At 35.5% G+C, this 231,102-nt stretch overlaps 7 protein-coding genes and 2 long non-coding RNA genes across 19 annotated transcripts in view; 2 read left to right on the plus strand and 7 right to left on the minus strand.

Moving 5' to 3' along the window:
- Nucleotides 1–5,497: 5,497 nt before the first annotated feature.
- Nucleotides 5,498–46,869, minus strand: LOC139982072 (uncharacterized). The gene is made up of 9 exons (XM_071994591.1): nucleotides 46,860–46,869; nucleotides 46,021–46,076; nucleotides 45,319–45,438; nucleotides 25,488–25,693; nucleotides 21,726–21,799; nucleotides 14,099–14,196; nucleotides 11,300–11,347; nucleotides 8,332–8,357; nucleotides 5,498–7,427 (listed from the first exon to the last, which is right to left on the minus strand). Exons 1-9 carry the CDS (start codon nucleotides 46,867–46,869, stop codon nucleotides 7,391–7,393), a joined length of 675 nt encoding a protein of 224 aa, XP_071850692.1. The 3' UTR covers nucleotides 5,498–7,390.
- LOC139982843 (uncharacterized) lies at nucleotides 32,029–41,878 on the minus strand. Its single transcript, XR_011798396.1, has 4 exons — nucleotides 39,392–41,878; nucleotides 35,638–39,344; nucleotides 32,684–35,590; nucleotides 32,029–32,636 (listed from the first exon to the last, which is right to left on the minus strand). It is a non-coding gene; the product is annotated as an uncharacterized lncRNA (long non-coding RNA).
- A 17,752-nt stretch (nucleotides 46,870–64,621) lies between the features above and the next one.
- Nucleotides 64,622–105,600, minus strand: LOC139982892 (uncharacterized). Of its 4 annotated transcripts, XM_071996048.1 has the most exons (15): nucleotides 105,150–105,600; nucleotides 103,171–103,237; nucleotides 102,670–102,698; nucleotides 102,056–102,122; nucleotides 101,063–101,129; nucleotides 100,148–100,214; nucleotides 99,159–99,225; nucleotides 98,099–98,299; nucleotides 97,563–97,629; nucleotides 96,584–96,650; nucleotides 96,418–96,437; nucleotides 95,599–95,665; nucleotides 88,406–88,434; nucleotides 87,256–87,322; nucleotides 64,622–66,353 (listed from the first exon to the last, which is right to left on the minus strand). In XM_071996048.1, the coding sequence occupies exons 9-15, from the start codon at nucleotides 97,575–97,577 to the stop codon at nucleotides 66,178–66,180; spliced, it is 441 nt and encodes a 146-aa protein (XP_071852149.1). In that variant the 5' UTR covers nucleotides 97,578–97,629; nucleotides 98,099–98,299; nucleotides 99,159–99,225; nucleotides 100,148–100,214; nucleotides 101,063–101,129; nucleotides 102,056–102,122; nucleotides 102,670–102,698; nucleotides 103,171–103,237; nucleotides 105,150–105,600; the 3' UTR covers nucleotides 64,622–66,177. The 4 variants fall into 4 exon arrangements, 1 of the variants encoding a protein (XP_071852149.1); XR_011798415.1 differs by lacking the exons at nucleotides 64,622–66,353; nucleotides 88,406–88,434; nucleotides 96,418–96,437; nucleotides 96,584–96,650; nucleotides 105,150–105,600 and adding exons at nucleotides 89,309–89,375; nucleotides 90,067–90,133; nucleotides 94,976–95,042 and having other exon boundaries at nucleotides 87,252–87,322; nucleotides 102,056–103,215; XR_011798416.1 differs by lacking the exons at nucleotides 64,622–66,353; nucleotides 88,406–88,434; nucleotides 96,418–96,437; nucleotides 96,584–96,650; nucleotides 105,150–105,600 and adding exons at nucleotides 89,309–89,375; nucleotides 90,067–90,133 and having other exon boundaries at nucleotides 87,252–87,322; nucleotides 102,056–103,215.
- A 741-nt stretch (nucleotides 105,601–106,341) lies between these two features.
- On the minus strand, nucleotides 106,342–156,613 carry LOC139982073 (uncharacterized). Its single transcript, XM_071994592.1, has 11 exons — nucleotides 155,751–156,613; nucleotides 145,511–145,592; nucleotides 142,736–142,999; nucleotides 138,944–139,207; nucleotides 136,853–138,396; nucleotides 124,519–124,736; nucleotides 121,616–121,692; nucleotides 120,663–120,715; nucleotides 119,497–119,616; nucleotides 108,249–108,451; nucleotides 106,342–106,441 (listed from the first exon to the last, which is right to left on the minus strand). The coding sequence occupies exons 2-11, from the start codon at nucleotides 145,560–145,562 to the stop codon at nucleotides 106,342–106,344; spliced, it is 2,895 nt and encodes a 964-aa protein (XP_071850693.1). The 5' UTR covers nucleotides 145,563–145,592; nucleotides 155,751–156,613.
- A 12,265-nt stretch (nucleotides 156,614–168,878) lies between these two features.
- Nucleotides 168,879–171,380, minus strand: LOC139982895 (uncharacterized). The gene is made up of 3 exons (XR_011798421.1): nucleotides 171,015–171,380; nucleotides 169,622–169,788; nucleotides 168,879–169,468 (listed from the first exon to the last, which is right to left on the minus strand). It is a non-coding gene; the product is annotated as an uncharacterized lncRNA (long non-coding RNA).
- A 2,663-nt stretch (nucleotides 171,381–174,043) lies between these two features.
- Nucleotides 174,044–201,773, plus strand: LOC139982676 (uncharacterized). 3 transcript variants are annotated; one of them, XM_071995714.1, is made up of 15 exons: nucleotides 174,044–176,597; nucleotides 189,643–189,712; nucleotides 190,732–191,058; nucleotides 191,421–192,083; nucleotides 192,987–193,325; nucleotides 193,983–194,090; nucleotides 194,592–194,701; nucleotides 195,029–195,065; nucleotides 195,885–197,422; nucleotides 199,115–199,323; nucleotides 199,499–199,575; nucleotides 199,915–199,964; nucleotides 200,416–200,460; nucleotides 200,910–200,935; nucleotides 201,393–201,773. In XM_071995714.1, exons 2-15 carry the CDS (start codon nucleotides 189,655–189,657, stop codon nucleotides 201,448–201,450), a joined length of 3,645 nt encoding a protein of 1,214 aa, XP_071851815.1. In that variant the 5' UTR covers nucleotides 174,044–176,597; nucleotides 189,643–189,654; the 3' UTR covers nucleotides 201,451–201,773. The 3 variants fall into 3 exon arrangements, with proteins under 3 accessions (XP_071851815.1, XP_071851814.1, XP_071851813.1); XM_071995713.1 differs by having other exon boundaries at nucleotides 174,045–176,637; nucleotides 201,393–201,772; XM_071995712.1 differs by lacking the exon at nucleotides 174,044–176,597 and adding an exon at nucleotides 189,097–189,214.
- Nucleotides 176,631–189,027, minus strand: LOC139982678 (uncharacterized). 4 transcript variants are annotated; one of them, XM_071995718.1, is made up of 16 exons: nucleotides 188,685–189,027; nucleotides 187,815–188,132; nucleotides 186,984–187,289; nucleotides 186,299–186,460; nucleotides 185,786–185,807; nucleotides 184,901–184,950; nucleotides 184,425–184,452; nucleotides 183,687–183,754; nucleotides 183,170–183,337; nucleotides 182,282–182,392; nucleotides 181,951–182,099; nucleotides 180,105–180,224; nucleotides 179,898–180,003; nucleotides 178,877–178,976; nucleotides 178,690–178,771; nucleotides 176,631–177,124 (listed from the first exon to the last, which is right to left on the minus strand). In XM_071995718.1, exons 1-16 carry the CDS (start codon nucleotides 189,025–189,027, stop codon nucleotides 177,041–177,043), a joined length of 2,217 nt encoding a protein of 738 aa, XP_071851819.1. In that variant the 3' UTR covers nucleotides 176,631–177,040. The 4 variants fall into 4 exon arrangements, 3 of the variants coding, with proteins under 3 accessions (XP_071851819.1, XP_071851818.1, XP_071851817.1); XM_071995717.1 differs by having other exon boundaries at nucleotides 184,901–184,947; nucleotides 186,299–186,487; XM_071995716.1 differs by having other exon boundaries at nucleotides 186,299–186,487.
- A 2,470-nt stretch (nucleotides 201,774–204,243) lies between the features above and the next one.
- LOC139982677 (uncharacterized) lies at nucleotides 204,244–218,910 on the minus strand. Its single transcript, XM_071995715.1, has 19 exons — nucleotides 218,324–218,910; nucleotides 217,580–217,897; nucleotides 216,797–217,126; nucleotides 215,578–215,901; nucleotides 214,783–214,890; nucleotides 214,048–214,072; nucleotides 213,206–213,276; nucleotides 213,039–213,051; nucleotides 212,343–212,377; nucleotides 212,041–212,068; nucleotides 211,443–211,513; nucleotides 210,875–211,042; nucleotides 210,488–210,598; nucleotides 209,972–210,147; nucleotides 208,595–208,714; nucleotides 208,002–208,116; nucleotides 206,773–206,854; nucleotides 205,866–205,947; nucleotides 204,244–204,794 (listed from the first exon to the last, which is right to left on the minus strand). Exons 1-19 carry the CDS (start codon nucleotides 218,664–218,666, stop codon nucleotides 204,699–204,701), a joined length of 2,616 nt encoding a protein of 871 aa, XP_071851816.1. The 5' UTR covers nucleotides 218,667–218,910; the 3' UTR covers nucleotides 204,244–204,698.
- Nucleotides 218,911–220,428: 1,518 nt separating this feature from the next.
- LOC139983464 (uncharacterized) overlaps nucleotides 220,429–231,102 on the plus strand; it is a 12,857-nt gene continuing 2,183 nt past the window's right edge. For 2 of the 3 annotated variants that reach the window (XR_011798696.1, XM_071997019.1), the window contains exons 1-14: nucleotides 220,429–220,772; nucleotides 220,975–221,298; nucleotides 222,176–222,823; nucleotides 223,836–224,183; nucleotides 224,722–224,847; nucleotides 225,214–225,275; nucleotides 225,387–225,426; nucleotides 226,052–227,571; nucleotides 228,801–229,009; nucleotides 229,163–229,236; nucleotides 229,622–229,689; nucleotides 229,846–229,887; nucleotides 230,647–230,673; nucleotides 231,081–231,102. The exon at nucleotides 231,081–231,102 is cut by the window's right edge. Coding sequence is in view for 2 of the 3 variants with exons in the window: in XM_071997019.1 (XP_071853120.1) it covers nucleotides 220,715–220,772; nucleotides 220,975–221,298; nucleotides 222,176–222,823; nucleotides 223,836–224,183; nucleotides 224,722–224,847; nucleotides 225,214–225,275; nucleotides 225,387–225,426; nucleotides 226,052–227,571; nucleotides 228,801–229,009; nucleotides 229,163–229,236; nucleotides 229,622–229,689; nucleotides 229,846–229,887; nucleotides 230,647–230,673; nucleotides 231,081–231,095 (3,561 nt within the window). In the remaining variant the exon portion in view is untranslated. Of the gene's footprint in view, nucleotides 220,773–220,974; nucleotides 221,299–222,175; nucleotides 222,824–223,835; nucleotides 224,184–224,721; nucleotides 224,848–225,213; nucleotides 225,276–225,386; nucleotides 225,427–226,051; nucleotides 227,572–228,800; nucleotides 229,010–229,162; nucleotides 229,237–229,621; nucleotides 229,690–229,845; nucleotides 229,888–230,646; nucleotides 230,674–231,080 lie in introns of those variants that run through there. The other variant, XM_071997022.1, reaches the window with a different exon arrangement.

Genomic DNA, 231,102 nt, shown 5'->3' on the forward strand with positions numbered 1-231,102 from the left:
AGTTGGTGGACCAAAGACGTTCATGAAGAGGGATGGGGTGGAGTTAATTTACATATTCATCCAAATTTGGGAAACATGATCTAGTTTTAAACAATTTAGTCGGACGAGTCCTCCGTCTTAACACAATGAAACTCAAAGCCACAAGTTTTCTGCCTTTAAGGAGTAATACTTCATCACGTCAACTTATCCGTCACCTTCATGGTAAGTACACACCCATTTTCCCTAGAACCATTTCGTATATACAATGCTTTTAGCATTAATACGTCCTAACAGCACGTGTAAGCTACCGTCGTATTTGTAAAGAATTTTAGGGGGCTCTAGTAAGATAAATAAAACGTGGCTTGAAATTAGCTCATATTTTAATTCTGAACAAAAGTTGACATTATTTAATAATAAACGGCTGCAAGACCATTATTTGTTACCTGGATTAGCCAGGCTTTCAATACATATCTTGTAAAATAAAGAATCAACGACATATTAAAGATTAATATTTTCATGGAATATTCCAAAATTAAATTTCATGTAGACTGAAATTTTTATTGTAATTGCTAGTTTTGACTTACAAACTAAGGTTTGGTATACTATTCAGAAATTGGCTTTCATATTGAAACAAACAGACTAAAAACTATCGTAAAAAATAATAACTGTAACAGGTTGTGATAAACAATACTCAATTAATTGATAAGAACCAGCGTATACCTTCTCGAAATCTTACTTGAGGCTTTTTGAACTGAAAATATTTTGAATAACATATCGCTCAATGACTTTGTGTTGTTTTTAACTTTCATTTTTGCAGAGGGCCAACTCTCATGCACGCACGCATGTTCATCTCAAATCATCTTAGTTCGTTAGCTACCTACGCCGTTGCTGTCATGCCATTTATATCAAGGGACCCGGATTAGAATTTGGAATTTTACCCCTCCTCCATTGAATCCACTTTGTAGGGGCTACGGTGTGACATTTAATAAGTTTAATATAATATGTTTTTCTTACGTGTCATAAAGGTGTCTTTTAAGACTTTTTCACTTCCTTTCACTGTCAATAACCTGTGAAAATTCGTTTTGCAAGGAAAATAAGGAACACTGGATATAATATTATAAATTTTATAAATAGCTTTTTCTTATACTTGTTGAACTAGTTACGAATGTTGAGGGTGAGGATACAAGGCCCAGATGTTGCATTGTAGTATCGTACCGCTTGAAGCTAATATGAAAATACAATAGTTAATTTGCCGGATAGTATTTTTGTTTCTAAATCAACGACATTTCCAGTTACTTTGAAAACCCCACCCACCCCTCTCTCTGGCCCAAGACCCCTTGAGTTCCTATAGTTTTTCCAAAGACGAAAGAAATAATGCAACTATTTACAAACCCTTATTAGTTCAGGTTCACCGGTTCCTTTCTTCTGTTATCACAATGCTCTATTATTCTTAGTACTGTTCATCCAGCGGGTGGTAAGCAAATATATATATATATATATATATATATATATATATATATATATATATATATATATATATATATACATATAAATATATATATATGTATATATATATATATATATATAAATATATATATATATATACATTAATATAAATACATAATATAATATAATAAAGGGGGATCCTTTAAAAAAGTCCTCGTCTTTGAACAGAAAGTGTGCTCCGCGATAATTAGGTAATGCATGTTTATGATCAGTTGTCTTTAATTGGGTTCAAGTTTAATGAATCAGAATGTCCTTAAGTGCGACGTGGGATTACATTAATTACCACTTTATTAATGCGTACATACCTATCTAAACATTAACGGTTGTATAAGGTTTAGGTTCATGTTAAATGAATAATTTAATACAGCAATTAATAAAGCTACTTTAGTAACTCATGAATATGGTTCCATATGAGATGAAAAGGCGTTGAAAGAGAGTAGGAATGTGGAAAGTTTATAGAAAAATATGGAAAGTAGTTTTCTTGCTCTAGCAGAAAGCTGAACAAAATGGAAAACCCAGGATGATGAAATAGTAATGAAAACTTCGTAATTTAGTCACAGGGATTCCCAACGTATACTGTGAGCCTAACAAGAAGTAGACACTTGACAACATGTAACATTGGGCCCATTTCAAGAGTGTCGGATAAAAGAAGATTATATCCTAGATTAACGCTGTCATACCGTGGCCTGTATCACCTATACTAATGTCACATAGCTCACTGATATTGGTAAGACTTTTGTACATTACTAAATTATATGATATATCATATTTAGTTAAACAAACAAAAAATACACTAGTGCTGACTTTCAGAAACGTCTTACGAACCCACTGGGATGGACTCACCCACCCCCTAGGATTGAATGCACCCCAGTTAGGGAAATCCTGTTTTAAAGCCTGTTGGTGAAGTAACGGATGCTATGTATGTTTTATTAGACATATGTAGTAATATAAACAGATCAAAGTAGAACAAAATGTTCTCCCAGCGTGTACCTAATATTTATAATAACCTAGTACAATTAAAGATACCACAGCTTCTTTCAAATTCTGCTATGGTATAATAGGGGAGTGTTGATGTAAAGAAAGGTGTTTTAAGGGTAAGAAGGGACGTGTAGTGGCGTCGGAGTATGCATACTTGGTTTATAGTCGTGAGGGGTATCTGGTGCCTAGAAAGTAGTTATAGTTATTAACATTCTTTAGATGGTAAGTTTCAATGTCTTTGCATGGAGTTTTTGAATAATTTGGCTGAATGTATATATGGTCGAATGGTCTGATGGTAAGGATTACTTAACAAAAGTCACGGCTGTGTGCGCACGTTACATGCAATGCAATGCTAAAACGTATAGCACCCTTAGCAATGTTAGTTTTCTTGTTTAACTTACCTACAAGTTTGGTCACATGGCAAGAAGAGAAGGAGACTGTATTGAGAAAGTCATCATGCAAGGTCGAGTTGAAGAGAGCAGAAAACCTGGAAGACCCAGGACCAGATGGTTTGACCAAATAAAATCTTTGGTCGGATCGAGTCCTCTTCAAGATCTTTATTCTCTTGCCAAGGATCGTCAGAAATGGCGTGCCATTGTTGGCGTCACGAGCTGTCAGTCATGATGGGATCGAACCAACCAACCACAGTTTGAAAAAAATGTACTTCCATGTCTGCTACCACGATGACTGATCAATCGTTTTTTCGAACTATCCGTGATAAGAGATACTAGCCCCTATTCTTTCATAAATAACAATAAGTCAATGCTCTACTGGGGTACACCTGAACACACGCGATGCCTTTGTACAGATTTTCCTATATTGTGCAAAATGGAGATTATTTTAAAATACAGAATGGTAGAAAGACAGATTGTATTACATATCAACGCTGCTCTTTCCAATGAGTTTTTGAATCTCTCTGGGGCAGCTGGAAACTGTTTGCTGCTAAAATGTGAACAAAATGGAATTATACATTATTTACCGTTGTCGTGTATCTAACGTATGGCGTGGTTGTCGACCAAATATGTAACTATTGATGAGACACCGAGATACAGCAGGGACCGTCATCTCCCCGAACCAAAGAACCGAAAGTATGTGTTTCTTTTAATCGTCATGGCGTGTTGAAAAGACTACGTTAACCTACATGATAGACAGACAGACACACACACACATACAGATGTTAATTGTCCGACTGCAGCACTTCTGCATGTACGAATGTTTTCGTAAATATCTAATAGTATGACTTACTAGCTATGTCCTATGGACAGCATAACATGCCTAAGCAGACAAGTATCACAACCGACTTTGCTGTTTCCACTAGCTTAATAGAAATGCTCTACAACAATGTCACGGTGCCAATGCCCTAGGCTTACATGACAACTCCGTTATGCTAAAGAATTCATCGTAATGTTTACACTTGTGTTAAGTTGAAGATGTGAAGGTATTGATTGGTAAGTAATTAAGAGAGAGATAGAGTTTGAAGCTGATGTTGTTTTGCACTCTGTCAGATTGTTATAAAATAGATATCAATTTGCAACTGATTTTCTCGTTGATTTGTTGAATGTTAGCATTAATCTTGCTCAATTTAGAAACAGTGTTCACGGTAAAATGACGTTTCCATAATGCACTCAACTATCGGAGTTGACTTTCAAAGTATTACACCTTAATAGTCCTTGCTATGCTATCGAAAAATATTTTGTTTGCGATAATTATCATATGCACGGTTTCTTAGATGCTTATTTCCCAAAATCATAACGTCAGATGAACCCATTATACACTAAATGAGCTCACGCGAAACACAGGTGATACTGATAGCCTAAAAGCGGACTAAATATTATGTTTGACAAGTTCCATTGTTTTGGAGATCGCTGACATCATTAAAGACGTCATGGTATAATCAAACCGGGTAAGTGATATCTGTCATTCTGTCACATGTCTGTTACTTGATCAGTGAATGCCATAGAATGAGTTCTTGAACAGAAACCATTTCTTTAAGCCTCAGAGCATAATAAGTCAGGCATATCAAACGTTTTGTCACTTGAGTTTTTTCCTGAATAGTTGTTGCCTTTTACTTTATTTATTCGGTCATGATTCCCTCTCACCATTCATTCCACGGTAATTACACTTTCACTTTTATGGTAAATCCACTGTAGTATTTAGAGAAACTAAAACTGACAAGTCTTATATTAAACTACTATATCGGTTTCTTTTCGGTAACCTGTGTAGAATAGAATTCATTATTCATTTTATGCGTCGAGAAATGTCACTCAAGACCAGGATTTTGATAAGGATGGGGTTAGCTTTGGTGTCGGGCCCATGTAGCGGACTCTTGGGGTTCTCCTAAGAAAAAAGAACGCTTAGTTATGCAATTTATAATATATTTATAAAATATGAATAAAGGTTATAAATAAATAAATATGTCTAAGCGCGCAGTGCTCCTAATAAGTAATAGCAACTTTTCAATATGTGTAAATTTGAGACGGGATTGGAGTGTACTCATTCATCCCTCTCCCCCCTCCCTGACCCACGCCTGCCCCTCAAACACCCTTTCAGAGAACAATCCACAACCAGGATTTGCCTCCATCAAACAGTAATCTGTATAATTTGCTAGTCATGTGGTGGTTTCTAGTTCAGATCAAATGATGAAGAATAAAGTTCGCTCGGCCAAGGAAATAACTGCTGAATTGAACCCGTCTCATATTGTCAACACCATTGCTCGAGTGAAACGATCGGGTGTAACATTGTAGAAATATTCTTCGTAGTGCTGATATACCTTATTATCAAAATGCTAGGACGTTATTTGCAAATGTAATTGAATACGTGCTGTATAAACTGTATGGATATATATTTAGCCTGTGTAATATCTGCCATTGCGACAATATTGTCACAGAGTCTATATTTACAGAAATTATAGTATCAAAAACAACTGGATTATTTCGAACATAGTCTAGTAGCAATAGTGACACTAACTCATTAAATAGTTTTAATTCATCATAGAAAAAGCATACAAACGAAAAATATCAAGTACACGATACAGTTCGATTTGTTCAAATTATTTTAATGTATTTTAAAACAGACTGAGTTTTAATGCGCAAAAACATATAATACATAATTTGGAAATATTGACAACAGAAGTTAACCTGATTAAGTTACTAAGTATATTCTGGCAGGTAGCGAAGCGGGGGTACAGGAATGTACAACCCAGTTCTCTCCCCTCTGTTACCATCATGTGTACAACTACTTCACTAATTACAGAACATGAGTATTGTGCTCCTCCTTAAATGGTTTGGTGACACTCTAACTCAAAATGGTCTGAGTATACTACATTTTCATGAAAGGTGCATTTTACGAAAGGTTTTAACTTTCTACCACTCTGTGCAGTTCGCCTTTAAATATTTATGAAATAATAATGGCTTCATGTTGCCTTGTATTGGCTTCATTGGCTTCATGAAAGATTATCATGTCCACTTACACAATCAAAATATTAACTACTTTGCTATGAGAAAACAATTTATTGAATACGTAGCTCTAGCGAGTATATTGAGTTCACTGCAACATTCGATACAATTAACTCATTGTAATAGTTATTAATGACTAACAACATATCACAACATTATTGAGATGCGCCAAATTAGGAAAATGTTTAAAAAAAAACAAAGCTTTATACAGCATCATGACTTCTTAAGCCATTGTTATGAATAATGAAATGCGTCATTATAAAAAATAACGTCAGCACTGATATTTCCAAATATGTCATTCCTTTGAAAGGTCATCACTGCTGATGTGGAATTACAACATGTTCATATTACTAAAATTTTCACCTCTGACATTCGATATTATTCCCAAATATTAGTTTACACAATAAAATTGCCGATTGGAAAGCTATGTACAAAACACAATTTCTTTAGATCTTGATATCTTTCGTTAACATTTTCAAGTCATCTGAACATTTAAAGATCATGAAATTTCTTTAAAGTTCTAAAGTTATTAAAGGTTCCAAAAGTAAGCGTACCTTTTTTCTAAATATCTCTCTCTGTAAGTTTCAAACCTATTCCAAAATATCGAGAAATGCCACGATAGATGACGAAATTACAATGTTAAAGGAGAGATGGTACGACATATTCTCCTTAAAGCTGTATAAAGAATGGCAATCATTTGACCTTCTACCATATTTAGGAAAGAGAGTAATTTAAACCTTACATTACGACTAATACTAAATTGCGAATAAGGCACCTGAATTGTCAAAAAATGAATAGTTTTATATAAATGCCTCTCCTAAAGGATGAATAAGTTGCAGTAAATTTTAATTTATTAACAGTTACCATAGAAACGTCTTATTTTGTAAGCAAAATCACAACCTGCTAATCTAATAATGTCCTATGCACCCACCATTGGCATGTAATTTATAATCACCATTTTTCTTTAGTTTTTTTTACATTTTTTAAAAATGTTTATTTGGGGTAAATGTGGTAACACTTTACTAGTAAAATAGTAACAAATAATCTTTTTCGACGAAAGAAATGCAGCAATATTTTAGTTTTCATGCAGGTCGGAGCCTATTTATACTGTTACCTTTTTTATTCAATATACATACCGTTATTTACAACATTAAAATAGTATTCCTCTAATACAAATATGTTGATTTCTGAGTCAAGTTGGCTCTTGACATTCATCTTTACATTCTACTGATACCTTTAAGATAGATAACAACTCACATTAACCGAAAGAATATGCATTTTGGGAAAATATGTAAACGAAGATGCTTTCAAAGTACTGATTACATTCACCACATGGCCAGACTCAAAGGAAAGATAACCCTCTGTGAGATTCATGTTGCCCAGGAGAAATTTGCGGTTTGTTTAACTCGACAATCAAGAACGACGTAGAAAATGCTGAGCAGAGACACTGTCGGCTTCATCGGCTTATGATCTTACGAGGCATTGTGTGTCAGTTGCCAGGCTTCCTCGCTGTTGATAAAATAAAGAGAGAGAGACGATACCAAATGTGTCAAATGATGACATCATTTTTAAAGCTGATCTGAGCGATTCATGTTGCTTATTATGACTATTCAATGCTGGCTGGTAGGGTTTCTATAACCTCGTATTTTAGAACATGAAATCAACATATATAATTTCTTAATATTGATCTTTACTAATTGAAACTATGTTTTTCTTGCTCTCATCTTTTATGTTAATTGTTAAATTTATTTTGATAATTTTTATGCAGAAGGAGGAGGGGGGGGGGGGGCATTGATGATTGTCCAATTTACTTTGAAAGTTATTTCTGATTTTGATTTGATTTGATTTATTTCACACCAAACATACAAAATACAACAAAAATCATATGATGTAGGAATAACACAGAAAGGTTTGTCCAGCAGACGTATTTCCACTGTGGTCCCTCAGTGTACATCTGACAACAATGATTCCTCAGAATGTTGTATTTTTATATCCCCATGACTTTCTTGGTGATGTTCAATAGTAGGTGTTTAAATAATTTCAAGGTTGATGAATCCAAATTAGTGATTGGTGGAATAACAAACGAGGATTCTCTGAAATTTACTTTTAATGATGAATTATATAAAACTTTATTTGATTACAATTTGAATCGCTTTCATCATTAAACATTGCAGTTCTCGGATTCATTATTTTACATGAGAGTCTAATCACAATTAAATCTGGACACAAAATGAATGGATTCATTAAGAGTCTGAAACTTTCGCAAGTTTAAATCCTTCCAAAATATGGATCGTAGATTTTGTTGAACATAGCAGCACTATAATTCATTTCAATTTAACGTTTTTAATACTGTTGGGACTGAGGGTTATGTCTAGTTTATGACCAAAACTGGTGAGTGTTGATAAAGGCCTACCTGTAGTGCTTCCGGAAGGCTTTGACCTAAGTAAAACGAAAGAATAAATTAGATAAAATATAAATATTGGGAAAATAAATATTGTGATGTTATTATTCGTTCATAGTGTGAGCCTCACTATATAGCATTAGAGACCACAAAGTGTAGATGTTGGGTAGGTTTTATTACAAGAGCCCAAGGGCACTACGGTTCCTTGCTTATAAGCCTATATTTACAAGGAAGCAGAACTGTCCTAAAATTGTTATTTGGATGTACACACAATATTACTCTCAAAAATATCACAAATCAACCGTTGGTCCTTTTGAGAACCTGTTGAAAACCAGGTGTCCGATTTAAGCGTGATATGCACTCTGTCGTGAATGTAAATAGCTGAACGGTATCAAAGTAAACTTTTGGCCACTCATAACTTGGGAACCAGGTGTCCGATTGATGCGGGAGTTGGTTTCCTCTATAGAGCACACCAGCTCTATCATATAATTGAGATATTGACCCTTTTTCTTTGCCCAATATCTCTGAAAATAGGTATATTTTTAATATTTGACCTTTAACCTTTTGATTTCCTAGTAGGATGTAGTTTGACAGTCTAATTAAAAAAAGAGTCTGTGTGACCATCTTAACAGTACTCTATACCTAAAAAACAAAACAAAACTTTGACCTCTGATAACTTCGCACACGAAGGTCGCAAAGCGGTCAACCTATGGACAACTTTGATCGGAAGACATTTTGAGATCTGAATATGGCCACAAAAAATCAAATAACCCAAGAAATTAGTAAAGGTCACCAGAGGTCAAACTGAGGTCAGAGATCACCCAGATGCCGATCGACTATTGGATAACAATAGAGTAACTCCCAACCTTCACAGATATTTCGTTCTCAAGTAATTTCAAAAATACTAGTTTTTGACCCCTAATTGACCTTTGTTGACCTTGGATCACATAACCGTTATGATTGGAAATGATCCCTTACCCCATTTACAATTAGTCCCAAAATATGGACCATGTCAGACCCTGTCAGTGGGAGTTTTGTACCACGTTATTGCCAAAATACTAGTTTTGGACCCTTAATTGACCTTTGTTGACTTTGCATAACATGACCGTTTTGTTGGAAACGATCACTATCCCAATGCACAACTAGTCTCAAAATAAACCATGTCGGACCCTATCAGTATGAGTTTCTTAAGTTATTGCTAAAAATACACACATTTTGACCCATAATTGACATTTGGTGACCTTGGATCACATACCGGTTATTTTAGAAAATCTGACCCTACTTCATTCACAACTTCTTCCAATATATCAGCCATGTCAGACTTCGTCAATGGAAGTTGTTGTAAAAATTAACATAAGTGGGCAGTTTTTTGCCCATACGCGACCTTGAATGACCTGACGTTGTTTATCAAGTTGTTCCCCTAGATGATGCGCACGCTGTAAGGCGCATAACCAATGGGGGTGGGCGAAGTGGGAGCCGCCCCCATTGGCATATATTTTAGTATTTCTTTATATGATGATTTAGTAATTCCCCTAATTTGATGCCTGGGAAGTGCCATTTCCAGGAATCTGGGAGACATTTTTGGCCAATATTTTCTTAAGCACTTCGCGCCAACCTGTGGTGGCGCACCGCTTAGATATTGAGTTAGAGATTTTGAATTTCGCCCCTCCTTGGCAACGTCGTGGCTACGCGCCTGCACTCTGTCCTGAATATTTGTTTGTGCTCTAATGTACAGACACAGCGTATTGCTTAAAAATGATATCAAAACACAGAGTTCTATCATATATCAAAATATTGACAACAATTTTTTTTTTTGCCCCGTAACTTCCAAAATAAGCATGTTTTCCCAAGATTTTACCTTTGACCTATTAACCCCATGGTCAGATGTAGTTTGACATTTATTTCCAACAAGCAACATGACAAGTCTGTACAACCATCCTAACTGTACTAATTAACTAAACAAAACTTTGACATCTGATAACTTCGCACATGAAGGTCGCACAGGGGTCAACCCATGGACAATTTTGATCGGAAGACCATTTGAGATCTGAATATGGCCACAAAAATTCAAATAACACAAGAAACTAGTAAAGGTCACCAAAGGTCAAACTGAGGTCAGAGATCACCCAGATGCGGGTCGACTATTGGATTACAATAGAGTAACTCCCAACCTTCACAGATATTTCGTTCTCAAGTTATTGCAAAAATACTAGTTTTTGACACCTAATTGACCTTGGATCACATGACTGTTATGTTTGGAAACGATCCCTTACCCCATTTACAACTAGTCCTAAAGTATCAACCATATCAGTCAATGTCAATGGGAGTTATTGCTTTGTTTAATAATTTGGTTTTTGGTGCCTAACTGACCTTTGGTGACCTTCACAGGCACCGTTAACAATAGGGTGCATCTTCTCACTATGGCGGATCTATATACCAAGTTTTAGTTAGTTCATCTTTCCCTTGTTGAATTACAGTGTACCCAAGCAAGTGTCACAGACACAAGCACACACGCCAATTTGACTACATAGGTACCTTTTGCTAAAGCAAGGAACCAAAAAGATATCATGATTAACTGTCGTGTAAAGATGCATTTACGGAGCAAATTGGTTCATGACATAGCGTCACTTTTAAATTACCTTAGGTAAAAAGTAAGACGTTATAAGAGTTGCACTGATTATCTTTAAAAGCATATTTAGTCGCAACCTACATCAACGCCAGAATACTCAAATAAATATGTAAACATATGATGTTTAGCTGTTTAGTGACAATGATGCAGAATTAATGCGTTTAATAGACCTATGTTATTTGTTACACACTTTTCTTAATCCTGACCAACCTTTCCTAAATATGATCGATTATTAGTGAGAACGTGCAGAGCCTCATTCATCTCCACACCCATCCCACACACACGCCCTCCCCCTCCCCCTCACACACATACACACACATTTTCAAATCTGACGAATATTCTGTGTTATACCTCATTTGCATAATCAGCATCCGTCAGTTCTTCCCCAAGTTTCAACATCTGTAATTAAAGCATATAAAAATTGTTTAGGTAAATTATATTTAATCAGGTGCGATGCCAGGATCAAAATAAATGCTGAAATGGAAGGGGGGGGGGGAGGGACGAAATGTTTTGCCAACTAAAGATGAAAATACCGGCAGGATGTGTTGATAAACGAAGCGTGAGTCCAACGGATTGGGGCCCAGTGGGCAGTTGTCCGCTGAAACTCGAAGGTCCCATAGCTGGGGTCCAGACTCACATAAATGCTGAGGTTTAAGCAATTTCATGCTAAAATTGGGCTAAACTTGGACCTGTTCTATGGCGTATCAGTTTTAAATGGAATAGGGATTGGTTTACATATACATTCAAATCTCCTCCCCATCCCGCACCACGCCCTCTCTCTTTCGTCTTTATCATTCTCTCCCCCTCTCTTCAGTGGCGTACCGAGTATAGTTGGGGCCCGGGCGGATCCTTCCCTTGTCACTTTGTGCAGGGGATGCTGTCCTGACGTAGGGGTACAAGTGAAGAAATTGTTGTGATGTTAGGTGGCTTGGATGCAAAATGGTGCTTTGGCAAAGCGTTGAACTGCTTATATATGTTTAGGATTTCTCATTCTTCAGTTAATGTCTCTTAATTTTTCCTTTTGTTTGATCAAAATATTATTACTTGTAGATATATTAACAAAAATAAGAACAATTTCCTTCTTTCGTTTATAGCTAGCCACTATAAGCATCCCACATAAATAAATAGTTTGGGAGTTTGTTTTATAATTATTTCTATTTTCTTTTGAAGGGGGCAGGGGCAATGGCACGACCTCTAGTGGCATGGCTTACTAGTACCCGGGCCAGGCCACCCCTGCTTATTATCTACTGCCTCTCTTTCTTTTCTTCTTTATTTATTCTCTCTTCTTTCTTCTCTTCTTTACTTCTCTCATTCTCTCTTTTTTTTTTTGGGGGGGGGTAGTGGACATCAGGACACCCTCTTATAGCTACAGCCATATGTTCAATGAATATATATCCATCCATCCATCCATCCATCCATCCATCCATCCATCCATCCATCCATCCATCCATCCATCCATCCATCCATCCATCCATCCATCCATCCATCCATCCATCCATCCATCCATCCATCCATCCATCCATCCATCCATCCATCCATCCATCCATCCATCCATCCATCCATCCATCCATCCATCCATCCATCCATCCATCCATCCATCCATCCATCCATCCATCCATCCATCCATCCATCCATCCATCCATCCATCCATCCATCCATCCATCCATCCATCCATCCATCCATCCATCCATCCATCCATCCATCCATCCATCCATCCATCCATCCATCCATCCATCCATCCATCCATCCATCCATCCATCCATCCATCCATCCATCCATCCATCCATCCATCCATCCATCCATCCATCCATCCATCCATCCATCCATCCATCCATCCATCCATCCATCCATCCATCCATCCATCCATCCATCCATCCATCCATCCATCCATCCATCCATCCATCCATCCATCCATCCATCCATCCATCCATCCATCCATCCATCCATCCATCCATCCATCCATCCATCCATCCATCCATCCATCCATCCATCCATCCATCCATCCATCCATCCATCCATCCATCCATATGAATGGGGAGGGTTTCACACCAGCACACCCCCTCTAGTACAGCCATGTGTTCAATATATATGGATATATTGATGAATATGAATGGGGAAGGGGGTTCACACCAGCACACCCCACCCAACCCCCAACCCCTAGTACAGCCATGTGTTCAATGGATATTTCTGTTACTTGGTTATTTACTGTAGCCTTGCCTTACCTTGCTTTACACATTTATCAACAAAAGTCGATATTGATAACATGAATATTTTAATATAGGGAGTTTTAATATGACGGAAAAAAAAAACATAATATAGCAGATACAGCAGTTGGTTGTTAGGACTTCCGTTATATAATTTCTTTGGCACGAACGTGTTCTAGTTGTCTTTTTTTGTTAATGATGTCATGGTTATAGGTAGCTCTTCTGTACTTAACGCTGGCAGTGATTGCAACCATTTAATATTTAATTATCATTTTGTAATAAATTCGGTTTGATATTTAAAGTAGAAGACGGGAAGGAAATAAGTCATGACAAAAAGGAATTAACAATGGTTAACCATACTATGTAAGACTTTCTTGAATTTGATTTTGACGATTTACTACAGGAAATACCTAGAAATATTATGAACTTCTAGTAAGATCATATATTCAAATACAAAATTAGAACTGTATAACATACAGTACTTAGATTATTAAAACTGTCTTTACAGTCCACTTCTATCCCGAATGCCGGGAACAGGGAATGGCAGTAATTTAAAGCGACAATGAGGCTCGGAATTTCACATTATGAATGTACCTGATGTGTGAGCAAAAGGGAGGGTGGGGGAGGGGGCGGTAGGTTTATGAAGGAAATCTCTACTAGTTGGAGCAGAATATGTATGATTCCGGAAATTAACGCCGTAAAGTAAACTTCTTAAACCAATAACCTCAAACCTATGAAGAGCAACAGGAATGTGTATCTGCACTCCGTCTGGATCTTTTTTACGCTTTAGTGTTTAAAGCAAACTGATGGCAACAACTATAATGTATACTAAAGGATGGACTTAGGCGAAAACTTATTTCTTTTAAACTGTCTACAACATATGAAACTTATGTTTGTACCTAAAGTAAATAGTTAAAGGTAATGATAACTCACACGCATTACTTACAGGAAAGAATGAATCATGATCTTTGTTCAGAAGCCAGCGACCAGACTGAAGATCCAGAAGATAACGGCGTTCATTGTTTCCGCAAGGAAGCCAGACAACTGTAAAATGGATAAAACAGAAGACTATTGGGAATATTGTAACTTGACCATGCATGGATACTTGAGACACTGGGAATTCGTAGCTACCTTTGGGACCATAAAACTCCCATCCCCCCACCCCAACCACCCCTAACCCCGTCACGTACTAGTGTTTGACAGATTATATGATAATCGGTTCTTACCGATTACCGATTAGTTCTTGTGACAATCGGCCGATGCCGATTACCAATTATTTCATCATTTTCGTGGAACTGGCCTAAAGTATGATTTAGTGTTACTCATGATTACCAACTTCTAGTCCAATACAATCAAATATGTCAATGAACGTCTTAACGTTTCACAGTAAAGATTAATAGAGCAAATAAAGAACACTGTATACATAGGGCGCTGTACATTTATAAGAAGGAGTCGCAATATTGCAATCCCGCCACAACACAGTAATTGACAGTGCTCTACAGACTACAGAAGGAGGAAATTAGTAGCCATTGGCTACGAAATGAGAAAACAAGGTCAGGGACAGCTTTGACATCTGGTATAATAAATAACCATTATCAGTGTTTAAACTGTAACGAAAATAAAGTGAAAAGTATATCGCATGGAAATAAAAAAATTGTTATTTCGTAATCTGATATCAAAATATATAATCTGATATGAAAAATAATGTATAAAAGTAAGTTAATTTAACGCAGTTACGCAGGCTCTTCTTAGTGGATAAGCAGTTTGATAACAGTTTTATTTTATCATGATAAATAAAACAATCCCGAAAGTTTGCTTCAAGTTTCAATTATTAACACCTGCGAGCTAGGGAAACCTTAAGATCGAACGTTGTTTCAAACCATCATACACAGTAAGTCAATGGCGCTTCTCCATTGACTTAAATACATGGGGGAGAAATCACACACTAAAGTTCCATTGCCTTTGTCGCGCGAGTCACTAGAAATTAGACTTGCTTTAGTCGGTTGCGGTAAAGGAGCTCGGTTACTGCAAATGGGTTATTTTAGCACGTATGGTACATGCGGTCAGGGATAAAAAAAAATTGCTTTGGGTTTTTCGCAAAAATATGCCTAAGAATGTTTGCCTAATCACAAAATACTGTAATGCAGTAGAACTACTGAGGACTGTCGCCAAACACTTTTGGGAGTATTTGGCGCCTTGATTTTAGTCCATCGGGGCAGGCCTCAAAAAGTGCTTAAAAAACGAGTCTCTTTGCACATATTTAGTACTAAGGTTTGTTGGTTGGAAGTTATAGAGGGATGTCCTAAAAACATTTTTCACGATGTTGGATGATTGGAGAGGTGTTATTTTTCGAGTAAACAACAAACAAATTACGTCACTCTTATACGGTGTACGACGATTACAACAAAGCAGTTCCTTGTCACAGCAACACGAAAACAGCATTTAAATGCATTTGAACTTATTAGAACCAAGATGTATTTGTTGACAGGTATAGAGGGATGTCCTGAGATTATCTTAGGAGTTGTTGGATGCTTGGAGAGATGTTATCTTGCGTGTAAACAACAAATGACCTCACTAGGAAGTGTGGGCTAAATTAAAAATCAGCAACGACTATTCACAGCAACATGATACTAGTTTTTAAATGTTACTAAACCTATTTAGAACCAAGGTTTGTTGGTTGGCTGTTGTAAAGAAATGTCCTTAGAATACTTGAAGAGTTGTTGGATGCCAAAAGAGGTAATATTTTAAAAGTAAACAATAAACATATGACGTCACTGTTATAGGTTGAACGACAATTAAAACTCAGGAGTTCCTTGTAACAGCAACATGGAAACGAAATAATTAAATGTTCTTGCACTTATTTAGAAACAGGATGTGTTGGTTGAAAGTAATGGAGCGATATCAAAATGATATTTCAATAGTTGTTGGGTGCTAGGAGAGGTGTTATTTACGAGTAAACAATATACATATGACGTCACTCTTATACGTTGTAAGATAATGAAAATAGAGCAGTTTCTTGTCACATCAAGATGATAACATAATTTAAATGTTCTTGCACTAACAGTACTTAGGACCAGGTAATCTTGGTTGAAAGCTTTATAGGAACGTCTGAAGAACATTTTAACAGTTGTTGGGTGCTAAGAGAGGTGTTATGTAAAGAGTAAACAATAAACAAATAACGTCATTCTTATACGTTGTACTGTACGACAATTAAAGAGAGCAGTTCCTTGTCACAGCAAAATGATAACATAATTAAATACAGTATTAAGAACCAGGATGTGTTGGCTGAAGTAATAGAGGAATGTCCGAAGAATATTTTAAGAGTTGTTGGATTCTTAAAGCAGTGTTATTTTTCGAAAACAACAAATTTATGTTGTGTTAAACATAATTTGAACAAATGCATTTTTAGACATTGTCCGTCTCCTGAAGTCTGCCTCGAGACTCACCTTTAACGAAAATGTAGCTGGTCAATACGCAGTGACCAGGCAAAAATATATGTTTTTAGGTTTGGGAAAAGTACAAGTAGCACCTTCCCATGAGAGAAAAACCGGATGAATCTGAGATCGTGGGGACAAGTTGAAAAGGCGTAACGCTCACACAAAAGTAAACATAAGGAAAAACAGTTTACTATGCACATGAATCTTGTATTAAAAACAATGGGGTCACTTAAACTTAAAGAAAAATTTAAATGATATAAATGGGTAACTTACAGATCTTATCAGAGCTGTTACATCTAAAAAGAAATCCACTGAACTTTTTTGAAAATAAAATGCCTAAAAGTCCTAAGTTAGAACACAATCGCGGCGTGGCTCAACCAAATCAAAAGTCGCGAAATATAATTACTTCCTTGGGTTACTTCGATCAGAGGCAGGTTCACTCTGTTGGGGGACGTCTCTGGGGTAGGTTTGCTCTCTGGAGGGCTCTAGACCAGCTTGCTCTTCACTCCCTGGTATCTAGGCCCATTGACCTATCAGCTGTCGATTAAGTTACTAAATAATTACCAGGCACATTACTTAACCCGAATCTAAACTTATAAATGGGTCTCATCAGTGTCCTTAAATAAATTTTTAGATACACATCCATCACCAAGAATATTCCTACCAAAACAAAATAGCTATTAAACTGTCTATTTCTCCCATAGTTCTCAAAAGTGATAAGGCTTGGAGCCAGTACATGTATTCCTAGAAAACAAGGGCCACACAAAACAATTACTATTTTCAAAAATGACAAAGGTCACACAGGGCCACCTGACCACAAACTGTTGCCCTGTAGTAGTAGCATAAAAGTGAAACTTTAGGGAACTCCTCAATGTACCAAAGTAAGTTATTCATTGTCAAATGAATAAAACAAAATAAGAAAAAGAAAATGAAAGAAAAGAATCAACATAAACAACAACAAAACATTGACCAGGTTATGCTTTGGTTTACACAAACAATTCTTTCTGAGTTATATGACTTCCTCGTCACTGTCAACATGACCAACACCCAAAGCCACTTGCTTAGGAAGAAGTAGTCTTCCTCTGTTATGTGTAGACAGAATGTCTTGGGCAATAGCATTGTCATCCTTTCATCACATCTCTGTTCAGCAGCTTCTTTGAGCCGCTTTTCAGCATCTCGTGTCAGACACTGAGACAGCTGTTCTGTCTGCCCGCTAACAGAACTTCTTCCTTTCGAAAACTTGAGTCCTGATTGTGCCAGAGAAATCTCTGTTGAGGAAGCACCGCAAATATCCTTGTCTTTGGCGCCGATGGGCCTGCACTTTCATCTGCAACATATCAAAACCAAATTTGGTGAAACAGTATTTTGAATTGTCCTGTCGATCACACTGTGGTTCACATTAATTGTCTATCTGGAACTCAAATGACTAATAAGCCTTCTGATATTCCATTTATTTCAGTGTAAGTCTGGAGCCATGAGCTTGGTAGGGCATAGTTAAAAACCCACACACTACAAAGGTTTGATAACACATGCAATGCTACTTGATCGGATTCCCCATAGTAAAAGAAAGCATCCCCATGCTTTGATATAAAATATTTTATTCCAAATTTTTAAAGAGCTGTAATAAGACTATAGGTGCAACTAAATCGAGTGCCATGCTGATGCTAAATTAGCTGGAAACTTACATATGCCAACTTGCTTTGTTAGGTGTACAAAATACAAGAAGGGATATGAGACTAGGCAATACTGTAGCATTGCCTAGGCCTATATACTTAGTGGCCTGTATATAAGCTACATTACACGCTACATTTGTTTGTGTGTGTGCCAGTACTACCAGCAGCCATATAGACATGCTCTGGGCTTAGTTAGGCCCTGTTTTGACAAATGATCCAAGACTAGAGGCTAGACCATTGGCCTAGGCCGACATTGAATATTGATAGGCTTAACGTTAGTCTGCCTATCGAACCTACACTGGTGTTGATTTCATTTCTTTGTTTCATGACAAATAAAACATGAAATAAATGGTATCATAAAATAACAGATACCAGTATATAGTAGCTGTCGATCTATCCTTCATGGGTGCTACGTTAATCACTTCTAGTCTAAGGCAAACTAAGTAGTAGTATAGTATTGAAGAGCCTTGTCCTAAATTTTCATAGTTGGCATTCGTATCACTTGAAGAAGTTACGTATACTTTCTTGTCACAGTAATGCTCTAAGTCTAACATGAGTATTAGTAACAGGCCTTGAATTACCTTCATCGTTCGTGTACTGAATCATGGAAGCACCTTCTAGGTATGAAAATTTGCCACCCTCAATACTGCTTCATATCTCGGCACATTTGACGTCGGTTTGCCAACTGTTGGCTGTAAATTTCGTTAGACTTTCAGCCCATCGTTCTCTTGTTATGCAGTACGTTATGCAGACTAATTGTAAACACGTACAAACGTTACATACACACAATCTGTGCATATACATCACGCCGAGCCGAGCAGTTTCTGTATCAGCTGACATATCACATGCCATACAATAAGGATTTTGATTGGCTCTTGACTGAAAAATCGCTGCGTTCGGAGAAGTCCTAACAACGCAAAGCGGACTAAATGAGTCCGACTTAAACTGCTGTTTACTCTTTAGATAACACTTCCCGAACCATCCAACATCAAGAATTGTAATTAGCATATGAAAACACACCATACTTTGTGATCAAACCTTGGTACTAAATATGTGCAACGACAGTGAACGATATCGAGCCTGCCCCAATGGACTATTTCATCATTTTATCACATTTGTAAAATCTTGGTCGTATTTTTAAACTGAACAGTTATGAAGATCAACCTTGCTCTAGCCAGACCAGCCTAGTGTACGTAGAACTCACAATGAACGAATCCAAATGTCATCGTTTTCACTTTCCAGTTTTCACTATACGGTGAAACGGTCAAAGTGGTTCCAAAGTATATTGCTTTCGTTTTATATTTAGTCCAGACAATAAATCGTTATCAATCGTTAAACATGGATAATAAGAGGTTTTGTAAGATGCAGTAAGCGAAGTAAAAAAAAAAAAAAAAATACGTCGTCCCCCTAAGCTTAGTGCGGGTATAATGTATGATGTTAATTGCCAAAACTGGATAGTATATTGAAGAGCATTAGTACAATATTGCATGAGGGACTTGCGATACCGTTTCCTTCCCGGCTTTCAATAGCGTTCCATCGAATGATATACATTCTTTTACCGTTGTGGTTGTTGTGAATCAAAAGCGCGGAAAACTACAATCCTTCATGTGGAACGTTATAATCGGTTCCGCATGATCGGTAGCGCTACGTATTTTGCAGATGCTGATTATTTACCGATTGTTTGATAATCGGTCGAACACTATCACGTACATATACAAAGAGGATATTGTACATTAACCCTCACATATATGTCATTACTCTAAAGATTTAGAGTATACTACCTTCTCGTTCTTCCGAACTTGACACATGTTATACGATATTCATTAATTTAAACATTATCGATAATAGGTTATTAATTAATAGCTCTTTTATTTACTATTGTGTCATAATTTTAAATTTGAAAGTAAAAATGGCTAATATTGGTCATAATAACCCTCACAGTCTGTTATCTGTAAATTTCCCGTTATAATTGATTTACGTAGAAATATAACCTGATAAATCTACAAAACATATGATCAAAACAAATTCAATCCAAATTATGGTACAAGTTCAAATAATCTTGCTCAATGAAAAGAACATAACAAACATAATTCCGTACCCTAGGAACCAACCGGCTGCTTTACTTGAGGAAACATATTCCCCTTTGGACCTTTTGTCTTATCGAAAAAGACGTGACCAGAAAAATACACCCAGACAAATACCCCCGACGGTTACCCCCTAGTCAATAAACCCCCGGGCGATTACCCACAGGACAATTACCCCCCGAACAAATACCACCCGGACAGTTACCCCCGAGGACAACTACCACCCGAACAGATAACCTTGGACAATTACCCCGAGGACAAACCCCCCGGACAACTACCCACCGGACAACTACCTCCTCGGACGAATACCCCTCTAGACAATTACCCCCGGATAAATACCCCCGGACCAGTATCCACCTGGACACATGCCGTTATCTATAGGGAACGATGCAGCGATGAATACGCAGGTCTTTTTCTAGTTTATTTACCCGAGGGCCTCAACATTTACCCTGGTCCCTCGGGCAACTGCAAGAGCATATTTACAGGTGGGTCGTTTGCCGGACTGGCACCACTATGGTTGTCGTGTGCTTCTGGCCCTTTTAGCCTCATCTGGACTTTTAAAAAGATTCGAGCTGTTCAAATATATGCCCCCAAAACTCCTGGATAAGATTTGACAATGGACCGAGACAAGATAGGTGGAGACGGCAGTTGAAGAAGCACGAGGGGGGGGGGTGGGGTTGGGCATTGGTCTCTGATGGTAGTAACTCTTAATTTACTATTAGTTATAGTGACACTCATCTGTATTATTAATCTCCGAACAATTCCGACTGATTGCGACTTTTCAAGTTTTCTTCTGAGTAAGTTTACTTGATGGTTTCCTATGCTCATATATTTTTGTACTGTTTTGAACTTTTATGTGCGAGACACTAATTTCCTTTTTGGAGCAATAAAGTTTTACTTACTTACTTATTGGTTTGTTATGTTATGTTAGTTTTTGTATAGCGCTTTATATGGCACAGCTATCTCAAAGCGCTTTGAATCCCTGGCAATCAGGCTGGCTGCCGAGAATCCAGCGCACACCCCTTAGTTACGGTACCTCACAGGTACACATTCATACAACTGGGTAGTGGAGAGGGGCAGTCGAGATAAACGTGCCTTGCCCAATTGGACACAACATAATGGCGAGAGCTGGAATCGAACCCACAATCCTGAGATCATATATAAACCAATGCATTAGCCACTCGGCCACCAACCTCCCCTTGTTTTGCTTATCCTAAGCTATATTTTTCCTGGTAGTGCACTGTATGAGTCCGGGGGTATATGTCCCGGGGTATTTGTCCTTAAAGTTTCACCAACTCCCCACCTCCCCCCCTCCTGACTCCATTACAATTCTCCCTGGTAAAAACCACTAGAATACCAATGAGGGCTTTTTACTGTACCGTCGACATTCATTGCTTCCAGGTTTGCCAGAGAGGAAGATGCAATAGTAGGTGGCAGCAGACAGTAAAGAAAACTGCAGAAGAAGAAAGAGATTCATTGTTATTATAATTGTGACGTCATATAATATCCAGGTACTGTTCATCCAGTGTAGCTACTTATGTCATTAACTATCGACTACCAGGTGCCGCTTATACAAGATACGTAAACGGTGGTAGAATAAAGGTTAGCAATATTACAATCTAAAATATTATAAAGCTGAAGGTATGATGCCCGTTATAAAAAGGCAATGATTTACCTTTTACATTAAATTTCGGTCAGAAAAACGCACTTGTATACCTGACCATAATAGCGGTGACTTTGACTGCTAGTACGGACAAGGCAATCAAAGTTATGCAATGCCTTATATACTGAATGTTAACATTTAACGACTGGAAATGATGCGTACGTAATCTACATTTACCTGAACTTCACAGCACTACGATACACATATCAATGGAAGCAACAACCATTTTTGGCTCTGCCAACGCGGGGGGCGGGGGGAAGCAAATATATTGTGCCGTCTGTCAAGGTGAGGGGTTCTAGGGGGCGCCGTGGCTATTCCCTTTGAGAAATGTTGGTTAGATGGATGGTGTTTGCATGACAGTTCTATTCTGTAACATTTGGAAAAAATGTCGATTTTTTTCTTCTATACTGTTACTGTTTAGGTTGAACCGCACACACACGTTATAAATGTATATACTGTACACTAGAGTGCTTTGTAATATTCCGGGCATTATTTTATTCTGGGGACTAACCCCGACCCCCCCCCAAAAAAACACCCCTTGCCCTGTCCTCCAGTTATAAATTTCCAATTCCCACTAGCATCAACTTTCATAACACATAAACATAACACATGTCTCCTAACAAAACTGGTCTCTGCATTCTTTATTTTGGGGGATTTTGTTTGTCTAACTTCTTCAAGTACAATACAATGCAATTTAATATAATGTTCGTTTGCAGGCGCGGATCCAGGGGGGGTCCAGGGGGTCCGGACCCCCCTGCTCTTGGCCAAAAAAAAAGAGAAAAAAAAAGACAATAAAAAAGAGAGAAAAAAAGAGAGAGAGAAAAAATAATTAAATTAAACGCCAATTTTAAACATGTAGGACGTCAGAAGGCGGTTATCCTTACAAGTCAGCCAGGTGTATCTTTTCCGTCAAATGAACTTCAGTGTGCACGCGTGCGACACGTGCAAAAAATGCCTGAAAATCTCAATTTTCAGACCGAAAAGTTTCAAAATTGAGGTGATGTTCGAATTGTTTTGGGCGGTGAGGTGGCAGAGCGGTAGGCTGCATAGCATGCGCCGACGAATTCTTCATGAGAGATCGTTTTCTGCGGTGAGAAGGCATAAAACTGTTCTCCGATCAACAATGGGCAAGGAACGTCTCACAGCTCTTGTTCTCATGAACACGTATTATAACACTTCCTATCGACACTGACGAAGTGGTCCGAAAGTTCATTGAGAAACATCCACGGCGTTTGTTCTCTCCAATCTACCATGAATAGATCATCAATAAAACTAGCTAACTCGTACTGATGCAGATACATTTCGAGTGAGTTTTTGTAGGTGCTTTGAATGGCTAAATTGAAGGTGGTTCCCTGTTGTACTTAAATATCCAAGAACTTCACAATGGGTAGAGGGAAACCCACTCCCCTTAGACCCTAGCATCACTGGATGCCAAACCCCTCACCCTTCCAGAATCCTGGATCCGGCCCTGCATCAAACAGTGGTGACGGAACGGGAGGGGGATTGGTGGCTAAAGGCATTATGATTTTTGTATCATCTCAACTCATCTGATATGTATTACCATATTTCATAGATTGTTTCTTCTCATCAACTGAGAAATTGCAGACATGAGATCCATATTTTCAGGCTAGGTACATGCAGCTTAGAATACTCGGGAAGTGCCGTTTCCGGCCATCTGGGGGGGGGGGGGGGGGTTTGCAAAGCCAAAAATTTTCTGGTACGCTCCGCGCCAACCGATGGTGGCGCTCCGCTTAGATAGTCTTTCGATCAGGCGCGGCTGGACCAGTCAGACCCCCCCCCCCCCTGTCAAAAATCCTGCATCCGCCCCTGTTTGGTCGTCTTATTAGAAATTTTATTTGTTTATTTTCGCATGCTAACGCTCCTTATTTCATATCATATTAGATAACAACTTATTAAACAACTTCCCCAAAAGACAATACAAATTATCGAAAAAAATCTACGTGCCAGGCCGACCGACAAATCCAGACAGTGTCTAGGCATATCCATAGCAACCTCCAGGTACTTGTTTGTTTGTAGATGCCAGGTGTTATTTATAGGACACGCGCGTATCTTTTATTGAATACAACTTCTTTTCATTGCATTGTTTAAGTATTTGATTGACAGGTGTTGAACAGAAGAAAATGTTAAACTATTGAAAATGTCTGTAGAGGGAAAAGATTGCTGTACATCTTTAGCAAGAAAATGATGAAAGAAGTTCAATAGACTTTTAGCATTGAAAAATGTGTGTGAACTGTCTGAGTAGAAAAGCGTAGAAATCAGTTAACTGTACAGATATATGATGAATGTGTACACACTGTAGGGTATATACGATTTACGTTATCTGTTGTAAATGGTCAATATGCTGAAAAAAATGGATTAAAACAAATATAGGAGAAATGGAACAGTGTGTGCGCCGGGGGGGGGGGTGGTGGATGATGGTGGGGGTGGGGTGCGGGGTGGGGGTGGGAGGGGTTAAAGTGGAGGATTTGCCAGATAAAACAAATATAGGAGAATTAGAACAGTGTGCGTGTGCCGGGGAGTGGATGATGGTGGGGTGAGTTCCCGGGTGGGGGGGGGGGTGTCAGGAAGGGCTAAAGAGGATGATTAGCCTGATGAAAACGGATAAAACAAATATAGGAGAAATGGAACAGTGTGCGTGTGCAGGGGAGTGGATGGGGGTGTTTCGGAAATGTGTTTTGCGGCGCTGGGCGTGGATATTAAATAGCGTATAGGACACATTTAACAAGATCAGGGAAATGACATTTGAGGGGGGGGGGGGTGTGAGGGAGGGTATATAAAATTGCCACCCGGATTTGCAGGTAGTAGGAACAGCAGTGCGTAGATCGGCTTGGTGGTGAGGCCGATATATAGTTGTTATGGCATTATGTATATACTTCCGTATTTGATACATTTGTTCAAGACATGCAAATTGTTGGTAGATTTCATTCTCTTAAAACAAAACCTATTTATTCACTAATTACGGTAAATAATTTCTTTCGCTGTTGATGTTGTTAAGTTTGTTAAGCTTAAAAGTAAGCAACATAAAACCTGTTCATATTTACTTCCATATCTCTCTTACATTCCTTAGTCAATTTTATTGTTATTTATTATAAACCAGTTAAACTAATGTCTTCTCCTCTGACGCTAGATATATTTGTTATCATTCTTACTGCAATACAAGTCAATCTTTTATTTTTGTATAAATATGTTTATCTGTCTCATTTTGTCTCTATTTTACTCTCCCATTAATCATATTCCTCACCTGATGACTGTTCTTTCATTGTTACTTTATTTCTCTATTCAATTTCTTCTTCATGTATTTGTTTTCCTTCTATAGTTATATAAAACTATCAATAAACCTTTAGTAATGATAAAATATCATCTATATTAATAATTCCTATCTTGTTGACACCATTAATATTAATTATTTACTGTATTAATTACTAATATTATATACATATTTATTAATTATACTTACCCCAGTTGCTTGAATCTTTGAGAGTGTTGTACATAGTTTAATATTCCATTAACTTCATGTTTATTCATTTCTCTCCCTGTCTCTGTCTGTATGATCATCCTCTCTATTGATGTTAGGATTGGTAGAGAGAGACCAGAGTAGAGAGTAATATCATCTTCATCAACCTTGTTAAAGGACTGGGATAGAACCACATGGTCTATAGGAATCTGAAGGAAAGTAAATAATAAATATAATATTAATAATTATATCATAATATCATAAATATCTTTTATTATTTTACAATAATGTTTATGAGTTGACTACAGTATTGTGTTTTATAACTAATGAAGGACTAATGGCCCTGTGGTTGGAGGGGGTTATAATGGGACCAGTTTAATATTGAAATTGATGTCAGGGGGGGGGAGGGTTGAGGGCGGGGTGGTTTTATGGCTAGGTTACACTAATATATTACTTTACTGTAAAGAGACACAGCGTTGTGAGATTATTGAACTAAGGGGGAACAGGAGGGTGTACAGTGGTTCAGGGAAAGGGAAAGGGTAGAAGGGGGGGGGGGTTACATATTCTGTTAGTGGTATGGGTTGATTTACGGTTCAGTTGTAATTAACTCTAGTGTAGGATAAGAACAAAGCTATAATATTATATAAAAAAATACAGGATTAACCCTGACTAGAAATAGGAATCTGAAAGAAAATAAATATTAAATAGAATTAATAGAATAATAAACTTTAAATAAAGACATGTTACGTTTTAATGAGGGTAAGGTGGGGTCATTTGTTTAGAAGATTAGCGGATTGAGGTATTAGTGAAGGGTGTTACAGGAGTACATTGGTGTACATTAGCTAATATCATTATGGGGTGAAACTGGGGTGTTGAATTTGGTATTTAGAGTTGCAACATTTGTTTCCATGTTTTTGTGGGTCAGGGTGGAGCAAATCTTCTGGACCTATACAGGAATAAATACATATTTTTTGGGGGTGGGGGGTTGGGTGTAGAAGTTGAATGTCTTTGAGGGTTAGTGGGAACAGTAATATAATATTATTTTTTCATTATTATTTATTTTGCGTTGCTTTTTATTTCGTTTTGTATCGGTAATATTTTTTAAGACCAGGAAGATCTGTAGTTTCCTTGTTGTTTAGGCTATGTGATATTAATTTTTGTATTGAAGCCTTGAGGAGTTAGGAAGGGTCAGTTGAGGGCCTAATAAATATTCAAGTAGGTAGATAACAGTTTTGAGGCCTTTGACTTTTAAGGTTATCAAGTTAAAATAATATAGTCCGGCCACTCTGGTGCATACTATGCTGTAGTTGGTTGTTATATTCGGGCTATTTTTTAAGTTTACTTTATTAGGTAAAGTTGATACATAAAAATTATTTAGCAAACTTGGAGAAAATTAATAGGTCACAATAATTTCACTTTGTTTTAAGTGTCACTTATTTATTGACTATTAGTCTGTTGAAAGGTTGCTCATTTTAATTAACTTTCATGAGTAAGGGGAGGGGGTGGGGGTGAAATGGAAATGTTAAAATTCACTGACTGATTAAAAGAGAAACCCTGTATTATTTTACACAAAATGCAACAAAGAGATTGTGCAGGCGGCCTATTACTGCTGTGTATGTATAGTTAATATGAGGGGGAGGGAGGTGGGTACCCAGTACGCATCACACTGGCGGTCCGCTGGCGTAAAAACGCTGGAGGTCCGCCAACGGACCGATAGACATTGTTGCTTGGAAAAACCCAGCGTATTGCCGACAGCCGACCAACAGCGTATCGACGTCGTAAAAAAGCCGGCGGTTACACGCTGGAGGTCCGCCAACGTACCGATAGACATTGCTGCTTGGAAAAACCAAGCGTAGTGCAGACAGCGGACAAACAGCGTATCGACGTCGTAAAAAGCCGGCGGTTACACGATGGAGGTCCGCCAACGGACTGATAGACATTGTTGCTTGGAGAAACCTAGCAGAATTCCGACAGCAGACCGACAGCGTACCGCCGTAGAAAATTTCCCACAAATATTATGTTATGAAAGTCATTCAGCATTTTACACAAGCTCACATACACATTGACCATCGGGTCTGTCCAAAATCTCTATATGAAAGTTTAGTTAAAGTTGAGTTTCTATTAGACTATTTTACCTGTGCTTTTTGTATATATTTGTTCCTGTGGAGAGAAAAATTAAGAATACTTGGATTTTGTGTACATATAGTATAGGTCAGGTTTAAGTGCGGCTGCATGGGCTAATACGTTATTAGGCAACCGCTGGTGGTCCGCTAACGGACCGATAGATATTACAGCTGGCTTGTAAGTCCAGCGGAATGCCGACAGCAGTACCGCCGGAGGAAATATTGGATAGCTTTTGTGCAGAATTGGCGGGAAGTTACCTTACCACACTGGCACAAACAGAATTATATTTTCCTAAAACCTATATTCTCCAATAACTATATAAGGTAATTAAAGATTGAGCTAACTCAAAGTAGTTAAATTTTGCTTATCATCCAATGTTATATATATATTATCATACACTACATAATATTTGAAGGGGGGAAAAAATTACTGATCGAACGAGTCTGACGGATACCGCATGAAGAAATGTTGGCAAGCATTTGGGCAAAATGGGCGGGTAATACCCTTTACCACAGGAACACAGGAACAATACTATTTTCAACAAATTCAAATTCTGAAATAAATATTAAGCAATAACGTTATAAGCGATATCCAAATACTTTAATAAATTTCAACTATCCAAAGAAGTATTTATTATTCAACAATTTAGTTGAGAGAAAACAGTTCAGAAAACATTTTTCACTGATCGAACGAGTCTAGAATAACTGGCATCCAATCGTTAAACCGCAATGCTTAGTGTCCTCAGATATAGCAGCTAGTTTGAAAAGCGGTCGCTTTCGTAGTGCGTTACAACTCTTTCGATGTCGGATATCCTGATCAGTGGCGTAGCTACGGGGGGGGGGGCCTGGGGGCCGAGCCCCCCCCCCCGTGAAATCGGCTGGCCCCCCACCGGCCCCCCACTGGGAATGGGGTAAAAAAAATGTTATAAAAAAAAAAACACTCATCAGTGCGGTTCACTAATATTTTTTGTTCAATAATTTGGGAAATAGAGTTACACAATTTTCTCGTCTGCATCTGGCAGAATAAGAATAATACAATATCTGTAGTAATCATGAGAATGGTCACACAGCATGGCATGGCAATGGTCGATGCGACGATTGCGAGCATACACCACGAACCTTGTTGTGCTGCGTGATATCGATATCTGCTGAAAATATGTTCAGTGCTTCCACCTAGCGCAACAATCTATCAAAAGATTGGCTCCGTTTGTACTGAGCCGAGGTATCAGGTATTCATGGGCGGCGATCATGGGGGGGGGCAGGGGGAACATGTCCCCCCAATATTTTATGTGGGGGATATAGTATCTAATATCCCCCCCCAATATTTGGTGGCATAGTTTTTTTAAGCATATGTTTTGTATTTTTTATGATATCGCTAGTAATTTCAAAATAGAAAATGCTTAGATGCAACTTACAAGGCCTGGGAAGTTCCATTTCCAGCGATCTGGGAGGCATTTTCGGAAAAAATTTTCTTTTGCGCTTCGCGCCAACTTATGGTGTCGCTACGCTTAGAAAGTCTGGGTACAAGCTTTGCCCCTCCCTTGGCAAATTCCTCGCAAAGCGCCTGTCTAACCGTGTCACAATTTGTTACTATATATGACCGAAAGTAGTTTTTACTTTTTTGTTCGAAATGAATAGCTAGGCGGACCGCATCCGTAATGAAATTTGGTTTGCATCTTGTGTATGAGTGTAAGTATACGTACAATCATAAATATGATCCACATCGATATGGGTTCACTGGGTTTCCATTTGGCCTGTTTCCTACAAGATTTCTAACCGCAGGTGCGTAGCCAAGGGAGGGGGGGGGTGAAGGGGTGGAGACCGCCCTCCCCGTCGAGCATATTTTTTGGGTATTTTCTATCATATCGAAGTTTTATAGTAGCCGTTATAAGAGGTTTTAATATTTGTACACCAATAATTTAACTGTGTCTGAATTTTCGAAAATTTCTTGACCAACATTCTTCATCATACTTCCCTCTACTCGTACAATTTTGACTGGTCTGTTAGTGGTTGAGGGGGGTTTTTCTATATTGGTTGTCCAAAGATGAAATTTTGTGCAACATTATGGGTATGTTTTGAAGTGAATTTATTATTCAAATTCTGAACAAATAATGGGCTTAAAACCTTGAAAAGTGGGGCTGACGGGTATTGTGGGGCGTTACGTAGAATTACCTACAAAAGCAATGATCCACAGGAGATGCAATGAGGTCGAACATGATGTGTGACTGTGACAATCTTGAAAAAAGGTTATGAATGAAAAAAAAAACTATTAGGAAAAACTTGGTTCTCAGGCAAAAGTGTACATCTGGTTGGTCATTTTCAAGCCCGAGAAGTGCCATTTCCGGTGATCTGGGGGGCTATCAAAACCAGAACCAATGGTGGCGCTCCGCTTTCATAGTAATTCGCCTGCATCCAAGCAGATGTCCCCCCCCCACATTTGAAACAGATCGCCGCCCCTGCAGGTATTCATATATTGCCTCGAGTCAAATGAATATATGTCATTGAATATTCCACAAAACAACTTTTTTATGGCCACGAAACTGTCGAAACATGATTTTCCACTACTGGTAGAGATATAAAATATTGGGAATTCTGAAATTCCTGCAAATGATGCCAACTTCCCTAAGTTAAAAATCTGGCTGAGTTGGCAAGGCCAGTCAGCATGAAAGAGAAAAAAAAACTTTTTTTGCATTTATGTCACCAAAGTTGCACATCTTTTTGGTTGCTATTTTGCCTCACAGGTGCCATCTCCTGCGATCTGGGGTGCTGAAATCTCAAAAGGTTAATACTATACATATTACTAGATGACTATGGAAGGCTTCCTCCTAATTTTAAATATCATATTCTGAAATATATATTACTATATAAGTAGTAGTAGTAGTAGTAGTACACTAGTACTAGGCCTAGTTTTAAATAATTTGGTATGTTACAGTATTGAAATATCATGGTCATCCATAACTTTTAAGAAATAATGTACTGTTTTATTTGTTTAAAGCTAGGCCCCTGGGCCTAGTTAAGAAGGTAAAGACTCAATGTTAAAACCTTATTAATAATAATATAAGTATGGTTGTTTTTCAATATCAGGAATGGGTTGGTGGTTAAATCTTGGATTTCATGTTTAGTGCTTAGGCTTCAAAGTTTATGTAACAAATTAAGCATTTTGGAGAACAATAGATCATCGTCATTATAGTTTATGAGTACTCCTGTGGAGTATAGTGATACCAACCAACACGATAATGAAAAATATTTCATATCTAGCCTCTAGGCTTCTAAAAAAATTGTGGCTGCCTTATGTCTTTTTGTTGCTTTTTGTCTTGGCTACTGTCAATTTGAAATATTTTCATTGGGTCTATTCCATGTGCTCAGTTTCTGGTGAATCATTCTGCGCATGATTTCCAAGAAAATAACTGCCTACATTGAAGTGATCGTCAGTTAAAGTAAAGTTCATTCATACTTAGTAAAGATTCCTAAATCCTATTGGTCCATTCAGGTCAGCTGACCGTGGTTAATCCTGTGAGTAACGCACGATAAAATTACCGGCGGATGAATACCGTACGTGTTCAATACAAGGCCTGCTATGTAATCGTATGACTATATACCCTACATACATGTTTGTCCCTAGAATGGTTGCTATGGGAACCAGAAGCTGTAGGGTATCGATATGATGAAGCCAACTAGTAATTGTTTGGTTAATATATCTTTGGTTATATGTAACCCAAAATGTTTTGTTTTATTTGTAATTTTACCGTGCGTTACTCACAGGATTAACCACGTTCAGCTGAACTGAATGGACCAATAGGATTCAGGAATCTTTACTAAGTATGGGTCACCCAGATGCGGGTCGACAATTGGATTACATTGTAGCAACTCCCAACCCTAACGGACAATTTGTTCTCAAGTTATCGCAAAAATACTAGTTTTTTATGATTAATTGACCTTTGGTGACCTTGTATCACATGACCGTTAAGTTTGAAAATATTCCCCTATACCATTTGCAACTACTCCAAAAATATCAACCTTGTCACACTTTGGAACTGGGAGATATTGCATTAAATGTCTGAAAATTAACTTTGACCTCATATAACTTCGCACACGAAGGTCACAAGGGGGTCAACTTATTGACATTTATGATCAGAAGGTACCTTTAACATCTGAAAATAGCATCGAAACTGTAAAAATCCACAAAACACGGAAAAGGTCACCAGAGGTCAAATTGAGGTCAAGGGTCACCAAGATGCGGGTCGACAATTGGATTACATTGAAGCAACTCCCAACCCTAACGGACAATTTGTTCTCAAGTTATCGCAAAAATACTAGTTTGTTATCCTTAATTGACCTTTGGTGACCTCGGATCACATGACCGTTCAGTTTGAAAATGTTCCCCTATACCATTTGCAACTTGTCTCAAAATATCACTGTGTAACACCTTGGCACTGGGAGTTATTACACTAAATGTCTGAAAATTAACTTTGACCTCATATCACTTAACATACAAAGGTCACCTTGGGTCAACTTATTGACATTTTTGATTGATGAGACCTAAATAGAGCATCAAACTATACAAATTCAAACATTATTTTCTTAGCCCATTTTCTACCCCCAAAATACTAGTTTTTTCACATTAATTGACCTTTGGTGACCTCGGATCACATGACCGTTAGGTTTGAAAATATTCCCCTATACCATTTGCAACTTGTCCAAAAATATCAACCGAGTCACACCTTGGAACTGGGAGTTATTGCATTAAATGTCTGAAAATTAACTTTGACCTGGTATAACTTCGCACACGAAGGTCACAGGGGTGTCAACCAATTGACATTTTTGATCGGAAGGTACCTTTGATATCCAAATCTAGCATCAAAACCAAACATTTTCTTTTTTGCTCGTTTCCTCCCAAAATAAGCACATTTTTTCTAATGTGACCTTTGACCTTTTGACCTTGGTTTCAGATGTAGTTTAATCTCCTGATTCCAAAAAACAAAACGACAAGTCTGTACAACCATCCTAACTCCGACCGAAAAACTTTGACCTCATATAACTTCGCACATAAAGGTCACACGGGGTCAACCTATTGACATTTATGATCAGAAGGTACCTTTGACATCTGAAGATAGCATCAAAACTGTAAAAATGCCCAAAACACGAAAAGGTCACCAGAGGTCAAATTGAGGTCAAGGTTCACCCAGATGCGGGTCGACAATTGGATTACATTGTAGCAACTCCCAACCCTAACGGACAATTTGTTCTCAAGTTATCGCAAAAATACTAGTTTTTTTTATGATTAATTGACCTTTGGTGACCTTGTATCACATGACCGTTAAGTTTGAAAATATTCCCCTATACCATTTGCAGCTACTTCAAAAATATCAACCTTGTCACACATTGGAACTGGGAGATATTGCATTAAATGTCTGAAAATTAACTTTGACCTCATATAACTTTGCATTCGAAGGTCACACGGGGGTCAACCCATTGACATTTATGATCAGAAGGTACCTTTAACATCTGAAAATAGCATCGAAACTGTAAAAATCCACAAAACACGAAAAGGTCACCAGAGGTCAAACTGAGGTCAAGGGTCACCCAGATGCGGGTCGACAATTGGATTACATTGTAGCAACTCCCAACCCTAACGGACAATTTGTTCTCAAGTTATCGCAAACATACTAGTTTTTTATGATTAATTGACCTTTCGTGACCTTGTATCACATGACCGTTAAGTTTGAAAATATTCCCCTATACCATTTGCAACTACTTCAAAAATATCAACCTTGTCACACTTTGGAACTGGGAGATATTGCATTAAATGTCTGAAAATTAACTTTGACCTCATATAACTTTGCACACGAAGGTCACACGGGGGTCAACCCATTGACATTTATGATCAGAAGGTACCTTTAACATCTGAAAATAGCATCGAAACTGTAAAAATCCACAAAACACGAAAAAGGTCACCAGAGGTCAAATTGAGGTCAAGGGTCACCCAGATGCGGGTCGACAATTGGATTACATTGTAGCAACTCCCAACCCTAACGGACAATTTGTTCTCAAGTTATCGCAAAAATACTAGTTTTTTATGATTAATTGACCTTTGGTGACCTTGTATCACATGACCGTTAAGTTTGAAACTATTCCCCTACACCATTTGCAACTACTCCAAAAATATCAACCTTGTCACACTTTGGAACTGGGAGATATTGCATTAAATGTCTGAAAATTAACTTTGACCTCATATAACTTCGCACACGAAGGTCACAAGGGGGTCAACTTATTGACATTTATGATCAGAAGGTACCTTTAACATCTGAAAATAGCATCGAAACTGTAAAAATCCACAAAACACGAAAAGGTCACCAGAGGTCAAATTGAGGTCAAGGGTCACCCAGATGCGGGTCGACAATTGGATTACATTGTAGCAACTCCCAACCCTAACGGACAATTTGTTCTCAAGTTATCGCAAACATACTAGTTTTTTATGATTAATTGACCTTTGGTGACCTTGTATCACATGACCGTTAAGTTTGAAAATATTCCCCTATACCATTTGCAACTACTTCAAAAATATCAACCATGTCACACATTGGAACTGGGAGATATTGCATTAAATGTCTGAAAATTAACTTTGACCTCATATAACTTTGCACACGAAGGTCACACGGGGGTCAACTTATTGACATTTATGATCAGAAGGTACCTTTAACATCTGAAAATAGCATCGAAACTGTAAAAATCCACAAAACACGAAAAAGGTCACCAGAGGTCAAATTGAGGTCAAGGGTCACCCAGATGCGGGTCGACAATTGGATTACATTGTAGCAACTCCCAACCCTAACGGACAATTTGTTCTCAAGTTATCGCAAAAATACTAGTTTTTTTATGATTAATTGACCTTTGGTGACCTTGTATCACATGACCGTTAAGTTTGAAACTATTCCCCTACACCATTTGCAACTACTCCAAAAATATCAACCTTGTCACACTTTGGAACTGGGAGATATTGCATTAAATGTCTGAAAATTAACTTTGACCTCATATAACTTCGCACACGAAGGTCACAAGGGGGTCAACTTATTGACATTTATGATCAGAAGGTACCTTTAACATCTGAAAATAGCATCGAAACTGTAAAAATCCACAAAACACGAAAAAGGTCACCAGAGGTCAAATTGAGGTCAAGGGTCACCAAGATGCGGGTCGACAATTGGATTACATTGAAGCAACTCCCAACCCTAACGGACAATTTGTTCTCAAGTTATCGCAAAAATACTAGTTTGTTATCCTTAATTGACCTTTGGTGACCTCGGATCACATGACCGTTCAGTTTGAAAATGTTCCCCTATACCATTTGCAACTTGTCTCAAAATATCAACTGTGTAACACCTTGGCACTGGGAGTTATTACACTAAATGTCTGAAAATTAACTTTGACCTCATATCACTTAACATACAAAGGTCACCTTGGGTCAACTTATTGACATTTTTGATTGATGAGACCTAAATAGAGCATCAAACTATACAAATTCAAACATTATTTTCTTAGCCCATTTTCTACCCCCAAAATACTAGTTTTTTCACATTAATTGACCTTTGGTGACCTCGGATCACATGACCGTTAGGTTTGAAAATATTCCCCTATACCATTTGCAACTTGTCCAAAAATATCAACCGAGTCACACCTTGGAACTGGGAGTTATTGCATTAAATGTCTGAAAATTAACTTTGACCTGGTATAACTTCGCACACGAAGGTCACAGGGGTGTCAACCAATTGACATTTTTGATCGGAAGGTACCTTTGATATCCAAATCTAGCATCAAAACCAAACATTTTCTTTTTTGCTCGTTTCCTCCCAAAATAAGCACATTTTTTCTAATGTGACCTTTGACCTTTTGACCTTGGTTTCAGATGTAGTTTAATCTCCTGATTCCAAAAAACAAAACGACAAGTCTGTACAACCATCCTAACTCCGACCGAAAAACTTTGACCTCATATAACTTCGCACATAAAGGTCACACGGGGTCAACCTATTGACATTTATGATCAGAAGGTACCTTTGACATCTGAAGATAGCATCAAAACTGTAAAAATGCCCAAAACACGAAAAGGTCACCAGAGGTCAAATTGAGGTCAAGGTTCACCCAGATGCGGGTCGACAATTGGATTACATTGTAGCAACTCCCAACCCTAACGGACAATTTGTTCTCAAGTTATCGCAAAAATACTAGTTTTTTTATGATTAATTGACCTTTGGTGACCTTGTATCACATGACCGTTAAGTTTGAAAATATTCCCCTATACCATTTGCAGCTACTTCAAAAATATCAACCTTGTCACACATTGGAACTGGGAGATATTGCATTAAATGTCTGAAAATTAACTTTGACCTCATATAACTTTGCATTCGAAGGTCACACGGGGGTCAACCCATTGACATTTATGATCAGAAGGTACCTTTAACATCTGAAAATAGCATCGAAACTGTAAAAATCCACAAAACACGAAAAGGTCACCAGAGGTCAAACTGAGGTCAAGGGTCACCCAGATGCGGGTCGACAATTGGATTACATTGTAGCAACTCCCAACCCTAACGGACAATTTGTTCTCAAGTTATCGCAAACATACTAGTTTTTTATGATTAATTGACCTTTCGTGACCTTGTATCACATGACCGTTAAGTTTGAAAATATTCCCCTATACCATTTGCAACTACTTCAAAAATATCAACCTTGTCACACATTGGAACTGGGAGATATTGCATTAAATGTCTGAAAATTAACTTTGACCTCATATAACTTTGCACACGAAGGTCACACGGGGGTCAACCCATTGACATTTATGATCAGAAGGTACCTTTAACATCTGAAAATAGCATCGAAACTGTAAAAATCCACAAAACACGAAAAAGGTCACCAGAGGTCAAATTGAGGTCAAGGGTCACCCAGATGCGGGTCGACAATTGGATTACATTGTAGCAACTCCCAACCCTAACGGACAATTTGTTCTCAAGTTATCGCAAAAATACTAGTTTTTTATGATTAATTGACCTTTGGTGACCATGTATCACATGACCGTTAAGTTTGAAACTATTCCCCTACACCATTTGCAACTACTCCAAAAATATCAACCTTGTCACACTTTGGAACTGGGAGATATTGCATTAAATGTCTGAAAATTAACTATGACCTCATATAACTTTGCACACGAAGGTCACACGGGGGTCAACTTATTGACATTTATGATCAGAAGGTACCTTTAACATCTGAAAATAGCATCGAAACTGTAAAAATCCACAAAACACGAAAAAGGTCACCAGAGGTCAAATTGAGGTCAAGGGTCACCCAGATGCGGGTCGACAATTGGATTACATTGAAGCAACTCCCAACCCTAACGGACAATTTGTTCTCAAGTTATCGCAAAAATACTAGTTTTTTATGATTAATTGACCTTTGGTGACCTTGTATCACATGACCGTTTAGTTTGAAAATATTCCCCTATACCATTTGCAACTACTCCAAAAATATCAACCTTGTCACACTTTGGAACTGGGAGATATTGCATTAAATGTCTGAAAATTAACTTTGACCTCATATAACTTCGCACACGAAGGTCACAAGGGGGTCAACTTATTGACATTTATGATCAGAAGGTACCTTTAACATCTGAAAATAGCATCGAAACTGTAAAAATCCACAAAACACGAAAAGGTCACCAGAGGTCAAATTGAGGTCAAGGGTCACCCAGATGCGGGTCGACAATTGGATTACATTGTAGCAACTCCCAACCCTAACGGACAATTTGTTCTCAAGTTATCGCAAACATACTAGTTTTTTATGATTAATTGACCTTTGGTGACCTTGTATCACATGACCGTTAAGTTTGAAAATATTCCCCTATACCATTTGCAACTACTTCAAAAATATCAACCATGTCACACATTGGAACTGGGAGATATTGCATTAAATGTCTGAAAATTAACTTTGACCTCATATAACTTTGCACACGAAGGTCACACGGGGGTCAACTTATTGACATTTATGATCAGAAGGTACCTTTAACATCTGAAAATAGCATCGAAACTGTAAAAATCCACAAAACACGAAAAAGGTCACCAGAGGTCAAATTGAGGTCAAGGGTCACCCAGATGCGGGTCGACAATTGGATTACATTGTAGCAACTCCCAACCCTAACGGACAATTTGTTCTCAAGTTATCGCAAAAATACTAGTTTTTTTATGATTAATTGACCTTTGGTGACCTTGTATCACATGACCGTTAAGTTTGAAACTATTCCCCTACACCATTTGCAACTACTTAAAAAATATCAACCTTGTCACACTTTGGAACTGGGAGATATTGCATTAAATGTCTGAAAATTAACTATGTCCTCATATAACTTTGCACACGAAGGTCACACGGGGGTCAACTTATTGACATTTATGATCAGAAGGTACCTTTAACATCTGAAAATAGCATCGAAACTGTAAAAATCCACAAAACACGAAAAAGGTCACCAGAGGTCAAATTGAGGTCAAGGGTCACCCAGATGCGGGTCGACAATTGGATTACACTGAAGCAACTCCCAACCCTAACGGACAATTTGTTCTCAAGTTATCGCAAAAATACTAGTTTTTTATGATTAATTGACCTTTGGTGACCTTGTATCACATGACCGTTAAGTTTGAAAATATTCCCCTATACCATTTGCAACTACTCCAAAAATATCAACCTTGTCACACTTTGGAACTGGGAGATATTGCATTAAATGTCTGAAAATTAACTTTGACCTCATATAACTTCGCACACGAAGGTCACAAGGGGGTCAACTTATTGACATTTATGATCAGAAGGTACCTTTAACATCTGAAAATAGCATCGAAACTGTAAAAATCCACAAAACACGAAAAAGGTCACCAGAGGTCAAATTGAGGTCAAGGGTCACCCAGATGCGGGTCGACAATTGGATTACATTGAAGCAACTCCCAACCCTAACGGACAATTTGTTCTCAAGTTATCGCAAAAATACTAGTTTGTTATCCTTAATTGACCTTTGGTGACCTCGGATCACATGACCGTTCAGTTTGAAAATGTTCCCCTATACCATTTGCAACTTGTCTCAAAATATCAACTGTGTAACACCTTGGCACTGGGAGTTATTACACTAAATGTCTGAAAATTAACTTTGACCTCATATCACTTAACATACAAAGGTCACCTTGGGTCAACTTATTGACATTTTTGATTGATGAGACCTAAATAGAGCATCAAACTATACAAATTCAAACATTATTTTCTTAGCCCATTTTCTACCCCCAAAATACTAGTTTTTTTAACATTAATTGACCTTTGGTGACCTCGGATCACATGACCGTTAAGTTTGAAAATATTCCCCTATACCATTTGCAACTTGTCCAAAAATATCAACCGAGTCACACCTTGGAACTGGGAGTTATTGCATTAAATGTCTGAAAATTAACTTTGACCTGGTATAACTTCGCACACGAAGGTCACAGGGGTGTCAACCAATTGACATTTTTGATCGGAAGGTACCTTTGATATCCAAATCTAGCATCAAAACCAAACATTTTCTTTTTTGCTCGTTTCCTCCCAAAATAAGCACATTTTTTCTAATGTGACCTTTGACCTTTTGACCTTGGTTTCAGATGTAGTTTAATCTCCTGATTCCAAAAAACAACACGACAAGTCTGTACAACCATCCTAACTCCGACCGAAAAACTTTGACCTCATATAACTTCGCACATAAAGGTCACACGGGGTCAACCTATTGACATTTATGATCAGAAGGTACCTTTGACATCTGAAGATAGCATCAAAACTGTAAAAATGCCCAAAACACGAAAAGGTCACCAGAGGTCAAATTGAGGTCAAGGGTCACCCAGATGCGGGTCGACAATTGGATTACATTGAGGCAACTCCCAACCCTAACGGACAATTTGTTCTCAAGTTATCGCAAAAATACTAGTTTTTTTATGATTAATTGACCTTTGGTGACCTTGTATCACATGACCGTTAAGTTTGAAAATATTCCCCTATACCATTTGCAACTACTTCAAAAATATCAACCTTGTCACACATTGGAACTGGGAGATATTGCATTAAATGTCTGAAAATTAACTTTGACCTCATATAACTTTGCACACGAAGGTCACACGGGGGTCAACCCATTGACATTTATGATCAGAAGGTACCTTTAACATCTGAAAATAGCATCGAAACTGTAAAAATCCACAAAACACGAAAAGGTCACCAGAGGTCAAATTGAGGTCAAGGGTCACCCAGATGCGGGTCGACAATTGGATTACATTGTAGCAACTCCCAACCCTAACGGACAATTTGTTCTCAAGTTATCGCAAAAATACTAGTTTTTTTTATGATTAATTGACCTTTGGTGACCTTGTCTCACATGACCGTTAAGTTTGAAAATATTCCCCTATACCATTTGCAACTACTTCAAAAATATCAACCTTGTCACACATTGGAACTGGGAGATATTGCATTAAATGTCTGAAAATTAACTTTGACCTCATATAACTTTGCACACGAAGGTCACACGGGGGTCAACTTATTGACATTTATGATCAGAAGGTACCTTTAACATCTGAAAATAGCATCGAAACTGTAAAAATCCACAAAACACGAAAAGGGTCACCAGAGGTCAACTTGAGGTCAAGGGTCACCCAGATGCGGGTCGACAATTGGATTACATTGAAGCAACTCCCAACCCTAACGGACAATTTGTTCTCAAGTTATCGCAAAAATACTAGTTTGTTATCCTTAATTGACCTTTGGTGACCTCGGATCACATGACCGTTAAATTTGAAAATGTTCCCCTATACCATTTGCAACTTGTCTCAAAATATCAACTGTGTAACACCTTGGCACTGGGAGTTATTACACTAAATGTCTGAAAATTAACTTTGACCTCATATCACTTAACATACAAAGGTCACCTTGGGTCAACTTATTGACATTTTTGATTGATGAGACCTAAATAGAGCATCAAACTATACAAATTCAAACATTATTTTCTTAGCCCATTTTCTACCCCCAAAATACTAGTTTTTTTAACATTAATTGACCTTTGGTGACCTCGGATCACATGACCGTTAAGTTTGAAAATATTCCCCTATACCATTTGCAACTTGTCCAAAAATATCAACCGAGTCACACCTTGGAACTGGGAGTTATTGCATTAAATGTCTGAAAATTAACTTTGACCTGGTATAACTTCGCACACGAAGGTCACAGGGGTGTCAACCAATTGACATTTTTGATCGGAAGGTACCTTTGATATCCAAATCTAGCATCAAAACCAAACATTTTCTTTTTTGCTCGTTTCCTCCCAAAATAAGCACATTTTTTCTAATGTGACCTTTGACCTTTTGACCTTGGTTTCAGATGTAGTTTAATCTCCTGATTCCAAAAAACAAAACGACAAGTCTGTACAACCATCCTAACTCCGACCGAAAAACTTTGACCCCATATAACTTCGCACATAAAGGTCACACGGGGTCAACCTATTGACATTTATGATCAGAAGGTACCTTTGACATCTGAAGATAGCATCAAAACTGTAAAAATGCCCAACACAAAAAGGTCACCAGAGGTCAAATTGAGGTTAAGGGTCACCCAGATGCGGGTCGACAATTGGATTACATTGAGGCAACTCCCAACCCTAACGGATATTTCGTTCTCAAGTTATTGCAAAAATACTAGTTTTTTATGATTAATTAACCTTTGGTGACCTCGGATCACATGACCGTTAAGTTTGAAAATGCTCCCCTAACCAGTTCACAACTTGTCCCAAAATATCAATCTTGTCCCACATTGGCACTGGGAGTTATTGCAGTTTTAATATTTTCGGTTTTTGGACCATAACTGACCTTTGGTGACCTTTGTGGGCACCAGAAACAATAGGGCACACCTTCTCCATATGGCGGATCTATAGTCCAAGTTTGGCCTCAATCCAACATTCCTTTATTGAGATAGAGCGTACCCAAGCAAGTGTCACAGACACACACACACACACATACACGCCAACCTGACTGCATAGGTTCCTTTTGCTAAAGCAAGGAACCAAAAAAGGAGACTGTCAAAGGCAAAGGAAATATTTCGTATATCACTGAAAAAATGGTAAATGTGTGAAAATGTGAATAATGTAGTTTAACCAATTGAGATCATAATGTGAGACCCCAGCCCATAGTCATAGCTAGTGCAGTAACTACTGTCTATGTTCCACAACCGTGCATCACTCACTACTGCACTGTGTTTGTAACACAGTAACATGTGTTACAGTTGGTACAGTAATTATCAGAAAGCTGTGACACGTTGAACTAAGAGTCAGACAGGTGAAAATTTGCAGTAATTTTAAATTGTTTTAAATTTAATTTTTTTAATGTTTTAAATTTTAAAATTTAAAATTATTATTATTTTTTTTAATTTGCAATTAGAACAAACTTGCCACGTGCCACCTGTAACACATGTTACTGTGTTACGAGCACAGTACAGTAGTAACTGATGCACAGTTGTGGAACATGAACAGTAGTAACTGTTCTAGCTATGAGTATCGGGTAACCCATTATTGGCTTCATTCTATTGCTTGTGTAGAATGCAATCTTTTATGTACTGTTTTGTTTTGTGTAATGTGTTTCGTATTGTAACCGAACTTGCATAGTACTTAAGCTTTGAGGGCTATTCTTTAAGCTGTTTACGTAATGTATTGACTGTTTAAGTGATGTTATGATTCTATATCGGGAAATCCCCGTTAAGTTGTTTACTATTACGTAAGTAATCGTGAACCTGGCCTCTCGGTCTCCGGAAGTCTGGTGACTGCAACTCTAAGGCGGTGCTCTTTGAAGTAGTAACTTTCTCACGCGCGTAAACTTAAGCCATTGTTCAGGCTAGTATAAAAGGAGCTGTTGGTACGTGCAGCGAGGGACTCTGCCAAAATCTCGCAAGACGTCTACGTACGGTACGTTATCATATCATTTACTATTATCCAAGTTGGTAGGTTTCTAATACAACAGCACCGTGTATAATTGTTAGTAGATATTGTAAGCGCTCAGAATATTATTGAATACATTTGTGAGTTGTTACATTGTTAGCAAACTGCGATATTTCACTGAGGGAGATTACGCCCAGTTATTTAGGAGTAACGTTATTGACCGATTGTTATCATTTTACGTTATTTAGTAGCGCTCTGAATTGCGTGCAATGTGTGTACTTTAGCAGAGATCAGTATTCTGCCGTGATTGTATATTTTTCAGTTAGTCCGTAAGTAGGAACATAAGTGAGTAGCCTAGGTCAGATATCAGAAAGATAGGTTACTGCCATTTAGTCAATCGATTGGTTCTTAGTATATTTGCATCTGTTAACGGTATTGCAGACACCGTTTAGTTAACCCTATAGCTTTTAATCTGTTTACATATTTAGACGCTGCGTTTGGCTTCCCGTTTATCGCCGCTTTACACGTTGCGTTATACGCTGCGTGTGGCGCCGCGTTGGACGTTGCGTTTAGCGCCGCGTTTTACGTTGCGTTCCGCGCTGCGTTGTACGTTGCGTTATACGCTGCGTGTGGCGCCGCGTTGGACGCTGCGTTGGGCGTTTCGTTTAGTGCCGTGTTCTACGCTGCGTTTAGACGCCGCGTTTAGGAACTGCGCTAACAGTTACGTTTTGCGTATTGTCAGGCTAAGTTCTAATGTAAGGATATTTAATGAACCTAAGTGTAAGTCGAAGGTTTGAATAAACGGTACCACTGTGCCACGGGCACTTTATCATCCTCTTCATTGTCATCTTTTTGTCGAGACTCTCTTCCGCCAAACCCATCATTAAAGACTGCCCCACCAGACAGGGAAGTGACGTTACAGTATTAACAGAAGCTGTACGGAGGAACTGCACAATCGACTTCATCTGATATTCTGGTGAGATTTCTGAAGGGTGCATCTGATTGTGAGGGAGGGCGAAAATCTCGGACTACACCACAAACAGTTGACGAGTGAATTTCTTTAGTGCTGTTGGAATATTTAACGCTGGAACTCATTTTCTCGCTTTGTAATTTATAGGCGTAATAAAATGATAGCAACTAATTTCACTGTGTTAGTCATTATTTCTTCATATGTAACCGCATGTGTAATTCAGTAAAATCTGCAGGTAGACCAATAGCTCTGTTCTAGTAGTACACCCCAAACAAGCTGGCACTCTTGCTGGCTTTCCCTTGACAATGTGCTGGGACAAAACCAGATATTTGACGGACAGTCTTCTGCCGGAACACAGATATTTGGTTTGCAGTTCATGTGAAGATCTCTGCTTAGCGGGTTGCTGGCGGAATACCAGATTTGGGCTAGCAGGTCGCCAGAACACTGGATATTAGCTAGCGGATAGCCAGTGGCTCTCTCTGACAGAAATTCAGCGGAACACTGGCGGTACTCCGGTGGTAAGCTTGCGTTTCTCCGGCGGTCTGCTGGTAGTACACCAGCGGTACACTGGCATTTCTTCGACGGTCTGCTGGTGGAACACCGGCGGTACACCGGCGGTAAGCTGGCGTTTCTTCGGCGGTACGCTGGCGCTTCTTTGGTGGTCTACTGGTGGAACACCGGCGGTACGCTGGAGTTTCTTCGGCGGTCTGCCGGTGGAACACTGGCGGTAACCCGGCGGAACGCTGGCGTTTCTTCGCCGGTACACCGGCGGTACGCTGGCGTTTCTTTGGCGGTCTACTGGTGGAACACTGGCGTTTCTTCGGCTGTCTGCTTGTGGAACACTGGCGGTACGCTGGCGTTTTTGCGGCGGTTTTCTGGCGTAGTCGCCGGCGGACCGCCGGATTCAAGCCGGCCAAATCTCTGGCGTTCCGCCGGCTTTCCCAGCCGGTGGACCGCCAGTGGTGCAGCTGGCGGGCCGCCAGTGGACCGCTAGCATGATGTTATCTGTGTAGGGGGCGTATGTCAGGTTAATTGGAGTTTACTAAAAATGCAAGTATGTAATTGAACTTACAACTGTGACATCGTATTTGAGATCTGCTTTGGATAAAGAAGGCAACAATGCCTTGTCTACATGTTTTATGCTGTATTGTGCTTGTTAGCAGAGAAGCCCAGTGAGGGGGGGGGTCGATATGGATCAGTTGACTTGTGCCAGGTACTGCTAGGGTTTAGTGCTAACATTTTGCATTACATAACTTGAGTTCTGGTTTAAGTTGAATTTATATTATAAACTATTTGTTTATGTTGGTATTAGTATTCATCAAGAATAAGATTTCTAAGCTTTTAATTAAGGTCACTTCTGGGATAGCAATGTTTTTTATTCGAGCATACAGATCAATATTTTATATTTCAATTTCCTTTCTGTGTATGTCTTATAATAAGCCAATAAACTAACCGGACCTCAGCTATATAAATTAAATGAAAACATCTTAGACATTGCTGATAGTTTAGTAGCTAAGAGGATTATTGTCATTTTACCTAGCGTACAATAATCCACTAGTCAGTTTTCTGTTCGTTTTACCTCGATAGGTTTTGGTTAAAATCTTTTATTTTGTTGATCAGATCACACTTTATTTAGGATGGTCTTAAATTATGTAATTCTGATGCCAAAATTAATAAGCCGGCTCACTATCAAATCACCGAAAGTTGAGGAGAACAAAAAATAAAATAATTAATTTTTATCTGTTAGTTCTACTTCACCGTATCCCTTCAATGTATCCTTACCTTACGCCTGGATGCTTTCTTCAGGAGTTCTATGGTTGACTTCTGTGATTCCTGACTGCTTTCATTATTGATGTCGACAATACTTGAACACAGCTCTCTAATAGTGTGGATGTCTTCGGCCTTAAAATGACCAAAATTTACACAATGTTTAACTTGTCTCTTACTACTCTAGTTGTTGAAACTTTCTGAATAAAGTCCTTCAAATTCTAATTCAGGTTTTTCTGTCTGCACTCTACCCCCTCATCTTGTACATTGCTAGAGCCTTCTTTTGTTCACCACTTCCTTAATCTTAGACACATTAAATATATTATTTCATATTTATACCACTACTTGTTTTATCTAACGTCATCACTTTGTGAAGCGGTCATTGGGACAAGGATATCCTCAGTTTCCTAAACCATCAAATTGTACCTACTAACCACACCCCAGCCGCCCTCTCCCCCGTCAACAGCATTTCTCTATTCATATTCCTACCTGACAATTAACCAGAATGGACAACAATTACTGATAAATTTATGTCATTCTTGAAAATGTTTACAACAGTTTAAGCCGCACACCACACACTGTGTCAGAGTTGTATCATCGCTTCAATGGGATATTCCACGGTACAATGATATTTACACTAGTAGTTAAACAGGCTATATCAATTACAAAACATGGGCCATGTTCATCCTTACATACGTTTACCATCTTATCACCAACCTGTTTCCATTTGCCAGACTGTAGATCAAGTTGACAGGTTGTATCAGGCCAAAGAACTTCAGAGAAAGAAAATTAAAACAACATTGATATTTTACTAGTCGTACTTACCTACAATAACAAAATAAAACTACAATGCTGAACAACTAAAATAATTCTCGATTGTTATTTTTTGTTGTTGATGGGATATTTCTCTCTATGCAGCTCTCTTTCTGGTTTGTTCATTTTTCAAACAGTAATAAACAAGCAAGATTAAAACGTGTAAAACATATATATATATATATATATATATATATATATATATATATATATATATATATATATATATATATATATATATATATATATATATATATATATATACATATATTACCTGGTTTATGTGGACGTTGGCATATGACAGGGTTACGGGGACTATTAGATGTACACATGCTAGGCCCGTAAAAATTAAGTGGTTTCTGCTGTTATGGTGAGTGGAGCTATCTATACCTTCAGAATTGCAATTTTATTTATTGAGAGAAAAGTCGGTATACATGATAGTGTGGACATTATTATGTGGACAGTCCCCATAATCCCCCTGTATACTAACTTTATATACATTATACATAACAGGCAATGTAAACACATGTATATGCAAGGTGCACAATATGCGTACATTTTAATACTAAAAGAAAATCCAGACCAAAAGTCTAAACAAGTGGCGAATCCGTCGAATTGCATATCTAATCGCCACACACCAAATACAGACATAAACTACTGACAATACCCATGCAATCTACCCAATGTAAGGGAAATGTTAATGATATGGGTATAAGCCTTTTGACCCTTTATAATGTACTCACTTTTTGCCATAATAGTGTATATGTATGACACAAAAAACAATTACCAAAGTTAAAATGAAGTATATTCGTTTTATCGAAATATGTGGTTAGCATGGTTATGGTCAGTGTGAATTAGATTAGCTGATCATTTCTGAATAAATTCAAGAGGAGCTTTGTTTTAGAGTCAATATGTTATAACACATCATGTGGATAAGATTATGTGGACGGTCCACATAATCCGCTCATACACTTACGATTATATATTCCAATTGAGATTACGTGTGTTACAGAAAAAAAAGACGTTAATACTTCTATATGAATATATTCAATACATTCAATACAAATGATTTAAACAGATCTACGAGTTCGGTAAATACAGGATATAAAACAGACCCATATTTGACGGGTTGATTCTTTACTGAATCTGTCGATATTTGGTGCGGGGTCTTTCCTAAGAACGGTTATTTTGAATTAATAGAGTTGATAAATTTTATGCCCTAATTTTGGTTTATAATCAATAAACAATACAATGAAATGTGTATAAGATTATGTGGACGGTCCACATAATCTACTCGTAAACCTACGATTATATATTCCAATTGAGATTACGTGTGTTACGGAAAAAAAGACGTTAATACTACTATATGAATATATTCAATACATTCAATACATATGATTCAAACAGATCTACGAGTTCGGTAAATACAGGATATAAAACAGACCCATATTTGACGGATTGATCCTTTACTGAACCTGTCGATATTTGGTGCGGGGTCTTTCCTAAGAACGGATATTTTGAATTAATAGAGTTGATCAATTTTCAACCCTAATTTTGGTTTATAATCAATGAAAAATACAATGAAATGTGTATAAGATTATGTGGACGGTCCACATAATCCGCTCGTACACTAACGATTATATATTCCAATTGAGATTACGTGTGCTACAGAAAAAAGACGTTAATACTTCTATATGAATACATTAAATACCTTCAATACACATGATTTAAACAGATCTACGAGTTCGGTAAATACTGGATATAAAACAGACCCATATTTGACGGGTTGATTCTTTACTGAATCTATCGATATTTGGTGCGGGGTCCTTCCTTTGAACACAGTTGTTTTGAATTAATGTAGTTGATAAATTTTAAGCCCTAATTTTGGTTTATAATCAATAAACAATACAATGAAATGTGTATAAGATTATGTGGACGGTCCACATAATCCGCTCGTACACTTACGATTATATATTCCAATTGAGATTACGTGTGTTACAGAAAAAAGGACGTTAATACTACAATATGAATATATTCAATACACATGATTTAAACAGATCTACAAGTTCGGTAAATACAGGATATAAAACAGACCCATATTTGACGGGTTGATTCCTTACTGAATCTATCGATATTTGGTGCGGGGTCCTTCCTTTGAACACAGTTGTTTTGAATTAATGTAGTTGATAAATTTTATGCCCTAATTTTGGTTTATAATCAATAAACAATACAATGAAATGTGTATAAGATTATGTGGACGGTCCACATAATCCGCTCGTACACTAACGATTATATATTCCAATTGAGATTACGTGTGCTACAGAAAAATAAGAGGTTAATACTACTATATGAATATATTCAATACATTCAATACACATGATTTAAACAGATCTACGAGTTCGGTAAATACAGGATATAAAACAGACCCATATTTGACGGGTTGATTCCTTACTGAATCTATAGATATTTGGTGCGGGGTCCTTCCTTTGAACACAGTTGTTTTGAATTAATGTAGTTGATAAATTTTATGCCCTAATTTTGGTTCATAATCAATAAACAATACAATGAAATGTGTATAAGATTATGTGGACGGTCCACATAATCCGCTCGTACACTAACGATTATATATTCCAATTGAGATTACGTGTGTTACAGAAAAATAAGAGGTTAATACTACTATATGAATATATTAAATACATTCAATACACATGATTTAAACAGATCTACGAGTTCGGTAAATACAGGATATAAAACAGACCCATATTTGACGGGTTGATTCCTTACTGAATCTGTAGATATTTGGTGCTGGGTCCTTCCTTTGAATACAGTTGTTTTGAATTAATGTAGTTGATAAATTTTAAACCCTATTTTTGGTTTATAATCAATAAACAATACAATGAAATGTGTATAAGATTATGTGGACGGTCCACATAATCCGCTCGTACACTTACGATTATATATTCCAATTGAGATTACGTGTGCTACAGAAAAAAAGGACGTTAATACTACAATATGAATATATTCAATACACATGATTTAAACAGATCTACAAGTTCGGTAAATACAGGATATAAAACAGACCCATATTTGACGGGTTGATTCCTTACTGAATCGATCGATATTTGGTGCGGGGTCCTTCCTTTGAACACAGTTGTTTTGAATTAATGTAGTTGATAAATTTTATGCCCTAATTTTGGTTTATAATCAATAAACAATACAATGAAATGTGTATAAGATTATGTGGACGGTCCACATAATCCGCTCGTACACTAACGATTATATATTCCAATTGAGATTACGTGTGTTACAGAAAAATAAGAGGTTAATATTACTATATGAATATATTCAATACATTCAATACACATGATTTAAACAGATCTACGAGTTCGGTAAATACAGGATATAAAACAGACCCATATTTGACGGGTTGATTCCTTACTGAATCTATAGATATTTGGTGCGGGGTCCTTCCTTTGAATACAGTTGTTTTGAATTAATGTAGTTGATAAATTTTATGCCCTAATTTTGGTTCATAATCAATAAACAATACAATGAAATGTGTATAAGATTATGTGGACGGTCCACATAATCCGCTCGTACACTAACGATTATATATTCCAATTGAGATTACGTGTGTTACAGAAAAATAAGAGGTTAATACTACTATATGAATATATTCAATACATTCAATACAAATGATTTAAACAGATCTACGAGTTCGGTAAATACAGGATATAAAACAGACCCATATTTGACGGGTTGATTCCTTACTGAATCTGTAGATATTTGGTGCTGGGTCCTTCCTTTGAATACAGTTGTTTTGAATTAATGTAGTTGATAAATTTTAAACCCTATTTTTGGTTTATAATCAATAAACAATACAATGAAATGTGTATAAGATTATGTGGACGGTCCACATAATCCGCTCGTACACTTACGATTACATATTCCAATTAAGATTACGTGTGCTACAGAAAAAAAGACGTTAATACTTCTATATGAATACATTAAATACCCTCAATACACATGATTTAAACAGATCTACGAGTTCGGTAAATACTGGATATAAAACAGACCCATATTTGACGGGTTGATTCCTTACTGAATCTATCGATATTTGGTGCGGGGTCCTTCCTTTGAACACAGTTGTATTGAATTAATGTAGTTGATAAATTTTAAGCCCTAATTTTGGTTTATAATCAATAAACAATACAATGAAATGTGTATAAGATTATGTGGACGGTCCACATAATCCGCTCGTACACTAACGATTATATATTCCAATTGAGATTACGTGTGCTACAGAAAAAAGACGTTAATACTTCTATATGAATACATTAAATACCTTGAATACACATGATTTAAACAGATCTACGAGTTCGGTAAATACTGGATATAAAACAGACCCATATTTGACGGGTTGATTCCTTACTGAATCTATCGATATTTGGTGCGGGGTCCTTCCTTTGAACACAGTTGTTTTGAATTAATGTAGTTGATAAATTTTAAGCCCTAATTTTGGTTTATAATCAATAAACAATACAATGAAATGTGTATAAGATTATGTGGACGGTCCACATAATCCGCTCGTACACTTACGATTATATATTCCAATTGAGATTACGTGTGTTACAGAAAAAAAGGACGTTAATACTACAATATGAATATATTCAATACACATGATTTAAACAGATTTACAAGTTCGGTAAATACAGGATATAAAACAGACCCATATTTGACGGGTTGATTCCTTACTGAATCTATCGATATTTGGTGCGGGGTCCTTCCTTTGAACACAGTTGTTTTGAATTAATGTAGTTGATAAATTTTAAGCCCTAATTTTGGTTTATAATCAATAAACAATACAATGAAATGTGTATAAGATTATGTGGACGGTCCACATAATCCGCTCGTACACTAACGATTATATATTCCAATTGAGATTACGTGTGCTACAGAAAAAAAGACGTTAATACTTCTATATGAATACATTAAATACCTTCAATACACATGATTTAAACAGATCTACGAGTTCTGTAAATACTGGATATAAAACAGACCCATATTTGACGGGTTGATTCCTTACTGAATCTATCGATATTTGGTGCGGGGTCCTTCCTTTGAACACAGTTGTTTTGAATTAATGTAGTTGATAAATTTTAAGCCCTAATTTTGGTTTATAATCAATAAACAATACAATGAAATGTGTATAAGATTATGTGGACGGTCCACATAATCCGCTCGTACACTTACGATTATATATTCCAATTGAGATTACGTGTGTTACAGAAAAAAAGGACGTTAATACTACAATATGAATATATTCAATACACATGATTTAAACAGATTTACAAGTTCGGTAAATACAGGATATAAAACAGACCCATATTTGACGGGTTGATTCCTTACTGAATCTATCGATATTTGGTGCGGGGTCCTTCCTTTGAACACAGTTGTTTTGAATTAATGTAGTTGATAAATTTTAAGCCCTAATTTTGGTTTATAATCAATAAACAATACAATGAAATGTGTATAAGATTATGTGGACGGTCCACATAATCCGCTCGTACACTAACGATTATATATTCCAATTGAGATTACGTGTGTTACAGAAAAAAAAGAGGTTAATACTACGATATGAATATATTCAATACATTCAATACACATGATTTAATTAGATGTACGAGTTCGGTAAATACAGGATATAAAACAGACCCATATTTGACGGGTTGATTCTTTACTGAATCTATCGATATTTGGTGCGGGGTCCTTCCTTTGAACACAGTTGTTTTAAATTAATGTAGTTGATAAATTTTAAGCCCTAATTTTGGTTTATAATCAATAAACAATACAATGAAATGTGTATAAGATTATGTGGACGGTCCACATAATCCGCTCGTACACTTACGATTATATATTCCAATTGAGATTACGTGTGCTACAGAAAAAAAGACGTTAATACTTCTATATGAATACATTAAATACCTTGAATACACATGATTTAAACAGATCTACGAGTTCGGTAAATACTGGATATAAAACAGACCCATATTTGACGGGTTGATTCCTTACTGAATCTATCGATATTTGGTGCGGGGTCCTTCCTTTGAACACAGTTGTTTTGAATTAATGTAGTTGATAAATTTTAAGCCCTAATTTTGGTTTATAATCAATAAACAATACAATGAAATGTGTATAAGATTATGTGGACGGTCCACATAATCCGCTCGTACACTTTCGATTATATATTCCAATTGAGATTACGTGTGTTACAGAAAAAAAGGACGTTAATACTACAATATGAATATATTCAATACACATGATTTAAACAGATTTACAAGTTCGGTAAATACAGGATATAAAACAGACCCATATTTGACGGGTTGATTCCTTACTGAATCTATAGATATTTGGTGCGGGGTCCTTCCTTTGAACACAGTTGTTTTGAATTAATGTAGTTGATAAATTTTAAGCCCTAATTTTGGTTTATAATCAATAAACAATACAATGAAATGTGTATAAGATTATGTGGACGGTCCACATAATCCGCTCGTACACTAACGATTATATATTCCAATTGAGATTACGTGTGTTACAGAAAAAAAGAGGTTAATACTACGATATGAATATATTCAATACATTCAATACACATGATTTAATTAGATGTACGAGTTCGGTAAATACAGGATATAAAACAGACCCATATTTGACGGGTTGATTCTTTACTGAATCTGTAGATATTTGGTGCTGGGTCCTTCCTTTGAACACAGTTGTATTGAATTAATGTAGTTGATAAATTTTAAGCCCTAATTTTGGTTTATAATCAATAAACAATACAATGAAATGTATATAAGATTATGTGGACGGTCCACATAATCCGCTCGTACACTTACGATTATATATTCCAATTGAGATTACGTGTGCTACAGAAAAAAAGACGTTAATACTTCTATATGAATACATTAAATACCTTCAATACACATGATTTAAACAGATCTACGAGTTCGGTAAATACTGGATATAAAACAGACCCATATTTGACGGGTTGATTCCTTACTGAATCTGTAGATATTTGGTGCGGGGTCCTTCCTTTGAACACAGTTGTTTTGAATTAATGTAGTTGATAAATTTTAAGCCCTAATTTTGGTTTATAATCAATAAACAATACAATGAAATGTGTATAAGATTATGTGGTCGGTCCACATAATCCGCTCGTACACCTACGATTATATATTCCTATTGAGATTACGTGTGTTACAGAAAAAAAGGACGTTAATACTACAATATGAATATATTCAATACACATGATTTAAACAGTTTTACAAGTTCGGTAAATACAGGATTTAAAACAGACCCATATTTGACGGGTTGATTCCTTACTGAATCTATCGATATTTGGTGCTGGGTCCTTCCTTTGAGCACAGTTGTTTTGAATTAATAGAGTTCATCAATTTTCAACCCTAATTTTGGTTTATAATCAATAAACAATACAATGAAATGTGTATAAGATTATGTGGACGGTCCACATAATCCGCTCGTACACTTACGATTATATATTCCAATTGAGATTACGTGTGTTACAGAAGAAAAGGACGTTAATACTACAATATGAATATATTCAATACACATGATTTAAACAGATTTACAAGTTCGGTAACTACAGGATATAAAACAGACCCATATTTGACGGGTTGAATCCTTACTGAATCTATCGATATTTGGTGCGGGGTCCTTCCTTTGAACACAGTTGTTTTGAATTAATAGAGTTCATCAATTTTCAACCCTAATTTTGGTTTATAATCAATAAACAATACAATGAAATGTGTATAAGATTATGTGGACGGTCCACATAATCCGCTCGTACACTTACGATTATATATTCCAATTGAGATTACGTATGCTACAGAAAAAAAAGACGTTCATACTTCTATATGAATATATTAAATACCTTCAATACACATGATTTAAACAGATCTACGAGTTCGGTAAATACAGGATATAAAACAGACCCATATTTGACGTGGTGATTCCAACCTGAAACATATCAAGATATGAGGGTGTGTAGCCCTTATTCAGAAGACCGTTATTGTGAATTAATGTAGTTGATTAATTTTTAATATTTTCAATTACGGTTTTAGTTATAATCAATTAACAATACAACATCATACGTATAATATAATGTGGACGATCCACATAAACCGATTATACAATTACGATTATATATTTCATTTAGGATGACGTGGATTATGAAACAAAAACCTCAATACTACTATTGCGTTCCGGGGGCTCTTTAGCACAGCAGAGAATACTGTCAGATGTTCCTTTATGGAAATGTCGTGGTTAGATTCTGTTTTTACCTGCATGGTTAACCGTAGTAACTAGAGACCATGCCATATTACAGTAACAAGAAAATAAAGAATCTCCGGGTAAGAGAATCTAGTAAAAGTGAATGCAACTTATATAATAGATTAATTTCTAAAATTGTTAAGGTGTTGACATTCTGGTTAATATAATAAGCAATAAAACAATACAACATGTGACGTAAAATCTCTTTAACTATTTCATTAACAACAACAACATTATTCCCTCAAACATATGCAAATATGTCGTAGACATTTAACTTACTGATAATACCGTTTTACTGAACCCATAACTCTCTTAATTAGACTACAAAACACATCAATAAGCATTTAACCCTCCTAAATTACATCCAACTTGACTATAAATATTCATGACATGGCTGGTTATGTAGCTAAGTGCACCGCTTACTACGGATGAGTATAAAAACCGTTCACGTTACACTACTATCCTAATACACACTATTTTCTTAACTGCTTCGTTTTAAATAATTAATATGTGAATGTTTATGAGTATTAGCTTACAGGATAAGGGTAATAGTAAGTTTTATTTTCGCAGGTTTTTTAAGTCTGGGGGTAAGGGTGCGGGGGGGGGGGCAGCAATACCATCCATAACTTTGCACCGGTGGTCATTGAGGTCAGTTTACAGGAGTGGTTCATTTCCAATGTTCCCAATTAAAGTTGAGATCAAGTTTCATTACAATGTAGGTAAACCGACTTCCATGCACAAATTTAATATGATATGGCTATCTATTTTTAATATCAATATTTCTATGCTCAATGACACATGATATAGACAGATCTATAACTTCGGAAAATAAAGGATATTAACAGACCCTTGTTTGACGTAGTGATGATTAACTGAAATATTTCGAGATTTGAGGATTTGGCCCTTGTTCAGAAGGCTGTCAGTGGGTATTAGATTAGCTGATCATTTCTGAATATATTCAAGATGAGCTATGCTTAAGAATCAATATGTTATACAATATCGTGTGTCTCAGATTATGTGGACGGTCCACATAATCCGCTCATATACTCACGATTATATATTCCGATTGGGATTACGTGTGTTACTAAAAAAAAACAACGTTAATACTACTATCCAAATACATTCTATTAACCAAAAGAAAATATTTAGGTTGTGATTTTTCTTAACAAGCTGCTTTTAAGACAGTCATGTGAACGGTCAACAGTATTATCATACTAATATTAAGGCTTAAGGATTAGGGTTATTCTTTCGGGGTTTCCTATAATAATCCTAACCCATGTAACCAGGGTTGTTGATGTTGCTTACATTTTTTTCTTCCCAATGTTCCCAAATAAAGTTTTGTTAAGAATATATTAACCTAAAGGTAAACAGTATGACATGCAAAAATATATATTTTTGGGGATAAAGTTATCTGTTTTTAATATAAATCTTTATATTTTTGATTTAAACAGATCTACGAGTTCAGTATTAAAGGTTATAAAACAGACCCATATTTGACGGGTTGATTCCTTCCTGAATCTGTCGATATTTGGTGCGGGGTCTTTCATAAGAACGGTTATTTTGAATTAATAGAGTTGATAAATTTGAAACCCTAATTTTGGTTTATAATCAATAAACAATACAATGAAATGTGTATAAGATTATGTGGACGGTCCACATAATCCGCTCGTACACTCATGACTATATATTCCAATTGAGATTACCTGTGTTACAGAAAAAAAGAAGTTAATACTACTATATGAATATATTCAATACATCCAATACACATGATTCAAACAGATCTACGAGTTCGGTAAATACAGGATATAAAACAGACCCATATTTGACGGGTTGATTCCTTACTGAATCTGTCGATATTTGGTGCGGGGTCTTTCCTAAGAACATAGTTATTTTGAATTAATAGAGTTCATCAATTTTCAACCCTAATTTTGGTTTATAATCAATAAACAATACAATGAAATGTGTATAAGATTGTGTGGACGGTCCACATAATCCGCTCGTACACTTACGATTATATATTCCAATTGAGATTACGTGTGTTACAGAAAAAAATTGTTAATACTTCTATATGAATATATTAAATACATTCAATACACATGATTTAAACAGATCTACGAGTTCGGTAAATACAGGATATAAAACAGACCCATATTTGACGGGTTGATTCCTTACTGAATCTGTAGATATTTGGCGCGGGGTCCTTCCTTAGAACACAGTTATTTTGAATTAATATAGTTGATAAATTTTCAACCCTAAGTTTGGTTTATAATCAATAAACAATACAATGAAATGTGTTTAAGATTGTGTGGACGGTCCACATAATCCGCTCGTACACTTACGATTGTATATTCCAATTGAGATTACGTGTGTTACAGAAAAAAAAGTGTTAATACTTCTATATGAATACATTCAATACATTCAATACACATGATTTAAACAGATCTACGAGTTCGGTAAATACAGGATATAAAACAGACCCATATTTGACGGGTTGATTCCTTACTGAATCTGTAGATATTTGGCGCGGGGTCCTTCCTTAGAACACAGTTATTTTGAATTAATATAGTTGATAAATTTTCAACCCTAAGTTTGGTTTATAATCAATAAACAATACAATGAAATGTGTTTAAGATTGTGTGGACGGTCCACATAATCCGCTCGTACACTTACGATTGTATATTCCAATTGAGATTACGTGTGTTACAGAAAAAAAAGTGTTAATACTTCTATATGAATACATTCAATACATTCAATACACATGATTTAAACAGATCTACGAGTTTGGTAAATACAGGATATAAAACAGACCCATATTTGACGGGTTGATTCCTTATTGAATCTGTCGAGATTTGAGGGTGTGTAGCCCTTATTCAGAAGACCGTTATTGTGAATTAATGTACTTGATTATTTTTTAATATTTTCAATTATATGGTTTTGGTTTAGAATCAATAAACAATACAACATCATACGTATAATATAATGTGGACGACCCACATAAACCGATTATACAATTATGATTATATATTTCAATTGAGATGACGTGGGTTATTAAACAAAAAACGTCAATACTACTGTTGCATTCCGGGGGCCCATTAGCACAGCAGAGAATACTGTCAAAAGTTCCTTTATGGAAATGTCGTGGTTAGCTTGTGTATCAGTTAATCGTAGTAAATAGAGACCGGGCCATATTACAATTACAAGAAAATAAAAATCTCTGCGTACAAGAATTTAGTATATGTGAATACAAGTTTACAATGTAGATTAATTATCAAAATCTGTGTAAGCGGTGACACTCTGGTACATATACTAAGCAATAAAACAATACAACATGTGACGTAAAATCTCTTTAACTATTTAATTTACAACAACAACATTATCCCCCTAAACATATGCAGATATGTTGTAGACAATAAATTCACTGGTAATACCGATTTACTTAACCCATAACTCTCTTAATTAGACTATAAAACACATCAATTAGCATTTAACCCTCCTAAATTACATACCACTTGAATATAAATATTCATGACATGGCGGGCTATGTAGCTCAATGCACAGCTTACTACGGATGAGTATAAAAACCATTCACGTTACACTACTATCCTAATACACACTATTGTCTTAACAGCTTCGTTTTAAACAATTAATATTTGAATGGTTATGAGTATTATCTTACAGGATAAGGGTAATAGTAAGTTTTATTTTCACTTTTCTTTTTAAGTCGGGGGGTAAATGTGCGGGGGGGGGGGGGGCACCAATGCCAACCATAACCCGTGCACCGGTGGTCATTGAGGTCAGTTTACAGGAGTGGTTCATTTCCAATGTTCCCAATTAAAGTTGAGATCAAGTTTCATTACAATGTAGGTAAGCCGACTTTCATTTAATATGATATGGCTATCTATTTTTAATTTCAATTTTTCTATGCTCAATGACACATGATATAGACAGACCTACAACTTCGGAAAATAAAGGATATAAACAGACCCTTGTTTGACGGAGTGGATGATTAACTGAAATATTTCGAGATTTGAGGGTTTGGCCCTTGTTCAGAAGGCTGTCAGTGTTAATTAGATTAGCTGATCATTTCTGAATATATTCAAGAGGAGCTTTGCTTAAGAATCAATATGTTATACAATATCATGTGTCTCAGATTATGTGGACGGTCCACATAATACGCTCATATACTTACGATTATATATTCCAATTGAGATTACGTGTGTTACTAAAAAAAAACGTTAATACTACTATCGAAATACATTCTATAGACCAAAAGAAAATATTTAGGTTGTGATCTTTCTTAACAAGCTGCTTTTAAGACAATTATTATGTGAACGGTCAACAGTATTATCATACTAATATTAAGGGTTAAGGATTAGGGTTATTCTTTCGGGTTTCCTATAATAATCCTAACCCATGTAACGAGGATTGTTGATGCTTGCTTACACTTTTTTCTTCCCAATGTTCCCAAATAAAGTTTTGTTAAGACTATATTAGCCTAAAGGTAAACCGTATGACATGCAAAAATATATGTTTATTTGATAAAGTTATCTGTTTTTAATATAAATCTTTATATGCTCAATGATACGTGATTTCAACAGATCTATGAGTTAAGTAATTAAAGGAAATAAAACAGACCCATATTTGACGGGTTGATTCCTTCCTGAATCTGTCGATATTTGGTGCGGGGTCTTTCCTAAGAACATAGTTTATTTGAATTAATAGAGTTCATCAATTTTCAACCCTAATTTTGGTTTATAATCAATAAACAATATAATGAAATGTGTATAAGATTATGTGGACGGTCCACATAATCCGCTCGTACACTTACGATTATATATTCCAATTGAGATTACGTGTGTTACAGAAAAAAAAAAAACGTTTATACTTCTATATGAATATATTAAATACATTCAATACACATGATTTAAACAGATCTACGAGTTCTGTAAATACAGGATATAAAACAGACCCATATTTGACGGGTTGATTCCTTATTGAATCTGTCGAGATTTGAGGGTGTGTAGCCCTTATTCAGAAGACCGTTATTGTGAATTAATGTACTTGATTAATTTTTAATATTTTCAATTATACGGTTTTGGTTTAGAATCAATAAACAATACAACATCATACGTATAATATAATGTGGACGACCCACATAAACCGATTATACAATTATGATTATATATTTCAATTGAGATGACGTGGGTTATTAAACAAAAAACGTCAATACTACTGTTGCATTCCGGGGGCCCATTAGCACAGCAGAGAATACTGTCAAAAGTTCCTTTATGGAAATGTCGTGGTTAGCTTGTGTATCAGTTAATCGTAGTAAATGGAGACCAGGCCATATTACAATTACAAGAAAATAAAAATCTCTGCGTACAAGAATTTAGTATATGTGAATGCAAGTTTACAATATAGATTAATTATCAAAATCTGTGTAAACGGTGACACTCTGGTACATATACTAAGCAATAAAACAATACAACATGTGACGTAAAATCTCTTTAACTATTTAATTTACAACAACAACATTATCCCCCTAAACATATGCAGATATGTTGTAGACAATAAATTCACTGGTAATACCGATTTACTTAACCCATAACTCTCTTAATAAGACTATAAAACACATCAATTAGCATTTAACCCTCCTAAATTACATACCACTTGAATATAAATATTCATGACATGGCGGGCTATGTAGCTCAATGCACAGCTTACTACGGATGAGTATAAAAACCATTCACGTTACACTACTATCCTAATACACACTATTGTCTTAACAGCTTCGTTTTAAACAATTAATATTTGAATGGTTATGAGTATTATCTTACAGGATAAGGGTAATAGTAAGTTTTATTTTCACTTTTCTTTTTAAGTCGGGGGGTAAATGTGCGGGGGGGGGGGGGCACCAATGCCAACCATAACCCGTGCACCGGTGGTCATTGAGGTCAGTTTACAGGAGTGGTTCATTTCCAATGTTCCCAATTAAAGTTGAGATCAAGTTTCATTACAATGTAGGTAAGCCGACTTTCATTTAATATGATATGGCTATCTATTTTTAATTTCAATTTTTCTATGCTCAATGACACATGATATAGACAGACCTACAACTTCGGAAAATAAAGGATATAAACAGACCCTTGTTTGACGGAGTGGATGATTAACTGAAATATTTCGAGATTTGAGGGTTTGGCCCTTGTTCAGAAGGCTGTCAGTGTTAATTAGATTAGCTGATCATTTCTGAATATATTCAAGATGAGCTATGCTTAAGAATCAATATGTTATACAATATCGTGTGTCTCAGATTATGTGGACGGTCCACATAATCCGCTCATATACTTACGATTATATATTCCGATTGGGATTACGTGTGTTATTAAAAAAAAAACAACGTTAATACTACTATCCAAATACATTCTATTAACCAAAAGAACATATTTAGGTTGTGATTTTTCTTAACAAGCTGCTTTTAAGACAGTCATGTGAACGGTCAACAGTATTATCATACTAATATTAATGGATAAGGATTAGGGTTATTCTTTCGGGGTTTCCTATAATAACGAGGATTGTTGATGCTTGCTTACATTTTTTCTTCCCAATGTTCCTAAATAAACTTTTGTTAAGAATATATTAACCTAAAGGTAAACCGTATGGCATGCCAAAAAATATATATTTGATAAAGTTATCTGTTTTTAATATAAATCTTTATATGCTCAGTGACACATGATTTAAACAGATCTACGAATTAGTAATCAGTAATTAAAGGATATAAAACAGACCTATATTTGACGGGTTGATTCCTTCCTGAATCTGCCGATATTTGGTGCGGGGTCCTTCCTTAGAACACAGTTATTTTGAATTAATAGAGTTCATCAATTTTTAACCCTAATTTTGGTTTATCATCAATAAATAATACAATGAAATGTGTATAAGATTATGTGGACGGTCCACATAATCCGCTCGTACACTTACGATTATATATTCCAATTGAAATTACTGTGTTACAACAACAAAAAAGACGTTAATACGATGTGATTACTTTCAATGCATTCAATACACAGATCTACAACTTCGGAAAATAAAGGATATAAACAGACGCTGACCCTTGTTTAACGGAGTGATGATTAAGTGAAACATTTATATATCTATATTGAATTTGAGTTTTTCTACGCTCAATGACACATGATATAGACAGATCTACAACTTCGGAAAATAAAGGATATAAACAGACCCTTGTTTGACGGAGTGATGATTCCATGAAATCAGGGACGTAGCTAAGGCCTGATCATTGGGGGGGGGGGGGGGGGGGGGTAGTGGCTGAAATTCCAACTGGATAGGTTTTGGAGCCATAAAATTCCGGCTGTTGTTTGTTCTCCCACCCCCCCCCCCTGCTCTACTCGCCAACATTCACATATTGAATACCACTGGCCCTCACTTCACAAACTTCTATAAACACTCTGGTTAAGCGAAGCAGGTAAGCAACTAAGTAAAGTTATCTGCTTGAAGGCTTTATAGACTACTGACTACAAAAGCTATGTTAATGTAACAAAGGGGAAAACTTTTTATTTTCAACAAATTATATTCGACGACAAAGTGAGTTACCAAAAATACAGAGCTTTTATTGGCACGCTTAATATTTTTTCTTTGGGGGGGGGGGGTGGGGGGGATATTTATTACTCACATGAAATGTTTTAATTGTTCACTTCATTCCAACTGATCATTCGGAATGAAGTGAACAATTAAACATTTTGCAGAAAAATGTTGAGTTGACGAGTTACGATAAGTTGGCAATTAAACACATTGAACATTTTGCAGAAAATGTTTCAATTGCTCAGATGGAATGAAGTGAACGATCGGAAATTTTGCAGAAAAATGTCAAACTGACGAGATAATGATAAGTTATCAATTAAACATTTTTCAGAAAATTGTTCAATTGATCAGTTAAAGCAACTGAGCAATCCAACATTTTCTGATTTTTGATAACATTTTATCTTGTTACTGAAAAATGTCAAATTATGGGCCAGAGTTTTTATGTTGATGGCACTTTTAAGCTTCCGTAGATTAGCATTCAGCGTTTTTTGTATACATAGAAACAATGTATATCTTGAACTTACTTGAAGCTAGCGAACTGGGAGTATTCAAAATCATACGAAGTTTTGTATGGTGGAGTATAAAGATCGCGTGATAGAATTTCTCAATGTGACAAGGAAAACGTGGTAAAAATGACTGATTAAAGGTCAATTTTGACCGAAAATTTTAGTTCACTCACAAATTACAAGAATATGTGAAAATGAGAGTGCGACAGTCGGAAAAATGAGAGTGCGACAGTCGGAAATTCAGACTGTCGCACTCAAATTTTCCAAGTATCGTCAGTTTGACCAAGATTTGGGGGGGGGGAGGGTTATCTATTTTTAATTTGAATCTATTTATGCTCAATGATACATGAATTAAACAGATCTACCAGTTCGGTTAATAAAGGATATTAACAGTCCCATATTTGACCGGTTTAAGTCTTCCTGTAGAATATCGAGATTTTATGGGTGGGCGGCCCTCCCAGATTCTTCTTGTTGTGAATTATAGTAGTTGATAAATGTGTGATATTTTCAATTACGGGTTTGGTTATCTGGAAATGGTATTTATAGTAAGCAGTATACTTTTCTGTATCCTACATAATATTGCGATGGGTATTTGTCGACTTTTAACGTGCGATTCATCGCTATACGTGCATGATATAGCCTGGGCCATTAGTATACTTTCTTCGAATATCACTTGACGGCTTATTCAAAGAAATCGGCAGTGCAAAAAACGGACTGTTTAAATCTATCTCTGACTAATCTATGAAAAAGGAAATGGACAATGGGAATCGTAAGAGAGAACATCTGAAGCGGGGGGGGGGGGGGGGGCGGGGGGTTGTAGGTGGTTGGAAAAGGTTTTGTCCAAATTTAAGCAGTAAATATACTGAAAAGGTATCAATCCCCTCCCCCAGAAAGTGTTACTTCATTCTTTATTTTCGATGCGAACAATGAAGATTGAGTGTGCCTGTTATATAACTATATGAAGGTACAAACATAAGCTTTTAGAAAAAACACCAAGTAAACATCGATTTTCATGTTGACAACATCATTTGAATTTCAAGACATCTTTTATATCTACTCGAAATTCGAAGTATTGTTAATTGTTTGTTTATTTATATAGGCCTTTATGTTTAGATGGGGCAAGAAAAAAAAGAAGGTTAAAGGTATGCTTTACTTAGAATGTCTGAAAACAATTTGGAGAGTCCAGACCTCCAGGAATTAGTACTTTTTTGAAATCTTTACGAAACTTCCCTAACGATAGCGTGCTTTAAGGGGCCAATGCAGCAGACCTGCCACGAACACGTTAATGCACATGCATATTTGGTTGGTTGCAAACTTTCAGGCACATTTTGAAGCAATAAATACTAAAAAAGGTGTAACGAAAAAATATACAAACAATGATCACTGTATTTATCATCAACATTGAGGAAAACATTGCATGCATTCCATTTCTGTCATTTTGCAAGCTTATTATTGATCAAAGACTGTCAAAAAAAAAAAAAATGTACATCATAAATTTCAAGATTGAACATTTGCAGTACTATATATACGTATATGCGGCTGTGCAATGTCGTTTGTGTTGGTTGTTTGCGATACTGCTGTCATGGTGGTTGAATAATTATCCTCTTCGACATTGTCATGTGTTATGTTTGCTACCTTTTTAAATATAGGAATAAGTTATGTTGTAACTCTCTAACAGCGTAGAGCAGGAAGCAGAGAACAATGTGAAATTTACAGAACCTTTATAAAAGACATTTTACATGGAATTTTTTTTTCGTGTCGAAAGCAGCGCCATTTTGACTTCCTCCCTCGCATGATAAATTTCTGACACCTTCAAATAGTTTTGGTTAGGCTTATTTAATAATTCAAGATCAAGTGTATAAGATTTGTGGATGGTCCACACAATGCTCTCGTATACTCACGATAATAATATTCGAAGCGAATTGCTTAGCAAAGATGTTAATATAAAAGGAGTTGTATCGAAGGTTTACGACACATAAACCATGTTTGTGCCTTCAAATTCTTCTTGAGCAAAGCAAAAGAAAAACCAAGAAAAAGATCATACACAACAAATATCATCAGGTTGCTTTAAGTTGGTTTATCTCTTCCAAATAGTTTACAAAGGTTAAATAGAATGAAAGAAGTACAGTGTTACACATGAACACAGGACATTGGTCTTGTTTTAATTAACATTGAATAAAAAAAGGACTACCATTTCAAAATATCAAAATCTAAACTGATATGAACATCAAAACATTTAATGGAAAAAAGCACTACATCTCAAAATATAAACTGATATGAACATTAAAACATTTAATAAAAAAAGCACATCTCAAATAAAAACTGATATTGAACATTAAAACATTTAATAAAATCAAGTACTACATCTCAAAATATAAACTGATATGAACAACAACAAAGAATGGGCAAGACTACACCAATGGTGTTGTCATCTACAGCAAAATATATAGTGAAAACCTGCACTCAATTTAATCCCCTGCCTGTCCCCAAAGCCCCTCCCTGCTCACCTCAATACCCAATATTTACTAGTCTTACTAACACAGTTATAGCAATCAAACTTTCAGCTTTGCATTCATTCAAATGTATGATGTTGACTAAGCTCTGCCCACTAGTTTAATAATATGCATAATCCTACTGACATATAATTTGTTCAAAAGTTCCTTTGCACCACATAATACATGCTGTAGGAAAAGGACCATATACATTAGGCAAAAATATAACTATGTCATATGACGATCTTTCAATATGTTATCATCGGACATTAATCACTCATTAATATGAATGACATATATATGCAAATGACAGGGGATAAAGGTTATGGTCCAATTGAAATATTTGTACCACAATGAGAGACATATTTCTATATAAAAAATATATATCAATTTTAAATTTTGGCACAAAACAACTTCATTTGCACCATCTTCCATAGTTTACTAATACCTCAGTTTATTAGTAATGCTATAGATTGAGAAATAGTAAGCAGTTTTCCCCAATCCCTTCACCTTTAATTCATTAATTTATTCAGTCCTGAGAGACCTGCAATAGGTTATCGATATGCCACCATCTCCATCTCCACTCTTCCAACATGAAGAGTCTCTTCCAATATCATCTGCATCAGTTTGTACAATAATGGGTCAAATATCTTTTCCAACAGATACATTGTCCTGATTCCCAATTAATTAATTGGGGGATTTTTTTTGGTTAGGACAGGATGAGCTATGAGTTTATATTGGACGGGGTAGATCTAATATGTGTGAGGTGAACTTAGTTTCCAAGAGTAAATTTATCCTTGATGAAGAAAATTTCTTTTTGAAGAGTAAAGTAAGTTTTGATGTGATTTAGTAAATTTATATTTGATGGAGTAAATTTATTTTTGATATCCAAGTAATTCTTTTTATGAAGAAATTTTCTTTTCTATGGAGAAAATTTCTGTAATGTGTAATGTAATGTAATGAATTTACTTTTTGTTCTTGTTTTTGTGGTAATGGCCGTCCATAGCCACTCTCATCCAGCTCAAATAAATGACATTGTAACTGTTCCAAGTAGTTATTTTTGCCCATATATGGTGGCTAAGTCATCTGGATGATTTTCAGCTACACATGCCTACAATGCCTCATGCTTCTTTTAACCAGTCAAACAGCTTCCATGGAGCAAAATAAATTTCCATCTTTTTGGGAATGGCTTCCACCAGGGAGCTGCTTCCATTATTGAGCTCCAAGCAACAGATGACCAGCTCAATGTATTCAGTTGGAAGGTCTTTATTGCTGTTCAGTTCATTGTGACCTGCACCTAAATGGAGGATCAAAAGAAACAAAAGCAATGTATTTACACAACAAGTTTGGTATAGTAGATATAGTTATTACCTAAAGTAATGCTCCTGAAACAGCAATCAAGTTTTATGATGAATGAATTAGCAGTTCAGAACAGTTTTTATCAAATAGAAATAAAAATTATCATTGGGAGAGAAGGCTATTGGTTTGAACCCCAATTGTCATTGCGTCTTCACATTTCAGTAAAGAAATAATCCAGATATGGAGCATATTGTTTGATATTAAGTCATGTGCAGGTACTTAAAAGTTAGGAATTTAAGCCAAGTCAGTATTAAGTGATATACTCCTATCAAAAGCAGATCTTACCTTTTTGTCTGGTAAGACTATTTACTGGGACACTATAGTGGCCATAGTAGCTATAGTGGCCAGCATGAGTGTTATGCAGATCTTACTTTTTGTCTGGAAAGACTATTTACTGGGACACTATAGTGGCCATAGTGGCTATAGTGGCCAGCATGTGCTTGCAAAAAAGCAAAAAGCAAAAAGAGGGACACTGTAATGGTTAACATTGAAAATTGGGGTGTCTACAAAGACCTAAGACCTGCAAAAAAGGTGACATCCCTATGTTCCGACGTCTCTATGTTCCGAAGTCTCTATGTTCAGAGGAATACGTTCCGATAATTTTTTTGGACTAATTTTGTTTACCAACATTTTTGCGTACCCAATTTTTCGGACCCAATTTTTTGGGGGGACTTAATTTTTTGGGACTCAATTTTTTTGGGGTACTCGTGTTTTTTGGGACCAACATTTTTTCTGACGTGACTTGTTAGGACCCACCAATTTTGTTTTCACAAAAAGTTTGTTATGACCCAAATAGTGCTTGTCCGAAAAAAAATTTGGTCATGAAAAATTTTAGAGTGAAAAAAAATGTTGGGTCATAAAAATATTTTGGTCCAAGAACATTTTGGTCCGAAAAAACTTGGTCCGAAAACATGTTGGTCAAGAATTTTGGTCAAAAAAAATTGTCGGAACATAGAGATGTTGCAACATAGAGACGTCAGAACATAGAGATGTAACCCCTGCAAAGCTAAGACCCTATCATCTGCAAAACTAGGACCCTTTCACAAACTAAGACCCCACCTACTGCAATGGCTAGGACTATATTGCTACAAGTCCTCCTCATCTCAAAGTTCAACGAACGTGTCATAATGATCAGCCCAATGCAAGCTGTGTGAGAGTTTGACCAATACAGTTATTAACCCTGAAATTAATCTTTTCAAAGTGGTCAATGTATGGGGATGGCGAGACACTTTACCTCACAATAAATTAAGCTGTTTTGTCAATGGCTAGGCTAAAATTTAAATAAGATTTAAGATAAACAGGTCAGTACAATTTGGTCTAGATTTCAGAAGTGATGACAATAATGACACAATGTCCTTGTGATGATACATAATGGGATCATAGGGTTCACTGAGGGGAAGCAATGGAAAATAATAACTCTTAGATAATTCTTACATGAAATGAAGGGAGACTTGATCACAAGCTTGTGTGGCAATAAATAACTAAGTGGTGTTAGAGGTTGGAATATTTAACAGTGAAATACTGATGGTGTAAATTGTAAAATATATCCCTGAAATGCAGGCTACGGAAGGTCTTTGTTATGGGAATTAAGTAACAAAGAGACAATATGCAACACATGCAAAGACTGGACCATACAACGAAAGGTAGTTTTCATGTCGATTGAACTGACAGACAGTTTTCCAATCTTGAAACTCAAAGTTTTTTCGTTCTTGATTGAACCATATTTGAAGTCAGATAGCAGTGCATAGTGTGTGAATGGGGAGGGGAGAGTGGGAGGAGGAGGGGCGTTTTCCTTGATTTAATGGTTATTAATTACATATCATGTATGTATTAAGTAAAGCTATTATCGTTCATTTGAGCTGGGCAATGATTACAAATGATTTATTACAAAAACTAATAAGGATTTTCAGTAATGAAAACCACGTTCACCACTGTGCTGCATGGTGGGCATGTGCACGTATAGAACCCACTTTGATTTGAGGAGAGGGGGGGAGGGGGTTTAAAGATTTGCCCGAAAATTTAACCAATAGAAAGAGCAAACTAGTGACGTTGCAAATTTGTATGCAATCGGACCTCTGCTGCATGATATAACCATTGACTTTCATGAAAATATAGAGAGATCAGTTACTCACCAACAGCAGCCTACTGTATATATAGTGTGCTGTTCTAGCTATTCTGCGGGATGCCCTTCTAACCCAACAAGTGGGATGGTTCTCCCACCACACCTGCCTGATCAGATTTGGTATGATAAAGCTTTCTGCTCTGCCAAAGCAAAACTGTTCATTACACTTTTCAAAGAATATCGATACAGGGGTGATGTTTTGTTTATTTTTAAAATGTCCTCCTTTGTGACATTACAAATATATTATGATGTGGTTAAATGCAACGAATTCTTAAAAATTAAACCCTATTAGAAAGATCTGCTGTATGAGCACCATGCCGTAGCTACAAGTTTCATACAATCTAGCTGCTGTCATTGTGAACTGTAGTCTGACTGAAAAGTAGCCTGCACTGCTGAAAGCTTTTCTTCTTGTTATGTGTAAACCAAATTCAGTAGCATGTGTCCTTGCTGTGAGCTTACACTCTAAACTGTAGATTGTGTATACATTTTGAAAATGGATAGAATTTGTTCAGTATGACAGATACAAGCAGGTAATTTTCAGTGTTAGTTAGTTTAGTGTAGGCATGCTAACTTTAAGTGCAAAACAGCAGGTATTTCAATTTGACACAATTTCTTTTAGCATTTATTTTGTAACATGCCTAAGAATTGACTCTTGTGCAATTTGCTTGAACCAATTTAAAGTTTTCATAAAGTATGTACTTTGAATCCAACATATAGTGACCAATAAAGTAACTGATAGGGACCGCTCATATTTTCCCTCCAATTTATATGAATTATGCCTGACACACCTACAGAATGTACATACCACATTGAATACTGCACCAGTTCTTGGATACAAGAAGGAGGGGGGGGGGTGGTTGTATTTACTTGACTTTCACACTTTTTCCAAGTCAACATACAATACCAACAAAATTGCAATTGAGTCTAAGCTCTATGATCATATTTGGAATAGCGCTACTGTATATCAAGCATTGTATTTATTTATTATTATATAAGTTGAATAACTGGAGTCTGCAAGACAGGACACTGACAAAATATATCCTAGAGACTAGTGTGAAACAAATTTGACCAATGAACCTAACTGTTTCAAACAAAACTTATCCAAAATCAAAGTTGGTATAAATGAAAACCGCGAGATAATACTTCAATTCTAATTTTGTGCCTGTTCAACACTTTTGAGGTAAACAGTACTGCAAGACCATTCAAAACTTTTTCAGCAAAGGAGCAACCTTTCCTCTGCTATTAGTATTATATTTCCATGTGTACTGTGAATCTGTGACTGTGAAACAAGCCAGAAGCCTCCAAAATGTTAGCAGCTTTCAGTTCATTGAACAATAAACAAGAGACAGACAGAACATTGGGCACACTGTCCTTTTTGTTACACCTATGACCTTGATGAGGGCTCTTATCAGGGAGTTGTTAATGGAACAACTCACTGGTATTATCAAGCTGTGCAATGCATACCTGAGAGATATCAATGGCATCTCACTGCATGTATACTCCACTGTTGAATCAGGGAGTTGTTGTTCCATAACAACTCCCTGGTTGAATGTACATGCGCTACATTTGTACACAGGTATTGTATGTACAGTACAGCTACCTGCAGTGTAGGGATGAACTATATACTGTATAAACAGTTTCAAGTCTGGGCTACTTTTATATACACAAACAATAGGCTCAATAGCAATTGTTACCTTGTTGCTAGCATAGTGGTCAAGAACAGAACACAATGTACAGAAAAAATATAATTACTAGACAAAAAGTAATTTGAATGGGAATATTGAAAAAACCCAATGAAGTATGATTTACCTAAGTTTAATACATTTGTCTATTTGGTTCCTGGGAAACGCATTCCCAAAAGTGTGATAGAATTATTGGAACACGACATCTACATGCTACCAAATAGCCGTTACAGGCCATGAGACCGAAGGGCAGCAAGACTGAAGGTCTACATGATTATCACATACCAGGACTACAACATGAAATCGGTACCCAACACACTATACTATATACTGTACTGTATGTACTGTACTGTATATACTCAGAATAGGCCTTATGTAAGGTCTGCTGGTTTTATTTTAGCCCAGACATAGACATTAACTTGAGTTGTCACTTGAAATTTTCACATACCCAGGACTACAACATGAAATCGGTACCCAACACACAATACTATATACTGTATATAGTGTACTGTATGTACTGTACTGGTATATACTAAGAATAGGCCTAATGTAAGGTCTGCTGGTTTTTTCTGTGAAAAATGAAGTGAAAATTGGAAATTTTAATTCAAAGACTTTGCTTTCAATACAAAACACATGTATATTTAAGCTCAGACAAAGACATTAACTTGAGTTGTCACTTGAAATTATCACATATCATGACTTCAAAATGAAATCAGTACCCAACACACTATACTATATACTGTATATACTGTACTGTATGTACTGTACTGTATATACTAAGAATAGGCCTTATGTAAGGTGTGCTATTTTTTCGTGTGAAATATGAAATAATAAATTGGAAACTTTTAATTCAAAGACTTGCTTTCAATACAAAACATTAACTTGAGTTGTCACTTCAAATTAACACATAAAATGACTTCAAAATGAAATCAGTACCCAACACACCATACTATATACTGTATATATTGTACTGTATGTACTGTACTGTATATACTAAGAATAGGCCTTATGTAAGGTGTGCTATTTTTTCGTGTGAAATATGAAGTGAAAATTGGAAAATTTTAATTCAAAGACTTGCTTTCAATACAAAACATTAACTTGAGTTGTCACTTGAAATTAACACATACCATGACTTTAAAATGAAATCAGTACCCAACACACTATACTATATACTGTATACACTGTACTGTATGTACTGTACTGTAGAATAGGCCTAATGTAAGGTCTGCTAGTTTTTTCTGTGAAATATGAAGTGAAAATTTGAAAATTTGAATTCAAACACTTGCATTCAATACAAAAGACATGTATATTTAAGCCCAGACATAGACATTAACTTGAATTGTCACTTCAAATTAACACATACCATGACTTCAAAATGAAATCAGTACCCAACACACTATACTATATACTGTATATACTGTACTGTATGTACTGTACTGTATATACTAAGAATAGGCCTAATGTAAGGTCTGCTAGTCTTTTCTGTAAAATATGAAGTGAAAATTTGAATTCAAACACTTGCATTCAATACAAAACACATGTATATTTAAGCTCAGACATAGACATTAACTTGAGTTGTCACTTGAAATTATCACATACCATGACTTCAAAATGAAATCAGTACCCAACACACTATACTATATACTGTATATACTGTACTGTATGTACTGTACTGTATATACTAAGAATAGGCCTAATGTAAGGTCTGCTGGTTTTTTCTGTGAAATATGAAGTGAAAATTTGAAAATTTTAATTCAAAGACTTGCTTTCAATACAAAACACATGTATATTTAAGCCCAGACATAGACATTAACTTGAGTTGTCACTTGAAATTATCACATACCATGACTTCAAAATGAAATCAGTACCCAACACACTATACTATATACTGTATATACTGTACTGTATGTACTCTACTGTATATACTAAGAATAGGCCTAATGTAAGGTCAGCTAGATTTTTTCTGTGAAATATGAAGTGAAAATTTGAAACTTTGAATTCAAAGACTTGCTTTCAATACAAAACACATGTATATTTAAGCTCAGACAAAGACATTAACTTGAGTTGTCACTTGAAATTATCACATACCATGACTTCAAAATGAAATCAGTTCCCAACACACTATACTATATACTGTATATACTGTACTGTATGTACTGTACTTTACTGTATAAACTAAGAATAGGCCTTATGTAAGGTGTGCTATTTTTTCGTGTAAAATATGAAATAAAATATTGGAAAATTTTAATTCAAAGTCTTGCTTTCAATACAAAACACATGTATATTTAAGCCCAGACAAAGACATTAACTTGAGTTGTCACTTCAAATTAACACATACCATGACTTCAAAATGAAATCAGTACCCAACACACTATACTATATACTGTATATACTGTACTGTATGTACTGTACTGTATATACTAAGAATAGGCCTAATGTAAGGTCAGCTAGTTTTTTTCTGTGAAATATGAAGTGAAAATTTGAAAATTTGAATTCAAAGACTTGCTTTCAATACAAAACACATGTATATTAAACCTCAGACAAAGACATTAACTTGAGTTGTCACTTGAAATTATCACATACCATGACTTCAAAATGAAATCAGTACCCAACACACTATACTATATACTGTATATACTGTACTGTATGTACTGTACTGTATATACTAAGAATAGGCCTTATGTAAGGTGTGCTATTTTTTCGTGTGAAATATGAAATAAAAAATTGGAAACTTTTAATTCAAAGACTTGCTTTCAATACAAAACATTAACTTGAGTTGTCACTTGAAATTAACACATACAATGACTTCAAAATGAAACCAGTACCCAACACACCATACTATATACTGTATATATTGTACTGTATGTACTGTACTGTATATACTAAGAATAGGCCTTATGTAAGGTGTGCTATTTTTTCGTGTGAAATATGAAGTGAAAATTGGAAAATTTTAATTCAAAGACTTGCTTTCAATACAAAACATTAACTTGAGTTGTCACTTGAAATTAACACATACCATGACTTCAAAATGAAATCAGTACCCAACACACTATACTATATACTGTATACACTGTACTGTATGTACTGTACTGTAGAATAGGCCTAATGTAAGGTCTGCTAGTTTTTTCTGTGAAATATGAAGTGAAAATTTGAATTCAAAGACTTGCATTCAATACAAAACACATGTATATTTAAGCCCAGACATAGACATTAACTTGAGTTGTCACTTGAAATTAACACATACCATGACTTCAAAATGAAATCAGTACCCAACACACTATACTATATACTGTATATACTGTACTGTATGTACTGTACTGTATATACTAAGAATAGGCCTTATGTAAGGTGTGCTATTTTTTCGTGTGAAATATGAAATAAAAAATTGGAAACTTTTAATTCAAAGACTTGCTTTCAATACAAAACATTAACTTGAGTTGTCACTTGAAATTAACACATACAATGACTTCAAAATGAAATCAGTACCCAACACACCATACTATATACTGTATATATTGTACTGTATGTACTGTACTGTATATACTAAGAATAGGCCTTATGTAAGGTGTGCTATTTTTTCGTGTGAAATATGAAGTGAAAATTGGAAAATTTTAATTCAAAGACTTGCTTTCAATACAAAACATTAACTTGAGTTGTCACTTGAAATTAACACATACCATGACTTCAAAATGAAATCAGTACCCAACACACTATACTATATACTGTATACACTGTACTGTATGTACTGTACTGTAGAATAGGCCTAATGTAAGGTCTGCAAGTTTTTTCTGTGAAATATGAAGTGAAAATTTGAAAATTTGAATTCAAAGACTTGCATTCAATACAAAAGACATGTATATTTAAGCCCAGACATAGACATTAACTTGAGTTGTCACTTCAAATTAACACATACCATGACTTCAAAATGAAATCAGTACCCAACACACTATACTATATACTGTATATACTGTCCTGTATGTACTGTACTGTATATACTAAGAATAGGCCTAATGTAAGGTCTGCTAGTTTTTTCTGTGAAATATGAAGTGAAAATTGGAAAATTTGAATTCAAACACTTGCATTCAATACAAAACACATGTATATTTAAGCCCAGACATAGACATTACTTGAGTTGTCACTTGAAATTATCACATACCATGACTTCAAAATGAAATCAGTACCCGACACACTATACTATATACTGTATATACTGTACTGTATGTACTGTACTGTATATACTAAGAATAGGCCTAATGTAAGGTCTGCTGGTTTTTTCTGTGAAATATGAAGTGAAAATTTGAAAATTTTAATTCAAAGACTTGCTTTCAATACAAAACACATGTATATTTAAGCCCAGACATAAACATTAACTTGAGTTGTCACTTCAAATTAACACATACCATGACTTCAAAATGAAATCAGTACCCAACACACTATACTATATACTGTATGTACTGTACTGTACTGTATATACTAAGAATAGGCCTAATGTAAGGTCAGCTAGTTTTTTTCTGTGAAATATGTAGTGAAAATTTGAAAATTTGAATTCAAAGACTTGCTTTCAATACAAAACACATGTATATTTAAGCTCAGACAAAGACATTAACTTGAGTTGTCACTTGAAATTATCACATACCATGACTTCAAAATGAAATCAGTTCCCAACACACTATACTATATACTGTATATACTGTACTGTATGTACTGTACTTTACTGTATACACTAAGAATAGGCCTTATGTAAGGTGTGCTATTTTTTCGTGTGAAATATGAAATAAAATATTGGAAAATTTTAATTCAAAGTCTTGCTTTCAATACAAAACACATGTATATTTAAGCCCAGACATAGACATTAACTTGAGTTGTCACTTCAAATTAACACATACCATGACTTCAAAATGAAATCAGTACCCAACACACTATACTATATACTGTATATACTGTACTGTATGTACTGTACTGTATATACTAAGAATAGGCCTAATGTAAGGTCTGCTAGTTTTTTCTGTAAAATATGAAGTGAAAATTTGAATTCAAACACTTGCATTCAATACAAAACACATGTATATTTAAGCTCAGACATAGACATTAACTTGAGTTGTCACTTCAAATTAACACATACCATGACTTCAAAATGAAATCAGTACCCAACACACTATACTATATACTGTATACACTGTACTGTATGTACTGTACTGTAGAATAGGCCTAATGTAAGGTCTGCTAGTTTTTTCTGTGAAATATGAAGTGAAAATTTGAAAATTTGAATTCAAACACTTGCATTCAATACAAAAGACATGTATATTTAAGCCCAGACATAGACATTAACTTGAATTGTCACTTCAAATTAACACATACCATGACTTCAAAATGAAATCAGTACCCAACACACTATACTGTATATACTGTACTGTATGTACTGTACTGTATATACTAAGAATAGGCCTAATGTAAGGTCTGCTAGTTTTTTCTGTAAAATATGAAGTGAAAATTTGAATTCAAACACTTGCATTCAATACAAAACACATGTATATTTAAGCTCAGACATAGACATTAACTTGAGTTGTCACTTGAAATTATCACATACCATGACTTCAAAATGAAATCAGTACCCAACACACTATACTATATACTGTATATACTGTACTGTATGTACTGTACTGTATATACTAAGAATAGGCCTAATGTAAGGTCTGCTGGTTTTTTCTGTGAAATATGAAGTGAAAATTGAAAATTTTAATTCAAAGACTTGCTTTCAATACAAAACACATGTATATTTAAGCCCAGACATAGACATTAACTTGAGTTGTCACTTGAAATTATCACATACCATGACTTCAAAATGAAATCAGTACCCAACACACTATACTATATACTGTATATACTGTACTGTATGTACTGTACTGTATATACTAAGAATAGGCCTAATGTAAGGTCAGCTAGTTTTTTTCTGTGAAATATGAAGTGAAAATTTGAAACTTTGAATTCAAAGACTTGCTTTCAATACAAAACACATGTATATTTAAGGTCAGACAAAGACATTAACTTGAGTTGTCACTTGAAATTATCACATACCATGACTTCAAAATGAAATCAGTTCCCAACACACTATACTATATACTGTATATACTGTACTGTATGTACTGTACTTTACTGTATACACTAAGAATAGGCCTTATGTAAGGTGTGCTATTTTTTCGTGTAAAATATGAAATAAAATATTGGAAAATTTTAATTCAAAGTCTTGCTTTCAATACAAAACACATGTATATTTAAGCCCAGACAAAGACATTAACTTGAGTTGTCACTTCAAATTAACACATACCATGACTTCAAAATGAAATCAGTACCCAACACACTATACTATATACTGTATATACTGTACTGTATGTACTGTACTGTATATACTAAGAATAGGCCTAATGTAAGGTCAGCTAGTTTTTTTCTGTGAAATATGAAGTGAAAATTTGAAAATTTGAATTCAAAGACTTGCTTTCAATACAAAACACATGTATATTAAACCTCAGACAAAGACATTAACTTGAGTTGTCACTTGAAATTATCACATACCATGACTTCAAAATGAAATCAGTACCCAACACACTATACTATATACTGTATATACTGTACTGTATGTACTGTACTGTATATACTAAGAATAGGCCTTATGTAAGGTGTGCTATTTTTTCGTGTGAAATATGAAATAAAAAATTGGAAACTTTTAATTCAAAGACTTGCTTTCAATACAAAACATTAACTTGAGTTGTCACTTGAAATTAACACATACAATGACTTCAAAATGAAACCAGTACCCAACACACCATACTATATACTGTATATATTGTACTGTATGTACTGTACTGTATATACTAAGAATAGGCCTTATGTAAGGTGTGCTATTTTTTCGTGTGAAATATGAAGTGAAAATTGGAAAATTTTAATTCAAAGACTTGCTTTCAATACAAAACATTAACTTGAGTTGTCACTTGAAATTAACACATACCATGACTTCAAAATGAAATCAGTACCCAACACACTATACTATATACTGTATACACTGTACTGTATGTACTGTACTGTAGAATAGGCCTAATGTAAGGTCTGCTAGTTTTTTCTGTGAAATATGAAGTGAAAATTTGAATTCAAAGACTTGCATTCAATACAAAACACATGTATATTTAAGCCCAGACATAGACATTAACTTGAGTTGTCACTTGAAATTAACACATACCATGACTTCAAAATGAAATCAGTACCCAACACACTATACTATATACTGTATATACTGTACTGTATGTACTGTACTGTATATACTAAGAATAGGCCTTATGTAAGGTGTGCTATTTTTTCGTGTGAAATATGAAATAAAAAATTGGAAACTTTTAATTCAAAGACTTGCTTTCAATACAAAACATTAACTTGAGTTGTCACTTGAAATTAACACATACAATGACTTCAAAATGAAATCAGTACCCAACACACCATACTATATACTGTATATATTGTACTGTATGTACTGTACTGTATATACTAAGAATAGGCCTTATGTAAGGTGTGCTATTTTTTCGTGTGAAATATGAAGTGAAAATTGGAAAATTTTAATTCAAAGACTTGCTTTCAATACAAAACATTAACTTGAGTTGTCACTTGAAATTAACACATACCATGACTTCAAAATGAAATCAGTACCCAACACACTATACTATATACTGTATACACTGTACTGTATGTACTGTACTGTAGAATAGGCCTAATGTAAGGTCTGCAAGTTTTTTCTGTGAAATATGAAGTGAAAATTTGAAAATTTGAATTCAAAGACTTGCATTCAATACAAAAGACATGTATATTTAAGCCCAGACATAGACATTAACTTGAGTTGTCACTTCAAATTAACACATACCATGACTTCAAAATGAAATCAGTACCCAACACACTATACTATATACTGTATATACTGTCCTGTATGTACTGTACTGTATATACTAAGAATAGGCCTAATGTAAGGTCTGCTAGTTTTTTCTGTGAAATATGAAGTGAAAATTGGAAAATTTGAATTCAAACACTTGCATTCAATACAAAACACATGTATATTTAAGCCCAGACATAGACATTACTTGAGTTGTCACTTGAAATTATCACATACCATGACTTCAAAATGAAATCAGTACCCGACACACTATACTATATACTGTATATACTGTACTGTATGTACTGTACTGTATATACTAAGAATAGGCCTAATGTAAGGTCTGCTGGTTTTTTCTGTGAAATATGAAGTGAAAATTTGAAAATTTTAATTCAAAGACTTGCTTTCAATACAAAACACATGTATATTTAAGCCCAGACATAAACATTAACTTGAGTTGTCACTTCAAATTAACACATACCATGACTTCAAAATGAAATCAGTACCCAACACACTATACTATATACTGTACTGTATGTACTGTACTGTATATACTAAGAATAGGCCTAATGTAAGGTCAGCTAGTTTTTTTCTGTGAAATATGAAGTGAAAATTTGAAAATTTGAATTCAAAGACTTGCTTTCAATACAAAAGACATGTATATTTAAGCCCAGACATAGACATTAACTTGAGTTGTCACTTGAAATTAACACATACCATGACTTCAAAATGAAATCAGTACCCAACACACTATACTATATACTGTATATACTGTACTGTATGTACTGTACTGTATATACTAAGATAGGCCTAATGTAAGGTCAGCTAGTTTTTTTCTGTGAAATATGAAGTGAAAATTGGAAAATTTGAATTCAAAGACTTGCTTTCAATACAAAACACATGTATATTTAAGCCCAGACATAGACATTAACTTGAGTTGTCACTTGAAATTATCACATACCATGACTTCAAAATGAAATCAGTACCCAACACACTATACTATATACTGTATATACTGTACTGTATGTACTGTACTGTACTGTATATACTAAGAATAGGCCTTATGTAAGGTCTGCTAGTTTTTTTCTGTGAAATATGAAGTGAATTTGAAAATTTGAATTCAAAGACTTGCTTTCAATACAAAAGACATGTATATTTAAGCCCAGACAAAGACATTAACTTGAGTTGTCACTTGAAATTATCACATACCCTGACTTCAAAATGAAATCAGTACCCAACACACTATACTATATACTGTATATACTGTACTGTATGTACTGTACTGTACTGTATATACTAAGAATAGGCCTAATGTAAGGTGTGCTATTTTTTCGTGTGAAATATGAAATAAAATATTGGAAAATTTGAATTCAAAGACTTGCTTTCAATACAAAACACATGTTTATTTAAGCTCAGACAAAGACATTAACTTGAGTTGCCACTTGAAATTATCACATACCATGACTTCAAAATGAAATCAGTACCCAACACACTATACTATATACTGTATATACTGTCCTGTATGTACTGTACTGTACTGTATATACTAAGAAAAGGCCTTATGTAAGGTCTGCTAGTTTTTTTCTGTGAAATATGAAGTGAAAATTTGAACATTTGAATTCAAAGACTTGCTTTCAATACAAAAGACATGTATATTTAAGCCCAGACATAGACATTAACTTGAGTTGTCACTTGAAATTATCACATACCATGACTTCAAAATGAAATCAGTACCCAACACACTATACTATATACTGTATATACTGTACTGTATGTACTGTACTGTACTGTATATACTAAGAATAGGCCTTATGTAAGGTGTGCTATTTTTTCGTGTGAAATATGAAATAAAATATTGGAAAATTTGAATTCAAAGACTTGCTTTCAATACAAAACACATGTATATTTAAGCTCAGACAAAGACATTAACTTGAGTTGTCACTTGAAATTATCACATACCATGACTTCAAAATGAAATCAGTACCCAACACACTATACTATATACTGTATATAGTGTACTGTATGTACTGTACTGTATATACTAAGAATAGGCCTTATGTAAGGTCTGCTAGTTTTTTTCTGTGAAATATGAAGTGAAAATTTGAAAATTTTAATTCAAAGACTTGCTTTCAATACAAAAGAAATGTTTATTTAAGCCCAGACATAGACATTAACTTGAGTTGTCACTTGAAATTATCACATACCATGACTTCAAAATGAAATCAGTACCCAACACACTATACTATATACTGTATATACTGTACTGTATGTACTGTACTGTATATACTAAGAATAGGCCTAATGTAAGGTCAGCTAGTTTTTTTCTCTAAAATATGAAGTGAAAATTGGAAAATTTGAATTCAAAGACTTGCTTTCAATACAAAACACATGTATATTTAAGCTCAGACAAAGACATTAACTTGAGTTGTCACTTGAAATTATCACATACCATGACTTCAAAATGAAATCAGTACCCAACACACTATACTATATACTGTATATACTGTACTGTATGTACTGTACTGTACTGTATATACTAAGAATAGGCCTTATGTAAGGTGTGCTATTTTTTCGTGTAAAATATGAAATAAAATATTGGAAAATTTGAATTCAAAGTCTTGCTTTCAATACAAAACACATGTATATTTAAGCCCAGACATAAACATTAAATTTAGTTGTCACTTCAAATTAACACATACCATGACTTCAAAATGAAATCAGTACCCAACACACTATACTATATACTGTATATACTGTACTGTATGTACTGTACTGTATGTACTGTACTGTATATACTAAGAATAGGCCTTATGTAAGGTCAGCTAGTTTTTTTCTGTGAAATATGAAGTGAAAATTGGAAAATTTGAATTCAAAGACTTGCTTTCAATACAAAAGAAATGTATATTTAAGCCCAGACATAGACATTAACTTGAGTTGTCACTTGAAATTATCACATACCATGACTTCAAAATGAAATCAGTACCCACCACACTATACTATATACTGTATATACTGTACTGTATGTACTGTACTGTACTGTATATACTAAGAATAGGCCTTATGTAAGGTCTGCTAGTTTTTTACTATGAAATATGAAGTGAAAATTTGAAAATTTTAATTCAAAGACTTGCTTTCAATACAAAAGACATGTATATTTAAGCCCAGACATAGACATTAACTTGAGTTGTCACTTCAAATTAACACATACCATGACTTCAAAATGAAATCAGTACCCAACACACTATACTATATACTGTATATACTGTACTGTATGTACTGTACTGTATATACTAAGAATAGGCCTTATGTAAGGTGTGCTATTTTTTCGTGTGAAATATGAAATAAAATATTGGAAAATTTTAATTCAAAGACTTGCTTTCAATACAAAAGACATGTATATTTAAGCCCAGACATAAACAGTAACTTGAGTTGTCACTTCAAATTAACACATACCATGACTTCAAAATGAAATCAGTACCCAACACACTATACTATATACTGTATATACTGTACTGTATGTACTGTACTGTATATACTAAGAATAGGCCTAATGTAAGGTCAGCTAGTTTTTTTCTGTGAAATATGAAGTGAAAATTGGAAAATTTGAATTCAAAGACTTGCTTTCAATACAAAACACATGTATATTTAAGCTCAGACAAAGACATTAACTTGAGTTGTCACTTGAAATTATCACATACCATGACTTCAAAATGAAATCAGTACCCAACACACTATACTATATACTGTATATACTGTACTGTATGTACTGTACTGTACTGTATATACTAAGAATAGGCCTTATGTAAGGTGTGCTATTTTTTCGTGTGAAATATGAAATAAAATATTGGAAAATTTGAATTCAAAGACTTGCTTTCAATACAAAACACATGTTTATTTAAGCTCAGACAAAGACATTAACTTGAGTTGTCACTTGAAATTATCACATACCATGACTTCAAAATGAAATCAGTACCCAACACACTATACTATATACTGTATATACTGTCCTGTATGTACTGTACTGTACTGTATATACTAAGAAAAGGCCTTATGTAAGGTCTGCTAGTTTTTTTCTGTGAAATATGAAGTGAAAATTTGAAAATTTTAATTCAAAGACTTGCTTTCAATACAAAAGACATGTATATTTAAGCCCAGACATAGACATTAACTTGAGTTGTCACTTGAAATTATCACATACCATGACTTCAAAATGAAATCAGTACCCAACACACTATACTATATACTGTATATACTGTACTGTATGTACTGTACTGTACTGTATATACTAAGAATAGGCCTTATGTAAGGTGTGCTATTTTTTCGTGTGAAATATGAAATAAAATATTGGAAAATTTGAATTCAAAGACTTGCTTTCAATACAAAACACATGTATATTTAAGCTCAGACAAAGACATTAACTTGAGTTGTCACTTGAAATTATCACATACCATGACTTCAAAATGAAATCAGTACCCAACACACTATACTATATACTGTATATAGTGTACTGTATGTACTGTACTGTATATACTAAGAATAGGCCTTATGTAAGGTCTGCTAGTTTTTTTCTGTGAAATATGAAGTGAAAATTTGAAAATTTTAATTCAAAGACTTGCTTTCAATACAAAAGAAATGTATATTTAAGCCCAGACATAGACATTAACTTGAGTTGTCACTTGAAATTATCACATACCATGACTTCAAAATGAAATCAGTACCCAACACACTATACTATATACTGTATATACTGTACTGTATGTACTGTACTGTATATACTAAGAATAGGCCTAATGTAAGGTCAGCTAGTTTTTTTCTCTGAAATATGAAGTGAAAATTGGAAAATTTGAATTCAAAGACTTGCTTTCAATACAAAACACATGTATATTTAAGCTCAGACAAAGACATTAACTTGAGTTGTCACTTGAAATTATCACATACCATGACTTCAAAATGAAATCAGTACCCAACACACTATACTATATACTGTATATACTGTACTGTATGTACTGTACTGTACTGTATATACTAAGAATAGGCCTTATGTAAGGTGTGCTATTTTTTCGTGTGAAATATGAAATAAAATATTGGAAAATTTTAATTCAAAGTCTTGCTTTCAATACAAAACACATGTATATTTAAGCCCAGACATAAACATTAAATTGAGTTGTCACTTCAAATTAACACATACCATGACTTCACAATGAAATCAGTACCCAACACACTATACTATATACTGTATATACTGTACTGTATGTACTGTACTGTATATACTAAGAATAGGCCTAATGTAAGGTCAGCTAGTTTTTTTCTGTGAAATATGAAGTGAAAATTGGAAAATTTTAATTCAAAGACTTGCTTTCAATACAAAACACATGTATATTTAAGCTCAGACAAAGACATTAACTTGAGTTGTCACTTGAAATTATCACATACCATGACTTCAAAATGAAATCAGTTCCCAACACACTATACTATATACTGTATATACTGTACTGTATGTACTGTACTGTACTGTATATACCAAGAATAGGCCTTATGTAAGGTGTGCTATTTTTTCGTGTGAAATATGAAATAAAATATTGGAAAATTTTAATTCAAAGTCTTGCATTCAATACAAAACACATGTATATTTAAGCCCAGACATAAACATTAACTTGAGTTGTCACTTCAAATTAACACATACCATGACTTCAAAATGAAATCAGTACCCAACACACTATACTATATACTGTATATACTGTACTGTATGTACTGTACTGTATATACTAAGAATAGGCCTAATGTAAGGTCAGCTAGTTTTTTTCTGTGAAATATGAAATAAAATTGGAAAATTTGAATTCAAAGACTTGCTTTCAATACAAAACACATGTATATTTAAGCTCAGACAAAGACATTAACTTGAGTTGTCACTTGAAATGATCACATACCATGACTTCAAAATGAAATCAGTACCCAACACACTATACTATATACTGTATATACTGTACTGTATGTACTGTACTGTATATACTAAGAATAGGCCTTATGTAAGGTCAGCTAGTTTTTTCTGTGAAATATGAAGTGAAAATTTGAAAATTTTAATTCAAAGACTTGCTTTCAATACAAAAGACATGTATATTTAAGCCCAGACATAGACATTAACTTGAGTTGTCACTTCAAATTAACACATACCATGGCTTCAAAATGAAATCAGTACCCAACACACTATACTATATACTGTATATACTGTACTGTATGTACTGTACTGTATATACTAAGAATAGGCCTTGTGTAAGGTCTGCTATTTTTTTGTGTAAAATATGAAGTAAAAATTGGGAAATTTGAATTCAAAGACTTGCTTTCAATACAAAACACATGTATATTCAAGCTCAGACATAGACATTAACTTGAGTTGTCACTTGAAATTATCACATACCCAGGACTACAACATGAAATCGGTACCCAACACACATAGTATACTGTATGTAGTGTACTGTATACTGTATGTACGGTTACATCTCTATGTTCTGACGTCTCTGTTCAGACATCTCTATGTTCCGACTTCTCAATGTTCCGACAATTTTTCGGGCTCAATTTTCATTGGTCCAAAATTATTTTAGACCAAATTTTTTTATGACCATATTTTTTTTGAACCAACTTTTTTCGGACCAAAATTTTTTTTGACCAAACTAATTTTGGTCCCAAAAAATTTGAGTACAAACAATTAAATTGCGGGTCACAAGCAATTTTCGGTCACAAGCACTTTTTGGGTCATAACAAACTTTGGGCCCTTTTTTTTTTTGGAGCATCCAAAAAGATTGAGTCTCCCCCAAAAAATTGGGTCCGTAAAAATTTTGGTCAAAAAAAATTATAAAGTCCAAACAAATTGTCGGAACAAAGAGACGTCGGAACAAAGAGACGTCGGAACAAAGAGACGTCGGAACATAGAGACGTCGGAACATAGGGATGTCACCGTATGTACTGTACTGTACAACATGAAATCAGTACCCAACACACTATATTGTACTGTATATGTTCTGTATGAACTGTATGTACCTGTACTGTATATACTAAGAATAATGTCAGGTCTGCTAGTTTTTTGTGTGAAATATAAAGTAAAGGTTGGAAAATTTTAATTCAAAGACTTGCTTTCAATACAAAACACATATATGCAAGCTCAGACATAGACATTAACTTGAGTTGTCACTTCAAACTATCATATACCAGGACTACAACATAAAATAGTACCCAACACACTGTACTGTTCACTAAGAATAATTTTAGGTGTGCTAGTTTTTTGTCTGAAATATGATTTCCAAGTTGCAAAATTTTAATTCAAAGACTTGCTTTCAATACAAAACACATATTCAAGCTCAGACATAGGCATTAACTTGAGTTGCCACTTCAAATTATCACACACCAGGACCACAACATGAAATCAGTTCCCGTATACCAAGAATAATGTAAGGTGTGCTTGGTTTTTGTCTAAAATATGAAGTCAAATTTGGAATTTTTTAATTCAAAGACTAGTTTTCAATATTAAACACATATTTGAGCTTAGACATAATTAGTTGATAACCCATATTGATTTTTGTGCTCATATAATGAATATTAATGAGGTCACAGGGTCAAATGTGAAAATAGTCAAAATTGTAATACCTAGACAATCATAAATCACAGTTTCATCAAATGTGAGTTTGTGATTGGTAGGTAGCCTACACACAGTGATGTGTGTAACAATGAAAAGTTGTGAATTCATGATGTGGGGCTTGCATTGTTTAGGTTACAAGTTTGTATGACCAATAACTTCACATGGCAATTACTGATCTTGCTTCATGATCATTACATACTCGGAGTGTTCCGTGTTAATCAAATCAACATGAAATGTTTTCATTCTGGTTAGCCCATATTGGTATGAGGTAAAGTCGTGGGTGCTTTTCAGTACCTTTACACCAGCCTTTCTCTTTTTGAACTTGCAACCTCAAAATAATGCTAGCAATGCATTTTTATATTCTTCTACAGCTCTTGTACCTATCCTGGTCTTCCAAAAGCCATCTCTTCTAAAATGAGTTAGACATATATTAATTTGCCTAGTATGGGCTTATGGACCATTGATACACTTGTTAAGATATGGATATTGAACACTGGATTATAGCCTAGATTAAACTAACACTGACACACACATAGACATCTTTTGACCGCTACCTCAGTCATGTACTACCAGTCACTTTTGAGTACCCCACCATGGGCGTCCCTTTGTGTGACTTAAGTTCAAACCCTCAGTCCCCAAAATATAGAATCACCTTCTTTATTATATTATAATATTTAATAATTGATTGATATTAATCTGCAATACAGAATGAATAGGTTATATTGTCCACAATATCCAAACCTGTGCACAATGAAGAAGGTACATTAAGAAATGTGGAGTTACTACGCCATATCTGACTGCACTAGAAAATCGATCATATTTAGGAAAATGTACAGGTTCTATATTCTACACAATCCAAACATGTGTGTACTTTAGCAACAGTTGCAGTGGGTATTTTTGAGACAAAAACCTAAGATTAATTGTGCTTTAACCTATATCATGTTCTGTAGTTCCTGGTAATAACTGAATGTAAGAACTGGATTAATTTCTAAAAGTACAAAATAGAGTGCACAGTAAGCATTGTCCACACAATCTGAAACTGTATAAGAGTACAATATTAGGAGCTCAAGTAAATACTAACATGGATTGATTGTGCTTGAACGTAAGGTCAATTATTCATTTGGACAAATATTGTCTTCAAAGACTGAAGGTGGAGTCACAGTGTTTAAATTTTTTTGTTCATGCCTATTTTGATTAGACCAGTTACAAGGTAAAGTACACATTAAGCATTGTCCACACAATCTGAAACTGTACAAGAGTACAATGTTAGGAATACAGATGACTACAAACATGGCTTGATTGTGCTTGCACATAAGTTCAATTGATTCACTTACAAAACTATTGTCCCCAGAGACTAGAAAATGAGATATAAATGGTTAAGGTTAAGGCTGATTCAGATCGGGTAACTTACAAAACGACAATCGTAACTGAAGCAGTCATTAATCTTCTAATATGTTTGTTACACAATTAACTTCAAGTCATTGCCCTCTGTTAACCTACCAGTGATATTAATGTCCATCTTTAGGAAAAGGAATGGTTGGAACACTTCAAGAGCCCTTTCCATTGCCTGTTGAAAAAGCATATATAAAGTCATTAACTACATTGCCTTGATACAGCTGGTTAATGGAAAATAGAATCACTTGCTTTATTATATTATATTATTTAATAATTGATATTCATCTGCAATATAGAATGAATAGGTTATATTGTCCACAATATCCAAACATGTGTACAATGAAGAAGGTACAGAAGAAATGTGGAGTTACTATATGCCAGGTTTGATTCCACTAGAAAATCAATCATATTTAAGAAAATGTACAGGTTCTATATTCTACACAATCCAAACATGTGTGCACTTTAGCAACAGTTGCAGTGGGTATTGTTGAGACAAAAACCTAAGATTAATTGTGCTTAACCTATATCATGATCTGCAGGTCCTGGCAATAGCTGAATGTAAGAACTGGATTACTTTCTAAAAGTGCAAAATAGAGTGCACAGTTAGCATTGTCCACACAATCTGAAACTGTATAAGAGTACAATGTTAGGAGTACAAGTGACTACATACATGGCTTGATTGTGCTTGAACTTAAGTTCAATTGATTCATTTGGACAAATATTGTCTGCAAAAACTGAAATAGGAGTCACAGTATTTATATTTTTATGTTCATGCCTACTTTGTTTAGGTCAGTTACAAGGTAAAATACACATTAAGCATTATCCACACAATCTGAAACTGTACAAGAGTACAATGTTAGGAGTACAAGTGACTACATACATGGCTTGATTGTGCTTGAACCTAAGTTCAATTGATTCACTTACAAGACTATTGTAAGCATTGTCCACACAATCTGAAATTGTATAAGAGTACAATATTAGGAGCTCAAGTAAATACTAACATGGATTGATTGTGCTTGAACTTAAGTTCAATTGATTCATTTGGACAAATATTGTCTGCAAAGACTGAAAGAGGAGTCACAGTATTTAATTTTTTTCGATCATGCCTATTTTGATTAGACCAGTTACAAGGTAAAATACACATTAAGCATTGTCCACACAATCTGAAACTGTACAAGAGTACAATGTTAGGAGTACAAGTGACTACATACATGGCTTGATTGTGCTTGAACCTAAGTTCAATTGATTCACTTACAAGACTATTGTAAGCATTGTCCACACAATCTGAAATTGTATAAGAGTACAATATTAGGAGCTCAAGTAAATACTAACATGGATTGATTGTGCTTGAACTTAAGTTCAATTGATTCATTTGGACAAATATTGTCTGCAAAGACTGAAAGAGGAGTCACAGTATTTAATTTTTTTCGATCATGCCTATTTTGATTAGACCAGTTACAAGGTAAAATACACATTAAGCATTGTCCACACAATCTGAAACTGTACAAGAGTACAATGTTAGGAGTACAAGTGACTACATACATGGCTTGATTGTGCTTGAACCTAAGTTCAATTGATTCATTTGGACAAATATTGTCTGCAAAGACTGAAAGAGGAGTCACAGTATTTATATTTTTATGTTCATGCCTATTTTGTTTAGGCCAGTTACAAGGTAAAATACACATTAAGCATTGTCCACACAATCTGAAACTATACAAGAGTACAATGTTAGGAGTACAAGTGACTACATACATGGCTTGATTGTGCTTGAACCTAAGTTCAATTGATTCATTTGGACGAATATTGTCTGCAAAGACTGAAAGAGGAGTCACAGTATTTATATTTTTATGTTCATGCCTATTTTGTTTAGGCCAGTTACAAGGTAAAATACACATTAAGCATTATCCACACAATCTGAAACTGTACAAGAGTACAAGTGACTACATACATGGCTTGATTGTGCTTGAGCCTAAGTTCAATTGATTCACTTACAAGACTATTGGCCCCAGAGACTGGAAAATGAGATATTAATGTTGAAGGTTAAGGCTGATTCAGATCGGGTAACTTACACAATGAAAATCATAACTGAAGCAGTCTTTAATCTTCTAATCTGTTTATTACACAATTAACTTCGAGTCATTGCCCTCTGTTAACCTACCAGTGATATTAACGTCCATCTTCAGGAAAAGGAATGGTTGGAACACTTCAAGAGCCCTTTCCATTGCCTGTTTAAAAAGCATACAAAGCCATTAACTGCATTGCCTTGATACAGCTGGTGAATGGAAAATAAAATCACATGCTTTATTATATTATAATATCTAATAATTGACATTCATCTGCAATATAGAATGAATAGGTTATATTGTCCACAATATCCAAACCTGTGTACAATGAAGAGGTCCAGGAAAAAATGTGGAGTTGCCATATCTGACTGCACTAGAAAATCTATCATATTTAGGAAAATGTACAGGTTCTATATTCTACACAATCCAAACATGTGTGCACTTTAGCAACAGTTGCAGTGGGTATTGTTGAGACAAAAACCTAAGATTAATTGTGCTTTAACCTATATCATGATCTGCAGGTCCTGGCAATAGCTGACTGTAAGAACTGGATTACTTTCTAAAAGTGCAAAATAGAGTGCACAGCTAGCATTGTCCACACAATCTGAAACTGTATAAGAGTACAATGTTAGGAGTACAAGTGACTACATACATGGCTTGAGTGTGCTTGAACCTAAGTTCAATTGATTCACTATTGGCCCCAGAGACTGGAAAATGAGATATTAATGTTTAAGGTTAAGGCTGATTCAGATCGGGTAACTTAGACAATGACAATCGTAACTGAAGCAGTCTTTAATCTTCTAATCTGTTTATTACACAATTAACTTTGAGTCATTGCCCTCTGTTAACCTACCAGTGATATTAACGTCCATCTTTAGGAAAAGGAATGGTTGGAACACTTCAACAGCCCTTTCCATTGCCTGTTGAAAAAGCATTTATAAAATCATTAACTACATTGACTTGACACAGCTGGTTAATGGAAAATAAAATCACATGCTTTATTATATTATAATATTTAATAATTGATATTCATCTGCAATATAGAATGAATAGGTTATATTGTCCACAATATCCAAACCTGTGTACAATGAAGAGGTCCAGGAAAAAATGTGGAGTTGCCATATCTGACTGCACTAGAAAATCTATCATATTTAGGAAAATGTACAGGTTCTATATTTTACACAATCCAAACATGTGTGCACTTTAGCAACAGTTGCAGTGGCTATTGTTGGGAAAAAAACCTAAGATTAATTGTGCTTTAACCTATATCATGATCTGCAGTTCCTGGCAATAGCTGAATGAAAGAACTGGATTAATTTCTAAAATAAAGATAAAGTGCACAGTAAGCATTGTCCACACAATCTGAGACTATAAGAGTACAATGTTAGGAGCTCAAGTAAATACTAGCATGGTTTGATTGTGCTTGGACTTAAGTTCAATTGATTCATTTGGACAAATATTGTCTGCAAAGACTGAAAGAGGAGTCACAGTATTTAAATTTTTTGGTTCATGCCTATTTTGATTAGGCCAGCTACAAGATAAAATACACATTAAGCATCATCCACACAATCTGAAACTGTACAAGAGTACAATGTTAGGAGTACAAGTGACTGCAAATATGGCTTGAGTGTGCCTGAACCTAAGTAAAATTGATTCACTTACAAAACGATTGTCCCCAGAGACTGGAAAAGGAGATATTAATGTTTAAGGTTAAGGCTGTTTCAGATCGGGTAACTTAGACAATGACAATCGTAACTGAAGCAATCATTAATCTTCTAATCTGTTTATTGCACAATTAACTTCAAGTCACTGCCGTCTGTGAACCTACCAGTAATATTCACGTCCATCTTTAGGCAAAGGAATGGTTGGAACACTTCCAGAGCCCTTTCCATTGCCTGTTGAAAAAGCATATATAAAATCATTAACTACATTGCCTTTATACAGCTGGTTAATGGAAAACAGAATCACATGCTTTATTATATTATAATATTAAATCATTGATATTCATCTGCAATATAGAATGAATAGGTAATATTGTCCACAATATCCAAACCTGTGTACAATGAAGAAGGTACAGTAAGAAATTTGGAGTTACTATGCCAGATTTGACTGCACTAGAAAATCTATAATATTTAGGAAAATATACAGGTTCCATATTCTACACAATCCTAACAAGTGTGCACTTTAGCAACAGTTGCAGTGGCTATTGTTGAGATAAAACCCTAAGATTAATTGTGCTTTAACCTATATCATGATCTGCAGTTCCTGGCAATAGCTGAATGAAAGAACTGGATTAATTTCTACAAGTACAACATAGCGTGCACAGTAAGCATTGTCCACACAATCTGAGACTGTATAAGAGTACAATGTTAGGAGCTCAAGTAAATACTAGCATGGTTTGATTGTGCTTTGACTTAAGTTCAATTGATTCATTTGGACAAATATTGTCTGCAAAGACTGAAAGAGGAGTCACAGTATTTAAATTTTTTGGTTCATGCCTATTTTGATTAGGCCAGCTACAAGATAAAATACACATTAAGCATCATCCACACAATCTGAAACTGTACAAGAGTACAATGTTAGGAGTACAAGTGACTGCAAATATGGCTTGAGTGTGCCTGAACCTAAGTAAAATTGATTCACTTACAAAACGATTGTCCCCAGAGACTGGAAAAGGAGATATTAATGTTTAAGGTTAAGGCTGTTTCAGATCGGGTAACTTAGACAATGACAATCGTAACTGAAGCAATCATTAATCTTCTAATCTGTTTATTGCACAATTAACTTCAAGTCACTGCCGTCTGTGAACCTACCAGTAATATTCACGTCCATCTTTAGGCAAAGGAATGGTTGGAACACTTCCAGAGCCCTTTCCATTGCCTGTTGAAAAAGCATATATAAAATCATTAACTACATTGCCTTTATACAGCTGGTTAATGGAAAACAGAATCACATGCTTTATTATATTATAATATTAAATCATTGATATTCATCTGCAATATAGAATGAATAGGTAATATTGTCCACAATATCCAAACCTGTGTACAATGAAGAAGGTACAGTAAGAAATTTGGAGTTACTATGCCAGATTTGACTGCACTAGAAAATCTATAATATTTAGGAAAATATACAGGTTCCATATTCTACACAATCCTAACAAGTGTGCACTTTAGCAACAGTTGCAGTGGCTATTGTTGAGATAAAACCCTAAGATTAATTGTGCTTTAACCTATATCATGATCTGCAGTTCCTGGCAATAGCTGAATGAAAGAACTGGATTAATTTCTACAAGTACAACATAGCGTGCACAGTAAGCATTGTCCACACAATCTGAGACTGTATAAGAGTACAATGTTAGGAGCTCAAGTAAATACTAGCATGGTTTGATTGTGCTTGGACTTAAGTTCAATTGATTCATTTGGACAAATATTGTCTGCAAAGACTGAAAGAGGAGTCACAGTATTTAAATTTTTTGGTTCATGCCTATTTTGATTAGGCCAGCTACAAGATAAAATACACATTAAGCATCATCCACACAATCTGAAACTGTACAAGAGTACAATGTTAGGAGTACAAGTGACTGCAAATATGGCTTGAGTGTGCCTGAACCTAAGTAAAATTGATTCACTTACAAAACGATTGTCCCCAGAGACTGGAAAAGGAGATATTAATGTTTAAGGTTAAGGCTGTTTCAGATCGGGTAACTTAGACAATGACAATCGTAACTGAAGCAATCATTAATCTTCTAATCTGTTTATTGCACAATTAACTTCAAGTCACTGCCGTCTGTGAACCTACCAGTAATATTCACGTCCATCTTTAGGCAAAGGAATGGTTGGAACACTTCCAGAGCCCTTTCCATTGCCTGTTGAAAAAGCATATATAAAATCATTAACTACATTGCCTTTATACAGCTGGTTAATGGAAAACAGAATCACATGCTTTATTATATTATAATATTAAATCATTGATATTCATCTGCAATATAGAATGAATAGGTAATATTGTCCACAATATCCAAACCTGTGTACAATGAAGAAGGTACAGTAAGAAATTTGGAGTTACTATGCCAGATTTGACTGCACTAGAAAATCTATAATATTTAGGAAAATATACAGGTTCCATATTCTACACAATCCTAACAAGTGTGCACTTTAGCAACAGTTGCAGTGGCTATTGTTGAGATAAAACCCTAAGATTAATTGTGCTTTAACCTATATCATGATCTGCAGTTCCTGGCAATAGCTGAATGAAAGAACTGGATTAATTTCTACAAGTACAACATAGCGTGCACAGTAAGCATTGTCCACACAATCTGAGACTGTATAAGAGTACAATGTTAGGAGCTCAAGTAAATACTAGCATGGTTTGATTGTGCTTGGACTTAAGTTCAATTGATTCATTTGGACAAATATTGTCTGCAAAGACTGAAAGAGGAGTCACAGTATTTAAATTTTTTGGTTCATGCCTATTTTGATTAGGCCAGCTACAAGATAAAATACACATTAAGCATCATCCACACAATCTGAAACTGTACAAGAGTACAATGTTAGGAGTACAAGTGACTGCAAATATGGCTTGAGTGTGCCTGAACCTAAGTAAAATTGATTCACTTACAAAACGATTGTCCCCAGAGACTGGAAAAGGAGATATTAATGTTTAAGGTTAAGGCTGTTTCAGATCGGGTAACTTAGACAATGACAATCGTAACTGAAGCAATCATTAATCTTCTAATCTGTTTATTGCACAATTAACTTCAAGTCACTGCCGTCTGTGAACCTACCAGTAATATTCACGTCCATCTTTAGGCAAAGGAATGGTTGGAACACTTCCAGAGCCCTTTCCATTGCCTGTTGAAAAAGCATATATAAAATCATTAACTACATTGCCTTTATACAGCTGGTTAATGGAAAACAGAATCACATGCTTTATTATATTATAATATTAAATCATTGATATTCATCTGCAATATAGAATGAATAGGTAATATTGTCCACAATATCCAAACCTGTGTACAATGAAGAAGGTACAGTAAGAAATTTGGAGTTACTATGCCAGATTTGACTGCACTAGAAAATCTATAATATTTAGGAAAATATACAGGTTCCATATTCTACACAATCCTAACAAGTGTGCACTTTAGCAACAGTTGCAGTGGCTATTGTTGAGATAAAACCCTAAGATTAATTGTGCTTTAACCTACATCATGATCTGCAGTTCCTGGCAATAGCTGAATGAAAGAACTGGATTAATTTCTACAAGTACAATATAGCGTGCACAGTAAGCATTGTCCACACAATCTGAAATTGTATAAGAGTACAATGTTAGGAGCGCAAGTTAATACTAACATGGCTTGATTGTGCTTGAACTTAAGTTCAATTGATTTATTTGGACGAATATTGTCTGCAAAGACTGAAAGAGGAGTCACAGTATTTAAATTGTTTCATTCATGCCTATTTTGATTAGTCCAGTAATTAGGTAAAATACACATTAAGCATTGTCCACACAATCTGAAACTGTACAAGAGTACAATGTTAGTGAGTACAAGTGACTACAAACAGGCTTGAGTGTGCTTGAACCTAAGTTCAATTGATTCGATTACAAAACTATCTTCAGAGACTGGAAAAGGAGATATCAATGTTTAAGGTTAAGGCTGTTTCAGATCGGGTAACTTACACAACGACAATCGTAACTGAAGCAGTCATTAATCTAATCTGTTTACTACACAATTAACTTCAAGTCGTTGCCCTCAGTTAACCTACCAGTGATATTAACATCCATCTTCAGGAAAAGGAATGGTTGGAACACTTCAAGAGCCCTTTCCATTGCCTGTTAAAAAAGCATATATAAAGTCATTAACTACATTGCCTTGCTACAGCTGGTTGGTTAATGGAAAATAGAATCACTTGCTTTAATATATTATAATATTTAATAATTGATATTAATCTGCAATATAGAATGAATAGGTTATATTGATTGTGCTTGAACTTTACTTCAATTCATTCATTTGGACAAATATTGTCTGCAAAGACTGAAGGAGGAGTCACAGTATTTAAATCGTTTCGTTCATGCTTATTTTGATTAGACCAGTAATTAGGTAAAGCACACATTAAGCATTGTCCACACAATCTGAAACTGTACAAGAGTACAATGTTAGGAGTACAAGTGATTACAAACAGGCTTGAGTGTGCTTGAACCTAAGTTCAATTGATTCACTTACAAAACGATTGTCCCCAGAGACTGGAAAAGGAGATATTAATGTTGAAGTTTAAGGCTGTTTTCAGATCGGGTAACTTACACAACATCAATCGTAACTGAAGCAGTCATCAATCTTCTAATCTGTTTATTGCACAATTAACTTCAAGTCATTGCCCTCAGTTAATACCAGTGATATTAACGTCCATCTTTAGGAAAAGGAATGGTTGGAACACTTCAAGAGCCCTTTCCATTGCCTGTTGAAAAAGCATATATAAAATCATTAACTACATTGCCTTTATACAGCTGGTTAATGGAAAACAGAATCACATGCTTTATTATATTATAATATTAAATCATTGATATTCATCTGCAATATAGAATGAATAGGTAATATTGTCCACAATATCCAAACCTGTGTACAATGAAGAAGGTACAGTAAGAAATTTGGAGTTACTATGCCAGATTTGACTGCACTAGAAAATCTATAATATTTAGGAAAATATACAGGTTCCATATTCTACACAATCCTAACAAGTGTGCACTTTAGCAACAGTTGCAGTGGCTATTGTTGAGATAAAACCCTAAGATTAATTGTGCTTTAACCTATATCATGATCTGCAGTTCCTGGCAATAGCTGAATGAAAGAACTGGATTAATTTCTACAAGTACAACATAGCGTGCACAGTAAGCATTGTCCACACAATCTGAGACTGTATAAGAGTACAATGTTAGGAGCTCAAGTAAATACTAGCATGGTTTGATTGTGCTTGGACTTAAGTTCAATTGATTCATTTGGACAAATATTGTCTGCAAAGACTGAAAGAGGAGTCACAGTATTTAAATTTTTTGGTTCATGCCTATTTTGATTAGGCCAGCTACAAGATAAAATACACATTAAGCATCATCCACACAATCTGAAACTGTACAAGAGTACAATGTTAGGAGTACAAGTGACTGCAAATATGGCTTGAGTGTGCCTGAACCTAAGTAAAATTGATTCACTTACAAAACGATTGTCCCCAGAGACTGGAAAAGGAGATATTAATGTTTAAGGTTAAGGCTGTTTCAGATCGGGTAACTTAGACAATGACAATCGTAACTGAAGCAATCATTAATCTTCTAATCTGTTTATTGCACAATTAACTTCAAGTCACTGCCGTCTGTGAACCTACCAGTAATATTCACGTCCATCTTTAGGCAAAGGAATGGTTGGAACACTTCCAGAGCCCTTTCCATTGCCTGTTGAAAAAGCATATATAAAATCATTAACTACATTGCCTTTATACAGCTGGTTAATGGAAAACAGAATCACATGCTTTATTATATTATAATATTAAATCATTGATATTCATCTGCAATATAGAATGAATAGGTAATATTGTCCACAATATCCAAACCTGTGTACAATGAAGAAGGTACAGTAAGAAATTTGGAGTTACTATGCCAGATTTGACTGCACTAGAAAATCTATAATATTTAGGAAAATATACAGGTTCCATATTCTACACAATCCTAACAAGTGTGCACTTTAGCAACAGTTGCAGTGGCTATTGTTGAGATAAAACCCTAAGATTAATTGTGCTTTAACCTACATCATGATCTGCAGTTCCTGGCAATAGCTGAATGAAAGAACTGGATTAATTTCTACAAGTACAATATAGCGTGCACAGTAAGCATTGTCCACACAATCTGAAATTGTATAAGAGTACAATGTTAGGAGCGCAAGTTAATACTAACATGGCTTGATTGTGCTTGAACTTAAGTTCAATTGATTTATTTGGACGAATATTGTCTGCAAAGACTGAAAGAGGAGTCACAGTATTTAAATTGTTTCATTCATGCCTATTTTGATTAGTCCAGTAATTAGGTAAAATACACATTAAGCATTGTCCACACAATCTGAAACTGTACAAGAGTACAATGTTAGTGAGTACAAGTGACTACAAACAGGCTTGAGTGTGCTTGAACCTAAGTTCAATTGATTCGATTACAAAACTATCTTCAGAGACTGGAAAAGGAGATATCAATGTTTAAGGTTAAGGCTGTTTCAGATCGGGTAACTTACACAACGACAATCGTAACTGAAGCAGTCATTAATCTAATCTGTTTACTACACAATTAACTTCAAGTCGTTGCCCTCAGTTAACCTACCAGTGATATTAACATCCATCTTCAGGAAAAGGAATGGTTGGAACACTTCAAGAGCCCTTTCCATTGCCTGTTAAAAAAGCATATATAAAGTCATTAACTACATTGCCTTGCTACAGCTGGTTGGTTAATGGAAAATAGAATCACTTGCTTTAATATATTATAATATTTAATAATTGATATTAATCTGCAATATAGAATGAATAGGTTATATTGATTGTGCTTGAACTTTACTTCAATTCATTCATTTGGACAAATATTGTCTGCAAAGACTGAAGGAGGAGTCACAGTATTTAAATCGTTTCGTTCATGCTTATTTTGATTAGACCAGTAATTAGGTAAAGCACACATTAAGCATTGTCCACACAATCTGAAACTGTACAAGAGTACAATGTTAGGAGTACAAGTGATTACAAACAGGCTTGAGTGTGCTTGAACCTAAGTTCAATTGATTCACTTACAAAACGATTGTCCCCAGAGACTGGAAAAGGAGATATTAATGTTGAAGTTTAAGGCTGTTTTCAGATCGGGTAACTTACACAACATCAATCGTAACTGAAGCAGTCATCAATCTTCTAATCTGTTTATTGCACAATTAACTTCAAGTCATTGCCCTCAGTTAATACCAGTGATATTAACGTCCATCTTTAGGAAAAGGAATGGTTGGAACACTTCAAGAGCCCTTTCCATTGCCTGTTTAAAAAGCATACAAAGCCATTAACTGCATTGCCTTGATACAGCTGGTGAATGGAAAATAGAATCACATGCTTTATTATATTATAATATTAAATCATTGATATTAATCTGCAATATAGAATGAATAGGTAATATTGTCCAAAATATCCAAACCTGTGTACAATGAAGAAGGTACAGTAAGAAATTTGGAGTTACTATGCCAGATTTGACTGCACTAGAAAATCTATAATATTTAGGAAAATATACAGGTTCCATATTCTACACAATCCAAACACGCACTTTAGCAACAGTTGCAGTGGGTATTGTTGAGATAAAACCCTAAGATTAATTGTGCTTTAACCTATATCATGATCTGCAGTTCCTGGCAATAGCTGAATGAAAGAACTGGATTAATTTCTACAAGTACAACATAGCGTGCACAGTAAGCATTGTCCACACAATCTGAAATTGTATAAGAGTACAATGTTAGGAGCGCAAGTTAATACTTACATGGCTTGATTGTGCTTGAACTTAAGTTCAATTGATTTATTTGGACGAATATTGTCTGCAAAGACTGAAAGAGGAGTCACAGTATTTAAATTGTTTCGTTCTTGCCTATTTTGATTAGGCCAGTAACTAGGTAAAATACACATTAAGCATTGTCCACACAATCTGAAACTGTACAAGAGTACAATGTTAGTGAGTACAAGTGACTACAAACAGGCTTGAGTGTGCTTGAACCTAAGTTCAATTGATTCGATTACAAAACTATCTTCAGAGACTGGAAAAGGAGATATCAATGTTTAAGGTTAAGGCTGTTTCAGATCGGGTAACTTACACAACGACAATCGTAACTGAAGCAGTCATTAATCTAATCTGTTTATTACACAATTAACTTCAAGTCTTTGCCCTCAGTTAACCTACCAGTGATATTAACGTCCATCTTCAGGAAAAGGAATGGTTGGAACACTTCAAGAGCCCTTTCCATTGCCTGTTGAAAAAGCATATATAAAGTCATTAACTACATTGCCTTGATACAGCTGGTTGGTTAATGGAAACTAGAATCACTTGCTTTAATATATTATAATATTTAATAATTGATATTAATCTGCAATATAGAATGAATAGGTTATATTGTCCACAATATCCAAACCTGTGTACAATGCAGAAGGTACAGTAAGAAGCGTGGACTTACTATGCCAGATTTGACTGCACTAGAAAATCTATAATATTTAGGAAAATGTACAGGTTCTATATTCTACACAATCCAAACATCTGTGCACTTTAGCAACAGTTGCAGTGGGTATTGTTGAGACAAAACTCTTAGATTAATTGTGCTTAAGCTATATCATGATCTGCAGTTATTGGCAATAGCTGAATGTAAGAACTGGATTAATTTCTAAAAGTACAAAATAGAGTGCACGGTTAGCATTGTCCACCCAATCTGAAACTGTACAAGAGAACAATGTTAGGAGCTCAAGTAAATACTAACATGGTTTGATTGTGCTTGAACTTAAGTTCAATTGGTTCATTTGGACAAATATTGTCTGCAAAGACTGAAAGAGGAGTCACAGTTTTTAAATTGTTTCGTTCATGCCTATTTTGTTTTTAGGCCAGTTACAAGGTAAAGTACACATTAAGCATTGTCCACACAATCTGAAACTGTACAACAGTATATTGTTAGGAGTACAAGTGACTTCAAACATGGCTTGATTGTGCTTGAATCTAAATTCAATTGATTCACTTACAAAACTATTTTCCCAAGAGACTGGAAAATGAGATATTAATGTTTAAGGTTAAGACTGATTCAGATCAGGTAACTTACACAACGACAATTGAACTAAAGCAGTCATTAATCTTCTAATCTGTTTAATACACAATTAACTTAAAGTCATTGCCCTCAGTTAACCTACCAGTGATATTAACGTCCATCTCAAGGAAAAGGAATGGTTGGAACACTTCAGGAGCCCTTTCCATTGCCTGTTGAAAAGTACCTTTTTTGTTATAATATGATATTTAATAATTGATATTAATCTACATTATAGAATGAATAGGTTATATTGTCCACAAGATCCAAACATGTGTACAATGAAGAAGGAACATGAAGAAATGTGGAGTTACTATGCCAGATTTGGGTGCACTAAAAATCTATAATATTTAGGAAAATGTACAGGTTCTATATTCTACACAATCCAAACATGTGTGTACTTTAGGAACAGTTGCAGTGGGTATTTTTGAGACAAAAACCTAAGATTAATTGTGCTTTAGCCTTTATCATGTTCTGCAGTTCCTGGCATTAACTGAATGTAAGAACTGGATTAATTTCTAAAAGAACAAAATAGAGTGCACAGTAAGCATTGTCCACACAATCTGAAACTGTATAAGAGTACAATGTTAAGTAAATACTAACATGGTTTGATTGTGCTTGAACTTAAGTTCAATTGATTCATTTGGACAAATATTGTCTGCAAAGACTGAAAGAGGAGTCACAGTGTTTAAGTTTTTTCGTTCATGCCTATTATGATTAGACTAGTTACAAGGTAAAGTACACATTAAGCATTGTCCACACAATCTGAAACTGTACAAGAGTACAATGTTAGGAGTACAAGTGACTACAAACATGGCCTGATTGTGCTTGAACCTAAGTTCAATTGATTCACTTACAAAACAATTGTCCCAGAGACTGAAAAAGGAGATATTAGTGTTGAAGGTTAAAGCTGATTCAGATCGGGTAACTCACACAATGACAATCGTAACTGAGCAGTCATTGATCTTCTAATCTGCTTATTACACAATTAACTTCAATTCATTGCCCTCAGTTAACCTACCAGTGATATTAACGTCCATCTTCAGGAAAAGAAATGGTTGGAACCCTTCAAGAGCCCTTTCCATTGCCTGTTGAAAAAGCATATATAAAATCATTAACTACATTGCCTTGATACAGCTGGTAAATAGAAAATAGAATCACATGCTTTATTACATTATAATATTTAATAATTAATATTAATCTGCAATATAGAATGAATAGGTTATATTGTACACAATATCCAAACCTGTGTACAATGAAGAAAGTACATTAAGAAATGTGGAATTACTATGCCAGATTTGACTGCACTAGAAAATCTAAAATATTTAGGAAAATGTACAGGTTCTATATTCTACACAATCCAAACAAGTGCGCACTTTAGCAACAATTGCAGTGGGTATTGTTCAGAAAAAACTCTATAAGATTATTTACGCTTTAACCTATACAGTATCATATTCTGCAGTTCTGGCAATAACTGAATGTAAGAACTGGATTAATTTCTAAAAGTACAAAATAGAGTGCACGGTAAGCATTGTCCACACAGTCTGAAACTGTATAAGAGTACAATGTTAGGAGCTCAAGTAAATACTAACATGGTTTGATTGTGCTTGAACTTAAGTTCAATTGATTCATTTGGACAAATATTGACTGCAAAGACTGAAAGAGGAGTCACAATATTTTTTTGTTTTTTTTGTTCATGCCTATGATGATTAGACTAGTTACAAGGTAAAGTACACATTAAGCATTATCCACACAATCTGAAACTGTACAAGAGTACAATGTTAGGAGTACAAGTGACTACAAACATGTCTTGATTGTGCTTGAATCTAAGTTCAATTGATTCACTTACAAAACTATTTTCCCCAGAGACTGGAAAATGAGATATTAATGTTTAAGGTTAAGACTGATTCAGATCGGGTAACTTACACAACGACAATTGAACTAAAGCAGTCATTAATCTTCTAATCTGTTTAATACACAATTAACTTAAAGTCATTGCCCTCAGTTAACCTACCAGTGATATTAACGTCCATCTCAAGGAAAAGGAATGGTTGGAGCACTTCAAGAGCCCTTTCCATTGCCTGTTGAAAAAGAATATATAAAGTCATTAACTACATTGCCTTGATACAGCTGGTTAATGGAAAATAGAATCACCTTTTTTATTATAATATGATATTTAATAATTGATATTAATCTGCGATATAGAATGAATAGGTTATATTGTCCACAATATCCAAACCTTTGTAAAATGAAGAAGGTACAGTAAGAAATGTGGAGTTACTATGCCAGATTTGACTGCACTAGAAAATCTATAATATTTAGGAAAATGTACAGGTTCTATATTCTACACAATCCAAACAAGTGTGCACTTTAGCAAAAGTTGCAGTGGGTATTGTTTGGACAAAAACCTAAGATTAATTGTGCTTTAACCTATATCATGTTCTGCAGTTCCTGGCAATAACTGAATGTAACAACTGGATTAATTTCTAAAAGTACAAAATAGAGTGAAGTGCACAGTAAGCATTGTCCACACAATCTGAAACTGTATAAGAGTACAATGTTAGGAGTACAAGTGACTACATACATGGCTTGATTGTGCTTGAACCTAAGTTCAATTGATTCACTTACAAGACTATTGTAAGCATTGTCCACACAATCTGAAATTGTATAAGAGTACAATGTTAGGAGCTCAAGTAAATACTAACATGGTTTGATTGTGCTTGAACTTAAGTTCAATTGATTCATTTGGACAAATATTGTCTGCAAAGACTGAAAGAGGAGTCACAGTATTTAAATTTTTTCGTTCATGCCTATTATGATTAGACTAGTTACAAGGTAAAGTACACATTAAGCATTGTCCACACAATCTGAAACTGTACAAGAGTACAATGTTAAGAGTACAGTACAAGTGACTACAAACATGGCCTGATTGTGCTTGAACCTAAGTTCAATTGATTCACTTACAAAACAATTGTCCCAGAGACTGGAAAAGGAGATATTAGTGTTGAAGGTTAAGGCTGATTCAGATCGGGTAACTCACACAATGACAATCGTAACTGAAGCAGTCATTGATCTTCTAATCTGTTTATTACACAATTAACTTCAATTCATTGCCCTCATTTAACCTACCAGTGATATTAACGTCCATCTTCAGGAAAAGGAATGGTTGGAACACTTCAAGAGCCCTTTCCATTGCCTGTTGAAAAAGCATATATAAAGTCATTAACTACATTGCCTTGATACAGCTGGTTAATGGAAAATAGAATCACCTTTTTTTATTATAATATGATATTTAATAATTGATATTCATCTGCAATATAGAATGAATAGGTTATATTGTCCACAATATCCAAACCTGTGTAAAATGAAGAAGGTATACACAGTAAGAAATGTGGAGTTACTATGCCAGATTTGACAGCACTTGAAAATCTATAATATTTAGGAAAATGTACAGGTTCTATATTCTACGCAATTCAAACATGTGTGTACTTTAGCAACAGTTGCAGTGGGTATATTTGAGACAAAATCCTAAGATTAATTGTGCTTTAACCTATATCATGTTCTGCAGTTCCTGGCAATAACTGAATGTAACTGGATTAATTTCTAAAAGTAGAAAATAGAGTGCACAGTGCTTTTTACGTGACCCGCCATGCGGGATACAAAACGTCACGGCCAAACGGCACTACCGAACCATCCCATTCTGACAAACGAAACTAAGGTCTAGCGAGCCAAAAAAACATGCGCCCGCCGACCTGCAGAGACAAAACGCCCAACCCCCCCCCACTGAAACATTCAAAAACGTACAGAAGGACGACCCGCATGCAGCGAAACGAAAAACCCCTCCCCAGCACACCAGCTTCCAAAAAAGGCAGCCCCAGATAAACGGCGAAAATCGCCTTCAATCTGAAGGCGAATGTCAGACTTCACCGCCTCCAGGACTGCCTGCCAACTGGCAAATTTCGCCCTAAAAACCAAATTACATCTATTCCGCCAAACATGTTTTTTTACAATAGAGCAAACAAAAATGATGCATTGTCCACACAATCTGAAACTGTACAAGAGTACAATGTTAGGGGTACAAGTCAAGAGTGCTACGAACATGGCTTGAAATTAAGTTCAATTGATTCACTCACAAAACTATTGTCCCTAGAGACTGGAAAAGGAGATATTAACAGTGTAGGATTTATACAGTCATCTGGGATGGCTAGAAAATCAAAACCGTACAAGAGTAGCCTACCTTATCTGTTTTATTATCTATAGATGAAAAGTTGTTGGTTTGGGCCTAGTAAGTCTGATAGGGTACAGCTAACGGCCAAACTAATATGGAGTAGCCTATGCATGATTTTGCACCGCACCAAGACCATCATGAAAACTATGACAGCTTTCGGGCGTCTATTTGCCACTCTGAGAAGCTGTCCATGAATAATGACTAAGGGTAACCTAGGGCCGGGAGTAAGGATAGGCCCACTTAAAAAGATAGTAACATAATCTCAGTGAATGTTCAACATTTACCCAATTAGTAAACCTTTTTTTGGTTAAGGCTTGTTTGTGCATGTAGGCACAACAACATTAAGTCCTTAGGGCAAACAGTGCATATATCACATTGTTTACATGACACAGTCTATAGTCTACATTTATTAGGACTGTCATTCCTCAAACTAAAGTAAACAAAACGCATTCACATGAAAGGCTGCAGTGTTTCCTTTCGAAAGATAACTACCACTATAAGCTACGAAAACAACCAAACTGACAATATATTTTTTTCTCGCCAGTATGCATGCATGTAGGCCTAACCTTTTTTTAAGGTCAGCGTACCGTAATTTACAACTAGTGTAAGCCAACACTCCAACAGAGTAATTAAGTTAGCCGTAGTACAGCCTAACGTTAACGTTAATATTATCAATACTAGCCGATGTAACTACAGTGTAATTCATAGGCTCTACGTTATGAAAACTTCTCGCTTCTTTCGTAGGTCTCTATGCCAACTGCAGAATTAATTCCGGTACTCTTTTAGGACCGTACCTATAATAATATCCAGCATGAACTTCACGATAGTGTTATCCGACACCCTATCGTTAGAGTTATACCATTTAAACAACTGTACTAACCTTGAATAAAGTTGAGTAAACTTCGGCCGTAGACTGTATTACGTAAAAGTGACGAGTAAGGTCATTAGCAAACTTGAAGGCGTCGGCTTTCTCATTCAGATACTGTAGCGACGGTGCTTGCTCACGCTCATTTAGATGTTAAGCTGCTGTACAAGATTATGTGGACCGGATTTTTGAGGGCGCTATGCGAATTTTGGAATGATTAAAATCACTTTCAACCGATTATGTGGACAAAAATAAAAGTTCGTAATTTCACTAGGAGCGTATGTTTTGTGGGGGGTAGAGCCTGTTTAGAGCAACTGCGTTACGTGGACATCGAATGTCCACATAATCGGTTGGTGTCCACATAGCGCGGTGGGATACTAACGAATGTCCACGTAATCCAGGTCGAGTGAGAGTATATATATATATATATATATATATATATATATATATATATATATATATATATATATATATATATTAACTACTTTTTAAATTTAGTAGGATACTTTGCAATTTTGATAGTAAGATGTTTCTTACGTGACTTTGTATTGTTAGTCATTATCAGTGAATGGTTATTACTAAAGTAAGAGTCGTTGCTTGAACATACATGCCACCCCCCCCCCCCTCGCATTTTGCCTTGCTTTTACCTTAGACGGAATTCGCAGTAGAGTGTAAATTGAATTGAAAATAAAGAAAAACAGTGAAAAACGTTTAGACTAAGAAATAAAGTAAAATTTTAACTTTTCTGACAAATTTTGCAACATGTCTTTGTTCATCGTTTCAGCATCATAATATTGGTACTGCTTCCACCTACATCAATATTACAGATGATAAGTCAGTTTTCACTGCAAAATTTATAAAAGAAATGACAAAGGATTGGAAACACTTAGAAACATCTCATGTACCCATAAACAATGGGATAGGTCCTAATTTTACACGTGTGCTATATGAATGAATGGTTTATGCACACCCACTATCTAGCAGACAACGCAAGAAGTGCACGACTGTGCTGAAACCAAAAAAAGCAAATGTATATCATGCAATAGTTCCAATAATTCTCTCTGAAAAGTCACTCTTCCTTCCGCACCCACACCCTGCCCCACCCCTCTCGCCCTTTCAAACGCACACAATCGTACATTCCAAAATCTCAGCACCCACGAAAATAGTTAGCACCTTTTTCATACTTATTTAATAATCTCCCAGAGTATTATCTGCCGCAAAATACTGTACCTTTAATATTCCTTGATCTTGCTGTTTCCGGTATCATCTCAGGACTGATGGATGTTGGCAGTTTACACGTATAAAACCTGTAAAACAAGAAAATAATGAACAAGAAAATAATGAAGTTAAAATTGTGACTCGTCTCGCTAATCTAAAAAGAAAGAAGGAAAACGTCTGAAAAAGTATGATGATTGTATCTCTCACGTTACTCAATCTTTTCCGAATAATGTGGAACAACACGTACCCAGCTAAGTGTTAATATAAAATGATTTCTCTACATGTATATAATTTATATAATTTACAGTTTACACATTATATACATAATGATATAACAACAAAACGCTATCATTTCTTTAAGAAAACTGTAGCTGTCATGAAACAGTAAGGTTGATCATATTTCAAAGATTCCTCGCTGATTTTTTCGTTCTTCTCTCTGTTTCCTACTTTTAATGTGATAAATTTAAGCATGATAATACATCCATGTAAATGCAACAAAAACTTAAATATCTATAGCCTACTCGTGATGTACCCGCCTCGTGACAGGTACGAGGCTCGGTTATAATAAACTACCCCGTGTTAAAGTGTCATGCACGTAACTGTTTCAACTAAGATTTAAACTGTACACATTTTACCGTAAAACTGTCACAGCTTCCATTTTTGGATGAAGAAGTTTTGATTACTATTGTTTTCTTTATAAAATATGCCTTCTTTTACCCAAAACAAGCAGCTTTACAAATTTTACAAGTTTCTGTCGGCTATTATGGGTATAATTTCGAAGATGGAATTCCCAAAAAATCGGAGTAATTGTTATTATCATCCAAGAGAATTTAAAGTGTATTTAAATAGTAGGAGTGTAAGGGTCTTAATAATAATTTATCTTCATTTTTATAATATTGAAATAAATTATTATTCAGCCCTTTATTTGTTGCAATGACAGTACATAAACTGTAGCGGTCTTTCATAATTGATGATTATATTCTGCTGTGTCACGAGTAAAACTAGGGTGATATTTTCATCTCGAAAATCTATCAGGGAATGGTATACCTGTTGGTGGGACTGAAATTTAGAAGCTGAATCTAAGAGGAAAGGGTCTTAGCTATTAGCCAATGATCATCTTGGCTGTTTCAAATGCATTTTGTGAAATTGCCGTCTTTCTTTATAACCAAACCTGTAGAACTATGATAATATATATTTTGTCTTCTACGCGGTGGTTTTATGTATAGGCCTGGACATTAATGTTAACCAAAATACAAACATTGAAGACGTACGCTTAGACCTATATTAATTTATTGTGATCATTTTTCTCCTCCATATTGTAACGCTAACTCAGTCTAAGATTCTGAAGCGTCCAAAATATTCCCTGCTGAGGACTGGTGGTGGTATGGAAACAAATGCGGCTTGGATGGTTGTATGTTAGTAAACGACGAGCCTTAAATCTCGCTATTACATGCAAAAGATATAACACACAGATAAACGAGTAAAGAACAAGCGCTGTGTAGATTTCGCAATCTATTAGTATAACCAGCCACGGTACAAACAATACATCGGCACGAAGCCCTCAATAATAGGTAGAACATATGCACTTAACGATAATGGTCACAAACGAGGTCTCAATACCGAAGTAGAGTCCTATAACGATACGTACAAAAGTGTATAAAAGATGAATACAAGACAGATACAAGTACGACCACAATGGTCGGAGCCAGGGCTACTACCGAACCGAACGATTCAGATGGGGAGCGAAGACTGGCCACAAGTCTTGAGGTCTGCTTCAGCTGAGCTGGTGAGCAGACATCACGTGACCTGTAATTATTACGTAATGTAGCCTACGACAATTAGAGGGCGACATATATGATGACCAACGGCATCACAATATTAATATCTTGTACTCACCAAAGTTCTTTGAACCTCCTAGACTTTACTCCATAGTTCAATAGTCCATTAAAGTCTTCCTCAGTATGTTCAGCTGCGACTGCGTGAATTAATAACTTCTCCAGTGTCGAGAGGGTTGGTAAGCAAAGACCAGATTGGAGCACGATATTACCTTTATTTACCTTACTGTAGATACACAGCAGTACTAGTTTAAATATTGGTATCTGCAGTGAGAGGAATACCAGGATTAATATGATCGCATTTCCAACCCCTACATTTTTTTTAATTTTAGTTTCATTTATTGGCTTCAATTACAGTGTAACCTGCAATTGGTGATTAAATCATCAATGATGTAAATGTTAATATTTATTCCTTTCCGAATAGTATTGTATTAAAACAAAACAAACATAATGTTGCATTAAAACAAACACATATATTTTGGACAAGTTATCCTAAAAAAAAAAAAAAAAATAAGGGAATAAACTTGCAATATGAATTTTTTTAGAGCAGACTGTTTTATTGACCTAATATGATAACAATGCGCTATAAATATAATATCATTAGGCTATGTACAACTCTAAACTGTGTATTTTGAGTTATGTTTTATTACTGTGTCACGGTGACACTGTCACCCGTACCTACCGGTCATGTAGTATAAACTATATACAAAGTGGATATTCGTACAACTAGTCGTAAGAATAATTTATAAATACGCATTCGCAGTTGCTTTAACGTGGCTATTTTTACAACTAGGAGTACTATTTTTACGACTAGGAGTACTATTTTTACGACTAGGAGTAACAATAATTTCCGGTTAGGGTTAAGGTTAGGGTTAGTGTTTGGGGTTAGGGTTAGTGTTTGGGGTTAGGTTTAGGGTTAGGGTTACCCCTACTACATGCGCAGTTGCTTTATTTACTTTACTGCGCTTGAATTCGCCGATGTCGTGAGAATAGTTTATAAATAATTGTTACGACTAGTTATAAGAATAGTCACGGCCAAACATATAATTGTATTAGCTTGCAATCCAGGTTAGTGTTCAATGTGTGATTGGAACCATTTTGGTTGCTTTTAACATGCAAAATTCATCTTGTTAAGTCCAATAAAATAAAGGGTGAAAACAACAATATGTGACTCACCTATTTAATTACTATTTTTACTTTTATTTGCAAAATACATCCATCGGACGCATTTGTTTAATTCCTCAAAATCTCCAGCGATTTAAATAGACTGATGCATATATTATTAATTATTACCTTACTTGGAGCAGCATTTCCTGGTGCCATACAATATCTTTTCTTTAACCACTGGTGTGTCAGAATATGCTCCAAACAACACGAATTACATATTTAGAAATTACGGCTGCATGTTTAAATTAATGCAACTTGACGAGTCGTATAATTGTCCAGTACGTATGTAAATATGTAGGCAAAATGCCTAATAACAGTAATTGTCATGTGTGAGCAGTATAGCTTATTAATGTGTATTTCTCTCAGACTCGCAACATTGTTTAAATTCAATTAGAGATTAATCTCATTGGTTTAAAATTGCTGCTCGAAAGTGTATATATCCTATTAGTAGTACTGTAGGACTACCTGTTCCACATACCTATTTAATTTAGCCACATAAAGTGTATGATACTTTCTCCGTGGCCAGAATGAAACTGCAGAGCAAGGCGATGCAGTCAAAAGAAGCCGACGCTCGCCCACAATTATCACGTTGACAACCCGCCACAGAGGAAAACATCTCCCGAGAATTCATCACACACTCGGCTTAGCATACCTGTCTAGCTTAGTGTGGAGTCACGACTTGGTCTTCACTACACTGATTTTGTTTAGCAATTTTTTTGTAACTTTGCCATTTTTTGGGAGGGGAGTTATGCACAGATTTTGTGCAGAATTTTTACTGATTTAATGTATATGATGAAGCCAGATAACTTGATATGTGATTAAGTTAACACAGCATTCTAAACAAGACGTGCACCAACGAATAACGTTGCTACACTGTGTCATCGCTCACCGAAGTGTGTTCGTGTATGTAACTAATTAAACCCAAGACTTATCTACTCTTCCTGATTATTGCAATCATATTTGTATAAGATAAATGATGAGTAGGGGCCTAGTCTAGATAAGGTCAATGCTGCTTAAAATTCCGATCTTCAAGTTATCCATGAAAATCAGTTTAGCCTATATCTAATGAGACTTTCAAACTAGCCTAGATTATAAGCTGGCCGCCTCTAATAATGTGTGCAATTGGTGGCTTAGCTTCATCTTCAACTCTACTAAAGGAAATGCCAAGCATAATTAGTGAATTACGAGCACCTAGGCCCACTGATGCTAGGCCCAGTCTTAGTTCCTTCTTCTAAAATGAACGTTACACTAAACCGGCGAGAATGTAGGCCTAGGCTCTATACAAGACTTTTGGCATTTAAAAAGCAACTTGACATAACGTTGAGCGAAAACACAAATCACCTCATGAAAGAAATCATTCATACCACAAGGGAAATCCGTGCCGCATGAATTATTCCAGAATAAGAATAAACAAAGCTCGTCAACATCTACACAGGCTACACTCCCTTTCTACCGTAAATCCATTTCTACGAGTAGGCAGTTGCGCATGTCATTACAACATGTGTGTAGATCACTGATCTACACTATCCTTTTCTCCATAATTTCAGTTAAAATCTTCATATTCCTCAGCTTTTTACAGGTTGGTTCCCACAGTGACATACATGTAAGTAATGCCCTAGTACATACATATAGTAATATATGGACGTGTCGTTGTCATATGCGCGGTGATGTTTTGAATATCCCAACATGGCCGCTGAACAACTTCCCGTGACTTCACGGCTCGCTATACAATCACCGTACGCGCAGCCTATCCATTTAGTGTAGACCAGTGGTGTATATGCACAGGGACTGGGGTTATAAGCGGATCAGTCGTTCAGTAGTTTGGTTTTCGTGCCCAGGTTCTTTCTTGGGCGACTTTTTCTTAAAAAGTATATGCACAGCGTTCTGTGTAGGCCTTAATTTAAACTAACATGACAGCTATAACTTTAAGTTTAAGCGGTTGCCGTAGTTGCCTTTAACATTAGACATAAAAATAACAAAAGTACCGTACACAGCGGTGACACAATTTCGTATTAAATGTAATATATTAGTCTGACAACAGTTTCAGCTTTACATTCACTTACCTGCATAGGCTACTTAGTGACAACCAACAACGGATGCAACCGTTTTAAAGCATCGCTAGCGCAATCAGGCTCGTATCCAGGATTTTCTAATCCGGGGGGCGCGAATTACTATCTAAGAGGAGCGCCACCATCGGTTGGCGCGCAGCGTACATGAAAAATTCTGGTTTTGATACCCCCCAGATCACCGGAAATGGCACTTCTCGGGCTTGAAAATGACCAACCAGATGTACACTTTTGCCTGAGAACCAAGTATTTCCCAATAGTTTTTTTTTTCCATCCATAAACTTTTTGAAGATTTTCTTCAGTCACAAATCATGTTCGACCTCATCGCATGTCCTGTGGATCATTGCTTTTGTAGGTGATTCTACGTCGCGGCCCACAATACCCGACAGCCCCACTTTTCAAGGTTTTCAGCCCATTATTGGTCAGAATTTGAAAATTCACTTTAAAACGTACCCATAATATTGCAAAAAATGTCATCTATGGACAACCAATATAGAAAAACCTCCTCCAACCCCTAACAGACCGGTCAAAATTACACGAGTAGAGGGAAGTATGATGAAGAATGTTGGTAAGGAAATTTTCGAAAATTCAGACAGTTAATTTATTGGTGTACAAATATTAAACCCTCTTATAACGGCTATTATAAAACTTGGTTGAAGGAAATTAAATAATAGCAGATATTTCCGAAACCGAACACTACACACATAGGCGTAGGAGGCGGGGGGGGGGGGGTTCCTACTGAAAGAAAAATAAATTGCAATAAATTAATGTATAGCTAAGGAAATGAAAAAATATCTCCTTGATAATTAAAAAAAATAAAGTTCTAAGCTTGGTCGACTAATTCGCCATTACTAATGTAAAAGAGAATTTGACATAATTGGACCTCCATGCTTTTTCTCCATCTACATAAGACATTTCGTTGTTTACATATTAGCATCCCGCTTTATACTGCGCAATTTCCACGGACTGTACGGTACACGATGGTATGCGATGTAATAACCGATGCTTGCTTATATGATATTGACATTAACTTGTTGAACGCGCGCGGAGCGCGCGAAAAAAAATAGGTCATCTTCATCGGGCAAGTTACAGCCCCCCAAATCAAATTGGGTTCCTATGACTACACACATCGACAGTTTTGAGGCTGTTCATCCTGGAACCTCCATTTTCATGCTCACTGATATGATGTGATATCTGCTGTTTGCTTTACAAATTCGGACAGGTGCGCAGCGAATAATTTGCCAAGGGAGGGGCGAAGCCTGTAGGCAAACTATCTAAGCGTAGCGCCATCACGAGTTGGCGCGAAGCGCACAAGAAAATTTTGGCCGAAAGTGCCTCCCAGATCGCTGGAAATGACACTTCCCATGCCTTGTAAGTTGCATCTAAGCATTTTCTATTGTGAAATTACTAGCGATATCATAAAAAAAATATGCTCGGGGGGGGGGCGGTCGCCCCCTTCCCGAAATGCGTCATGTTCCCCGACGACTCGGTCTAGTTCGAGACCAGCCACAGTTGGTTTCATAGCACAATTGTTTAAGGCGTCCATACACACACACGCGAACGTTATGATAGACCATATATAGTATTTATATAGATACATTAGTTAGAGAGGAAAAATGGAAACGTCAAAAATGGAGTTGTCGGTGTAAGGGGTAAGGTGAGGCGCACGCCCCTTCCGAAGTCCTCGATCCGTCACTGGCTACCCGGCCATGTGTATATAATAGGGATCAGCGCTGTAATGATGTCACTGTTCCTCTTTCTCTTCCCGGTGTCTTGGCAGTTTTCTTTTACTCCCTCTTTCTCTCCGATTTCTCTCTTTCTTCTTTTTTCTTTTCCCTTCCTTCCTCTCCCCCTCCTCTTTTCCCCCTCTTTTTTCCCTTTTTCTTCTCTGTTTTCCTCTCCTCTTTTTCTTACCTGGGGCGCGCCTGGCAATGGTTACTTTACCATTATTAAATTCAATTATTGAATTCAATGGTTACTTTACCATTGCCAGGCTTACGCGCCTGGCAATGGTTATCGTATCGTTTAGAAACTCAATAGTAAACGATATAATGTGATCACAGACACAAATTAATAGTAACAACGTTAGACAAACACACGTAGCGTCAATTGCGAGGTCTCTTACAGTGTAGCAAAGATATTCCGCCTTCGGAAGGTTAATTTTCTGTCTGTTGTGGCCGTGACATTCTTCCTTAGAAAACATGGCGTATTATAGGCAATTTGTGGTATCCATTAAGGGGGGGGGGGGGCGGGGGACGGGTGTATACAGCGAATATTGGATAATTGATTATGCATGTAGCTCGTGTACGTGTTGTGAGTGTGTGTTCAGGGGTGGGGAGGGGTTGTACTCGTTGACTATATTGGGTGTATCTGTCCGGGGTGGGGAGAGAGGGAAAGTAATGTTCTGACTGCTTTGATGGCAGTAAGGTTTATTGTCAAGTATTCGCATTATATTCGCTGCCTTCAGAAAAACAAAATAGACAAACACACAACAAGACAAAATAAGTATCACGTGAAAGGAAGGAAAAATCTAGTTTTGGTTGTAGAGGAAATGCGGAGTAATAGTCGAATCAAAGCTTGTTGTAATAACAGTTGGTGTATTTCTCAACTTTCATAACTTGAATAAATTTCATTATAAAGTGTCGTATTATATTATAAGTTTACATATTACAATTTGGCGGTGCCGGTTGTTAGGAAATACCACAGTACAGGACCTAGCTAATGTGCTATAAAGATATGAACACCGGCTTCATAAACTTTGAATTATTTGGGCTGAAGAATTGAGCATAGCCTAACCCTTGCCCCCTCCCACCACGGGATTGAGTGAAATGCACATCACTTAAGTGGAAATTAATTGCACCTAAGTGAAATGTATTTCACTTCAGTGGAATTGCGAGGTAATGTTAAACCGGCTTGCCATACGTATGTACCCTGAATAAGGAAAAGTTCTGCCATATGCGTACATCAGAACCATTTTGAATCTGGAGCGCATTACTGAGTAGAGGGCGCAGTTCTAAAATAACACAAGTGGAATTTTCGATCTTTTCACACATGTCAAACAAGTTTGCAAAGGTTTAGCAGTACTTTGCTTCCCCGTTATTAATAATACGCGATTCAAGAGGCCATCAATGGTGAAAATTAAGTAAACCTCTAGAAACAATCAACGGAATCTGACCATTAGTTGCATCAGGGCTACAATATTTACGACTTGTTCCTTCTAACAAGAGCCCAAGGGCACTGTGGTTCCTTGCTTGGGGTATATGACAATACACATAATATTATCAAGCAAGATTGGGCTCAAATAGTCCAAGTAATTGTGGTCTTACATGTTCCCATAAAGTAACCAACACTATAGCCAACACTTTTGTGATCACAAAATGTGATCGGATTTTGATGAAAAGGCACTTTTGAGATCTAAATATGGCGTCGAAAATGTAAGAAATATAAGAGACCTACAAGCATGTCAACATATATGATAACATTGGTGACCTCAGATGACATGACCTTTAAGTTTCAAAATGTTCCACCACCCCATTCACAACTTGTCCCAAAATATCAACCATGTCACACCTTGGCATTGAGATTTAATTGCATTAAATGTCCGAAAATTAACTTTGAACTTGTATACATAACTTCACACACAAAGGTCACCTGGAGGTCAACCAATTGACATTTTTGATCGGTGAGACCTAAATAGAGCATGACTGTAAAAATTCAAACATTTTTTCTTTGCCCATTTTCTCCCCCCAAAATACTACTTTTTTAACATTAGCTGACCTTTGGTGACGTTGGATCACATGACCGTTAAGTTTGAAAATATTCCCCTATACCATTTGCAACTTGTCCAAAAAATCAACCTTGTCACACCTTGGCACTGGGAGTTATTGCATTAAATGTCTGAAAATTAACTTGGCACACGAAGGTCAAACGGGGGCCAACCCATTGACATTTATGATCAGAAGGTACCTTTGACATCTGAAAATAGCATAAAAACTGTAAAAATCCACAAAAACACGTAAAGGTAACCAGAGGTCAAATTGAGGTCAAGGGTCACCCAGATGCGGGTCGACAATTGGATAACATTGAAGCAACTCCCAACCCTAACGGACATTTCGTTCTCAAGTTATCGCAAAAATACTAGTTTTTTATCATTAATTGACCTTTAGTGACCTCGGATCACACGACCAATATATTTGAAAATGTTTGCCTAACCAGTTCACAACTTGTCCCAAAATATCAACCTTGGCGCACATTGGCACTGGGAGTTATTGCAGTTTTAATATTTTCGGTTTTTGGACCATAACTGACCTTTGGTGACCTTTGTGGGCACCAAAAACAATAGGGCACACCTTCTCCATATGGCGGATCTATAGTCCAAGTTTGGCCTCAATCCAACATTCCCTTATTAAGATAGAGCGAACCCAAGCAAGTGTCACAGACGCACACACACACACACACACATACACATACACACACACACACACACACACACACGCCAACCTGACTGCATAGGTTCCTTTTGCTAAAGCAAGGAACCAAAAATGCTATACTGAAATATGAATCCTTAGCCACAGTCAGGTCACGATGTACAAACCAAGGAGGAAAACCATTTAGCATATAGGCCTATTCAGGCGAACAAAGAGGAACCGCGTGAAGACTTACTCTGAAGTAGACATAAAATATATTCAGTGTGTGAAGGTATATAGCGAACAAATCGCAGTACTTATTGGTTAAGCGCCCTCAAAAAAAGCTCTTCCCAATAACGATTCTAGACTTACCTTATTTAAATTCAATGTGCTATCCAGATAGACTGCGTAATTTGATATCCATGAAGGGAATTTATATACCATTGATAACTTACTGTGTTTATAGCCTTCTGCACATACTTGGGAATGATTACGTCATAAAGAGCATTCTAGTTTCAAGCAGTACATATTCAATATACATTATTATTATGGGGATTTCTAATGAGGGGAGCGTGCAAGGGTCTCGTTCCACAGTTGATAGTGCGCCGAGTTCGTTGATAACGACATGAACTCTGTGTAAGTGATAGTTGTTGTCTATCTGTACGTCATTATATCTAAATTTAGATTTGCCCGTTATATCTTAACGTAGAGTACAAAAGAAAGCAGATTGTAATGGCTCCATTTTATATCGTAAACTACCGACCATGTTTTATTTCCTGAGGGGAGGGGGGAGGGGAGTATGGGTGTTTATTTTCCCATCCGAAAATATCAAGGGCTATCAAAATCACTCTCCTGTACAAAGATATGGTAAAAACGTATATTGTACAGTAGATAAATAAACTACATATAGCCTATGTGTGTAAAATCGAAACGATTGAAACTTTTTCAACATTGTTTCAAAAGATGCAACATATTATATTGGCATTCCTTTTTGAAGTTCTAAAAACAAATATTACATTGAGTCTCGCTACCTTCGTTTTAGCTTCTTACAGTAATGAAAATTACTGTAAAGTGCACCATCGTTGGACCTTTACACACATTTTTACGGCATGGTACACCATAGTATTATTCAATCTCACAATTAAGATTTTTAATGACCGGTTTCGGGCGTATTTAGAATAAATAAATAAATTGCACATGCTGTGTGGATAGCTACGCCAGGGTATAGTATTTATCGATCATCGGAGCATTCTAATTAAATTGTCAAAATTCATATTAGTAGTTTTAAGAGATGTCACACCTCGAAAACAGCAAATACGTATACACTCATAAATTATCAATAATGGCTGTCATAATTATATGCATGTGTACTTTGAACGCACCGACGGAGACAGGTTGGACTAGGGTGCATTGTGGGAGCAACGTATCTTAAACTCGTGCGCAATTTCAAATAATGCAAATGTAAGGCTTAGCTTTAAAGCAAATATTTTGATTTCTCCTCCAAAAATTCCTGCCCCTGCAGTGCATAGGCCACTCCACAAACCCTCAGACATCGTGATTCCTTCCTTCAGTTTGGCGGTTTTGACCATGTGTGAGTCATTATTCTATTTCTGGTATAGAAAGAACGTTTCTAACTGGACAATGTCAGTGAGATGTAAACATTAAATTAATAAAGGATTCAGCGAGATTTCTCTGACGCAAATTCATGTAACAGAGGGCGCATTTCTGTATAGCAAAAAGTGAAAATGTTCGATACTTTTGATGTTTTTTCACACTAGACAAACATATTAGTTTTGGTTTAGCAGCACTTTTCTAGTCTGAAGACAGGTTGCAACATGAAGCATTGTTGGAGGATTATAATGTCATGTACATTTAACAATCACGCAATCTAACGATATAGTTGTCAAAACAACTCATTTGCATGCAACTTTAAAGAGGCATAATCTGCAGACACAACACATAGTTGCGATTCGTTTTCATAATGGATATATTCTAATATGTTGTGAGGTTTTATTTGTATTTCTTTAATCAGACGATGAGGGGGGGGGGGTGGGCAAGTCGGAGAATTTTTAGCGTCGGATCACCTCTGAACTGACAAAGTTATACTGCTATCATGAGAGACTTTCTACTAAATGCATACGAGCAAGAATCATTGTAGAATACCTTTTGGATAAAATGCTTTCACTGTACCCGACCACTGCCACCTCCTCCCCTTGCTATTTGCAATACTTTGCACGTCTCACCGAAGCGCTATATAGCGAGTTGCCCTTCTCGGTTCATATTAAAGCTCAGAACTGCTTATAACGTCAAATGTGTACATATTTCTCCATATTTCTCCATTGCACATAGTTCTCCTTTGTTGTGTTTATAATTTCTTTCGTGTTGCCGCCTCTCATTGGCAGCGCCTTTTCATAAGGTAGTCTATGGAAAGATGGATTTCCATCTTGTGCAAACATGTAAGATTGTTGAACTCCTCATCGGATAATTAATTCATAGCGGAGATTCATCATTAGCCCCCTTATTGGTAATGGCCACAAAACACAAAAATTTCGAATTTGATGTTGCTACGGTCGCTAATGTTCTTAGATCGCGTATAGACTGTTTCAGGTCGCGTTGCTTCCTTCAGCAGGAAGTGCTACTGCCCCAAATTGGAAGATTTACTACAAGTGTCGACATAACGAATAGTCTAGACTATGAGAAGTAAATTCATATTTATAAAATGTTAATCCCTTAATAGAGTTACTAAATGAAACAGTGCAGTTGGGTTTTTGAAAAATGTGACATCGGTTGGTAATTTAATAAAACTAAAAACATTACGTTGTTTCTCGGAGGGTTGAATGCAATAATAAAACATTTAATTAAAAAAATTGTTTGATTACTAACCTCCATATGTTTGTGATTGAGTTTCTGGTCAAAGTAGCAAATGTAAGTATTATAGTGTTATTACAGTTTACTTGCAATATGAGGTCAAACCAAGTGTAGATACATACACATTTATATCCCCCATTAGCAATCATATGCAATGAAACACATCGCATTCCTGCGTAGGAAATTGAGCGCGTAGTTAATTAGAGAGCTGTTAAAACAAATGTTGTTATCGAAAGAACAATTGCGCTAAAGCGTAATATAACACAGTTTGTGCAAAACGAAGCTACGTTTTTAACCTTATATACATGCAGACCGCGAACTAATGTCGCCGGACTTCTAATATTTGTAGCAACTAAAATGTTTATAAGGCACATTGTGTGCATAATAAAGTGATCAAATCCCAGTACCCATATAATCCACAAAAGTGATGTTAAACCATTCACTAAGAATTACAAACTGAACAGTGTCCCACTGCATGTCAATTGTAAAGAAAACAGTAATAAGCTGTAATTATACAAGAAAGGTTTTAGTAATGGATATCAAATCATTAAACTCACCGTTAAAGACAGTTATTCCTTGTTAACGTTCTTCAATTAAAGACTGCATTCAACTGTTATTCTACGACAAATTGTTAATGCTAATTTACGGTACAATGGTACGTTTACGTCCAAAACGACCCGTTATTTTACAGAAAATGCATTGAATGTGCATGAAGCATGTGCTATATAACGTATTGCTATACTTTACCAATAACACATAATTGTGATAATGAACGAACGGCGTGTCACGGTTGCTGACTTACGTCATGGTATGATGCGTTCTGCAGAAGCTGTATAGTACATCTCTGTAGTAACTCACTGTCACTTCTGGCCATAATCACAGCGTCTGTGCATATACGCTCTACTGTATCTACATCATCAACCTGATATTATGACATATAAGAAAAGAACATTTCATAGTGTTTTTTTTGTCAATTAAAATGTTTCATAGATGATAACAGTCATTTATTTGCTATAAACAGATCACCAAACATGAAATAAACTTTGAATGTTACAATCGGTATCGAGCTCAGTAAACTGATTTGTTGAAGTAGAAAAGCGGCATTCAAATCTACACAAAACTAGTTAACAAAGTTTAAAAAAGAAATACTACATATTTTACCCACAGCTAAATAACGATTCCCTGTTTCTGCAATATGTGGTACGCCTTATAACAACTGCAATTCCTTTTTATTATGATGTTTTTTTCTCTGTTTATACGGTGATGGATAATTGTGTTAAACTACATGTGGTTTAAGAATTACAGCCTTTCCAAAATTAATTGGTCATTAACTATATTATCTACACTGTCTTTCTTTGTTTAATACAGCTCATCAGATGACAATTCACACGATTGAATGTTGGCAACTGTAACACATCTGTATCCTCGAAAGCAGAAAAGCTATGTTTTTACCACAGCTAGACGGTACGAGTTGGGTGGGGATACTTTAACATTCTTTTCCCTGTACATATGATTTGGACGAGCGCAGCATTCAACAGCTTAAGTAGCTTAGTTTGTTTGATCATCAAATGTTACAAACCTGTCGGTGTTACTTATGACTTTAGTTGATCAAGCTAAGATACTGATCCAAATGTAATACCAATATTTAACATTCGGGTATTGGCATATCTGGGTCTGGCTCCTAAATATGCTGCATATTGTTTGATTTAGTACGGTAATGTATAGCCAGAAGAGAATTTACGGTATGTCCTTGATTCATTCGTAATAAAATACATTCTTATGAATGATAATGAAAGCAATCTGACTTCGTTTCTTCTGTAAAGACTGATCACAGTTTCAAAGTGCAAACTTTTTAAGTGGACATTACACGTACGCAAGTTTAGACTGTCGGTATTGTTTACCCGATTATAATATTAACGTATACAAGCACGTTACAGTGGGAATAAAGACTCTACAAACAAAACATACCTTCCAAGCACCGGATTGAAGATTCAGACTGTAACCGTAGTTCCCCCACGACACTATAATGTCAGACATACAAACGTGTGTAAGAGAATTAACAATATAATAATAATAATACGATAGATTCATCTACAGAGAAGAACAGATTACATATGTTTGTGGAACCGACTAATTTAATTCATTCATTCTCGTCTTATATACAGTATATGTATGTATATGTATATGTATACGTATATATATATATATATATATATATATATATATATATGTATATGTATATATATATATATATATGTATATATATATATAGGTATATATATATATATAGGTATATAGGTATATATATATATATATATATATATACATATATATATATATATATATATATATATATATATATATATATATATATATATATATATATATATATATATATATATAGTAAATCAATAAAGAATAACACACCAGACAAATTCCACTTCACGACCGGTTTCGTCCTTTTGGGACTCATCAGGCGAAGGTAGGAATCGACCCCCGGGTCTTCGTGTCACGAACCGAAGTCATATCACTCGACCACAGTGATTCTACTCGTTTGTTAAAGCGTATAAATTGGCTTTGAATAACTTTCAGTAAGTGCGTATTACCCAAGTGTTATGATTGTAATACGCCCTTAATGACAATTATTCATATATATATATATATATATATATATATATATATATATATATATATATATATATAGTAAATCAACAACGAATAACACACCAGAAAAATTCCACTTTACGACCGGTTTCATCCTTTTGGGACTCATCAGGTGAAGGAAGGAATATATATATATATATATCCAATTGTGTACGCACTAAAAGTAATGCAATAATTTAATGAATACCTATATATGAGAACACCTGATAAACTGAAATACTAATTGAACACTGACTAACTTGACGATACATGTATACCTTTAATGTCTCTAGATTTCATCCCCGCAGGAATTGATTCTGAAGCAATGGACGGAGGCAGCAAACAATTATCAAACCTTTTAAGTAGAAATGAAGAAGAAAAAGGATAAAATTATCATAAATTAACACAGTAATGTAGCAAAGTAAATAATATTACAACCTTTATCGTATAAATGTTGTAAACACCCGCCCAAAAAACATATGTATTATTCTTTTACTGTTTATAATATATCGTGAATAACCTGTAATTTGATGGAGAATTGTAACTACTAAAATTCATCTTATCTACTAACAGACGAAGGTCGTAGATAAATATTTTTCAGTAACATTAAGCTATAATGCATTAAAGCCGTATGTTGCCGGGAAATCTTTATAACCAGTAGGGTTGTATCAACAAAGATGAAAAAAAGGGTAGAAATCATGAAATTCTCAATCGTATCATTCTTTATGAGATGCAATAAATATATTTGATTACAGTATATGATATAATATTACTATTTCAGAATGCCAGCTCCGCTGCAAAATCGTAATTACGGTATTTTCTCTTCACTCCCGTGAGGGTGGATAACACTTCCTTTACATGTGTTGAGTATGAACTATATTTTCCAGCACCGTTTGTTATTATATATTCTTGTATTGACATGTATATGTTTCATGTCAAATCACGTATCTGAGTGCAGCGTATTCACGTTTTAACCTACTTGTGTACCCATGAGAACGAATGTTATAACATTGATGTCAACTTACACCTTTTAAACAAGTAAGGTGCTACTTCAAAATCACAATGTTAGTAAAAAACAAAAACGTCTAACAGAAAAATCAATATTAATACAGCAATAACATCAGGAGAGAATGCTTCAGTTACCCTGGATTTCTCTGAAATATACGAAAGTGGTCGACAACTTTATCTTGACAAGTCAAAAAAATAGTCCTTATAGAGAGAAGTGTGATTTCGAAAAACGTTTTTCAGCTAAAACAGTCAAAATTTCGATATGTCCTTCATCATAATTTACATCCGCAAAAAAGTGTAAACTTTCGAAGCCAAAACGTTGAGATTTGTCGCCGTTGCAAAGAACAAGTTTGGAATGATGATAACAAACGTCAACATTCCTGGAAGAGTTTAGAACATTCAAACTGTGTGGAGTTGACAGTTCAGTAAGAATATTTGAAAGTAAATTAAGTTGAATCTCTGAAAAAAGTTCCGAAAAGTCATGAATAAAGTTGAAATTGGAGTTAAGGAAAACAAAACGTAGATGTACATCCGCCGATTTGGGCCACGGTAGCATCTATAAGAAAATAAACTTGTATATGGAAGGCCTCGGGGGCTTTGCATACCATCACATTTTACGAGCACCATTCTAACAGGGCGGGTGATATATAATATACCACAGGTAAACGAAACCAGCTTAGTGTCCGGAGGAAGCATATTGCTATAAGACCCAAATATATGGTGGAATAATAGCGAACCCGACAGCACAAGATGTGTAAATAAATACAAAATGACACGCTTCCGCTAATGTATCTGTCCGACGTCTTTCAAATTAATTCCAGGTCCCTCGATCTGCTTTTGCACCTTGCTCGATCTATTAAAAATAACATGTTAATTAAGCTATGTCAACCTCATTATATTAAGATGCATTATATCAAGTTATGTCGGTCTCAAGTGATCAGAAAACACATTTCTAACACTTGTTTTTATTTGATATGTCGATGCTTCTGCGAAGAACATATTTTCCGATATTATGCGGAGTATACACTGGAGTTGTTCAGTACTTTTTTTGTTGTCATATGCACGTGAAGGGTGTATTGCATGCTACTTACAATCCATACTACCATTCATTATGACATTAGCAGCATGTACATGCGATTATGGTGCTCTGTTTCTTCCTAGTTCAACATAACATACCTTACTCAAATCATTCGATTAGCGAATAAATAAAAGCCGTTCAGCGCATAGCTTTGTGTGTAATTGCAATGTACTTTATATGTATTAATTATTAACATGTTCTCCCAAATTACAGATCTAGGGAGGTAAAAACAAACAAGAACGGCCGTCTTCACAGACAAGAACTTCTACGCCTGCCTACATTGGTTAGAAACGCAGAGGATATTGCTTGTACTCTACAATTGTATACACGTTCTGTCCGCTGTTACCTGTATATGTCACTCGAGGAAAATGTATTTTTCAGATATTTTCGCAATGTGTTCAGTGCATACTTTGTCATTTTTTTTACCACGTGGAAGCTCACATTCTTCTGTTTTTGTTTATTTCAATAGACACAATATATCATATCTTGGTGCTTCAATTCTACCGCGTTCGATATAACAAGCAATTGTCTAAACGTTGGGTTAGTAAGTAATGTTAGTCATTCAGTAAATAGCTTTATCTAGTACGGATGAATGACCGATTAGTACCTCTCATCATAAAGATGATTTCTATATTTCAAGATGGAAAGACAGTTTAATATGCAGCACGAATACAGTAGACATTGCATTATCGAGTTTGAGTACACCGTTGATGGTCATTTACTGACAAGAAGCCTATCCAATTATAATTACAGAGATGTCAACATCATGTTCAGAGTTCTGCGTCGTCTTAAGGAATCAAAAAGAATAGTCTCATATTAGGTTTAACACAGTATATGGGAGCGAATAATATAAATTCAACCTATTACGTTATATTGCGATAGAATAGTGACCTTCCACTAAATATAAATTTAGCTAGTACAAAAACATGAAACTTCAACGGTAATTACCGATATTACTATTAATAAATATATTTGTTGAAACATACATAACTGAAAGCTAAATTATTCCGACGTTTTGTTTTTGTTTGCCTTCAATTATTTTGTCAGGTTTGAACATTTAGAACTGGAAATCGTCACCTATTACATTATACTCACGACAGCTCCTTTAAATGTTCAGAACGTAGCCCATAACGGAATATCATCGTAACGTCTTCCTCTGTTAGTATCCTAGGCTCCTTATTTACTTGCTCTGTCACTATGTGTATCTTCTCTACCGTCAATATTTGATTCAATCTGAGTTCAGAGTGAAGCACAATAACATCTTCTTCACACTCCTTGAAAGATTTGTTGAGGCACACACTGGTGATGGGAATCTGACGGAAAACAAAGCATGGATTTAAAGCATGGAAATGTTAACTCCCTGGTGAATACACGTTAGTAATACCTTTGATCAATAAGTTGATTGGGTCCTTGACTGCTTTCAATTTGATGGCTCAGAGTAACTTGGAGTGTAAAGTATATTGTCGATTTGAACGGGACAAAAAGAGGGGTTAGGTTTCATAGGTGCAAAATACTTAAACAGTTGGGAAACAGTAACGTATGACGAGTGCAATAACTATGATGACATGAAAGCCATACTTTTAAGTTTATCACCAAAATACATTGTTCTAAATGTATATTCTAAATATAACAATGATATGAATTATTTAAGTACTTAATATAGAATATTAATTATGAAAGCAAATCATAGTAGATTCCTATAAAGTTGTGGTGATAGATAAAGTAGGTGCAAGCATTTAAGAGGAGCAGGAGATAGAGAGATGTGGGAGGGTTTGGAGAAGAGAAGAGCTACATAATATATCTACTTTACGACAGGTACTTTAAGTTCCGTTACATTTGTTTACTTTATAAATTCGACCGCTGTCAGACACAAAGTTCCATAATATGTTGAACTGTTTATATAAATCTATTTGCAAAGTTATCGCCTTTGGATACCGTATTTCTTTCTTGCATTTACTGCCACAATGCTATATAAATTGTTTTACGGGAGGAACATATACCTCTTCCTTTTGTAACTCTAATATTCTATAAATCCATCCAAAAAGCAATATCTTAAGAGCATCCCATACAAAAAAGTCCTGAAGGAAACCTGCAGGAATCCTGCAGGAATCCTATAGGATTCCTGCATATGAAACAGGATTCCTTCCAAATGGATATTGAACTATAAACCACTTAGTGTTAGAAACTTGATTTTTTCATTGTAGAGCAGGATTCTTTTACAAAAATACATGATTCTTGAATTCACGATAAAAACTCTTCATTAACAAACATGTATCCTTCACATGCAAGCAGGAATCCTTCAGCCACAGTCTGGAATCCTTCATACACATGCAGGATTCTTTCATTTACGTACAAGAATCCTTCATATGCATGCAGGATTCCATGATGCTTGTACAGGAATCCTTCATAAGCATGCAGGATTCCTTTATTTATGTACACGAGTCCTTCATATGCATGCAGGGTTCCTTAATACACATACAAGAATCCTTCGTAAACATGCAGGAATCCTTCATTAACCTACAAGAATCCTTCACTCAGTCTATACACATGCAGAAACCCTTCATATCATGTAGGAATCCTTTATACAAAATAATTAGGGTTGCATACAAAAATCCTTCACATATGCACACAGGACTCCTTCATATACATGCAGGAATCCTTCATACTGTATGCATGCAAGAATCCTACATTCTCGTTGTACATGTATGAGTTTTGAAATTTAGAGAAATTTATCTCTCTAAATTCTCTCCCTCTATTAATTAATAGAGGCACTTTATTACGTTGTTTACTAGAAATATGCGAGAATGTATTTACATTGTACTCATGATTTTAAAAGACTCTGCAAGATATTTTACAGGATTGTACAGGATTCTGGAGTCAATAAACATGGATATTAACAGGATTGTGCAGGATTGTTTTTAAAGTTTATGCAAGATAGTTTACAGGATCGTACATGACTTTTAAAAGACTACAAGATAATTTACAGGATTGTACATGATTACTAAAATGTTATGCAAGATAATATTCAAAACTTTTAAAAGACAATGCAAGACAATTTACAGGATTGTAAAGGACTTTTAAAAAAAATTATGCAAACCAAATTACAAGATTTAACAGCAGTTTGAAAGACTATTTACAGGATTGCATTGTACTTTTAATATATTTTCATGAGAAATTACAGGATTGTGCATGACTTTTAAAGGACTATGCAAGGCAATTTAAAGGATTGTGCAGGATTATTAAAAGATTATGCAAGATAATATACAGGATTGTACAGGACTTTTAAAAGACTATGCAAGACAATTTACAGGGCTGGACAGGATTTTTGAAATACTATACAAGATTATATACAGGATTGTACAAGACTTTAGAAAGACTATGCAAGATAATATACAGGATGGAACTGGATTTTCAAAGACTGCAAGAAATTATAAAGTATTTTAAAAGATTATGCAAGATAATTTACAGGATTGTACAGGACTTTTGAAAGACTATGCAAGATAATATACAGGATTGTACAGGACTTTTGAAAGAATATGCAAGATAATAAATAGGATTGTACAGGATTTTGGAAAAAACTATACAAGATTATATACAGGATTGTACAAGACTTTAGAAAGACTATGCAAGATAATATACAGGATGGAACCGGATTTTTCAAAGACTGTGCAAGAAATTATAAAGTATTTTAAAAGATTATGCAAGATAATTTACAGGATTGTACAGAATTTATGAAAGACTATGGAAGATAATAAACAGGATGGAACAGGATTTTTGAAAAACTATACAAGATTATATACAGGATTGTACAAGACTTTAGAAAGACTATGCAAGATAATATACAGGATGGAACCGGATTTTTCAAAGACTGTGCAAGAAATTATAAAGTATTTTAAAAGATTATGCAAGATAATATACAGGATTGTACAGAATTTATGAAAGACTATGGAAGAAAATAAACAGGATGGAACAGGATTTTTGAAAGACTATGCAAGATAATTTACAGGATTGTACAGGACTTTGAAAGACTGTGCAAGATAATTTACGGGATTGTAAAGGACTTTTGAAAGACTATGCAAAATAAATAACAGGATTGTAAAGGACTTTTAAAAGATTATGCAAGAAAATATACAAGATTGTACAGGATTTTTGAAAGACTATGCAAGATAATATACATGATTGTACAGAATTTTTGAAAGACTATGCAAGACAACTTACAGGATTGTACAGGATTTTTGAAATACTATGCAAGATAATATACAGGATTGTACAAGACTTTAGAAAGACTATGCAAGATAATTTACAGGATTGTACAGGACTTTTAAAAGACTATGCAAGATAATTACAAGATCGTAAAGGACTTTTAAAAGACTATGCAAGATAAATACAGGATCGTAAAGGACTTTTAAAAGATTATGCAAGAAAATTTACAGGATTGTACAGGACTTTTGAAAGACAATGCAAGATAATATACAGGATGGAACTGGATTTTCAAAGACTGCAAGAAATTATACAGTATTTTAAAAGATTATGCAAGATCATTTACAGGGTTTTACAGGACTTTTGAAAGACTATGCAAGATAGTATACAGGATTGTACAGGACTTTTGAAAGACTATGCAAGATAATTACAGGATCATAAAGGACTTTAAAAAATTATGCAAGAAAATTTACAGGATTGTATCGGATTTTTGAAAGACTATGCAAGATAATATACAGGATTGAACCGGATTTTTCAAAGACTATGCAAGAAATTATACAGGATTTTAACAGATTTGCAAGCTAATTTACAGGATTGTTTAGGATTTTTAAAAGGTTATGCATGACAAATTAAAGGATTGTTCATAATTTATGAGAGCGAAGTTCTTCCAGTATATAATTTAATACGCAGCATACACCTGCATTATTTTGATGTGATTGAGACGAGCTCGCATCTATATTTAGATCAGTGATTCATAGTCTATGAAAGTAAAACGCATATTGCCAAGTCAAGATCAAGATAAAAATAATTAATGTATAAGTTATATTGTGATTCAACTTTTCCCAATTTATCATTATTTTGAATTTTGAAATAAATAATTATATTCATAATTTTCAGTGACACGAAACTCTCAAATTGGGAGGCAATTTTCTCCATTTTTGATAATCACATTGTGTACGAGGTTAAAGTTGACCTTTGACCCCAACACCATATTCAATTCGAAACCGCGAAGCAACGCGTACCACAGCTGTTTAACTTTTGCACAGCGTAAGCATTGCCCGACATAGTTTTACACGAACACTCTGATACAAATAAATTGATTTACAAAATAATTTTTGTGGAAATTTCTAAGCAACTTTCAACTGTTACTCACCCAAGAAGGTCTACAGAAGAATGGAATTATTAACCGCCTACCTGTTATTCCTTAAACTTGGAGGTAAAACTAATGTTAATTGTTAGGCCACTAGTACTATTATGGTTAGTGTAACTGTCGTTAGGCTGGCGTTTTGCAATACACAAGTGCAATGACAGTGAGTAGCTTAGGCTTCTACTGTGGCATTCTTAACACCAAACTGCATTATAAACATCAGTTAAAATTGTGTTATGTGTGTTTTGGGCTAGATTGAACGCAGTGGCACATCATCTTCTATGTATTTCCAAACAAGTGCTGGGACTAAGACTCAATACTTTATTTGAAGCCTAAGCTACACTCATTTGGTAAAGTTTTCCTGTAGTTTCCCATGTGAATCTAAATGGGTACAGGGTAGGGCCTGTATTCTATGTGATTGTATAAAGCAAGGCTAAATCTTCAAACATACAGTACTAGTACAGTACTGTATATACTTATAGTACAGTATATACTTTAGCACTAGCCTACTAGTAAGACTAAATGAAACGATCGAAAGACAAACTTAGTGTAACAAAGTACTGATACTTCTCTAGCCTAGGTGCGAACAGGCTTGTTAATGTTAAGTGAGTCAGCAATATAACAACTAAAAACGATTAGGCCTATAGTATAAATAAGTTGGTTCAGTGCATTTGTGTTTCTAAAATTTTATATTTTTAGATCATAAAAACAAACAAAGATTTAGCCTATGTTTTATTATCTCTGTAGTCTGGGCATTTGATTCTGGTTGCAATGATGAGGACACTCTGGTTCAAATGTTTAGCGTTATACAGTCTGCATCAAACTTTGGAATTGCTTTTTTGAGACTATTGTGGAAGCAAATCTCACAATACTTTGTGGTAACAACTTTATTTCATTTTCCTCAAATGATGAATACTTCTGATTTGCTGTTTCCTTTTTCCAGGAAGAATTGAAAAGCCAAATATCCAGGTCAAGGGTGAGGTTTCCTGTGATATACTACACCAGTGTGGAGGCAACAAGAGAAGTGTAGAAAAGTGTTATGTATGGCTTAAAGACATTTTGTGTTAAGTTGATATATGTGTACCCTTTGCAGGACCGAAGAGTTTTTCCGAGAGTCCAAAAAGCAAAGGAACAAGTGCTATAGAGAAAAAAGATGGAAAAGTGAGTTTAACTAAATAATTGTACCCAACTGTTTAATGACAATAAAGATACTTTTCATAACCTGTTTTAAAAGAAAAACAGTCTGGTACATCATTTACGTGCAAGCTTCATAAGTAAGGCGGATTTTTAACAGATTTGGGATGATTATTTACATTATAAACATGATTATTAAGCTTTGAAAAACAACTTGGTGTTATACTGTGCAAAGCAAACAATTATTTGGAAAAGCTGCTATTCCTTGCTTATCATTTAAGGGAACTAGATTTAAATGTTTACCTCCCAATATGTTGTGTAAAAGTAAGTTGGCCTGACGTTTCGATCCTAGCAGGATCTTCTTCAGAGGCTAAATGACAAGTTACAGTAACAGAGGGGACAAAAACACGCACAGAATACAGACAGGTTAATGAGCACGGTGAACACAATGAGATGGATGAAAGGGGATTATAAGTAGAAAGCAACAGGAGAAGAGGAGAGGAAGGAGATAAACTGTGGAGGGACAAAGAGAGGATTAAAGGCACAGGGTAGGGAATAAACTGGAGAGGGACAAAGACAGAAAGGTGTGAAGAAAAATGGAGGGGAAGAGAGCTGTGAGAAGAAGAGTGAAAGGGGGGGGGGAGGGAGAAAGGGGAGAAGGAGTAGGGAACAAAGGAAAGTTAGTCATGTCCTTCCTGAATGTTCAGCCCATGAGGTTGAATGGTACGGAGGCGTTGCATCCAGAGCCTCTCTCTGCTGATTCGTACTAGGTCAGGACGGCTACCTAAGGATTCAATCCCCTGTAGGGACATGTCGTTAATGGTATGGTTGGGAAGGTTAAAATGTTCTCCAACTGGGGTCTCAGTCTTCATGGTGTTGACTGTGGATCTGTGACCATAGAATCGCTTCTTGAGGGTGGTTTTGGTTTCGCCAACATACTGGATGCCGCAAACTCTACAAGAGATCAGATAGATGACATTGGTGGTAGTGCAAGTGATGTGACCCTTAGTCTTGTGTGTGAGTTGCATGCTGTGGCTGGTGATGGAATTGGATTCAACAATGTGGTGGCTGCAGACGATGCATCTCGAAGTACGATCACATTTGAAGGTACCATGCTGAATGGGTGTGGGGTTATTCAAACTGACAGCATATTGCTGTCACTTAACTTGTTAACTTGTACCGTCGAGTCGTGTCTGACCCCTGGTGATGACCATGACTTTCATCCTCCAATCCTTCCGGCTCCTGGTTGCCCCTCGCAGTCCATCCACAGTCAGCCCAGTTGCCTGCTTGACACCATCCATCCAAAGTAGCTGTCACTTCCAAGTTAATTTTTCAGAGGAATTTTTCTAGACACTTCTTTTTTCAAAGTTGGATTTAACTTTAAACCCATATTATTATTTTGTTTTTAACAGTTATTGTTTGACATTAAATTACTTTTAGTTTTATATTTAAATCCAGGAAATGGAAAGTATGTTGCTGTCACTTACAACTTAACTTTTCAATGGAGATCTTCTGGACAGTTTTTTCTTAAAAGTGGCTTTAACCAACACTATTATAGACTGATGGTGACTTTTAATTGGCAAAGTCATCTTTCCACTTTTGCCTGTTTTTTCTTTAAAGAACTAACATTTCTAGTTATCAGTCTGTACAAATGCCAATAAACAGTATTCAGATCTGTAAATTACCTTGCATAATCTTTTTAATAGTCATGTACAATCCTGTAAATTATCTTGCATAATCTTTAAACATTCCTGTACAATCCTGAATATTATCTTGAATAGTATTTAAAACCAGAATGAAAACATTTCATGGTTCCTTGTTATTGCATTAAATGTCTGAAAATTAACTTTGACCTTGTATAAATTTACACACAAAGGTCAGCCAGGTGTCAACCTATTGACATTTTTGATCGGAAGGTACCTTTGATATCCAAATCTAGCATCAAAACCAAACATTTTCTTTTTCGCCCGTTTTCTCCCAAACTAAGCACATTTTTTCTAATGTGACCTTTGACCTTTTGACCTTGGTTTCAAATGTAGTTTGATCTGCTGATTCCAAAAATCAACACGACAAGTCTGTACAGCCATCCTAACTCCGACAGAAAACTTTGACCCCATATAAGTTCGCACACAAAGGTCACACTGGGGTCAACCTATCGATATTTATGATCGGAAGGTACCTTTGACATCTGAAAATAGCATCGAAACTGTAAAAATCCCCAAAACACGAAAAGGTCACCAGAGGTCAAATTGAGGTCAAGGGTCACCCAGATGTGAGTCGACAATTGGATTACATTGAAGCAACTCCCAACCCTAACGGACAATTCATTCTCAAGTTATCGCAAAAATACTAGATTTTTAACATTAATTGACCTTTGGTGACCTCAGATCACATGACCGTTAAGTTTCGAAATGTTTCCCTAACCAGTTCCCAACTTGTCCCAAAATATCAACCTTGTCGCACATTGGCACTGGGAGTTATTGCAGTTTTAGTATTTTGGGTTTTTGGACCATAACTGACCTTTGGTCACCTTTGTGGGCACCAAAAACAATAGGGTTCATCTACTCACTATGGGCTACTCACTACATCACCCACCCACCAAGTTTGATCATGATCAGTCAACCCCTTGTTGAGTTATCGTGCATACAAGCTAAAGCGTCACACACACACACACACATACATGTTTGTGTTTCATTCAGACCGAGGACCCCATTGTATTTTCCATTGTTCAAATCCACGTACCCTAACTTTAACAATACCCCATAGAATAGAATTCTTCCGAGGACGTGGTGATTCTTTAGAAATCACAACCGAGGACCTGAAATTCTTTTGTTCAAGTCCTCGGTCAGATAGCAAAACAAACGCACATACACGCACACACACGCACACAAACCTGAATGCATAGGTTCCTTTGCTTTTAGCAAGGAACCAAAAATCCTGAACAATCATGTATTTTATCTTGCATAGTCTTTCAAAAATCCTGTACAATCCTGTATATTTAACTTGCATAGTCTTTCAAAAATCCTGTACAATCCTGTAAATTATCTTGCATAGTCTTTCAAAGTCCTGTACAATCCTGTAAATTTTCTTGCATAGTCTTTCAAAAGTCCTGTACAATCCTGTATATTATCTTTCATAGTCTTTCAAAAGTCCTGTACAATCCTGTAAATTTTCTTGCATAGTCTTTCAAAAGTCCTGTACAATCCTGTAAATTATCTTGCATAGTCTTTCAAAAGTCCTGTACAATCCTGTATATTATCCTGCATAGTCCTTTAAAAATCCTGCAAATTTTCTTGTAGGATTCCTGCATAAATCCTGCAGGATGTGGCCTAATCCTGGCATAATTTCTGCATAAAATCCCACAGGATCCTGCAGGATTTTATGCAGGATTTTGTGCAGGACTTTTTTGTATGGGATACCATTTTAATTAACGGAGCGAATAATCGTGGCTACAGTCCTTAAATCCCGGAGGAGAGAGAACTCGTATTCGTTTATCTTGAAATAAGACTGCACCAACTTTGAATGTGATGAAGAGATCGTCGGCGCTACTTACTGGAAGCGGAGAGGAATTCAGTTTACAATTTATTTCATTAAGAGGTCGCCCTCCTAATTTTACCATTGATGTATGTGTGGGTGCGTTTGTATGTGTTTTAGTCCGATATGTACATTGATGTATTTGTCTTTTTGGAAAACTTGTGATTAATTACAGTAAATAGTCTCCCTGGAGCAAATTATATGTAAGTCCGCTTAATTTATTTATATTTTATTCTACTATCGCCCGTTGCTAGTAGTCAGTAGAAACGAGTTGAAATTATATCGTTGTAATATATAACTAGAAAACAGATTTAGTGTTTGTTTTCGTCTTCTTGCGTCACTTCCCTGCCATCATCACGATTCTTCAGTGATAAGTTCATAAGTTCACGTTTACCTGATACGGTTGAAAGTCATCTGTACAATTGCTAATTGCGTACACCTTTTCTCGCTGTTATACATAATTATTGCAGGATATTGAAAATATGTATGAATCCAATATTATTAACTACTCAATATATACTCTGAAGGATATAATTACGATACTGAAATTATTTTAAGATATGAACTAGATCGAATAGCAAGCAGACAAATGGAAAATGAGATCAAACATTTTGAAAACTATAAATACTCAATTAGCAAAGCACGCGCAAAAGTAAATGAAATAAAATGCTAAACAATAGTGTAACGTTCGCCGGCCGAAAAGCAAACCGAATGCATATCTACTTGAATGATCAAGAACAGAGAGTGAATGAAATTAAGCACAATACAATATATAAGTAGACCCTCAAGTGGCTGTACTCAACTTCTTCTTTATGTCGTTAAGTCTCTTACATTATTGCGCAGTTGAATGCACATGTCCGGCTATTGTCTATAGCACGGCATGTCTGTACGGAGATTACAATTACTGTTGTTAGAGCAGATATTGGTTTCAGGACCAGCGGTTTTTCTGGTGTTATTGTTCTAGTTTACATATCTAAATTTCGTATTGGAGTACTATTTTCAGTTGACGTTATTACTGTGTTGACGTAATTCAGAAAGTGTTCTACCTGTTATCCTTTTTGTAGGTACATGGTTGATCCGTCTTGCAACGTCATACAGTATATGTATTTTTTTATTATATCGATTTAAGCTGAACTGTTAAGACAATGTATTAGTACCTTTTTTATTCCAATGGTTTAATTTCATAGTGCAAACATATGAGCACTCTGCAGTTGTTGATTTTCTTTGAAGATTTTCCAGTTTACTAAATGAAGATGCTTGGTACTCAGTTCCCGATGTTATGCCAAAGCTCAGTAGCTCATGCGGTGAGGGTGGTTGTGACAATCTAATTGTGACACATGAGAAAAACTGGTCATTCCTAAACTATACAATGTTGCCGCAGGTATATATCAACAAAACCAACCTTTGTTAGTTGAACATCTGCGTGTTAAAAACTTTACAAGCATTTTGTCTAACTGTAAGATTGATACTTGCAAATATTACCATTTCTCTCTTTCTCTTTGTTGATATCATACAAATTAAAATGATATTGATGTTTGTTTTATAGTGATATGATTTCGATATCAAAAATTACTGTCAATAGTAGTAATGATTGCTTTCATTGTTTGTCGTGCATTTCAGTCAGGGACATCGGCATTGCTATGTTTTTTATTGATACATTGGTAATTTTTGGTAGAAGTTGGAGGTCCTATAAACCATATGCTTGCTGTTCTGAATAGAAATGTGTGACCCCTTATTCGATTTTGCCATTTCTGTGATTGATATCATGTTTCCCTTACTCATCTTAACATTGCCCTATAGCGCATACTGTTCCTTTAAGCACCCAGCTTTAGAATACATGCAGCATAATTTGTTTTGTACTATCTTTGTAGAATAATTTTATATATTTGTGTCAACCAAAGAAATTATTATTTTTTACTTCGTTTTGTCATTTCTGTGGTTAGTGTGATGGTTCCCTTATCCATCTAATAATGAGCCCATAGTGCAATGTTTTAGTATTTGCTATACTGGATGCACTTATCTAAATCTCTTTATCGTATCCTTCTAAATAACAATGATTGTATTTTGTCTTTATATATTGTGGTATTTATTCAGTTTGTGATGAACTTAGTTTCACCTATTAATTTGTCAAAATAACAGTCGTTTATTACCAACAGTGAAATGAAAATTCAACATACTATCCTCCAAATTGACTAAGTCGATATTTGCACTAGAGAATATTGAATTCGTTCCACTAAATATTGTATAGGGTAAAACAAAATTTCCCTTTTCGCATAGTCGACCATTTGACACATTGTTTGTACATACATTTCTTAATGATGTACCGTACTATTAATTTATAGTCGAGTTACATCTTTATTAATTTATACTTTCAAAGAGAGTTTGCGCATGTAATTGCTTAAAAGAGTTAACGGAAGGAAATAAGTGATTTTCTATATTTTGATAGTGTATATTCAAGAACACTCACATTACTGTAGCTTATAACTCCATATTGAGGCGATGTGGATTGAATGGGTCAAATGTTAAATACCTACAGAGTGACTTGACCATGAACATCTTCAAACGAAGGTAGTATTCGATAGACTGGGATTGTTGGTTACTTACTTGACGGTCATTTTACACTCTAGTCGCGGTGTCTCATTGAATACATGCCTATATAACAGCTACAACTATTGTAAAAACTACGTTCTAATCGTAATTTTAGAGTTACGGTTAATACTATCTAGGTGCAAAAAATACTGCACTAAAATTAATTATTTTTGGCTCTTATAACAGCTTACTGTCTATTTGTTGCAAAAATAAACATCAGTTTGAACTAATAGAAAATAGAAGAGCTGACTGTCGAACAACCACAATATATACAAGATTTAGTTTAAAATTTAATATACCTGTAGTGGATGATTTAAGTAGGATCAAAACATGCATGGGATTGCCAATGCAGATTACATTTTATACCGGAGGGTTGCTGCCCTATGTTCATTAAGCAGTTTCCTATATAGATGAGGGGGGTGGGGATAATTCCACAGATAAACTAAGAAGTCGAATGGTGTTATCCAAGTAAACTTTAGACGATGCATTCGTTTTGTATAAGTATCCCTTACACATGATTTTGTTAAAATATACTTTGTGTTCTGGTGCTGAGGAATAAGCCTCTTATTTTTATTTGGGGGGGGGGGGGGTGGGGGTGGAGATTGGTAAATTATTATTATTCGTGTCCATACAAGGAAACGTATCATTATTATCGTATCATCCATATCCTCATATAAATACTTTGTAACTGAAATGCTGGTCACATGGATACTGCTCTACTTAAAATAATAATTTCGGTTGAATGTGGTGGAAATTCAACCATGCCAGGGTTGTAAAGTATACTGTTGCCAATCATGCGACAATAGTAGTATATGCAATACTTACGTTGCTTTTCGCTGCAATGTCAAGAATCTGTATTGTTGACCTTTGAAGGAGCCTGCTATCAGTAGAGTTGAAGGTAACGCCTCCTGTACATAAATCTGCCACCATGGCCACTACATCACCAGGCTCGCAAACTTGTTCAAAGAAACATAATATTGCAAAAGATTGCCCGTCCTTTATTCCTTTCAGATACTTGATGATTCTTGATGAAGCTTTCTTATTGAGTCCACAAGCAAATCTAAAGACAAACTGTAGATCTACAGGGTTTATTTTCTCAAACTCTTTCTGGAGCCAAAAAGGAAACATGCTACCTGCATACCTTGAAAGATAATTGGCAGCGTACCATTCAGCAAATAGTTTGTGATAAAATCTGACAACAGTTGTTCGCTGAAGAAAAGGAACCGCCGCCATCCCTGGTTTATCATTTATCTTGAGAATGTCTTCTTCAATTAGGATTCCTGTTGTGATGAGTTCATTGTAACATCCATCGCCAACATTGGTCTTGAACGTTTTTTTTTGCCAAGCAATCTGCTGATTCTTTCCAGTAAGAGCATCAAATAATAGTTTGTTAAGCCTTGGATGAACTGGAATGATAGCACAGTCATTTCGTTTTCTAGCGTGACCCATTTTGTTCCACATATGCTCATAAAAGCACGTTAGAATGTGCCTAAAAAAACTGGTAACAGACACAGACACAAACGATACCACGCTTTCTTCTTCGTAAGAGATGTGCACAAACATCACACAGAAGAGAGGTACTTGACAAATGTCGCTTAGCACAGGATTGCTAGTGAGAAGATCATTGATTTTCCTAGCCGCTTCATCATCATTACCAGCAACAGATTTTCTGATGTACTCATCCCTTGCATTATCATCAAAACCTGTCAAACGAACATACACTGTCTCTGCATCAAGATTATCAGGTATATAGGATGACCTCGTACATGTTATTACCTTAAAGTTTGCAAACATATTACCAGCGATGATTTTCATAACTTGTGGTACCTCAATATTATCTTTGTCCGGATATTCATCATACCCATCAAAAACCAGCACTGTGCCCGGGCTGTTTCTTAAAATCCCCATAATATCTACCTCTGTTAGATTTGATTCATCTGGCATCAACATCAGTTTGACTGCTTGACAAACCGACGATATACCGCCGAGGAGTCTTAGTGGAAGCAAGATAAAGATAGCTACATCTTTCAATGGAGATGAATCAGATCCATTACACCAGTCATAAGCAGCTTGTAATGTAAACGTTGTTTTACCATAACCAGGATCGCCTTCTAACAGTATTCGCTTTGAAGATATTATGTCATCGTTAAATACATCGCGATATGAGTTTAGCTTTACTGCTTCCATTCTTTTCCCTTCCAATGGACGTTCACTTCCTTTATTGTCTCTTCCGTGCATTTCAATACCACCTTCTACAAATATGTCATTCACACGATACACCTTTTCGCGGATGTAAGGTATTGGATTGATCTTGCTGTAAAGTTGTTTGTAAAATGTCTTGAGGTATCGTACAAACTGGCATGTCTTATCTGTTCTCAAAATAATAGAAACATATAACAGTGTTTTATTCTTTGTTATGTTTTATGATACTTACTTGAAACTGGTTATTAATAATAATAACAACAAGAACAAATAATAATCATAATACTTATAATAACAATTATAATGATGACGACGACAAATGAACTGTAGCCTGTAACCACTAACATGACGTCATATTATCACTGAGAAAACGTGGCATGCGCAAAAATCTGATTAATATACTTGATATATAGCTTACATTTAGCTTACAAACATTTTACTTATAGTCCTAATAAATCAGTTTAACATGTTTTCAACTTATAAACTGCTGTGATATTTACACAGGCTAACTTGCAGCAGTCGTTTATATGTGTGTATTTGACAATGACTTGGTAATTAGTCTCAGATATTTAGTTGTTAACACATTAACGGACTTTAAATAATATAATATAGACTAGTCTATGTTTTTTCCTCTATGCAGGCATTGTATTCCGTCATTTGTTTGGTCGTTCATGTGTCAGTCTCTAGTCAGATATATATCGCACTACACCTTACCTTCGGATCCAGGGAAAATACTACGCAGGGTGCTAAGTAAACCCTGAAGTCCCAATTGATCAAGAGCAGTCAACAAGGGTGAGATGTCATTAGGCTTTATTTGACCCCGTTCTGCCATGAAGGAGACCATGAGTAGCCCGGTGCTCTTTTTTGCATGTCGTAGCTCGTCATTCTCAGCAGGAGTAAATTTGAAGAGCGTTGCAAGTTTGAGTATGATTTCAGTTGTGAGGCAATTGGCTAGGCGTACCTTAAACCTGCCAAAATCTGTGAAGAGAATTTTACAAACATGAACGGTCTTGACTGAGTATGATTGGACAATTCTTCTTTACTCCAGATTCTTCCACCCCAAAATTGACGATTTATGTTAATCAGTACCGGAACACGTAGCGACCAAGATAGTATAACTCACACCTAGCACCCATCGTTGGGTACGTTCTACACTTTACCGAAGTCCACAAACTTCCTAATTTGATAGCCGACGCTCAACAAGCACTACCCGGAGTGACCCCTTCTGGCCCTGACAAAATACATGGTTCAGACTTTTGTAAACTAGCCAGGACACATAAGCTATTCCCTCCTTGTCGACCTATTATTACAGGAATTGGTACGCTTACTGAGCATCTTTCAGGATACATGGGCTCCATACTCAACATGACGAGAATAAGTCCATTGACCATAGGTTGCATTTTTCAGCACTCTTGACCTCAACTTACTGAAACTTTATGTCTTCTGCAAACAGACTGGTTAGTTTCGAAGAGTTGATTTGTTCACACCTTGCCATGTCTGCCTTAATCTGATAGTCATTTGGCTACAAGCTGTGTAATGAGTTGCATAATAGACAAAAAGGCAGCTCAAGTAAGGTGCGCAAAGATGGGACTGATCACTCAGCTAACCAACTGGAAAAAAAACCTGCCCTTCAGTACATACGCCGGGTTTTTGGATGCAACCTATAGCTAATTGACACTTTCGTGGCATGAACCCATCGTTAAACCATATTCCTTCTTAGTTTACAGGACATTACACATTGTTTTGAGCATATTTAATAACATTCAGACAATTACCGACTAATTCCTTACTTGTAACTATGGATGTATTCTTTTTGTACACCAATATCTCTCATAATGAGGGAATCATCGCTTGTCAACATTTCCTTCATATGCCACCAACCCCACTTTAGCTGATGACCTTGGTTCTATTTTACGTTTCATTTTAAGTAAAACTTATTTCTTTTTTACTGGGATTATCTCCAAATCAATGGTACCGCTATGGGCACTAAGATAGCACCATGTTAGGCCAACGTATTTATGCACGAATTGAAACTGAAATTGATATTCACTTTTCCTATAAAGCCATCACATTATCATAGATACATTGACGATATTTTTGTCTGGTCACATGGTAAAGAAGCTGTAAAGTCTTTCTTTGAATGTGTGAATTCTTTTTCATGACAACATTATATTTTCTGTTAAAGTAACTGAACAACGAATAACATTTTTTGTATAGCAATTCTTTAACCACTTCGGTCTTTTATAAGCCGGCTATTCATATGAATTTACACTTTAATAGTTTTCACCCACATAATCTCAAGAGTTCTATTGTTTACAGCTAATGCGTACTTTGTAAACAGGGCAATTATGTAGGTGAAACAGTCTCCCGGTTCCGCTTACGTTTTAATAATCACAAAAAATCTATTCGTGATAATTTTACAGAATTCTCCGTTTCCGAACATTTCAATCTTCATAGTCATTCTCTCAAAAACCTAAAATGTATTTTAATTGCCTGAAACTGTAAATCTGCTACTGATTTTAAACGTAGAGAAATCGATTGGATCTTTCGTATTAAATTTCACATCACCGGCCTCATCAAAGACTTCGAACCCCTTAACAACTATCAGTTCACAAACATATGTAATCCGTTCTTTGCTCCTTAATCCGCTTCTGTATAGTCATGGATTATTTGGTTTAATATCATCAATGCAACTTACACCTATATACTGTAGCGTCATACTTTCATTGTGTTACATTTTGTACTTTTCATTAAACTGCCAAGTATTGCTGACGAAGGTCCCAGGGACCATCTGTTTATGATGTACAGAAAATTTTCATTTATATTAATATCAATTTCAAATAGGATACCTATTGAGATAAGTTCATTGTAACATACATTGCCAACATTGTTCTTGAATATGTCTTTCTGCCAAACAATCTGCTGAATCTTTCCAGTAAGCGCATCAAATAATAGTTTGTTAAGCTTTGAATATTCTGGAATGGTAGCACGGTCATTTGGTTTTCTAGCGTGACCCGTTTTGTTCCTCATATGCTCATAAAAGCACGTTAGCATGTGACTGAAAAAACTGGTAACAGACGCGAAGGATACCACGCTTTCTTCTTCATAAGAGATATGTACAAACATCACACAGAAGAGAGGTACCTGACAAATGTCGCTAAGCACAGGATTGCTAGTGAGAAGATCATTGATTCTCCTAGCCGCTTGATTATCGTTAACACTAACAGCTCTTCTGATGTACTCATCCCTTGATTATCATCAAAACCTGTCAAACGAACTTTCACTGTCCCTACATCAAGATTAGCGGGTAAATAAGCTGACCTAGAACATGTTATCACCTTAAAGTTCGCAAACATCTTACCAGCGATTATTTTATTAATTTCTGATTGATCACTGATATCTTTGTCCGGATATTCATCATACCCATCTAAAATCATCACTACGCACCGGCTGTTTAACAGAATTTCAATAATGTCTTCCTCTGTTAGATTTCATTCACCTGACACCAGCATTAGTTTGATTGCGGGTCAAATCGACAATAAACCGCAGAGGAGTATTAGTGGAAGCAAGATAAAGATAGCTACATCTTTAAATGGAGATGAATCAGATACATTGCACCAGTCATAAGCAGCTTGTAATGTAAACGTTGACTTGCCATAACCAGGATCGCCTTCTAACAGTATTCGCTTTGAAGATATTATGTCATCATTAAATACATCGTGGTATGATTTTAGTTCTACTGATTCCATTCTTTTCCCTTCCAATGGACGTTCGCTTCCTTTATTGTTTCTTCCGTACATTTCAATACCACCTTCTACAAATACATCATTCACACGAAACACCTTTTCGCGGATATAAGGTATTGGAATGACCTTACTATAAAGTTGATTGTAAAATGTTTGACGTATCGTACAAACAGGAATGTGTTATCTGTTCTCAAAATAATAAAAACTTATGCAGCTTTTACAATGTTCAGCATATATATTTGTCATTATGTCCTGTGTTACTTACTAGCAATTGGTTCACAATCATGATCATTGCAATGAAGACGTTGACGATAATAATAATAATGTTAATAATAATAGTACTATTAATAATAATATTAGCACTAATGACTAATATACTGTCATATTATCACTGAGAAAATATGACATACACCTGTACGTAAAATATGGTAAGTATACTTAATATATAGCTTACATTTACATGATAAATGTTTGTAATTAAAATCCTAATTAATCAAAGTTAAAAAATGTTTCCAATTTATGAACAAAACTGTCGTGATATTTACACAAGCTAATTTGCAACAGTTGTTTTGTTTGTGTTGTGCTTGACAATGACTTGGTAATAATGAGAAATATTTAGTTGTTAACACATAATTAACGTAGTTTAAAATTATAACAGACTAGCCTACGTTTTAACCTGTATGTAGGCATTGTATTCAGTCATTTGTTTGGTCGTACATGTGTCAGTCTCTAGTCAGATATATATCGTACTAAACTTTACCTTCGGATTCCTGGAAAATACTACGCAGGGTGCTAAGTAAACCCTGAAGTCCCAATTGATCAAGAGCAGTCAACAAGGGTGAGATGTCATTAGGCTTTATTTGACCTTTTTCTTCCATTAAGGAGACCATACGTTGCTCGGGGATGCTACTCGCTTGTCGTAGCTGATCTTTGTCAGCAGGAGTAAACATGAAGAGCGTTGCAAGTTTGAGTATGATATCAGTTGTGAGGTGCTCGGCTAGTCGTACCTTGAAGCTGCCATAATCTGTAAAGAGAATTTTAAGAAACATGAACGGTCTTGACTGAGTATGATTGGACAATTCTTCTTTACTCCAGATTCTACCACCCCAAAAATTGACCGGAACACGTAGCGACCAAGATAGTATAACTCACACCTAAGCACCCATCGGTGAGTACGTTCTACACTTTACCGAAAATCCACAAACTTCCTAAATTGATAGCCGACGCTCAACAAGCACTACCCGGAGTGACCCCTTCTGATAATTACAATACGACTCAATCACTGCCTAATAGTTTTTGTTTCATGGCGCTAACTGAAAATGAAACCCTTCTTACTAACAAGAGCTCTATGGTTCCTTGTTTGTAAGGAATATTTACAAGGGAGCAGCACTGTCCTAAACTTTTTATGTGTTCCGATGTACACACAATATTATTGCCAAAAATACCACAAATCAACCGTTGGTCCTTTGAGAACCTGTTGAGGACCAGGTGTCTGAAATGAGCAAGAGTTGGCTTTTTTTACCGAAATCACAGAATCATCCTAACTGTACTTATCGTAAGAATTTTAACAAAAACAGACAAAACCTTGATCTTTAATAACTTTGCACACAAAGGTTGCAGAGGAGTCAACTTAAAGACAATTTAGATCGGAATATGGCCATGAAAATTCAAATAACCAAATAAACTAATACAGGTCACCGGATGTCAACTTTAGGTCAAAGGTCACCTAGATGCAGGTCGACTACTGGATTACAATAACGTAACTCCCAACCTTGACCGTCACTTGGTTCTTAAGTTTTTGCAAAAATACAAGTTTTCGACTCCTAATTGACATTTATTGAACTTGGATCACATGACCGGTATGTTTGAAAATGATCCCTTACCCCATTCACAGCTTGTCTCAAAATATTAACTGCATCAGACTTTTGCACTGGGAGTTGTTGCCTAACTGACATCTGAAGACCTTTGCGAGCACTAGAAAACAATGTGGATCTTCCTCTCACTGTGGGCTATTGCTATTCACCCACCAAGTTTTGAAATCATTTCCTTGTTGAGATATCGTGTACACAAGCCAAGCGTCACATACACACACATATACCAAGTTGAATGCATACTTACATAGGTTCCTTGAATTGCAAAAAGCAAGGAACTAAAAATAGTAAACATACGGGCGTGTGCTGGCGCACGAGTGTAATAGTCTTTTTTTTCTTTTGAGTATAAAGAAGGATATGAGAGTATACCGCCTTCATTTCAATGTTGAAGTTTGCAGTCATCTAGTTCCTAGAGTGGAGGTCCGTTTTGACTCTATGTACTTAAGTTATTTCGACAAGTCCACCCAGCCGTGAAACTCTTCAGTCAATTCATGATGGCTTCATATGAAGTTGTAACAAAAAATCACGTTTGCTTAAATTGACAATTCCTCCAAGTAACTTTGAACTTAAGTTGGTGTTTCAAGTCAGTTACCAAGGCAACCACATAATTTGATAGTACTTAATACACACAATAAACCGGCGAAAGCTGTTACAAGTCAATTCAATGCTCTCATATGGAGCTGTGGCAAAAAGTCCATGTTTCTCAATTTCACATTCATTGTTGACCTTTTATTGATCTTTCAACTCGGTTGACATGGTCACGACATATATGATAGTACATGCAATCCCCATCACATATGTGACCTTTCATTTAAATATAACGTTTTCCCATGGAGCCCTTGCAGAGAAAGTCCCTGTTTAATACATTTTACCTATACCATTCGTTTTGATGCTATCGATACACCAAATTCTTTTATTTCAAATATTTTAACCAATGCCAAAAGTAACCACACAGTTTGATATGTATTTACTGTTAAAAATGTAAGGATACCTGTCTATTCAATATTTCACCTTGTTGTGACAGCAAAATGACCTTATCGTTTCGCGCTGTCAGTCCCCATCGTGAGAAACATTCCTTTAAACTTTTAGTAGTTTGAAAGGAGCACTTTTGACATAGAATTACTCAGAAAATATTGATTTGTCCTTTGGACCCTTTAACTTTACCTTGGTTACTATGGTAACCACATATTTTGTTGTAACTTGACGTTCACATATTAATATTGCATATCAATTCAATATAATCGCTTTATTTTATATCTTTCGTTTTTGGTCTGCAGACACAGGCTCTCATCATTGTGCACCTTCCTAGCAATTTCCGATTTGAAGGAGTTTTTGATAAAAACAAAATGCAAATGTAAACCACATAAACATTCACACATATAAACATGTTAAGTTTTACCCCTTCAGGAGTATTAGAGTTCTGGTCACACTCGGTCACCCCACCACGTGTGACCCCCGAGAATCGCTACTGAAATATGTGAACCGAAACCATGGTATTAGTTGCTATGGCAACTGAGACCAACGAACTAAAGTATCATATTCTCCTTATATGCAGCGATGAATCAGCAAGTGATGAAAATATGTCGCTCCCCAGAGTCCCCACGGATTCGTGGATTAAGGTAATCTATAGACAATGTAATCATCAGGAAGCAGAAAGAACTTACCCATTTTGGTATTATCCGATAAAGTTTCGGTAGCGGGAGATGCATTAGCCATTTTATTTGTTTTGTTGTCTTCTTATCTTGTCTGAAAATAGAAAAGGCAATAAAGTATCAAACACTTATATTTTATATAAATAGTGTTGGTGTTAATGGTGGTGACTGACGGTAACGGTGATAGCCGTGGCTATGAAGATTTAAAGATGATAATCATTCCATATTGATGACAACCACGATTGCGATAACCATTATGTTATTTTTGTATGAGCCAGAGTCACTATGAAAATGTAAAGCAGGGCCGGACAAAATAAATTTCACTCCAATTAGGTCAATAATTATGATCTTTATCGTTACTCGGGTTCTGTGGACATGCAAAATGGTTCAAAGCACAATGTCTACACGAACAATAACATCATACATTTCACGATATGATATATAAGTTTATTGCAAAATGAAAGGTCTATACCAGAGGATTGATCGGGATTATCTTGTACCAATTACCAGTTAAGAATAAAATATTGTAATTGTTCAAGAATCCATTTCCAATACCGGAATTTGGAAAACATATATTCCGTCTACATCAGCTTAAATTGTTGTTCTAAACAAAATGTTGGTGTGTTTAGTGAGTCCGTAAAACCAGTCATCACTTACAACATAAGCGATGATGATTAAGTTCAAGATAATATTAAGCAAGCTTCGAAAGAAAAACCCAGCCTTAAATTGTCCCTCCCTTAGTATTGCAAGTGTCACGAATGGGTGAAATAAGTGTTAGGATGTAGCAGACAGAATAAACAACATAACATAGATTTTCTGATTCACCACTGGTATGGTGGCACCATGTATTTAAGCCTGAAATTAAGACTAATAATTGGTCAAAATCAAAAGGGAAGTGGGTAAGAAGTAAATGAACCCCCTGACACACTGCAAAGATAAGAAACAAGTAAAAGTGAAAAATATGAAAAATGACTATAAAGTATACAGTTGTCCGGCAACCCCCTTGCAGATTATAAAGTCAATATTACACCAACATTGCCCTTGTGAGTAGGTTGGGGGCACATCATAACTTGTTGGTATAGTGACTAATATTAAGAGCACGCTCACTGATTAGTTTCCTTTTGTTTCTGAAACTTTCCTTGTTGAAACGTTACTTTTTGTTTTGAACAGATGTACCCTTTTTGTACTTTGAGTTCTCTTCTTTCATTTTACGTCCAATTTTTCTTTCTTTTTTTCGATTTTTTATCTGCAGCCAGGCTGAATTTCCTACGAGCATCGCGGATTTCCTGCGAACCTGGTTCGGAAGGTCCGCAAGATTTCCCAGCAATATATAAGAAACTATCAGCTTTAATCATAATGATTATAGCTTATAGTTGTTTATATTTCTTTTAAGTAATGTTGTTCCTGCCGAAAACGAGAAAGTATCAACAATATAGTAGTACCTGTTACGCCAGGCCGCTAAACTAATACACCCTCAATGAGAAGGGAGAAGAGAGAACAATTGATTAAAACTAGATGTAACGTTGAACAATGACAATAATGCAAGTTTATGTTTATTTCAGTGTATTGGATCATATGTGTACAAAGTAACTTGCTCTCCTTATTATATGTCTTTAAATAACATCTTATTTATCTTAGTCATCTTACTAAAGATCTAATTCCAGTAATGTTTTGGTGATTCCACCTAATTTACTGTTTGCTAGGACTAATTATGTACATTGATAGCAGTCCTTATTATCAAGCGAATACACATTAACTTCACTAAGGTCTTAACGAACACACAGAATAACTCAATTCAACCCAATGCACTACAACAGCAATGCAAACTGTACTTAGGAGATGATGCAATGCGGGAATCCCCTATTGCGACATCAATCGTGACGTCACTCACAAGATCCCCGCAGCTAACGCCTCGCTAACCATTGACCTGTTCACTTCAATCAAGCATCAACAAATGTTACACCCATAACCATCTTCAAAATTGTAGCTCATGTGTCGTACCGGAACTCTTACCATATTCATTAATATCAACTGCCAAACAACTGTAGTACTTCATCCCATGTTCATATACCTCATAGAATAGCTTACAATTCCTGACGGAAAATATCGTGTCAACATTGTCAATACTGAAATTACGATGAACTCTATGGTAGTTATCAAGCTACTCAGGCATACACATAGTACATTGATAACCAAAGCGTGTTGAATTACGTATGTAGTGCAAGTGGTTATTAATTTGACAAACGATATAGATGAACCGTTTATCTCCTACTTATTTGATACTTTAAAACAGGTCATCTACGAATACAACCAACATATTTAAGATCTCAAAACATTTATCAGGCTTAGAAGTGATTAATTCAAGCAAATGGTAGGATTTAAAGACGATCTTATCTAGACTAGAGATGAGACTGAACCGGAACAACTCGATAAAACCATGGAAGTAAAACAGAACAATTGTCTCTGTGCCACGTAAGTATCATCGGCGTCTTAGTTGTACGCGTGTGCTATCATCGTATGTTATCTAAACTAATACAACCTCATTGAAGAGCTAGAGAAGAGAGAACAATAAATTAAAACTGGATGTAACTTTGAACAATGACAATAATGCAAGTTTATGTTTATTTCAGTGTATTGGATCATATGTGTACAAAGTAACTTGCTCTCCTTATTCATCGTAATTATGCGTCTTTAATTAACATCTTATTTATCTTAGTCATCTTACTAAAGATCTAATTCCAGGATTTTTTTGGTAATTCCACGTAATATACTGTTTGCTAGAACTAATTATGTACATATATAGCTTTCCTTATTATCAAGCGAATACACATTAACTTCACTAAGGTCTTAACGAACACACAGAATAATTCAATTCAACCCAATGCACTACAACAGCAATGCAAACTGTACTTAGGAGATGATGCAATGCGGGAATCCCCTATTGCGACATCAATCGTGACGTCACTCACAATGATCCCCGCAGCTAACGCCTCGCTAACCATTGACCTGTTCACTTCAATCAAGCATCAACAAATGCTACACCCATAACCATCTTCAAAATTGTAGCTCATGTGTCGTACCGGAACTCTTACCATATTCATTAATATCAACTGCCAAACAACTGTAGTACTTCATCCCATGTTCATATACCTCATAGAATAGCTTACAATTCCTGACGGAAAATATCGTGTCAACATTGTCAATACTGAAATTACGATGAACTCTACGGTAGTTATCAAGCTACTCAGGCATACACATAGTACATTGATAACCAAAGCGTGTTGAATTACGTATGTAGTGCAAGTGGTTATTAATTTGACAAACGATACAGATGAACCGTTTATCTCCTACTTATTTGATACTTAAAAACAGGTCATCTACGAATACAACCAACATATTTAAGATCTCAAAACATTTATCAGGCTTAGAAGTGATTAATTCAAGCAAATGGTAGGATTTAAAGACGATCTTATCTAGACTAGAGATGAGACTGAACCGGAACAACTCGATATAACCATGGAAGTAAAACAGAACAATTGTCTCTGTGCCACGTAAGTATCATCGGCGTCTTAGTTGTACGCGTGTGCTATCATCGTATGTTATCTAAACTAATACAACCTCATTGAAGAGCTAGAGAAGAGAGAACAATAAATTAAAACTGGATGTAACTTTGAACAATGACAATAATGCAAGTTTATGTTTATTTCAGTGTATTGGATCATATGTGTACAAAGTAACTTGCTCTCCTTATTCATCGTAATTATGCGTCTTATTTATCTTAGTCATCTTACTAAAGATCTAATTCCAGGAAATTTTTTGGTTATTCCACCTAATTTACTGTTTGCTAGAACTAATTATGTACATGTATAGCTTTCCTTATTATCAAGCGAATACAACATTAAATTCATTAAGGTCTTAACTAACAAACAGAATAACTCAATTCAACCCAATGCACTACAGCAGCAATCCAAACTGTAATTAGGAGATGATACAATGCGGGAATCCCCTATTGCGACATCAATTGTGACGTCACTCACAAGGTTCCCGCAGCTAACGAATCGCTAACCATTGAGCTGTTCACTTCAATCAAGCATCAACAAATGCTATACCCATAAACTTCTTCAAAATTGTAGCTCATGTGTCATACCGGAACTCTAAATTAACATATTTCATTGATTTCAACTGTCAAACAACTGTAGTATATTCATCCTATGTCAATTTATGTCATAGAATTGCTTTCAATTCCTGACGGATAAAAACGTGTCAACATTGTCAATACTGAAATTACGATGAACTCTACGGTAGTTATCACGCTACTCAGGCACACCCAAAGTTCATTGATGTTGAATGCGTGTTGAGTTACGTATGTAGTGCAAGTGGATATTAATTTCACAAACGATACAGATGAACCGTTTTTCTCCTACTTATTTGATATTTAACAACAGGTCATCTACGAATAAACCAACATAATTAAGATCAAAACATTTACCAGGCTTAGCAGGGGCGTTTCCAGGATTTTCTAACCGGGGGGGGGGGGCGCGAATTACTATTTAATTGGAGCGCCACCATCAGTTCGCGCACAGCGTACAAGAACATAATAACAAAAAATAACACATCTCGGGATTGAAAATGACCATTCACTTTTGCCTGAGAACCAAGTAATAGTTTTTTTCCCATCCATAACCTGTTTGATGATTGTCACTAGTCAGACATCATATTCGACCTCATCGCATCTCCTGCGGATCATTGCTTTTGTAGATGATTCTACGTAGCGGTCCACAATACCCGTCAGCCCCACTTTTTAAGGTTTTAAGCCCATTATATGTTCAGAATTTGAAAATTACATTTCTCGTGAAAAAAGTTCACTTCAAAACATACCCATAATGTTGGACAAATTTTCATCTATGGACAACCAATATAGAAAAGCCTCGTTCAACCCTAACAGACCGGTCAAAATTGCAGGAGTAGAGGGAAGTATGATGAAGAATGGTGGTTAGGGAATTTTCGAAAATTCAGACACAGTTAAGTTATTGGTGAACAAAAATTAAAACATCTCATAACGTTTACTATAAAACTTCGCTGAAGGAAATGAAAAAGAACCAGATAACACCGAAACCGAACACTATACACATCTACAGTTTGGAGGCTCTTTTATCCCGGAACGCCATTTTCATGCCCACTGATATGATGTGATATCTGCTGTTTGCCTTTCAATTTTCTAATAATTGAAATTAGTCCATGGGCTAGCAGGACCCACCAAGCACCCCCAGACTCCCCGCGAGTGGTATCATTTTGTTCAAGAGACCTGTCCGAACAATATTTTGCATGTTACCATCACTTTGATTGGTTTCACTTTCCCTTTCCCTCGGAAGGCACTGGTTGGGTCAAAATGTGTGAAAGCATGTAGGGCCAGCAGCGCCGTGCAGTATTCTTGAGTACCAAACTTCCAGCCTAACCTGGCAGAGCTTGGACGTGAATGGGAGGTCACAGATTGCTGTTTGCTTGTCTTAAAGAATTCACCTGTGCTATCTATGGTCGACCCAGATTCAAAAGCATAGATAAAATTCGGTTCACCTTTACCAAAGAGAAGTGTTGCGATGATTCTAAATTGCATCTTGGTCGCAATGTGGACCTGGCGATGCTACCACCCTGCCGTGGAGTGTTGCAACAGCATGTCTGTAGAGATAACTACCAGGTCGCTATATGGATCGAGACATGCAGACATTCCCATTCAAGACGTTCCATCGCTAACAGATGGACATGGATGGACTCTGAAGTCTGCTTTCCTGGAGCCATTGTGGGTGGACGGACCAATTCTTCCTCAAGCGCTAGTGGACGAAGTGGAAGCACTTGACCCAAGCTGTGAATCAGATGATGAAGATTCTGATGACCAAGACTCACTACCTACTCCATCAGAAAACGATGACAGTGACAGTGACAGTGACAGTGAATTGTAGTACAGGTGGAAAGTTACATCAGGATAACTGTAAATCTAGAGAAGTACTTGCATCACATGTTAGTTCTGAATGCCAAGCAGCCATTTTGGAATTCAAGATGGTTGAACATGTTGCCAACAAAGGGGCCCAGCACTAATATCACTGAGCCCAGTGAAGTACTTGACGATAAAAACATGGCAATGTTTTATATTGTTTTAATTTTATAATGTAGTTGATCTTATTGGATTCCTCTGAAAACATGGGTTTGCGAAAGTGAAAATAGTTCCAAATGGCGGCCATTTTAAATTTCAATTTGACTTCCTCAGCACAATGTCCCAGTGTCAATGTTGTTATTTTTATTGGATTCCTTGAACATGAAAACATGGGTAAAGACACCAGAATTATAACTCTATGTGCCTTAGAAGCTGAGTTATAGGTAAAAATAGTTCCGAATTAGCGTTTTTTTTCGAAATTTTGAATTTCAAAATGGCCGCTGCAGCGCAATGATCCAATGGTTATGTCTTTGTTCTTACTGGATTCCTTTACCCAGAAAACATGGGTATAAACACCAGAATGAAAACTCTATCAGCCTAAGACGCCGAGATATGGGTGAAAATAGTTCCAAATGGCGGCCATTTTGGAAAATGGCGGAAATGCAGAGTTGTTCCTAACTTTTTCAATGGTAACATGCAAAATATTGTTTGGACGGGTCTACTGAACAAAATGATACCACCCGCTGAAAGTCGGGGGGGGGTGCTTGGTGGGTCCTGCTAACCCGTGGACTAAATGAGACTGAAATAAATAACTATCATCTGTGTTATTGTGCAATGCTCTACCAGTGGGGTAACTATGAACCTGGAAGATGGGCCCCTGTCCCAACAGGGCCCCCTATCAGGAGGTCTAAGCAAAGGACGTCCGCAAAAATGCTTACAAGGGGGATCAGTAGTTCACATAGATGTAACACATTACTTGATGCTATCTAAGCGGAGCGCCACCCAACGGTTTGCGGGGAGCGTACGCCGATTTGTTTTGCCTAAAATTACTCCTAGATCGTCGGAAAAGACATTTTTTACATTTCCGAGTGTAACCAGAGCTTAACCTGGTTAATGTAATGTATAGTCATCATTTTCTTTTATTTTCCTACTTTTATTTTTATCCATTTAATCACTTTCTTTCATTTTCTTATTTTTGTTTTTATTCACTTGACAATGAATAACCTTTACTTGGTAGATTTATGAGTTCCCTTAATTTTCACTTTTACTGCTAACTTCTACATGGCAACAGTTAGTGGTCGGGTGGCCCTGTGCGACCTGTCTTTTTCTTAAGCTTAGTAATTGTTTTGTGTGGTCCTTTTTTCTAGAAATATATGAATGGCTCCAAGAGTCTCTGCGTTTTCAGAATTGTGGGTGAAAAAGACAATTTTATGACTTTTGTTTGGTTAGATAGGATGTTTTGGTAATACATGATTATTTTAAATGTACCTAAGGACACCATAAGTTAAGTAATGTGTCTGGTACATTATTTATTAAGTGTAAATTGACAGCTGGTGGGTCACTGGACCTTGGATATCAGGAAGTGGAGGGCAAGCTGGTCTAGTGTAAGAGGGGGAAAGTTGAGACAAAGGCTCAATCATGAATATTCAATGAACCAACCTTTGTGTTTAATTGTTTTAAGGTGGTCATGTGTGAGTTGCCTTGTACTATTATTATGGGATGTATTCTTATTATTACAGGATGTATTCTTATTATTATTATTATTGGATGGAGTGAACAGGGTAGCATGGTAGGGGGAAAATTAAGAAAAGACACTGACGCCGAGTTTGTAATAGTTAGAGGAGAAGAGGAGAATGATTGAGTTTGTAATAGTTAGAGGAGAAGAGGGGAAACATTAAGTTTGTAATAGTTAGAGGAGAAGAGGGGAATGATTAAGTTTGAAGTGGTTGGGCACGAAATCATAATTATTTTCTTAGACTAACTTCACCAGTAATAGAGTAGAGGACCAGTATTAAATTAATTAGAAGTTAAATGGACACTTGAAGCTATTTACCCATGAAGTTTTCATAGAAGTTTAGTGAATACCTGGAGCTTGTTCTACAAATGAATATTCTTTTTTAGTAAACACCTGGAACTGTTTTACAAGGAAATTTCATATTTAATAAAAGTGTATCACCCGAAGCTGTACCAATGGAGGCAGAACTATATTTCATCCTGTGCTAATATCTGGCAACCCTATTATTTGTTGTGCTAAATTTCTGTTGTGATGGAACTATAAATCCCCATTTTAATTCTACGTCCTTGTTTGGATTCGGAAGTTAACCCCTGCCATGACCAAACCCGAGTGATGAACAGTCCCTCCTAGAGACGCCCCGAACTAAGACGCCCAAAAGGTTATTTCCCGAGTCGCGAACTATCCAGAGAACCACCCAATCCAGAGACGTCCCCAACTAAGTGGACCGCCCTAGAAGTTCCCCAAGGAGACAATTTGGTTCTCAAATTGTATTCGGTCGACCCGCGCCGCGATTTTGTTATTATTTTCGTTGGGACTGATAAGCAATATTTTTCCATTAAGTTCAGTGGAGTCGTTATAAGAAGTAAGAATTCCGAGATATGTAAGTTACACCCATTTATATAGTTTCACATTAAGTTTTAGTTAACCCTCTGATATTAATACAACTTCCATGTGCATCGTAAACACACCAGAGTAAACCGGCCTTACCCTCATTTGAAGGTGCCACTTGTAATCTTCCCAAACTTATAAATATATTTACGCCTGGTCACTGCGTTTTTGGCCGGCTACACGTTTAAGTTGCGTTTAAACATCGGTTATTTTGAGATCTCATGTCTTAGGATTTGACTTTCAATAATGCGCTATAGGTCCGTATGCAATGAACATAACTAGAGAACTGTTGGTTGGGGGAAATCATTGAAATGTCAAATGCTTAACTTTTTTTTCAATTTGATATTCCAAGGGGGTGGGGGTGGTGGGCAAGTGCCTCCTCTACTGTATGGAGTATAATGGAGACTACTGTGCAACTACAGTAATCACACTTTAGCGTAGGCCTAATTTCGGCTGAAACTTTGTCTCAATTTAAGCTAAATTTCTTGTGCTTTTTAATTTACCAGATACACCAAAGGAAACTTTATTCTTACCTTTTATTGTGATATTCATAAGAAAGCCATGCTTTCTTTTTCATAATGAACGCAGTTTCAAGTCTGTTGGGTGTTGGGTAATTGTTTTAGAACTTTTCAAAAAATCATATGTCCCGATGTTGTACCCAGGACATCATTGGCTGGAATTGGGTTTTAAATTATATACTTTGTTTTCATTATAATAATAAATAACACAACTAGTTCGATACTGACTTTTATACTCAATGAGCCCATGATCATGATGTCCGTATCACGTGAAAATATGTATTTTTGTCTTTTTCAGTCTCAGGCATGAGTTTTCCTGTCCAAGTAAAACGGGCCCTCCCTACCCAAAGAGGTACCCTATTTCTGTGCATCAGTATAGCGGGCCCGTTTTGGTCGGGCCACCGGCTCAGCACGTGCCGAGCCCATAGGAGTTACGCTATAATTTGCTCCACATTCTGTTGATATCGAAAGAGGCACAGTTTCAAGTTCATTACACACTGAAGGCTTCAAATCTCTCTGCCTTCAATTAAGGGAAGATCTTAGAATTTTCATCCCTATATTTGATAGATATTGCTAGATATCCATACAGTACAGTTTCTTTGGGATTTTTCGGGTCCTGATCTTGGGAAATTGAAAAGTCAAGAGTGGTCACACCATGTAGGTCAGTGCACGACCTTTAGACGTCAATAATAGACAACCCGATCACTTGTTATCGATGACGCGGTGTTTTGCCGAATTTTGTCGAGGTCTTAGTGCTACGGGCGAATGTCATTAATTAAGTGTCGTAACTCATCGGGAAGTGATTAGAGGGGTAGTGCAAAATAATGTGGACGCACGTTTTCATGCAGATGGGAACGATCCCAAGGAGTGGTGGGTGCGCCCTCCCTCCCTTTTCTCTCTTTCTTCTTTTTTTCCCCTTCCTTCCTCTACTTCCCTCTTTTTTCCCCTCTTTTTTCCCTTTTTTTCTTCTCTTTTTTTTCTCCTCTCTTTCTTACTCGGGGGGCTCGCGCCCACAGCGCCCCCTGGATACGCGCCTGTGTACGATGAACATATGAACAATAAACATAAAATACTATATTTGAAGTTAGTATTGAGAGGATGTTGCGAATATTGAAAGGCAAAGTATTCTAAAGCTTCGGTGATGTTTTTGCGGTAACTAATTTAAACGAATGTATAACTCACCAGTTCGTCTTGCAGAGCAAAAATAACTCCGGTCCACTGGGTCGGTCCGTTGCGAATAACTTAATAGAAAATACAGGATCCATCCATAATTAAAAGTATGTTTAGATCCTTCAAAATAATACGAAAAGTTAATGTAACGAAATGAAGAAATGCGTTTCCAATAAAGTTTATCTATAGCGGTCGGATAGTAACGATTCCTAAGTTGATAAGAATTATCCGGTCGAAAGTAATATTTAGGCGAATAAAGGGTGTGAAGACTTGCGCAAAAAGAAACGTCTGATGACGGTAGTTTGGCCTAGTTTTGAATAAGGTGTAACAGAAGTGTTTACCACCACCATCGATCCCAGAAAATACACACACAGCTTGCTACCGTATGTAATTAGACACTAGTGTTCAGTCAGTACATGCAGCTGCGGTCAATACCCACAACACGGTATACTGTAAAGCCTTCCGCGTCGGTAGTATGGTGAAGTATCCAGTTGGCAAGGTACTGCGTCAAGGGCGACGCAGCGTAAGGACAACGCAGGGCAGCGAAGGATGAGATTCGTCAGCCGGCGAACCCTACGCTGCGACGAACTTGCACAGGCACAAGCAGTTACGTGGGGCAGCTGCAGAGTGCGTTTTACTCGATTATCTGCAGAAGCCAAAAATAACCTAAGTCCCTAAAACAACGTACAAATTCGACATGGATTCTGCCTAGCAACTTACACTAAATCTACTCCAACTTAATGCGTAAAAACGCTCCTTGCACGACATTATAAATGACCCCGTAACTGTGTAAGAGTCCTATACACGATTAACTGACCAATTAAGAAATAGCCAGTAAGATTGACAAGCGACATAACCTAATTACAGCGGCCAACGCTCTTTACAGTTCTATACGTATATGAACTAACCCCGCCCACTGTCTATGCACCCCTAATAGTTCTCCTTACACTAAGAACAAAGGAGGAATTGTTTACATAATGCCCAGGCAGGAAGAACCAACTTTCGCAGCCAGATATAAACTGATACTTAAATTACACATACTAGGGACCTCCCAGCTTAAACATAAAAATAAGAAACACTTTATAACGGTAAAACAGGCAATATAGAAAATACACACACACACACGAGAAAAGTAAATTGCTCTCTCGTAAAAATAAACACGATACAGCGATGGCATCTCAGGGCCAGCTAAAGATAACAATTAAGGTATCACGTTTCATTACTGTCTGCATTTTGCAGCGACTCGAACAAAACGTCACTTGCAAGCAACAGAAAGTTAACTTTTTCAGATAGCCGCACGCGGTTTGGGGTGAATCTTCAATGCCTTTAATGTAGGCGATTAACGTCGAGGGTAGCTCGTCGTGTGGAGCGGTCGAAGTCGAAAGTAGAAGTAGTGTAAGTTCGAACTAGCCATACTACAAGGGTAATTGAGGGCGCTATCAGTTGACGCCGCTACAATGTAAACGTAAATGTGTCGCCGTAAAAAAGATATTTCAATAGAGGTCCTGATTTGAATAGTTAATTCATTGGCGGAAGTTTACATTAGTTGAATTAGATATGAAATCATAGATATATTTTGGAGCAAGATCGTAATACGTTCTGTAATTTATAAGGAGAATGTCGAAATGAATGCGTTTGAAACGTTCAAGTTGTGTGTAAAATTGCATTATTGTACACCCATATACCCATAGACGCCAGTCTTAAGTGCAGCTTAATCAAAGAAATGATAAATTCTTCATTTTAAAGTAAAAACGATGGAAATACAAAACGATTTGTACAAACATAAATTATTTCTCCCAAGGCATCAATTTTTGCTTATTTTTTGTGAACGTTTCTCCTCACGTACTTAACCCCGAGAATAAAATTATAACTGAACGTATTACGTACGTATAATAACTTCTTACTAATAGAGCCGGTTATTTTTATCATGAATATGAAATCTCAAAATGTCAGTTGTTCGATTGCCATTTATAAAGGGAAAAAAAACGAGTGACCATTAATTGCGGTAAAGTCCAATGAAAGATTAAAGCCAAAGAGAAGTAATATGACATAATTGTTAGCTTTCATCAGTTAATTTTATGTCGCCGACTATAAACATATGTAATTTCAAAGAGGAAATCTAAAATCAGCAACAAAACATTAAGCTGACTCAAGGCTTTTAGGTTTCGTAACGTACATAATTTACTTAGCACGAGTTTCATAATCCAACCTCTGGCCTAGGCCGACATCAGTTGGCCCAACATAAGTTTTACTATAATTACCAAGACTTTTGTCTCGTTACATTTCTCACAATCGCTAAGCCTAAACTTAGCCCATGTGTGACAAATAAGGCCATGCCACCAAACAGATACCATAGGCAAATAACAGATCTGAGCGGCTCTCAGTTAAACGTAGTTGCAAATCAGATGTAGTAGACTAGAAATATGCAGATAAGACGAACTGCAAATGTAAAGATGGCATGTCTTACATGTAGGGGAATATAATGCTTCTGTGTGGGATCGAAAATTGAGGTGACCTTATATTTTTGGCTGAGGGAGGGTGAGGTTGGGAGAGGGATGGGTGGGGATTTGATTTGGAGTGAAAAACATTCGGGAATCTATCAAGTTCCCTCAAGTAAGTAATGTATGAGAACACATGGAAGATAAGGAAAAACTCATTAAACATATTTCGAGATGTGTTTGTCAGCATTAAAGCAGTGTAGTGACATGTATATATGGTGGTATAATAATACATGGTGGATATCACAGAATCATTGAGGATTTAGGGTTTAAGCCAAACAGGGTGAACTCACCTCCACCCACTGAATGGATGATGCTTGGATATCACACAGAGTAATATTGTCCTACTGTAGAACAGACATGACCAAACAAGTATTCCACTGATTAGTGCATATACATGATTAGTGGTAGTCATTGCATTTATTTTGTTTTGCATAGACACTTCTGGATAAATGGTGCTTGCGGGCTTCTTTGTCTGGACCAGTGTGTGACCATGGTGGAGTTTAAGATGGCAAGATTATCCTTCAGCCTGCGGATATTAAATGTGGTTGTGTTCAGCCATGCATGACTCGACCCCTTTTTACCTAACATGCCTGGTCCAGTGTGTCATTTTGCAATGAAGGGTATAGCATTGTCTTCCAGGATGTGCATGTTGCGATGAAGGGTATAACATGGTCTTCCAGGATGGGCATGTTGTGATGAAGGGTATAACATGGTCTTCCAGGATGTGCATTTTTGGTGGAACTGTCTCATCTGGAAAGTTTGTCCGAAAGAAATTCAAGTAGCTTTTGATGGTTAAATCTGTTAGAGATTGCAACATAAAAATAGTTTATCACATATTACTTTCCTTTTTAAAAGTTCACAAACAAGTAATATCAGCTTTCATAAACCACATATCAGCCATATGATTGGTCCGAAAGTCATAATGACCAGTGGTCAACCATATGGTGCATTAACGTACTGTTCAGATTGGTCGGATTGTTTTTTTGTTTGTTTTTTTTAACGCTGGTCCAAAGAGCCTACTTCTCAATCGATAACCAAAAGCATGAATCAGCAAAGACCTATTGTAATCCTAATAAAAGGATGCTAGTAACCACTGCTGACCGTGGAAGCACTCTAAACCTGCAACAGACACAAGCTCCGCCCACTCTGCATATTACGGAGAGAGAGCCAGTAGAGCTATGGTCATGCTTTACTGATTTCAATGAATAGACAATAGACGAAACCTAACGTCTCAGTCACCGGCATAAATAGAGATAAGATGTTACTTTCATATTTAAACTTTGCATTTTTTTTTACCTTAAGATTGTTTTCATCTGTTAAATTGTTGTTTGTTTCACCAATATCTTTTTATATTTTTTGATATCGAGAAATCTAAAAAAAAAAATGTTTGTAGAAAATGATCGTCTGTGTTGAAATATAAACCCAGCGACGTACTTACTTGCAGGCAAACTCCTCAACCGTTGATTTTTTTTCATCGCACTGCGAGTAGTAGCCGTAGAGGCACAACAACTTTCAGTACGTTTGGAAATCTCGTCAGCACATACTTGCAATACTGAGTTATAAGGCATACCTGTAAATGTTATTTATTCCCTTAAAATGTTTGCACACAGTCCACCTTTGGGCCATAATTGTTTTTACATCTGGGGATTCTGAGCCTGTACCAATGTACTCGACTAATTAATACATATTTGTTTACTTGGTTTTCTTGGTTGCTGTATTACTTTTAGTGTGTTTAAAATCGACTTGTTACTATCGCAGCTCCTCCTATCACGTGAATTTTAGTAAGACTAAATGTCAGTTATGACTGTAGACTCCAGGTTATAGATTGATAGTTCTCTTTGATCGCTGTACTGATGTACACATGTAACAAAATATAGTTGATCATTATAAGAAAGGGGCCCAACACAATATGTTATGTAGTCAGTTCGTAGAAGGCATTACATCGTTTATTCAGCATTGTATAATGTAACTACGTATGCAAAGTTTGGAAGTGAATCATCTCGATATATTCTTACTGGTTGTGTCGACTTAAAGAAAATATCTAGATTAAGACGCTGGCAGTATATAACATTCCAGTCATTAGCAATGGCTGTCATTATCGCAAATGTTATTGTCGTTAAGTCTATCCCTCCATAATTTTCATATCTAGGCATATCATAATTAATGCACAACTTTCTACATGCTTATCGCTCCTGTCGGTTTAATTCTATGTATTTTATTGTCTATTGTACAGGTCAAACAATTTGGTATACAGGATGTTTGCCATACTCGTATGGTTGTACAGAGCTGATCACAGGATGTTCGAAAGTGTCCGGTTTCTATTTTCGAAACGAATCCTGAGATATAATATAAGCAACAAATCTATTACTCTTTAAGTGATAATATTGGATTGCCGGATGGATAAATGTTATCAAATATACTCAGGAAACGATGCGAACTTCCCGTGCAGTTGTTTCAAGTTACATACTGTATTGCACACAATGGCGTATTACTTGAGCCATGTACGTTAATACCCTAGATCAGACAGTGTGCATTGAATGTTAAGTTCACAGTTTTGTTTGCAAGTTCACTGTACTGTTTTTGATATTTTCAACTTACCTTTTTCGCTTTTTAGTTTAAAATATATTTGTTGTGCTCTGTCCTTGCCATTGGTGTTGTACACCCCTTTGTCGTTCTGAAATACCTAGAAACTTTAAGTAAATATATATTAACATATGACAGTAAGTTACTATTGATCAGTTTGTAACTCAGAACTGTGGTGACCAAATATATTTCTTGGCCAACACGGACTGACTAGACTTTACAATATGGTAGTGATATTTTGTGCCAAAGGATATCTCATTGGCACTCTTTACAATATTAATATTCTTTGCCAAAGGTCCCCCTTCGCCCCTACCAGAGTGAATAGGCCCCTTGAAATTCTTAGTCTCCAAGATGGGCCAACTGGCCCATCTACCCTCCTCCTTCTCTGGCCTGCCCCAGAAGCGTGGATCTAAAAGACCCCAGGCGTTTCATTGAACCGTGGTATCCCGTCCTCATTGGTTCCCTGCCGGTTGATTCCAACTTTCTTTTGTCAACGGATTACAATTGATAGACTGACTCATTATTTCTACATGATAATTGAATGGATGGTAACAACCCTTTAATGTTTCTCCAATTGACGAATAGTACGTTCACTGTATATTTTAAGTCATGCAGCGTTCACGTTACATCCAATTTGCATATCGTAGTTATTTATATTGCATGTGAAACGGTCTGATAAAATTGGTACACTTTTTTTTGTCAATACTATATATATCCTTTTACACTTCTCGACAATGCTAAACCAGCTGAACCTTTGTATAGCAAACAACGGCCAGGCAATGGCTATTTTTTCTCCTTCCTCCCAACCCCTTCACCCCTCGCGCAAATGACTTGCTTAAGAAAGCAAAGGTTGAGGAGAAATATTTCCAACAAACTTTTAATTAATCTCTCTGTCTGAACTTAATTTTATTACTTAAACTATTAATTCTTAAGTCTGCACAGACAATATAACAATCGGATACTGTAGATACATTGAACAAAATACAAAGCAATAGTAGGGAAAATGGAAATATATGAAACATATGTTCAATTTGCAGTCTATAGTATCTAACTTCTACTTGATTTAGTTATGAACAATGTACTATTGTTCTATCAAAGTGACTTTAACTGGTCACGGGAATATAACTCATGAGCGTCATGATCTTTTACTGTTTCCATGGACATTTTTGGTAAACATGGTTTCTTGATGTAAATAAATTAAATTAAAAAGGAGAACCGTATTAATAGTGCAATTATAAATTTTAATTTGGTCAAGCTGGTCAAAGAATTTGTAAAATGAGCAACATCATTGATCTCAACGTCTAATTTCTTTCATAAAGCTTCCGATAAAATAAGCACTTACTTGCTATAAATAATAATATGGGGTAACACAGTTTGTTTATTTTTTTGGACACGAAAAAGCATAACACCAACAATTCTTACTCATTCCGTCATCACGAAAAGTATGATCCAACCAATGACTACTTTTGTCACTTATTTGTTGTAGTAAGATTAGAACAGTCAACATTTGATGTCATAACAAGATTTATTACTAGGTTAACACCATACCACTAAACACATAGTTCATACTTTATACTGATTGATATATCTTACCCTTCAAGTAAAGTCAAGCCATTTGCAATATTGAAATATTATTACAAAACTGTAAAAATCGTAGTTATAAAAAATGCAATAACCTACATTAGGAATATATCCCTGTACATTATTTGATGATTCTAGCTCTGTCTATTTATCATTATGAATCCTCAATGATGGTAAGCTCTCACTTATCTTACCATTCACCTGTAAGCCACGTAAGCCACCGTATTGTTTATCACCAAGAGAGTATTTCTAGAGCCAGATAATGAAAGCTGTAGCAATCACAGAAATGTGACCTTCTTTCGACCTTGAGACTATTAACAACCATGACACCAATTGCTGAAACTTTCCTTCCTTAGTTATGTTGGTGATGACGCCATCTATTTTGACACTCATTTGTCTTTCCAGTGACAGAGAGTACAATCAGAGACGACGGGAGAATCCAACTTGTGGTTGGCTACAGTAACCTGTGTATGCCATGTATCCATCCATCATGATCCAAGCTACTGTAGAAATGAAAGAAGAAACAATAATACAAAGTATGGGCTTAATTATTCTATGATATCAACATACACGGGATAGCATTACATTAACGTATTTTTCTTTCTCTCTCTGCTAGACAATATTTGTAATGTAGCGGAAATTAGGGAAGAGAAACATATGTTAACAAGACTTCTTAGATGATTAATAAAATATCGTATGTTAATCGTTTGCTTGTAAAATTATCACTAATTGGATCAAACAATGCACTATGTCCATATAATTGTGGATATACACGTGCTTTTTTTTGGACTAAAATAGTGGGAACCAAAACGAATATACAAGCAAATTAACTCGGGAAAACTGACAGGTACATTATAAACAATGTAAACGAGCGAAGACATTTATGGTTAGAACGAGATTCTTTATCACTTTAATTCATAGAGTGTATGTTAAGTGATATTTGTTTACTCTGTTACTTTAAGTCACACATAGTATGTCCAAAAATATTAATCTAGTTTTAGACATCACTTGAATACACCCATTATATGTTTAACGACATTTCTTTACGACATAACTTTACTCCACCCTCCGAAATTGTTTTAATATTTATTTACTATATAGATCCTGTTAAGCCACAAACTGGATGTTTGCAAAAATTGTATTCACTGTATTGCCTTCTGTAACTTCTCGGTATATTGAAAACATAGAAACGATTTTTAGTCTATCATTAGAATATTATGTAATAAAAGTATATCAGTTGAACATGTTCATCGAATGACTCTTAACTTCTTTAGTTATCATATTTATACTTTAGGTTGAGTAGAAAGTTTGATTCATTCCTAGCAAGCCAGATGAGATTATTGATTATTTTAATCCAGTCAATATATCTCTGTAATGTTAATGTGTTACTCGTCATTCTATATTTACTAAATTCCATTGAAGCCTGCCTACAATATTTGTTCATTACATGGTAACTTTTATCCAGGTTTGTCAGAACATTTCCATCTCATTTACACAACAAGTCTCAAACTAGTTTTGGAAACTTGTTGTCATGGGGAAGGGGGAGGGGTGGAGGTGGTAAAGAGGTAGGAAGGCCATTGGGGTAAGACATCAAGAAGGATGTCAGTTACTGACAAAAATCACTGGCTTAATAAATATGTCATAATAACACCCCCAATCAACAATATTACGATCAATTTTCAAAGTTATATTTTTTAAATATTTTATATAATATTAATTTTGTGTTTTTATGATTCTATTTAATACTGAACCTACTTATATACGCGAGGAATGATGGCATGTGTACGCACAATATTGTACCACGCTTATTAAACCTCGACTAATATTCTTCGCTGATTATAAATTTTCGTTAGTCTGTCTCACTGCATTTAGTTACGCTTATATATTACCCGTGATTAACGTTCCATATTCTGTAATCCAGTTGACCCTCTCCTTTGTCGTACAGTTATATACGTCACGCATTTATGCAACTTATCTACTAATAGTAAATATCACCGGATGCCTTCTCTTCCAGGAGTTAAAATCTCCAATATAAACTACTTGGTGAATAGGAATAGAATAATACACCATTAACACCTTGAGATTTCAGTGCGGATAAAGATGGTCCAATAGATATAGATGAGGGCAGCAGAAAATCACCTAGACTGGAATCACAAAAACAAAGAATCATAAAATAGAGTATAACATTTCAGCTAATAATAACAATTATAAACAAATACCAATAAAAAGAGAAGCAAGATCAGAATTGTATTCCCGTGTATCATACAATAAAACAAATAAATGAATAACCGCTCAATTTTGAGAACGATGATCACACACAATACGGAAATCTCAACAGGTCAGTTCTATTATTAATGATGTGTAAAGGCAAAGTTTATATTTTCAATTCCCTTAAACAAGACCAAAGACAAAGCTTTCATTAGTTGTAAATTAAGTAATATATTATTGTTCAATTAACATCTTTGCTTTAAAAGGTTGCAGATTATGTTTAGCTTCTCCGATCCCTTTAATTCTGGAGTACTAACATTATGAATATACCAATATAATGATTGATGTTATTAACAATGGAACTTCCACAAAAGAAGCTTTCATCGAAATCAACGGAAACGCTTTAAATCGCTGTCGTCGATCGTAAACGAACATGGATGTAATTTTTCGTGGATAGAGATCTGTTCTAATATATGTGTGGACGCTCGGGGTATCAGGCGACCCGAGTTCTCTGGTAACTTAACCTCGCCACTTCCGCATATTGGCATATTGTTTTTGGTTGTAAACATTTATTGTGACCTTTTGGTGAACATTTACTTCTCTGTCGCTCCTCGTTGATCAAATTTGGACGCGTCTGGGGGTCATCTTGCTTACCTCTTCAGGGAAATCATGGACCTGATCCTCCTTGCGTTCTCAAATGTGAACAAGGCCACATATGACGTAATCTATGACCCTTATCGTCTACGAAAATAACATTGATTTGTTTTACTCAATCCCCTGCAATTGGCACTGACTCTTCTTTGTTTAAATCCAAGTTCGATAGAAAATATGGCGACAAATCCTCCTGTTAGTGATAGCTAGTCACCACTGAGTTTCTATACAACACCGAAATACACATCACGTCTTCGTGACACATTGCAATAAGAACAATATTTCTGAACGTGGTTTTATTTCAGGGATACCACTTCCCTCCTCCACTTTAATAACTTTAGGCTCAGTCGAAATGATTAACGTCCTCATCCACACATCTGTGGGGGAGGAGAAGAGGGAGGGGGAAAGGGGTAGTGGAAGGGAGGGGAAGGATGAGGGTGCCTCAAACTTCAAGATAACATCAAACGCACTTGCTAAATGAGTCTTCTGTGCATTTTGTACCACAATTTAAATTTTTCAACTATTTTTCGAAAAAAAGGACACTTTTTAACTCCTTGCTTTGTTTTCTTTTTTTTTACTTTTGCAACAAAACGGCCCATTCTGGTTTAATTCTTCTTCATTTCTCAAGAAAAGGATACTTTTTTGTTTGGGAAATAACAAATATAAAATAAAACACTTTTCATAGGGGATTATTTTTCTTCAAAAGTCATATATGGAGTGCACGAGACCCATCCCCTTCCTCTCCCCATCAAGGCCCCCAATCCCAGCCTAAAATCTCCATCTCTTTTGCTAAGCATGAAAAGTCATGCAGGTTAGCAAAAGCAGACCTATATCAAGAATAAAGTAGACAAGTAAATAAGTTTTCAGGGCGGAAGAGTAAACAAGACTAGAGAACTAGTTTCAGCCAAAGGAAGGGGAAAGCTGACTCCTTTGGGAAGGAGGCTGCCCGGCAGTGGCAAAATCACTCTGGCAGGATTTCATCGAAGGGGGGAAAGGGGAGTATGTAGGGAAGCGTGGGTGCAGGAGCGAATATATAAAACTTTGACCTCATCCCTTCTTCCTCTCCTCCCTCTTCACCGTCACCGCTACTGTGTACATTATGTTGATCATAACCGAAGATTACTTAAATGATATATTAGTAAAACTCTACCGTTTTTTGTTGTTGTAATGGCTATGTTACCTTTTTGACCAAATTAAACTTTGTAATTTATTCATTTTCCATTTTACTGTCGTTGCCGTGTGAAACCAATGGTACAAGTATTCGTTTTAATATACAGTTCAATTCGGTGGAAAGAAAGCCAATTAAAGGATTGTTATTAGTACTACACAATAACACACACACGCATGTCACTGTGACATGATATTAAAGGAGAATTCAACCCTGGGGTTTCTAGTGACCTCACAATAGAGACTTATATTCTTACACTCTTTGTGAAATAACAAGTCAACACTTTATATATTCCCCCAAATTTCCAGTGATTTTCTAATGAATTGTTTACATATACTGTGTTGGTGACCATTACGTAAAAAGGTTGCCTCAAAAATGACGTCAGCGAGCCACGTCATAAATTAATCAATTTTCCTATCTGCATATGAATTGTACACTAGATCTCGGAGATTGTTCGGAAGTTGATACAAAATACCGGAGTGCCAAGCATGTTGTTCTAACCGGAGCGGGGAGGGAGGAGCCGGGAAGGGGAAACATATTACACTCTTAAAACATCCGGATCAAATTTGATTCATTCCGGATCAAATTTGATCCGGTTTCCGGATCCCAGGGGCACCGACCCCGTCCGGATCAAAATGATCCGGATTTCCGGATCAAAGAACAATGACCCCATTCCGGATCAAATTTGATCCGGTTTCCTGATCCCAGGGGCACCGACCCCGCCCGGATCAAAATGATCCGGATTTCCGGATAAAAAAAAACAATGACCCCATTCCGGATAAATTTGATTTGGTTTCCGTTTCAAGGGTTCTTACGTTCTGGATATGTTATGAATAAGAAACAACATACAAATCTGAAAATAACTTGGCCATGTCTTTATTCTTTTTAACAACTTCGTTAACAAACAACGTCAATTATTTCTACTTGTAGAAAGAGATTGATCTGGGTTACAATACTGATGAACAAAAGCGGAAATGGAAAAGTGGATGGAATGCGAGAGTTTTATCAAGGCAGCAAAAGTGTATACTATTTTTAGTAATATCCCTGTTATATATGTAACTCGTGACTTGTTGTGGCAATTTATGTGTAACTTTTTGCTTTCAAAATCTTTACATCCTAACTAGAAGCATATGTCTTATGCTTTAAAATCTCCACTAAAGATATCCTAAAATAGGTTCAAATGTTAGAATATGCTTAAAAGAGATCATTTCCTGCTAACTTTAACCTTTGAAATCTACATATTGCAGGATATTGAAAAATTCTGAAAAATGCTACTCCACCAGCCTCTCAACGAATGGTCTTACATTATTTACCAAATAATGATACTTTGATATATTTTGGTTTGTTACAAATAACTTAGTACTATAGAATGACACCACTTTGATATTGTACAACTTAACAATAGGTAAGACTTTAAATTGCATGCACAAAATCTTTGTTCCATACAGCAGAAATGATAGAGATGTGATTTGTCATGGGAATAAGAAAATGTTTGTAAAAATAATTTCCTTACTATGTTTACCTCTGCAAAATTTTATTAAATATTAATTGCATCGAATGTTCTATGTATTCAAATAAATGAAAATACTTCGAAAACTTAAGTATTTACTGAACCACCAACATGTTTGGAAATGAACAAGTGCTTGAATTATGACGTATGAATGCTTGATGATGTTTCTCTTGTTACTTTGAGTGGCATAAGCAGATTTGAGTTGGGGGAGATGGTGGGGGCAGGTTAAGTACCAATGCATCACTCACTGTTTATACTAGAAATAACACCATCCCTCTATTCATCTTTAAAATCTGAACAGCTCACACATAACAATGAGGAATTTTTGCAATTAAATTATGCAACCGGCTCACCCGAACTATTCCAGTGCAATTTGACCTGTCAATATTGAAAATGGGTGGACAAACTGAACTCAAACTATGATAAATTTGTTATCTAAGATAATGTGATATCCATTAATACCATGACGGGTAAACAAAAGGTGATGATTGCTCAGTCTTCTGGTTCAAAAAGTTCTCAAAAAGTCCTAGGTGTTGTATCATTCTATTTCTCATGTATAATTGAGTTCAAGCATTTTAAAACATATGTCAACTGTCTGCAGAAGTCATTGGCAAGGTAGCCCCCTTTTTTCAACTCTACTAAACACCTGCTCTAGTTGCTCTCTTGGTCCTCATGCCAAAACGAAAGGCTGTGGCTGTTGAACTTTTCAAGGACAGATGGTATGTTTGTGCCAATCTATTGAAAAGATAAATGAGACATTACACATTTTTGTTTTCAAATTGCAACATTCTGACATACAAGGATACAACCATACATTGCCACAATTTTGAAATTTTGCAACCAGCTCCTCATCATCATCATCATCATCACCATCATCACCAACACCAACACCACCATCATCATCATCATCACCAACACTACCATCATCATCATCACCACCACCATCTTCACTATCATCATCACCACCACCATCACCAACACCATGCATCATTATCATTGTGATTCTCAATCATTTCATAACCATTAGGTCATTCTCTCTGAGAAACATATATGATTTTAAGAATGTGAGGCAACCTTCGTTAACTTAAAGTACTAAAAATAGAAGAGTCATAAAAGAAAGAGAAAAAGCAGATTTGCATGATTTTGAAGCTCAGTAAAATTGCAATCAACCTAACAGGTACCCAAGGAAAGGCTAGAAAAGGACTAGCAAAACACTCATACCATACTCTTATGGCCCAATTAACGTTGATATATAATGTGTAGCCTACAACATGGCATTATTCACTCTTCTTAAGTCTTACAGCAACAGTAAGCTTTTGGCACTTTAGTTCGGGTTCCTGTTCGCCAAGTGACTGAGCTAGAATAGCACATGTATTGAGTAAAACTCTTACCATGCCATCTGTTGTGTATTTTCTGAGAGAATATCTCCCACAGAACTCTTCTTATTGTCTCTGATATTAAAGGCTCTGTGATACTCCAGTCTTCAGACACGTTACCATCGCTGAAATAACACACTCCTCTGCATCATCTGTGAAGAACAATCATTGATATTGTTTTAAGCAACAAAAGTCACTAGATGCAAAAACTACATGAATGAATGAATGGATAGATGTATGAATGGTAGGATGGATGGATGAATGAAAGAATGAATAAATAAATAAATAAATAAATTTTAATTTACCTGATGTCAATTCCAAATCTGTTGTGTCAACCAGCTTTGAAGGTTTATGAGGGTCGCGAACAGACTTCTTTGTCTTAATTTTGGTCCTTTTTCCTCACATATTGCAGTCGGTTTTCCGGGTAGCCTGTTGCTTCATGGGGACCTGTGCCAGCACAAAACTAGACTTCCTGAAATATAGCAAAGACAACATATGATAGCAAAATGTTACTTCTCTAAAAATTCATTGTAATAATACCTCCATGAAACTTCATTTCTGCAATTTTTATTTTTTTTATCTGCAGACCTCATGCAATTAAGAGCCTATTCATATCACAAGCTTACTGTACAGCACCCACTTTTGCACACAGTATGGTATATGAACACAATATGAAAAGACCTGTATTTGGACAATTTTTCCTTACCTTAATTTGCATTTTAAAACATATTGCCATAAATGAAGTTTACAGAACGTTTCAATATGGATCTCAGATCCTTATGATCTATGATCCATGAACAGTATAATGAATTCAAAGAAGTTTCTCCCTACCATTTAGTGTGTTATTTTGCCCCTCTTTTTGCCATTACTAGGCAAGACCATAAGCAACTTTATGCTAAGGTGCATCGGTAAAAGCATTAACATAAAGCGGCATACCTGCTCGGTATAACCGGGTATACCTGAAATATTCGCGGAACCGCTACTTCAAGCGTCGACTGTACTATTACACAATACCATGAGCCTATGGACACTAGCCTACAAATGTATTTGCGATTTAATGACGAATTTACCATCTCTGTTTTTTTCTTTTGCAGAAACTTATTTAAATATTGATTTAAAAAAAAAGTATGAAAAATCAGTGTTGTTTTCATTTCAACGCAAAAGTACAGTTCAGTACACTCCACTACTGGGCCCAGTCCAACCACAACACTACAGTAGCATATAGGCCTATGCCTTATTTGTAAATGATGACCTTATATAGAACATACAAGGGAAAGACTGATTCCCACTGTGGGCAAGTCTTACATTACCTAAATCTAAATTACCAGGAACCCTTATTGGGCCTTGCCTGCCTTACTTATGTCATTCAATTTATTTGGTTATCAAAAAATTACAATCCACTTGTGGTGAAGTAGCAACTGAACATTAGAACCCACCATACAGTAATACTGTTTGCCCTGTAGCACCATAGAGGCTTCACAATAGTACTGCATACTGTTGTGAGTAGGCATGTACAGTACTGTAGTATACTGTACAGTACAGTCTGTAGCGTTTATAGTTGTTTTCACACCACACGCTACACACTATAGTGTACACTGTATAACGCTAGGCCAGAGAAAACCCGTGACGGATTGTAGCACTAACTTTATTGCGTATGATTAACACAACAAACGAAATGGAAAGTGCCTAATAACTCACCTTTGGAATTCTTGACGTACTTCTCCAATCCCCATTGAAGTAATTTTGCTTCTACGAGATCCATAAGAGCATTTCGTGAGTGCAAAGTTTCGAAAAGATGGCGTATGTGTTCGAATAGCGTACGTTCGAGAGCTGCAGGCACTCAAGCACGATCAAAGCTTTTGTCACATGATGTACATCATCCAATAGCATCAAGCGCTACGTTCTGATCAGGAACGGTACAGTGAAATGATACCATGCCTAATGAAATTGAATCGGGAATGGTTGAATTTTATCCGGGAATGGATTAAACTTATCCTGAAAAGGATGAAACTATTTTTATCAGGAATCCGGGTAACAAAAGTGACCCGGAAAAATTAAGAGTGTACGTTATTCCTGACGGAAAAGGTTTCCAGAAAGAAAGAGAAAGGACAAAATTACTAGTGTTAATAGTGTTGACAATACTAGCATCATAGTGCTTATGTCTGCTAAGCAATCACCAAGTCACGTTGTCTCAGTCCTTCACTGTGTTTTTAGGCTCGAATTCGTGCACTTTGTATTCAGGCTCCAATTGATAGCAGTCAAGTCCAACTGCATTAACTTTATCTTTTTTTTTCAAAATCCAGAGTCCGGAATGTCTAGATATTGCTTTAGTTGTCGTTAACGGCGCGTAAGAAATGTTAGGCTCCGAAGGTTTCAAGGTGTTGAAATGCGATATGTGGCTCGCTTACGTCACAAAACAAGCCCCAAACTGTCGCAATTCAAACAAAATGGTGAATGCCATGGGTGACAGTTAAATTGATTTTTAAGGTATAAAGAATGTTTTCAAGCATTCGTGTTGCTTTTGTCGAAAAGGGCGTACTGCAAAACGGCATTGTGTTATTTTTCCTTTAACCTAAAGAGAAAGTTTCCAACCACAAACAATAACATTTTGTTTATTTTTTTTTTATGAATTACGACTTATTGAAAGTGTTTTAATTTATGTCATATTACTTATTTGCACTCTTCACTGCTTGGGAATGAAAACAATATTACCTACCAATCGGGATTGCAACACAGGATTTCCTTCTTTATGTAAAGAGATGGCGCTAGTTAAGTAATAGTTTCCTAAATATATTAAATATTAAGATGGCAATTGTAAGCTTCCGTATGTACATTTCTAATAGAGTAGCTATTCATTGAGCCACCGACGTATTCAGTGGACATAGGCTGAACAAATGCCGGTGTGACAGTACAGAGTGTCCCCTGTGCAAAGTATCCGTGGAGACACCCTGTACCAGCACATTTAGTCCTGTCGGACATTATCTGCTGAAAATTGTGTCTCTACCTCACAGCAAATATAGTCCCGCCGGACGAAATATGCTGGTACAGAATGTCCGCAAATACTTCATAGCGTATTTTGTCCCGCATAAAATTGAGGCATTTCGACATTCAAAGGGTAATTAAGTTCATTATATCAATAATTAGAGCAGATGCATACATCGTTAGATGTTACGGGAATTAAATGAGACGTTGTGCGTTGCTGCAAAACCAAAAAATAGATGGGGACAAAAAGAAGAAAAAGTAATAAGTCTTCCATCTGTGAAAGATGTTAATCAGGTTTTTGTTGTGATTGCTGCTATTAAATACTCCGTATGTATGTTGCATGTTGTATTCGGCCACTAAATTGCGTTCATAGTTATCTTTACAGAGAAAGAGAGAGAGAGAGATCGCATAAACCTAACTTCCTCGCCAACGGAGGGCGGTTACGGGATAGGGCAGGCAACAGGTGCAACAAAAAATGATAATTACAGAGGTAAAAGATTACAAACTTAAAGGAGTTAAAAGTTTCATTGTAGCCGTATTTCCCCAACACTTAGTGGGTAAGATTTGGCAATTATGGTAACTGTACTTCATAGGTCTACGAGAGTTGCCTAGCCAATATGAAATTTCATTCGTGCATAAAGCTCATTATTGGACGGGAACCGAAGGATTTTTTAAGTTACATCCTAAACGAAATCGTCAATGCTGTATACAACACTCAGGCCCATACACATGATTTTGAGTGCAAGGATGGGGGGGGGGGGGAGGAGCTGGGATGGTAAGTTATCGATTTGTGTCCTGGGAGGGGTCTTCTTAAGTCTGTGACCTATCTGTCATGAGTTCCAAAATAGTTTTGTTTGCTAATAACAACCCTGAAGTAGCTGGAAGTTACTTCTCTGACCTTGAGAATATCATCACTGCCCCAACCCTCTCCGTACGGGCGTGACACCTATTTATTGACTTTAATACAGGAAACAAAACAAAGCCAAACAAGGGAAAGAATAAAGCAAATAGGACAGAGCAGGATGCAATATGCTAGATTTTTTGTCTCATCATGTTTCTCACACTTTAAATATGTAATTCTTGTAGAGAAATGTTTTTTCAAAGAAACTTAATATAGTAAAAATCAAAAATTATAATTGGATGATAGTCATGCACAAACACAATATTCTGAATCCATATCAAACTGGGCAAAGAGTGACAAATGATTATACATGGGATCAGGGAGGTAGGAGCCGGGGGGGGGGTACAGTCTGTACATACTATTTTTAAAATGGCATCCCATATCTTTTTATAGCACGGTTAACAATAAACAATCTCAATAAATAGTATTGATTACATACTAACACATCATATATATTTGAGTGGTATGGCCGGTGTGTATCGGCTTATAGCATAACGAGTGGTGGTTGTGGGATGAGAAAATGTCCCTCTGATGTTTGTATTCTATCGTTTATCTTTTTTTGTAAAGGAGGAATGCTCGTAAAAGCTCTGCTCCTTCAGTCCTCCTCCACCTCCTTGTAATTTAATGTTTCACCATTGTATTTATATTATGTTGAAATAAAATCAAACTCAAATTCTATGCTGTAAAGTTGCATGTGTCGCATGTATGTTGGGGCCACTTGTAAATCAGGCAAAATAAACATACTAAAGAGAAAATGAGGTTTTATCCCATGATACAAATGAGATTGGCTTGTTGATATAATTTTCACTTCACCTTGTGTATTACATCTATGGTATACGGCAATGTACGTAAAAAACAAAATAACAGAAGACGCAAGATGAAGCAAAATGGAAGGAAATCTACAACAAGAACAAAAAATGCAACAACAAAGAATATTTAATTACCTTATAATATATTCGATTGTCCGCAATTACATTTGGCTGAGTGTTTAAAATCAATTTTTGCGTAAATGAAATGCCATAACATTATTTCTTTCCCTAAATATTTATTAACGTAACCAGTGAAATGTTCTTAACAAACGCGATGTTAAGCATTTCCATCACTTACCAAAATAAAAGTAAAATAGAATTTGGTGAATTATCAGAATCAGGCAACAGCAACTCCCAATCCAATTCATGTTACTGCAACGTATCCAATACAATCTAACATAACGAGTGTTACAAGTATCCTATGCAGTTAAGGTTTTAAAAGGTGACTGAGAACTACAGGGTTTGATATATATCAGGTGCCATTAATAACGATATTACAATGCTGTGGTGTATTGCGTTTATCCACCATGTCATATCGCAGGGTATGAAATGTTTTACAATATCCTTACCATAGAATAATTAATGAAAGAAACAAAAACAAAGAAAGATAGCAACAGTCATTAATGAAACGTACATTAACTTTCACCAAACAGCAAACAATGCTCTATCAACTGTTCTAATTTAACTGCATAGGGGAGATATCATGAACTAAACACCATTAACTTAACCACAAGAAGAGAAGAATGGCTACCCTAAAGAAACAAAGATACAAAAAAGAAAGTATATCCATGGGTTCAAAATAATACAGATGATATACTATTTGAATAATATATAAAATAAAAAAGGTAACTGAATTCGAATTAATCCATCATAAGCAATTCACCACCAAAAGGACTTAAACACCTCCATATCTAGTATTGTACCGCTAGTATTAAGTTAGGCTCACACGACTTGTGAGGTTAGATAACGAATATAAAAAGATGAGTAGTATTGCGCATTGAAACATATAACAATGCTCTAACAGATGAACTCATTCAGTAAAAAGTGAGGTCTTCATCAAACTATTTATCAGTTGTAAGGAGGGAATAGATGGTAACTCGTCATACTGCTTAACTACTGCAGTAGGTGGAGTATATTGTGGCGCTGCACCAGGACCGGACGACAGTGGTTTGATAGGATCGTCAAGCTAACTGACGCGGTTTGGGTTGGGCGTGGAGTTGTTTATTGCTATGGTTTCGGTTTTTTATTGTAATCTGTTTGTGGATGGGATTTTGGTTCCAATGAGCGTGTTTTGTGGAACGTAACATGATAGTAAAATAGTTGTAGAACCTGGTGCGAGTTTATGTATGTCTTTAAACGTAATGATTCATGATTGAAGCAACAAATGAAAGAACATTAATTCATACTTAGTAAAGATTCCTATATCCTATTGGTCCATTCAGGTCAGCTGACCGTGGTTAATCCTGTGAGTAACGCACGGTAAGATTACGGGGCATTACTTTAATAAATCTTTGGTTATATGTAGCCAAAAATGTTTTGTTTATGATTTTCCCCCACACAAATAGTAGTGTATGAATGAACGGGGATTAACCCCTTATTTCAGACAATAAAATAATTATATGCTGGTACATCCATGATGAGGAAAAGCCTGGCGCATCCCAGCGCAAGCATGCCGTACCTCAACACGATTCCTAATGTTCGTCATGTTTTGGAACTACTGCTTCGTGTTTAAAAAATTCATTGATTGACTATCACGTATGACTATCTTCCTATGGTACTTGGAAGCCAATACCATAAACTAATTAATCGTCCACGCTTTCCATATCATCTGATTTAACAAGCCGCATATCACTATAATACAATAAAGATGTTGTAATGACTTACGGAGGCAAACTTGCGTAAGGCGGCACACGAGACACGCAATATGAATCCTTATTTCCCGAAGTTTAGGGTACCTGGGAGCCAAAAAAGACAACGTTTAGTCAGTAATCTATGTCATATTTATTGATCTGAATAAACAGGGCGGACATCGCCCTCTATTCTGAGCTTAACTGATTTATTTGACCCATACTTACAAGAGTTCATGAAACTTTTTTTTTTCTTCAAAAATGAAACCACTTTACAGATTTGAGTGTCTGCTTTTGATATTGCCAAGTTAGTCTATAACCTTTTCTGAAATGTTAAGATTACATCAACACAATAGTAATCTGAAGTATGAACCTCACTTAAATTACTGTCTGCAAAACGTAATGTCTGAACGTATGCAAACAGTGTATTCATCATGTTGATTTAAAGATAAGATAAAAATGTTATTGCCTTACCTCTTCTTAATAAAAGTATATTTTCTTTGTGATAACTTTGATTGATAATGTCACAAACAGTATTAAAACGATTGTTGGGAACAAAGTACAGTATAATTTTATCATTTATGGTTTCATGACTTGTCTGATAACTCTGAATGAAATATGTTATGTGATGTTAACGTCATTTCCAAGATACATCTTAAACGCTATATAAGACGAATCTTATGCCTCGCATCTCTTTGATTCAGCTTCAAGTATAGCAAAACATATCAAAACGGATACTACGGTACGTCACCTACGCTCTTCATTGTAAATGAAATAAGCAGGTTAGTGAACAAGGTGAAATTTATATACATCATTGTCATTTTTTTACACATTTTATTGTCCGCTAAAGTCCAATACCTTCGCTAAGCCTATTCTATACAAAATGCGTATTTCTGTATAAGGACAATGTATGCTAGTTCTTTTATTAAAAGACCTTGCAAATGTTATACCTGCTGAAGAGATTGCACGAAATATATACGTTACTACATATTTGTGTCGACAAGAAACCAAAAACAATAATCATATTAATATGTAATAATATAATACCCTACATATATACAAAAGTAGTAGCATGAACCACTCTCCAAATTCTTGTTTACGTAGCAAATTTTTCTCTTGCAAGCAACACCGTAAGCTGAAACCTAAATTAAAATCGCTATTTGAGGATGTAAATTGAAGCTTGTTCTAAGTCAATGCTTTCATCGGTACGTATGTGTCGTTGACGCTGTTAGCATTCATATCACGAACAGGTGTGGTACCTTTAAATATCTGAAAGTAAAAGAATGAATAAAGTGAATTAGTACCTTCTAAAATGGATGCAATTGTTTCGATTCCATTGTAGGTTGTGATTTTTTTGACAACGTAGGTAATTGCTAGCAGGAAAATAATCGTGAACATTATATTAATTGTCCTCACGCATCAAGGAGAGCACTTTATAGTTGAAGCATAGGTAAACTTTGTGAGCACTGACGACAGTGATCATGCTTTAGGAACTTTCAACCAGTAAATTAATCAATAATAATAATCAAAAATAATCAGGCAGTTAGATTTACGACTCTTTTGCGACCGTGAATGTGAGCGAAGACCGTCAGGGGGTTATGGATTGCAACTCTTACGTCGGGTGGCTCCAATTTATCAGTTTAACTCCAATTTCGAATCTTTTTAGCTTAGAAAATCATTTCAGATTAGAAAACCGTAGATTGCTCTGGGATGAATGAACGCCTTATTATGACCCGGTCAGGCATCGAACCCCCAACCTCCCGATTTCCAAGACTCATCGCTTCAAATAGCACCGCCTTTATCCACTGGGCCATAACATCCGCATTAATTTAATTTCACGCAACCACTTACGCAATAAATGACGTAGCATTTCGCTAATACACCGTCAAATCTAAGTTTTTCCCAACATAAGCAGACATGTAACTCTTTAAATGCCTTCCCACTTTCCTTGTTAAAGCGAAACTAATGATTTGTTAATGAACAACCTTTTTTGATAGTCCTTCATTTGTGCTTTTTCATTTTTATATTAAAAATAGACCCTGGCGTTGTTAAGAGTATGCATGTGAGAAAATGCATCTGATGTAGGTAACACAGGTGAAGAACATTACATGAAAAGGGATAGATATACTGGAAAATTAAAATAATCAGTGGCTTTCAAGAAAATGCTCAATCCTAATTTGATGAAATAGATCTAGTATGGGAGTACATGTAGGCCTCAAGTTAGTGTTCACCTTTGTCTTAAACGAGTGTTTTATAAAGAATACATTATTAGACGATTTGAATTACTGTCACGAAATCATACACTTTGACAGGCAATATGTCATTAATAAAAAATAACGAGACGCGTTAATTTATTGAAGTGACTAAATTTCATTATTATAGATGTGTCACTTTCAAGTTGTCCGTATTTTTTTAAAGGTAATTTAAATGTTATGTTTTAGTTTCAAAAGATGTAACATAACATTTACCAAAAAAAGGATACTGCCTACTTTGAAATGTTAGACAATGCTACTTTCGAATGTTGACTTTATAGTGTTGAAAATCGTTATGATATTCTAGATAGATGATTGAAAACGCGTATACGCTAGAACACCGGATCTGTGAGAACTTAATCTAATCTGAAGCTTTCGTTTTGACAAGGAAGTAATTAAACGATGTTCTGGCATACATTAAAATGACATGGGTTTTACTTTGCTGAAAGTCAATCATCTAGTCATATCTAAAGAACATGTATGTATCAGACTGGGAGTTACTCATTATCATACTACAGTGCAGTACAAACACTTCTGTTGTCATAATATGTTTGTTGTGATTTTATGAGTTGTTTGGCTTACCTTTTCGTATGACAAACGAAGTTCTTTCATTTTTGGTCGAAGTTCGTTATCTACATTCAGACATTTCAAAAGCTCATCATTTCTGTAATAGAACGTGAATTTTAAGAAGATGGTTACGAAATATTCCAAAGAGAGTGTTTAAGCCGTAATGAGCTGTAAATTTTGTTTCATATGTGATTAAAATTACCTCAAGTCTTTGTAACTCTCCGGCAAGTTGTCTGGTGCTTCAAACACCAAGATCCCGTATCCATTGACTTCATTGGGGTTGCTAATAAAAGGTGAACATCCTGTTAAAAAGAATTACTACTTCAGAATACTTTCCTTTTTCCAATAAACATTCTCCCAATACAAAAGCCAAAAACAAAAATGGAATTATGATGTTTGGGTAGAAACATTGTTGTGTGACGTTACGTAATTCTGACTACCTGTTTCCACTTAATCATTCCTTGTAAATACAGCGTTATTGTGGTACAGATAACTTACCCGCATATATGTAGCGCAAATATATACATTGTTCTGGTACTGGGGATACATTGAAGAAGTCAATCGGAGAACTATGTTAATCAATACAGAGGTGCACTCATCACATTTTCAAGTCATTTACTCCTGAACCATAACAAGGCCAAAATGGTTTTCATTAAAACAAAACAAGTTGAAGTTAATTTATGTCATTTTAAGAGGTAAAAGTTTCTTCAGGGTTTTGAAATGGAACCTTGTCCCAAACCAAGGACATAACGTATATTGTCTCACAGTTTGAAAGATTTTCAATGCTATGCCCTCTAAAGGTAAGAATAATATATATTACGGTTAGGTATTTATCTAAGATAAATATGGAAGGATTTACCTAACATTATCTAATGCTCTACCTAGTGTGGCAGAAAAATGCGTGGCATGGCAAACTTGATATGATACTTAACATAGCGTTTGGTTAACAACATTCTACCTTTATGATACCACGACGTTTAACACACCTTAACGAGACAGTACAGCGTAACGTAACACAAAACCATAGAGTAATGTTTCAATGCAGAATACAAGGGTGTGTGAGGAATATCCTGACAAAGGGAGTAGTTGCATATTAGTACGGAATTTTATTCAAAGACTATTTTGTGGACTGTGAATTTACGCTTAACCTTCTTAAACACACATATTTATTGCTCTAATGTTGCTGTTCTGCACTCCATGAATAAAGTACCGCCATCGCTTACCACTCGAGAGTATCTTCCACAGCACAATCGCCACACACCAGACATCACTGTACTTGTCGTACTCCTTACGTGAGACAGATTCAGGGGGTAAGTCCTCGTCAGACATCTGAATATTCAGAAACAAATATTAACAATTCGTGTTTAATTCAAATGCTGTACAGTTATAACGATCGAAAGTGAAACTAAGTAAATGAATAATTAACTTACCGATGATCTCATTTCACTGACCACGTTGGTAGCGTCTTTGGACAGACAAAAATCATACAGTTTACAATAGCCGCTACTATGTAGTAGAATCTTCTTTGTTGAAAGCCCTGGATGTAGGAACTTACAACGAAGAATAACAGAGTTAAGTTAATGTAAAGTGGAGAAAATTACGCAATAAATATAGATAGTTACTTGTAATTTGGACTTTCAAAAAAGACATTTTTTAATAATGTGTATTTATTTGTTGAAAGATTTTTAAGTTTGTTCAGGAACTGTGAAGGATAAATAAATGGATGACTATAACCTGTGAGCTCGTGAACACAAGACTAGTGCTCTATGGAATCAGCTATTCATCATTGACTACACAGCAATCCCTCACAAATACCAAACAATTTATTGCTGGGTTCGCCAGTTGAGTGATACAACACAGATATGTAGCCAGGGTTTTTATAAACAATATCATGCATGATCGAGTTAGCTTTACGCAGCATTATATAAAACAAAATATGTTTTTGTCGGTGCTTGAAGGAATGATTCTGTCGTTATTTACATTGCAAAAGTAACCCGGAGCTTTTGAAACAATATCATATAATGTGACCAGGAAACAAATTGGCTTATGGTGGTTTTTCCTCTATAAAGATTGCCGGCGACGTGCCAGTAGCATAGCAATTAACACGGGGTATTACCTGTGATCACAATTCACAAACATGACAGGAATGAGATTTGATTTTTGCCTAATAGCAGAACGATTGAATGAAGATTTCATGAATATGTTTTAGCAACATTACCTCATTTGTAGATAGTTTTATATATTAGCCATTAATTTAATGAACATGCGGCTAAATATGACTGTTCTAACAAAACACATTTTGAAGTGTTGTAAGTTTCCTGCAGTACCAGGGGAAATTACATCCTGCTTGCATTCTAACAAGAATACATGATCTTCGAACTTTATGAAGTTTGTAATTGTTTGTAGCATCAACCCATTATGGGTGACCTTATTTAATAATATTTAAATGAGAACGAAAATTTCATTACCAAATATGCATTTTGATGGATCATTTATTTCAAGTACATTGACATTTAAAGGAAAAATCACCAACAAGAATATAAAAGAAAGCCATTGCAGATCACTGATTGTATCCATATCCTAAAGTAAGCGTCTTACTCCCAACATCAGTCACCTCCAAGCTACTATAGTTGGAGTGTTAAACAATATTTGTAATGCGATCGTTCCCGTGGAATGTTTAAGTATGAAAGATAATCAAAAAGGGGTACATGAGCCCTTGCGTGTCAACTTTATCAGTACCATCTATGGACATTGGATTAATAATGCAGCTAACGATGTTTAGTTCATTATCGTGAAACAAACAACATTGCAGTCGGCAGGAAATATACTACCCATATTGTTTTTCGAATCTTAGGAAGAAATATACGCCAACTTTGAAAAGAGGGATACAACTACTTCGATATACGACAGGTCAAAGTACGAATTCGATAAATATTCGAGATATGGTAAAACAAAATACACTGTATTTTGAAAGACATACGTACGCGTCAGGGTGATTTTCCAACATTCATGTTAAAAGAGCAATACGAACTCCAGAAATAACATACATAGCATATAAGTTTATATGAAGAAGCGATCTAGTTGCACGCATGATCTAGTTACCAACGTTATCACCAAACAACCTACATAAACCAAAGCAACAACGAAGATATATCATTGACTAACCTACGTAAATTATTGAACAGCCCCAACCACTGAAGTATTATTTAGCAAGTATTATAATAAGAAATCCACATTTACGATTGAGCAATATACATATGAGTCTATGCAACGTACCCCATAGGAGTGTATCAGTTCCATACCATCTAGAATGCTGCTTATGCACCTGGTAACTTCAGACGTTGTCATAGCTGCATAAGAAGGTGTCTGTAGGCGAGCATCAAGAGTGGCGCAAAAGACGTGTTTGTGAAGCAAGTACAGCTTATCTGTGGAATGTTGATTATTAAACTTATAGAAATGTTGTGAAGGATTCAGACTATTATTCAAACTAATGTTTGTACTTCATAGGACTTTTGATGTTCACTGAATAGTGTAAGTACACTGGGAAAGAACGTAAGAGCCAAGCTGAAGAAATTAATTAATGCTTTGACAATATCTGTATACATACCGTTCTCGACGCAAATACCAAGTACCTGCACAAGTCCACCACTAGACGGTAAATCAAGTACCCGTCTGACGTATTCGTACCAGTTAATACTTTCTCGTTGTAAAACGTCATCTGTTTTCGACCAAAAAGGGAAGAAATTTAGAAGTTAGTAGATAATAACAATAAATGATTGTAAAAAACAATGACAAACTTTAGATGAAACCCAAATCCAATCACCATAAATGAACCAGCTATCTAGTTTGCAAAATAATACATTCAACTTGATCTATTCATGACAAAAAATTAATGGTACTGATTTATATTTATTTACAGTTCATATCTAACAGCAGTTTGAATGATTTGATTTCAAATTACAGTGTAGCGATGTTAGGAAATAAGCTAACATTAGGCATTTGGAAGAGTTATTGCTATGTGATAACAAAACTTAGTTTTGAAAGTTTCATCTTTGCCTCAGTATTATTTGTTTCTACACAAACATAGTTTTGTGAAATTCGTATTCCGTAAAATTGACATAATCACAAAAGAAAGACATTTTCTAATATATTACAGTAAGTTACTAACATACATTACTTTGTCCATTATATATAGTTTCCTCATGTACATCTTCTCTTATTTTATCTCAACATGACGTCATGAAGGTATACCAATATATATATATATATATATATATATATATATATATATATATATATATATATATATATATATATATATATATATATATATTTATATATATATATATATATATATATATGTATGTATGTATGTATAAAACAGAATGAAACATATGCACTTCAGCCACTTGGAACACTCAACAACGTAAAATACCACAACCAGGCAATTAGTAGATTTACCAATATGACCATGGCAGGTATAAATGTCCAATACCTGACAATGTTGTTGCAACGACACACGTTGCAGTCCCAGGTGATGAAATTGTCCCTAACCATCGGTTGTAGAACTTCCCCATGTTAAGGTTGTTTATCAAACACATATCTTTAGGGTAGAATATTCTACCCTCGTTCTCAGTATCTAGTATGGTGGAGTATGTACCATCTGTTTAGATAGAAATCTTTGTCATTATTTCAGAAACAACATATATAAAGGTATAATAATAAACTATGTAAATGTGCATTTGTACGTGATTGGTCAAGTTAGGAAACAGAGCGACTAATCTGAGTCCAATGGAAATCCGCGTGTGTGTGTGGAGGGGGTGGGGTGAGGGAGGGGGAGGCTATTATGGTGTGTTCTACCTTTGTTAGCATTACACAATGCCTGTACCGACAAGTAAAAGGGTTGTTCAGTGGTTGAAACAAAAGAAGAAACTTTCTTTTTAGAAAACAATGGACACCTTTGTCGGTATGAAGATTCAACAATAACTATCAATTCCGCTATTTTCACCTACCGAGTCTTTCTTGCCGCTCATATTTGTAGTAATAAGGTGAATCCTTAGGAACGTCCGGTAGCTCTGATCTAGCAACAATTATGTAAAGCAAATATCATTACAAAGATGCTGTTACATATACACTTTTATAGAAAAATGCACTCCACCAGACGATGTTTTCTCTAAGTATATCTTGAAAATGTGGCCATATACGTGATTGGGGTAAAGGGCACTTTGCCCTATGAAAATCTACTCTCCTTAAAACTACCACTGGGGCCTTCAAATACAAACCAAAGATTTGGTCTCCCAAATGTGCTTACATAAAACATCTAGAAAGTTAATAGTGCAAGCTGAAATCCTCAAAACCTCCACTTGGGCTTACATACATATCCGGAGTAAAATAAAATCTTTGGCTGGTCAAGTGTTTTCTTCTTCAAAACTCTTTGGGAGAGCAAGAAGTCTCCGAAATGCTGTCGCTTCCTGGGCACTGAGTAACATAATGAAAACTCTGTATCTGACTTGCATTTATGTGCTTAAAAATCTCTATCAGAGGCCAAGAACTATATAAAACTGCTGCACCCAATAACAGTGTACGAATCAGAAACTTCCTTCGCGTCTGAGTATACAACTTTGATTCCAAACTAATTGAAAAAAAAGGTTGCTCGACCAGTCACTGCAGTCAGTCTTAGAAAAGTTAATCGGTCTTGATATCGGTAAACTATACAACCGCTTTACAGTAGTAATGTACTATTTACTTACTGAGTTATCCGCTTCACGGTGTTTGTTTCTGTAAGACAAGTATTGAATCACAGTGATAATTAAAGGTTTGTTGAAATCACAAATAACGGAAACAAGTCAAGGCATTTTGCTACTCTTTTCTTACGTGTGGAGCGTAGCATACTAGTTTCAGTTTGTTTTCTTCGTAAATAGGTCGTTTCTTGTCAACATGAATTTTAAAAGTGTAATTGGTGTTTTGATCATAATTATAATCAGGCAGCTATTTTTTCCACGAGTATTTAGCGATCACGAATGTGGGAGAAGCCCGCAATGGCTTATGGATTACAACTTTTACGTCGTGTGGCTTCCAATTCAACATTTAAACTCAACGTTGGAATCTTTGAAGTTTAGAAAGTCATTTCAAATGGGAAAACCGTAGGATTGCTCTGTTTAATATATGTGTATCTTAGGTTTTAAAGAAGAGAAAAACTTAAGCTAACCAACATATTGTTGCTTACTTGGATTTGGTAATGTTGATACCGTCGGGTTTGTTTGCAAATGGTTCCTGCTGTATAAAGTAAATATTTACGAGAAATATAATATACCAGAAACATTAAAAGAAACGTTAATTATAGTTTGACAGGACTATTTTGGAAAACAATTATACAAGTACTGTATTGTAAACGAACACCATGTAAAGTGCACAAGCAGACGCTCCAAGACCCAATGGCTAGTCTACTTGACTTTCTGTTCCATCGACTGTACTTCTTGAGCAACAATGTACATTTGAAATAATGTGTTTAGTTCGGAATGGGGGTGGGGAGGGGAGGGGGTTCAGGTGGGTGTTTGGCGTAAATGTGTGTTGCTGATAGTTTAGTTACTGAACTGGTGGGGTTTGGTTTTTAGTGCATTTAGGTCGTGACGTTTTGGATCCCACTGAGCGGATCACGGGAAAAGAACATTTGCAACAATGATTGAGAATTTTTTTTTTAAAGAATCACAAGGTGACACGTTTATCTCATTTCAAACAAAAATATCTCTTCTTAACGGTATGTAAGTAACAAATATGAAAAAGAAATTCTAGCAATCGCTGAAAAAACTAAGCTAACGGTTAATTTGTTTCTGCTCGTCAGCTTTTCTATCTATTTGATGTCAAAATTAATACAACTGTTTGACAGTGTAAACGCTTTCTGTCCCTTAATTAAATATTGCGTTTCATGGTTCTCATTATAATTGAATAACTGACCTTCTCTTTACTCCATGTCAGTATGATTATAATGCGACATAATTAAATGTCAAATGATAATGATAAGAAGACACGTAACAAGCTATAAGTATCGGAATCAATCTTGAAAGGAAATCCTCCCGATAAACATATTCATGAAATTGGTAATCGAACGTACCACTCACTGTCCGTTACACACGCTGTTTGAATGAAAATTATAGAAAGAGATATAAAGCATAATGTCAACAACAAACAAGGTTTGTTCATTAAATAGAATACTGAACGATTTTCAACAATGAGGCATTAACTGTTCATACGGTATTAATGTTTGTTTAGTGCTCAGATTTACAAAGTTCAAATATTGCTTGTGACAATCCTACGAAATTAAAGGAAAAAGAAAATTATATAAATATGAACCCAACTTGTTTTGAGAAAACCAGACAGAATTCAAATATAAGGCATAGAGATCGCCTGCATCATAATGAATCTTTTGAGTTATACTGTAGCTGTTTTTTGCAAAGAAAGAAATAACGTAAGAACTTCTTTATTTGCATTCGTCACATCTTAGCATATTTCATCCTAAAACATTTTGACTAACAAGCAATCGACAATAATAATTGTTTGTGCAAGCATATGCAAATGTGTTGCATGTATTTATTTAAGAGTAGAAAGTTACTTTGCTGTCTTTCACCTTGTGTTCTTCGGAAGCAACATACTACTATAATAGTTATGTATGTCATGACGGTGAAGCTACCGACAAGACTTATCATCCAAGGTTGTTTCAAAATGAATGTGAAGCCATTCTTTGCCTGCCGTTCGGTAATGTATGTTTCTGTCGTGACCTTTTTCTCCTCTGTAAGGGAGCAATAACTAAAACTGACTAAAACGAAAATAAATTTAAGAGATTATTTTTATCAATCATTGCAAACTCCCCCGAAGTGATAAATCATTACAATTAACAATGAACTATGCTTAAAGAAGTCCTTGTGAACTAGCGAACTTTTCCTTTTGATCTTGAAAGTGAAATGTTGTAACTGTCTTTCAAGCGATTATTGGAAATTATGTGATGTAGGTTTAATTTTGCAAACCTTTTAGCTTCAACATGAAAGATCTCTTTGTTACTTATTAACTCTGTTTGACTAATTCATGTGAATATAATACTTGACTATACTTCACAATCTTAAGTTTTGAATCTCATAAATTGAAAGAGTTTCATTGTTCCTAAAAGGTCATGAGCAGTCTCGATCTGAAAATAATTAATCAAAGAAACATGTTTTTGTTAGGTCAATGAAAGCATTAAAGGGACAGGAGAACTAAATTCGTTGAGAGATTCTAGTCCTCTAACAAGGGACAATGAAATCATAAGATCACCATACCTGTAACTGTCCAATATACTGTTGCACTTGAATGCTCTGAATCACTGATGTTACAAGTAACATTTCCTTTTAATTCGGAAGGTTTAAATACAACCGTTGAAGTTAGGTTGTAATAAAGTAAGTCGCTCCTGTGCTTCGTGATATTGCTTTTGATTTCTACATCTTCACCATTCACTAGCCAAGTAATAGTCATTGCAGCTTTGGCTTTCTCTACCCAGCAGGAGGCAGTAATATAATCTGTCTCCCTGATCTGTACATTTTCGTGTGAATCCTTGCCGTTTATAACCAACTTGATTGTCGGTTTCGCTTCGTAAAAGATTAAACAAAAGTTATATTATTTAAAAAAATCTCAGATATCTATATTTACATTAAAGACTGTCAAAGCTTTTAAGACTTTTTAGGGAATTGAGAAAGGGACACCAGTTAAGAGACGGTTGTTCCTGACAATGTGACAACTCCAACAGAAACTGAAAAAAACAGTAAAATTTGGTTAATCATTGGCATTATAGGTGCGTATGAGAAGCATGGCTAGACTTTTAACCCAGAATCTGAACATACATCTGTAAGTTTTAAAAGTAGTTGTCAACTATACAACATGGACATCAATTGTAAACACTACCATCTCTCACACCTTCCACTAAAGTGTGCACATTGTCGTTCACTTTTGTAAAGGAGGATTGATCTTTGATTCATCCTTTTGTGTTAAGATATTAGGAACTAAATGAACAATATATGTTATTTTAAGTTAGTAAACATGGACCGCAAAATAGATATCTTCAATTCCAATCAGATGTGTTAACTTAATATTGAACAACGAAATATGAGACTCACAATAGACAAAATATTCCCCATCTACACGTCGTTCTGTTACTCTTGCTCCATGGTGGACGATGCATGTAATATTTCCGGTAAAACTTTGTGGTTTAAACCGTATCATAGATCTGGTCAAAGTCCCGTTTGCTTCTTGAATGGGTTTGTTCCACATGCATGGATATGAATTGCTCGAATGATTATTTATAAACCATGTCAACTTTGCAGCCGATTGTAACCTGGTCGCCAGACAGACTGCTTCAATTACAACCCCTTCCTCGAGATATGTTAAGTTATCGGTCGGTTGTCCATTGATGGTCATTTGTAGATTTGGAATAACTTTAAAGAATGAAGTGAAGACAGTATGCGATGCCTACCCTACATTTATCATGACATTGCTTATAAAGTATTTGTCAATAACATAAGTGGGTCTGTGTCTTTTATGATATTGCAAGGCTGTGTTCAGAGATAATGTTACGGTATTATAAAACATAACTTATCCATAGTTAAGATTCAGATATTTTTTAATATTCTTAGATGTGTACAAACGATAGTCTATTGCATTGTTCAAGAAAGTGGACAGACTTGCAACCAGTTACTTCTATAGTCATACTTTTTTTTTAAAGAAGAAACATTTTATCACATGTTTCTGCTTAAAACAGGTCAATTGTATGGAAGTTATATAGCATAATCGATGTCATATTTCAAAGAAAAGAATTTTAGCTGAACGAGTACAAGCACAAGCACCATGAATCGACATCTTATGGCATGTAAAACATAAATTAAATGAATACAAATTGGATTTGTTTACTATTTAATAAAAACACAAATTGTAAATATGTATCAACAGTTTGTAAAAAGTACAACAATTAACAATTAAAAAGTGTATACCTTGTACTTGCAGACGATACTTGAATTTCAACTTTCCTGAGATGAGACATTCATAGATTCCTTCATGAGCGCTTGTTACATTCCTAACTAAAAGAGAATTGTTCTGGAATACTGTCATACCAGGACTCAACTCCGGATCTTGTGGAATGCGATTATGAAACAGGAGAGAACCTGCAAATTTCCAAGCATTTAGAGCTGTAGAATCATAACATTTTAACACCACTGAATCAAATTCAGTGACAGTTACGTTAGAAATCCCATCTTGCAAGTTCGCATCACGTAAAACCAAGAGTAATAGATGTAGCGTAAAGAATATTCGCACACTCATGGTTGTAGAGCTCATTAAACCGACCAGAAATGTTCGTAGTTGGAAAGTGCGAAAGATGTAACTAACAACCCGATGATGTTTCTATTTTTTAACGAATTTTTCACTTGCCGCTACGACATTGAATGTGAAGCATATGCAAATACGTCTGCTTTCTATTTGTAACATTAAAAGTATATACGTACGGATGCTTCTAAAACGTAAGGTAGGACTACTATAATATCCAATCTATATAACTCAATTTCGTTCAATTTAATTTTTTCTCAAACATAAACAAGGTATTACAAGCTGCTTATGGACACAACATAAACTTAAAATATTTTACAAATAGCTGATAAGTAAGGTACAAATATTTAATTTTGCAAAGATAAGATTGATATGGTACTGAATCTTCAAGAGATTCGACATTGTGTTCAAAAGTAAGTATACGCTACCCTTAGTCTCAAATTGGGGACATACTTGTGTATTTAACCATTAATCTGTATATAATGTTTTACACGATGAATGATTATTATTACAAGGAAGCAATCCTGTAACTGTTGTTTATCGAGATCTTTTAAAACTGAATCTGTCTTTTGTATCTTGCGGATAAAGCTTAATCGAAGCTTGACGTTTGTTTTATTTTCTTGAAAGGGTTTTATCAAGATGGTTATTGGACGTTTATCAATAGTAGCTCTGTCGACAATCTTGACCTGCATTGGAGGTATGTACATCACGTTGCACGCAAAGCTAGTCCATGCTTATGGTAGCAAATTATGTTCACAAAGTAGAAATTGACATGCCTTGATGATAAGAATGGTGGTTAATCAGTTACTATCGCTAATTATAAAAAAAAAAGGCACTGACGAACTCCGTTCCAAATTTATTTCATATTGCTTTCAGGTGTGGAATTAGTGTAGCCTGTGGACTTGTGATCCAACTTGTCTGTGATATATTTACTGTATGTAGGAATTATTATGTATTTGGTGGTGACGTCTTTAGCCTTGACAATGGCGTGTATACTGGTTGATATTAACGAAATGTTCCTCGAGACGGTTTAGTATAAATAGCTTATCGATTTGATGGTGGTTTTGTCCTCAAGTGGGTCTTAGCTAACTTTCGTCATGTACTTCTAAAGAACTTATCCTTTTGAAATGATTATCCATATGGATGCCTTAACTTCAGAAATGCAGTTAATGAACAACTTGTAATTTATATTAATCATCAGTGTAGGTATGGTGTTCCTCAGCGAACCTGATATACAGTTATCATAAAAGATTTTTTTACCTATGATTTAACCGATTCCCTTCAAAAACAACCTTTCCCCAAAATGTTGTTTATATTTTCATTTATTCTTTTGTCGAATTCTTTTAAACTGAGACCGATTATTATCATAAGGATTACTAGATTGCATGTCATAATCGTATTATTAAAACATGTCAAAACCTATTTGTCGAGTAGGGCTTGGTTTGTTTAACTAATACTCGAGAAAGGTGTCGTGGGATTTTCGTAACCGCTATGCGTGGGAATGAGTAAATCTCGTCACGTTAACAGTCTAAGCAAACAAAACTATTTGCCATGGTACATAAATATTCTTTTATGAAGATGTTCTGCCAATGGACAACGTTTCCAGCTTTTTGGACATGTATCATTCCAAAGTCTGAAAAATGTGCCGAAAATTTAGGTTGAACTTACAACTTGTCAACACTTTCATCGTTGTAGCATAATATTTGTATTCCGCAGCTAATGACAATAGCTATACAGAATGTGAAGTTGAACAATACCTTTATCTGGGAATGAATGGCACTGTAGAATGCCTTGGGACTGATGCTGAGAATATTGTCTGGTACAACACATCAAACTATGTGGGGAAAAGTCCTGTTGCTTCTCGTATTGGCAAAAATGACAGAAGTGGAAAAAATAATCCGTCTGATGAATTTTACATTGATGGAAAAGGTTCCTTAGCCATCAAAAATGTCAGTATACAGCATGAAGGAGACTTTCTGGTGACGAGAATAAATATATCAACATCTGCAGAAGATATTTGTTGTAGAAGTGTAAGGACTATCGGTAAGTCGATATTAACCTTATGCCTCTGCCAGTTATCAGACAGATTTGAACATATGTTTTAATTTGTAATTTCAAAATTTGCAACACAACGTAGTTAATGAATGGGCCATTCGTAAAGAATGAACCCATACGCAAACATCAATACAATGAATTGGTATATGTACATCATTCCTTCCAAAATAGGAAAGCAGATTTGTTTGCCTATTATAAAGCTAAACTACTTATATTAATCATTTACTGCATATATAACGTAAACTGTTTACACTTCAATCAATGTAATTACATCGTTTAATTTTGAACAAAGCAATACGTTCTTGTAATATAACAATTCAAAAATTCCACCCGTCTTGACCTTTTTGCAGCCAAGCCAAATCCTCCTTATCCTGTTATTGAAGGCTGTGAAGAACAGGGCAAACTCTGTCATCTGAGGATAGAAAGATTTTCACAGTTGAGCTGTATTGTAAGGAATAGCAGGCCTTCGATCAGTCCTTACTGGGCCATCAGACGCGCTCGAGGAGATGAAATTATAACGTCTACAACGAAAACTTCAATTCATGGAGTATTTTACACTTCAAGAACAAATACAACAAACCTATTAGAAAAATTAACACCAGTGTTGTCACTTCTCGTTTGTAAGACCGACCATCTCCCATCCCTTCTTAACAAATACACTTCACTAGTATTGGTTGAAGCTCATAGTAACTTTTATAGCGATAACATAGATCAATATCTTAAGAAAGTGCGTATAGAAATGAATTCAAAGCTAAACATCAAATGTACGTATAGTGATTTTAACATCGTTTTATGGAAACGGAAATTTAATGATGATACGAATTCACAAACGCTTTCAGCAGTTCTTCGCTTGGATACAAACCAAACTGTAACTTATCAAGATAGGTTTGAAGTAGACGAAGACGGTACGTTGACTAAGGAATTCACTTTACCAACGGATGAAGGCATCTATCACTGCCTGTTTACTAGTGAAAGAACAGACGAGATGAACGCATATCAAGTTTCAGTTTATGGTACGTTAACTGTCATATGAGAAGGAGGGTTTGAGTATTTGAGTATCGTATGCCAATACCTATCATATTTCATTTATGTTTGAGTGCAATGTTTTATACAGTTTCAGAAAACGTTTTATTTCTAGTCACCAAGATTGTGACAAGCAAAATAAAAAAAAATTAGTACATTTTTAGACGCAGGAACTAAAGTATCACATTGTGACAACCTTTGGCAATGTAGTTTCTGTTGGATGGTATTCTGTGAAGAGAGAGAGAAGTTATGTGACAACTGAACCTGACAACTTTGGTTTGTGCAAGTTAGCATTATAGCAATTTAGCATTATATATTTAAATCATGTTCTATACTTGACTATAGTGTTTGCTAGCATAACATACAGTTTAAAGTGGATAACGCTTCTCGTAAACAGATCGGGTTCATATTGTGAATGTAAACCAGCCAGTGGTGTAGCATTTTTTATTCCCTACCCACAATTGCGACCTTTTGTTAAAAGAAAACTGCGGAACCATAACCTGTATTGTACAAAACTTCCAATGGTTACCTACTATCTATTATCAGGAAGTGAAACCTGTTTCAAAACTACCTGTTACGACAGGTAATAAACATATAGATGCTGGTTTCGGGATAAATAAATCTTATACCAGTTGGAATTAGGATGGACATGTTGCTACCTGTTTGGAATGAGTTGGGCCTTTTAACACGCTCCAGCAGGAGTTTTCTCCTTGAAACAAATACAACTATTTCTGACATTTATCTATAGAAAAGTCAAATCTGACAAAGCTAGGAAACATTTATTAAGTGTTATCATCGTTAGCAATATTGTATCGTAAACATGTAAACATGCATTGCATATATGTATGATGTTATAACAGTATGTGACAACTGGCAATTTTCTTCATTCGCAGTAAAACCAGACCCACCATATTTAGTCGTATCAGGTTGCAATCATCAACAGTACTGTGTTCTCTCTGTGCAAAGTGACGATAACTTGACATGCATGGTATACGGAATACGCCCCGAAGTTCAACTAGAGTGGCAGGTTTTGAGTAAAGGTTCATCTGTCTCGATCGATCAGCCGCAGACAAGAACTGTACAAAGAAAGGATACTTTCGATGTATTTTTGACGTCTACCGTTAGCTCCATAACAGACACCGAACAGAGAGTAACGGCAGAATGTCGGGTAGTAGGCGAATATGCAGACGTAATGGATCTATCAGTAAAATTGGATCTCCTAATAACATACGGTATACCCTCGCTGATAAGTTATTGATACATTTTTGAACCCATTCAGTAGTTTAAAGCTGATTGATATAGGACTTACAAGTAACATAAATTTTTCAATTATTCATTTTTTATTATTTGATATGATATGATGTGATGTGATGTGTTGTGTTGTGCTGTACTGTGTTTTGTTTTGTTGTGATGTGATGTGATCTCATCTGATCTGATACGATATCAGATAAATCCAAAGTATCTTCAAACCCAGCCTGCAGTTAATTATTAATTGACAATCTTACAAAATCTCTCAAATATTATTCAAAGCACGATATCGTATGACATGATTTCCAAAAGCTGCTAGATACGGTAGCAATGGAACCTGAATTGGCGATTACGAGATGATATCATCGGATTTAGGAAATTGCGGTCCCTCACATATACTGGTCATATTAATTTGAAACACGTGACAAATCAAGTGGATCACTTTAACTTGAGTGGTCGGGTCAATATAAGACATATTTATGGGAAATGATGCATTAAATTGTGCCAATAATAGCCCAACAGTAATTTAAAAAAACTTTCCAAAATATGAAAGATTAGTTGAGGTTCATTGACTCGTAAATTAAAGTCATATATATGAGATTTTTAAACAGTGTGCCGTTGTTGTCTATTGTCTTTCTCAGATACCGCTGAAGGACACCAGGTCAACTATATGTGGTTGTTGCTGCTCATCGTTCCTGTAGTTATTATCCTTATACTAACGGTGATATGCATCATAATTGCAATGAAACGTAAGAAAATACTTCCCAGATTATCGAATCTAACCCAACGAGTCCAATATTCTAACTTGATAACGCATAAACAAATCAACTTCGACGAAGCGAAGCTAGTCAATCATATCTTAAGCGCTCTGTGAAATATGTTTCAAAATATGTTGTATATAATCTTAATATAATAGACATATCATAAAACAGGTAGAAACAACATACACAGCTGGTAGCGATTCCTCGTTGGCATACCACGAGACCACATTGTGCTGTGCTTTCATTAATTCCCATCCTAATACTGCAATTCTAGCTCGATTGATTACCATGACTACATAGCAAATAGCTCGTGATGTTGGCAACTTGGATTGACTTTTATACCCTTAAGATAATTAATATAGTAACATTATATTTACATAGGTGATGTTCTGAATGCATCAAATATTGTTGGACATTGAGAGCAATGCTCTCTTTTGCTAATTCATCCAAATAATGAACACAGTACACATCCTTCAATTGACTTAACAGGCATACGGAAGAGAAAAAGAGAACACAAAGTTCAGTCAGAAGAAGTATCAATTAATTATCCAGGAAAATTCCGAATAAGCATCTCTCATGCCAGTGGAACCGAACAAGAGGTAGCAAAACTATCTAAGTTAAAACAATCAGCTTTTATATCATACAATTTATAATGAATGATACATTTCCATTGAGCGCTATCGTACCTAATGAGTTGATATCGTTGCTCTAGACCTGTCAAAGTAAAACAGCCAAAAACTGAACTACACACAACGTCTGTGGTCACAATGTCATTAGAATTAAGCTGTCTTCACGAACCGTCATAACGATATGTGTCCATAACCGTAATTGCTCTGCGTGTATATATCGTCTTCAATTTGAATCCATCGGAATATACTTTAATTCATTATTGCTCATAGCTTCCTATCATTTTCTCTCAATCTCAGAATACGCCTATGATTTCGTTATCTCCTACAACAGAAGGTAAGAACATGAACTCCACCTGAACTAAAGCCAGGGTTTTAGTCGATTCCAACAAATCCGAGTTTGGTTTGAGTCTCGACCGAGTCCGAACAGAGTCCATCCTATGTTAAAAGGGACATTAGAAGTGAAGTTTAAAGCAATGGTCAGGTCAATATGTCAACTCGAGATGGTCAAAGTTAATTGGTTATTTACATTTATCAACTTCTCATTGGAAATTGAATTTCTTATGAAACAAACCATTCATAGAGACATATGTTATTTGCATCAAACGGTTTTATAAGCATCACACGGTCTAGTTGCTATTGTACTTACTGTTTGAGCATTTCATATCCTTACATTTTAAGTCAGGGCACTGCGGTCAATGCGGTAAAGTGTTTAACATGATTGAACATCCAACGTGAAACTTGTTTACATTAAAATGGGTAAAGACGGTATGCTAAAACCGAGACTGTAACACTACATTGATCTCTCCAAATGTTTCTTTCACTAAATGATGATATTTAATAAGATGGACCATTTATTTTTTAGCCTTTTTGAATGTGAATCCGCAAGGAAGGCGACATGCGTTCAAGTTTTTTTTCATATCCACAGTTCACAGTTGATTGTCATTATCTTTAACTGGAGTCACGTGAAGTATATATTCCCTTATTACGTGAAATCATAATCAAACATGATCACAATATCGTTGTGAGGGAACTTGAGTTAGAGAGTAGATAATGTCAATAAGTTTTTGTGGCCAGACTGTATCTTGGGTGATTTTCTTAAAAATTTAAGTTTGAATTACTTTTACGCACTGAACGCATTTTTGTTATTTTGAAGGGACGTTCTTTCCGGTGATGGGAGGTGCTGATAAAACAAACCTATTCATTGAAGTCTTAAGAAAACGATATCATCTTCTTTACAACGCTGTCCAACCCATTCCGTTTATTAAAGACAGGATGTATTGTGTCAACAAGTTGTTTGTCGAGGGCGGTATAGACCTCCTGGACTTAGATATGTATGAGTCCGGGGAAGAGAAGTGGCGTAAGCTGAAATCATACAACTCTATATTAAACGACAAGAGAGAAGAATCTAAGAGATTTATAATTGAAGGTGATCCAGGGTACGGAAAGTCGACCCTAGCACTCCAGTTGGCATATGACTGGTGCAACAAGATTGCAAATTCACCTTTGCGAGACACAAACATTGTTTTATTTATACGATTAAGACATATCACAGGCATGAAATCGATTTTTGACTCCATTTCACAAATCTTCCTGTCCAAGTACTCCTCCTGGACAGAAGCTGATGTAAAAGAGATACTATTTAACTGCATTTCCGGTGTAATCATCCTCGATGGCTATGACGAGTACGCGGATCGTAATGATCCAAACACAGATATAGCAAACATTATAAAGAAAGAGCTATTCGAAGGGTTTGACGTCATTGTGACTACACGGTCGTCATATCTCCCAAAGGATCTTGCTCCGAAAACACAACGACTTCGGTTGACAGGATTCACCGAAGAAGCGCGAGCTTCGTACATAGAAAAGGCTGTCACAAACAACACGAATGATGTTCGTGAAATCAAACTTCTACTCAAGGAAAATCCAATCCTTCGTGATCTGTGTCAAGTACCTCTGTTCTTTGTCATCTTCGCTCACATGACTCACGAAAAGAAGTCATTCCGTGATTTCTCTTCCGTGACGAGTTTCTTTCGCTACATGATATCCTGCTTCCACAGTCACATGAGAAACAAACTTGTGGGTGATTACGACAACGAATGGAAAATGTACGAGAAAGAACACAGTGAACTAGACACAATAGCTTTTGAAGGGTTGAGTGGAGATAAGCAACAACTTTCGTGGAAGAAACAGTATATGTGCCAACGACTGGGTGAGGAGTTTTACAACATTTATCTCAAGATAGGTATTTTGGTTGAAGAGGTTTATCTCGATGATGCAGACAAACCTGGTACATCTGACCACATTCAATACCAGACGGACGTCAGATTTTACCACAAATTATTCGGTGAGTGGTACGCAGCTCATTATCTTGCCAGCGTCGTTACTAGGGAAGACCAGGAAACCAACCATGAATTGTTCGACCTGATAAACGTGGCTGATCTTCAGTACGTTTACCGGTTCGCTTGCGGAATAAACAAAGATGCCGCGAAGAATATCATCGAATACTTGCAGGAACAGAGACGTGACAACAAATTTGCGACTTTATGCATTTTGGAGAGAGACGGTAAAGTTGATAACATCCTTGAGATTGTAGCGAAGCTTGTATCAGCGAACATCTATATGCAGGAAAGAGATAGCAGGGTACTACAGAGATCTACCATTCAAGTGTTGGAGATTGCATCCAAGCACCAGGTAAAACTAGTGTAACATATATAAACCAGTTGAAAGCAGTTTGGGAGTTAAACTCATTCTTATTAAGTAATATATTACATAGACTAAAGCAGATTGGGAATTTATCTCATTATCGTTAAATAATATATTATACGGAGCTCTATTTTGAAGATAAGTGTGCAATGTTACGTCAAGTTGTTACCTACTGCCTATACTCATAGCTAGTATAGTAACTACTGGTGCCACTTGTAACATATGTTACCGTGTTACGAACATAAACAGTAATTACTGATGCACGGTTGAGCGACATGAACAGTAGTAACCTGTGTTACAATTGGCACCAATTCGTCATGCCGAGAACGAAAAAAGGCCATGTTAATGTATATACACATGCCTACTTACTACTACTACTAATGGTGATCTGCCTTAAGGCAGGTCTCTCACCAAACACAAAATCATAAGAACCGCAGAACCGCTCTTCTGCATTCCTCTTCATAGTGAAATAATTTCTGACATCTCTGATATCATCCATCAACATTATTCTCTTTCTCCCTCTTGGTCGCTTCCCGTTCATTCTTCCTTCAAGCACATCTTTCAGTAGTCCGTCATGTCTCAAGATGTGCCCACCTTTTCTTTCTCAGATTAATAGTTCCTCCCAGCCTGCGGACCTCACCAACCCACTGTAGAACTTCCTCATTTGTGACCCTGTCTGACCATTTTATGTTCTCAGACTTTCTCCATAGCCATATCTCCAATGCGCATTCTATTGTTGTCCTCTTTCCTTAGTGTCCAGGTTTCTGAGCCACACAGGAATACACTCCACACAAAACATTTCATTAGTCTCTTCTTTAATTGTAACTCAAGACTAGCAGTAAAAAGAGAGTTGTGTAGTTTGAAAGTTTCCTTGGCCATTGCCACTTTTGCTCTGATTTCGGTTTCACAATATCCATCTTCCGCCAATAGACTACCAAGATATTTTAACTGTCTGACCTGTTCAAGTTCCTTCCCCTCTATCTCTATATGAACTCTCCTTTGTTCCCTTCCAATCTTCATGACTTTCGTTTTCTTGATGTTAATCCTCATCCCATACTGGTTGACAACTCTGTTGGTATTCTCCATCATACGTTGAAGTCCAGCCTCCGTGCTTGCTAACATTGCCTGGTCATCTGCAAAACGTACCGACTTTATCCATTGTCCTCCAACTTATATTCCTTCTTGTATTTCATCAAGTGCGTCAGTTATCATGGCTTCTGCGTAGATGTTAAAAAGGACTGGAGACATAAGACATCCTTGTCTCACTCCTCTCCCTATTGTGGCTGATTTTGTTTTGCCCATGAGAGTTCTTACTACCGCTGTCTGTTTCATGTACAACTCGGCGATGAGCTTTCTGTCCCTCCAGTCTATACCAATCTTTTTCAGAATCTCCATTAACTTGTTCCAGTTTACCCGGTCAAAGGCCTACTTATAGCATAACAAATTAGATACGCCTCATTTTCGAATCGCGTATCAAAGAACTCGCACTCAATGATTGGTACAGAAACTGCTGTTCATACCCCACAACCGAGCATCAGTTACTACTGCTTTGTGTTCGAAGCATGTGTCAACAAATATATGACCTAGTAAACTAAAGAAAGCAAAGTCCATATAATGTATGCGGATACACTGCAATGTGATTTATGTAAACGATGGTGTTATCATTTCTCAATAACATAGAAACCCGTCTCACGTGTGACATTTGTTGATCTGGTAAAAGGAGTTGATCAACAAAACCATCTGCTGCTACTTCACTCTGACTTGCACGTACCAGTCCTAAGCACACTGCAAAACCTAGAGATCAGTGACAGAGGGAGGGAGTTCACAGAAGAAGAAGTCTCGGGTTTACTTGATTACTCTTCAAATTGTGAAAGCCTGGAAGAGTTATGGTTAGTCAATTGTTATTAGTAACGAAGATGTGTTAATACGTCTACGCAATCAATAAGCTTTCACCCGGTGCAGAATCTATGCTTGTTGTTGTCATTGTAATATTTAATTGACTGTGAGTGCCAATTGTCGATAACCGTACTAACATTTGATTAAGTGATGTTTTCTTCAATGCAGGTTCAGAAGTTGCATTCTTCCTCAACAAGTACAGTGTGAGAACATAACGCGGATACTGCCAGAAAGAAAGCTGCGAGGTACATGTAAACTATACACAGATATCACTGATACTTTCAGCGAGAACCTGTTGTCACTGTTCATTAAAATGAAAGGCTTTAAAGCGAAATTGATTGGATGCGAAAACAGAAAGTGCGCCATTATAACATATTACAAATATTTGAAGTAAATTCGCTATGGCAAAAGAATATAAAAAATGGTGATCAATATTTTGAAAGACTTCAAATGTCCTGTGTATGAGATCTAACCGAAAGAACTACTCACTTAAAAGACTTACGAGGTAGTAAATAGCAAGTTTAATTCACTTAAGTTTTTAAGCTTATGTTTGTGTTAAATTTTGTTAATCCGTTTCTTTACAGTTCGCTGGAATATAGGAACATACCTTAATGTCAAAAGCGGTTGTTGGAAGGTGAGAATTTTGCATACTAATACTTAACTACTAATATATTTTAGCAATGGAACCTTCAAAGAGTATACGTCCATCGCGGAAGTGAACGTTATTTTGTTTCTATATTTTCTACTATGAATATTCGTATCATGATATGTTTCTAGACGAATTAACTGTATTCAGATCAGGAGTGAAGCAACTATAAACATCGTCATTTATGTAATTAATTATAAAATAACAACCACAGACTTACAATAACTCGACCATTATTAATTATAATTATACAGACGTATCCATTAGGGAAATGATCGCTAAAGGGTCGCAAAAGTAACAACCGTTCATTCAGTCTGTTTTATGTTAGGAGGAATAACAATCCCTCATGCCAAAGACTACGATCCATTGCGATTTTCTATTGTCCGTAAAAATGTTGGTAAAACGTATGATTACGTGTGCGTTTCATGTTCTCTTTTAGGGAGAGAACAACAAGGATATGAATAAAACTGAACATTTGTTGTTGGTAAGTTTCTATAATAAATTTGTATGAAAGTATATTTTACAAGAAAGCGAGCTTTCGAGGGAAACCGTTTGACGTTTTTATTGCCCACAATTAAGACATATATTAAACTTGAGAATCAGATATTGCAGTATTAATTGTATTATTATAACATGCTACCATTGAAATATCACAGATATATATCCGTGAGATTAGCAGCTAGCAGCAAAGGCACATCATATTACAAAGAAAATACCTATAACAAACAAGCCCCGGTAGCTCGTTAAGATAAGTCAAACAAAGCTCATTGTGTATTCAATTTGCTTATATACTAACCAGAATGTAAGTTATTTACCCCACAGTTTGCCTGGTATTGAAAACTAAACGAAAATGGCCAATCTAAAGTGTGAATTTACACTAATCGTGTTTCCTTTACTGTTTTTATGAAGACCTTTTAATATTTTGTTTTGTAGGTGAATCAGCTCCGTGGAAAGTACAGGTAAATACTTTTTATTGCTCGAATCTCCGATTTCATCCACCGAACCGAACAAACATACAAGTTGATTTTTTCTTTGCAATATTGAAATGTAATGCAGAGAAACCGAAAGCACAAATACATCTTTTGTTTCGACACAACATTGTCGGAACATCATATACAGTTGAGATTAGCTCTCTTAAAAAGCCTGACGTCGGAAATATATACATCCTTCCGTCCGTCTATCGATCCATCGACCCATCCCTCCTTCGATCCATCCCTCCATCCATTCATACGTCTGAACCTTCACTTTTTTCGAAGTGGTATACGTTCTATACTTTCACGTTATCCATGCTTGAAATTATTGCAGTCGAATTTGTTGCTTTATCATGTGATAACTCATTTGAGTGTAAGCACGGCATTAATTAAAAATTGTAACTTACACTCTCCGAATTCAAATGTTATGTAATCTTCTTTACAGGGACACACTCTGGCAACGTACAAGGAATCCAGCTTACACCGAGAACGCCAGGACATAGAAGAATGTAACCGTAAATAAATTACAGCAGAATATGCATCATTACGTCTCAACGTGACATAGAGTGTACTTTACCATACTCAAATATACTAATGCCATTGTTACTTTAATTTGGACCGCAACTTGGATCATCAGTTCCACAGCTGTGATTAAGTATATAGTTACAAAGTAGTCTAGAGTGTTGAAATTTGAGATATTTATTCGCCAAAACTGAAAGACTAGAGTTTACCAGTAGAAATGTAGTTCCAAGTGTGTCGTTATTGAATCCCAGTGCACGCTAATTGTTGTATTTGTTTTCGGGTCCATCTACTGTTTCGTTTAGTCTATAGTGTCATTTTTATCGCATCTTTTGATTTTGTTTTGCAATGCCACGGACAAGCACATTCATTTAACGAAACAGATGAGTGGTACGTAGGGAAAGGAGCTGAGGGTGGGATGACTAACAGTGTTTCTTATTCCTGTCTTTACGATAGTAAAGTGACACCTGCATCGTGCAGTTATCTCAATCAGATTCCCATACATGGTCGGTTCATTGTTCATGACGGTACGAGCTTTTGTTTTGCATTGTCTTTCAAGAGCATGCTTCACGTACTATCGGCACGTAGGAAATATAAAGCCGTCCTAACAGGAGCAAAGCTGTGTCCACACGTAGTTGTACTTTATGTACCTGGGTAGGGGTGACGAAGAATAGTTTCGTTTTACAGTCTATACAATAGTAAAGCTTCACCTGAAACGTGCAGCTATTTCACTCAGATTGCAAAACATGCTCGTACCATTGTTCATGACGGTAAAAGCTTTTGTGAGAGCTTTCAAGAGCCTACTTCACGTACTATCAACACGTAGGAAATGTGAAGTATTTATAACAGAAGCAAAGCTGTTTCCACACTTAGAGGTGCTTAATAGGCTAAATAATGACAGAACATTCACGAACATATACTGCAAAGCGTGCCAGAAAAATACCACGTTGGCTTAATACTCTCGCCAGAGACACTTTCTTTTCCCTGCTTCTACCGATTCCGTCGATGAGTATACTACTGTTATTTTTAACGTGATGTACAAAATATGTAAGTGCGATCGGAGTTTCACCATAATTGGTACCATCTTTTCTATGTCATATCGTGTAGCTTACAATCTAATTTAGTCAATTTGTTTTTGCAAACATCGAAAAACGTTTTTACTCCCCTCTTCGTGATCTCTTCTTGTTTTATTCACACGTTGCAAAACATCCAGTACACGCTGTAAATTACTCGCCAAAATCGTGTAACCACGATGGTGTGGTATCCATTCCATTTCGAAGGAACTTATGATACTTTACGAGACGTGGCATTGTCTTGATAGCATAGTTATAATCTCAGTGTTGGGGGAATAGGAATGAAATTGGATCAAGTTGTTTGGTTTTCCTGACAATGAACTATGTTAAATGAAAACATTGCGATGTATAGCCATTAACGTATAAAAAACACACCCTTAATATAGAAACAAACACGATATGAAAATGCATTATTTACATTGAAATTTTATTTTAATGAACGACTGAACGAAGAAATAGTTTAGCATGTAGTTCTTGACATGTAACCTTTAAACAATCCAACAAGCAGAATAGTATTTGTATAATACGAGTCTTCCATTCAGTCCGAACAATAAAGCAGAGATTCTTGATATGTGGGAAGAAATTGTTTTGATGTAGTTCATGAAAGATTGTTACTTCATATGTGTTATTCTTTAAGTAAAATAGATAACAAAAATATAAAGCAAATAATTGAAAAAAAGCCAGTGAAGTACATCTTATTTTCATCATAAGTTCCAAAGAATTATATACATGATGATAAACAAGAAACCAAATTCTTGGAAAGCCATGTTTCCTGCTACGACGCTATATATGCGTATATGTATTACATAAAACTGCACGAACAATAAAACAATAGATACAAAAAGTTAACTTTAATTAATATAAACAAATCTTATGTATTAAATCGAAATATGCTTGAAAAGAATTAAGACTCGAAAAAGGTGATCACAAAAAAGACGAGAACAAAAACACAAAGAAAAAAACCCATGTGTTCTAATATCTCTACTTAGGCAAAATGTAATCTAACAGTAAAATCACCACCCATTTTGGATTGGTTGGTTGTTTGAGTATAGATCTATGTAATTGTTTTTTTTTTTTTCAACAGAGACAGTTTTACACAAAAGCACATTTGAAAAAGGTTAAAGCAGCATTTTGCGTTGGGTCGCTTTTTTCCACCTTTTTAACATGTGCATCGATTTTTTTTACATTTGTCAATCATAAAACAGCAAACTAAGATACCATTCAAGTTTCACTCTGTCAAGAGCGTTAATTAGCGAGTAATTAACGATTAGTATCGATAACGAGTAAAAGTGTCCTCGACAAAGTTTTCATATCTCCAAATCCTCTAGTTTGAATTCCACCAATCAGTGAATAGTATGTTTATTCATGAGCAGTTTGCGTTTGGTCGCCGTTTTCTACTTTTTTTGACATGTCCATTGAGTTTTCTACATACATCAAATCACAAAACAGCAAATTAAGATATTAGCCAAGTTTTTCCCTGCCAAAAACGTTAATTGGCGAGTATTCCACATACAAAATTAATCGCATTCAGTTCCCAAACCCACTAGTTTGAATTCAACCAATCAGAGATGCAGGTTTAGTTATGAGCCGTTGCTAAAAATAGATTCAAGACTTTGCGTTGGGAGTTGTTATGCAACTCCCTGATACAACTGCCATATAGACTGTACACAAATCAAGCGTGGTGTTATATTACGTATCTGTCAATGACGTTCTAGTGTTTAAATATTCATATTATGGGCGAGGTTTATTGGGTTCCCAACGGAAAATATCTTGGAGAACAACAAAGTTGAAAGTTGCAATTTTTTTGACTTTTATGCCACCATTTGAAGTAAAATATAAATAGATAAGCTAGTTATGTATGTCGTTATGGCATTGTGGAGTCAGTGAGGTTGAGAAATATCATAGTCGAGGACGCAAAATGCTGCTTTAACATTAATACCTCTTTGAAAATAATAAACCCATACTTTTCTTTATTAAAAGTCAGTAACTCGTTATCGGTGACTGTACAGAGCAGATATCGTGAACATAGAAAGAGCGATTGAGAGAGTTTGTGAAAGAGTGTGTGTGTGAAACGTCGTTTCAGATTTATCTCATTTACAAGTGACAAATATTTATATAGAGTTTTGTTGATACATTAATTAAATGTAAGCGCCGATCCTTCATAGGGTTCTTCCTCCAGTAATTGATTCCATCGGTACATAGGTATCAGAAAGAACATCCATTGACGTTTCGTAGGTTTGATTGTCATCCATCTCCTGTAATTCAATAGAACAACAATTCTAATTAGTTATAGAAGGTTAGCAATTTCGTAAGTTATTATCAGTAAACAAATATTAAATTAACGACCAATCAATTCCTTACTGAGTGCTTGTACACTATGCAGAGTAACTGATGTAATATTTAATTCTTACACTCAACTCCTACTGAGTAACAATACAATATAAAGAGTAACTGATGTGCCAGTTAAATCTAAAACTCAACTCCTTACTGAGTACCAGTAACATATGCAGAGTAACTCACGTGCTAGTTAAATGTAAAACTCAACTCCTTACTGAGTACCAGTAACATGTGCAAAATAACTTATGCGCTAGTAATATTTAAAACTTATAAAAACTTGATAGACACGGAAAACTTCAGGAAAAACGGCGACTCAACGCAAAATGCTGCTTTAAATATAAAATTCATCTCCTTACTGAGTAACAGTAAAATGCTTGTTAACTCTAATGTTCGCTTTCTCCGATTGAATAGCAGTGCTGTGAATATCAAACTTGAATAAGTTGATTGACAAGTGACATTATAATGTATATGATATTATGTTTGAACCGTGTCATTTCCATATTACCAACCATTTCACACAGAGATTACAGTAACTGCTGATTAAACGGTAGCAGGTTCTATAAAGATTAGAGTAAGAACTAAGTATGTGTAATTTCAACAAATACCAACAACTGGATGTGTTGGAATTACACATATCATCAGTTCGTACTGTATTCTCATAGCAAATGCTACTGATTTATAGCACGAAATTCTTACTGCAGTTTAACATTTACAAATTAAAAGTGGTTATTGTATTTTCTCTGTGCATTGGTGCATCATATTACCAGCTCTGCAGTCAAAAAAATAAGTATTTGTCAATATTTCCATACATAAAACATAAACACCATATTACCAATGTTTTCTAGATTGCAATTGCAAAGGAACTGTGCCTAGGAAAACGAATTGTTCTTAATTTTTGAAATATATTATGACAAATGTCGTCAGGAAATGCAGTGTTCCCGTTGAAGGCAGAAGTATTTGACAAATACACGATACATCGTTATGCATACCTGTCGAAGAAGACATCTTAATGTGGATATTGTGGGTCGCTGTTCACTATCATAGGCAAAGCACTCCATCAGTTTTTCGAGTCTTTAAAAGCAACAAAAAGGGGGATAATGTGACGATAAAGTGTTGATATCCCTGTTAGAATATATACAAAAAACAAATCATCTAGTACATTACGTAATAAGGCCTTCTTGTGAAGTGCATGAACCTTGAGTATGTGTACATTATGATCTTTTGAAAGACAAGCTCCCATCGTATAATATAAACAATTGTTCACAAGTAATTTTACTGCGGAGAGCGGAATAATCGTTTGCCTCGCAAGCGGTTCCAATAGCATTTCACAGTAGCTTAGACGATATGCTATAATGGAGGTTATTACTGTGCTTTAACGCTATTCCTGTCCATTCATCAGTAACATAGGAATATTCCGTTGACTTGCAACATGGACTTTGTAAGGAAACTGAAATTATTGCACATTAATGAGTGTATATCGACTCATGAAATTATGTCATTCCTTACTCAAGATTACTGCACAAATTGTATGAAACTCATTGTCATTGAAAAACTGACTTCTCTTGTCCATGAGATATTGAACTCTGATATAATTGAAATATTTTTTAATAACATGTTTCCAATGTTTTGTGAAATCAAGATAACACCAAAATAAAAAGAAATGTACTCGTTTCAAGACACTTGCCACTTTCATTAGCATCGTGAAGTCACTCAATCAACGGATTTTCTGTTATTTGTAAGATTAATAGCTTATCCATCAACTATCGTTTCCATTAAAAATGTTTAATATTCACCTGCAAAATGTTCAACCTGTTCGTATGTACTAGAGCATGCAGCATCTAACAAGCAACAGGCAGTTCTAATGAGCTTTTGCAGTAAATATTTACTAACACTTACTTCAAAAACTTTCCCGGTAAAACGCTTGTAAGGTTCGATTTAAAGTTGTCACAACCAATCTCACAATTTCCGTCCAAACCATCTGAAAAACACAAAGATAAACGAGATTAGTGTGGTAGTGTAAAATACATTATATTTAAAAGTATAGGGAAATAAGCTTATATCAATCGTGACATATCTTACTTGCTTACCAACCTGCAAACATATATATTTTAAGTAAATTCTACATTTTGCAAACCTTTATCGAACCATAAACTTTATGGAAAAGTTTCTCTTGGATTTTCTCTTCACTTTAATGTGAACTGAGTCAAGGAGAACGTTCCTATTTCTCATGTTTGTAGCGATGTTAGTGCTTATCACGTAAACCGCACAGCGGATTCATAACGTCATGCACATAACGGCACTGCAAATTCAAACGGATCCCCACACAAAGCAAAATCATTGTAATAAACATCTCATAGTTCCTCGCTCCCACCCGAATTCCCACAAGTGTCCCCCAAATACCATCTCTCACTCCTTCTGACGCAGCATGCCACTTTCATTGCCGCAAGAACTGGCTTCCAGGAGTTGAGGCTCTCATTAATAAAGAATATTACACATATATAAATCGTTTACAGTATTCTGTGCCATTCGTTAATAAAGAAAATTACACATATATAATCATTTAGAGTAATCTGTACCATTTGCATGTGATTTTCAATTAAAGTTATACTGACACGAAACACCAACGTATTTTACCTGATGTAGAAAGCATAACATGAAACTTACCTCATCTCATCAATTAATAAAAACGAATTACCAATTCGCAGGGTGATAATGGTAACAACGAGAGGATACAATAAGCCATTTGAGGATACTGTACTCGACGTCCTTTTCACATAATCGTATTATCGTTTAGTTAGGCTCCCCGTATAACATCTTTTCCGAGATCTAAGATGAAATCTTTTTCACTTTTCTCTTTGTGTTCTTTTTCTTTCCCTTGAAAGGCACATTTTCCCATTTCAAGGCACAATCGGAAATCAAAATAAAACATATCATATGTGTACATGTTTTAACAAAAATGATCATGTACAGTGTGTGTTATTCGTGGACTCGAAAAGTTCAAATACCACACTTAGCTGATAATTAATACTACATGAAACATAACACTACTCACTGCTACAATTATGCTTAATTGATGATATGTGTTTTAATATCCAACTTAAAAACAACGAAATTCACGATTTTACCTTTTGATATTATCTTGCATATGACTAGCGCTACTGACCACACGTCACTGGCCTGCGTGTATTCACTCCTCTGCAGAGATTCGGGAGCAAGAATTTCCATTGAAATATCGGATTCCTAAAAATAAGAAGACAACATTAAATATTTATTTGTAAGATCTTTAACTATCGGTAAACTATTAATACAAGGGAAACCCAAGTTACCATTATCATGAGTTCTATTATTTAATGGATGTGAAAATGCAGCCCAAGGTGAAATAAATAATTTAATACGAATAGCTTGTATTTTGAAGGACAATATGCGTTATTCTAAGGATCAATTTTAAGCAGTTGGGAATCCTTGTTAATACTGGATAGTCAAGTTAATGTTTAAGTCAAAACATATTGTTTCATGTTGTTATTTTTAAGAAATTGTTATGTATTCTTATTTTTGAGAAATTGTCATGTGTTGTTGTTTTTTCAGAAATTGCTATGGTAGGTCATCTGGTCTAGGCTTCAATCTACTTCATTGATTGAGAGATCTCTCGTCATATATTTTATGTCGATGACTAGAACCATAAATACGTTCTACATACAGTGTTTCACCAAATACATACCTTATTCTTTATGGTTTTAACTCTGTGTGTGGCATCTTCGGCCAAGCAAAAGTCATATAACTTGCAAATTCTCGTCCCAGATACTAATACTTTCTTCATTGTTAGACCAGGATGAAGGAACTGGAAAAGTAGTGTATAAGTATAACTTGCTTGAAAAGTAACGGACAATCGACAGCATATTAACATTGCGTAGCTACCAGTTGTTTCTCCGAGTAATCTAAACACATTCGTTGTTCCTTTTTTTCTGCAGTAATCAGCGATTTTGTTCTGCACGTACATCATTAAAAGTGATACACTGCTAATCGGTTTGAAGAAAAATAATGCGATTTCCATTTATCCGATTAAAGAATGTCAAGCTATCTTACCAAACCAATTGAGAAGTACTATTTCTAACATTGCAATTGATCATACAACAGCTCATTTAGATTACAATCCAAGTGCTAAACCAGTTTAGTTGTTTATTAAACCAATTTAATGAGTTTATAATGGATGTACCATCGTCAAAATATTATTTTTAGTGTAACATGACATAATAAGACGGTCAATACTTATAAACCAATTACTGTTGACTTCCAGCTAGCTGGGGCAATTTCCTTATGCTAATACCTCTCTGAGATGTACTCCTATATCATGCTTCAAAGCACTCGTATTGACAGGTACAAACAGTTCCTAACATTTATCTGATAGAAACAAAATATTCATACTGCTTTATACTGACATTGCGAGTGCTCTGAAGCGGGGCATGACAGTAAAGTATAGACAAAGATCTCTCAACAGTGTATAACCCCTTTCTTATTTGTTATTAGTTTTATGATTCACCATTCACATTGTTGACGTCACGTTTTGTATGTACATATTTCTTAATGTGAAAATGTAAGGTTGCTATGTGTAGAAATTTTCAAGCAAAATAATCAATGCACAGTTTATGAAACATTAAATGATTAGAATGTTAAAATCTGTCATTATGCGTATATTTGGCTTTTTGTTTATTGCAGTCGTTAACAGTTGCCGATATTGTGACCTTCAATAAAATATTCAATGGTACCTTTTGTCATATTTTTAATAGTTTAGCGCTCGTTTAGTCCATGAACTACAAGAATAAAACCGATCAGTTTTGATGATTATAATTGTAACGGCTGTTATTATGCGTATAATTCGCATTTTGCTAATTGCAGTCGTTCACCATCGCCGATATCGTGTCCTTCTATGAAATATTCAATGGCTCATTTTGTTTTGTTTTAAATAGTTCAGCAGTTCAGCATAGTTGTCCACGGACTACAAGCATAAAACTAATCTTTTTTGCTTTGCAGAACAGTCCCGTCACAGATGCTTCGAATATCTAATGATATTTTAACAGTCAATATTGAGACAACTTACCCCGTATGATTGGATAAACTCCACTCCTTCTAGAACATCCATGACGTAAGATCTAAGCATCGAATCATGTGAAATTATAGGATCGATAAATATCGATTCTCGCTGATGTTGTTTGGGATCTATCACGGTCTCCAGTGTCTCGCACGTTACGTGTTCATTTACTAAGAACATATTTGCTGTGCGGAAAGAATTGGGTTTGTGTAGGAAAGTTCAAACATATTTATATTATCATGGGGATGGCGAAGAAGGCATCGTTAAGATGGAAGGCATACATTTTCATTTAATTTAAAAAAAGGTGTATTTATAGTTTAAAGATGGTTCGAAACATGCACACTTATATGATTGATTTACTAAATATTTACTGGCAATAGGAGTTTCTAGTTGTCTTCGTAGCAGATTTGAGTTAATGTTTAAGCTTCACGAGACTTCTAGCAGTAAATAAAACGGCAAATCATTTATTAGCATGGGTGACAAAATTAGCTGTATACGAAAAGTATCAAGTTTGCCAACACTTACCTCCATCTATACATATACCTTCAATACTAGGGATATTCTTTGATGTTGGTAAGTCCAAAAGACGCTTCACGTACAGGTCCCATTGAAATTCTCCTTTCTCATATAATTCCTCTATTACAGACAAATGAAGACACAAGTGAGACTTATTCAAATAACAACGTGATTTATATCATAACAACCAGTATCAGCCGTTTGAAAACACGTCATTAAAACAAAAAGTAGTAAATTTGAATGTAAAAATTATAATTTCAACCTCACCTAGATTGAAAGTCATTAAGTTAGCGGATTCCTGTAATACTATTTTCCGAAGAAAGTCAATAAGCTACCGTTCTAAACTGTTATCCAAACAAAGAATAATTACTATATTAGAAAACAAAATGGTTTTACCTTTTATTGTAGTAAGGACAACACATCTCTTTCTTTTCGATGAAGACACTGTTCCCATCCATCGTGTGTAAACATTTCCTACTTTCATTTCAAGGATAAAGCAAACATCTTTCATTTGGAACAGCCTGTCATGAGATAAATGGTCCTTTATTGTTGCATAGTAGTGCCCTAAAAGGAAAGATCAAAGACTACAAGAATGTGCAGATTATGGTTTGTTAACATTTTAATTCTTCGGAAAACAACTCTTTTTGGTTCTCCTTTTTCCAAAGAAGTTGCTAACCCGTTATTTTTAGCTTCCCGTAAGCACGCTCCATTTCCTTCCAAATTAAGTAAAGTGAATAGTTGAAACACTCTTACGAACATGATACAATTAATTAGTAATTTACAAATATGTCCTTCACGAACCTGACTACTTACTAACAGTAACAATTTTACCGATGTATGAGAAGTACACGGTCGAACTAGAACATCTGCTATGAACGTGTGATATACCTACATGTTGAAAATCGGCAAGGGACGAAACGTTCGCCGTTACCCTGAGTTCCAATTTGGGGATAGGTATAATTACCGTTTTCCTTCTCTGGAACACCTGAGGACACTGAAGCGGGTGAGTTGTCAGGAATGTTTGGTAATCTGATACTGCAGGACAAAAAATGAGATAAGCTGGTATAATACGTTTGATGCTTCATTCGTGTTATATAATAACGTCACTTCTCCGTCTGATAAAGCAATCTTGCAAGCTGTGGTTGGCAAAATAGAGTCTCGACACCCGACTCACACAGAGATTACTACTATAAATCTTGAAGTTATGTAACACTGTAAAACTTGGATCGTGCTGATAAATCGACAGTGCATGCTACCGGGGTTAAAGTAAGAACACAATAATCTCTGGCAACCGTCTAACCATACTTGATGCATTTGTTGGGATTTCACATATTCTTAGTTCTTACTGTAATCCTAATAGCACATGTTACCAATATATCAGCATGAGGTGGTGTTCACTGTGGTACAATGCTTTTACTGTTTACAGTTCTTACTGTGTTCTCTGTGTGTATCGGTTCTTCTCTACGAAAATATGTCAATGAAGAAGGTATGCAAAGCTCCATTAAATGACCGGGTTGATAAACGTGATATCACATATAACAACACCGAAGTTACAATCTTACCTTGGTGGGTTGTATGGACAGACCGTTTCTAGACGAAGTAAAAACACATATAATAAGCTCATGTGCAATTAATTACAAACAAGAAACAAAGAGGGAACTTTTATAAATTAAGAAAACTTTATCCAATATCATTTTTAATCAATGCTAGACCATAACGATTCTTGATTTCAGACACTTTCCTAGTTTTAAGAACAATTACTAATGTATATGTATAATCATATAATTAATTCTTAGAAAAATAATGGTGTCGAAGTCAGCTTCGTTTGTTAACTCAATTTTAACATCAGCGAATGTCGACTTACTTTGGAAGGTGTCGTCAGCTTTCTCAACAAGTGATCTGAAGAGACACAAACATATATTTTGTCATCACGAGTTGTACTTTTAATGACAGTTAAAGAAGACTTTAGTGGAATATAATGTTTGACATTATGGCCTGGTGCACCTAATACACACAGGGTACATCGTAACTACTGTACACCTTTAAGTTTTGTAACAGAATAAAAACTGGATTGTGCTAAAAATCAGTAGCATGTGCTATAAGGTTAACAGTTAAAAGTCGAGGATATGTGTAATCCGTACAACTCCAGTTTCATGCATTTGTTGGGATTTTACACATATCCTCATTTTAACGGTAACATCATAGCACATGCTACTGATTTATCATATCTATCATCACAATCCAGTATTAACTGCTTTGGCTGAATTTGAGGACGTCAGATGAACTGCGGTGGGCAGCTTTGATTTTCTTTACAAGTGGCAGCTCGAGAGGTCTTTAGGGAATATTTTGACAGCGAATTTCTGGCGTTTGAAGCCGCATTTACGGAAAGTTGTGCATGGGTGGTGTTGTAGTTATGTAGATTAACCATTCCAAGACATGAACATTTTCCATTTCATAACCTCTTTAAGGTAAGGTGAATGTTTGACACCATTATGTGTATTATATTGTACGCCAGACGTTGTTATTTTTACTTTAAAATATCATAATGCGTTGTACTCACGATCCCGGTTGATCTGTTGATTAAGAATAGATCAAAGTTAATAATGATATGATTGTTTTATTACGCATAGTAACTTAAGATGATTGGATATTTCTTGGTAATTTATTATTTCACTAAGTAACGTTTACTTGAATGTATTTACATCGTATTTTAGATGCAACAGTTACCTGTTGTAGGTGGATCACACGCTTTACAAGAAATGAGTGTCGCAGATCGCTCGGTTAGTGACAGCTGATTTCTGAAAAGAATAATAACATGTCTTTGAAACACTGAAATAATTACAGAAAAACATCTATTCAAACGATGCAACAGTCAACTAAAATAAAATATGTCAACAAGTCAATTATCCATTAGTTTTATTACCCACTACACTATATTGTTTATCCAATTAAAGAAGCTGTAAAACATAAGCGTTACCTCATTATTAATAAAAACTTACGTTTTAACAACGTATCGCGAATAATAAGTAATCATTACTAATATAAAAAACGATTTTAAGTGTTCGCTCATAAAACTTGATCGTAGGAACTGCCATTAATATTTTGCTTTGGCTGCTATTCCTTTAATTTTGCAAGCAATTTCTAATTTGCAAAGTTTCAGGAATACAGCATGTGCTTCGTAATTTGATATGTTTTGAACGTGCATTGCTCTTCTGCTTAATATAGAGTAGATCGTGTAGGCAGTGTTATTAAATGAAAATTCCTGTATCATCTTTAAGTTATGTATTTGGTCCTGCTATAACAAACAATGTTTTAATGTTCATATAATATGACGAAACAGTGTTTATACACAAGGTTGCCCAAAAAGTGAGATACGGAAGAGCATAAGTTACTGAGGTTTTAATACATATATTTATATACCTAAGGCCACTATGTGTTTTTAAATAATACCAAAGCTAATACTTAAGCGATACTTATTGCAGATTTGCATACTGATAGAGTGTATAAAATAAAATATCTACTACACGTATATGTCAAAGACTGTGATGAGAATAGAGAGTTTTTATTACCTCACAGTCATTTCTTCTGGAAATCCTGAAAAAAAGGAAATTACCGGAAATAACGATGAACGAAATTAGATCATCGTTAATTTTCATCATTCCAATTCAGAGAAAACACTCAGCATAACGCTACTAACAATGCATGTTATCCAAATACCGTTTGAGTTTATATATTGCTCCATGTAGTAAAGTGAGCATAAGATGATAGCTGCAAGTAAGTGCCTATCAAGTGAACTAGTTTGAGTGAAATAGCAAATGCATCGAAGGGAGAACGACTCAGAATTACCACAGCATGCGGTAACCTCTGATTCATGAATTTTTTGCCAGCAATCAGTTTATCAAATCTTCGGTGTAATAGAATCGGCTCTTGAAATATAAACGTAACGAACGTATATATTTATATATATATATATATATATATATATACTTCGCTTGGACTATTTATTCAGTACAAGCGGCTAGCTATATGCGGTTTAGTTGGTCCTTAATCCATCTTATCAGTTGCAATATGAACTTCAATTAAGATTGCTTGGTATAATCGCACAGTGTACAATTTACGGAAGAAAGAAGGGGCCAGGGATGCTAAAGAATAGCAAATATGTAAAGAGAGTCAAATGTTGTACAAGGTTGGCGAGTCAGCACCTCACAGTTTAACACTAACCGCTTTAAGTATAAGTTGACGTTTATATAACTTACTATGCGTCGAAGCATGGTGCAAGAGTATATGCATAATCATTTATTTACCTGCATGTCGTTTTATGATACACCAAATCAATGCAGACAAAGCTGTTGTTAGAACGATCACCAATCCGACAAAGAGAACCAAAGAATATTTTATTTTGATTCTTTCTTCTGTTTAAATAGAAAATATCAAAAGCAAATAAACCAATTTAGGTTTTAATCAAATGTATCATCTCATTCAGCAGATAATAAGGGTCAGTTGACAATACATTTTTGCTGACCCAACTTTTAAAACAATTACAGTTTTCAATTTCTCTAAAGACACATTTTACGCAAACAGAAAATATCAGGACAAAGTATAAAGATATGAAGATTAAAATGCGTTAAGTTTGTTTTCATTTAGTTTAAAATCTTTAAATATTATGGAAGATGTTTACAAATTAGTAATTAAGTTACTGTATGAATCTCAACACAAAGAGGCAAAGTACCTGTGGGTGTTGTTTTATTCTAAGTGGAAGACCAAATAGCGTGATATTTTTGTCAAATAGTATAATCATATTTCTAACAAAGATAGGCACACCAAACCATTACAAAGATAATATGTACACGTTTTATTACCGTTCTTCTCACAGAGTTGTTAATCGTTAATCGTAAGACACAACTGCAAACATTGTAAACTAAGCGGTGTTTTAGCCAGGTATATCACCTTAACTGGTATGATGACTTCATCTGAAGACATCTTTATGATAATGTTATTTTGTTAAAGTTAAATGATTTCCACTCGACAAATCTATGCAAATAAGATTCTAATGATGAATTTGAAAGTTTTCAAAATGGAAAAGTAATTGTTGTCTTTACCAGTAACTCGGAAGTATATGTTGGTGTGTAATTTTCCTGTTGGTAATCCTTCACAGATGCAAGTGATATTTCCACTTCTTCTTTTGAATTGGAGTAGGCCTACTAATGACGATACGGAATCAAATGTATCGTCTTTGTGTTTGTTCGTTGAATTCATGTCTATTCTCAAAGGGAGAAGTTCTTCGTTATCTAATAACCACTTGATCGTCACCGCTGGACGTGATTTGCTAACACGGCACACGATCAGCATGTTTACGAAGTCATTAATGAGAATAGGCTGATCGTTCTTCATCCCGTTAATTGTAAGTTCCACTGTTGGTATTACTAAAAAAGATGACCATATGTATTTTGGTGACAGCTATTGTAGAAAGAATACGACGCCTTAGGTATGTTTATATGATAAAATATGACTAAAAACTAAATCATAATTGAAACCTTGTTGAAAACTTCTTGGTAAATACCCGAAGTTTACTTTGTTTTTTCGCTAAAAAGTTAACTATTAGTGAGAATTTTTAATTCATATGGTCGGCCAGAATTCTCAGCTCCAAATATATTATGTGCACTAAATCAGACCACGCTTGGCAAGGGGTGGGCCGAGGTCTACAGCACGGGCCTTAGATCAATAAAGAAGTCCTTTTTCATAATATACTTGAAAAAAAGGGTACCCTGTTGTTATATTTCTCCCTCCCTCAACTAGCTCTCGCGCTCCACGATTCTAACCATACCTCACTGATCTCGTTGCAGACAGGTCCAACTAATGTCTTCCTTACCATAATTCAACGGAAATTGATATAAACGATAACATACGTGTTCATAAATATTGTGGTGCAGGTTAGTAAATTGAATCACTGTAAAGTGTCCTTTATTACAGGCACACATACTGAGTCTCTGAAAAGAACTGTTTACATACATTACTCTTCGTGGCTTCTCTGATGTTGAGCTTGGATAACTTTCAAGTAACTATTTTATCATTTTTATTATTTATTCCATTTCCAAGGCACTCTTGATTTACACCTGACGTGACATATTCATGATCATACGGTTTCAGTTTCGATGTAAGGGTACTTGGGTTGAGAGAGAATGAAGTGCTTAGTTTCGAGCCCAGGCTGTACTTTGGGGGAATTTTCCTTACACAAGAACTTGGCTTAAATGACGAATATATAAAACGCTTAGTAAGAAAATTTACAACGCTGTCTTGCAAAAATGCATACATCCTCACCATATGTAACATAATGTGCCTTGACAGACCTCTCACGTCCTGCAGCACCGCTTTTACTCAGGCAAACGACGCTACCATTCTTATCTTTTGGACGGAATGCCAGGAACGAGACCGAATCGTAGGTGTACTCATTGGTAGGACTGCTAAGACTTCGTATAGTAGAATTCGCAATTAATTGATTTGCTGGGACATCGTTAATAAGCCAACTTAGTTCATCCACTGGCCTTGCTCCAAATGATGAACATACAGCTGATAGTGTGGCCAACATTTCGACATGGACGACGTTATAACTTTCTTGATTGTTAATCAGGAGATGGGTTGTAGGAACAACTGTTAGATAAGTCATGATCATATAACAGGAATGGATTTGGTATATGCCCATTGGTGCAATAAGAAAGCAAACAGTGTTTATAGAAAAAAAAAATTTCAATCCAATCCCTCGTTTTCTTTCATAATGCAAGATATATTCCAACACTGTAATAACCTACAAATATCCTTGATTCTAAACCAAACTAACAGTCTATTATTATCAAATTAGTTTATGACGTCACCAAATGAAACTCTTTAAAATAGGCACTAAACACATATCATTTTTTATGATGTCGTTTTGAGATTATTGTGCTAATTCAAAGCAATAATCTGAAAATTAAATGTACAATTTCGTCATGGGAGATTTGACTTTTTTGCACGTTTTTGCAACATTTACAACGATATGATTGATACAAGAGTGTAAGAACTTTATTAACGTAAAATATGTGTAAAATGAGGCAAATTACTCCTTACCATAGGATTCGTATTGAACACGGATTGATTGTGTGGGAAAACTGTATTGGTCACTGCTCACACATTTGATTGTGCCATTTAAACGTCGTGGTACAAATATAACTTCCAAGACAGTATCATAAGTGTGTCCATCTCTTCGATTTGAGCTGATGTTGTGGTTAACCTTAAGTGCGTCTTCGTGGGCTATTTCATACGTTAAATTAACTTGTGGGCGACTCCTGACTGCCATGCATTTCACCGATGTCTCTGCACCATGCTCCAAGAAAGCCCGCGTGATATTTTCGTCATCATTTACAATAATCTTTAAAAGTGGCTTAACTGTCAGGGAGGAAAGTAAAATGATGTGACTAAACAATACATTTATATCAGGAAATGTATTTTACTTTAGAAATGTCTGGAGGATATTGTAGCTTATGACAACTTAACAACAAAAGAGATTAAAAAAAAAAACGATATTCTGATGAGTATTTGCGAAGTTGATATGATTCTATCCTTCGATATGCAAAACTTAAAGTATATACTTTACTTACATATGTCGTATCTAGGTCCTGTTGATGTATAGTTTAATTCATTAAATTTAACCCTATAATGATCATTTTGTAAAGTCATCGGAGTATTTGTCACGATATTTCAATACAAATGGCGCAATGAGTACATTTTATAATTAACAGAAGCCCATGGAGTAAAAAGAAGAGACAAAAACCAGCATATAAGTTCATTAATTCAGGTCATTGATAAACTAACCTTCCACTCCAAGTATGTACGTTTCAGCCAGACGAGAGTCGATAACGCATGTATAATTTCCTTCGTTGTTAACTTTCAAGAATGGTATTTTCAGAGAATAGTCATCTTGAAGAATTAAGGTTTTTCGATATATTGCCTTGGTAGGGATTCTGTTAATGTACAGTGTCTCGCCATTTTGTTTCCAGTTACCAGGTAGTTGTGGGATTTTGCTACAATTTAAAATCACTTCGCTTCCAATGAGTCGCTTCACAATATATTTATGTGGAGAACTCTGTTTTGCAAAAGAATCGATGGAAACCGCTAACATTAGAAAGAAAACTTTCCCAAACGTCACTGATTCCATGGGAGTATGGTATAATGTCGTTACTACAAAACGACACACAAAGTGCAGAGTACATAAAATATAAAAGCATAGATTAAAATAGCACCCACAACCTCGTCAAGCTTCAGGTAAACATCTTCAAATCGTAACTGAAGGTAAACATTTTCAAAACAATTTGCTTCAACGTTTCGATGGTTGCTGTTTGTGGAAATATTTAGAAAATAGAAATTGAATGTCACACTATTTACGTGATATGGGTTCTTTATACTTTACCAATATTACTATTATGAATCAAAGTATGTGACATTGTGCATCTGTTTTTTGTAATTATTTTAACGACTTTCGGTTTTATTTCTTTGAACCTGAAGTTCCTTTAGTGAATTGTATCAATAAAAATTCAACATAATTAAAAGGGGTGTTACGTCTCATAAACTATCACTTTCAGGTTTAACAGTTGCTTGGCATTATTTCATATAATATTCTATTAAGTATTCAAAAATCATCATGATAATAGAGGTATAGCAAAAGTAATGTTATGAAAAAGAAACTGTATGCCACAATAGTTTCAGTGTTCATGTAGAATCTGTCAATTATAAAATGATCTTCATTTAAGTCTGAAGCACCATTCATCTGCTATTCTTTTGTAGACTGATGCAATAGGTTCAACTTTTAGATGAACTATCACTTTCAAATTAAGCAGTTGGTTGGCATCATTCCAGGTAGCCTATAATTTGTTTCAGTTTTCCTAGACCTTCTTTGATAATACTATGGCCGTTTATGAAACTCTCAAGGGTACTTGCTAGAATTGACTGAAGAATACATTTAAACAAGTAATGTTTAAGTCATATGTTTAGTTTAATTTGTCATAATCTGTCAGCACTAAACGTACCTTTAAGCAAAGTTTTCAACAACATTGCAATATGAATTGTGATTAAAAAAGAGCAAGTAAAACCTGTACATTGAATTTGTTTATACAGATATACTGTTACGGGATCCAAGCCAAAGTTACTAGCCTCGACCATTTCCAACCTTCTAGTTATCTAGCAAGTCAATCTAGAAATTCAACTTTAGGCATAAGCAAATGATCAATGGAAGCATGGCTGAGAAAATATGAAGAGAAATTTAAGATATTTTCCCCCTGCCTAACCGACGTGCAGTATTCATATAAATTTACATGGTAATCGTTGTACTAGAACGACAAATGGGGCGAAGCATATATGTGAGGTAATTTAGTATTTTAATGTACTGTTTAAACCTAATTCCTACGACAAGTACGACGCAAGACAGGTCAATCGCTATATTAATATCAACATATTATCACACAAATAAGAACAATCAAGCCAAGCTCGTCAGACGCTGCGTGGTATTTATTAAAATTAAGGGAAATTTATTAACCTGCCCGTTGTGTACAATTACATCTGTGTAAGTTAGGAAAGAAATTACAACTTCAATCCAATTTTTGGTTGATATTATTGACATGTCAAAGGAATGATGGCACAAACAAGAGTAGTATGCGTAATGCGATAACTAACAAGCTCGTTTGTAATACTTTTTATGAGACGGTACTCTCAAAGCATAACGTACAGTACTGAATGATGCAAATATTTAAAAACATTATTTAGATTTGTTTGACAGTTGCCTACCTTAGATAAACAATGTTTGTGTAGACTGCCAAAATCAAAGTCAGAGATATCACGGGTGTGCCGTTAAAGATCAAAGTTTCATAAGTTGTGTTAGTTGGTGCGTAGTTCCAAAGGCTAAGTATTTATGTGCAAACAAAACCTCTTTACTTTTCAAGCAATAATCATCAAATGCTTACAGTTATCTACCGAGTTCTATTTTTGTCAGTCTTCATAAGCGTTTACTGTTCAAGTTTGTACATATAAAATGCAGTATTCACTGGCAAGAGTTGAAAACATCATCTTTGTGCTTTATAGAGATTTCCAGAAGCTATTTCACCTGTTATATTTTCGTGATATGGTCGTTTGGCTTTTAAATAGGAACTCAAACGTTTCTTTTTCCTTCTATTTTCTGATTCTTGACGGTTAGCGTTAACACAACACGGCACAATGGGTCATATGTTCCAGGCAATATTTCTTTTCTTGCATGTGTGTGCATCTATTGCAGGTAAGCAAGCTCTGTATGATTTTTAATGAGCCTTGTCCTTTCTGGCTATGACTGGCCCCATTAGCTGTTTTATGCTAAATGACAAGTTAAGAAACCTTGTAACCACTTCCTAAGCTATGCAAAGAAGCTTGGCAACTATTTTGTGCATGCTAAATTTCTCTGTGCATGTTGAAAGAATTAATGCATGTCTTATCTTTTTCAGGCTCTGAAAATGGTGATCTATGTTTGAGTCCACAATATATGCCGCTAGGCCAAAATGGCAGTATAAATTGTGACTTCGGTGACCAGTTTTATGGCGTGTATTGGTATAACACTTCAGACTATGAAAATACAGAGCCAATACTGTATTTTACGAACCGGCAAAAGAGTGGGCTAGGATACGACACAGAGGAGTTCAATATTTTCCAAAACGGCTCACTCATCATCAACAATGTCTCTCTACAGCACGAGGGGGACTTTACTGTTATTATGTTCAGAGAAGAATCTGGGGTTACAATACCCAATTTCGTGAAAGTTATTGTTACAGGTAAACACTGTATTCGGTTTCCAAATTACTGAAAGCAATATTAAGATACATTTCAATGGATTATTCAAGAGTATTTACATGACTATTATACATGTTTGAAAGTTTTTGTGATCACTGTCAGCAGTATTTTAGTTCCAATACGGTCAGTAATGGGAACACTACATATAATACGAATCCTTCTATCAAACGGCTCATCATCAGTGTTATAATCACAGTATTATTTATGTGTAAGATTGGATGTGTACTATTTGCATCTGGCCTATACAATGTAGGTTAAAACCTTGATTCACACTAAAGCTATAAAAAGCTCAGCTGCACAAAAAAGTGTTTAACACAACAAAATGACCTCCCAATTGAACGTTTAACTAAAATACCTGATACAACATTCATGAAATAAGGTTAAGCGTTTTTCATTATCAAGGATTTCAACCAGTTTCAACAATCTCAGCTTAAGAAAAATATATTTCCATATTGATCGGTAGCCATTTATCAGCAATGGGAAGCTGCTCAGGCAAACATGTCGTTAAAAGTGCATTTAATACTGGTATGCAAGCAGGCTAAAAATTTAAAGCATATAGCCACAAGTTGTTACTCTTATCGTTTATTTTATATTACGAAAGAATAATTTGAAGAGACAATTTAAGCTAACAGACATGTATAGGCCATCGTTTTTCGAGGTACCACATATGCTGTATAAATAGCAAATAATCAAATATAGTTTATATATATATATCTCTAATGCGGATGAAATTAACATTGCTTATTGTTTCTCAAAGGTAATATTTAAATTATCAATACTTCTCGTAATCAAAATTTTGAACACTTTCACATAAACTTTCTAACACTGTCCTAAAATGATGCATTATTTATTCAACAGTTGAACCACGGCAAGAACATCCCATTATCGATGCATGCAATGGCGAAAGAGTTTGCGTTCAGCCAACTAACCAACTTAATAAGCTAACTTGTTACATTGAAAGCTACAGACCCCCAAACAATCTTTCATTTTCTATAATTACCACTAACGAAAGTCTTCCACTTTCTATAAGTCTATCACACTCACGAAATGGTGATTTATACACAACAACCGCTAACTTAGAATTGCCAATTGATAACGCAAATATCATCAATGTTGTTTCATGTGCAAGATCAAGTCCGCCTTATTTGTTGAATAATGATAACTCAGTTATTATTCTCCAAAGTAGTAAACTAGACTTATATGAAACAAAACCGACAAAAATGTACGTTGAGCAAGGAAAAACAGCCATTTTACAGTGCTCTCACCAGCCTTCGATTTATTATGTTTGGATGTACTTGAAAGCGTCTGGGGTTTTGAATAGTGTATCTGAAACTATTGAGCACCCTGTAAACTATGAACATGTTGTGAACAGTAAATACCTGCTCCGTACAGGGACAAAGGATTTGCAAGTACAAAACAGCGTTGTAGATGACGAAGGAATTTACATTTGTGTGTTCGGTGACGGAATCATCGAATATGTAACAACCTTTGAACTAAATGTGTATAGTAAGTAGTTATTATGCTTCCGCCTTCGCTTCTTTGTTATCTTATTTATATATCTTCTTTGTTATCTTATATATATATATATATATATATATATATATATATATATATATATATATATATATATATATATATATATATATATATATATATATATATATATATATATATATATATATATATATATATATATATATATAGAATGTGTATGCAAGTGGTATGACAGATATATAGTAATTCAATAAAGAATAACACACCAGAAAAATTCCATTTCACGACCGGTTTCGTCCTTTTGGGACTCATCAGGCGAAGGTAGGAATCGAAACCCGGATCTTCGTGTCACGAACCGAAGTCCATACCACTCGACCACAGTGATTCTACTGGTGTGTTAAAGCGTATAAATAGGAAGAAACCGGTCGTGAAGTGGAATTTTTCTGGTGTGTTATTCTTTATTGAATTACTATATATCTGTCATACCACTTGCATACACATTCTATTCTTATTTACGGCTTGGCTTGCCTAAAGAGTGGTTATTCTGTGTAAAATTGTCAGATTTAAAAGCGCCAGGGGTGCATTCTGTACAATCATAACACTTGGGTAATACGCCCTTATTGACAGTTGAAGAAAGCCAATTTATACGCTTTAATACACCAGTAGAATCACTATGGTCGAGTGGTACGGACTTCGGTTCGTGACTCGAAGATCCGGGGTTCGATTCCTACCTTCGACTGATGAGTCCCAAAAGGACGAAACCGGTCGTGAAGTGGAATTTTTCTGGTGTGTTATTCTTTATTGAATTACTATATATATATATATATATATATATATATTATTTAGACAAAATCAGACAAAATTGTCAAAATAAGGAGCACTGCTTTAGAAAATATATTGAAATGTTTGGTCCCATGTTATGGATCAGTATGGTTTTTTGTTAGGTATCATATTTCTACAACCGTATAGCAAAGTATAAACAAGTTGAATGGATTTCCTTATTACTTCATTGACGTTCCCCTAGAGTTCCCCGAGCCTCCCGGCTTACTCGTTGATGGATGCAGCCTTGGTCAGTACTGTGAGATTCAATCTGCAGGGTATGGTCTACTAATATGTAGAGTACGTGGAATCCATCCGTTGTTAAATATAACTTGGAGCGTCGTAGAGGGAGTGCCGAAAGGTGTCGTATTCCGCAACGAAAAACTCTACGCCAACAAAATAGGAGACACGTATGATGTGACCATCAATACAGAGTTTGAAATAAAGAACAAAGCGGCAGATAACATACCAGTGGAATGTACAGTCGACCTGGCGAGTAACCATCCACTCCCATTTCATTGGTCAAGAAAAGTATACATAGTTCCAGAGACAGGTGAGCGGTAAATCAGCACATAATAGTCTTTTAACAGTCATCTCAAATTATTATCTTCCGCAATTCCCTCATTTCTACTTTGGAAGCATAAAAATAGAATTGCATTTAAACCGGAAGTTAAGTATTTCTTCTTACTGTGTACAGAACAGTAAGCTTTGCTGAATATGCATATCGCATGTGTTGCAAATCAATGAAAAACTAAATTATATCGGTTATTCCCTTTACAACACTCATATAATGTGTAACACATGTACAGATTGCTAGAATCAGGATTCAAGCGAATGTTCAGAAATACGTATGTCACAAATGCTAATATCATATGCATCGCCTATTATACACAGTTACTTAATCAGTTGTCACGAATGAATTTACTGAAAAGGATTTTATAACGAAAGCTGAAATATTTACTTGTATGTGAGCACCCATGAACAAAATGAATGCAGTGAAATTGGTATACTTTTACACATCGAGTGTAGTTGTAGATGGGATAGAGAACAAATAATAATACTACCAGTTTCTCTGGGTGTACTTCTTTCAGCCGAGGAAAAGACAACAGTGATACCAAACGAATCCTATATCAGACAATCACCCATGAAGATTATTTTGCCAATCGCAGCAGCCTTGGCTATTATTATAATAATTACAGCCGTTCTATGCTCCAAAGGTAATTCATTTCGAAGAAATATGGCGTTTATACCGCAATATAAATTAATAGGCAATATTGATTACATGGTATAACTTGCATGTAATGAAAAAAAAATTGTGAACCAATACGATCTCTATAACTAAGTTGTTGTAATTTCCCACAAGCAAAGTTATTGCTATGGAAATGTCAATTTAATTCAGAGATACGTCTTGCATCATGCTAGTAGAACATAGCAGCCATAACTAGGACTGTATAAGTACTTCAGAGAGATACGTTTGACAAAAACAAACTGGAAACCTAATATTTACCAAGTAACATTGTACTTAAAGAACATGTGTTTTAAACATCTTCTTATGCAGACCATCTGTGTTTTGCCCCTTTCAGTGAATTGGACAAACATAAGAAAACCGAAGAGAAGCAAACGTAATAGGACAAATGTTGAAGAGGTATCATTCTATATTACATTTTGGTTCTTTCATTGCTTTTACTTTATATAGGCATGATAGATCACTTCCTAAAAATCAGTTGCCTTTGATTTTTGCTTTGTTCTCTTGCAGGGGAATCCAATGATGGCACAAAGGTCCGAAACCACATTAGGTAAACATGTTTTCGTGATTCGTGATGTCCTTGTAAGAGATGGTGGGGGTCAACCTCTTTACTGCAATTGATACTGATGTGATAACTTGATATTGTCTATTGAGCAGTCCTAGTTGATCGATTAAAAAATTACAACTATTTAAACCAACATGATAGAGAAATGTTCTCTAAAGCACAAAACATAAAAATACTTACCTGAACTTACCTAGAAATGTTGTTAGAAATTTTCATAAAATTGTGACTTTTCAAATTTATTACGTGCTAAACTCAACTTAGTCGGAGCATTACAATTCTTATTTTGTTTAAAGACGCTCTCTTTTCGATGGAACAAAAATTTATTGTAGATGATTATTTTGTTGGAATTTATACTTTACGTATTTCAGTTGTCTAGATACGTTGATGATATTTTCTCAATGATGAATATAAACTGTGACTACAATATCAACTAAATTGTAAGAATTAGTTTATATACACCAAATATGCTAATGAAAACCGGTGAAAATTGTTGAAAATTAGAACAGTAACGTTATACCGAAATATAAAACTATTTGATGTACTCTAAGAGGAATATTATTCTCTTACACAATTTCTTCTCATTGATTAACTTTCTTGCATTATTTTCCAGAAAAGACCAGTATCTTTAAGCAACAACTCATCAGCAAATACAAAGAACACTGCGAAGCTGTGAGACGCTTACCACGTAAAACAAAGACGGCAATTACAGAAATATTCGTTGAGGAAGACATTGAAATTTTAGCTGAAGACTCTGGTGACAAAGACACATGGAACAAACTAGATTCTTATCATCACATCATTGACGAGAATACTGCAAAAGATGCTCGAATAATACTGGAAGGGGGTGCAGGATATGGAAAATCAATTTTGTGTCTAAAGATGGCATACGATTGGTACAAGAAGGAGGAAGCTTCTCCATTAAAAAATATTGATATGTTCATTTTGCTTTACATGCGGTATTTGGGAAATAACATATCCCTTCATCAAGCAATCAAACAACATCTTCTGCCGAGTGATTCGCAATTAACACCAGAAGACATCAGAAAAATCATATCTACGTCTAATTCGATTGTTCTTGTGTTAGATGGTTTTAACAGATGGCCACACGTTAGTAACTATCCAGAGACTGAGATAAAGGAAGTCATGATGAAGCAAAAACTTCAAAATTGCAGAGTTATTATTACTACAAGGACAGCCGTTTTGCCAGAAAATTATTCTAGACTTACCACAAGAATGCGTCTATCTGGGTTCGATGATAAAGCACGAGAAAAATACATTCGTATGGTTGTAGCGCCTCATGACCAACCTGAAGTCGACCGAATCAAAAGTCTGTTTGAAAAAGTTCCAGGAATTTTTGCTTTTTGCCAAGTGCCGCTTTTCTTCACTTTGTTAACTGAGTTAACACACAAACAAACAATTGATGTCATAACCGATACAACTGTGACCAAATTCTTTCAAAGCATTTTGGATGGTCTAAGGGAAGCACTTTCAGTAGATCGAAAACACACACGAGGTGACGGTAGTAATTACTTAATGAGAAAGAACAGTGAACAATCTCTTCATCGTGAGGCCCTAAAAGGACTTTCTAGGAAAGATAAAGGCTTGCTCTGGAACAAGTCTAAATTTAAGTCATCCGTTGGTAAAGATGTATATGAAACATATAAGACAATAGGTATCTTAGTAGAGGAAGAGGTATATGACAATACCAGTATGAATAAATCAGGGAACTCCACGAACATGGAATATTTGACAAAAGTTAAGTTTTACCATAACGTTTTTTGTGAATGGTTTGCATCTCAAGAACTTTCTAAAATATTAGCTTCAACAAAATCCCATAAAGTGAACAAAGTGTTGCAGGGCATCGATCCCTTTGACCACCAGTACGTGTTTCGCTTCGCTTGTGGCCTTAATGAAACAGCAGCCGAACACATAATTAAATATATGGAAAATATCAAAGATGGTGACAAGTTTGCAACACTTTGCATAATGGAAAAGTCAGAAGGAGGTATCAAGAACGTGAAAGAAGTGATAAAGCATATCTGTTCACTACCTGTTCACATATCGAGAGGGGAATCCCATCTATTGCAGAGGTCTTGTACACAGGTGCTGGTTCTGGCAGCAGAACATAAAGTAAGCCAGATGCTAATTAAATAATTTCAAACACATGGTCTTCTTATAAAAATGCTTAGTTTCGTTTGGCCTGAAATTATAAAAATGCTTAGTTTCGTTTGGCCTGAAATTTAGGTAGTTCTTGTAATTGCTTATAACACTGAGAAGGCGACCGCTATTGTTATCATCTTCCGACAGATGAAAAGGTCCAAAGAAAATGGACAACTGAACAATTTTCTCTAGAATGTTGAGTTTACGATATTCTATAGTCTTCGCCTGTTTGAGTTTGGCGAAAGCTTACGGTAGTGGGAGAGCCCCTTTCTTCCTCTTTACGGAGAAAATGCTTTCTCTGAAATACCTTTCCTTATCAACTACTTTGTACAGAATTGCTTTGCTTAACACTGGATTCTGTAGCATTTAAAAATGTCTCTGTATGCGGATCGATGATAAGACCATTCCTTTTGATTCCAAATGGAAGGGTAATAGAGGTTCTATCTTTTTTCGATTTTCCACCTCCTTCATATCAGTTCCTTGTCGGATTTTGATCAGGATGCACAGTCCTTTGAATAACATCCCTTCAACATATAATCCCTGATGTAGCATTAGACTTTACGGTTAATCAAGAACGGGATAATCTCTTATTTTTGAATTATTCATCGACACTTTCACGGTTGAAGTTTGTGTCCATCTATGGTAGTCACGTGGAATTTCACCAAACGGTACCAATACTATTGGTTTGGCTCAAACTGTAAACTCTCCGAAGGGTCACTGGAAAATTCCTTTTAACTACTATAATGAAAATTTGGTAAAAACTTTCCATTAAATTGTAAGTTTGAAGCCAAAAATATTCCAAAAAATATGATAATGGGATTATTTTTAGCTATTGTTTTGATTTATATTTTCAAAAAATATTTCAAAAACATGAACAGTGACAATGAGTTTTTCAGCCTAAGATAAATATGACATTGTGTATGAAGAAAAACATTTACAATGGTACGATTTTATAGTATTCTAACTTCTAACTTGAAACAACCTGACGATATTCGTTGTTTTTCTACAATATTTACCTCTATATATATATATATATAAATTGACGTAATGTCGCTAACTGACCTACATACGTGTTTTATATTTCAATTCTGTAGCAGAATAGTTTGTATTTATTGTTTTATGGAAGATTTTCAAGGATTTTGTTAAACTTTATGACAAACATGAAGAAATTCGTCTCTCTGTAAAATTACATTCCGTAGATTCCAATTGAGATAGTATGGCTAGCTGAACTAAATGTTTACTTCAATCCAGCTCGAGAATCGCTTACATTTTCGTCAGGAATAAATTTGCCAACGCTTAAAACGATGAACCAATTATCCATAACAGAAACCGGACAGGAGCTAACAAGAGACCGTCTAAATGGTATCTTCAAATACGTAACACTATGTGAAGGACTTGCAGGACTAAGGTATAACTTTCATGATTTTCTCAGTAATTTAAATGCAGTAAACGTCAACTCATTTTAATTTAAACAATAATAAAAAAGAGCTGTTCTAAGGAAGAAAGAAAGTACAATTCTTTGTCAATAATCACTCGTCTCAAATAAACATTCGTCTTTCAGATTTCGTGGTTGCCTTTTACCCATACACATTGAAACCAGCAACCTGCAGGAACTACAAAATAGTAAAATATCAGGTAACATAAGGTTAATTACACCATACATAACTTAGCAAGATGTAAGCTAGTTGATCTTGGTCCGAGTTTGAGCCCATCGTGGTCAGAGAAACACTGAGAGTGTCACCTTCGGTATGATTAACATGTCTTTATACATAACAGGTACTTTTCTGAAAGTATGTTATGTTTGCTTGATTAAGAACTGTATGGCAGCACGGTCACCGATTCCAAGTCTACTTATTCTGTATCAGTGGTTTAGTTAAAAGACAACCAGTCCTGGTACATAAACATAACCTTTTGTAACTCTAATTAATAAAAAAAGTAGATCTAATAGCAATACAAAATCCGTTCATGAAAAAATCTTGTATTTGCATACTATTAATAGTCAAATTCTTATCTCTTTTAGTGGATTGGTTGGTACCAACTGGAAAGCGGCCGTTTTACCGCTTAAATTTGAAAGCGGGTCAATGGGAGGTGAGTTGCTATCACTCATTAATTACCATGTTTGTAACCAATGTCACATGTTTTATTGTTTATGTTGTAAGGCTTTACCGTGTTAACTTAATATTATTAGTATTACTATTATTATGACATGGATGATAACCATTTCTATGTATACATTTCTTACAGCTTGCTGGTGAAGCAATGACACAGGATATACATGGCAGTATTGTGAGTATCCGTACATGAATATGAAATGCCAAACCGCAACTTTGGGCAACCATGCAATGAATGGACATAACATTGCATCATACCAGAGTAACATTTTCATATTGTATTCGTGACAAAGAAAATGAATGAAAATCCTGGAAAGCATATCGCCTAATAAACACAATACGTCATAGTGATATGTTCAAATTATTATTTGAGGGTTCAATGGACCTTAATTACATATTGATTGTGATTGTGATAGAAAATCACCCTGTATGATATGGTATATATGACACACGTGCATTGGCAACTACTACATGCACCATTTTATATAACTGATACATGCAGTAAGATATATATATATATATATATATATATATACATATATATATATATATATATATATATATATATATATATATATATATATATATACATATATATATTGAGTTGTCCGAGTTGTCTGACGATCGCTAAGACGCGTGAAACTCCGAGTTACAACTACTAGTGTTCCACTAGTCTCAACCAGTATCAATATATATATATATATATATATATATATATATATATATATATATATAAATATATATATATATATATATATATATATATATATATATATATATACACAAATTAGCATTCAAAGATGTTAGTCTTTGATCACGTTTCGATAGTGCCAATTACAACAAGTAAAACAATCCCTCCGTGTATGATATTAAAATGCAACAGAGCGAAGATAATAAGAATAAAGGAAATGCTTGATGTTTCTTTTCTCTGCAGAGGAAGAAACTACAAGGTGCCACACAGGTATTACACCATAATTTATGTTAGATCTGCTTATTGTATTTTGTAATGTGAGATACTTTATTCGATCTTGAAGATCTATTATGTATCACACTTCTTTGCTGTGAGTCGCGTATCATTGTACTAATGTATGTGTTTACTGAAACGACACAAGGTAGAAGACCTCAATGGAGTTTGCAAGCTTTTGCCTTATACCGTATTTGTTGAAGTTGTAAACTTTCATCTACATTGTGTATTACTTTGCAAGAAAGTGTTGCAAATTCCGTACATGGTTGAATGAAAGATTGAAGTCTAACTAAAGGCTTAACTTTTCTTGAGCAAGATGAGTTGTGTGAAAAACAATCATATTGTCACATAACATCAGACTACCGTATTCTTAAATCATTATGTTTCTTGCATTTGTATATCAGATTGGATCGCCATGAACCTTTC

This window comes from Apostichopus japonicus, chromosome 16 (genome assembly GCF_037975245.1).
Source record: "Apostichopus japonicus isolate 1M-3 chromosome 16, ASM3797524v1, whole genome shotgun sequence".
NCBI classification, from domain to species: Eukaryota; Metazoa; Echinodermata; class Holothuroidea; order Aspidochirotida; family Stichopodidae; genus Apostichopus; species Apostichopus japonicus.

What these genes read in the sequence shown, in the direction of transcription:
- LOC139982072 (XM_071994591.1), bottom strand. An exon ending in AGTCTGGCAAATGGAAACAG is followed by an intron (nt 45,439 to 46,020) that starts GTTGGTGATAAG and finishes GGTCATTTTAAG; the next exon opens with GCCGAAGACATCCACACTAT. An exon ending in AGAAAGCATCCAGGCGTAAG is followed by an intron (nt 25,694 to 45,318) that starts GTAAGGATACAT and finishes ACTTTCCTTCAG; the next exon opens with ATTCCTATAGACCATGTGGT.
- LOC139982676 (XM_071995712.1), top strand. Translation starts at nt 189,146, where the DNA reads ATGCAAATACGTCTGCTTTCTATTTGTAACATTAAAAGTATATACGTA. An exon ending in AGATTGCATCCAAGCACCAG is followed by an intron (nt 197,423 to 199,114) that starts GTAAAACTAGTG and finishes TCAATAACATAG; the next exon opens with AAACCCGTCTCACGTGTGAC. An exon ending in TCAAAAGCGGTTGTTGGAAG is followed by an intron (nt 199,965 to 200,415) that starts GTGAGAATTTTG and finishes GTTCTCTTTTAG; the next exon opens with GGAGAGAACAACAAGGATAT.
- LOC139982677 (XM_071995715.1), bottom strand. Translation starts at nt 218,666, where the DNA reads ATGGAATCAGTGACGTTTGGGAAAGTTTTCTTTCTAATGTTAGCGGTT. An exon ending in GTACATACTTGGAGTGGAAG is followed by an intron (nt 217,898 to 218,323) that starts GTTAGTTTATCA and finishes CCTCCCTGACAG; the next exon opens with TTAAGCCACTTTTAAAGATT. An exon ending in AGTTTATCCAATCATACGGG is followed by an intron (nt 208,715 to 209,971) that starts GTAAGTTGTCTC and finishes CTACTTTTCCAG; the next exon opens with TTCCTTCATCCTGGTCTAAC.
- LOC139982073 (XM_071994592.1), bottom strand. Translation starts at nt 145,562, where the DNA reads ATGGCTAATGCATCTCCCGCTACCGAAACTTTATCGGATAATACCAAA. An exon ending in TATTTTCCAGGAATCCGAAG is followed by an intron (nt 139,208 to 142,735) that starts GTAAAGTTTAGT and finishes TTCTCTTCACAG; the next exon opens with ATTTTGGCAGGTTTAAGGTA. An exon ending in GAACATTTAAAGGAGCTGTC is followed by an intron (nt 121,693 to 124,518) that starts GTGAGTATAATG and finishes TCTACTTAAAAG; the next exon opens with GTTTGATAATTGTTTGCTGC.
- LOC139982892 (XM_071996048.1), bottom strand. An exon ending in TCTCTGGGGACAATCGTTTT is followed by an intron (nt 95,666 to 96,417) that starts GTAAGTGAATCA and finishes CTTTTTCAACAG; the next exon opens with GCAATGGAAAGGGCTCTTGA. An exon ending in GATGGACATTAATATCACTG is followed by an intron (nt 66,354 to 87,255) that starts GTAGGTTAACAG and finishes TCCTCCATTTAG; the next exon opens with GTGCAGGTCACAATGAACTG.
- LOC139982678 (XM_071995716.1), bottom strand. Translation starts at nt 189,027, where the DNA reads ATGAGCTCTACAACCATGAGTGTGCGAATATTCTTTACGCTACATCTA. An exon ending in TGGGGAATATTTTGTCTATT is followed by an intron (nt 187,290 to 187,814) that starts GTGAGTCTCATA and finishes TCTTTTACGAAG; the next exon opens with CGAAACCGACAATCAAGTTG. An exon ending in ACCGTGAAGCGGATAACTCA is followed by an intron (nt 183,755 to 184,424) that starts GTAAGTAAATAG and finishes AATTGTTGCTAG; the next exon opens with ATCAGAGCTACCGGACGTTC.